Genomic DNA, 232,408 nt, shown 5'->3' with positions numbered 1-232,408 from the left:
AGTCCCTCATCCTAAAGCTAGTTTGGTATATTCAGGCCCAGATCTCATTTCAGGGTGAGTATCACTCAGGGAAAAAAAATTTCTCTAGAACACAAATATTGCTTGACAGTATTCCACAGGGGAGCGATGCCTTCCTTAGTTCAGTAATCTGGTTAATTTCCTCCCTCTTATCTGCTTACAATTTTAGAAGAGCAAAAACTCTAAGCAACCTGGAAAAGTCCCAAAACAAAAAAATGTTGGAAAAATTCCTTTGCTATTTGTTTCCTGGCTTATGTGAATTTTGAGTTTTTGAGTTTTTGTCACTTAGCAACCAAGACTAGTTCTTAAAAGTTTTGTCTTAAATTATTTCATGCATTTATCCATGCTTTTCTTTGCTCCATTTTTTCCTCACTCGAACTTAAATACAAGAAGGTTTGAATCTAGTCAAATATATGAGCTCATGATCTTTGCTCCTAACTGCTTGCAGTAAACCCAGAAAATCAGAACTAAAATATAAATTGGAGCAAGAGAGACCATTGCTATCTCATATACATGAGGATCTATTCTCAGCTGGTTTTCAAGTTGCAGCGTAATGGCTTAGGCAGAGAAAACAACCTAGAGCAAGTCATAAGGTTATTTTTAGCCTTTGTTTTATTTATTTTCCTTTCCAGTGTTTTGGTTGTGGTTGAGCTTTGCGCTTTATCAGTTTCAACCCCAAAATAGAAGCCCTAAGTGAGTTTGTATTATTAGTAGTGTTTTTGAAATTATTTCTCCAAAGTGTGGTTAATTGGGGATTAGTTAAAATAATTGGTCTGCTGTGTTTATATTATGTCCAAGTATATTTTAACTTCAGACGAATAATTAACCTAATGCAAGCTGAACTACAGTATCAGCCGACCCAAAAGATAGTCTATTTTTTCCAACTATATCAGTTACTGTAATAGAAGATGTTACTTGTCTCTGCAAGCTTTGCTTTGCTTACGCGTTATCAATATTAAGTTGATATCTGAGCATGGCGAAAGTCAATGGAAACTATTGAGTTTCCTGATATTTTATTCCATAAGTAAAGAAATAAAGGTGATTTGTTAAAAAAAAAAATATATATATATATCCTGAAACATGAAATGCTGAAGTAGCCAACTATTACAGCTGCTAAGCACTTTCCTTCCTGCTGGATGTTGTGGAGTGTGGCACGCAGAGGCGAACTGCAGAGTGCCAAGGACTCTGGCTGCCTGACCACAGGAGCCAGTGCAGCAGGAGTTCCCTGGAAGGAGGCAGTTCCCATCATTTATCCTTTTTAACTTCAGTGGTGCTCAGCAACAATTATGAATGCAGTGCTGTACAAGCCATTACAAATGTGCTGTTAAACAAATTCTTATTTTGGAATTTTTGCTAGTGAGGGCTATGATGCCTACTCTGATAATGTGAGATAAATCTGAAGAAATAATGGAAGATGAGGAGCACAACTGCTAGAGCACTTTGGTATATACCCTGAATTTTGGACTGTGGGGGAATGCATTGTTTCAATAAGCTAAGATGAAATTTCAGAATCTCAGGCAGCCGACACAGTGATTGATTCAAAATATCGGTGCGAATAAACTAGCTTGTTTCAAACCCTCATACATATCTGGAAAGCTTTGGAACAGAAAATAAGTTTATTTCAGCAGTGATGGGCAATATAAATAAAAGGAGAAGTAGAAGGACAAGAGGAACTTATTTCTCTCTCTTTTGGAAAAAATTTTCTGTTATTACTCATTTTTCTACAACAAATATGGGTGACTGCCAGAGCTTGAGGCCATAGGAGGCAATGGAGAAAATCAGCGAATGTTGGGGTAGGAAGAGAACTGCCTCTCCAGTAGCCCGTACAGGTACAGTAAGTGTAGAAATCTGCTTTTCTGTTTTTGCACAGACACATAGTTCTGATCTATGTGTTCTTGAAGATGAACTTAGGATCTGAGCTTACAGGCTCACTGCCGGAAGGGCCTCTCAGCCCGCTCTGGAAGGCAGCATTGGGCTGGCCCTCATCAAGCTGCACAAACACTGCCCTCTGCGTCTTCTCAAAGCCAGAGAAAGGTCAGGCAGGCATGTCCATGCTTCTTCTTCCTCACTGCACGGGACATCACTTCCAGGAAAGTAGAGAAATATCTGACATTTTTCTGAACTATCTAGAATATTTTTCTTTTATATAAAAAATCATGACAATTTTCTAGATTTAATCACCAAATTAAGTACATTTTCCGGAGTTTCCCTAATTTGCTTTCAGAAACAGCAACTGACATTTCTCTAAAAAAAAAAAAAAATAAAGGGGGGGGGGGCGTGAGGAGGGAAAAGAGAGGAAAAAGAAAACCATCCCTGAGCTGACAGAATGCAACAGTAGGAGGCAAGTATTCAGCTGGCAGTTACTTACTTCCTGGCATGCAATTTTAATTAAGGAGTCAGCATGTCTGCTACACAAGCCTACAGGAGGCAGTAACTAAAAATGACTCGAAAAATGTCCATGGATAAAAAGGTAGGAGAAAGAAACAATGACACTGTATTTCAGGAGGCTAATTGAATATGTTTATTCCTACTTTTGTCTATGTAAGTCCTACCAGCAAAGGGAAAGCAGGCAGAAAGGGCTGTATAAAGAATGCAGAGCAGTATCTATTTGCAGTGTATAGTCAGAGGTCCTTTACTGATCCAAGGTAATTCAAAGACAGCGTTTATTTCTTCAGGTAAGTGGACATTTGCACCAGTTTTCACACTTGTGCAATGAGGTTTTGTCTTTCTTTTTATGCTAGGAACATTCCCTTCACAGCAGCTATGCCTTTCACTGAGCGGTTAAACTGCTCTGTGCATAGGAAGCAGAAGTGACCTGCTCAGGACTCACATTCTGAGGTATCAATTCATGTTTTCAAACGGAAGCCAGGCCAGAAGTCTTCTTTTCTTTAGACCATAGATATAGTGATTACCTAGCCAAGTAAATCCACAAGGATATTGCTTTAAATCATCTTTAATAAATTTTCATAAATACATTTTTTTCTCCTGGTATGATGAATCTTTCTTCTCTCCACAGAGTCAGTCACCAGGACATAAAGGCTGATTCATATCCTGTACTTTCAACAATCATTATTAATCATACAAACATCTTTCCAAAGAGGTACTGCAAAATCTTCCATTGAAATCTCACTATTGGCCGATACTTTCTCCACTGGCAGAATATTCAAATGTAGCACTGAGAAATAAAAAGGAGGGAGTTCATGAACCTGCCTTGTTTTATATCTATACACATCAATCTGAAGGGGCTGGAACTAAAAATAATTTGTGAAAGAAAAGCAAATTAGTATGAGATGACTTAAAATTAGAGTTATGGACTCTGTGGAGAAAATAACTGGTCAGCTAGTCTCAGTCTTCCTGTCCTAGTGTCACTTCTGCTTATTAAGAGCTCTTTGGCTAGTAAGTACGTAATTTATGCTTATGATTAAATAAATTGCAGGGTGAATGTTAGAGTAGTACTATGAAATCAGATGAAAGGATCAAAAAAGTATTTCAAACTCTTTTTTGTTGGTTTTAAAAATGCCATTTAACAGGCTCAGTATGGGTTTTACGAATATTTCTGAGCGGATGTAACTTGAGATGAAATGTTGATCAATCAGTAATGCATTTCTCCCTCCTTCTGTTTAAGTGCCTTTCTGAATCGGAATTTGGGTAGTGTTCAGAACAAGATGAGACCACGGTGTGAGTTTGTAGATTGTCTGTCTGTTCCATTTCTCTGCAGCCCCAGAGAATAGATCAGAAAGATTCTAATGTCAATACTTAAGATTTTGATGTCTTGCTCATATGAACAAAATTTGTGAGAAAGCTTGTTTTTTTCTTTTCCTTTTGTTTTAAGCTAAGCTATGGGGAGAAATTTTCTTTTCCCTTTACTGAGCATAAGAAAAATATCCTTGATATTTTTTTCTCATAACTCTGAGAAATCCAGACACAGACTAGAATAGCCTGAAGATTTCTATAATTTGAACCAACTGACAATATTCTCTTAAGGAGCTATAGGCTTCCTGAAAATTGCCATAGTTTATTCGCTGTCAGTTGCTTCTCCTACCTGTCTTAAACTACAAAATGCCCTGAAGGAATTGCAGAAAGGGAAGTATAAAGAAATAGTAATGAGGTCTGTATCACTGAGGAATCTCCAAGAGAGTAATTGCAGAGAAAAAATGGAGAAGAAAATATGAAGTAGCCATAGGGCTGTTAAGTTTTTCTACCAAACACTGTAATGCACTTTTGTATCTATGGGCCAGGCCTTGCATAGCCTAGCCGCTCTGTACACCTTCCTCTACTGATGAGGGACTTTGGATTGATGGCATTTGTCACCAGGTTTAACCAGTTGATACTTATTTTCTTTTTATGATAGGTTGATGGGCTATTTTAAAGCAGTCTAAACTTTTAGCCATCGTAATGTTAATCACCTTAGCTGAAATATCCTCTTGCTGGTCTTCCTCCTCCCTTGAGAATGGAAGAAGACATTTCAGAAGGCTGAAGTTGTGCTCTTTAGAGTAGGTGTCTAAGTCAGATGAATCTTCTGGTGGCAGCTCTCTCTCTCAACTAGAAAGAGATTCTAGACAACTGGATTAATTGAAACACCTGCACTGTAGTTGGCTAAAACTTGATGATTAGGTTTTCATTAAGAGAAAAAATATTTCATTACCATTTCAATACCAGACTTTTAAATGTCTCAGCTTCTTCTTTAGCCCTTCCTTTTGCTTGGTGGATCTCAGATATTAATTTCCTTTGAATGATAATTGTGGCTTTAAAGGGGAAGCATTTATTCCATGTACATAAAGAAGGGGCAAGTGTCCAAAAGAGGTTACAAAACTGCTTGTATTAAACTTAAGTAAAACCAATAGCAAGCCTATAGCCTCTCCTTATCATTTTACACGAAAACATGAAAAAGTTTTTTACAAGAAATATAGCTACCTTCAGGCAATTTTAATTTGCAGCAGCAGAACCAGTTCCACTGATCACCATATTGCACACAGCATGGCTCCCGGCTGCATGGCAGGGATAATATTTTCCTATGGATGAAATGCTTTTGATTAATTTACTTGTGATTGAAAGCTCAAGTTGACTTCTACAGGCATTACAACTAAAGCTGTAGAGCATAGTCACACCCCAGTTATGTAAATACATGTTCATATATATGCTCATTTATTGCATATAATCAGCAGATGCTCATTGCTAATGCTTCTTCCTGCCAAAGGCTGTAGGAAGCAACCCATAAGAGGACAGAGGAGAAGACCTGTCTCCTCCATGCTCCCAGTTGTTCCCCATGGCTCTGCTGAGGTGTACAGAGGAGAGAAAAGCTGGGAAAGGGAAGAGAGTCCTAATCTTGTGACATTAGGTACGGGGAGAGGCGGCTGAGAAAGAACAGAAAATCAGTAAGAGCTTTGGGGAATATGAAACAAGAGCTGACTGCTCTCTCTGAGGCAGGACCTGTAAGACTGCACTGGGAAGGCTGCTGGAGCCTAGAAAAAGGAAGAGCACTACATTAAATTCCTCACTGGTGACAGACCTCTAAAAGAGTCCAGAGAATAGTTCCCAGTAGTCTATTTCTGAATATATTGATTTTTATTTTTTTTTTAAGCATAGCCACAATATTCATTAAATTGTGGGGGGGGAATAATCCTTTGCAAACATCAACAGCCTTTTGAAGTTTTTGAATGAAAAAGTAATCTGAATTTTTAAATTTATAAAGGGTATAGTGAATGTGCAGAAGTCATTCATTCCTCTTGCACATCTGGGTGACAAAAGTGTCACCTTTACCTCCAGTTCGAATGACCTACTGGAATATCTTTTCCAAGGATATTTCATGATTTTTCATGAACTCCCCTGTTTATTTCAAAATGTTTTCCAAATTCCCTACCATGAATCATATTAATTTCTGGGGTGTATAGCAGAAACCCATTGCTCCCTCTGAACCCAGCTCATTAAATATTTAATTATTAATTCAGAAAAAATAGTATGTTATTTGTACAAAGTGTGCAAGCAACCCAGAGGCTGGCTAGGAACAGAGGCAAAATCAAAACACAAAGGAGGGACAAAGAATCAAAGTGGGAAAACAAGAGAATCATTGCTTCTGGCCATCATTTTTCAAGTTACACTTTTTAGACTAAGATTTGAAGAAATATTAACACAATTTCCCCCTGTACATAAGTAGCTCTATGACTGTGAGAAAAATAAAAGCAGCTAAGAGAGCCCAAAAATGTTTTATGCTGGGCAGATGGTCCATAAGTCTAAAAATGTCACCACTGCTACCGAAAGAGAATATTGTCTATTTACAGGTACTGCTAGTATAGAGGATTATTATTTTTTTTTAACATTCATCTCGTCAGGCAGTTGGCTCCCCTGCAGGACAGGTGAAATTTTAAGGCACAAATATCATGATCTTCAGAGAAAATCTACTCATTATAAATAGAAAGGAAAACACTTGGATGGATTCCCAAGTATGATGAACAAATTAAGATACTCTCAGGTATATCTAATTTACGTTATCTGTAAATTCTAATTGCAGCATTAAAAGCTCAATGGATTTAATCTTACAAGGTATCACTGGCCTTGGTCCAGTAAAGCACTTACACATCATTTAATTTTAAGGACATGATGCCCTGGTTTCGTGCCAAAATACCCAGCAGCTTGTTGGAATGAACCAGTGATAAGCATTTTAAAAAGACCTGCAACAAATATTGCCTTGCTACTTCTTGAAGAAACCCATATGTAGCTGATTCAAATACATTATCTTACCTATATGTATTGAAAATGCACCTAGAAAATTTCTTTCTTTTCTAGTTTTTCAATGATTGACCTATTCAGCAGATCTGTTGCTGTCTTTGCAGTTTAATAGTCAGCTAAATAGTAACACCCTTCTTTTGAAGCTGCATTTGATAACGAGAAGAGAATGAAAAGGAGTGCTAATGTGCATTTCTGTGATGTCAGTTTTTCCTTGCTGCTCATGCTGAAATATAGCTATATCTTGCTAGATTGGAATTCCTGGAGATTCTGTCTGTGAATATGTGTTTAATTCTTTCACCTTGTTATGAACATGTTGTTAAATTTTCACATCTGTCATTTGCTCATCATAAATGCAAGAAGCTCTTCCCTCCACACACACTCTTTTTGAAGTAAAAGGATATTTTGCTCATCAAGGTCCAATTCAAATGACTAGAATAACAACAAAAATGCACTCTAACACAACATTTTAATTTATGTCCAGAAAACTCATAATTTAGAATATCCACCTTTAAATGGACATTGAGAATGAAAGGTCCATGCAATTTTATATATGCTTTTCCATGGAGAAGTGGACTGTAAGTGTTACCTCTATTGAAGGGCAAACTCCTTTCTCCAGACTCTATGAGGGCAGACAGAAGAGGACAGATTGTTTGATTAGAGGTGACCTTTTGACTTTAAATTCTGTAAGTCACCTTAATAGTGTTTCCATTTAGTGGCTGACCACATAGCAGAATCTTAAATTCTTGGAGAGTAGCAAGTCTCCCTGCTGTACAAAGACATTGGCTTGTCATGAAATGAGACTTTTCATTTAAACTGTATTCTGAGGCACATTCACAAAGCTCTGTCTTTCTTGGCCACCTATGAGACCCTTTCAGACAGTTATTTTTGCAGTGGCTAATTTCTCTTGGTACTATGCCTTCCAGAGATGTTTCAAGAAGACAGTATCTTAAATAGGTCATAACTCACTCTTTTGATCTCCACATGCTAGCACTCCCGTCTATATGGGGGATTTGTCCTCACACCAGCTGATGTGGCCATAGGCCACAGCAGTGGAAAAGCAGAGATGACCAAATAAACAGTGATTAGAGCTGCTGGAAATTTGGAATTTGTTAAATGCCTGGAACTTTTATGTACAGAAGCTTGGCTTAGTCTTATGTGGGAAATAAATCGAAATGGTAGAAATTTCCTGCAAATCAGAAAATGTCTCTGAAAAGAATATCTTCTGGAAGCACCCTAGCATTCTTTTTCTAAATTGAATGTTTCCTTTAGAGTCTAGAAGCCTTTAGCTTCTGTCCTTCAGCCCCTTCTTGCTGTCTTGTGGGCATTTGTACAAGCAGGTCCAAACTTATTCCAGCCTTCTGAGGGACCTTTGGATAATCACCTTCTCTTTTGCAGACGTATGTGAACATTTCTTTCAAGCTAAAAGGAGGGAGATAATGCAGAGGAGAGGATTGTTTTTATTGAAAGTAGATGGAAAATTCAACCAGCTAGGAAATCAGCCAGTGAAGAAGCTTACATGATTCTCTATATTAGGTACTAAAGGAGAATTTGAGGTTTTCTTTATCTATCAGCATGGTATAATGAGGTCAAGGAATCGTGCTTGGGTGGTCGCTACTCTTTCAATAGGTGGCTATTTATTTCAGTTACAGGTGGTTCTCAGCCTGAGAAACAGTTAACCTTAGCTGACTTTGATATTGCTAGACCTGTCATAGACGGTATGCAGTATCCTCACATCATCCTTAGCAAAAGTCTAGCGTGAGTTTCTTTAAGGCAATGCAAGCACTTTTCTTCCTCTTTTTGAGAGGAACAATAATCAGTATACAAGTCAGCTCTGAGCAGATGGTATATCATATTTCTTTACAACCACATACTTATAGGGTCCATCACAGTGTCACAGTATACATATGAGTTTTGTAAGCAACTTCACATAAATCAGTCTCATGGTCAGGTCATCTAGAGCCTTTTTACATGATTGAATAATTGGGCTGAGGCATACAAGTCTCTCTTCCCTGACCAGATAGGTACATTAGTATTTGTTGTTGGTGCAATATTCAGTAGTGAGTGGTTAATAATGGTGACCTACTTATGTGGAATGAAGCCATAGCATTTTGAGCTAGGCTTGGACAGTGCTGCATCTTTGTTTCTAATTTCTCAGTCTGTTTGAGCCATGCCTTTCCTCTCAGTAATGTCTGGCTTTGACGTTTTTCCAGATATGGGGTGCTTTTGACCAGCTTAATGAGCAAAAGTTGCCTCGTGTACTGTTGAAGAGCTTCCACATGCCATCCTGAAGCTGAGTGTATTTCACTGAAACTGGAGAGTGATGTGGTATACTGACTTATGTTATCCCAACAGGGAAGAATTTATATTTTATGCATAGATTTAACAGAAAAATGCAGTGAAAGTGTCAACACACCATGCACCTTCTCATAAGTTCATAAATGTCAGATATATATCCTTCTCTTCAATGGATTTCTTCTTTGTAATTACAAAAATATATTAATTCTAATTATAACAATACTGAGAAATTTCTTTTGAATTCCAACAATCTCCATAGAAGAAAGTGAAAGAATTTTTTTTTCCATTATCTGCAATAGAGTTGAGAGAGCTAGAAAACTAAAGGACAGGAAGGCTGAGATACTTCTGAGCATGAGGTAGCTGCACAACGGTGAAGACAAGGAAGAGAAGCCTGTGTCTCCTACCTCAGTGTCCTCTTTTAGCCAGTACACTGAAGTGCTGTACATGAACTCTTTCCTAGGGAGAGTTGAGTGGTGAGTACCATCTTGTTACATGAATATGATTTATTATTTGGTCACAAATCCAATAAACATTTTCTGACGTGGAATATATTCATACCTGAGTGTATAAGTTTTCATGTTCTTATTACTTAACTGTGATTAGCTGAGGCAATGCCAACTGAAAAAAACAATCTTATTGGCAGCTGACCACTGTTTTCTGAATATAGATTTTGAATTTGAAATATATAAATTTGAACACACAATTTTGAATTTGAAAACAGTCTAAAACAAAAAAAAAACACTCTTATTTTCTTGTGTTTTTTTTTTTAATTGCTACCTGCAGTGCAATTAGGGGTATAGGTCATTTATAAATCCAAGGTTAAATTCCATTACCTGTAATAAAAATAAGAGGGAAATGAGCTAGAAGAATTGGAAATACCAGCAAGGTAAAGCACAAGGACCGTAATAGATTTGCTGAACTTTATTCTTGAGATGCATTAGTAGTTGTTATAATGCTGTGAATGCTCCTTTAAATAATTTAGATGCTGTTGCTTGCTTCTTGGAGGCACTTCATCAAGGTTCTGTGAAGCCAGCAAAGCATGGATAAATATGGAAACTCCTCAGAAATAAAATAGACACAATTATTTTAGGTGGATTACCTTTAAGTTTCTGCTCAGCTGTTTAAAGAACTTCCAATGTGCTCCCAAATAATTAGTTCAATAACGATGTGTGTTCTGAAGCAGAAAAATATGAAATGAAGAGAAAAGCCTTTTTAGACGTAGCTTTGCACTGAGACTATATTTCCTCTATTTTCATTTCAGTAAATGACAGGTGGCCTAAGGAGAAAGCAAATAAGTAAAGTAAAGCCATAGCTTAAACCGCATCATTGCCATATGTGAAGTTAAAAAAAAAAAAAAAACAGGGCAGAATTTAAAGTAAAATTTTGAAAAGTCTCTAATTAAACTTTGAAGAGTAACTCCTTTTTTCACAGGCAAACTGAGTTTAAGTAGCTCTTGTCTCCTTTGAACAATTAGTGATATAGCATGTCCATTCCATTATCTTGCATGTGTAAGGAATGGATTCATAAGGGGGGGACCTCAGTGAATCTAACATGTGGGTTCCAAGGGCTTTTGCAACGACAGGGTCCTGAAGTCTCTTGGAATCTAAATATCCGACAAAGCCTACATTTCTGCTGCTAGTCATGCACAGAACCACCAAGCTGAGCAGAAGCCGTGAACGAAGACTGCTAACTGGTTCATATGGTCAGACCCTGCCACAGCAGTGAGCAGGAGACGCTGCTCTCTTTCCCCATGGTTCAGATTCTCACCTGAAAGGTGAGTGCTCTTGCTTGATTTCAAGATTTCAGACCTGGGAGTCTACTCTTAGCTTATAGGTCTTCTATAGGTCTACCCTAGTCTTCTAGGGTATTCTGAAGAGGTTATCTGCCCCTTCTGAGGTCCTTGTACTTTGGGCTAAATAATCAAATACTAATTGGAGCAGTGACTATGAGTAGAGTCTCCAGAGGCAGTGTTTGAGCCTGCATACTGTTCTCACTGTCTCTCTGCACTGCAGTAAGTCCTTAAATGTTCTGCAAGAAGTGGAATAGCCTGAGCAAACAGCATTTGAAGAGCTGCAGCTCAGTATAGCTTATTGCATAGCACCACATAGGCACATAGGTTTTGCAGGTGGAAGCTCTCGGTTCAACTCAGAAGAGGGAGTAAAGCCCAGGTTTCTGACCTCTTCTGTAAGGTCTCTGACTAGGCAGAATCTCCCCATTCTGTGAACAGTGAAGGACTGATCCGACTCAAATGCCTAACTTCAATAACTGTGGTCACTGCTGAGAACAGATTTGTGAAGGACACCTTTAGGTCTGAGCAAAGTGTAGACATCACTCAGGTGTGGCTATGTTTTCAAGATACATATTATCTAATTTACATTCTCCTTTGAGAGGTGGCCCCTACGAGCCCTTTATCTATCTTTTCAGAACTCTCCCTGGCCAATATGCAAAATAAAAGTAGGGAAGGACATAAAAGGTGAGATGAAAAATTGTTTAACAAACGTATTAGAAGGAACATAAAGGAGGACTAGGCTAGCAACTAGCAATGACACAGAGAAGTTGAAATGTCCAGTGCTTTTATTTTTGTTGTAATTTTCATACAAAAGGTCAGTTGTGACCAGATGCTCAGTAAAAGGAAACTTATTAAGGGTATAGGAATCAGGCCGGAACAGGAAAAGAAAAGGTGAAAGAACATTTAGATAGGAAAGAGGTATTCTAATCAGTGACAACTGATTAAATTTGCCCTCTTCAGTATTTAAGGAATTTATCTGAAACAATTTCTGAATACTTAGCACATGGTTTTGAGACCTCATGGCAGATGGTGATGTCTGCCAGGAGCAAAAAAAGGTCGACTAAACATGTCAGACTCACTTTGACATCCAGAAAGCTACTGAAACAAGTAATTAAATAATCAATTTTAAACATTAGAGGATAATAAATTGATAAGAAACAGCTACACCAATTTGTCAAGAGCAAGTCGTGTCAAAGAAACTAATTTCCTTCTTTGACTACCCAATGATTTTAACTGGTCTAGTGGAAGGGGAAGAAATTAAAGTTATGTATCTTGATTTTAGAAAGTCTTTCATTCCATGACATTCTCCTAAGCAAATTAAAGAGATATGACCTACATGAAAAGTGTATATTGCACGCGTACATCTGAATTCAAAATTTGTATTCAGAAAATAGTGGTCAGCTGCCAAATAACTGGAAGGATCTATCAAGTAGGTTACCTAGAAGGATGTCCTGGTTCCAGAAACATTAGTTTCATCTGTGATTTAGATCACGTATAACAGAATGCTATAGTAAAATCTGCTGGTAACACTTATGTATTATGGGTTGTGAGCACTTTGGAGACAGGTTTAGAATCCAGAACTGGCTTGCTAAATTGGATAAAGGCTCGGAAATCAAAAATATTCCTTCAGTTATGATAAGTGCAGAGACCTGTGTTTAAGAAGGTGATACCAAATGCACAAATACAAAATGGGAGCTACGTATCTCGGCAGCAGGAGGGTAGAAAAAGTTCAAGTTCTATAGCAAGTCACAAACAGAGCAAGATGTTCTCCCAAAAGGCAAAAAAAAAAAAAAAAGTAAACTTCACTTTGGGGTACATGAACAGAAATTTGAGGTTTAAAATAATAAAAGTAATAATTCTTTTGTATACAGAACTAATGGGGCCTTAGCTGACCTTATTTAACTACGTATATTAATGGTATCCACAGAGAGGGCGCCACTGCTCAGGAGGGATGCGACCATACTGCAAAGTGTCCAGAGGAGGATATAGAAATGATAAAATGTTTAGAAACTAATTATTATAAGGTGGAAAGAACTAAGGTGATTTAGCAATGCAAAACAGTTGAAGCTGAAAGACCCACCAGCCAGACATCCTACTGAAAGATTTCCTGTATCAGTTAAATACCTGCATTTTGCTTGAGAAGCATATGCCTTTTCCCATATTTTTGTGGTAATTCTTCTGGATGTCCGGGACCTCAGGCTACTGAATTTCAAAAAGGAGTTACTGTCACCATACACAGATAATTACATATGCCGTACAGCTCAATCAGACTCACTCACCGTGTGTGAAATGCTTTGTCTCTCTGTCTTGATTTCTCTACCCATGACTGGCCATTAAGATTGTGTCCAGGAATATAAGGAAGATAGCTTATTTTTTAGTCTAGAAATCAGAAGTCTGAGTAAGGGACGAGATGGTAGCCCTAAGTATATGTATAAAAAATAACCCTATAGTTAGTTATAGACAGTGATCAATCGGTCTGTGTGTCCTCTGAGGCTAGCTGAGATGTGATTAATTTATATAAGGAAGATTTAGGTTGCAAAACAGGAGTAAGAATTTGTATTACACAGCTTTCTGCAATGTGTTATCCAAAGTCTACTTTGTTGAATGATTCAGTAGATGAACTTGGAAATTAGCTGAAAGTAGATCTCTTTACTCATTAGCTATTAATTTCTAACTGGAGTGGTACCTCCTTAGGTTAGTAGTAGCATTATCAGCTGTAAACAGTAATACGTTAACCAAATTCAAATTATTTAATTATTTTACTGCACTTTTTGCATTTACAAGTATTGTTAGTACAATTTCATTGTTGTCTTGGCTATAATCAAAGCGACAAAGAAATATTTCCCTTTGGATTTGTCGTAATAAGTAGCTGCAAAAACATTTTGCTATTTCTATGCTTTGAGGTCTTAATAACTGCAGGAAAAAAGAACAAAAAAAGCCCAAACCAATTCCTCATTCCAATAAATCTTTAGCTAGTTTCACAATTAAGAAAGTAGACAATATAATGCTGGCAATGTATTTGCTTGGTCCTGCTGAGATGCATGATTTTATCTTAGGGGAGTGTGTGTCCTGGGAAACAGTTCTATTTAATTTGCACCCATAATCAAGTGATGTGATTTTATTTATATAGGAAAAATTTATGAATTTTATTTAAAAGTGGATTTCAGCAAAATGTGGCTCATAACCTTAGGTAATCACATTGAGAGGGCTTACAGCAGTGATGAAATTGATTCATTTGAATTCAGTCTCTCAAAACTTTCATTTGCTTTGCTAACCTAAAAGATTCACCAAACTACAATAGCTAGTAGTGATTAGCCCTACTGTTTTTTTTTTTTTTTTTTCTGCTAGCTACTCATCATGACAATGTCCCAGTGGTTTCAAATCAGACATAGCCTGGCATTTCTCGGACATGGACGAGGATAAGACCCAAGAAGTGCTTAGGGGACTTTTATTCTGGAACTCATTCCAGATGTTGAATCAGATTGAGGACTGTCACCAGAGTACTTATGCCTTCTTGGACGGCAAGGTGCTTGTAGTGACATCCTGTGCTTTGCCAGCTTTGAAGGAGAATTAGCGAGACTATGGAAGTTATCATCTCCTATTAACTAGGAAAGGGTTTAGAGTTCCTGTGATTTAGCCCAGTCTTGACTGTGAAGCAGAAGCAGAAGATTCCCATATTCTTCTCAACTTCATATTACAGCTTTCATTGACCATATCAGTATCATGCATAACATGGTCCATCTTATGCATGTAGTCTATAAAATCATTCTGGAGGTGCAGTAAGACTAAGAGTGCGGGTATAAGTGGCTGCAGGATGGCGCTGGGAAGTTTGGCTCAGATCGCAAGCCTTTAGTCATAATCCAATATTGAATGAAGTGGACCCCACACCTAAGAATTTCAAGAGTAGTGCTTAAAAATATCACTTATGAGATATTGCCTAAAACACAAAAATTATAATTGCTACATTGAAATTATGCAGTGCCACCAGGAAAGGGTTAACGACTGATTGGAACTGAAGAATTGTTCATAATGGGCACAAAACTCCATCTGCTTTCACAGTATGAGCAGGAAAAATTATGGTACTATCTATACCATCCATTTCCTTTTCCTCTGATGCATTATAATAGCATCTAAAGAAAGTACTAGCCGGCACGTGGTTTTCTATATTATGCAAACTGAACTTTTCAAGTCCATGAAGGATGTTAGCAAAAGGTGTTAGTCTTGTACACTGATCATTACCAGTTTTAAAGGGTGAAAGCCTGAACTGCAAATTTTAGGTTAGCTTCTTTGTCTTTCTCTCTCTACCTGTCTCTGTTCCTTCCTTTCCTTCCCTCCTCCTTCCCTTTGCCTTTTCTCTTCTCTTCTCTTTTCTTTTCTTTTCTTTTCTTTTCTTTTCTTTTCTTTTCTTTTCTTTTCTTTTCTTTTCTTTTCTTTTCTTTCTTTCCCTTCTTCATGATGATAAGCAGAGTCTTGTAAGACAACATAAAAGTGTGATAAAAGACAATTGTTCAGAGAACACATCTAGGAGAGAAGAGAATGCTTTTGTCATTTGTTAGGCACTCAAGCAAGTGCTACAGTAAACAAAAGACTTTTATCCTGTTTAGAGATACTTCTGCTGAGCCAGCAGCAAAAACTAGCAAATGTTTGTGGTTCAGTTACACATGCCTGGAGTGCTTAAGTTGTGTAGCTTTAGCAGATATGTGTGCCACTTTATGTCTGCTTCACTGGCTACATTCACGATGTGCACAGATGAAGATGGACATCAAACAGCATCAACTACAGTATCCAGGGTGAAGAACAGTATATATCAGTGATGCTTTGTGTACTGTAAAGGCTGAGTCCCTTAGCACAGTAAAGCGCAGTGAATTATGAACCCCCTGACCTAAAAGTCTAATTTCTGTATTTTAACTCAGGGTTTGAATTTCTTTTTGCATGGTTACTTACCCAAATGCCTATAGTGTACAAAATCCAGGATTCTGACTCTCTGCTTAGCTCTGTAAGCACAAAATTTCTCTCCAAAACTGTTCAGAATGATTCCTAACTCGGGCACCTCCAAATTTGTATCTGAATTAGCCCATGTCACTCCATGGGGCGTGTGGTCAAGAACTGGCTACAGCAAGGCATTCTCACCCTTGACTGCACAACATGAAAGGTTTGTCCTCCCTCCTGTTGCCGTTGAGCTGCTGTGCAGCTAGGCAAGCCATGAAGTTCATACAGAGCACAAGCAAAGCAAGCATCAGATGCCCTCTGACATCTTAGGGGGCATAAGTGGGAGAGGGCAAAAGTGCAGTTGTGGTCCCAGCTCCCTTTCTGGCTTGCACTCAGATGAGCTTCTAACATCAGGCACCAGAAACAGTAGGAGGACCCTCAGCCTTTCCCTCACAGCCATGAGATTATAGCTACCCTTCTGGGGCTCACCGATTTTGTTTTCTTGGCTATAAAGAGTCTATCAGGTGGATAACCCATCTTATAGCCTGGCAACTTTGAGCTGTGCTCCCGGAGCTAAAAGCTGCGAGTTCAAATCTTTCTGGAGCTGAGGAAGGATCACAATGGAGTTTTTCAAATTTCCTTTGTTGTTAGAGGATGTTGGAGGATGAGAAATAAAACTCTCTAAGTGAAGGAAGCGGGTTTCACAAAGATGCTATGCAGCACTCTTGGATTTATGTCCGAGAACAGAGTTTCAGGTGCACACTTCTTATCGCTTTCTTTTGGGCGTTTTAGGTGTATCAACATGCTAGCTCTTCAGTGCCTATGTGGTAACTCTATTTTTACCCTATTTTGCACAGGAGTTTTGACAACCAAATCCCACTCTTGGAGCTTGTCATCTAAGTTTCCACATGCAGCATTTGAACTTGGCAGGAGCTGAGGCCTTTTGATGAAAGACTGTCCAAAGGAAATGGCTGCAAGTGACTCTTCCAGCTGTCCTTGTGAGCCTGCCCCTGCACCCTGCCCTAAAAAGACTCTCTCCAACTGCAAGGGGCACTGAATCAGGTACTGGGCACTCAGGCATTATTTGCATAGGTATATCCATTTCTGATTTTATAATGAAGTATCAGAGAGTTAGAGACTGTGATATCTTTATGTTGTGTTTGTAGAGGACACTTAGCGGAGAGTAGTATTTTTATTTCAAGTGATTTATAAAACTAAAAGGTCTTTCTCCTCTTTCAATTCTTTTAGAGGTGATCTTTTTTGATACTAAGTAAACTTAAATTATTCTCAGCTGGCACTGAGAATACCTCAGCTTAGGTGTTGAGATATTATAGCAATCAAAAAAAAAGTTTAGGAAAAAAGTTTTTTTAAAAAAGTTTAAGAAATCTCATGTACTTTTATTAAAAGACAACCTTTCTTAACAGACCACAATCTTAGATCCTATGTTAAATTATAACTAAATATGTGCCTGACTGTACAGCATGTGGGAAATTAGTATTGTAAAAAAAAGTCATACCAGAACTAAACATCACACAGGTAAAGTAACATACAAGAGCTTCCAAGAACACTGGGCAAAAGTACCAATGAATGGCATCCACAACGATTTCAGTATATAGGCATTATAAAACATAAATCACTAAGTCAATTTTGCACACGCAAAGGACTAGGCTGATAATTTCTCAGAGCATTAATCACTGATATTTTTGATGATCCTGAGTCGTAGTAATCTGGGAATTCTTAATGCTGCACCAGATCATGTAAGAATAATTGATTAATAGCTGCAATGCAATCTGAAATCTGTGCAGATCTGACCGCTGGAGAATCTCCTAAGCACCGAGGAGCTCTGGGGTGCAGGGTGTCACCATCTGGGCAGTTGGCACCCTGGCACTGGCTGCCAAGGAGGACAAGGAGAAAGGTGCAGGAAGGGACTGGTAACAGCAGTAAAAGTTTCAGGGGTTTTCAGCAACAACACATACGACGCAACAATTTTTAAATTGTTGTAATTAATATGAGAACTGGCTTGGTATCTAAGCCTAATCAAAAAACTAGAACGATGAGGGTATAAGGCATTTTTCTTCTCTCTACCCTTTAACTACTGCACTGAAAGTTCCTTAGCCAGTCCTCAGGCTATAGGCCTGGTTATCCTTAAACTAGCAAGACCCATGAAGTAAACAAACACAGATACTTTATTTTAAAAGTATATAAAGGAATTTACACTGTGAGATTGATCTGACTGATCTGCATAGTAAAAGAATAGCGCAGAACCTTTTTCCAGGATATACTTCTTTTGTACAGTTTTGTTCTTAGCTTCTGGTAATCTGAAAGCATGTCTTCCAAAAACAAAGTAAAATATACTAAATGTAGCATAGCCTTTAAAAAGGATAACAAAGACCTCATACATCTCCCCTGCAGAAATACGTGGTAAAACCTTCATTTAACTCATCGGGAATGGGACAGTAAATAAATAGTGTGTCATAAATATTATTTACGTGCTAATATGCTAGTTTAATTAAGCTTATCTGAGAAAAAGAAAAAATATATACCTTGTATATGAACATAATGCACAAAGCAACTTACAAATAGATAATGTACTCATCATATATTAATAATCAGCTCATAAAATAATTACAGATGCATTTCTACCATTTGCCACAATATTCATGAACTCTGGACAAAGCAATGAATCTAATAGTGACATAAGAAGAGCACATTTTCTGCTTGCAATGAACACGGTGCCCTGTGCACACAGAATCAAATCCACCCAATGGGTACCTAGGCAGCCAAGGATTTTGAGCTTCTCTTTTTCCCCCATTTTAACCGTCTTGGGTGAATTCCAGTCAATATTTACCTCTGCACAGCAGAGTTCTTTATTTCAACTAAAAGTGTTCTTAAAAGCCTTAAAAATTAATTAGTAGTAATGTCAGCTTCAGTTCAAAGATTATGCCTGACTCTTCCTGAAACTTTAAGCAAAATAAGAAAAATATAAGCCCTGGTGAAACACCACCTTCCCACTACTACTATGTCATTCACTCACAACCAGTTTACATATAGGATATAATCTGTCAAGAACCTCATGCTTGCTCATTTCATTCTGTCACTAATTTATCATATTACAACAATTAAGATGCTGGTCACAGAAGTCAATTTAGTTATAAGTCTACATTTCATTTTGATAACTGCTATAAAAACATATGGCACAACAAACGACTTCAGCCGAATCGTTAGCATCTGAATTATTCTGTCAGATGCTAAAAAAAAAAAGACTTAGTTTAGGGAAATTCTGTGATGTGCATTATATAAGAAAGAGTTCGGACACAATGGTCTTTCTTACTATATTGTCAATGATTCTATGAATAAGTCAAAAAAAAAAAGAAAAGAAAAGAACAAACAGCTGAGAGTTATGCAGCACACACTGAGCTTCAGTTGTTTCCATCATGCTTGAATAATCTTGAAATTACCAACACGATCAGACAGGCGATACCTAGGATCCTTAAAGTAAGAGCTCTCTATCAGCTGGCTCCCGCTCTGTGCCTGCAAGGTCAAAGCATTGCATAGACCATGGATTCCCTGTTTCTGTGCTATACATTCCTCTGGGGAGACACAGTACAATATAATTTAAGACCTAGCTATTAAGCTACTAGTAAACTACATACTATAAAAATCCTACACACTGTATTCTGGCATTACAGAAATCGTGGCTGATGTATCAACTCTAAATAAGCACCATCAGAAATAAATATAAACCATCTAATCCAAGAACAAAAGATTGTTCTGGAGTAGGAAAAAAATGTGTACTGTCTATCTGTAAAAGACAGATTAATGTTTACATCTGCCATAAAGGTACCCTATAGGGTGATCCTGGCTAAACACCTACAGCTTCGATTCAGATTAACAACTGAACTTTCTTTACAAATTGCCACAGGTTTCCCCAATATATTGAAAGAAGAACGTTGTAGTTCTTACTATGAAAACATGTAATAGCAACATAAAACATCTCTATTTAAAGATATCTTTGAACTGCAAACGTCCTTTCTGATTACATTGCACTTTTCGTGTTTCTACCATTAGTAGGGCCTAGAAACCTTAAACTGTCACCTGCCCTGTAGAGAGCATGCACTTCCTGTGAAGAAGCACTACAATCTTGATTGATAGATTAAGCGTTAAATCTTCAGCACTTTATCTGGTGCTTTAATTCATCACGAGGATATGTCTCTAGTTTTGCCAGAGAAGTTTCATTCAGTGAGGTCCTGTAAGGAGGTAGGCTTTAAAGAAATATTTGAGTAGAATTACAATTCTCCTTCCAGATTACAAGATGCTTAACAGATAAAGTGCTGCGTAAGTGGCCATGCTGCTCTCCTCAGCTTTTTGCACATTTTTGACAGGTCTGTAAACTGTATGTTCAAGACAATCCCCAACCTGATCTTTTGTTTGTGACCAACATCATTTCAAACAGCATTTGAATCTATAAAATAGAAAACCAATATGTTCTTAGAGAAAACCCAAATGTCATTATAGATAATAATAACAATAGTTATTTGAAATAATAGAAACTAAACATCATGATTCCACTACCCTAAGAACAGGGCAAACTGCCAGAGATAATGGCAATACACAGATTACATGGCTATTCACAAATGTTCCTTCATAACATGAAGATACAAAAATTCAGACTAGCCGAACTAGATTAGAAACGTGCTCTAACTTGATGATACTTGGAAAGTCTAGCGTTCTTCCTGATTAGATCCTCAGACCAGATCATCAGTCTCTGGGACTGTGAAATATGGCATATACAGTGATGTGAATCCCTATTTTCAGGGTGATAAACATCATTTTAAATAACTCACCACATGACAGTGGAAAATAAAAGAATAAAATCCAATCTAAATCAACTCTTGATTTTTTTATCTTTTTTTCTTAAAGCCCGGTGTTATTTGTCGAAGAAATGATTGGTGCCCAACTTGGATAAGTATAGAGATCAAATATAGGCACTGTCCACGTCATAATTCCAAGCATAACTACAGCAACTCCGATGATGTTAATGCCCAAACCAGCTTTCACCTAAAGAAAGGGAAAAAGCAAAGCAGAGACTAATATCAGGACTCTGAAAAAAGTTTTAAAAAATGATAAAAATTAAACATTAATGTTCCAAGGTGATTATCAGAACACTTGAGGGAGTTTTGCTTAGAACTCACCATGTCCATGACAGTTAAATGACCATATGAAAATACGATGGCATTGGCTGGGTTTGCTACTGGGAGCAGGAATGCAAAGGAGGTACACAGGGTGGTAGGTATCAGAATAAAAAGTGGGTTCACGTGAATGGCTTCAGCCTGTCAGAAAGTAAAATAAAAGAGAAAGAACAGCGGTTAGGGCAGATATTTGACAAATGAAATACATCAAATGCAAACTTATTACAATAATACAAGTGAATTGAGAACTGCACTACCAGTTTAAATGGCACAAAAAACCTTTTCTGATAGCTCCTATTTAAGATTATATCAGAGGAGCAAGTGTATTTCTAATAAAGAATAGCTACTGAACTTTAGATTCACAGCTAATTTCTTTCTAATATTAGGCAAACCTGTAAAATAAAAGATTATTGCAAAGAGTGTGGACATAGTGCAAGCATTAAAAACAAAACACTGTGAGAAAGATGATAACTTTGAATTTGTAAATAATATATAGGGGGAATTCAAGTTTATAGACCAGAAGATGGTCATAGAAAGTTTCAAAGAAGAAAAAAAGAACTGAGTTTTTTGATAACAATAATGAGAAGAGAGGACAGGACTGAGAAAAGAAGGGAAGAAATGAGGAATACTTCTCATAAAGCCCTTCTATCAGGCCTCTCTTCTCTTTGGTGGTAGCTGGAATGTTACAGCTGGATATTTTTGTCCTGATGAAGCACTGTGAGAGAGCGAGCTGTCCTTTTACACAATTATTTCATTATTTTCAGATAGGAATAAGAGCTTCAATTCTTGAGCATCAAACTCTTAACTTTACAGGATTTTCAGCGTCGCCTGTAAAACTCCCCCCAGACAACTAGCTAGCCAATGCACAACACGGCACTGTTGCATGTATGGAGACTTTTTAAAGCTGCTTCTTTGACTAACTTTATTTTTACATGGGTAGTAGAGCACATTCTTGTTAAAAACAGTCTCTATTATACTCACCAAAGGAGATAGTATAGGCAAAAATATTGTAATAGTAGCTGGATTGCTAGCCACTTCTGTTACTGAAGTGACAATAAGGCATGACACCAGGATAATCAGCCACAGGGGTAATGATCCTAGAGGGGTTAATTTATTTCCTACCCAGGCAGACAGCTTTGAAACCTGCATAAGGAATATGACAACATGATTATGTTACAAAATCATTTAAAAAAATTAATAAATGATATAAAACAGGAATTTACTCATCTGTTAATTGTGATGTATTTGCGTACAACAGAAAAACTGGATATGAATTGTTTCCCATGTTCCTACCACATGCTTTACGCACATTGTTCTAATTGCCTTTGTCCTACAGGAACCCATGCAAACATTATTCTATTTATTTATATTTATTCCTTAGAGAATTTTAAGGAGATATCCTTAAAAAACTGTAATCTGCATACATTAGGGTTCACAAGCAGAGTGTGGGGCAAATCCTGACTGATTTACTTGAGTACCCAGCAGAGATCAGCATTATGGGGAAGTTACCTCAGTGAAATGGGACATTAATTATATGGCTTTGCAAACAGTGTGTCTGCACAACTCCTACCACCATCACACTTAGATTAAAACAAATAACAAACAGTAATCATCACTGTGCATAATCTTTGAAGTCAAAGAAAATTCTTTTTTTTTTAATCCTCCTTTCCGAACTTCTTGAATATTCTTCACATTTACCATATTCTGTATTGCTACAAAATGACTTGTTAAAATAAAAGAATAACCTTGAATCCACTGCATGTCTGAATTGTTCCTGGTGTGGGTCATGCTAATTGATCAGTATCTTCTATAAATTGCATTACCTCACAGCCGTCTGCCAGTGCAAACCCACCGCCAACAAGAATAGCTATTTCCCAGGGCATGCATGACTGAAATTCCTTCCAAGTAATCAGTGGAGTGTAATCAAAAACAGCTAGAAAAAAAAAAAACCAAAAACCCCATCAACGTTTAAGCAATAGATTGAAAAACATCTTGAAACAAATATCTCAAGAAATACTTTGGAAATATTCAAAGGTAAAATCTCACCATTATGATATGAATGAAGTCTTTTACATGAAAAACCTGCACTTCCTGGGACAGATCCTTAGCTAGTGTAAACTGTCACAGCTTGAAGTCTGTAGAGCTACAACAGTTTCCACCAGCGTAGCATGGGTCCCTCTCCCCTCCTTCTCTGTGTGGAAGACAGCTATAGGATATCAATATGATTAATTTATTTAATAAATCTACCCTATTTAGAGAGATTGCTGAGAAAACTCTGCTTCACACAGACTCATTTAAGTCCTGACCTTGCATTCTTTCTGAACCTCCAGATTTCACTGATTTCAGAAGCAGAGCTGAATGCATGAAGAGGTCAAACCTGAAGTTTACTTTAATCAAGATCAATTCCATTTTAAGAGGAAAAAATTAAATGAAAATAGATTCATTTACCATGTGGAATTATGTAGGTTGCCTTAAATAAGCAGTAATATTTTCAAAAAACAAAACCAACCCTGTCCCATGTAATCTGATCTAAAGCCTGTTAAAATCAACAGAAATTTGTTTCCATTGATTTCGGAGGGCTGTAGATAGCATGTTCCTACATAGCACTAGCTCTTGCTGCTTACATGGCTTACGCATCGCCATTGATTTCTAGGCCAGGCATGTTTTACAGCCCAGCAAAATATCACCCTGTATGAAGGTGATAAAGTTAGACTATGGAGTAAGAAAACAATTCCAAAAGGTTTGTAGAGCGGAATTCATCTCGATTGACCTAAAACATCTAGGTATGAACTATCACCTGAGTTCCCTTTGTAATTCATAGAGAAAAATGAGCAAGGTTGCAAAGTGATGGTTTGGATCTATTTTAGATACTCCTGTTCAGGTGCAAGTAATTTTCCCTGGATGCCATTGTTTGCACTGAAAATAAAGGCAGCCCAGTGATGGGTTTTGTTGTAGACAGATACATTATAAGCATCCAAAGAGAACGGTAAGATGCATTCCACCCTTTGCATTGCTTCTTTAACGCATCTAAGTCTTAAAGTATGCAGAAACTTCCACATCTGTTTCCCTTTGAAGACCCTTTATGCAGCATACAAAGTAACATTCAATGTTGTTCAAATTCAGAACTTTTCTGCCAATACAATGGAGCAAAATCTGGTTCTATGAATTTTAATAATCTTATTTTCTGAACTTTTCTTGAATTGTTCTATTTTTACCGTAAGTCTTCACTTATTTTGGATACTGAAATGAAACAAGTAATTTATTTTATTTATTTATTTATTTAAATCCATGGAGCTCATATTTCTTATTGCCTGAAACTTCCAAGCAGTCTTGTGCTCAAGTTTCTGGCAGTATGGATGGATGTTTAATTTAGGCTCTATAATGCACTTCCACTGTCCATCTTTTCTCTTGACTTAAAAACTTGTTGGACTTTAGTATTTAAGAACACTGTTCTAACAAATACAATGAATAATATTTATGGCTGATTCCTAAATAACTTATTGTAGTAAAATCCACATCAAAATATACTCAACTGTTTTCTCCATTTGAAGTCCTAGACAATGTTTTTGCTGGAATAATAAAGAAGAGGAGGCCAATCACTAAGGCAGTTGTTGAATCTGTAGCAAAGCCTTTATACCTAGGGAGAAGTTATCAAGAATAACTCAAGAAAAAGCATATAAATGTATTTAGTCAGGACAAAAGTTTATAGATATATTACATGCAAGCCCTTTAAATCCATAAATTTGTATCTTCAGTAAGTATATATTATTTTGTCACCCAGAACTAAGCTGAGGGAGAGGAACGTTCAGGAACAGTTGATGCTTAAACAACTAATTTGCAGACAAAAATTAGCAATATTCTTCAGTTCAATGGTGAATTTAATAACTTTGATATGCTCTGTAGTATATCCAATCCAATAGGCCTTACGAGCACTATGCCTACCCACAACGAGTGATGCTCTTGCAGCAGAGGGAAGACAGAGGAGCTTCATTATCGGCGTCCTATGGATGTCACTGTTGGGGTCATAGGCATGAGGGCCACAATTGCTTTGGACATTTCTTGCACCTTAGAATTGCCTGCATCAGTGAGTTTCTTCAGCTGATCCAATTGCCTACTAACGTGTACAGAGTATCCCCGAGATCAGGTAGTGGGCCAGGCTGAGCTGTAACGCCATTTTAACATATCATCTGATTTTATTGAATGCTCTTAGGTGGTGATATACTGCAGTCTGCCTTATATGAATCAAGATGGTCGCTGAGAATAGTAAAAATTGTGCTGAAGAAAGTTTAAAAAAAGATGTTAAGGTTTGTCATTAATTTCTTGTTATATTTTTTGCGAATTCTTCTTTTTCCTGAACTAATATATTTGTCCTCTCAGCCTCACACCGTAAGCTTTTCCCCATATGCAGCAACAGTAGGTGCAAGTATAATTTCCCTGCAGATCTCAAGCTTAAGATTTTACGGTAAATCAGGGCTTTTCACTGAGAAGGAAAATCATCTCCCAGTTATACAGTATGAATGTATAATCTGGTAGAACCCTTTGCTTTAACAGCAGTGTTAGGTGAGATTCACAACACCCAATATGCATAGCACACTGACACCACAAACAGCATAGTTTTAGCTAACGCTGTCAGAAGATGAACCTGCTATAAAAGTTGACGTAGCCCTTTAACATATTTCAACTCTTGTTTTCTATTATCTGCTAGCACAGAAGACATCTTTAAAAACAAGTTATTATTTTGTAATGGCTTCTCAAAGCAAGGGTGTGGTCTGCCTACAGGTCAGCTTTAGCCTAGGTGTGGGTACACTGGGGCTAAACAGTAGAAAAAAACTTCCTCTAGCTTCCTATCTTGTACCCTCCTGTGACTTGAGGAGTGTTTTGCAGGAAGGCAGGACTTGGGTTATAGAGACACGACTGATGCCACCACTTTCTTCTAGGCAGCTGCTTCTTCTCCCTGTGTAGTTTCATTATTGCTCAAATATAATCAGCATTCCTGATTGATGAGTGTAAAACACTATTTTTGGAAAACCTGGCTGGGACACAGCACTATGTCTATATCTATATCGATAACTATATCCCTATTGCTATCACTATGGATATTGATATATAGATATATGTATGCATATATTTATACAGCACTCCACATATATACTCACAGAAGGACCTAAAATATAATACTTCTTAAATTGGAATAATAGTTTAAGAAATGCACACAACAACCTACCATTAGTCATACTGTTACGGAGATACACATGGCACCATTCCAGACAGAAGCTTTTCAAATATTGTTGAATTTTGAGATAAATACTTTTCAAAGTCCATTTACCCAAGCTGTAATGCAATTGCACACACAACGTCTACCTGCTTGCAACTCTATAAATCTGATTGTCCTATAAGGAGGCAAAAAAGCTGTCATTTAAGGAAGTTTCACAATGACTCGAACTAAAAGCATTGTAGAAAATGGGACCATGGGCAAATTAATATGGCCAATTCCATTCACGTTCTTGCTTTGCTTTACATCCACCCGTCAATATTGTAATTGGACACATTCCAAAAATGCGTAGCGGCCTTGTATTAGCAGTAAAGAAAGGACAAGTCGTACAGAAAAGGGGAAAAGTACGCTGAGACACACTCTCAGGCTGTAATCTGAGGGAAGTGAAGAAAGCCCACCTTGCACATGTCAGCTCTAATCAGCTGCAGCCCCAGGCTGAACTTTCTGTTCTTTAGTAAATTCGTAAAGACCTGGCCAAAGGCCAGCTTGAAACTCATCTTAATTGAAGCTGGTATCCTACAACAAGTACAGCCTGGAATCAAGCCAGGACAGGGACGGGAACTGCTGTAGTAGAAATGATATGTGATCCTGCACTGTCAGCAGATGAAAAGGAAACAGACATTTTTACCCTGCACCCCTCTACAGAATTATGCGGCGCTGGTCATAGCATCCCGCATCTGCCTCCAGAGGCAGGTAACAGGGACTCAGGACAAGGCAGTAAAGGACTAGTCTTTGATAGGTTTACAGAGTTTGAAAGACATTTGACTTAGTGAGGCTGATATGTCGCTTAAATATGAGCTCTACTCATGTACTACACAAAAGTGGGTTGAGAATTGCCATATCATTTCAAAAAGCAGCCAATATAGAGTGGGGAGCATCATCATTAAATATAAATATTTCTGCTGGGATTACAAAGAAATCAGTGTCTATATTTTAAACAGGTATTCAGTAACTTGTGGGGATGCAGACAATCATGCATGTGGGTTGAGAGTGGTGAGAATTCCTTTCTTCAGGCAAAACTTCAAGCATTCCATTTAGTTTGTCAAAAATTATAATGGAACATAATTATACCAGATAAGTACATCCTTAAAGCACCTATCTCAGAGAGGTTTTTAACCTAGCAGGGAAAGACAAAAACAGATGGCTGGAAGCTGTACTCAGACAGAAAACAAGGTGCAAATTTCTCTAGTTTATTTTGGCAACAGAGACGATTATCCGCTAGGACAAACTATCAAGGCAAATGGTAAATTCTTCCATTGCTTCTCAAATGTGAAGAACCTATGTTTTGATATCTTGAAATAAGCCTGGGTGCTGTCTGGGAATTCATGCTCTAATGAAATAAATATATGCCAGGTTCAACAACCAGAATAGTGAAATGGTCAGCATGTCAGAATAAATGAGCTGACAGTCACGTCATCCAGCTTAAAACCCTAAAGGAGGTCTGAATCCTACTTGAAATGACTCATTCCTTCTTAAAACCCACCTACTGGCCCAGGGGATCCTTGAGATTATTTATAGCTCTGACATTGCAGCTTTGTTCCTCCAGTCTAATGGAAGGTTTTATGATGAGAACAAAGCTCATCTGTACAGTTGACAGGTTCCCTGAAGTTGGCTTGAGACTGTGGAATAAAGTCCTGTGGGAAATAAGTACTATCATAAATCAAAGTGCAGAGAACATTTCCTTGCATTTGCTTTGTGTAACATAAACTTAAGTTTATATTACAAGCAGCTTACATAGGCAATTGTGCACATGCCTACTGATAAACTTAAAAATCCAAAACAAAATATTTCATTGAACAATTCTTGTCTGTAGAGGGCATGAAGGAACACATGCATGAGAGATGTAGGCCACAGTGATGCACTACCAGAGGCCTCCTGAATCTTACGGTGGCAACAATTAAAAGAAACAGTTCGGTTTTGAGGTCTTTTTTCTGCTTATTTCTTTGGTTTTTTTTAAAGATGATGGCTCACTACTACTCAGAACTGTACCTTCACTGGACCCGTGCTCTGCTCCTGTATCTTGGACTCTGTTTGCAGAGGTCTCACTCCAGTCTCCTCAGCCTTGCAGTGCTGCTGAGAGGTGGACCTTTGGACCTCCTCACCTGTACCAAGCCCCTGCCATTAGACCCTTCTGGGTTAAGCAGAGAAGCAGCACTGCAGGCTACAGACAGAGAGGCACGTGGGACGCTGACTGGCTGAAGAAAGGGACAGGGCTGACCACCACAAGAGGGATACTGTCTGATCTCCCTTGTCCCCTGCTGCTGCCTCACTGTTGTAGCAGTTGTTATTCAACAGCTGTGGTGTGGTCTTAAGTGACCAAAATGAGCTTGTGCTCAGCTCTGTGTCTCTTCTCTGAACCTGAACCTCTAAAAACTATAAACCATACTGAACCTCTGATAAACTCCTAGCTCCGATCTAAAATCGGTGTTCTCAACCATAATTGCCTAGTTTTATGCCTATCAATGCAATTGACTGGTAAATTACAGCTACCTAGAAACAGGCTAGGTCTGAATAGTAAGAAATACTTTCTTTCCCTTTAATGTTTTTCTTAGAGAATAACATTGGCTTTGTTCCTCTTCAGATTATCTCATACAAATTATAAAGTGATTCAGCTTAATGTGACATGACACGTTTGCATTCCCTTGCAAGGAAAGCGTTAGAGGGTATCCACAAAGTAACATCCCCATGCAGAACCTATGATGCAGCTATTATGAGAATATTCTACTTTTCACTGTCAGTGAACAAAACGCTCCGATAAACAATAAACAAAAAACTTCAAATAGGAAAATGTAAGCCTCTGGACTGAAATCATTTCTTGGTCATAAGCCTCCTCAGATTTGAAAGGCTGTTTACAATGACTGGTTGTTAGTATCAGAGGTAGCTCGTTAAATAGTGCTCGATGAGCACTGAATGTTAGTATGAAGCAGAAATGGAGGTGAAGCCAGCCTGATTGCTTAACTGGCTGATTGCTTGATTAGGTCAACACTCCAAAAACTCTTCTTTAAGAATAAACTGTTTCATATGAGACAATGATCATCAGCCCTTCTGTTACGGTTATGAGGGAAAAATATTCTTTTGTTATTTTTGGATGCTTAAAAAATTAAAATATTTTTAAATAATTTTAGATTTTTATGCTTTTTGTTGCTGTTTTTACACAAAATAATTCTGCTCTGTGCTTTAGATCTTCAAAGGGCTAAATTATTCCTTACAACACCCCCCCATTGTGCATAATAGGAGAGCACTTGACCCTGTGTGTGTGTGTGTGGGTGTGTGTGTGTGAGACATTGTGCAAATGGTGAGGAGCATCTTTAAAGAAAGGAGGGATGATGGCTGCATGCGCACATGTCATCCAGGATGGAGACACAGAAACACAAAAATATAAAGTACCACAGGTCCAGCTTAGGATCCATTAAGTACTACATATTAAGTACAAAAGGGCCTAAACAGCACAATGTCCTGCCCCTCCCAGTCTTCCAGCTACTTCCCTGTACTCTAGAGCAAAATTCAAACTTCTGTCACAGAAGAAAGGAACCAAAATTACAATAATTATAGCAAGAGAATGAGAGATTACAGGAATCACTGTATTACAAACTCTTACTGTAGTGAGGGATTTTTTAGGGGAAAAAAGTCTTGCCCTGGAAAAGGGACTGTGTAGCCAGGCTGCAGCAGAGGAAAAAGAAAATGCAATAGTTCCTGCAGGGAGGTGTTTTTGATGGTTAGTTTAACCACGAACGTGAGGTAGTTACCTATGAATAGATAATAATTTATAGCAGTAATTAAAGCTATCAAAGTAAGGGTTGTTGCCCTGTATGGATAGAAGTAAGGCTGCCACTAAGGATAGTAGATTAAAAAATCCTGACTAAAAATCTTACTCTTCAAATTGAAGATTTTACAAGTAAACTATAACAGCAGACATTGTGCATTCTCCGCCACTGACCTAAGTCTAAAAAATAGGTATAATTCATTTTAGGAGGCACTATATCTTCTCCTGTAATGAGTTTAGTACATTTTGCATATTGCACAAATATATTGATGAAATTGCTAGAGTCGTACCTATTCTGAATACACTACATCATAGATTTTCAACAATTTCAGCCTGGAACCTTTAAAAAGTATTAAGAGTAATTTTTTTCTTTTTTCAGAAGAAAAGTAGATATTCAGTTAAGACACAGTATAGTCTTGTTGGTATATCAAAAAGATTACTTACTTTGGGAAAAATGAAGACCATCCAGGGATGAAGCCAGGATCTCTGGTAAACCACAATAGGGTCATTAGAATGAACAGGACAAGTGTAACAATTTCTGGATAGCTGTAGCAGAAACACAATGGGTTATCATACATTTTCCTGAATTCACACTTAGATTTACTTTGAGTAGCTTTGTTCTCATCTGTTGATTTACCGTTCAATATACCTTATGGGTCCGAGTTTCTTGTACTCCTCCTGAATCACCTGGGCTGAGGCCTTTTCTCTTGCTGTTTTTTCCTTACCACACTTGAACATACTTTTAAAACTGGAATGTAAATCAGCAATAGTGGAGGATGAATTAAAAGCACATACAAAAGAAAAAATCACCCAACCTTTCCAGTTAACAATAGCACTTCACAAAAGTAAGACTTTTACTTTACAATGCAGTATCTCCCATTTAATTATCACACACTAGACTGAACACATTGGTATTAACTGACAAAGCTCAGTGGGAGATTGACAGAGGCAGCAACAAAATGCGTCCTCTTATTGACTGTCTTATTTGTCAAGGAAGGATGAGGCTTTAATTGTAAGAGCTAATTGAAACAATCAAGTTCATAACCTGTCTATTTAATTAAAGTCTTTGATGACTTTACTCTACTTTGTTTTGTAATGAGAAAGTTTGTATTGCATTAGTAGCCTGCATACTGATCAGCGCATCTCTAAACTATTTTGCTACAAGCTGGCTTATCATTCTTGGATAAAACCCTTACATAATGATAAAAAGAACACCATCAAAACAATCAGGAGAAATGAAACAATAAATGTTGAAATATAAAGCGTGGTAAGCGTGGGATGCTTCTAAGTCTGCTTAAGAGTAGAAAGTCTAATTCTTCATCTCTTACACCTGAAGTATCCATCTGATTGTGGAAGACAGGCATCTCCACTATTATCCATGCAAAGGTTAGTGAATACATTGAGAGCAAGGATTTGGAAAATCAGACTGAAAGAACTATTGTCCTCTCCAAAAATCTTAAAAGTACAAACTCCAAGGGGAAAAAAAGCACATAAATTTTGGACAATTGGACATTTTTGCTTTATGCTTATAAATGTAGTCATCTAGTTTATAATATAGATACTGTTCAAGTACCTAAGTTAAGCCCTGGATCTAATGAAGGACATCCTCCTGATTATTATTTTCAAGATTTGGACTACAAAGCATATAATTTAATATTCTTCTGTCTTGCACGTGTGCTGTTTTATGATGATGTGTATATTCTACAGGAACGCATATCATCATTTCTGATGTGAGCTTCCCACATTGGGCTGAGTAGTCAAGGATCCTTATTTAAGAGGACTTCTGTCTCGTCCAGAGACTCATTTATACTACTCAAGGATGCAAAATCACCATTGCTGCATTAACTTTTTATTAAGCATGTTAGATTTAGATATGATATTTACTGCCTGTACAAAGTATTTCTTATATTATCAAGCTTTAGTTTTATTGATTCCGACATTTACTTACTCAAAGCCAAGGAAAAGCCACTGGAGCCAGACCCAGGAGAGCAGCAGAATAATAACTGTGATGGGGATGGAAAGGATAAACCAGGATCCAAAATTGATGCATTGGCAATCTGGGTAACGTCTAGACAAAAGTAAAAAACAATGCAGGTAAGCTTTGGAAGGGAATGAAGTCCTGTGAGAAGTGCCAGAAAGCCATGCTGCAGCAGGGATACTCAGAGTGCTTCTGGTTGGCAGCTGCCTTCAGCATGAGGTTGCGTCTCATGTCCTCTCCCTCACCATCCCATCCTGTTCCTAAAGCAACTGTCTTTCCAGCTGTGCCACGATTATTGGAATTAGCAGCAATGGGTTTCTGGGCCTGCCACCAGGTCTGGATGTGTCTAACCTGAGCTGAGGAGGTGAGGAAGGGCCCCTCAGAGTGTTAAGAGCCATTAGGACTACAAAGGAACAGAAGTGGAAGAAAAGCAATTCTTAGAAAGGAGACTTTAGCAGAAGAAAATATACTTGAATAAACAGGCTTCAATAAACTTAGAAACAGAAGAAGATAGTGGAGAAAATGTTGTAAGGTATGCATTGTATAAGCTTCAAAAGGGATTAAAAGCTAATTAGAAACAAAACTATTGTTACTAATTTCCACAAAAAGCAGGTAAATTCATTTGCCAGGTGGATTGTCTCTCAAGTCACACTATCTCTTTGAGGCTGACTTAATCTACCATCTACAGATGTGGGTCATCACCCAGAGCTGTCCCTACCATATGTATTTAAGGAAAGGAGAAATATGCTTGGGTTTTCTGAAAGAAAGGAATTTATTATTGAATGAGATAAATGCCAGATAACCAGAAAGGCCAGATAAAGGAATACTGTCTTTAGTTTTCCAGTTTACCTTATGAATAGATTTTTTTTCTTCCTTTGAGACCTTCCAGCTAAGAGAGCTTTTAATGCTAAATATGAGAACAATCTAGCCTTCTTGAACAGCCTTCCCTCTCAATGTAAAAATCAGGTAGAAGGAAAATGACATGGCTAAGATGACTATTTCCAAATATTATCAATTTTTTTGTATTTCAGGCCTTGCTAAAAGAAAAGAAATTCTGATATACAGATAGGTCTTTGAAGCAGTAAATGTTGATTATAAATGCTATCTCAAGTGCTATGTAAATTTTAGGAATGATCTATATTTCTTATAATATTTACATATATTGCAATTAAAGTGTCAACTGGGACTGAAACAAAATGTTTACCCGCATCTTGTGGTGGATTTTCTAAATTGCAACTGTGCATAGTAATGAGACAGTGAAACTAGAACAGGGAAAGGCATTATGCTATTATATATAATTTACTGATTATGTGGCTATTTAGCTTTTATTACCTGATTAACCACATCATTTTTTGAATGTACAAATTCCAAGATAGAGAAAACCCTGACTTCAGCACAGCAACGACTCAGCTTCATAACTTAGTATTTTGTCAACTTGATAAAGTATTTATCACCTTCTACCCTGAAGTACACGCAATAAATGTTTATCAAGCAACAAAGCTCTTGAAAACTTTACACTAGAGTTAATTCTCTTATCAGAAGGTAATTTATTGTGGTCAGGTTTCACAGTAAATTAGTGCAGGGATGAATGTATATATATGTAAATATTTCTCTTAATCTTTAATATTAAATGTATATATGTAAATATTTCTCTTATCTTTAATATTAATGTTACCTAATCCTAATTTCCACAGCAAGCATTCCTAGATGGATTGGTTGATCAGTTTAAATGGTTAAGAAATGATCTATTGCATAGTGACACTATTAGATTATCTTCTATAGTTGGATTATCTATTGTAGATCTTGTCTGGGGCAAAGATGGGCAGAAAGCAACACTGAACTAGCTTTTTTTAGATCTATGTCTTGTGGAAGATATAAAAGTGTGACTGACTTTAATAAATCCCTGTATTACAGTGAATTAGTGCCACTAACAATAAACTATCCTTCCAGAAACACAGTGCAAATGCCAACAAAACTTTGTTCGTGAAACGGATCCAGATAAGATGATTCCCTCTACTCCTGTTAGAAAGTTCCTCAGGTATAAAATAATTTAATGATGGCAAAGTTTGATTCTTCATTTTGGAAGGTCAAACTCAGTTACCAGAATAGGATTCACACAACCTAGCAAATTGTCAGTGAGCCTGACTGGAGAACCAAAGGTTCCCCATGTAGGACCTACCCTTCCTCAGGTGTAAGAGAACTCAGTTTTCTCCCCATCACTATGTCCTGCTATCTGGGAACCCTTTCCTTTCTGTAACCCCCACTGGGACCTTCCCTCCATCCCAGGGTGTGGCTGCCTGCACTCCCCGGATCCACAGCCCTTCTCTGATACGGGCTAGCGACGTCACCTTGCCTGGCACTGCTGAAGGAACTGCTTAGTCAGGGGAAAGGGCTGTGAGAAAGTCCACACTGCAGAGCTATGCAAGATAAGAACAGTAAAATTATAGAGATTAGATCACTGACGTGGGGATCAATAGCAGCCTCAGGGATCCAGGAAGAAAAATATCAATACAGAAAGGTATTAAATCCTAAAGAAAAAAAAATAAATTAGGCAGTCAGAAGAAGGGGACTCAACACCATTGATGATCTGCTTCAAGGAGCAGTGAGAGCCAAACCTTCTCATCCTCACTGACATTTCCCTGGCCAGTAAAGGCTTCTGGGTATCTTAAGAGGGAGGATAAGGGAACTGATGGTTAGCCTACTAGTCTTCTGGGTGTGTTAGCCAATGGTTTTTTTTTTTCCCCCTGTTGCATACATCCTGCCTGCAGTCTCTCTTTGCACATAGTAAAAGGTGCCCAAGTAGAGTGACCCTGAGAGGATAAGAAACAATTCTGTCTTGAAAAGGAGCCCTTACAGAAGTGCAGTTTCATTGGCAGGGATGCTTAGCATTGCATCAACATTTCCACTGTTTGCTTCTACCCTGTGAAACACGGCTTAAACTTGTGTCCTAACTCAACAACGTGCTGAAAGTTCCCAGCTACTCACAGCCTCCAGAGTGAACACAGATATGCTAGCTTCCTCTTTGTGTGACAAATGAAAAGGAGGGAGGACGAGCACAGTAAACACCAATCCCAGCTTGTTTAATATGAAAACCAGGAAGATACGATGAATCTGGAACTTTTTAATGCCATTTTAACTATCCTGTCATGAGTGGTAAACCCAAGAATATGCTGGATATGTACAATCCTCTTGCCAAATTATCCCCCATCAGATGTTTATCATGCATGAAGGTAGACCACAAGTATGTTCAAGTAATGCTAACAGGTCAATTACCACTTCAGATAAGACATAAATAGAATTAAGACCTCTAAGGAGAAGGGAGCAAGACACTTAAAAATACTTGCACAGCTAGGTTGCTGAAACAGCTCAAGTTAAGGATTAGGCTCAGTAGTTTTGTCAAGATTAAACAAAACTCTGCTCGGGTGTAAAACTGGATTATGTTCACAGTGCTCAATGTACACCCCATGTTCCTAGTAGAAGGTGAAGATCCAAGAGGAAAAAAATGACCTGTGTATACATTCTTGAAGGGATTGTTAACATCTAAGACAAGCTGAAAAACCAGCTGCAAGCCAGTTCTTCAAGTTTCCTACAACTTCAGGGAAATGAACAAACTAGCCTAGTAAACTATCCCTAGTAATCAATCTTGAATTCTTCTAGGCTCCTGAGTATGACGTCTGCTGGAACCAGAAGTACTCATACGTTTAAAATTTTAGGCCTACCAAGCATAACATTTTCCCTACAGAATGCAGTAGACCTGAAGGGAGAGTTTGAAAGGTCTTTTTTTAGACCTTTGAAGGACAGATTATATTTCAGTCTGACCTGTGTAGTTCTGTAGTCTCAATAGCAGGAAATCTCTGCTATAATTTCCATTCTGTTTCCATTCTTGCTCTGTTGGAGAAGTAATCAGGACCAGACCTTATCTTAGCACAGGCTGGTTTACAGACTACCACTTCGGTACTCTGCACCATCATGCTGGAGCCAAATTCGATCCACTCAGGGAACATAGGTAGAAGAAAATCTATCAGTAACTGGTCTTTCAACCTGTTTTGCTGCATGCAACTCAAAATATTAGGCAGAGGGGAATGAATGGATTGTGTTTTGTTTTGCTCTATTTTAAAATTAGAGTAGGGATATTTTTGGCAATGAGTAAATTTGCAGGATTAAAAAAAAATGCCAGTGAGAACTAGGGGTTTTTCAAAAAGCTTTGGAAAGAAATCTATCTATTTTCATTTCAAAATAGTTTTATGTAAGAAAGAAAAGGAATATTGAAGAATGTTTTTACTAACCTCAAAAAAAAAAGTGTTTCATTGAACACAGTGTTTCAGATCGGTTTGAAATGATTTGCTTTTTATTTGATTAACGGACCTAAATTTTGCATTTCAACAATGCACCAAACATAGCCTACTGAAGGCATATATGCTAGTAAAGACATTCTTTGCTGAGTGGACCTGCATGCCTGACATGACAGGCCAAAAAATATTTTCCTCCTCCCTCCCACCAAATTGCTTTGAAAATAACCTTTTTCTTTTCCCTTTAACACTTTTAAACTCTACAAACTCTACAAAATGGTCTTTAGAAAAGAAACAGACATTTCAGGGCTGCCAGTAAGCAATGTAGATCAGATTCAAACATCCATCTATATATTTTACAATCTGAAAACATTATATTAAAATTGCTGTAAATATTGGGAAAAAAATTAGCACTAAGATGCGTTCTTGTTTATTCTAATGGATTGGACAAGTGTGGGAAGAAGTCTTGTAATCTGCCTTGCCGCCTTTCTGATTCCAGGGCTAACAGGAACTCAGAGCAGTTTGAAATGCAAGTTAGCACAATTTAGAGCAACCACAGGGCTCCTCTCAGTTATGCTAACAACAGGCACAAAAAAACTGTTCACATGGGAGCCCCCAAGTACTCTAACTGGGCTTCACACCAGTCCTTGCTCTTCTCCCCAAATCTGTATTTGGGGAAGTAGGTGGTGACCTCAGAAAAGAATAATATTAAGTTATATGGGAGAAATATACTTTAGTTAGAACTATACTTGATGGCCTGTCTGCTGTTTTAAAATCTAAATTAGGACAAATTTCCTACTATAAGGGCTCAACTTTCAGTGGTGCCAGTTTTCACAAAATGAAGGTGGCAATCAGACATAATATTCCACGCTCTTACAAATCACACTAGCCCCTTAGAAACATCCAGAACATCAAATAAATCTGATCATCAATATTGCTTAAGGAGATGTCAGCTAGTATCTGGAAGATTAGGTGATGCTATTACATCTGCACTGGAATTAAAGGGAAACCAGAACTTAGCTTCTGCTACCAGAGCTCAGCTTCAGCTGAAATGAGTTGTCCTTTAAGGCCAGATAGTGTCTCTCATATTCATGGTAAGCAGTACCTTCTTCCTCAGATAGGCTCATCTTTTTCCATGTAGCTCTTCAAAGAGTAAAGTACTACTTAACCAAAGTATGCCAGAAATTAATCATCATTTTGCATATTTTGAATAATCACTTGTAACTTTTCCCATTGTAAGTAAAATACTACCATACCATTTCATTGTGTGTCTTTAACAAAAAAAAAAAAAAAGAAAGTAATAGAATCAACTACTGTCAAATTAGAGGGTAAGATTCCTCATACATTTCAGAGGAAACATGTGAGAGCACAAGAAAGGATAGTTAAAATTCTGAATAAAAAAGGATACAAATAACTTAATGTAGTCTCTTACGTATTGAAGTGCTCAGCAAAAATCAAATTAGTCGATGTTCCTGTGATTGTGGTCAATCCTCCAATGGTAGCAGAATAAGCAATACATAGGCACATCACTTTGAAAACCCCATTGTATTTGTCCTCTCTGCTTTTTTTCCCCGTTTCAGCAGGTGGTACGTTCTGCTCAGTAAGAACACACACCTGATTAACATGTAAGAAGGCCTCATCATCAAGCACAAAAGTAGGATGAAGGAATGTCCTAGAATTTCACAGTCAGACAATTTGCTGGCAATATTACCATATGCAGTATGTTTTGGTTTGTTAATACAATCAATCAAGCGAAGGGAAAGAAAGGAGAGCCAAATCCTGTAGTCCTTTGCCTAAGTTGCCTCAGTCTTTACATAGGAACTTCCTTTCTCCCCTTCCCTCCCTACTCTGGCACTACCGCTCCAGAACAAGATTGAGAAAATCCTGAGAAATTCAATCTATAGGTATTTCAAATTCTGGGAAAACCTGATATGTTCTGCTTGTCCTCAGGTGAGGTTGGTTTAATTTGCGTGAAATATATTTGGAGCACAAAAACACTAATGAAATAATTAAATAAGTAAACTTTTTGCGTATCAACACATATACACATATGTAACTTACAAGGAACCAGCTTCACGGCTAGTAGTGCTGTGATAACTGTTACATGAGCGTGAGCTTTAGGTTAAAACTATAATACACGTATTAACTGCATTAAAAAAAAAAGATACCTGAAGTACCTTTTCCTTTTCTTTTTCATTTTCCTTTTCATTTTCAATTATGCACACAGTATTACTCATGCCATTGCCATATCTGTAAAAATAAGGGTATTTATTTTAATAAACAGATGTTCTATGTAGATGAATTATTCTTCTAACAGAGTTTAAGAAATGAATAACTGTTACCTATTAGCTTCTTTTGTCTTCTCTTTCCAGTCACTGGTTTCACATTCCATAATGTTTTCTGGAACACATTGATGGAAAGACAGGCAAGAATTTAGGGGTGCAAAACCAGAAAGAATCTTTTCCGTAAGTATGTCCTAATCCACGCAACTGCTTTCTATCTTCCCACTAACAGACTTTTAGACTTAAGCTTAAAAACAGCTAGATTGTGCCCTCTTCCTCCACTATTCCTGTTACCTCAGAATCTCAGTCTTTTTATGATTGGACACCTTTTCCTAATTTACAGTCCAATTTTGTACATAATGAGTTTAGATTCATTTGATCTCCAAACATTATCCTAGAGCTTAAAGACTCCCTCAGTAATGTTGGACCCCTGATGTATTTATAGCCTGCAGTCATATTTCCTTTTGGACTTTATTTTACTAGGCTGACCGAGTCAGCCTCTTCTCTTCTCTCATAAAGCTGCCATAAACTGCACCTGTTCAGTTTTAATAGATCTTTACAAACATAAGAGGCCTCATACTGAGTATTCCAAGAGAGGTCTCACCACGAAACGCGCGATGGTGAGAGCGCTCTTGGTGAGGTGAGATCTCTTCCCTATTCCGCCAACTTCGTTTTGTGTTGCCTTTACGTCACTGTGGAGTGGGGGAACACGTGAACTGCACGATATGCCTACCATCGAGCTCCAGTGCCAGGTTGGTGGAGCCATTAGACTGAGACATCTCCAGCGCATCTACTTCTGCTTCAGCCTTGATGATCTGCTGAGCTACAGCCTCTACAATTGGCATCACCATAGCAGCAGCAGAGGTGTTGCTGAGCCACATAGACAAAAAGCTACAGCTAACCATGAAACCCAGAGTAAGCCTAGAAAGAGAGAAAAGAGTTTATTACTGTTAATGTAGCCCTTTCTGTTTATTATAAATGGAAAACTTTTTCAACAGAAAGATAGAAGGTAGGAAACTCTAAATGTTTAGTGCTTGTAATTGACCTCTGAGGAAGTTTGTGAATTAAAATGATCTTGATCAAAGACATTTTCTCACCGAAATAATTATATTTTAAAGTTTTAAGGATCAAATATATTATTAGAAATTGAAACAGAAGCAATAATGTTTATTTACAATCTTTGAACCATCTTTGGTTGGAGAAATATGGACATGCATGTCACAAGCTCAAAGAAAAGTCAAAATGGCTGTACTACCTACTGCTATTAATCTTGTTGTACTGGGGACGATAGCTCAAAACTTTGGACTTATTATTTTGGCTGTCAGTCCTTTGGATAACAGTGAAGGTGTTGTAGGAACAAATATTAGCAAATCCATAGGTGACACTTAACTTAGCTTTTAACCAGTGCCCCAAGACATACTTAGAGATTATTTATGCTTCAGTAAATGCCATATTTCATATTAAAAAAGAAAGTGAGGGTCGTTACAAAGTCTCAGTCTGGTCTTTCCACAACTTATGCTTTAAGTTTACCACAAAATAGGAACTGTGTCAACCTTGCTGGAGTCACTCTAGTTTTACACTAAATTTCCATGTCATGTCTGGCAAAGGTAAACAGGTTACATTTAGATTGCAGAACACATTATTATTTTTAATGCATCTCTTGGAGATGTAAATGAGAATATTTCGCAAATGAGAGTATTTTTCTTGACTTCCTGTTGCAAGGTGTTGACAGTGTCATTAAACAACTGGCATACATCACCACAGAGAAAGAGAGAACAGCAGTGAGGGAAGAGACCATGGTGCATGTCATTTTCTGAGAAGTCCCTTGTGCAATTTGCAAAGCTCTTTGGCTAACTTCTAGATGAACAGCCTTACACAAACTGTAAGGATTAATCAGCATACCAAGACAAGATTTTTGTATAAAAATATTGTATTCCAGAAGCCTCTAACAGTCTTTCACTTAGCTAATAGTGATAGCATTGCAAACTTTTTTTTCATAATAAGCACACAAAAGTTCAGTACCCTGATGCCCTCTCTTTTCTTTGTGCATTTCTAATTGCACGATGATGAAATGAACTGTATATCTGCAAACGGTGGACCTGATTCAGCAGGAATGATCACCAATAAAATAAGTCCTATTAACTTGTCTCAGTTTTGGATTAGAGCCTCAGCTGGGAGTTGAAGAAGAATTGTGTTTTCACGAGATACTTCATGTAGAAAAGGCTGGTCATGCTAGGTACACTGAATGTGAATATTTACATTGCAGATAAGTATTATTTTAGTACAACTCGAAAGAGGCTTTAAAAATAAAGCAAATGAAGACATTTACTAACATCTATTTCAATACCATTCTTCATTTATTTCCGACATTTGATAGACTGATGTTCAAGGGATCATCTAGTACACTGCGGTATCTTCTAATGAGTGACTCTATTAAAAAATAAAAAAAAAAATACATCCTAACCTCTTCAGTCTGGTTTATTTTCACCACAGTATTGTTAAAAAATATTCTACATGGAACCTTGGAGGATGACTTCATTTACAGTCAACTGTAAAGACATTCTTTGCTATTTAAAGCACAATCAATCCTTTATTACTCATTCTAGGTTTTGTGGATTGCATAGGCATGTTCACCCGTCCCTGCTATGAAATACCTGCAAGTCCTCAGACCAGACCACACAAATCAAATGATGAGAGGCCACTAAGGACGCCTACCATCATACCTACACCATTGCGCCCCACCATGTCCTCTACTTCAGAAACCTCCTACAACAAAATCTCTGCCTTGGGCTGGATGTGGTCCCAATGTGCAAAGGCTGGTTGTGGATTACTGCTAGCAGAGACAGAGGCACACTGCGCACAAACACTTTCCATCAATTTGCAGTGGGCATGCAGATAGTGAGCAACAGATGCTGAGAGGTGGGAGAATCCTCTCCTTCACAGATTGTCTTATCATAGTCTTATCAGCTTCTTATCATAGTCAGGAAATGTGACAGAGCTGAGCGAGGATGCATACTGCCTCTTCAAGGTTTCAAAACTGTCTGAAGAATTTCTTTACGCATTCTCAGCAGCTAGCTGCAGGTTTCTGCATGTCTGTCTCCACTGTAAGCTCCCAGCAGCGTTCAGCTTAGCACTATTCACTTATGTTCTCATTTTCAAGAATTCAGCCAAATGGTAGGGACTTAAGACTGACCAATAAAAAAATTTAAAATAACTAAACCTGCATGACTCAGGAATATAGCTAAAGGTAATGGGAGACAGTTGAATGCAAAGAACTGTCAAGAATGAAGGCTAAAAGCTACTGAAAGAGGTAGGAAAAAAAATCAAAATATATGTGATATATTTAAAATCAGGCCTGTCAAAGCATTGAGGAATAGAAATAATCCAGTGTTTCCAGAAGATGTTATTAGTTAGATCATCCAAGATGCCTCTCATTTTTTTAGCTCTATAGCTTTTATTTTTCTGACTTTTTAGTTTCCATCACTTTTTGTTTCTTAAGAAGAACTCATAAGTGTCTTGTATTCTGGGAAGCCAAACACACTCCAGATCTTCTCTACAGTCTTACTGATGTACTGACAGATGAAGCTGCTTGCCTAAAGCTCTCCTGCATACTTTTCAAGCAAGTAAAGAAAAGGGTTTTCACTTCATGAGACACATGCTGACACTGAGTCAGTAAAGAGTGCATAATTTTATTTCCCTCACCACTTCATCCAGCTGGAGGAGTTCCTATTCATTTGATATTTTTTTTCTTCACAGATAGTCAAAGAAAAACCATAGAGAAATTATGCATAAATTTTTCCTTCCCTACCACATTTTGTATTTTTTGACTTTTTTTTCTCACTGTATATTTTGAATTCTTGTTGTATACTCGGGACATGTCCAGCATTTTGCAAACAGTGCTGAAATATGGATTAATAATAAGCATAACATGGATTTTGAGTTGTAGGCCTTGGTTAGGTAATGTACTAACCATCATTAAGAAATAGAAACCTTACATTATTCACAGATTCATCAGCTTTTCTGTTCAGAAAGATGCTTATTATGAACAGAATCATTGCAGGGAGCTTTTAGCCTTTTAATCAGGATTTCAGCAAAACAATAAAGCGTCACCTACAAATCAATCAAACCATTTCCCACATCTACTTTTTTCAGTAGCAAAGAAAGGCTTGATTTCTACTACAGAAAAAAAACAGGAGGCAATTATTTCTGGTATACCTAGCTTTCCACAAGTATCATTGTCCTTCAAGACATTGTTTAACACATACCACGCAGGGTTCACGCCCACCAGCATCACCATTCTTAAAGCCACTCTTTTATGGAAATTCCATTTTTCTATTGATGTTGCCAAACAAATCACTCCAATTAACAGCAAATGGAAGTCTTTAAAGTAAGCAGATGCAACCTGAAATAAAAACAAAAAGGGTTTTGTTAACTAAATAGTGACTTTGTGTTGGTATTTGCTATTACCAGCCTAATGAAAAACACTTTCAGCAAAAATATACACTGAAATGCATATGCAAAAAGATTTTTTGATTAAATTTAGCTAATTAATTTCATTGAAATTGTTAATTTATTTTAAGCCAAATGATGCAAGAGTGACTACATTAAAGTTAACGGTGTTAAAAGTTAATGAAAAATAAGGCTTGTGGTATAAACAACCTAAGATCATCCATCACACTTCACACATGAACTAAGTCACCAACAAAAGATTGTTTTTATTAATTTAGTCATCTATCCAATGAATGAAAAAAATAACTTTAAATATAGAGACTTAGAATATGATTGTCTGTGGTGTCATCAACTCTTTAACATCAAGATTGATACTCAGCATTTTGCTGATGGGATCTTTAGTGTGTCACATCACATCTATAACACTAGGGATACTTTATATATGACTGGTTTCTTCCCACTGACTGGCATCTAAGCACTGAATCACAATCTAGGAAAAAAAAAAAGTAAAGAAGTCAGGACAAAGTATGTGAGCAAGTCTTGAGAACAGCTTGCTGTGATCTATACTCAGCAAATCCTTGGATTAACGTATGAATTTTCAGCATTATGTGGCTCTTTCTCTGGAGATTTTGTGATTTATCATTGAAAATATAGTACAATTGAGAGGAAAAAAAGGTTACCTGCTTGGATGCCATTATACCAAACAAAGGGAACATAAAGGCGGGTAGCAAAGCTGAAACAGCCAGTGGTAAAGCTTCTGTGAGCCAAAAGATGGCAACTACAAACAGTGTGTATGCACATTCTGCTTCCTAGAATACACAAGACATCAATAAAAACATGTTTGGATCATCCAGGGAAAACAACTATGACTGCAAAAAGTCCGGCGAGGTCAACAGAGAGATTCCCCTCACCTGGTATGAATCAAGAGACCTAGATTTACAGTACTTACTGTCTGCTATTGATAATTCTCCTGTAATTTGAAAGATGTTCAGTAAATAGTTTAAAAGTATTTTTTTTAAAGATGGTAAAATAGAATTGTGCATTATTATTTACATCTAATGTTTATGGAAGAAAAGGGCAGCTACCTTTTTCTTTTTCAAGCACAATCAATCAAATAGGTTATTCTGGAGCCTTCTCTGACCATGAATTAGCATGAATCACAAACATTCTGAGGCTGCAAGCAAACCTTTAGAACTCTTGGAGAACTTGCAATCCATAATAGGTCAAATTTTGGCTCTCCTGAGATCAATGACATTTTATCATCAAGGTCAATAAGACAAGTATTTTATCTAATATAGTCAGCACAGTTCAAGAGTGACAAGACATGCAGTTATTCTTAAATTATTCTTAAGTTTTGCAATTTTAGTATCTTCCATTCATAATCCTGGAAAACAAAATTTACTGCAAAGCTGCCAGTAAAATGGGGCCACCATGATACTGATGAAGAACACACCAGAAAAGACTAGGATGAAGGAGGAACAGTGAACAACGGAAACAACTGAAGCTGCAGCCAAAATGAAGTTCCCAAAGTCAGACTCTGGTGAGATGTGGTCTGAAGGCATGAGTTTGTAATGAGACTGAGTGAGCCTAGCTGGCTGTAGAATCCTAGAAAACAGGTTTGCCTAGTTTCAATTTGTATTTCTGCTCTTGAGGAAAGTGAGTTGGAAAATTTAATGCCACTTATAAGGGAATGAAGCTGCTGTAACAGCAGTAGAGATGGTTATCATAGAAGACGAACAGCTTAATAAAATGGGGCTGGGAACCTTTGACTGTAAAACAATGATGTCCAATACAAATCAGTCTGTCATATCTAATATTTACTGTTTGAGAAGCTAATGGTATATATGAAGCAATCTGTCAGTGTCAGTTGAACTCTCATTTATGAAATGTTCATCTTACCTGAAACCTACCACATGAAAAATTTGATAGATTCTTAATGCTTAGAGAGCAATACTGAATCTGTGACATGGGCAGTGTAACCACAATCTGACAGAGAAGCAAGGACTTCTGAACTGGACTTTCACGTATTATCATACTCATTCTCCTGAGATCAGATCTGTACCAAGCAGAAGCACTAGTAAAAATTTTATATAACTGTTTCATCAACTTGGAATTGTCACAAGAGTTACTGAACGCCAACAGAATTTATTTTGAGTAAAGAAAAACTAAGCTGTCCTGCCATAGCATTTGCTATATTTAGGAACCAGAGGGAATTTCTTGGATCCTTGATTTCCGTCTGTTGCTGTCAAACAACACAATATACAATAAACTTAACAAAATACATCTTGAAAGTGGTTAGGTGTTTTGACTCACTCCTATGTCTAGAAAAGGATTCTGATGTCCAGATGAAAAGTTTATATTTGTAAATTGCTTCTGTGAACTGCAGTACAGGTCATGTTGTGTCAAAGATCACAATAATAAAATCTTTGTTTTATTATCAAGTAGCAGGATGAACTACATTACACATTCAAGTTCTGTAAAGTTCTATGAAACCTGGTGAAGCAGTTAGAGCTGGCTGTAGGACATCCTGCACTGACAGTGAAAATACTGAAATAGAAAAAAACACATAGTCCAGTCTGTGTATTTGGAAAATTAGATCCATGCTGTACAAAGAAACAAAAATGTATACTTCAACACTCTCTTAAACAATTTGAACAGAAAAAGAGGCAATCCGGCCTTTAGAATCCTGATTCACATTTTACTTGAGTGTAAATTTACATATACTTGATTACCTGGTAAATATTTCAATTTAAACAAATTATTGTATATCTTACTGAAGTGGATCCAAAATTTAGACATGAAAGATTAGCATAGAAAGGATTCCACTCCCCCCGAAAAAACATCATCGTGCGTTACAATAGACAGCTGTTCAACAGTGCAGAGGAACTGGCAGATATTCCTGCTAAATACACTTGTTTTTACTGTTATGTTCGAATAGTCTCAGAGTGGACCACTTTGGAATGAACAAAATAACTTTTGTTTTTGTTTTTCAGAGGTATTTTACATAAAATCATATAAATTCTGGGAGATTTCACTATTTCACTTCAGATTAATACATTATCTTAAAGGTTTTCCTTGCTGCTGGTAGGGATGGAGGCATCTTTTGAAAAATGCTCTTCACTGATCACAAATAAAGGACTAATTCAAAAGAAGGACAATTATAGATCAGTTGAGGTGACTATGGAGCTATATCATACATAGAACTTGGATAAAGCGTGTAGTGCAGAAAGTCTAAAATTCATTGCAATATAAAGTTTTCAGAATTTAACAGCAGTACCAAAATAGAAGTGAAATTTACAGCACAATTCCTTCTAAAGGCTGCCTGAGATCATGTCTAAAGCTCCTTACTAACCATTACACAAAATTGTTTTCTCTTGCCTGTAATTTTACTGGATTCAGACGACAGTTTTCCATGACTCAGTTGATTTTTTTTTCATTTTTGAAGGCCACATATAGCCAAAACAGTCCAACCTATTTTGAGAGTGAATTTACTAAAAATGCTGTTTTCCTTGGGTGAAAGTGTAAGACTTTTGCTTGTTTATTTGCAGGTGCTCCAGCAACTACAGACTGCTTTGGAGAATCTGAAATTTTGTAGAACATTTATGGAACGGCTGTACCTTTTGCTGCTGTAAAAATCTTCCAAGTTAAACATAACTAAGTTATATATATTCTGAAAAAGCAAGTTTGCCTCTTATCAGTAAAGCCCTGGAAAGCTACACTGTTATAAACTATGGAAATTACATCTGTACTGGCCATGCTCCATGCTCCATGCTCAGTCCTGCATTGGATTTTCTTGAGATTGCAGCTCATCCCCAGGGAAGTCCTGTCCTTTGGCTCTTAGCCAAGGGGCAGCTGGATTGGGAAAGCAGTGGGGATATATCAGCCTGTGCAGAAGATTCTGAGTTGTAGGCAGACAATACCAGCAGTTGTATTTGCACTGAATAAAGCTGAAACCTCCCAAAGATATTTTACTTCTTTCAGAGCTGAGGAAACAGGTCAGCAACATACACCAATACAAGGGGTGAGACTTTGACATCAGAGACAGCTACTTAGGAAGTTGATTGGGTCAGCTGCAGTGGGAAAATAATAGTACATTTTCTTATGCCCTCTTAGCTGCATGAGACAGATTTGTGTCTGAGATATGCAAAGTAGATAACTGAAAACTTGTTGTTAAAGATCACTGGAGACCAACTATATACCTTAAGACCTCCATTGCTACTGTCCAGCTCACCTGAATGCTGAGGGAGGAAGGTAGGTCAGCCTTGACCTTCAGGAAAACAAGACTGCTGAGGCTGTCACTATCACACACTTCCAGTGAGCACTGCTGCCACGCTCCTGATTTTCAGGCAGCTTACAAAAAAACAACTACAATCTTGCAATTAATGTTGACAAAGTCAAAAGAATATTCATAATTTCATGAGGGATATTCATAAGGGATATTTTTGTCTTATGTTATATTCACAGCTGTGCATCTGAAAACAATTTTTACATGGAGCCAATGGTGCCACTTCTATAGAGCAAAAGTAATATAAAGTAATCCAGTTATAATGAGTGCTGGATTGAATGTTTATTCACTCACCCAGTCACTTCATAACTCAAGGAAAAATCTTTTTATTAGCATTAGTAGTGACTTTTAATAAATATCTTTTTTTGACAGGAACTAAAAGGCTACTATCCACCAAAGGTTATCCAGTAATAGCATTAGCACTTTTTTCTCCACAAGGGACAAATTTAGTTTCATCTGAAGATACAAAATCTGTTTATTGTTTTTATGTAAAACAGTTGAATTCAGTACAAATCCTTGCTTTTACTGTATAATAAAAGTTAGTTACTAATAGTTACTAATAAATCTATAAATGTACAGGCATATTGTATACATGCAAAAATACTCCTTTCAGACACTTTTGAAAATATTTATTCTAAATTTCCTCGGAAAGTTGGATGTAGACAGTGGAAGTGCATGGGGGCAAAAAGTCAGGAAAGCATGGGAAAAGATGAGAAATCTACCACTTAATTTTAGAGTGCCTAGATCTGAAACCGTAATCTATCCTTTATTATTTGCTACAAGAGACAAGAGGAGTAAGGGAAAAGAACACATGAGCGTGTACACATGTACACACACATGCACAGAGAGTACATTCCTTATATTTGTCCAAGGGTCAAGGTGTAAACAGAACTCTGGAAATCTGATGGGAGAGGCATGCTCTGCTGTAGATTTTGTGCAATATCTTAGAATTATCTTTTACTTTGAGGGGCAAAGTCATTACACTGCTTTCCCTATTCACTATAGATCCTCACTCAGGATAGAATACATAGGTTTAAATACCATTGTTAAATGTGAAAATTATTTTCTAGATAGGGAATAAAATATATATAGTTCAGGACTTGCTGCAATCAGCACTGAAACTCTTCTATTCTATACATTTCTATGAAAATACTCTAAGTTGACCCCAAAAAAAAAAAACCACAATACAAACATACTGAAGTTATTCTGAAGAGATCGGGAATCTTATACCTGATATATAGGTGCAAAATAATTACTTCTCACAGCAGGTCACTTACTTTGGTTCTGATGATAAGTGGTAGTGGAAGTAAAAGCAGGGGGGTGAGGACAATGAGCAAGAACCTTCGATAGACCAGAAGATAACTAAAAATCTTCATCGCTGATGGCTGGTAGTTGAAGTTTCCTGCAGAAACGGGCAAAAAATGGGTCTGACTTTAAATAGTTTACCTGGATTAATATTTTCCTAAACTACTGCCTTTAGCCATTGCTAAAGCAGCCTAGTAAACCAAGTTAAAATTAAATCTTGGTCTTTATTGTTTTAGTGACTTTATTAACAGTAGGGTGATAAGATAAGTGCTCCTCATAAACCAAGGCTACATGTCTGCCACCTCATGACTTTCTCCCCCTGCTCTTCCTCATAATGGGATTATGTAACCAGAGTAGGTTTTAGACAACTAGATAACATCTCAGGTACTCTCTCAGTCACTGTTGGCTTCAGTAGAAAATCAAAACATCTAATATACTTTGAATATATATGGTCAAGATCATTTATGTCACTATGTGAAATCATACTGCAAGTTCATTTTACTGGACAGAAGGAAAAACTTCTTCACAATGAGGAAGGATAAGAACTGGAACAGGCTGTTCAGGAGACTGTGGCATCTCCATACTTGGAGATATTCAAAGCTTGAGAAAAGATGGTGCTGAGCAACCCGATGTAACTTTTAAATTTCCTCTGTTTTGAACAAGAGGTTGGATGAGATGACCTCCAGAGGTCCCTTCCAACCTTGATCTTTCTGTGATCCTACCCTTCAAGAATTTGAAATACATGGGAAAAATAAGCTTTCTCCCTCTTACCTGGCAAGAAGTGTATGTAGTTCCTCTTTTCCTCTCATGCAGAAACAGGGAAAGATATTCCATTTATGTCACATATAGCCTTGAAGACTAAGAATGGAAGAATTTTTGAGACAAAAGGAAAGAAAAGACAAAATACTTTTGCCTGAATTTTCCTGTATTCAGTAACAGAGAACTTTGTGCAATCTTTGTACTATAACAGAACAGCATATAATTAAGAAGACAGAAAGGTGGAAAAGAGTTTTGTTCATTATCTGTGAGTGAAGATAAAAAGGGGTAATAACACTCTGTTTCATGCTCAGGATCTAATATGAAACAGTAAATTAGAAGAGGAGACAGATGAAGGATTCTTTCACCTATCATTACAAGCAACCAAAGCTCAGGCAATAAGGTGAATTTTTACTATCTATATAGCTTGCAGATATAACAATATGTCAGGATACATGCAAACCAAGTTCTCAGATTGCCAGTGTTGGGGACAGACTTTTGATTTTGGAAGGTAGACTTTGATTTTGCTAGGAAAGCAGTATTTCAAATCTAACTGACAGGAAGGAATTGACAGAAAATCCAGAGGTGTGAAAAAATCTGGGGGTGAAAGTAATCATGAAATAACAGCCTGCTGCACAAGAAGAAAGAATAGGGAAAATAACTTCAAGACAACTCAGGAAACTGAGACCAAGATCTCCTGAGAAGATAATGTAAGGGATAAAGAAATTAAGTGTACTGGCAGTTTTTGAAAGGGACTATATTAAGCATATTATGCTAAACTCTCCCAGTCTGAAGGGAAGACAGCATAGAGAGAAACTATGGCATCTCTACCAGGAGAGCTTCAAAGATCTGGAAATGAAAAGAGAGTTGTATGAGATCTGGTAACAATGGCATGTGTCTAGGGATTGCTATAAAGAAAAACACAAACATAGAATAAATTCAAAGAGATTATGATGTAAAATATACTTAATTTGGGGACATCAAGAAAAATTTCTGTTAAAATAGAACAAAAGTCTGTTCTCTTCAGAAGTAGAAGAGAACAAAGGAGAATAGAGGGATATAGCAAACATAAAGGAAACCAAATTATAGATGATGTTGGAGTATCTAACACTTTCTTCACTTGAGTCTTCACAAAGGTAAATGGCAGTCAATTCTCTAATAAAAAAAAGTTTTAACAAGCAAAAAGGAGTGCATATGGGCACTGTACTGGTAGGAGTGCTAAATATTTAGATTTAGGATGTGTGTTCAAGTTAACTGTGCCAGATGAAATTCACCCATAATTAGCAGATATGAACTCAATGTGAGAATGATCTTAGAATATACTTGAAAATATCCGGATATATTATATATTTAAGAAACTGTGAAGCACTAGGAGTTCCTAGAAAATTGGTGAGGTGTATATGGAAATAAATACTGGCTAATATAAGTCATGTGAACTCAGTGTAATTTTCTTCTTTTATGGCTTAGTGATTAAAGATACAAAATAGATATGTTTTATTTCATTTCAATATACTTTTTTAGATCAGCTAAGAGAAATTCGGAAGTAAACACAGAAGAAATGCTCAAGTTGAAAGTGCCTTTGAGTGCACAGCTAGTCAAAAACATTTTACTTTCATATTTGGCACATTAAATGGGCTCCTGAAGTGCTTTCTCCTGAGTCATTTTCTATATTATATTTTTGTTAGTGGTTGGAATCATAAACTGGTGATGAACAGGGCAAAGTGTGTATACAAAGGTAATGCCTTCTACTTGAAATCAGATCAAAAAAGCTGTCCTTTCAGTATTCTCAGACCATCATGACTATAGCAAAGTGCCATGTAGAAACAGGTAGAAACAGGCATACATAGCTCAAAAACAGAACAGGGAAAAAGATTTCTATTACTAACTCATGTGAACTATTGCTGATGAGGCAGTAGACATTCCCATCAGAATGGAATGTGAAATTAAGACCTTCTGCAGATCCCTGCTGTGACATCTGCAGTCAGCCACCAGAAATGTCCAAAGTGAAAATCAGGAGCTAAAATGAGAAAGAAAGAGGTTTCCTCTCAAACTGGTGCTGACACATTTCTGAAATAGTTGAGCCTTAACAGATAATCTAAGAATAGATAAACAGACAGATATTCTGCTAGATGGTAAATTTCCAGATCACGTTTAGTGGAGGGGGGGCTGAAAGCTTGCTGAGAGACCTCAGACTTGAAATGGCACAAACGTGGATCTAAGCTTATTGCCAGGGACCAGGAATAACAAGTAAAGGTGTTGAAAGCTCATTACAAGGATCTTAAACATTCAGCTCTGCAGGTGGAAAGGAAAGGGATTCTAATATGGTTTTAAGATATTACTGAATGAATAGGAAAAAAAATGATGAATTCAGTTTGAAAAATAAAGATGTGTTGACAACAATGAAAAAAATATAAAAGAGGTGAAGTTTGTAGGGAGAAAGACTATTTCTCATTATACATCCAATATTAGCTGATCCGGGGCAGTATTGATCTTTCACCCACTAGCTTTCTTGTTATGCTGTATTTATGTCTGTTATGTCTTCAGTTAATTGTGGACTTCTCCCAGGTGTTTTCTCCAGAGCTAGTTTGAGTTTTGTGGTTCTTCTGCCCAGATGTCAAGAAAGCCTGTGGAGCTGATCCTTTTATCCTCGAAGCTTTGTCCCATTAGCTGTATCTGCTATTTAGCTGAAGACCACTGTTGCTCTTTCATACTTAAAGAAGGGCTTGTGCGCTTAGGAGGTCATCATTTTTTTCCTTGTCAGTGTCCTTATAAATTACATTATTGTTCTCTACCTTACCTTGCTTTTGTCTTTTGACCGTTACAGATATAATGGCAATACTGCTGCACAAAACTAAGAGGAACAGTTCCTTTAAATGATAATGCCAAGGAAAAATGGGCACAGTTCAGACAGTATTAAAAGTGTCCTGCAAAATTCACCCTCCAGTTCAAACAGTGGATGAGAGAATGCCTAGCTGAACATGCATATTCAGAGACAAAAGGGTCAGCACAGCACATTATTTTTGTTTATGGGCAACTGAGTTATAGTAAGGGAAGTTTGGCACCATGTAACAGGACTGGAGAACAGCAGAGAACTTGTCAATATTGGTTAAAACAAAAAAAAAATTAAAGCTGACAAGCTAAAAAAAAAGCTTGGGAGATGGCTGATCCAAAATGGAACCACTTAATTATGTTAAATGGAAACAATTTAAAAAGTGTCATAATGTCTAGACTATTCTTTTTAGCTTTTTAAATAGCTATCACATCATACAGTCCTAAGACCATCATTTCTGAATAGTCACTAGTGCCATCTTTTAGATTCATTTGTCAAGGTTGCTTAAAAGTGAACACGGAAAACTAGTTGATACTGCACGTAGGATGTCATATATTCATGTACAAAAGTAGATTATTTATTACCTTTGCCAGATCCATTGGTTTATAATTTCTTTGCTTGTTCTCATTTTTCTTTTTTTTATTAATTTTTTGGTTGTCAGAAATATTGAGCAAATGATTAAAGTACTGATCTCAGCAACAACAGAATTACTAACGTCATTTCAAAAGCATGTAAAGGTTTGGTACACCATTCAGCCCGGCAGAATCATTGGAAATGTAGAGGTAGAAAACAGGAAAAAATTCAATATTTCCTTACCAAATGTGGTTCACATGGGATTAACAGGACACCTTTATAGAATGAGACAAGGTGCATGTTAGACCAGCATCTCTAATCCAGCAGTAAGATATGTGTTACCATTTGTTATCCATGACTTATTATAATGGAAAGGGTGTGTATCACCACAAAAACTGTAAGGCTGGTTAAGGTTCTGGCTAAAGCTGAAGAACAAGTGAGGCAAAGGAACATCGTAAAAAAAGCTTCTAAAAGATTTTGAGGGATTAATACTTTTAATATTTTCATTAATGAGTCCCAAAATATCACTTATTGATGATAACATTGATAAGCATTATCACCAAGTTGAAATTCTTTAAATAAGAACTATGACAGCTTGAATACTGAAGTCATAGAAACGCATAACAGGCAAAGAAGAAAGCTCTGGGAGTGGCCTGAGTGAGCGCTGTGGTGAGATGCACTTCTAATTTTACACATCTGTATCTAAATTAGTCTCAGTAACCTTTTTCCACAATCTGCAGAGAGATATAAAGTACTTCCAAAGGGGATCCATCCTGCGTATCTGAGATGCGTATTGTAATCTGAGCTGAATTACACTCTAGAGATCACTGTTTCTCCTCACTAACGATTAAAATCCTTAGGCAAGGGGTTGGACCAAATTGTCTAACTTCTAGATGCCTAAGTCAGGGTAGATGTGTCCTACCCTCTGCCTATTTGTGGAAAAATTAAAAACAAAAACTTAGAAAGCCATCTGAAGTCAAGAGTAAGAGCAAAGTGCTGGGGCACTGGGCAAAGAAACAATTCTCCATTATCTGGGTCTGTGAGTTCGAGGAAACAGGACATTGTACCTACACATCAATAAAGAAAGCTGCATCAGAATACTTAACTTCATTATTGCTCAATAATTAACTTTCAATTCTTCCTCATCATTGCAACAATCGGAAAACACCTCCAATTTTATTTGCATATTTATTTACCAGTGACTGGAGCTGAAAGGTTTCTCTATTGCCAGAGAAAAACTAAATGTCTTTAGTACTAACACAACACTGATTGCCACCTTTTGAAAGATGCCACTGAGAATAAATGGAAAAAGCATGGAAATTAAATTGCAAGCACTAATTCCTCAAGATCTCACATATTCTACAAGACACATATCCAGCTCAGAAAATTTTGCTTGACTGCTTCCCATTTTTAATGCTCGCTATTTTTCCTCAAAAGCATAACAGCTTTTGAGCCTGAAAATTCGGTTTATAACCCCAGAAAGCACATTTCAGAAATATGAAACTCTCCTTCTGCCTCCCCTTCTCCCCGTTATAGACATGAAAGCAGGGAGCTCACTTCAGAGCTGCACCGAGAATCAGTGGCAGGTTTGGCTTTGTAGCCACAAGTGTTTCCCACCTGAGACATAGGGCCTCCCATCAAATTACTGGTGAAGTGAAATGGATCAAGATTCATTTCTCTAAAAAACACAAGGGAGTCAAAGCAACAGATGTTTGGAAAATGTAATAGCATCTCTAAGATTTAGCACTTAGGGTTGGTGATAGATGAATTCACATCCTGGAGTGCTCATATTTCTAAGTACATATCCAATATGATGCCAGACAACTGCTTCAACAACTCTCTTCCTTATGGAAATGCAATTTGATGCATTTGAAGCTGCATTTTTTTCATTTTCTCATTGGTCTTCTTTTTTAAAACTTCCTCCTAAGGAACAGTCACTTCTAAGCCTGAAAGGATGTTGTCAGGAGATTGCAATTCATTTGGAAAAGAAGGCTTGAGACAATTTTGCATTTATAATTTTTGAGAGAAAATATAAAGTTCACTGTTAGCCTATTCATTGTAAGCATATGCTCCTTTCAGTTTTTCACAGAAGCTCAGTGTGCCTGAAGGACGTCTGTGTCATGATTTCTTAAGCTGACCTGTACTTAGAGCCTTTTTCTTTGGATCAGATCAATACTTTCCCCTTCAACAATTACCATACCGTCTTCCATCTTTCTGAAGCAGAATCCTCTTGTCTAATGATACAAGATAGCATACAGATCATCGATTATATTCATTATTCATGCTGCATAGGCTCCATTCTTGTGGGTCTCCCACCTGGAATCATTCACCAATGGTAAACACAATGTCACAAAGCAGTATTTCTAAAATGCAATGTACATGCTATTGCCCATAAATTGTAAGATATGAATGAATAGTTGGGTTTTAAAACAAAAAAGAAACCTGAAACTGGTCTCTAACACCTGAAGCACACCATGAAAGATTAGAAAGGCTCAATTACTTCAGACACTTTAAACTAAGTTTGTCTCCACATCAATCTGCTTCTCACAAATAACTCCTTGATAACATTTCTCTTCACTCCTGAACTGGCTGTAAGCAAGTTAGCTCTAGAACTGGTAACAACTGGTAACAATTTAGCTTCACCAACGCAATACTCTGCCCAAGGTAAATTAATTCTGCTCAGAGCGTCACCTTGCTGGAGCATGACACTAACCAAGTGAAACAGATTGCATGGCCTGCCTGAGTATCTTTGCATGGCATCGCACAATGTCCTGTCAACCTGATCATCCCATTCAGAACAATGCCAGATGGTATGTTTATGTTGGTAGATACACCTTTCATTTCTTTTTTGTCTCTTAATTCCGTCCTGGCCAGAAGCTATTAGATTACAGTAAATATTTCTAATTACCTACATAAACATCTTCATTAATAGAGTAAGATCAGCATGCCTCATTATTAGGTTTTAGTTCCACTTCTTTTGTAATTATAGTAATTAGAAATCACGGAAATGTATTTATTGCATGTGCTACTTCATGCGCAGTTAAGACACCGACAAACCTGTATTTACATTTCTTCAGAGTTTTAGATCATATTCTTAATATTTCTCCTTCTGTGCCATTATTGAAGGACAGTATATAGATACCTTTTGCCCTCCGTCAGCGCTCAGATCTCTCTGATTTACTTAGTTCCCACCTAACTGAATGCATCTCTTGCAAAAGGAAAAAAGAAATTTAAAAAAGCCCTACATATTTATCTTTCTCCAAACCTCATTTTCCCTTGTAAGTTTGTGGAATGCGTCATGCTGTTATGAGGAAATGTGCACGTGGATGCCCTTTTCTTTCACTGTTCAACCTAAGACTGCATTTGCTATAAAAATGTTATTTGCTTTGCTCTCATTTTGCAGAGTTGTGACCTTGTCTGGCATGAGCACGCCTGGCCTGGCCCCTGGAACCTGGCACCTTACACCTTGACCTCTGTTCTCCAACCAACTTACATGTTTTCAGTACCTCTAGTTAATATTCTCCACGATGGAAACCTGCCTGGAAAAGCTGCCACCCAGCTTCCACCACGTAAGCTGTTTCCTTGGCCAGAAGCAATCAATGAAGGAACCACCACATTTCCACTTTGGGAAATATTTTCCTTTACCCTCGTTCCAGAGGCTTCACTTAATTTTTCAGCCTTGGGTACACAGTTGCCCAGTGTGCTCCTTTTAAGGAAAAAAGTCATTCTGCCTTTGGACCACTCATATTTCTGCTCTTAAATCCTGGCAAACTTCCCTTGCCAATTACCAGAATGATGCTGATGTAAAAAAAAAAAAAAATCCCTTCCAAGGGTTGACTGAACAGGCAGGCTCTGGGCTGCTGTCCCACAACTCAACCACAAAACCAAAATACCAACCTCAAATCATTTATAGGCCAAATTTAACAACATTTAACATTTCTTTGCCTCCCTAGAATATGTTCTCTCTTGCTAAACAGTGGCCATATAGTTAGTGCTGTGTGAATCCAAGACTGTTGTGTGTATCAAAATGTTTATCCTGCAGCGGGTCTGCATGGGCAAGTCTCTATACCAGTTTACTGGTATAGAGTATAGAGAGTACAGAGAATATAGAGAGTATAGAGAGTATGGAGACAGCCCCAAAATCTGGGAGAGGTCATGTGCACTCCAGAGTGGCTATACTGGCAGATCCATTTGCCACTCACAGCCTAACCCAGCCGGGATTTTTAGCACAAACTTCAGATTTCTACCCACTGGAATGTGTACATTCCCCATATAACAAGGTAGTAGAGACTGTGCTAGAGTAAACATAAATTTCTAAGCCTCTTCATCTCATGAAGTGCTAATTATGCTCTTCTAAATTACAAAACACAAGCTTAGCAGGGTATTTCAAAATATATTTGTAAAAATACTGTGTGATTTTTCAGCAAATAATCTGAGCTACAAAAACTCAGATGCCGCCTGATTAAGCAGTATACCATGCTTTTGACTTTTACCGTTTTAGAGGAGGAATTTTGCCTTAAAACTAATCGCATGACATGACCCCCAGGTCAGAGTTTTCTTTTCCTAGAAGACTACATGTCTAGTCCCATGCAGCATGCTCATGCTTCAAATTTGCTTGCAGCCTAATGGTAGAGTGGCAGGGAAAAGAGGTCTGCCTAGACTGGCACTGTTGTCTAAAATATGGTTTTGTTTGCAGGGGGCTTTCTTCCATAAACGTAAAATTTATTTTTGTGGTAATCTATGAATTAAAGTTTGAGTCAATGAGACTGCAACATAATAATGTCTGTTGCGAAGCAACATGAGAAGGGAAAATATTTAAAGCATTTTTTCAATTGTTTACTAGCTTAAGAGCTCTTTGCTGTTTACTTATTTCACATGATGAAATGCTAATTGGAAGTGGTATAACTATACTTTCTGCAATTTATCTTGTCTACGGGTTGATGACATGCGAATATCATTGACTATTTTGACTTTTGTCTGAGATGTTTGGTTGGTGTTGTTGTTGAGGAAACAGACAACAATATTAACTGGTATCTGATTTATACTAAGATCATTGTTCAACTTCTGCTCCTTTGGAAGCCACTGAGGATAAATTATTGCAAAGAAGAATACTAAAGTTGTTCTGGTGAAACACAAATTGAATAGTTTGTCAAAAATATGTAAGTCATTTTAACTGATAATGTCCCTGTGAGATTTCTTGATGGAGTAATTATCCTAAACTGATCATTCCTAAATTTAATCTTTTTTTTTTCCATTTTATAGCCATTAATAACAATAACAGTTTGCTGCTTCTCTGTAAGACATTTTCCATTCCATTTTAACAATGTACTTTAACAGCCCTTACATTTATTTAACATTCCTCCATCACATCTAACTTGTTGGGAAAGAAAACACTTTTTTTTCAAGAGGCATTTAGTTCGTCAGTCTTCTGTCATCTTAACCACATGCCCCACACATTCAAGCCATGACAACATCATTGCATTTACTCTGCTCGGCACAGGCTTTCTGAACTTCTTTATTAGATCTTCTCCTGCCTTGGTCAAAAACTTCATATTAATACGTTATTTTCTGAAATGGTGTCTGTTTCTCATAAATGTCCACATATAAAAACATATGAAACAATACATCTGATAATGATTAGTTATATGTAAAGTTTGCACTTTATAATACTTTTGAGTCTAGAAGTATATCTTTTCTGTCAGTATTCTTATGTACTTGTAATTATTATCAAGTTTGTCAGACTGCCAGATGAGCTCATCCAAAGTTTGTCACTGAAAGGAAGACAATAACTGATCTTAACTACCATTTTTCTTGTCCGTTCCTTCAATTTTTAGTATTTTGTCTCTGTTTCAGTGACCAGGTCATCAACAACAACAAAATTACATCAATCATTTAAATTTATACGGTCGTGATATATATACTTTTTCCTTCATAGCCAGATCAAAGCCAGGTTTTATCTCAGGCAAGATTATGCTTCCTAATCTTTCATTGATTTTCAAACAATAAACACACAGATATGTTTACTCAAGGATGTCAAATTCTATATTTGTAACCGAGACACTCTCAGAAAAAACATTCTATAAAATCTGCTGTCAAAACAAACAAACCGCATGAGTATTTCCGTCTCTTCTTCTGCAGCAGACAAACTAGGCTTGCAACAAAATTTGCCTGTTAAGTCTTTGAGATAGCTTAACATATGCCTCTTTTTACTCATTCGGTGGAAACAGTCAACACCTAGTAAAGCCCGTACAAGCTTGGCGTGGTAGAGCGCCTTCTGTGCTGCCAGGAAGCTGAGAGCTTGGCAGGTCGTAGATTAATGCCTGTGGTGTGCCCCAAGTCAGTGAATTCTAGTGAAAGGGGCCAGATTAATGAAGCAAGCCACTGCTTGAAGGAGGGAGTAAGGTACTAGCACACACGCTACATTAGCAACCCCATTCAGCATGGCCAAGGAATTTTTGTTAATGAAGTTTAAAGTTCAGGCTGAAACTGCAGAGACGATAAGAAGCTCTAGCTGCAGAACCTCCACTGGAGTGAGGAGAAGTGGGTGGCTGAAAATCTCAGCTTCTGTGTTTATGTCCATGTCCACATGCACTTATTACCAAGTGAAATTAATCATAGAAAATTAAGAAAACTATGTTGTTAATAATAGGAGTAGTCCAAATTGCAGTGGCAGTGCTGGGATGTCTGCTATCCACGTTGCATTGCCCCAGTGTTTATACTGACTCTGCGTCAAGAGCGCTCTGCCTGCAGTCACAGCAAGAGCTGCCACTTCTACGTTAGTTAGAAAAGAAGCTCAACTTTGAAAAGCAAACTTTGCTTAGTCAAAATATATTTTCATAGGTTATTTTTTCAGCATTCTCACAGGGATTATCTAAAGGAGTAATGGAGTAGTAGGAAAAAATCCTCTGAGAAGTAGTTTTTAAAACGGCTAATGCTTCTGTGATGAAAGCTGACCAAATGTAAATTCTCTTACATCCTTAGAATTAATCTACACTAATTAACAGGTGTTAGATAAACAAAGAGTTTGCAACTTATATTCTACAAGAAGTTTCACTGGGTTTGGAAACAACCCCCTTAATGCATCATGACAGAGGCAACATGAGACTTCATGCGCCACATTGCAAACATTCCTTTTTTTTCAAGAAAAGTATTTCTTGTGGTACACAAGTGCAGTCGTGTAACAAGAGGGAAAATTTGTAACAAATGATTTAATCAATATGCAAGGAAAACAGTATAGTTCAAAGGCTAATGTTAAAGACTAATATCGAGGTGTAAGATCACAAAAGGAATCTCCTTTTGAACCTTGTAACATACTTATTAAAGCAATAAAACAAAGGTCTAGAAGGAAAAAATATTAACCAGTAGCTGCTTAAATCATTAATATTTGTCTTTTAAAATGGATTGCGTTCAGAAATCAGGTCCAGAGTTGCTCTGAACTGGATTTTAAGGCTCTTCCGGATGCTATTGGCACTGTTTGCATGTGGATCAGTGCTGGATTCTAGTAGCCTGAAAGATGAAGGACTGCTAAACATGAGGTTTACCCAGCGCCATCCCCTTCTCCCTTATTTTGAAGTAATTACTTATTTCAGGTTCAAAGTAAGCAGTAAATTAATAACATAGGGCCATGCCATTTTTGCAGAAAGATTCAGAGTTCTTCTTAATTATACCTAAGAGGATATGTAAAAATCACAGGAAGATGCTATTACTGTGTTATTAGAAGTACCTCCGAGACCATACTTAGGGTCTTAAGACATTTTAAGAGGATTTTTTCCCTGCTTGCATGCTTCTTATCTTCAGCAATTGTTCACTTCCAGTCTATTCCTCTCATCCTTTGAAGTCAACAGGAGTTCTGAGTGTAGAGTAGACACCTAATAAATAAAAAATCTATTCAGTTATACTGCAGTCATGCAGGATATTCACATTCCCTCAGGAGTTCACCATGATGGAGGGGAGGACAGGAGCTATTGTGATTCCCTGTGGAGATGGTAAGCATAAGAAAGGCTGCAGGAGCAGGGCGAGGACCTTTGAAATGTATTGTTTCATTGGAAAACCCCCGCACAAAATCCTTGAAGTATTCTGCAGAAGCCTCTCAGACCTGATGATGAATTTTTACTGTGTCTTCCGCAGAATTCTGCACAAATTGTTGTCCCGACAGAGCCCTGGAGCACCCCGGCTCTCAGGCCAGCCCTGTCATGCAGGACATATCAGGCTCCTGAGTCAATGGGCTCTGACAAATTTACATCATTTGTGGGCAAGGCTGCTTCAATAAATAGTTTAAAGGAAATTCAGGAGATGGATTTGCTGCATGTCAGTTATGCTGTCCAGCACATACAGCAGATATGAAGTGGAAGTGAACTACTGTTTCTTTACCTAAGGGAGGTGTATGCTCTAGAGCAACTACTGCAGCACCAGTAACAGTGAGTTGTGGTAACCTGTTCAGGCAGCCCAGCTAAATTTCCAGTAGCAGCTGCCAATGCCAACACTCGCTGGACAGTGTAATTTTGGAAATACTTCATAATTTAAAAAGAGGAGATTTTCCTCCCCCTTTAATTTCTAACCTGCAAGATCTTTTTCTTTTTGATCTAGTGTCATTCTGATTCAGATTCTGACTCAGTTTTAACATCACCATCTCCTGTGAACTAGAAACACCATGCCTTGGCCAGTTCCGCAGACCTACTCCAATGACCAGCCTGCCTGCAGGATCTGCTTGGCCAGAGAAGTCAAATCACCGCAGGGTTAAGTCTGGAAGGAAGTGACACACAGCATACTTTACATATCAGAAACTAAAAATATCTTTTATATCGTAAAAGTTAAATAGTGTTTTTTTTATTTTTATATAAAAGATTTTATTAGCCATATATTTCAAATTCCCCCAAATATATGAAGGAGAAGGATAAGAGATATACAACTCCAAAAATATAGAAAGTGTCGCAGTCTGGAGTATCTTACTGGAAGTAGCTATGGAAAGTCGTTAATCACTGTACTCTCTAACTTGGCTTCAGGTCACTACCTTTACTCTTAATCTTTGCAAACATTAACATATAGCCAATTGACTAAATAGCTCTGTAAAAGTTTTACAGATTCAGATAGTAGGAATGAGCCCCAGACATCTCTACAAGCTTCCTGTCTTTCTGATTCTTCCAAATTATATTCTACAGTATGTATGTACCCTATTTTTTTTTACAAAATTTTCTTCCAGTCATAGCAGAATAATAAACAACACTTACTAAAATTGTTAGTAAGACTCTTTTTCGAACTGGCTCATTTTCTCCAAAATCCCTCCTGAGTCATTATCACTGTACCTACGAAGAAGGGAGAGGCAAATAGTTTATATTTCTATATGCTGCTACGTAGCAAGACACAGCAGCTTCGGGCTCCTAGGGGTTGGATTCCTGCGAAGCTAACTAAATAACATTACTTTAAATGAAGCTCTTGACCGACTGTTGGATACATTTTAAACCAATTGTCAGCATTTCAAAGAAATTAACCCTTTCTTCCCTTCCCTATTTTGTGATTCGATAGTTCGCAAAAGAAAAAACATACAACCCATTGTTAACTTCTCATGTTCTGAAAACCAGTGTCTTGCCTGACTCAACATTTTTAAATTTTACTGTAACAAATCCACTTCTTACATACAAAAAATACTTCTGGAAAACAAGAATTACATTCCTGGCTCTGGTACTCACTGCCAGATTGACACTGTTCAGGCTCACTACACTTTTATCCCCCGTGGGAGCAACACACCTCCCTTTTTGTATCTCCTCTATTCAGACATGCACAGCCCAACAAGTATCCCAAACATTGGCTCCTTCCTACAGGACACATCCACCTGGCTTCCTGCTTTTCCATGGGCAGAAGGAACAGCTGGTTAAACAACAGTCCTTGCCCAAACAGCCGAATCCCTGCTGCCTGCCCACAGCTGCTGGTGGGGTGGAGATACGGAGAGCAGCCTCCGGCTCTGCAGCCTGGCAAGAAGGAAGGACAGCAGTCCGAACTGTGGTTTCAGAGCCACATCCATCTCTTTCGACTGCTGAGGCCAGGACAGTGTGTAGGAGAGCATATTCTGCTGCATGTGTGTCAACAGCATCCACCAAACGGGGCCCAACTTCATTTAGGGCCTTTATGCTCTAGCAACGTACAAATGATGCTGCTAACCCACTATAGTGAGGGTGACGCTAGCTCTACCTTACAGGTTATATATGTAGCGTGTATATGCAGACCCACACTCATTTCCCAGGGTATTCTGAAAAATGGTAACAGGATTAATGAGATTTTGTGTCAGACTCTGGAAACTCTCTTCTGGCTAACCAAGTGATTTGTAAATTCCTCTGCCATGAGGTTCAATGCCTCTGCCTCCCTGCACAAAGTGCTAGGGTGATCTAGCAACAGGAAACCGGCTTGCAGGTAGCTGCAGAGCAACCGAAGAGAGAAATTATTTGTATTATACCAATCTGTTCCTCAGATAGATAGTCTCAAGTTCAGGCATATAAGAATATCTTGTGGCCTCAAAGCTGTTTGTGTTGCTGACCGAAAGCTTTCCACAGCTTTGAAGTTCCTTCCTAGACCAACCATTTCCTTTCTGTGGGCTCCTCCAAGGCAAACAAGTGGCTTACTTAAACTTACTTAGTTTTATGCATAGCTCTCTCTCTGCTTACTCAGTACTTTATTCTAGGCTCAGTGTAAATCAATATGTGACTTCCTAATCTTAGCAAATTCTGCGCAGGCTCCATTGATCTGCAGGGATTTCTGTTCTGGCCCCAGGGAGGATTTGCTGGCTGCTCCCCGTACCCCTCCGCGGTTCCTCTCTCAGGGCTTGGGCTGCCGGTTCCCAGGTTCCCTGCTCTCACACTTCCTGTCCCAGCAGGCTCTTGGCCCTTCCTGCTCCCTAAGCACACTCCCTTGGAGGCAATTTCTCCCAGCTTTCCTTCTTTCCTGCTGGTTGCAGCTGGCGTAGTTTCTACTCAAAAAACGTGAAAAACTCAGAACCAGCAAGTCACTTATCAAATCTGCCTGGCTCAAGACTTCTCAAGCGTAAGCCCAATGGCTTTTGTGTGGCCAACAATCAGGATAAAATCAATTAGACCTGGAAAATCAGCCTTACTGCTCAGCCTTGGAAGCAGACGGCGCTGCTGCTGCCAGCAGCCCCAGCCCTTTCCTCGTCAGTGCCTGCTTCATCTGGCTCCTTTCTTAGCAGGCCAAGAAGAGGAGCTGGCTCCCTGAGACACCGGCCGAGCTGGTTATGTCACCAGGGCTGCCTTGCCACTGCCACAGCTAGGTCCCTGTGGCTGCCTTCTCCAAGGCTGGGGCCAGCTCTCCAGGGCCCGAAGCAGGCGGTGGCGGTGGCAGCGGTAGTGGCAACGGCACGAGCCCATGACAGGAGCATCTGCTGGCTGCCTGGACCTGAGTGCACGGGCAGAAAGCGCAAGACTCCCCTCTGTGTGCGTCCACTGCTCATGCAGGGCTGACGTGCTTTGGCCCTGTCCCTTGTGAGCAAACTCCACCAGGGATGGTGTTTTATCCAAAATAAAATCCTGAATCTGAGCTGCATCTCCAAAATTTGAGGAAGTCAGTTGTAAACCTGCACAGTCAGTCATGGGACTTGTGAATATGAGCATTGCAATTCAGGCCCATCCCTAAAAAAAAGAAGGAAAAATCAAGAATAGAACAGCCTATGCTCCAAACCACATTCTTTTTAAGTCCATGGCCTCTGCTACAGATACTGCAAGCGTAATGGAAGCAGTGCAACTATAATTGTTATGTATAGGAAGTAAGAGCCTTGCCTAACATGAATTAACATTGGCTCATCTCTCCAGCCAAATTTGGTTCACAGCTAGCAATCACTGTGTTGCAACACTCAATATTTCAAATTCAGGCAGTGTGGTGCCATATAGCTGAACCCAAGTGAATACACACAATGTGTTCTTTTCAGTAAATTTTCAAAAAATCTGTACATAGGATTCCCAAATGCAAATACTAATTAACTTTCCTTTTTAACTAATTTTGCATTTACCTTAATTTTTGCCAGAGGTGCTCCTAGCAGAGAGTGTTCATTGTTGCTATAGCATACTTTGACAAACATTTCTTAAACACCAGATCAACAGGCTGTGGATACACTGTAGTAAATCAACATTTCACAGAAATACAGCACATGCTGTATTTTTAATTTTAGCATGTATACAGATCACAGTCACAACATAGCAACACAAATACTATTTTTAATACCCTACCAAAACTGTCTCATAATCTCTACTGTTATGAAGGCCAATAGAATTTGACTGCTAACAAACTTTTGAACCTTTGTGGGTTGAAAATATTTAAAGAACTTAAGGTAGGCTGTGATAAGATTACTTACGTGCTACTGTGTGCCATCAGCAGTTAATAAAAGATTTTTTGTTGTGTTTTGGGGGGTATTTCTGTTCAGTAATCTTCACTAACAGATATTTTTGTGTCTTACCATACCCAAAGGAAAGAAAGAAAGGAATTTTAATAAAAACCTGTACCCTATGTTTATTTATACCTTGTTTGTTAAAGATTCTGAAATTTTAGTAATAAAGTCCATATACACATTCAAACACTCTTCATTAATCAACTGATAATCACCCTCTGTAAAAATTCACTAGAATAGTCTTCAAGAGCATACAAAAAAGATGGCTCAAACACAGTCTAAGTAAATCTATTTAAAAGTTGAATGAATATTCATGTTATTCGTTCAGCTGTAGTTGTTACATGTATTCAACTTTTCTTCCCCTAGTCTGTGGAACAGTCTTTCCTATAAATAGTGCTTTGTTCACAGTGTCTAAGTAGCTTTGTCAGAAAAAGAATGAATTTTCCTAGTTTTTTCTTTGGTTGCCCCTCCTCTTTTCATCTGAATTCTGGTTCGTCATATCTTTTCTTTCTCTCTCCCCTCTTTCCTTTCTATCTATCTGTTCCGCAGTGGACTTGCTGACAGGCTGACCCACAGTAAAATCATAACTAAAAATGTTTCCTTTCTCTGCTTAACAGGAAATCCTTTCAGCTAAATTCATTTCACTGAAGTATAATTTTGTGCCATAGTCAAGGCAAAGAGTATTACTTGAGGAGGAGGGGAAAAATTTTCAAGCTGTATTTACCAGCTTTTCAAAATACTCCACTTCACTGACTTGCTGACATTCTCTAGAATGCATTGAACACTTTTGGGCCATTTGTCTCTAATGTACATATAAAAATACCCTATTAATTTTCATTTATTCCTTAGATAACGAAAAAGAAAAATTAGTATCATGCTCCTGAGGTTGTAATTATTTTAGAAGGATATATTTTTCCCTGAGTTTGAAGGATTGCTTTCTGCTCAAAGGGTAGTTGAAAGAGGACAGAATTCTCCTATAGGAATAGCAAGAGTGTGTCTCACTTTTCTTCCACTTGGAAGTTTTAGAAATCTTTTCAATAAAAGACTGTTTATAGAGATTCTTCTCATTTTTTCTTCAGTTCATACCTAATTAATAAGTCAGAATATCCCTCTCCCCTCAGCAAATTGTAAGAAACCAATCTGCTTGAGATATCTGAGGATCTGGTTACTGGTAATTACTGCATGTAGGAGTTAGTTAAGTCACAAATTAAAACGAGGGTGAAAGAGCTGAAGAAATGAAAACTTCCCTAATACCTGACATGATGAAAAATGCTCCTAATATCACAAACAGTTAGATAATAGAGTAGATGATCAAGAAAGTTCAGGGCCATGCAAGGTGGAAACAGAGGAAACAATTACGCAAAGTCTGAGGACAGTCTAAACGATGACGCAGATTCTTTACAACTGATGATGAGACTACGAACTGTTGCTGTGTCTCGGTATACAACTGGTCACAGCACCGGCAAGGCAGAAGCCTCTGCTTGGTTACCAGGGCAGTATCTCCAGTTCTCTGTAGTAATATCAAGGTATATGACTTTGTTGAGCCAATAGCTTCTACAGCAGTGTCTGGGTTCCCAGAAAATAGGCTACATGTTTAACTGAATAAATATGGATTGACCACCCAGTCTTCACAACCCTTTATTTTGAGTCCAAACACCATGATTTCATGCAATTAAGTTATGGATAAGAGGACCCAGGCTCCTTAACAGGACTAGAGCTTCATGCCTTGATTTTTCTGCTGTAAAATCACATTCCTTATTAGTTCTCAAAATTAATTGTACTCAGAAAACTGCCATATGAGCTGGAAGTAGGAACAGAAAAGAAGGGAATATGAATTTGGCACTCATGCTTTAGGTGCTTATTATCATGAGACTGTCATTATACAGAAAACAATGAAACAATAAGAGGATAAAATGCCAGTACTTTGCCAATCATTTAAGTGTCGGGACACATATCTTTCCCAGGAGCTTTTGAGGAGGAGTTGGACAGAAACAAAAGCAGACACGAGTATAGTCTTACGAAGGACTCACAAGCAGTGAGTTACCTTTCTCAAGAGCAGGTAACAAAGCTCTGTGTATGTGTGGCGAGTGGGGGGGGCAAAAAATAAAACAGGAATTCAGCACTTACTTACTTATAAATGCTTTCACATTGCTTCATAGAGAAACACAACCAAGGATGCAACTTGCTACAAATTCCTTTGAGTTCTGGAAACAATTCTTTTTCCAGCTATTCAGTTTTCACCTATGAAGAAAGCTGAAAAACCTCTTTCCCCCAGACAAATGCTCAATATAGATAGCACTATAGAACAGGATATAAGTAACGGACTCCAGCTCCTACCTAAGTAACAGCCATCATTTATAAATTGTCCCCTTCATTCTATCAGAGTGATGAACTCTGTGCTTATTATAAGACCAAAAAAACCCTCCAAACCTCTAACTTACTTTCAGACAAACTTCTTGTAAGCTGAATCAGTTGAAGCACCAGCAAGCCATTTCTTGAAAGTCAATAACTAATTATTATAACAATATTAGCCATATTATGCATATTAATAAAATATTAATAAAACTAATAAAAATCTTATGCATATTAATTAAGTATGTATAAGATTTCCCTATTTTGGCATGGTCGGGTGAATACTGTAGGGAGAAAATAACTTCCTCTTCTACATCTTGGTACATCTCCATATACAGGCCTGCATACACTAACATCGTGGTTGCCACATATCACACTGCAACCTCAACTTAGGTCTGCAACCTAAAAGTCAAACCTAGCTCATAGCTCTCAGCTCTCACGTTCTCAGAGCTTGTTTCTAATGAAGTAACCTGTTGAAACAAGTGAAGAGGATCCAGGCCTCTCTTGAGTGAGTTCTGATCCAGGTTTAATTTTGGTTTTTTGTTTTAGTTTTTTTTGTTTATTTTAATGATCCTCCTCATTGTGCTAAAGTATTTATATTGCAATCTCTCTCACAAGACTCAAACTGAAACCATGGACACATACTGAGGGTTTAATGCCTAGTTTGCCTCTAACTTGAATACTTACTTTCAGCTTGAAAAGAAAGAAAAAACAAAACCCACAATAAAACAACTAAAAAAAACCCATGAAGTTTCTTTTCATGGACTTCAATTGAATAAATCTTACTTTATCACTACAATAAGTAACAGGAAAATTAGGCTAGCTATCAAGAGTCTAAGTACCATTTGATGTAAAGTAAAAGCTTCTCCTTTTCCAGTTTATTTTAAGTAGCGCTGTATCACTAATTAAACAAAAATGATTCAGACACTCAGCCTGAAAAAAGTGGATGTTCAGCTATCAAAAGGATCACAGAACATTTTGCTGTAGCACAGCATCCTGTGCCTAAGTATCTCAAGGCACACCTTAGCGATTCTCGATTTTACCGAAGCAGAAAGCAAGGCATACAGCAATGAAAGCCTATGGTTTCAAAAACAGTCTGTAATTGGGAGTGCTTCCATTTTAGGCTGTTAGTTTTAAACAAAGTCAATTTACAGACTCTGAAAATGTAGGCTCAACTGTCATAATGTTCAACTGTATTGGGCAGCTGCAGCTCTTACTAATTTGCCTGGTGTTAGGGGGCCTTTACCTTGGCTCTTTACTGAAATTCTAACTTCAGCTGTTACAAAATTGCGTCCAAAATCTGAGACTGTCTGAAAGTTTAGCACTCAACATCATATTGTAGACTAAGTTACAGTGAGGAAAATTGCATTTTACCAGTTCTAACTTCTAGGTAATATTGCCTCCCTATTCCACAACTTCCTGATGGGCTCACAGATCTCTGTTTTAAAGAATTACATTTAAAAACTTATTTTTTTAAGACTTAAAGAAAACTAAAGATTAAACATTTTATCCAAAGTGTCTACTTCACATCAAGTAAATTAGAAAAATAAAATAATAAAATAACGAACATAAAACCACCCTGACATATGAATATCTGTAAGTGACACCCATCTCTGGGCTGGACCAACCATTATATTGTAGTACAGATTTCTGCAATTTCCAGCAATGGGAGTGAGATCAAAGCTTGTACTATAGCCTCATTATGTCTCCTATGGTATAAACTGAGACTACTCAAGACAAAGGAAAAAATTGCTTACAAAAAAAAATTGAGGAGCAGCAAGTTCTTTTCTTTATCCCTAAAGCTACCCTAGAAATGGATTATAGCAGGCTCATGGGGGCAAATACCAGGCCATGCAAGGACTGCATAGGAGAATATACAGAAGCATAAGTCATAGATCTGAAATAGCTCACTATCAACACTTTCTATTGGACTGCAACCACTGAATGAGAGAAAAAATGAAAATGACTCTGCTAACATGGCTGTTGAAGGGCCTTTCATCGATTTTTGCCAACAGGTTCAAAAATCAAAAGTCACACTGAAATTTGATAGTCCCCATTTCATTTGCCCCATTTTCAAAAATGACCAGGTCTCACTGACTACATGTTCTTCTCAGGATGAAGGCTATACTGGCAAAGATATGACAGGAATTAGTTTATCTAAGTGGCACACTTCTAGTAATAGATCTAATTAAAGTTTTAAAAGTTCAAGCTTCACTACTTAACCAGTTACTTGCATCATAATTGACTCATCCATTGCCATCTGAAGTCAAACAAGAAACTCATCCTATTTTGTTTTGTGTATTTTTTTGCACATCACATTACAGCAGCAATTTCTGGTTAATTTACTGGAGATGTGTGAGGTAAAACTTTATTAATATAACAACATCCATTTGTTTCTATATCAATATCTTCATCTAACTCTCCTCCTCTTTTTTTTTTTTTTTTGCAGTATGTGAAAGTCTAATAACAAGTCATTTGATATATATGAGCTATAGCCCTCTTTTGCTCTACCTGCGTGAGCAAGTCAAAGAAATGGAGCAACTGGTGCACACAGCTAAAGAGCCTGAGGTGCAAATTAAGTCCTTCCCTCTCCCTGCCTGTGGTGAGAGGAATAAAATCTCAGGGAATAGATGTTTAGGAGTTTGCCCTTAAACTCAGGAGGGTTCAGAAGTGAGTCACCCCGCTGTACGTTTTGCAACTTGTTACTCAGCCTCCTATGCCGTATTTCTAAGATAAGGCCTGATCTGAAAGCCACGGAAGGAGATGGAAAAATTCCTGTTAATGCCTTTGAACTAGACCTTCATTTGTAAGTAATGCTGCTCCTTAAATACAGTTATCATTGCAGGGCATCTGCTGGAAATTATGGCTCATCTTTGGGCAGTGCAACATGCTGGGAGGGGGAGAAGGACATTGCACTGTGCTTGCACATTCTGTCCTTACAGCAACAAGGAATGCCTGAAAACTGAAAGAAATCAATGCCAGTTTGTTCATAACTCTTCACCATTACAACATTTACTTAATTGATTAAATTATCAGTTAACATAGGTAAAATACAAAAGTTAAATAAAACTTCATAGTGTTGCTATGATAAATTTTCTGTATTTATTTTTAAGTGATTATATGATCTGGTGAAGTCCTGCTTTGTTCTCTCCGAGGCTGTTGCCATGGAAGTGACTGAAATATCACAAGTTAAGCGTTATAACCTTTATTTCCTAAACAAATAAGCAGCTTTTCCCTCTGCAAAAGGACTGCAAATGGTACTTACGCTGCTCTCAGATACGCATTGCGCTTGCCAAATGCTTTTAAGCACTGTGCTCAGCTCTAAGCAATTGGGTCACCCAACAGGAAGGACCAGCTAGAAGGTGCAGCCTTGTTTGTGGGAAGCAGGGGGATGTTTTGGAATTACAGATTTCACCGTGTTTCCAAACCCAGTTCAGTCACCCCTTGCTTATGCTGTGACTGACAAAACAAGCCCATGAGCAAGAGTGGAAGAACAAAAGGCTTGACCACTTCTGCCTGTTATGGAGCAACACGATACTTTCTTCTTCGGGGAAGAAGGGCTAACATCACTTGATATGTTTTTCAAGAACGCTCCCAAGTTGAGGAGAGCACAGGTATGGCTGCTGCGCCCAGGGCTTGCAGAGGTAGATGAGGGAGAGATGGACACTGCTTCCCCTGTTCCTGAAGAACAAGGCAACGCCCAGCAGGCCAGCCCTTGCCCTGCCAGGGGCTGTATCTGCAAGGCACAACACAGTCTTTATTTTCACTGCTTAACAACTTCCGAGCAAGCTAACTGGGGAATTGGAAGCTGTCTAACACTGTAGATACTCTCCTGGAGTCTATTTTTGAAGAACAAATATAGCCATGCTCACTTTTTCTGTAGAGGCAGATCTTTTCTCAGAATACAAGCTTAACTCAGAAAAAAAGCTGTTTGCATGTTGTGTTTCACAGCATATGCCTTTGTACAGAACTAAGTTTATGATGATAGAAACATTCTTGACTTTTTAAACAGCTGTTATGTTTTTCCATTTATTTATTTATGCATTATTCCTCACAGAAAAGGAACTGGGAAGAAGTCAGGAATTTCCAATCTTATTTTAGACCTCCTGCATATAAGAAGGAGATATGTGTGTGTGTGTGTGTGTATATATATATATACACACATATACATTCCTCCATCTTCTGGGTAGGTGGGAATTTATCTATATGTGAGCAAATACAGATGTTTTCATCAGAAAACCTATGAGTTGGCTGGTGTCTATTGATTCTTTCAATCTTTTGACTAAATTGTTGCCAAGCAGGTAGAAGTTCTGGATTCCTTGTGTTTATTGCAAGTTTACAAAAATTGAACTTTAGAAAAATTAGGCAATAACTCATGATCTCTGGTCCTAACCACTTTGGCTAGGATTGAACAAGCTAAGGTCAGACCCAGTCAGTGAGATCAACAGATCTGTCAGCTGTTGCTGGGAGCTGCACTAGTGAGCAGCACTGGAGCGGCAGTGTTTCTAAAAGATGGTCGGAGTACCACGCTGCAGAGGAGGGAGACATAAAACTAAAGAATCTTGATATTATCCCATCAGGATTTGCGGGGGAAAAATGCTAATTTTAGTGTCTTGGACAAACTGTATGGATTATACAGCCAGTGTCATCTTAGATGGAAGTTGTGTTCTTCACTTAATATACACTTTCATGTGACGCTGTAGCACAACAGTAAAAGGTTATGTTCTGTCAAAAAACTGCTCTCTTTCAATGGAAATGAAGCAACTTCCATCAATACATTTTGATTTGGAGACCCTTTCTGGATGAGACACATGAAATATATTAGTACCAGATATCAGATGTATACCACCATACCACCACCAGTAAATCAAAGTCATAAAATTCTTTAATAGCATTAGAAGTATCTAACAAGCAATTGTGTAATACTGAACTTGGTGTTTAAAGGGTGAAGATCATCCTCCGTACAAATACAGTAATAATAAATGACAAGAATGAAATGATTTAACTTAGAACGCAAATACACAGACATACCTTACTCTGCTGCAAGTGCTCTTTAGTCTTCCTTTCATATAAAGTTTTTTTAAAGAGCTGGAGCACAGACTATATTGCAGTTGAAACTCTGTGCTATCACTTTCAGACAGAAGGCCCAATATATTACAGTATCAAAGAAGAGGAATACACGAGTCATAATTTCGATCATTATGTAATTTCCAGCTAGGGCAATGCTCTCACCGTAAGCAGCTTTTAGAGAGAGAGTCCCATTGCACAACAGCTGAATCCAGCCCTGGATTTGCAGAAGACACATACACTGCTGATTAGACAAGAAGCAGATTTTACTTAATGAGTAACGTGTAACCCTACTGAATCTTTGAAGTGAAACCTTTGCCTATTCCAGCTGAAGACAATGACCCAGCTAAAGGAGTCCTTCACCTTTCTGATAAGGTAAGGTGGTAAAATTAACTAGCTCACGTGCTAACCAAAGGTTTCATAACAAACTGCAAGTGGTATTTCTGTGCTCATTCATTATGCAAAATCCTATATCCCTTTTAAGTCTTATATATATCAGTGTAATCCAGAAAAAAGTTTCAGATATTCTAGTTTAGAAAACTGCTATTCTTTAGCTCATTTATCTCTTGCCAGAAGTGTGCTCAGCCTAAAGATCTATGTCCACTAATCCCTTTTTGCCCCTTTGAGCTTCAAAGAGTGCTGTAAATACGATTATAGCAGAACTGGGTTCGAATGGTATCAAACAGGAATGAACTTTCATTTCTGTGACATATGCAATAAAGAGATCTTTGTGCTATTTAAGACAAACAAAAAACCACACATAGGCTCACTCCATTTAGGTGTCCAGGCCACAAAAGCTGGTGGGAGTTAGCCATTAAGGTGTAAATTCTGCCCTCGGAAACATCCACGTCCAATACGCCCCACCAAAAACGCAGATCAACGAAATCTGATGTAATTGTCCACACATGCTGTATAAGCACACATCCACTAAAGTCATACAAGCCACAAGTAGGCCACCTGTTCTGTAACACTGATTATTGTAAAAATGGTAGATGAAGCCTCATATTTTCCATTCAAAATTCAATTGCCTGTTTCAAACACTTTGAGACCCAACTCTGCTGCTTCATGCACGGGGTCAGACAAACGCCGTATAGTCCATGCAGGGTTCCCTCCTCTCGCTACTACAGTGTCGGCAGATGCAGCCCAGGGGGCTCCTACTGCAGTTTGCAGGCAGTACCACATAGGGGCTCTGGGAGCACTGGATATTTCATTGTGGTGAAAGCTGAAGAGTTGGACAGCCTTCTAAGACAGCCCAGCACTGCACAGGTGTGCACACTCAGACCTGGGTGGCGGGGCCCTTTGATGTCATCCTTGCTTCTCTACGGGGGTATAGGAATATGGCTGTCACTCAGAAAGAAAGGCAAGGAGTCCCAGTCTGTGTCTTAAAGAAGATGATAGGATTACCGATATTGCCCCTCCTCTTCCACATCTCTTTTTCCTCTTTCTCACTAAACCATTGGAAGGCTGGGACATCTTGGTCCAATTGCAATCTGAAGATACAGAGTGGGAGAAAGCCACAGCTGGATCACGGTGGCCTCTAGGTATCTTCTACTGTGGACAGCCTTTAAGGGTCTTCGTAGCAGGGTATAAACTGCAGCAATCCTGAGATTGCCGTAATATATGTTGTTAGCTGAACTGTGTTCACCTATTCAGAGACAGAAACGCGTTGCTCAGAGTGGAGCTGAGTCCTTCCTCTCTGGCTGCCAGCAATGTGGTCTTTGACCCTGGCAAGTCACATGGACGGCTGCGTGCTTCACTTTCCCCACCTGACAGCTGCAAAAAAAATCCTTCACCCATAACTCTGTAATGTGTTAAGTCATCAGTGTCTGCAGCTATTTGCTTTGCTCCTTTGCCAGAGCTTTATTACCTAGCAGCAGGAATGACAGAACCAAGCAAGCACCTGTACCTCAGCTACTCCAGGGCAAAATCCACATCCACATCCATGGTGGAGAAAGACAGTACAGCAGCGTGCACTGAACGCACAGCTGACGCACAGAGACATGTGAATGAAAGGCAGGGTAGACACAAATAGTTAAGATCTCCAATTGTCCCTTTTACTTCAGCAAAAGATACCTGTTAAATAGCTTAACTGATCACTCTGCTATCCACAAATGAAAAAGCAACATGCATAGGATACACAGAATAAATAGGGTACAGACAATTACAGTTCTAATATTGTATCAGAAAGTTCTTAAGTTATCCTGCCTCCAAAGGCACTTTTATGAAAGTGTTTGTTTTATTTTATGCTGCAGAAAATATTCTTGCACAGTTTTCATTGACTAAAGAAAGCTGCACATCAAGGTTACTGTACATCATTCATTCTATGCTGCTTCTAGACAACTAGTTAAAGGAGTATGAAGACAAATTGGAAACGGATTTCACAGTCTTCCAATGGACACCCACATTGCGACTTGCGAAGCACAAAGTTATGATGATTCTATAAACTGTTTTCTGCCATGGCAATAATGAATGACATAGAAAAAGAGTCTAAAACTAAGTTCTTTTATAAAAATTCAAGAACATACCCGGTCCGGGGGTTATACAGAAATCCAGCCAATCTAGAGCAGCAAATCTGTGTTCAAACAGGAGTCATACAAAAAGTTGTGGTGAAGAATGGGAAGCCACTTCATTTGTGGGACATCAACAGCAGATGATCTACTTTTGGGTTGGGCTCAGTCACTGTCGTAAGTCTCTCTTCCACCCACACAGGCAGGAAGACTAAGAAAGACACTGGCCCACACAGTGGAAGTGAGAGACTACTTACTTATCAAGGGAGCAGGGAACCACCCCTTGGCAAGATCGTTTCTTTTTTTCTTTTTTCTTTTTTTTCTGCACTTCAATATTTTTTTTAAGCCTTTAGAAACCTCAGCTCTGAAGAAACAGCTCTTTCCTCCTTGACTTTGCATTACAGGTTTTGATAGGGAACGGACTGGTCTGAGAAAAGAACCTTTATTAGCAAACAGAAGAAGAACAGGTTCCTTTCCTGGAAGATTATTATACATCAGAGGATTTTTCTATATTGAACAGAATTTTAAAGTTTGAACAATCTCCTTTCCTTTTCCTTTCCTCTGAACAGATTTATCAAAATACTGCTCCTACTTTTTCCACTCAGCTGCAGTCTTCAGCCCTTTTAAGAAGCTCTTCAGGAAAAAATAATCTGTTCCACATTGTAACCCGACACACTGCAGGATACTGCAGGGCTTGTTGCGACAGTCGGCCCCTCATTGCTTGTGTTCCTTTCATCACAGCTTCAGAGAACGAGGAGGCCTGGAGGCATCAGCCTTTGCTGTCTGAGATAGCTGCAGGAGAGTGACAGCACTTTTCTGCTTGAAATCAGAGGACAGGGAACAAGCAGGTTTAATGACACTTCGGGACAGAGTAAGAGAAAGGAGATCGATCTTCAGATAATCCTGTAAACTTCCTAGCTGAAGGTGACCCTATATTGCAGCTGCACTATGCCCTCATCCCTTTATTTGTGCCTTTCCCACCAGAGATCCCACAACGTTGCCAGACATTGATGTCACCTTCCTCTTGGGCCTGATGGCTTTTGAAAGCACCAGAAGAATGAAGCTTGAGAGGAGAAATAGTCATAGATACTATTTCTGGTCCTTTTTTTCTACCACATACCCAGGCAGAGCATGATTTAGCAATATCCACTAGCTCCCTGGCAGCCTTTGGAAAGCAACAGAGGGATGTTCCTTCAAAATCTCCCCCTTCCAGATCCTTCCTTTTAAATTTCCAGTGCTTTGATTGTCAGCCCTACAGTTAGTTGGTTTCCTCATTCAGTGCACTTCTCAGGAGCATGTTTCATCTTTTCACTGTGGGGTTCCAACAGGAAAAATGGCCAGCAGGAAAAGGACTCCCTGTCCCCCCTTCCATTCTTGTGTGGATCATCTGCTACCCTGTTTGATGAAAGAAAATTATCACTACACTTACCCCCACCATCGTCATCACCTGCTCAGACTACTGCTAGCTTTTTTGCCAGCAATGACAAGCATCCAAATTTCAGGCTTCTTGTCTCTGCCTTAAGAGTTAGCTTTTTATTACCACACCTTCTTTTCAGCATCTCTATCTTCCTCTCATATATGGAGCCCTCTAAAGCCTGGACACTGCCTAATAATCCAGCTGGTTGATTTAGATTTGCATATTAATTATCTATCAGGCCACCCTGAATGAAAGCAGGAGCCAATTACTTCAGTGAGTCTTCCCTTGACAGAGCGTATGACATCTTCCTTTACTATCTACATAAAAATACTACTGTTTTCATTATAATTTTGCTCCGTTAGAAGTCACTGCTGGGTTTCCACATGGTTTGTGAAGGAGGCCATTTCACAAGCGGAAAAATAAACACACTAGGACTCAAAGCAAAGCCGTATGAGTAGTGGCAACCGGAGTCAGGTGTTTCAGACTCTAGCTCCATCTCTGATCTCCCTTCCAACAAAGTGCTTATTACTGGGTGGTGAAGAAATATCTTAAACACATTATGAATTCAGGACTTTTTTGTTTTGGTTTGTTTTTCTCTAGTTTTAATCTTCTTGATTTTTCACATTTAATTTTACATTTTCAAGTAGTGCTGTAATTTTTGATAGTAGCTGATTTTTTAAATTAAACTCTATGTATCTGAAAAAAAAATTACCTTTTTAACCATTGCTCTTTCCCATCATCCCCCCCCCCCAGTCTTTATTAAATTATTTTGTACTTTGTAGAGCTATAAGCTAGCACTCACTGAAGTAAGTGGCAATGCTTCTGACGACTTCAGCAAGCTCTGGAGGAAGTCCTAAAGGCTCACAGCTTCCAGGCAGAGCTAATATTCTTGTTGGAACAACTCCCAAAGTCAGGCATGTTTTAACAAGTACATGTGATTAAGCTGAATTATGAAAACAGAAGTATGCAGATCTAGGAGGCCCCTGACAGGTTTCTAACTTTATTCAGTAAACAAAAACAAGCAGGTGCAACATCCTGCCAGAATTTCGTGAGGGCCAGCCCTGCTTAAAAGAACCTACTCCTGCTGAAATCAATCGCAAGCTATCTTTTGTCTTTGGCCATAGGGCAACGCAGTACACAGCTGCAGGGGCTGATGAAGGCAGTTGGATTCAGGCGGTTCACACAGCCCTAATGTAGAGAGCCAGCTAGCTCACCCACTTGTAACAGGGACAGGCCGTGGTCCCTAGAGCCCTGGCCAGCCCACAGGATGGGTGGGATGGCTGCAGCTGCAGTGCACCAGTACACGCAGCACCCTTTTCTGCTCTCTTTGCGAGAACAGGCCCCACAAGAGTAATGCAGCTGCGTCCAGGGCTATGGCACATGGCTTGAGTCACAACCCTAAAGGGTTTACATCACAACCCTAAAGGTGACAGGGATAACCCAACTTACTATAGAAATAGATTATACATCCCCCACCTCCCTACGGGCTATAGCTATTTGTCAAAGTGTTCATACTATCACTGTCATGAAGGAGGCTAGAAGTAAAAATCTTTTACCCCCTGCAAACCACCTTCCCTTTCCCCCTAGAAAGTGCAATATTAAATACAGCAGACTCAGTCTGGCCCTTTTCTGTGGCTTTTACTGCACCAACAGAAAACTTGTCCAACAAACATCTCTTCCATCTGACTTGTTATCTTCTGAAAGAGGCCAGTCTCTTCCCTAAGGGTATAGCCTTCCGAGATCCTGTTTCCTCCTCCCCTTCCCCAGAGCCCAGTCCAGGCACGAAAGGGAGTATACATGTATACCCAGTGCCGTACAACAGTCAGGACTCTGTAAACTCCAGAAGAGCCCGGGGGGGCTGGACAAATTCATGGAAAATAAATCCACCTAGAGTTATTATATATGAAAACACCACCTTTGGCTAAGGAAGTCTGTAAGCTTCAGTGGTGTAGGCTGGGAGAAGGTCTGCAGGAAGTCCTGTTATACACTTGCTGTACTCACACTGCTGCTGCATACAGGATACTGAGCTCAGTGGCCTTTTCATTGTACAGTAGTTCTTCAGTTCTTATATTCCATCACTACTGAACAAAATCTGTTCCAAATTTTGCTGATTCTGGATAAAGGTCATAAGAAAGCTGTCTTCTACAAACCAAGACCTTTTTTTTTCTCAATCCTCTCTTCTTTCAGTTACACTACTTTTATGTCAATTTTCGGTTAAGTCACATTCATATAACTTGCTTTGAAAAGGGAAATAATAAAATAAGTCCTGTTGTCTCCCATGACAACTAATTTTTGCAAAGAAGAAGTGCCTTCTAACACAACATTCTTGTATAGATCAAACTACAGTATTCCTCAAGATTTTGAATAACATCTGCGAAAAATATTAAAGCACTGGAGTCACCTCTCCTAGTTTCATGCCAGTGTCCCTTTTGTTTTCCAGGTCAGGATTGAGCAATTCAGAAGGAACAGCTTCAGAGAACGTTTAATTTACTTCTTTGAGTGCGTAATAAAAACATGTCATCCAGCAATGATGTGTAGAGATTATTGCTGGTTTAGTTAGATAGTTGGTTCTAACCATCATTTCTCTGTATCATTGTCCTATGACACGGATCAAGATCACAAAAGTTAGAATTTTTCTCATGTGACCAATTGGTATCTTTTTATTCTGTTAACTACTAATAGAACAAATCAGTCAAAACATTAAAGAAGAAAGAATGAAAATGGTATTTTATTATTTCACATACCCTCTTATAACTTTCAAAATAATAATAGTCATTGAAAATAATTTCCCATTTTTTTCTAAATCAAAAATCAACATGACAAGAATCAAAAAACCATTAATTTTAACCAAAATATGACTTGAAAACATGTTAGACAGACATTGACTCAAACACTTAATTCTCTGTGACAGCAAATAGTTTTTCATAATATTTAGTAAATCACTCTGTATTCAGATTGCCCGATGAGAGGATGTGGTGTCTTTATTAAATTGCCAAAAAATTCAGTACAAACTCAGCCTGAATGTGTTCAGGCTTCTGAAATCACCAGGCTCACCATAAACACGCTCAGATTTTATCAGCACATTAGCACAATATTTTTCGTAATGACTTTATATGTAAGTATATATACATAAATACACAAACACTCACATATTCATAGATACATACACACACACAGAGGGTTTTTTTGTACTAACTTCAAAACTACCCCAAAGATACCCAGAAAAGGAGGAATATTATGAACATTACCTTATCTCTTTTAAGGTACTGTCTGCCCTGGAACTGGTTATGAGCTTCAACAGTTGCATTAATTATCATGATGTTAAATACAACTTTGTGGCCAGTTTGGTCAGGGACCTGTCTTGATTAGTAACTCCATCAGCTGCCCGTGGCTAAAACAAAACATATTAGTCAGTGTACTCAGCATAATTCTTAGAGGCATAAGATGACTTTAGAGGGAAGATGAGCCTTAGTTTACCCTTTCTCATTTGTGATACCATATTTGAATAATGTGATGTATTTTGAAAAAACTTCCCAAGATCAATTGGTTTAGTGACTTGTACTTTTATTAGTTCTCTGAACTTCTGAATGGTTTTCTCAGGAAAAAAACTGACAAGGCGGCTCAGGTTTCTTAAGTTGTGGCATTAACATGCTATGCTTATTGAAGACCACTTAAAGAGACTTCAGTGGTTTCAATATATATATAGTGTCTTACTGAATAAATAATTTATAAATCCTTCCAGGGTATCTCTGTTGTGATATCCTTTCTTTGCCAATAATATTTAATCTGTTAGAAGTTCTTACTGGTCTTTCTCGTAGCTGGATAGAGTAATAACTTCTAGGGTCTCACCTCAGAGTTTTATCAAAGATAACTATTAACAAACTGAGGTAATAGCACATAGAACTATTATTGTTTCCAAGCAAAAGGATTCTTTTTTATCTAGTTTAATTATCCCTTTCTGCTATGGTATCTCTTTAGGTTACATTTATTATAAAGTAGAAAGCTTTATAAAACTAAATATCAGACCAGGAAAAGCTGAAGAAGGCATTTCGCTGCTATTCTGTCTGAGGAACTGACAGAGCTGGACCTTTGGGATCGTCAAATCTACTGTTTGTTGTGAGCTGCATGATCATGTGGACTCCATAGGCGAGGATCCACAGCAGAACCACAGATGTCACCAAGCCCATCCATATTCCAGGACTGAAGAAACTTGTACAGTCGCTTGCATAGGAAAATTGGCTGTTTTCAATGTTGAAGCCTTGAATCTGAGAATGCAAAAAAGATAAATGCAAATAAATGTACAGCACAGACCCTACTTTCAGGATGTATTTGGTCGTTACAAAAACTGCACCTGTTAATTACCACTCACACTCAGCCCATTAAAAAAGACTCAGAATCAAGTCCTTTGCACAGTGATTTTCCTGTTCCCTCTTTCTCCTAGAAACGTAAAGATGCATGAGTTACTTGTGCAGCGCACAAAAGCAAGGTTGTATTTCCCACTTCAGAAATTTGGACTACTTTTAAAAGTTCCAAATGGGATGTGAAATCAGATGAGCTCAATGAACCATTTCAAAATCAGGAAACTCAAAGCACTCAAAAACATGTCAGTTAAAGCTCTCCAAATCATGAAATCTGTTGAAATACCCTGCGATTTTTAAGTAGCAGAAGATTTTTAACAGCAGAACTCCTGAAGCCTACTTTGAAATGCATCTAATGATTGATGACCTGTTTGGCTGACTTAGTTTGATCCTGGAGATGTTTTTGAGCTTTTCTTAAATCACTTTAAAATAAAAATAAAGGCTGATATTCTTATGTGTTTACAGATTCCTTGAAATAGGTACTTAAGGAAAGCACCAAACATCATAAATGCACTAGTAAACCTTAAAACTGTTTTCTATAAAAATATTTCTTTTAAATCACTCCCCTCACCAAGCAGTAAGTGATGAAGCAGAAGATTATGGATTTCTACTTGTATATATTCCTACATGGTGATTATTCCGTGCTTTATGATGAATAAACTGGATAACTTTGAGGTAATAAAACAGAATTTGTACTTCCAAGGAAAGGTTTTGGTGCAAACAGCGAAGAAATTGGTCTTTGGCTTGCATACAATGCTATGTCATTAAGCCTTTCAGGTTTGAGTTCACTTGTGGCTCAGGCACCTTTAAGTCAATGTGTATGCAATATGCGTGTTAAAAGCAATGTCTTTATTCCCTCCAAAATGCTGATTAACACAGCTATTGCCATATGCAGAACTAGCCCCTGAGGGCTATATGAAGGTACTATGGTGAAGACAGGTGTACAAGGATATAATTAAAGATAATCGTGGCAATACAGGCTTTCCTGGGCCTCTTGCAAGAATCTCGCTGAGTCTTATCATGATAGTTAACTTGCAAATATGGTCTGCTTTCCACTATAGGCAGTCACAGAGTTCTGATTAAGGTACAATTGCAGAAAATAAACTTTTGGGTTGGATAACTATTTGCACACGGTTTTAGAGCCTACAGGTGATTACCAAGGCCTTTGCTGGTTACGCCACTATTTAGGCAACAGATGGAAATATGAATAGGAGTAATGAAATGTAGTCTGAAAGACTTATATTAAAAAAATACATAGAAAATGGGTGATGATTCATGCCATTTTCGTTCACAGAAAAAAGTGAAGTTTCGAAAAACAATAGACTCTTGTTACCACATTTACAAGAACTCTCAGAGGCACTTAACAGGTATATTTGGTTTAGGAAGGCTTTACCACTTCTGATTTTTTTAAGGTCAATTTTTTTTTTCAAGTGGGATTATGTTTATTGAACCTTTCAGGTAAAAGCTTTAATTGTGCATTCTTAAAATGCTATGACTCCATTTTAGGAAGGAGATGAAGTATATTAAGGGTTCTTTTATTGTTTTTCTGAAGCTTTATCATTTCTGTGGGAGTGTTAGATCCCAGCTGGGAGATAAAAATGTGACTTCTAGCAGCATTTCTACCTATGGAAAGTTAAAAATACTTAAATGTGGTTCTTTAATTTTAATGCATATACAAGTCTTTTCATCTGATAAAGACCTCTTTGTGTTGTGGAGGGTTTAATTTTAGTGTTTGGACCAGCATCATTTGTCTCAGTTATAGTAGTCTACATTTCCTGCTAATTTGTTTATTTTTTTGATGGGAATTGCCTCAGCACTTGACCTTTTATAAAGCCTTCAAGTAAAAGCCCTGTTGTTTTACTGCCCTTAAAGGTACACTACGTCTAATTACTAAAATTTGAAGTATTTTAGCCTCAAAAAATTCTGCAATTCTTGGCTTCAAAGTTTTGGGCAGTTTCTTTAAAGAACAAAGAGGCTTCTAAACAAATATCAAAGAATCAGAGAATCAAAGAATGGCTGAGGTTGGTAACGACCTCTGGAGATCATCTGGTCCAGCTGTCCTACTCAAGCATGGTCACCTAGAGCAGGCTGCTCAGGACCGTGTCGACACAGCTTTTACACATCTCCAAGGATGGAGATTCCACAACTTCTCTGGGGAACCTATTCCAGCGTTCAGTCACCCTCCTAGTAAAGAAGTTTTTCCTTAGATTCAGACAGAACTTCCAGTTTTTCAGTTTGTGCTCAGTGCCTCTTGTCCTGTCCCTGGGCACCAGAAAGAAGAGTCTGCCTCTGTCTTCTTTACACCCTTCCTTCAGCTATTTATACACATCGATAAGATCCTCCATCTTTAGTTTGACACATACTAAAGAAAAGCAGCGCCTCATGGTAGCCTCCTTTTTAATTTCATAGACTACTCTGGGATCCTCAAAAGGACAGGCGGTATCATTGCAGAATATTCATTCCTCCCACAGAAAAACACAGCAGCATTGGTACCGTATGCATCTGTGAGTGGTGACATCCTAGGCCAAGGGCATGCCTAGAGAGCGCGCTATAAAAGTTCCTTTAGTGGCAGTGAGTGAGCTAGACCGTGAACAGTAAACAGCTACATCAGTTCAGTAGCTCTGCAATAAAGTTATACAGGGTTTAGCTGTGCAGGTTCTATGTCCCTCTGATATAGCAATACTGTTTTCAGGACCCAAGTTAGTAAAGTGCAATAGTATCAGCTAGATTGGCACTGGAACCCATTTTCTAATTCACTGCTAAATGTTTTTAACATGAAAAACATGTTCCTCCATGTCAGTAACCAGATTCTGTAGTTGCTGAGCACATCAGTTCACTATTGGCTGCTTTATCTTGCAACAGAGCTTGAGGGTTTCCACACCTCATTTTAAGACAAAGACTGACATCTCGGCTGAATGAGTTGAGGTCATTTGGATGTAACTATGTTATCAGTGGAAGGAATCTAGAAAGGCATGCTCTAGTTCAGATAACGCTTAAAAAGTGGCTCCAAATGGTGACTTTCCAGTTGGCTCATGCAGAAATGATCAGAACAGGACTTTTCAGATTGTGTTTCATGGCTAGGACTTGGTGTGAGAAAAAGGCCCTCCCAAAGAGGAACTCAGAGCAGTGGAAGAAGCTGCTGCTCCAAAACAGTAAGCAAGCTGGGAATCCTGTTAATTCTTGCTCTTGATCGAGAACCCAATGAAAGGATGCCTGCTCAGGGTGGAGCAAAGCCTCTGTCTAAGGCTTTGAGAAGGTAACAGTATCAATGTGTATAGAAACTGTAAGAAAGTGATAGGTTGTTTTAAGTGGACACTTCATAGCCCCTATGTACCTAATTATGCCAAAGGCTACGCTTCACACTTCAAAGAGTTTACACAAAGTACAGCCATGTGGACTCAGAATTTTTTCAGGACTTACCATAAACAATCATCAGGGAGAACCTTCACAACATTGGTGTCTACCACTATGTATTTTCTCAAAAACTATGAGACTTGGTCTTGGACTCTGTGGATTTCTGCATGAAAATCCCCTTTTTGCAGAAAGGGGAAGACAAAAAGTAATGATTCCTAAGGAAGGCTGCCAGAGATACTTAGGTCTGGTGTTTCCGTGTGACTTAATAATGATTAAAGATATTCAATTTGCTGCTATTTCAGTTCTTCATTTTTTTGCACTCCATCTTCTTTTAGATTCTGATTCTGCAATGCAAGTAAGCAGCTAAGGGTAGTAGGAGAGGAAATAAATGTCAGCAACAGTGCTGTTTCTTTGAGATTTCCATTGTTTAAGCAGAAATGCCAAATACGCATTCAGATCACTGAGGTTGTTTGGTATCCAAATCCTAAATATAACTGTACTAGCATTTGTATCCAGCTAACATTGGGGTCAGATCATCTCTGACGAATAAGAGTCTGGCTTGGAATTATCCCTGTCAGTTCTATGATCTCTTTGATGTGTTCTGGTGTGTTTTAAGATATTAATGATGATGTATTCCTCCTAAACAAAGATCAATGCTCAAAATAATAAAGAAGTAGTCATCTACACCTCACATACGTGGTGTGCACTACCGCACTACTTACACAGAAAATGTGTATCTCATTCAAAGAAGAGCAAACTGCTTTCCCTCCGGGCCATGTGGGACCTAATATTGCTCCCAATTGAAGTTAATGGCAAACCTTCCATTAAATCTAATTGCACTGGGCTTTGTTTCTCTCTGTAGGAGTTCAGACGCTCTATGTTATTGAAAACCATAACCACACTAAGCCGTACTTTCCTAGGTAAACAAAGTGCAAAGAAATCAAATAAAAACAAAGTAAGCAGCATAAAGCCACCCACTTAAGAGGTCCGTGTTTCCAATAGCAGCCCAATTCATTAAACTGGCATGGGGACTTAGTCATTCTTTGCCTGATTAAGCGCATTTGGTTTTATTGGTTTTTCTTTTCTGTGGACAACTTCATAGCTTTTTTGTTTTTCACAGCTGTGCTTTCACATTCCTATTGTTCAACAACTGCCTTCTCTTCTCCCCCTTATTGAATAGCTCACCTAGGGGGAAGAGCTTTTCTTTTACGTTTTCCTTCAGATTGAAATGAAAGTAAGGGCATTATGAATGTATGCCATTCAGCACCTACAATAGCAAATAATAGTTCTTGGAATTATCTCTGAAGTGGCAATATGTACTCACTTGGAACCTGGAAATGAAAACATCCCAGTTTTTTGCTTCATTGTTGGATGGAATCAGCTTTGCAGGATAGAGATTGCTTGTTCCCACCAGCTGACAATGAAATGAATACTCTGCAGGAGCAGAGATGACAGAAACATTAAACTTAGCAAACTTTTCGTCATCCTGTACAATCTCAACTGACTCTAAAGTGGACCAGTTTCTAGCGGAGCCTCCATAGAACATGTTGGTCATCAAAAATCTGGAAATAAAATAGAATAAAAGAGTCAAAATGACAGAAGGAAAAAGTTAATGTTCATTTGATAAAGTACAGGTGGCAGATAAAGATTCACTATTACTAGCCGCATATATCACAGTTGACATTTTGGCTTCCCATATCATTAGGACAGTTCATAAATGAAGAGACTTTGTGAATGTGTTTTTTATGACTTCTTAGAGTTTCATCTCATAAGCATCATTTTCCACAGCTGAGGCAGGCACAGAGCAAGCAAATGTGATTTCAGTCTTCAAGGGTCTTCACCAGTGCAATATTTCATCAGTTAGCAATAGTTTATAATCAGTGGTGCGGAACCTCAGAGACTGTCAGTAGGCCTGCAGTAGTTCTCAATAAACATTTTATAGGATTTTTTAAAGATTGGTTTTATGAAAGGTACAGGCATGATAACCATTTTGATTTATTCTTGCAATTCCTTCTTGGCTTAGATGCCTAAATTGCCGCTTGCCATTGCAAACGTCTGGATTTACAGTGGAAGATCGAGTTTTCTCTCACTAAGGACATACGTGTGTGCATTGGCAGCCCTATTTTCCTAATTTTGTAGCAGGATAGGCATAAATAAATATAGCCTCATTTTGCAAAGGTCTGTACAGATACATGTGATATTGCATCAGTTTTAAGTACTCTGTAACATGTGGTTTATATATATATTGCTATCACTTCAATACGAGCACTTCCCAAACATTTTTGACATAGAAATAATTGAGGAAATGATAAAACTTTTCTCCTGATTGTATGCTGCTTAACACTTTTTAACCCTACTTGATTTATTTATTTATTGCTCTCTTGTTTGCTGAAGATTTTTTTTTTGCTAATTAGTAAACACTAAAGCTGTAGGACAGGAGTCTTTTTAGCAATAACTGAGACTTTCTACAACAAAAAAAAAATCTGATAGGTCTATCTACTAATGGGTAGCACTACACATGAATTTTAAAATTTGAGGTAGTATTTAAATGCAATTACAGTAAGTTTGAAAAATAAGCCATTGTCTATAAATGCTGTACAATATAGAATATTGTATGTTGTATAGGATACATACAGAGAGAGAGAGAGATCTATATTATGGAATATTGCTTGGCTATTTAAATCAGTTGCTTTCAGTAGCATATCATCCACATGGCCTAAACTCTAAGCTCAACATAGACAGTGCTCATTTGAAGTGGCATAACAATTTGACAAGTTAGGTTATGTACAGTATTAGATCCATTTTTAATATATGTGGCTTTTGGTGCATATAACTTCATAATTCTCAAGAGTTTCAAAATCCTCAGAATCCTAGAACTCAAGTGTCACTCAGGTGAAAAAGGGCTTTTTTTCATGGGATACTTGATGTATTGACTCTAAGTAGTCCATTTCATATAACACTCAGCAGCAAAGATTCATCATAAACAAAAATAACTCCTTCAATTATATCTAATGCACATTCAGCAATATTTATGAGACAATATTCTGTTGTTATAATGCTAAAGTTACATAAATTAAAACGCATAGTAGCCTCTATATCAACTGCTAGAAAAAAGGCCTCTCTCCTCAGGTACAGCTCGATTTGAACCAAGTTTCTATAGTGTCTAAGTAGCAATGTTATAGGCACTAGCTGAATGTCTTTGACATTAAGACAATGCCAGTTATAAAAATAAAGAAATTTACTTAATTGTTTGTGCTAACCGCAGATACTGGATGTGTTCTGTACCCTTGCCAAGAAGATAAGTAAAATGGCAAACAAGGAAATTCTTTGGAGATTTACCATAAGTATGGCAAAGTACTTACAAAGTAGGGTTGAAAGTGACCTCCATAAGAATGCTGTCCCTCCACATTGTACCTAAGACTTAAGACTTACACTTTATGTTATTTACAGATTTATGAGAATTAAGATTCTAAGCAGTGAATTAGTTTGGTAGGATTAACGTAACATTCCAGGCTTTTATCCTTAGCATTTCATCCAAATAACTGATAGCAAACAGTCTCCAGCAAGCACATGCTTATGCAACCATAACTGATTATTGATACACCCGTAATTCATTAAATTATAAATAAGACATTCAAACTGCAAGGATTACTATGAATACTTCATTTAATTTAATAAATATTTTCTTAGATGAAGAGACAGCATATAGAATGAATACAGTATAGTCAATGAATGACAAGAGGAGGCGAGATGACAAAAATTTCATCTGAAGAACTGAAGGTACCTCTTGGTTTTTACAGGAAACTCTGTGTTCATATTAAACACTAGAGCCAATACAGGGAGCAAACTGTCACACAGCCATCGTTTACTTTATGTACTGTGGCACAAACAATTGCTGCTCATAGGCCACGCTCCCTCTGTACTAGGTACCATACGAACTCTAAATGCCATCACCTGTCATTATTTCATGTGGCTACTCATTATAAGCAGAGAAATTATCAAAAAGGAAGCTAGCTGGAATCTCTCCTGATTCGAAAGTCTAAAGAGGAACACAACTATTAAGTAAAAGACTTCATAACACAGTCTCGGATTAATTCTATTCAATTCCCTATATGCTATAAGGAACACTAACATTCAAGTGCTCTTTGTAAATGGGAAAAACGCTAAGGAAGCTTTGTCCAGCTAATGTCAAAAACTTCATCCAGTTTGACACCTTTTCCCAGAGAAGATGTCAGACATTTGAACAGCTTGGTGTCATCAGCTGCCCGCTAGAGAGCTGAGAGAGTGCTTCTTCCAGCGATAGCAAAAGCTACTGTCCTCTGCTCCCACCCCTGCTGCAGCAGTAGCCCGCCTTTCTAACAGTAGCACAAAGACCCTATTCCTACTCCGTACTATAGTGACAGCCCACTATTCTGTGGCAAATATAGGAGTGGACTTGGACAACCACTTTTGCTAGAGGGACGAAGAGAGAGATGACAGCTGTTTGCATAAGATGAGATAGCTATTGTTGCTGCTAGTAGCAGGTGAGCTATGACTAGTTGCTCCACATAACGTGGTAGACCAGCAGCAGTAAGGGCAAGCTCTGGATCCAGCTCATACTGCTGAGGTTAGAGCCAGATTTACTGAGGAACGAACTGAGCTATGAACATGGTCCTGCCTTGTGTCACTTTATATCTTCAAGAGATGCTCTCCTATACCTGAAGTAAACAGTCAGTTCTATTGGCCTTTGCGAGAAAGAAATTTGCAGTCATGGCTCTGTTCTCTTTTCCTTCCCACCTTTTTGCCCTTTGTACTGCTTGCACCTTGTTTGCTGAGGTAGACTGTAATCCTGCTAAGGAGTCATCTTGAACAACACATGTGCTTAAAATGAAGTGGAAGGCGAAAACAGAGGCTGAAATGTATCTCTGGGTTTTAGAAGAAGCTCTTGAGAATTCATTGTTGGAATAAACAAGGTGAATAAAGCGTTCCTGAATCATGTAACGATCAATGAATTTTTCTGTTTCTGTCGAGTATACCTTATAAGTTGCATTTTATGCTATGCAGTATCATGGTAGCTAATAGAGAACTAAAAGGACACTGGAACTGTGCAGACAATACCTTATGAGACAGTCATGTTTGTCTCTGAAATGAAGAGATAATTCAACATAAAACAACACAAATAGCAGGGTGTATCTTTAGCATGCGAAATGATCATCTTTTTAAAGCCTTCGGGGTGTGATATATTCTAGTTCTTGTTATTTCTGAGATCAATGGAAAGTTTTCTTTATAAAGTCTTTTGAAGATACCTGACAAAGTAACACAAACCCTTCCGTTCATATGAGCACAGACAGCTGCAGAAAATTTTTAGGAAGGAACAGACAATGGATGGTGAAAGGTGGTAATAATTTTAATACCTGATTCAGGCCTTCCAGTAACTTTGAAACAATCATTAAAAAGGGACTTAATAAGTTCAAGGTTCTTCTCCTCTTCTACCACCTGTGATTTCAGATAAAATCTATGCAGAGTAAGTCTTTTCTTATTACAGGTTTTAAAAAGTCTGCCAAACATGTATCAAGTTGAGCCCTTTCCTCTTGTACATCATCATCTAGTTATAGAGATTATTCAGGTCAAATTATGTACTCGTTAGCAAATGTGGAACCTATTTTAGTCCCTAATATTTTACATAAGTACGAGCTAAGTAAGTAATTTAATTCATGATATAGAATTTTTGTCTCTATGGGGTTTAAAAAAAATAAACTGCAACGTTTTAGCACTGAAATGTCTTGAATGCTTGCAAACAGCATGGGCTAATAATGGTAGATTTGAGAGAGACACTATTTGCAGTAGAGGCTGGAGAACAGACCCCATACCTTCAACTGTAAATATATCAGTATCTTGTTTCTTTTGCTGCCTTTGGCAAGCCAAGGCTGGCATTTGCCTCTTCTGCAGTCTTAGAAGAGTAGTACTTCCTCTGTCCCTGACAACACCAAATTTCTCCCAGATTATCCCTTACCAGTTGTAGGGTGGATATCAAAAAATAAAAGGATTTCCGAAACTATCTTCTGTTGATTGTCTCTCCGCTACATGGTGTCATGATTTGGTGCCAGAGGCTGGACAAGTGGCAGTATTGTTCTTACATGCTTCTTTGAGCCATTTCTCCATTGCATTAACAGCTCTTAGAGTTTCAGTGACAGAAGGAGCAAACATTTTAATTAATATTGGATCTTCCAACCTTATGCTACTTTAGACGAACGGACTATTTCATATACTAGCTACCATCTAGTCATTTCTATTCTGCTTTCAATGATTCCCTCTATCGAATTTCCCCTTTATTGTGTAACTCACCTCACACCTTGTATCCTAACAAATTTCATATAAGCTATGTATTTATTTATGTTATAATACTTTAAGGCCAGACTCTGACCTTAGCTATTTGTATCCACTGGGTGTTACAACTTTCTGAGAAGTAACTTCAGTTTGTCCTTCATTTCTCTCTCACCAGAGAGTCAGTCTGTATTTCCAACACTCCTACAGGGAGGAGAGAGAGAGAAAGCAGGCACACTTTGGCTGGTAAGGCGGAGAAGGGTGGCTTAGTAAATTTCCGACAGCTCACAGACCCTCTCTGCAGAAACTCCATGTGCTTACACCTTCACCGAAGCAGTATAGGAGTACAGCTGGGGAAAAGCCAATTGGAGATACCATGCTCACTATGAGAACTGCTGAGTATCTGCCTGATTCCACTAGTTCTTGTATCTGAAGACAAAGAATGATGTGAAACCAGTAGTGTTCCACAGTTCAGTCCCCTGCTGCGTAGGAGGACTTAGTCTATAAGTGGATAGAGTCAGTTCTGCCTACAGATGTTTGGGATGTGCAGTTAGTTTCTAATCACTGAAAGAGGAAAGGAGACAGAGGAAAAAGATCTATCAAAAGAGCTTGTAATGATATACAGAGGATTTTTCTCTCTTTGTAGAACTACTAAATAATTGGGTTTTTTTGAAGGCTGGTAACCTGAGTTGGAATCTTCAGATACTTCCATTAAGTTCCAAAAATGACTTAAGTGCTTAAATTTCACTAATTCCCACCTTTGTCTACAACTGGTAGAGAAAGCACTGTGCCTAACTGCTTAAGCAGTTCAAATCCATAAGGTCCTGATGTTTGCTAAGTGCCCAAGGTTCAGCTTACGCTTATAGCTCCCACCAAATCCCCCCTAGAGGCTAACGTAGAGTCTGTCCACAGAGTTTCTTCAATTTTCTTCTCTCTGGATGCAGCTCAGATTCAGGATCATATTAAAGTTTTCACCAAACAATTCATAAAATTGACAACATTTTAACACACTGATGACTAAAATAAATCTGAATAATACTCTAAAGTCCAGATGTGTGCACTATTGTCACATTTGATCTTATTCCTGCTGCAGCTATCAAAATCTAAGGTAACTGTTTCAAATTCAGAAGTTATTTTGTTTTTCATCCAGGTCTTTCTTTTCCTTAATTTTTCTTCCCTCTTCTCACGATAGGAGAAGCCTGGTCTTGCCATCATCCATGGAGCAGAAAAATTATGAGTTTCTGCATCCCTCATTAGATACAAGCTAGCTCCAACAGAATACACTGGTAATCCACAGCAGGGCTAAATACAACCCTGGCCATACGACTAGACTTCGACTACTAGAACTATTTACCAATCACAGTTGCATTTCCCTGAGATGGAATTAAGATCTGATCCTATTAGCAGCAGTAGCAACAGGATGTTTCATATGCCAATATCTCACATGAGTGTTTACCCATACCACTTTTTCAAAGTTTACCTGAGCATGTTTATAAATTATCTATATAAATACTGCATCATTGTTTTACTGTAGAGTAATTCCTCAACACAGAAACAAAATAATAATTTTGCAGATATTTTCACTTGTCTCCTCCCCTGTTTTTGTCCTAATTTACAAACAGACTTTGTATCTCACAAAGATCTATTTAAGAATAAATCATAAGTTACCTTATCTCCAGGCTGTTGATTCCACTCACTGGCTTTGTGTACTTTAATGACAGTCTAAGAGAAAGAAATATATTTTTAATGTTAGATCATTGTTTAATTAGATCATGTTTAATTAGATCACTGTGACATTTCAGTCAAACGGAATATTCTAAATCAGCAGGCAATTACAAAAGTCATACAGCAAAGGTTCAGTTCTCAAAAAGTACAACAAAACATTTCTACAGAAATATTTTTTTACTTAAGAGCAAGTTCTGCAAAATAAAGGAAAGAGAGACCATGCCTCATTAACATACTTCCAGCTGAATTACTACCCTAGGAAATGGCAATACTTCACTTCAAGGGAATTCTACAGTGAAATCATCATCTCCCCTAATGCCAGTGGAGGTTCACGGGATTGTAAGAGAAACCTATTTGGGCCAAACGCCTTCTTATAAACAAGCTGGGAATTCAGAACTATAAAATGGAAAAACTAGTAAAAACAGGCTGTATCTGCAAAATTTTTGTGTTCTTGCCTCACATCTTATCTTCTAAGAAAATCCAATTTAGTATTTTTATTCTGGATGCTTCAGAAGAAAAGAATTAAATTAGTATTAAGTTGTTGCCACTGCACCATTTCTCATTAGCTTTCACAATCACATGTGTTATGATACAAATTTTCTTGTTCTACTCACGTTGTGTTGATGTCTGAGCACTCAGAGGAGGAAATGTCCACGTCCTGGGTTACAAACGTTATATTTGTCAAATCTATAGAAAGTGAATCATTGGCTTTGAGGCTGAAATTATTAGCGTAAAAAAGGATGCATGTGTAATTTCCATTGGTCACATTCAGTGGAGGATACGATAAACTGTCTTCCTCTTCAATGGCCATTAACCGTCTTCTTAAATCCCATGCCACCTCAGTTCTTCTGGAAATCTGGAATAATAGCACATTACCAATTCATTGCCTTTGCAAGAGATATGATATTGGTAATTGAACACAGAGCTTTACCATTCTATACTATCAGCTCAAATTCTTCTTCAGTCTGCAATGGACACCAATATTTATTATTGTCTATTTAATGGGAGGTATGGAGGGAAGTTGAATGGTGTTAACCTGCTTCCTGTAGTCAGGTATCCACATCTGAAAATAAGCACCACTAACACGAGGCAAATGAGTACAAAACTGTGTTAACAGTGCCTTGGGATAGTAGTGCCCATTAATGTTGACAGCTGGAGTAAACCTTTTTTTATTTTTTTACATAATAATATACTGGAAAATACCCTTTTTTTCTGTCATAAAATTACAAGAAAATTTGCCAGTTCAGTGACCACCCTCCTCAGGAACATTAACAGCTTTGGCATTCTTCATTTTCACAAGCATGAAAGAAGGTAGGTTACTGAACTATAATAGTTTTACTTTTAGAACCCTCTTATAGCTTCTGAAAAAAGATCTATGGCCATTTGGCTGATATGGTGAGCTCTTACAAAAAGGCTTCATTGCGCATATATTTGTTATCAGAAGGCTTCCATGAATTCCCTTGAATAGATAATGCCTTCTTATAAATGTGCCCAGAGCATCCTTGGCAAAAATGGTCTCACTGACGCCAGCGGTTAAAGTGAGATGACCTTGTTGGACGATAACTTTATCCTGTTGCTCATATCACACTCTACCTGATAACGGACTATTCCATCTGTTTTAGCACCCATGTGAGCTATACAACTTTGTAATCTACAAGTGACTTTTGCCCTTGGATAACTTTGGGATGCAAAGAATGAGAGGCATCACAGGAGTTACTAGAACTGTAATTATGTGGATCTATTGCCTGGAACCACTTACAGACAGTTTAAAGACAGGCAAGGACCACTTTTGCAGGCAAGGCTCTGTTGGCTAGAATGCAGGCTATAATATAGCTTTATAACCTTCTGTGGAGAGGAGCCCCAAGAGATTTTGTCACTTTAATTGCTGCTCACTAAACACTGCAGGCCATCTGCTATTTATGATGTTACTATACGGCTTTACAGATAACTGTCTCATTCTAGACACAAAGCAGAATGGGTTGAGTTAAAAACCTTTGACTAAACACTCAAATGAAGATTACCATCTTCTTCTCACATACATGCATACTTTATGAATTTTTTTTTAATTCAGAGTAGTGCCTTTTCAAGTACATCAGAACACACAGTATTTTAAATGAATACCGTTTTCTTTAAAAGAAGAATGTACAACAAAAGAAAATATTCAACTTTTGATATAAAACTTTTAATCTCCCCTTAGGCTCTCCTGCAATGTAATCATTTTATTTCAAACAGAGAAGAGGAGCTGAAGTCTAAATTATATCCTGCCTAACAACTGACTTCACGATGTGGGCCTTGCATTTCATCCAAAGAGAGCTTTAAAAACCACATGCTAATAGCTAAAAACAATGCTACATTGGAGACTGCAATTGGGCTAACTTTCAGTATTAGTTTTAAGTATGTTAAAATAAAAAGAAAGCTATTAGACTATATTCAGGACACTACAGCTTTATTTCTATTGCTCCGCTGGTAGCATTTTACCATGAAGCTCTCTCAAAAAGATTCCCTTCAGTCTCTGAAAAAGTATATAAACCAAGAACATTTACCCGTAAAAAGGGGTGCCAGGGACTGAGAAATCTTTGTTTCCCCTGACTAATTTTAGCCAATTTACCCATGCTGAAGAAGGGAGATAACAGGGCCTGCCAAACAGATTTCTAAAGCAGGTTTTGTTTCAAACACTCATGTTTGTGACTGAAAATATAGAAAGTCATAGACTGTGCAGCCCCACCTTTCCTTACTTGCACGACCACAGGTAGGACAAATCTGAGCCTGAAAGTATCACCTCTTGAGAAATGTCCCCAAACACTTACTGGCCTATATATTCACCACTTCACTCTGACGGTTTATTTTTATAAGTCTCAGGAATGTTACCTGTGGCTGAGGTAGTTTAGCACATTCAAAGTCAGGAAGCATTTCCTCACAAAAAATTATGCTTTGAGACTGAAAGGAAGATATGAAAAGCACCTCAACCTGGCACCTACCAGAGAACTGAGTATGGGAATCACTCCTTCTAGTTGACCTGCAATTCAAAGCTGAGAACTCCTTCAGTACATCCCTACCGCTATTTCAGACATGTTTTTTCTTATTCTTTTGTTGCTGCACAAATATGACTTTACTGAATTAAAATCATTCTCCACGTGCTATATATTTCATGCTAAACTACAAACGACGAGACACTTCCTTGAAAAATTATTATATTTATACTGAATTATTGTAAATCAAATTAGATTATTCATGAACAATCCACAGTGACAATGTCCTCAATCATTAAACTACATTTTGTTGTGTTGTTTATCACCCTCTTCCCTTTTACCTTATCTGAACCACGCTAGGTGTGACCAGCTCTCTTGTTTGGCTGGATTTACCAGAGACACTTTTGATCTCAGATGTGCAGTGAACAATCACAAGACCTCATTAAACAAGGCACGGAAAGTAATGAAATTTATCTTGTCTTAGATCCGAACTGGACTCTATGGTTACTAGCTGAACCTGCAATAGAAGTAGCCTGGACAAAATTCTTCCCTTTGATCTGTTTTGCAAGCCTCCTAATTCAGAATTATCTCTTTTGGAAAGGAGAAAGACAGCTGATCCAGCAACATTTTGATGCACCAACACTCTGATCTTTTTCAAAGCAAACAGACCTTAGATCCAAAAAGATTCTTTTGTTTTGTTGCTGCTGCTCTTTTTGTTGGCTGTTCCAAAATAAGATGGCTAGGGCAAGAAAAGAAGATTTAGGGTCATTTTATATATTTGAAATTACAAACAAATAGAAATTGAATGGTTGCAAACACATTTGAGAAGATATAAAATGCTGGGGAAATAAAAATTTCATTGGCTGAAATTATGAATGGTAATGAAACATAGAAATAAGCTACACGTTCCACTAGTTCCAAACTAGGATTTTTGGATATTAATTCAACAGATGGTTATGCATCTTGTCTCCATCTTGCATGTTCTTGAGTTTTTTAATGCCATGTTTAGGTGTGCATATCAATAAAAAAGATGTTCTGACGGTGTTCGTTGCTCCTTTTCATTTCTAATAACATGAGCCCATAATCATACCCTCTCTGTGCAGTCGCTGCTTTTACTGTTAACAAATAGAGGAAGGGGAAGGTCTTTCTATACTTTTAGGAAGGAGAGAGAGGGAGAAAGAAGGGCAAACTAAACTCCCCTCCCCTTTTCAGGTTGTATGTTTGCCTTGTTCCTGCCTCCATATCAGTATTGTGGATTGCATTGCATTCTCTGTACATATCATGCTCACATGGCAAATTGTAGTTTTTCAAATTTTAACACAATGCCTTAAATCCCAACTGTTGGAATCAGAAAACTGTAAGAATCTCAGGGTTTTTTTTTCATTAAAATTATAGTATAAGAATCAGATATTGCTTTTGAGTATCAAACTTTACTAATGCAGAAAAGAGCTTGTCAATATGTAGGTAATGTATTTCAAAAGCTTCGAAAACCAAAGATAAAAGCGCAAAATATATTGTGAAGGGGAGAGGGAGAACGCTTTGGGGTCACTTATGAATTTGAGTGTCCAAATCGTGAGGTGTAAAGTCTGAGGAGGGGAAGGCAGACAATGTAAATGTGCAACAAGCGCTACAACGGTACCTCAAAAGCACCAGCTATCTGAACTAGGTTTTATCTTGGTAGCTTAAACTGCTGTCTACCCTTTACTTAACACCAGTAATGCATTTTACAGGACGCCAGGCTAACTGTACACCTGAATGTGCTCAATTCACTTTAACGGGAATCTTTACAATTCTGTTTCACGAGCAATAATTCCTTTTAAAAATGATGACAGGAGACTGCAGTGTGCTGAGTAGCGCTGCTCCCAGCAGAATGACAGATCAGGTTACTTGCTAGGGTTTGGCTGTGGCATTTCGGAAGCCACTCAGCACTGCTATCCCAGCCAAGTAGCAGCGCATTTCAAATCCTTTTTCTGAAATTTCCATTTCAGTTTCTTTCACACCCAAACAGGTTGGCTATCCTCCATGTTTTCAAACTGATGGCACCACTGTAGAGAGCATGACCACCACCATTCCTGCCAATAGACTTGTTTTTGTGAAAGATACCATACCAAAAAACTGCAAGGCAGGCAATGGCTGCTAATACCTTACTGCAGAAGAGGATCAGCAGTTTAAAAGACAAACATTAGAATTTGATATTGCCCCAAAGATGTTCTCTCCAGTGTCGAGTTCAGAAAATTACATATATAGCAAACAGAAAGAACACATCTGATTGATTGATTGTAACTATTTCATTCATCCATTGGTGAAAAAACACAGCAAAACCGTGCTTTGACCTGTCAAAACCTAGAACATTAAGCAAACAGCTGCCAGTTCTATTTTTCATAGTTTGAACTTTTTACATTTTTATGATTACCTCTTTGTTTGGCTTCTTTTTTTCATCTAGACTATCTTAAAATATCATACCGTTTTTGGCCCTAGATTTCGCTAATCTTTTATTCCTTTTAAACCTCAAGAAGTCGCCTTCTGTTTTATGGAGTGGACTGGATTCATCCTAAATCATGTAGAGATTTAGATCTCAGCATGACATGAGTAGGATGCAGAATGAGGAAGGCTTCTTCATCAGCAAGTCAAAGACCATTTCCTAGACTTTTAAAGTGGAAGGAGAAGCGTGACCTTGTTAGCAGGTAATAACCCTACCTATTAAGTGAACTACACATATAATAATTCTACTTCGTAAGTGAACTACACATATTTTATCATCTACAATGCTTCCCAAGTCTTATTGTTTGAATTAATTTATCAATATAAAATATGATTAATGAGATACTCCCTGTCCATCATCTACACAGATGTGAAAATAGGGATGGATTGAAAAAAACCTTGATCAAGCTCAAATTCAGATGCAAGCTTTGATGCAGCAGCAACGGTCTCTCTTGCTAAACTGCAAAAGATCTTACCTGCCTGCAACTACTTTCGACTTTTGTTCCTTGTACCTCAAAGAGAAACAACCAAAATTTGTGGTTTGCTGCAGCTGAACCCTGAGGACATTTCAACTGCATCTTTCATCAGGAATGCTTGTATGGTGTTCTGGTTATACACAGAATCTTCTAAACATTTTCAGGGGAGTCACTGCTTATCAGGATCTACCAAAACCTCATTTGAATGCACTTTTCTTGCATCTATCTCATTTCATATGCTGGTTTATCACAAATTCAAGCTATTTTTTCAAATCTGAAATTTTTGCTCATGCTTAAATCACCGACTCAGCCTGAAATTTTATAACTTGCGTGTAATACAGTAAAACTTACATATCTGATAACTGCACAAATCCCAAATAACTAATCTACAAAACTGGAGGGCCTTCCTCCTATTTTTTTTTAACTTGAATGAAGAAGGGATGGACAGTATTACATGTTACATTTAAAATTTAGTAGGTTTTTAAGGAAAGTAATTTGGAACTTTAAAAATTTACACATCATTCTTACAGTTCCTTGGGTCTTTCCACAGTAAATGATGGTATACTAGTAAGCTATTTAGATTCCACTGGTCAGATTCTCCCCATAAAAAGTGTGTTCAATGTGACAATACCATTCTTTGCTTTCAGCATCTCCATTTCTGATAACTCTTTCAGAGAAAATAGAGAAAGCCAGAACTTACTAAAGGAGCCTGTTGAGGGGCATCTGGCTCTATCTTTTTAGCTTGATGAATCACAAGGCAAAGGCCAGTAATACTAGCAAACTGGATTTCCTGGATAGGGAAGTTTTATTAAAACACTTTTTTTCATTTAAAAAAATAATCTACTCTGCTTTGCTGCACTCAGTAATCCACTTAATTTTTCTGACAATAGTGTATGTAAGCTAGAATGCATACATATAAATGAAAATCACATCAGAAGGTCTAGACAAAGTTAACCTTAGAACGAACATCAAATACCCTTTGGAAGATTATCATTGTTTCTTTCTTCTGGATATACATTTTCCCCTTCCAGGTTTCTTTCAAAATAGCCGTTTTTACACTGAAGCTTAGTTAACCCTTCCAGATACATCTCAGTCAATGTCATCAATCTCAGTTTAATAATTTGCTTCCTCTGCTGCAAATTTCTAACCCACCAATTCAAACAAAGTGAGTCCAAAATATACAGCCTTTGCTAGCAGTTGGATGGAACTGCCACTCCTGTGGCCTGTAATTATTGACCCATCATGATACCTTCACATTAAACTTCGGAAATCTGAACCTTATCAGGTGAGTGGGATTAGAAAACAAAGACCAAATTTCTTCTAGCACACCTGCAGGACTGACTGTACTTGCAACCCAATGCCTATAGCTGTTCTTACCCTATAGCCAAGCTTCTCTCGCCAGGTAATAGGCAAGCTTGGCTTTGGGGTTGATTCACCCACAAGCAATTGCTCCTGCTGTCGGTATGCCCCGACCAAAATTCTGGAGCAATGGCAAGGAAAGCGTATACTGGGGAGAAAAAAGGAGTTTTCAAGAGTAAGGTGGCAAAGTGGAATTTAATATTCACCTTGCAAGAGTTCTGCTCAATCAAAAGGCAAGAAATCCTCCTTATCCTACAGGATATTGTCAGTGATTTGGCTGAAAGTGCCAGAGGCAGATACATCTAGGTGCTAGAATACTTGGGGTTTAACTTACATACTGTAGTGCACTAAAATGTATACTGATGCCTTTTAAATTTATGACTCATTAAGTATTTATCTGTGAAGTCACTCAATCATCTGGGTTAAAACAGAAATCCCACACATCACATCACAGAAGAAATACAGCTGCAATGTTGCATTAAAACGGTAAACACTGAGGCTTTTGTAAGATGATGAGGACAAAACAAGGACAAAATACGCCATGTAATACCCAATTTGATGTCAGTCCCCACTTGATAGTTTAACTGGTAAGTCTGGATTTTACAGCAATGCTTCTATTAACAAATTAAATAAGTGGCCTGTGGCATTTTGTCGGGAAAAGGTTTCTTGCCATATTTACTCAGGATGTGTCTACCAGTGACACCAAGGATATATGTCACACTACAACCCCATATTAGAGATTCCCATGCTAGTCTGGAGTCAGCTTGTAAGCCTACACGAATCAGTGGAGCACTGTGATACTCAGTTGGATCCCAGAAGGCATAGTGCCTTGTCAACCTGGTGCTGGGCTAATTTGCTGCTTCTCCTGCAGCATCCCAGGCTCTCAAACGGGCGAATAGTCTGGTGACTCATCTGGCCAGCCGCAGGGCCCTCTCTCTGTTACCTCTGGTTCTGTGGCAGTTTGGCTGCTGCTGACTCAAGTGACTGTACAGCATTGCATTGCTCTGAGTTAAGAGATCTGCCTGTACTGGGTGAATTTCCCCAAAAGATACTAGCTGCACAAGTTTCTCTAATCCATTGATTTTCTAATTTGACAGCTTTCTAAGCCAAAATGATAAAAGATACCATATATTTACTGACTGAAATCTCATAGAATTTAAACTCAATCAGCTACAAGGGATGGGGTAATATGATCCTTGAGAAGAACAAGAATCTATATTTTAATACACATGCACTTCAGTAACAAACTGTCAACACCTTGTTAGCACCTTGGCCTAGTTCTTAGCTTTGTCTGCTGAAGCTCTAGTGCGCAATCCTTACAACAACTTGTGAACTTGCCTTGCACGCCAGGTTGTTAGATTTTTATGGAAAAGCCTGTAGTATTTAATAATGGTAACTTTTCAGTGGAACTGCCCATCACTACAACAAGGATACATTTCTCTGTTAAAGTCTATAAAAATGCTTGAAAATTGCACAAAAGGTTATCATCCTCTATTCTAATTTTAGAGACATGTATTCTGCATTTATGACTCTAATGGCTGCATATGAACAGTAGCAATGTATGGATAACAATGGCACCTCTTTCCTGCTGCATATGGCAGCAATTCATTAGCTGATGGCTTTGAATAGAGGTCTGAATCTCAGACAGCCTAAGAGAATGTAGAGAAATGCACAACTATTACATGCTCAAATACAGTAGATCTAGAATCGCCCAACAAAATGTCTTCCTGCCAGAACACACTGAATTTTTAAAATAGAAAATTTCTGCGGACTATATAAAATGACTGACTTATTTTCTAAAATAAAAATAAAGCTAGAATATGAAATAACAGCTGAAACTAAAAGGAAATAATTCTTCTAGTTTCAACTGTGTTACAGAATGGATGAACTAAAACTTGGATGTTTATTATACTGCCTCTAACCTTTAGATCACACATACACTTCCCAGAATCAGAAATACTCCTAAAGAACCTGTATTTTACTGATGATTGTCAAATTTTTATGTCATATAGTGGTAAAGTGCATCTTTGTTCCTCTCACAGCTATTTCTTTAGCATAGATGACAGAGGCTGCACTAGAAATGAAATGGTGCAGGATTTAAATGCTTTTGCCAGTCCATGGGGCAACTTTGTAGTTGCACCAGAAGTTCCTTTTTCCAGGTTTTGTTTATTTAATTCATAAACTGAAAAAGAAGACAAGAAAGTATTGCAGGTAGATGCCTAGGGCAAGGCTGTTCTGACCACATGCATTAGCTGCCTAGCCAGAGTACAGAGCTCCTTGCACTTGTATGAGCAAGCCGAGAGGAAACATATATGCTGTGATCCTTTGCCTAGGTGAGATGGTTTCCTATTTCTAGCCCCTTGTTTCTCCAAAACAGGAACAGGCGCCCACCTCTTAGGTGGGAGGGCATTCTGAGTTCCCAGAGGCAACTTAGCGGATCCTTACTCACAGGGATCTTGAAGGAAATCCAATCCATTTCATTACACTGAAAATAAGGAAAACTGGACCAGGAACAACCTACCTCATTTCCAGCTGACTAGCCGCTTTTTATTATGGATATCCTGACTGCCAATAGAATAATGATTTATGTGCAGCAGCCATCTGTTCAATGTGGCCTTTATTTTTGTATTTCAAAAGCTGCAACCCTACAGCCACCTAATAAACAACAGTGAAGAGGAAAGTCCATCAGTTTCCTTTACTAGAGCTTTCTTTAGTCTGTCGGCTGCTTCTTCTGGCTCATGGCCTTTAGTTAAAAAAGTTACACATTACCATTTACATTCCTATGACAGAGAAATGCTATGTCAATATCCCAACCTTCCACTGCCAAATTAAGACATAAGACTAGTGAAACTGTCAGACCAAAAGTCCATCTAGCTCACTGTCACTGCTGATTGTGACCAGCAGAACAAAAATGAGAAAAGGGTAAATAAAAACAGCACTTGTCCCGGAATATTCCCTTTCATTCCTGTAATCTTTGGGTTAGAGACTTTCAGAGCTGAATGTTGTCCTCTGATATATCTCTCTTCCATTAGTTTACCAAATCAATGAAATACAAAACTGTGTAAAGTGAGAAAACAGCTCAATTTGTTTGTTTCAAGGCATTTGGTGCTCTTGGTTTCCTGTGCTATGGCCTGTAAGTGGTCCTAACAGTGAAGAGCAGCCAGAAACAGTGAATAATTATTTCCCATTTAGCCGGTCCATGCTACTGGAGATTTCATTTATGTCTTAAAATTTATTATTTCCCTCTTTCATCCTGTTGTTCTACTGTATCCCTTTACAGATGGGGTAGCCACAATCACACACAGTGCTCTAGTTGCAAACTTGCAGTCACTAAGGACTTACATAGCGAAATAACTGAAGCTTTCCATTTTTTTTCCTTTTCCTTTCCAAATAATTAGTAACATTCTGCTTGCTATTCATCCTGCTCTTGAGTGCTGTGACGTTCCAAGAAATCCACCCACAATCACACCATAATCTCTTTTCAGGGAAGTAACAGCCACTCATCACAATGTAATAGGCATATTTAAGGTTTTCCTTATGTGTGTTGCTTTCCATTATGTTGACTATCATCTGCCATTTTATCACCTAGTAACTCACTGTTGAGAGTTGTTTCTCCAGCTTGTCAGTAATCAACAAACTACAGCACCTTTAGACTTCAGCCCCTTTTGCATACTACTACTGATTGTATTGAACAGCACAGGAATCAACATAAATCCTCACGGAATTCCACTAGTAATTACACTCCACTGTAAACATTGACCCTTATTTTTAGCTTGTGTTTCCTATCTTCAAAGTTTTTTATTTATGCACAAAAATAATTCCACTTCTTACTCAATGAGAAAACTAATTTCTTTAGTAGCTTTTGGTAAGGTATGCTGTCAAAACCTTAAAAAACGTAATCAGACTGCAGCAACAGGATCATTTTTACCCACATATTTTATGGCTCTGTCATAGAAAGGAACACTGCCATCTCAAAGTACACTGAAGCTATGCTATATCTCCTCCATATATCTACATTCTTTCCATTTTAGTTTCAACCACTTTGGCCAGTATGGCTTCCTGGTTATATTTCTCCAGAAATACGGAGCCTCTTTTCAAACCTCTTGTCACACTTCCACAACCCCAGATTTAGCCTCTGGGATTAAGGCTAAATTAATGTATTAAATATTTACATATGTATGTATACGTATGTATACATTAATAATATACATTAATGTATATATAAAAGTTATACATTATGCATTATGAATCATGACAATTGATAGTTTTATAGTTTCTTATTTTAGTTTCTTTAAGATTCTTAGGTGAAAATTTTGCGATCTTGATGATATGCTACTATTCATGTTATTGTTTGTTCTGAAATGTCTTCTACTATCATCTTAGCCACAGCAAAGTTTTCGAAGCTTGATGATTACTAAAAAAGTGTTTGATGTGAGAACTTCTCTATGTTCCACCACAGAGGTCATCAATGCACAGATTCATTTGGTTTTGTGCTGTCACATATTTTTCTGACTTCTATTTGATTAGATCCAATGCTCTGTTAAAGACTTCCTGTCTAACGTGTTTTTCATTAGTTTGTACGTCTTTTGCACATTATTACTCAGAATCTCTTTAGTTTGCCTTGTGATTTTGCACTTAACTTGCAAGAATTTACATTCCTTTTCCTTTTCTTTACGTGTGCAAGCCTTACTTTGATTTTTTGAAGCATGACTTTATTACCTCTATTAGCCTCACCACTTTCACTCTGTTGTTTATCATGTGAGAGTTTGGGAGGTTTCCTTGGGGGTGGGGGCAAAGAGGTGGTCTTTCAAAAACAGGTTTACACATAGTTCGAGCTTTTCATATATTCTCTTTCAACGGTTTCTACTCTAACGACAAACATTTTACTCTTTTAGCTGATGATTTTAACTCCTGTTCTACAAGCTTGGTTTTCTGTATAATTCTTTTTAAAAATTATATATTTTTATGATGGATATTCTGGATTTCTTCCTTCCTTTATAATTAAGTACCCAATGGTCACTACTACAGAATGAGCATTGACTTTGATCTTGAAAAAGGCCTGGATACTGCTCAGGACTAAAAGTTGCTTCTTCTCTTGCAGGATTTCTGAGAAGTTGTTCCAACACTCATTCACTTAGAATCTCAAAACCTAACCTCTGCATGATAGCCTGCCATGACCTTTATGAAGTCTCTCTCTGAGAATTATTGTATGTTTTCTTTGCAGCATCTCTTGCCTCCTGTAGCATTTCAGAGACCAGTCACTGTTTCATTTGTGTGAACACAGTATAATGCAACACCTTTTCTATTTAGACATGTAGGTAGAATTCACTTGACTGAACTTTTTATGTCTACAACACAGGCGGTCTTGTGGTCTGCTTGTGTTTAGGCTATCATTTTGGTCAGTTAAGTGGGTCAACATAGTAGAGTTTACAGGACAATTCACCAAATCACACGTTTGTGTCTATGGCATCTTTCGTATAAATTCAGATCACTTGGATGCTCTGTACAGTCTTAGTCTTCCAAGACCGTCTGGTAATTGTTGAATACTTATCTTTCTCAATCTGAATCCATAGTAGCTTTAAGATACAGCAGCGCTCCTTCACTCACCTATTCTGTCATTCTTATATAATTTTTATCCTGGCATTTTCCTTACAGAAAGCTTTTAACATGCCTGTTATATCAATATCCTTGTTTACAGTTAGACATTCCACATATTCTATCTTACTTTTAGGCTTTTACCGTAATTTTGACCTGATTGCTTATTTTTATGACGTTTGTCTATGTATGAATATACATTTAAGAATATTCTTTGCAGTTTTTTATCTGCATTGTATCAATTTCTGTATTTTCTTTTTTTCTATGACAGAGCTTTTATGAACATATCCCTCGCTTCCACCACTCCATGTCAGCTTTCCTGGTCTTTAGTTTTAATCTCCCTTGACTCCCTTGTAAGTCTCTAATTTGGTTTATATGGAATGCTATACAAAGAGGCTGCATCTACAGAAGCAACTGAAAATAAAAATAAAATAAAAAAATTAAAAAAAATAAAAATAGTTAAGCGAATCTTAATGTCTATGCCTAAAAGAGTAGTGCAAAGTCTAGGGTTAAAGGTGAAACACTAGCTTGCAGTTATTTCCCTGAATTCCACACTAGCACATGGAATGAATCATAGAGAATTGCTAGCAAGCATTTCTCACCTCCTCAACACGCAATTTCCAAGATAATTTGACTGTTATGTTCATTCTTTTTCCCCTAGAGTGACATACAGCTGGCTTCAACCAGCCTCAAGCAGTTCTTTTGTAATTATTTAAAATGACTCTAGCTCTAATAAGTAGAAAAATCTGAGTTAGCTGGGAAATAATTAAGTGCATATTCCTCACCTACAAGTTAAAGTTTATTTTTACTATAATGGAACTCTTAAAGCTGGAGGGAGAGGAGGAAAGGATGAGCAATTTCAGTGGTTTCTTCTTGCACTGATGCCTTATTATATCACGTCAAACTATAATTGCTCCTCAAATATGAAGAACTCGAGCGTAAATGAGTAAGGAAATTCCCATACTCACTGATGCATGAGGACATCCATTCTACAATCCCAGCTCTAGCAAATGGCTTTATAAATGGCATTTTGCTAATGTCTGATTCATGGGAAAGTTCCCATTATAATGTCTGATTATGTTAAACAGTTAAAAACAGTCCCTTAATCAGACGTCCATAGAATTCAGGTTGCTGGTCTCTGAGTGGGACCAAAGAGTCAACAAAAAGGTCCAAAAGAAACTACCTGAAGTAGGTAGCTTTTAAAATGAAGAATGAAGCAGTCCAAAGCCCAGTGCAGCAGAAATTATATGGAAATGTGAAGGCAGAGGAGAAGGTTTAAACAGCACTTCCCGACAGTGGAGTCAGAAAAATGGATATCAACTGGCAGGTGGCCATAAATCTCCTTTTGGCAATATGTGGTTCTTCAGCATGGTAATTTTAATAGCATTCAGCTAAACCAGGAAAAAAACACCAGCTGTAGAACTGTCTTGAAGAAGTTTGAGGAGCAAACTTGTAAAAATATGACATGGACACTAAGAGAACCTGAAGTATGTGAAATACAATGAGATTTATGATTGATTCAAGGCATGTCTATCTTTCAGTCACTTTTTAATCTCTCCAGAGGGAGACTTATGATGCAGTCTTACGATGACACAGGTGAAATTATGCATTACAACGACAAACCAAAACCAATTAGCACCATGCTCAAGTATGAGGCGTGACTTTGATCACAGTCTCCACGAACACAAAAATTCATATATTCCCGAGAACTCCACATTAGCTGAAACTATCATAGACCATTTATGAGAGTGGCAGGAGGAGCTTGTAAGCATTCATCAGAGAACACAGAAGTTATTTCTCTAGCAACTAATGTGAATGAGAGCTGGCTGGTGAAAAAGAGCAGAGTAGACTCCCATAACATCCTTTGGTTAGACTTGTTTCCTCAGTTCTTCACATCCTCCTCCCTTATGAGGCTTTGGGAATTCCAGGACACGAGAGGACGCTCTGCTCAGACAGGAGGCAGCAGGGCACAGTAGCTTGGGCCAGTGCCTCTCCTGGTCTTGCTCATTAGAGCTGGGAGCCCTCCTTCATCCCCAGGGTCTCATTCTCCAAGGGGACTGAGGAAGACAGGAAATTTTCCCTCTGGAAGGAAAACTACTTCCAGATGCAAGAATGAACCCAGGACTGCAGAATGTTTTGATTCTCCTACAGAAAAAAGCTATCGAATGACTTTCAAGGAGTAGAAAGTTCTTGGTAAGAGATTCCTCAAGTCTTGGGAGTAATTTAAAAGTTTGCTCAAGTTTTTTTAATACACATGAAGATCGAAAACGTTGAGTGAGATTTACCTGACTATATGTATAGAGCTGATCAAAGCATGTAGACTGCCTTTACAGTTTTCAGAGAGAAATCAAACGGTGAGTTTTAGCTTATCCTGCAGCAGACAACTACAAAAGAGGTCAGAGGAATTACACTGTAAAAACACCTCTCTCTCTTGATTGTACGGAGAGCCTTGGTTGATGACTTCAGAGGCAGACATCTACATTTCAAATGTCCAAAATTAAGCGACAAAAATCAGTGTCAGAGTAACTCAGCCAGACCACAAAGGCAAAGAGTTGTAAGAACTGACAGTTGCTTTGTTGGAGGAAGGTAGCTTTTTTATAACAGAATGCGATATACAGAGGAATCAGTAACTGGTTCATGAAACCATTTCATCTAGGTCAGCAACCATCCACTGTTTCAGGGTCTTAACACCCTACCAACTTCAAATCTTGACATTGGAACAGAACAGGAACTAGCCTGCATAAATCTCCATCTTGCACTGCAGTTGTTAACTGATAACTACTATAACCCAAAGGGATCTCCGTGGCTACCCTGACTAAAGCAAACAGCTCTTCCTCGACAAGTCAGAAAAGAGACTCAATCACAGGAGAGTTCAGCTTCTTATCCCATTAATTCATTTTCTGTGAGGCAAATTCCAGTCTGGAATCTTGTTCAATATATACATCCCTTATAGTTGTTTTTCTCTCTTTTGAGACAATGAAGGATGAACAGATATAACAAGAAGATGCTCTGAAGCCATTAACTGTCCATCATCAAGAAGGTAGAGCTATCCAAAGAGAAATAACCTCTTAGCTCTAGTGTACGGGAGCTTCATTGCGTAAAATGAATTTACCTGATCAGAAGGGGCTGTCTTTTTTTGAAAAATACTCATTTTCTTCATCAGTGGGGAAAAAGCTACTTAGTAAATGCAAATCTTTCATATTAAGTGATTGGTATTGATTTTCAAATGTACTGAGTAATGTAAAATCTTCTCCCATATGATCAAAGTCTTTACTTCCCATATATAATGATCTTCTCAGTTATCACTGGGGAGTGACCCCGTTAACTCCTGGATAATAGAATACAGCCTTTATAGCTTAAGCAGAAGGAATCAGTCCTTTAGCTTATGGTTACAAAACAGTTCACGTCTTCAGTAGCTCAAGCACAGGGAAAGATATGCAATACATACTGAGAAGAGGTTATATGCAAATGTACAGACAGATCAACCCCTCAAACGTAGTTTTCCTTTTGCCTCTCCTACTCTGTACAGAAGCTGATAAACTTAAATGTGCTGCAGTAACTTAAATGTGCTGCAGTAACTTAAAAGTATTGTGAAAAAAATACTTTAAGTAGTTTTATATGGGCTTGAATTTACAGAATTAAGAAAAGTTTAACAGGTTAGTTTTTCAAATGCAGAACATTTTAAAATAAATGCTTTAATTATTTAAAAGTATTCCAATTTCTCAAATTAAGTTATTTAATTTAAAAAGCCTGTTGAAATATGCATGAATTTTAAAATTCAATAGACTTTTAACATTGCTACAAAAATTCCTCCTTTTGACACCAATTCTTTCATTAATTAGAAATATTTTTCTTTCCCATTGTTCCAAATGCAAATTTGCAGCTAAGAACGGCCATCTCCCTTTCATTTCAAACAGTAAAGACCTGGAATATCTTTTTTTTCCTTTTTGGATCTTCATAAAAGATCAACGCTGTACTTACAAGAAAAGCGGGTCAGAACTCCTGGAGACTCAAGCCCTCTCCTTTACCACAAGAAATGTGGTAAAAGAGTATCAGCATGAATTCACAAAGGGGAAATCATGCTCAACCAATCTGATTGATAGCCTTCTATGATGGAAGGACTGGCTGGGTAGATGAGGGGAGAGCAGTGGATGTTGTCTACCTGGACTTCAGCAAGGCTTTTGACACTCTCTCCCATCACATCCTCACAGGCAAGCTCAGGAAGTGTGGGCTGGATGAGTGGACAGTGAGGTGGAGGGAGAACTGGCTGGATGGCAGAATTCAATGGGTTGTGGTCAGTGGCACAAAGCCTAGTTGGAGGCCTGAAGCTAGCGGTGTCCCCCAGGGGTCAGTACTAGGTCCAGTCTTGTTTAACTTATTCCATCAATGACCTGGATGAAGGCACAGAGTGCACTCTCAGCAAGTTTGCTGATGATACAAAACTGGGAGGAGTGGCTGATACACAAGAGGGCTGTGCTGCCTTTCAGAGGGGCCTCGACAGGTTGGAGAGATGGATAGAGAGGAACCTCATGAAATTCCACAAAGGCAAGTGCGGGGTCCTGCACCTAGAGAGGAATAACGTCATGCACCATTTCCAGGCTGACCTGCTGGAAAAGGACCTGCTGGAAAAGGACCAGGTCCTTCTGCCGAGAAGGACCTGGGAGTGCTGGTGGACAACAAGTTGACCATGAGCCAACAATGTGCCCCTGTGGCCAAGAAGCGCAATAGCATCCTGGACTGCATTAGGCAGAACATTGCCAGCAGGTCGAGGGAGGTGATCCTGCCCCTCTACTCAGCCCTGGGGAGGCCTCACCTGGAGTACTGTGTCCAGTTCTGGGCTCCCCAGGACAAGAGAGACATGGAGCTCCTGAAGAGAGTCCAGCAAAGCGGTACTAAGATGATGAAGGGATATGGAGCATCTCTCCTATGAGGAAGGGCTGAGAGAGCTGGGCCTGTTTAGCCTGGAGAAGAGAAGACTGACGACGGATCTGATCAATGTGTACAAGTATCTGAAGGGAAGGTGGCAAGAGGATGAGGCCAGCCTCTTCTCTGTGGTGCTCAGCGACAGGACAAGAGGGAACAGGCACAAACTAAAACACAGGAAGGTCTATCTGAACATGAGGAGAAACCATTCATTCCTGTGAGGGTGACTGAGCATTGGAACAGGTTGCCCAGAGAGGTTGTGGAATCTCCTTCCTTAGAAATATTCACAAGTCATCTGGACACAATCCTGGGTAAAGTGCTCTAGCTGACCCTTCATGAGCAGGGGGGTTGGGCTGGATGATCTCCAGAGGTCCCTTCCAACCTCAACCATTCTGTGATTCTGTGAAAAATAACAGCACTGACAATAGCAACGTGAACTTCCTGATACTCTGCCTTCATACTCTCACTCTCGTCTCGAAAACCCATCGCTGGAAATAAGGTTAGCAAGGAAGATTATCAAAGAGAGTTCTTGTTTTCCTTCAGTTAAAGTAGCCTTTTGCCTAGGGTCTGAAAGGGTCATTCTGATCACCTTGATGGATAGCCGCTGGTTCAAGATCCTACTTCCCTGCAAAAATATAGATCAATTCTAATTGAATACATAACACCTTTGAGGTAGCCATCCACTTTTAGTTTAAATAAAATTTATAAACAAAAGTCAAGTTGACTTTTACTCTTCTTTGGATAAGCTAAATATGTTTCACTCCATATCTCTTTAAAGCAAGTTTTCCATGCCCTGAATTGTACTTAATGTTCCCCTTCTGATATCTCTCCATCTTTCCAAGATCCTGTCTACAGTGTTCACACTCACACTAAACAGAGAATTCCAGTAATTATTTTCCTGTTGCGTATGACAAGGAAATTATAATTTCTGTATTCTCAGTAACACTATTCTGAGTTTGAATTCAAAGCTCAAATTAAATGAAGCATCATCTTGGGAGCTCAGATGTGTTATCCACTGGAACAGATAATTTCCTTTCAATTCCTTTCTGTTTTTTAGGATACAGTCCATCCCTCCTACGACTCTCTTCAACAGGAGCTGCATTCTGTTTTCCTCAAGGCATGACTGTCTTCCATTTAATTGCATTAAAATATAAATATTGCTTGATTATAACCAGTAGCTCATATAAAACAGATAATTCTGCATAAATAACTTTTCCCCACTGCTACTTACTGCTAACATGATTTGATGTCATCTACAAACAGTGTTCTGACTATCATCAAGGGTGTAAATTATGAATTTTGGGTTCCAGTTGTAAATACTAAATATTGACTAGAAGGAATGAAACCACCAATTAATTTAAGCCTTCAATTAATTAACAGCACTCACTCTTCACTGGCCTGGCCTAGACATGAATCAGCCACACCGAGAAAAGCCTGATAAGTTAACCAAGTCTCCACATAGAACATATTATACAACTGTAGAGTTAAATGGAAAAAAAAATCTAATCCTACCTTACTTAAAAATAATATGTTCTAAAGACAAGTAAGATGTACCAGATTCATAGTCTCCTAGAACTGCAAGACTTCAACAGTTCTGTGATAGAGCTATTGCACATGAAAATTCAAGCAATCGTTTTTGGTCAAAACCTCACATAATATAGATTTTTTGGTTGTGTAATCATGTACAGCATTTCTCAGTAAATATTAAGTTGTTAGATGCCAAAAATTTGACAGTTCTAAGCACTGAATATTACTCACCCTTGAAGGTCTCATTGCAGTATAAATTACTGAAAAATGAATCCCTCGTTCCTGTAGACCCATGATCAGTCTTCCAATTATTTTATCTGTAAAAAGAAACTTGTATACTTTAACAGACTCTGTCAGTTGAGAAAACTAAAATCCTACAGTTATTGGATGTAACAAGCTAGATGTTTACACTTAGTTTATTTACACAATTTAGGTGCTGCAACCATTTATATGACAACTTCTACAAACAGTATAAGACATGTTCAATGTCTTGAGAAATTCACAGTTCCAATCACACAAGATAAAGCAAACACATTATAGCAGTTCAGATAAAGGGGTAATTTTGAAGCCAACAAGTATAGTAGAAGAATAACTGAAAGACTGAACTTTTGGAAATTAAAATTAGGAGCAGGAGAATCAATTAACAGATGAGAGCAGGATGCATACACGGTTTGTCAAGTGACTAGTTAATAAATAATAATGCTGAAGTAGTATCAGCTTGTGAATTACAAAGTACACAGAATAAATGATCACTGAGAAGCAACTCAAAATATTGGTAGAGACAGGGAAAGACAGGTAAAGTCTGATTCTGTACCCTCAACTGGATATGGAAAATTTTGCTATTGACTACAATGGAGGTCAAAGTAAAACTATGTTGGAATATTTCTGGAAAATGAAGGAAAAGTCAAGTCCAGAAGCAAAGGGTTTCAGCTTGGCTTTTATATTTAGAAGAACTAAAGAAAATACCTGAGTTCCCAACCCTTTTCTCTTGCCAAACTTTTACTAGAATTTTCAATAAGGTCCAAAGAGCTCTCTACAGAAGATTCTCTTTTAGTTCTGCAACCACAGGTAGTTATGACAAATATTTATGATTCATAAATGTTTTCGACCGTTATGCAGAACTACTAAGATCTACTTATGATAAGGAGCATAATAGTTGTGAATCAAGAATGATTATTAGTGTTGTCATTAGGGCTGATAAAGAAATAAGCCAGCAGACTAACATTTAGTTTATCAGTGTCTTTCCACTTCTCATCCACAAAACATTCTAATGAGTGGATATTTTATAACCGAGACAAACAGACTGCTCAGATTTCAAGGGCATACTTTACAACAACTGTATTTCGTTTTCATGTATTAGTAGCAGATCTTATTTTATTACCCTTTTTAACCTATTACACTTACAGTAATTATGACTAAGAAAAACTCTTAATTTTTGTGCAAATGCAAGTATTTTTTTGTGTAGGTTTTTACTAAATTGATTTCCTCATTTTAGTCAAGAATCATAGCTATGTAAAGCTCACTTTTAAAAGTTATCTTTTAAAGCGTCTACTATAAGAAGCAGAGATTTGCTCAGAAAACAACTGTTTATGCATTACTAGTGTATCTATTTTGGGAATAAGGGTCTAAGGAATTACATAACGTGAATTTTATGTTCTATATGCACAGAGAGCAACTTATGCTGAAAATTATCAGGCGCCTCAGTTAAAATTTGTGGAAGGAATACTGCTACATAGCTAAACACATAGGTTTTGTTTGTTTTTCCTTTCATTGAAACAGCTGATTGTATTCTGAAATCACACATTATTTCCATTTCACTTCAATAATGAGCTATGTGTAACTATAGTTACAAATAAAATTTGTAACTCTTGCCTTTCAGAACATTCTAGAGGCAATGCATTCATTCAGAGAAGCTGCTGCAAACATACTTATGACCATCAGGTTGATACAGATCTTCATTCACCTGTGACCAGAACTCCCCCAAGCCCTATTGTCCACATTGCTCATGAAGTATTTGCAAGTTCTTCAAGGAAAAGGGCTTAGATTTGTCTGCCTTATCTCATAGCACCTAAATTACACGCCTACATGAGAACATTAGTTATCCAGGACCCTCTCTGTAGAAGAAAAAGAGGCATCTCGAAATGGTAATTTTGACAGTAGAGTAACTTTAGAGTGATCCTAATGTAGGTTTTATTTTAACTACGATGAATCAAGGAAACACTATGTAGATCTAGGAATGTAAAAAGTGTGTCCAGAATGACCCCATCTAGTTAGCATAATTCCCTGCTTCTGTGTCCTCAAGGAAGGATTAAACCTTTCTCGCCTAGTGGAGACACAACCCTTGAATTTCACCAGGGAACTGCAAGATTAGTGCTATTATTAATTTCTAATCTATCACAATTTCTTTGTGTGATTTTACACATGGAGAGAAGGGGTAGAAGAAAGAAACTGAGATGAAATGATCTGGAAGAAGAAAAGTCAAAAGAAAGGAAGAGTATAAACTATGATCAAGAGAGAAAAAACAGAAAAGAGCAACATGAGAAGGGGAAGAATATGGGACCAGAGAAGAGAAAGAGGATGACTAGACTGAGAATCAGAGAGAGAAGAGGAACATATGCAAAAGCAACTAAAGAGCTTCTTGTTACACAGATGGAGTCGTAGGCACCTTCGCCATTGATTCTGAGCTACGCTGGATTCAGCAGGTAAGATCAATGTGATAAAATGCAAGCCTCTTGAGAAGAGAAACATTTAGGAAAACTGGCAAAAAATTGAGTGATATTCTTAATTTCTACTTCATGCAAAAGAAAGAAAGAAAAAGTACTGAACAGAAACATAAAGAAGAACAAAGAGGTAAAAGAAGAGTATTATCTGGTTGGATGAAGGCTAATAAAGGGAGGAGCTGCTTCCCCAAAAGCTTGTTATTAACAAAAAGAGAGAGCAGAGATGAATCTTTGCAGCAACAATTTTATGGAAAATATCCCATGCCTGTCTAACCATAGATATAGGGAGGAGGAGACTGGAAATAAGCCTGAATCCCTTGAAGCTTGAGCAAGTTAGGATTCTCAAGTCCAATTTGGATTTCATAGTATGTCTCATGTTAATAACATGCTTAAAAAACTGCTCTTACTCCAGCTTCTAGACAGTTCAGAACAGCACTTTTCCTTGGGGCAGAATCTGGGCCCATTTGTTTCATCTTACAGGGTTTGCTATCTGTAGGGAGTAAAACAGCAGGAGAGAGTTCTCCAACATTTTATTACATTAGATTTTAAAACCTTCTACAGTAAAAAGGAAAGAATGTGCAGTGGCAAACATAAAAGGCTTTGTAAACTGCTAGGAAGCCTCATACAGGTCTGCAAGTGTTTTTCTGTGGTTTTACTGTTGATACCATAAAAAAAATTGCAAGTAATATTTATGGGCTAACAATTCATTTGCATTGTTACAGGTAAGTGACAAATTATATATTTTTTTGCTTATCCAGATAGGATGGAACAGAAGTCACTCCATAATAAATACCAAGAACTACCGACCTTGAAAGGTCTCCTTATACCAATATTTGGCAAATGACTGTGGTAACGCTGCTGATAGAACATAGACATGGTAAAGACCAGAGTATTTGGTTTGAAAGCTGTGTTTGGGACTCTCTACCACTACACTTGGAATGATTCTGTCAGGATTCTGTCCCATCAGCTGCACAGACATTCAGTGGGATAATTTTAAGGAACAGTGGCTCAGTAACTTTAATTTGAATTAAAACTTCCTGCTGCTGATATTTCTAGGATTTATTCAGCACTGTATTCAGTGGCTGCTTTGGCGAGAGTACCAGAAGGTGAGGATTCCGCCCACATTTCTGCTTTTCTAGAGCATAGCTGAGACTCAGAATACCAAGTCAAAATTTTGCACTTAGCCATACAAAGTGGTACATCTTCCCGGATCCACACATATCTTTCCTGATAACAGCTCGTTCACGCTAGAAAGTTGTGTAGCCTGCTCTTCTGTCATCTCACAGTTCTGTCATTAACTTACGCTTGAGTTTGTGCAGCTGATGATAAAATGGACAAATGTCCATTAAAGAAGAAACTCACTTTTAGAGCAGCCAAGGCTATGTTGTATCTAACAGTTCCTGGGGACGGGCAGGGAGAAATAAACAACTCCTCTGCAATTTAGTGAACCTGCTACTCTTCTGAGCCTTAAAAGCACACTCACTTTGGAGTAGTGGTAAAACAAAGAGAAAGGAATCCACCACTGACCTCAAGAAGTAAAGTTTTTTTCCCGGATTTTCCAGTCTGCTTCCGATTTTACACCCTGAGCTCTGGGAAGAAACAGTCATAGGCACTATGGACCCTGCTTAATTATCTGCCTTAACTACTGCACGATGTATGTCACTGAAACTACCACTACAGCAATCTGCAGACTTTATAATATGCTCTGTTATTCAGAGTAGTAAGCAAAAGCCCCACAAAAAAATCAGATGTCTCTCAGTGTAACTCTTTTTCAGCCAGATACTAGCTATGAAAAGGTTTATTATAGGATTGTATGGAGAGATTCATCCTTAATGAGCTGTATGTAATACCTGGAACACCAATAAATAACTCTAAAATCAAAGGCTGCCAAAGGCATTTGCATTATTCTACAAAGATTAAAAAATCATTTCCTAGTCAATTCAATCATCTGGTCTCTGTTGTGAGACTAAGACCTCAGAACCGCCAGATGAGCCTGACGTTTCTAAGGCTGTGCAAAGGAAAGATCCACAGAGGCAGTCCAAGCTGCTCTGAGGGTTCACATTCTGAACCTGGATGATCTCAGGGCCTGAACAAAAGCCCATTACTGAAGCATGGTTGGATTCTAATTACAAATCAGGTCTGATACACAGCTCTATCCCTTTCAGTGGATTTTGAATCACACACTAGGCTAACTGACTGTTTATAAGTGCTATAGATGGGAAAAAAGAAAGCCTTTAAATAGCAGTGCTAGTATTACAGTATAACCTGGGAAACTCCAGAGAATACAATCTGCTCAAGCAAAAACACAGACTTAATTGATGAAACGTTAGTAATATCTCGGTCACATCGCTTACCATTTTCAGCAATTGCTTCCAGGGTGGAAACATCATTTAATTTACTACAAAGAGAGTGGGAGAAATATAACTAAAAATCTTTTACAGAACAGAACAATGCTACCCAGAAATGCACGTAGATATGGACTAATAAAGGTGTCACTTCCAGTGCCAGACTATAAAGTCCCTCAACCGTTCTCTTTTCTCTTTATAAGCTTTTTCTTCTGCAAATCCAGTTAGGAATTAGCAACAAGGACCACCTTTTCAGCTGATTCCTCAAAAACATCAAACTTCCTTTGCTTCAGAGAAACCAGATTATTCATATTATTTTGGCCATCCTTTTCCCAGCCTTCCTTGCATTTGGTGTACCCTGCTTTCCCTGGTCTTACCTTTGTACATGAGCTCCTCAGAATGGGTACCAAGTGTGGGTATCATTTTATGTAGTGACATGATAGCTACAAATGTATTTTCTTAAGGTCTATTTACTTGTGGACCATATCCTAACAGGTACCAATGCCCATGTAACAGTTTAGGAAGAGGGAAGAGCAGCATAAGATAGGCAGAAGGACTCAATATATCCATGTGTAGTATCTCCTAAATGTACCATCGCCATCACTTGCACTCAGTATGAATGCAAAAGAACTGCACAGCTTTCTGCTGAAATGATAACAGTAGCTGCCATTTCAGATTAGGTCAGTGACCCATATCCAAGAGTGCTCTGTACCAAACAATCTACAGAGCTGTGAATGTCGAAGGAGTAACAATCAAACACTAACAGTCAACTGAAGGAACAGTCTCTCTGTATCTCCATTAGATAACCATTGTCATAGGCTCGGACACATGAAGAGTTATAGCCTTCCTACTCCTCCTAGCGTGATGAAAGCTAGTCTCACTATTGACATTATCTTCTAGTTTGTTTGTTTATTTGTTTGTCTGCTTATTTATCCTGACAGTTTTTTGGCCCCTGGAATGCCTTCAGGCAATTAATTCTGCAGGTTAATCATGTGTTGCACAAAGCAATCCAGCTTTTCTGCTCTAAGTGCTTTGCCATTTAATTTTATTAGTTATCCCTTTGTCCTCCTATAATGCGGTAGGCAAAAGAGCAATGCCTGATTGACTTTCTCAACATAATTCAGCTATTATACCTGCTAAGCTCATTGGAGGACATAAAAAAGCACTGAATGCACTTATAAGAAAAAGATCGTTACTGACCCTATAAACTTGCATTTTGATATTTAAATTTCCTAAATATTACTGATATTTTCAAAAAGCTTTAAGAATCTTGCATATATTTGGGTCAATTTTAATTGTGACAAATTCCTACCTGAGAAACGGTTGTAGCTGTACCACAAATAAGTTTGGTTTAGAAGTGTTCACTTCTAGCTGAGAAACATCAAGATTAGCTACGTTTGTTAACTTCCAATCTTCCGACTCCTGAAGAAAGCTCAAAAGGTATCTGGTAGCCTTGCAGTCAACAGCGGGCAAAACTAAAGATGAAGCAGCAGACTGAAGAATTTCCTGTAATAAATTTATGGACAGTTTATTTACTTGCTTGGTAATTAAACACAAACCATTTTTTTTCTCTATGTTTAATTTAGTATTTAAAGTGAGGCACCACCATGGTAAACATTAAGTGAGTTCACACCAGCATGATGCTGCGTGCAGGCTGCTCCTGGAAAGGGGCAGTGAAGTGCCACTTACTATGGCTCTTAGTCATGCACTGTTTGGGGGTAAGCTTAAGGTACTAAGTGACATCAAACTCTTACTGCCCTTTCAACATGCATGTGGAAGAGGAGAGGCAGTTGAAGTTCTCAAGCAGAAAAAGGACAAAGTGGAGAGGGTACAGCAGATGATGGGGAGAAAGGAAAACAGGTTATGAATAACTTTCAGAAGTAAAGATCATCAAAAGGATCAGTATAGGACAGCACAAGTTCTAGCAGCTCCATGCAGTACAGAGTATATTGCCTTTGTATATATCCTAGCAATGCAGCTCATAGTACAGATTAAGTGTCTAACTTGTAACTATTTAATTAAAGAATGCTGCCTATTTTTAGGATCTGCATAGCCTCCAAACACAAACTTAATGTATTTCATGTACTTTCTGTCTTTCCACTCAAAATAAATACAAACTGTAAGATTCAGGCCCAACTGGTTCGTATAATCAAGCATCATGGTATCTATTACTTTATTTCTAATTCTCACATCTCAGTTTCTGATTAAAATACTAGAGCGATTAAAATATTCTCATTCTGTAAAAACTGAAGCCTGAATAATTGAAAAACATCTTTCCAACGATTTTTCTTGATAATAAAATTCACTTGAAATATTCAGGGAAAGAAAATGCAAGATGGAGACTTGAAAATGATCAAAATTAATGTGCTCAAAATTTAATGTGAACGTTTGGAGATATTTTTTGAGTCCCAGTTTACAAACTCCTAACTTCTCTTTTGCATTTCTACATTTCAGTCAAATTGTCACTTGAGCTAACATCCAGATACCCAACTTGTTATAGACTCTCTCCAACTGGTGCAAGTGTTGTGGTGTTGCTAACGTTCTTCTCCTCCTACTCTTTTTCCTTTTTGCATGTTCTCTGACTGCCTACCATTTTTCTGACCTTTTCTGGTTCTTTCTAATTGCTCATGTTTTCCTGTGGTTTATATTTTCTCCCAGTGTTGATTTCAAAAGGAGGGAATTCTAGGCAAAGGCTAGTTATTTTCACATTTCTATAGATGCTCATAAGGGAGGAGTATGCAGTAATGTCTGATTTGCCAAACTAATAAAAAATATTACTGCAGAAATTAAAACAGAGCAGAAAACACTAATTTGGTCCACAAGCCTTTGTGTAGGGTTTTTAGCACCTCCTGGAAAAAAGGACGATACACTCCATTCTGGTTTTGCATAAATAAATTTAGAGCTAAAATCCTGAACAGCAGCAAATTATTATTATTATTATTTTTTTACACATTTTAATCCTTCTGTTGTTAGCAGCAGCCAGAATGGCAGTAGCCAGTTCCTGCAAGGATATATATTGGGCAAATTACTCGTTTATTGTAGCATAAGAGATAAAATGCATCATTATTGAGTAATGGAATCTGTGTCTGTGCTCCTAATCAATCCTGCACTGCCATCTATCTCAACCATTGGTATTCAACTGTTTTCCATTCAAAGGGAAGGCATAGCTGGATATCTGCTCCCTAACATGAGATGGCCATCTTGATCCCTTTTCCCTTGTTTGTGCCTCTTACACATTTGGTGACTGCACGTTTGTCTTCAACACACCTATAACGACGCTTTGAATATTTTAGCATTTCAATTCAATTGCATGTTCAGAGCACTAGAACCCTGAAAAGAGGATGAAGAATGAACAGAACTGCTGAGAAACACCTAATTTTGCATTCTACTAAAGGGCTAAACATAAAGAAATAAAAACACACAGTAGGTGGGAGAAGGAGAGGGAAAGAAATTCTCCTACTGAGCTGACAGACTGACAGTAGAACTTCCTATAGTAACAGTAGAATCTGTAATATTTCTACGGGCAACTTACTCCAGTTAGATGAGTACATTTTTGAGAGTCCCCTGAAGCACCTCTCCTGAGCGAAATTACAATAAACTTTATTCCTTGATTACATACAGCACTGTTTAGGTTTTTTTTTGAAGGTCAGTATGAGATGGCATTTCTAGTCTTCCTGAAGACAAGTAGCTGCACTATGATAAAGCTATGTTCAGGCTAATTTGCCCCGTATGGTTTCCATGTTGTGTCAACTAGAGTCATATGGCACCTGCATAATTTGAAGCTGAAACGGAGTAAGTTTAGGTTTATGCAGAGTCTTTGTTAATGACTCACGAATCCACCTATAAAAGACCATGTAAGCATAGTCATTGTTCTGAATTAATTCATTTTTGGCATCATAACTATCAGTCAATTTTATAGCCAAAAAAATATTAGTTGGGAAAAAGACTCCTGTTGGCTCTGGAACCTATGCCTGAAGTTGGTAGGTTCTTCCACATAAATGACATCTTTTAAATCTTCATCTTTTACCTACAAAAGTAGCATTCAAAATATCAAAAGGTCGTATTTATTTTCCACAACATTGATCATTAGGTGTCATCTACAAAACACAAATCCATTCAGACTGACTGGGAAGCACATCCGTTTCAACACAGTGGTAACTGCATAGAAATTATCACCGCTGCATTTTAACTTTCCAATCACTATTAATTTTATAGACTTATAAATTGTATCTGTGATCCCTAGATCATGCATAAACATATATACTATCATTTTAATGGAAAATGCTCTAGTGCACTTTTAGCAAATAAAACGTATTTCAGCCATGGAAAGTATTAGTGAACAAGCCTCCATACCACTGTGCTCTATGGTGATAAATATGATGCCAGGTTCTTTTTAAGGGTTCCGGAGAGATCTGGGGAACTACAGACAAGTAACCCTGAAGCTCAAGAATGGGAGAAACTATTCTGAAGATTAAAATACTGAATATAACAATAAGGTAGAGTTATGTTGGGAAAAAGCTGACATGGTTTTTGGAAAAGGAAGCTATGCCTCATAATTCTGCCGGAATTCTCTGAAAGAATAAATGGGAACGTGTACCAGGGAGCTCTAGCTGACGCTGAGTGCTTGCGTTCACAAAAGGCATTTATAGAGACTTTTAGCAGAGATTCTGAAAGAAATTAAGCTGCTTTAGTGTGAGAGAGGAGATCTTCACAGAAATAAATAGGTAAAAAGAGAGCAAAGAATGGGTAGAAATAAGGATCAGTTATCAAAGCAGAGAAAGGTCATCAGTGGAATCTCACAGAGATGTGCACTGGGGTCTGTTCTGCTCAATATGTTCATAAATGACCTGGCAAAAGTGCATAAATACTGAACTGATGAAGTCTTCTGATTTCATACGTATCTGACAAAGTAAAGACAAGGGCTAACTGAAGAATTGCAGACGCACCTTTTGGACCAGCCTCTTGGGAGACAAAGTAACTGATGATATTTACTTAAATTGACTTAAGCAGAGCACAGGGGTAAAGCAACAGTAATTCTATGTACACGTTAGTGGACTCAGAACTGAATTTTTTAAATTTTCAGGAATGAAAATTTAAAAGTCGGCAACAGCTCTTTGAAAGTGTCAGTTCAGTGGCTGGTTAGTGGTCAAAACTGTAAATCAAATGCTAGGACTTTTCTCGAAAGGTTAGAAAACAAAACAGAAAACACTACGTCACCAAATGAATCTATGGTGCACTTATATTTGGATTAGAACGCAGTTCTGTATTCCCCTATTTCTCAAAAATAGTACAATAAAACTGAAAGAGGTATAAAGAAGAGCAACAAAGAGAATCAAGGCTTCTGTATCACAGGAGACTAAATAAGACTCTTCAGCCTAGAAAAAAGGACCACTGATTGAGGATATGATGGAAATATAAAACCGTAAATGGCACAGAGAGGCAGAGGATGGAAAGACCAGTCACTATATTTTCTAGTACTAGAAGCAGGAGATATCAAAACAACCCAGAAGACGGCAGGTTTAGAACAAACAAAAAGAGGAAGTTCTTCACAAAACACATAGTTGAGATGTGAAATGGGTTCAAAAAGTGAGAGGATAGATTCATGGAAAACAATCTATCGGGGTTATTAAATGCAAAGACACTACTAGCACCTTTGGCTCATGATATACTTGAGCTGCAATTCATTGGAAGCTGGATATTTATACCTTTATCGTGTTCTGGTATTCTTCCTTAAGCATCCATTAAAGGCCACTGTTAAAGGCAGAAGCTTCAGTATGCATTTGGTCTGGCCCAGTATGGCTGGCCTTAAGTTCTTACTGTTGTATCACTCTTAATATCATCACAGTTGTTATTACTTATTTGCTCAAGTTTACTGCTTTACTAGCCAAAGATATTTTACAAAAAGGCACTGAACACCATATTTGACTCATAAATACTTGTATATTTATTTGGAAGAAGTTTATCGCAATATATGCAGAGGTCCTGAATATCTTCTCCTGTGAGTTTTCTTTTTCATGTAGCATTTCAGAAAAACCCAGACACCTTTGTTCACTAGGACCTGTTTGCCACAGTTTACTGGCAAAATGAATATACATCTTTGCTTTATCCATGACTCTACATTGGACTAGATGTGTCATACAAATACACTGTCAGGAGTAAAATCTGTCAGATGGAAAGGTGTTTTCTACCAGACAGCTGAAACTTCTTAAACCACTTCAGCAAACTTCACAGGAGTTACCTCTCAGAATTACCCAATAGTAGGTTTCCTGACTGAAGAATATAATGAGAAAAGAAGAACCAAAGGAAAGTGCTGCACTGTTTCAGTTTTACTGTAAAAACAGATATCATTAAAATGAAAAACAAAAACAGGATACTGAAAATTCTAAGTTAGCAAAATATGTGGTCTTAGATGGACAAACAAAATGAGTAGCCTGAACAATGTACTGTTCTAATGTGGAAACGGCAATATCAACATGATTTTATCAGTAAAACATATTCCTGTTAAGCAGCTTCCTATCAAAATCAGATTATATGACGCTGTTTAGCCAGCTGATTAAGGAATGAACATGGTTTACTACCAGTGTGATGATGTGATTGTTTTTCTTGTCAGGTCTAGTCCTGGAACGGCAAATTCAATTATGCCAGGTTATCATACAATATCTATGCATCTCTAATGTCTACAATTAGAAGTTACATGGATGGGCAGAACCATACCACATAGGACGAGCAAAAAGTTCTGACTTAAATAGTAATTATTTAACTGCACAGTTAGTTAGTAACTTATTGGAGGGCATTACCATACATTGCAGTTTTAAGGAACTGAGTATTAGTTGGAGAAAGCCGAAGCTAATATTGAAGAACAGCAGTTTGCAGAATAGGTGACTGCTTGACAGAAAAAAAAAAAACCCAAATGCTAATCTTTGTGTTTTATTATTTAATTTAAAAGTTCTTTGAATGTTTAAGGTGAATGATCTACTTATAAGACCTTTTTGTATTCAGGGGAAATAGAATTATTTTATTGCATACACAGCCATTGATCCCAAAAGCTCAAAACAGCTGCTAATGTAGCTGAACAAATCTAATATCTGCAAACGTCTCTGTGGTTTACAAGTCCGTAACTCTTTAGCAAATAATATTTTCTTCTTGTAGTACACATGCTGCTACATGCACATATACATACTAAATGAGATCTTCAGTTTAAATCTGTGAATAAATTTGCATTGCTGAAATTCAAAAGGAGGATACTTGAGTGACATGGAACATCTATTATAGCTTAATGAATCATTTGTATAATGATTATGAGTGTGAAGGTATAAACATTTGTGATTATGCAACATCAAAGATTCTAATTTCTCCAGTGAGAAAATTCAGACCTGACCTTCACTCTGTCCTGTATTCTGTGGAAATTACTATAGAGTCTTTCGCACCGTGATTAAGAAGGGATTTCTTTCACAAAGTAAGTGAAGTGGAACGGAAATGATGCGAGAATAACTGAGCCCATTTCTGTGGCTTCTGTTACACTGAAGATGAAATTGGATGATTAGAAAGAGCCTTTGTGGCCCTAAAAGCTATGAGTCTATGCATACAGATACTGTCCAAATTCTCCATATGTGCACCTAAGTGAAAAAGAAATATTTACTTTATACATCCCATTCCCTTTAATCTATGTTACAGCACCCAATCCCCCAAAATTATGCTAGAAGAGTATTAAGATTGCCAAGTCCAATACATCAAAACTAGGAAATGCTGGAGTTAAGGTTACCAATTTTTCAAAAGAAAACTTTTCAGTTTTGAAGAAGCTGTAATCAGAAAAAGTTTTTCAAGTGGGAGCAGAGGCAAGACCAAAAAGCAAATAAAATTCCTGTTTGTTGAAACCCGGGATCAAATCTTTGCTCTGCCAGACACAGACTTAGTTAAATGTGATCCTTTATCGGAAGGCCTCCTTAACTAGCTCTCCAGAGGACCCCGATCCATTCAGTGTCCCACTCCAAATTTTTAGATCCATCAGTCTCTGGACTCACTTCTAGTCTTTAGCTATAAGCTCTACAGTGCTGGTATAGTCCCAGTTACAAGGTAAAAGATTTGAAGTTTTAAACACTTCAATACCCCTCCTCTAAAGCATATAGGAGCCTACTTAAATAAGGTCACTCTATCACCAGGAGCTTGCAGCAGTCATGCATACACTTTACACAGCTTCTCAATTATAAAATCAAACTAACTTTGCAGTCATGGAAGCAGGAAGAAAATTTGCTCCAGACACAACCTTGCATAGATTTTAAATCCAAATGAGAAAAGGGCATAGCAGAGAAATATCAATATATCTGTCTGTGGGTGCAACCACTGATCCTTACAGTATATATGAACGTTACTCCCATTCCTTCCTCAAAGCAAACCATTTACACACGCTGAATTGTTCCTTTTGTTCCAGCATCAGTGTTAAAACATTTTAATATGGCAAAAAGACGAAGAGTTCTCCAGTATTAGTGATACATGGAAGATATGAGGTTCTTAAGACAGTATAGATGCAAAGAGAGGTAATATGTGGATATTTATGTATCTAACTACGCATACAGCTTGTTGTGTGGTGCTTAGACATTTATACTTCCTCGTGTGCTCTGGTACAGTTACATTACTAATAGCTCTGCTCATCCAGTGCTGCCTACAGGACCACATTTATGATTTCTGCATGTGAACACTTCTGTTTTTCAACAGTTCCATAAATTGTCACATCAGTATAAGCAGAGATGCTGTGCCCAAAATCTATAAACCTCCTCAACGAGGAAAAGAACAGAAGCTGAGGTTGCTGAGTGGGTCAGGAGAATTCGATCTTAATTTCTGTGCCTGCAGTTTATTTCAAATTATTGAAGTAGCATGACTTTTTTTTTTTTTATGCAGATTAAAGCAATCTAGTATGTAGGCACATGTTAACCATATTCAAATACGAAACTGTTAGCTGTCTGCATGGGTTAAGATAGCTTCACTTTGTATGAAAATAAAACTGGCTTTCAATTTTGAAAATCTGGAAAAAACAATTGACGCCAGAACTATTTGTGTTACTGTGGCTTCAAAATAGTATTTTGGGTTGCCAATATGGGAGTTTGTATTGTTTTTTATAATACAAAATGCAGCATGCTTAGAAAAAATTTTGCCAGTTAAGATGAATTCTGAGAACTTGATTTTCAGAAATAAAATAAGCTTCAAAAGATATTTCTGCAAACTCAATTGATTTACTTTAATCTATCTGCTTAAACCAAATAATCTCAGCAAATAAGTTACATAGGAAAACTGCTGCAATTCAGTTTTATCCTGCCAATTATTGTGTCTTTGCATCTTACATTATTTTTAATTTCAAATACTCCATAAAAAGAAATAGACGAGAGGAATACTTGCCTGAACATTTTGAAATGGCTTCTTGTTACCATAGGCTTCGCTGTAGTACGTGAAATCATCTATGCTTAGCTGTAAAACAAAGAGATAAGATTGGTGAGAAAGAACCACGTCATCTCATTTACATACAGATTTGCACTCAACACTGGTAAGATAAAAGGAATTAATGTCACATACCGTATCTTGAACAAACAAGACTAGGTTTTTGGAATTTTGGCTAAAAACAGGTTGCAAGAGTACAGCCAGCTCCTGTGTTGAGACAATGTGTCCTGCATGCAAAGGCCTGTCTGGATTCCACTGTAATCTACAAAGAAAATTATTTTTTCTGTAAAATTTGCTGTCAGTGATGACACCTCTTCTTTCATTCAACCTCACAGAAGAAGATAACGATATCATCTTTACGTTAAGATCAGGTTTACAGCTCAGTTTACTTTCATTCTACTCAAGAGGGGAAAGAATTTGTCCACTTATGTCCAAAGCAAATTAACTGTGTTACAGAAAAAATGAAATTGGTCCAGACCATGTTTATCTATTATTAGCTTTTCTCATTTGTGTACAATAGTACAGGGGCATCTTTTCAAAAATTAACTACTAAATGGAATGAAGAAGAATACGTTGAAAACCCTCAGAGAGTATTCCCAAAGGAATCTCAACTCCTGAAAAAGTTTCTACTGCTGTTAGACATCTTGGAGGTCAGAGAGCAACAGAATTCAAGCCAGATCACAAGCTGGCATGATGTACGTTCTTTTTCATAAGCCTTTTCTTCAGCTACAGCGGCTTTTCAATATTTTATAAAAAAAATGTTCTGTCCTAAGGTGTCAAGTGTTGAATCAATCTTTCTGCAGAAGCAGCACAGAAAAACAAGCATGAACTCTTCTGAACAGAATGGCAAAAGATGCCAAGGAAAGCTTACAATTCTTTTGCCAATCTGTCATTGTGAGGAGTTGATGGAGAAGCAAACCATTTATTTAGTTTTATTACTAGAAAGAACAGTTCTGGGCAAAACTAGATGTGGCATTATTCTTTGAAAACTTGACTGGGATTTTTGTAAAAGCTAGAGTAACGCATCATGCACCTTTAATGTTATGTTAAATGGGTCTATTTGGATGAAATTTATTGTGAAAGTTTTGATACTAAGTGCCACGTCTAAGGTAATATTGCTATTCTGTAGAAATCCCAGAGCTTGAAGCTTAATCTTCCATTTTCCACAAGCACACATTAGCCACTAAGGCCTGAGAAATCAGGTATTCCATTCAAATGGTTGCAATTACAAAGAATGGAACATACATAACTACTGTTTGCTGTAGCATTAGCTATTATATTATTGCAATTTGGTGAAGCTGAGATGCTGATTAAATTTTCTGAAATAAATTTCAAGAATGACCCTTTCAGACACAGCATCTTTGAATTAAAACGGTCTTTGCAGTCTCCTGAGATGGACACAGAGCAGGGGTAACAAACAGGTAGGAAGTTTCAGTGATGTTTCTCAGACAAGCAAAACCTTTATTTCACTTTGAGACTTCCCCGTAGTTCCAATGAAGATTGCTTGGAGTAAATCAAAAGCTTCCAATCACACCTGCAGCAGAGAGAGAAGTGCAATCATGCAATATTACTTACCTAGCTCGCTGCATATATTTTGGTTTTGGTAAGGGTTAGAGCAAACCTACATGTGGGAGACTCTTCCAGGACAGATGTTAAAATCAAATTTTGGTAAACCTTCAGCCTATCACCTTTTCAAGCTCTAAAAGTAAACCCTGCTCTACAGGCAGTTCTTTTTCCTCTTTGAGAGAGGTTACCATTTGATATTTTCTTAATTGGGCTCAGCATCTTCACTCCCTTGGAAATCAGTATTATATTTACGAATCCCAGCGACTTAGATATTACTGCAGACATTCCTCAACTTTTGAGGAAAGGCAAACCCCATGATCTCGAAGATTTAAGTATCATTTTCAAAAATAAGGATTTAAAAAACAAAAGAAGAACTCTCAAAGATTCAGAATGACTGTTCAGGAACTAACTTTCATACTGACTATGAATTTTCTTTATTTCCATGGCCACATCAGAATACCAATGATATTAAAGGAAAAGAAGATAGTTTAAATTAAGAGATGGTAGAGAACGGCTTGTGTAAAGGGAAATGATAATGAATATTTTCCTAGGTTTCTTTCAGTGAATCAGCTGATGGGTAAAATCTATTTCATGCCAAATATTAGAAAGATTGCTGATCTTGAGAGTTTTTTTTTTCTATAAAGGAGAATAAGAAGTAATACATGAAATAGAGCTAAGTTATTTACTGCAGCACAATGGCAAAGGTTTTTGCCTTGAACTCAGAAATGACACACATCATAGAGATTTTAGAAATATAATGATCCCATTTTAAAGTATAATTACTTCCAAGTTATCCCCTGTTCCCTGAAGCACTTCTTGCAGGCTTTCTAAACTGGCAAAGCACCCTTTGTTAAACTTTTCAGTTTCTGAGTACTTAATTTTGATAACTCCAGCACTATCATTAGAAAAATAAATCTGCATTAGTTAGTCCATAATTCTAGATGTGTCCTCCTGTTTCACTATATTGCCTGTGTGTTCTGTTGCAATGCCTACATTCTGTCTAAATAAACAAAACAACTGTAGATTGAAACGTGGTAAGGATCAATAGGAGACAGCAGAAGGACTCTCTCTGAACTCAGAAGTTAAAATTATTCAGTGTTTTAATGTAGTGTTTGCCTAACATCCTCAGCTGCAGGAGGCTCATACTGATGAGGAACTCTGCTAATGTATATACTTTCCTTCAGGCTAAAAAGGAAGAAGCTCAAAGCTTCTCTGCTCTCTTCTCCCTGCAAGAGCCAGATGATGCAGTGAAAAGGGAAGGAAGGACAGCTAAGCTTGTTTTTTGCTTCTCTCTTTCCCCTAACTGCTCTGGCATTTTAACAAATGTAAGCATATAGATGTCTGCAAAGTTGGGCTAATAAAATACCTTCTCTGATCTGTGGTTTTTTATAGGTATTTGGGCAGTTCTAGGTATTTCGTATTTGGATAGTTATTTTTTGATGGAAGCAAAGATTTCAATATTTCTTGTATCTGGACCTATGGGAAGGATAGCTTGTTAGTTAAGGACTTTTGTATCTTTCAACTTGTGATCATACATGCTTGTTTTGTAGCTGGCTTCTGGAATCTCTCCTACAAGTTATTTTTTTCAGTTGTCTCTTTCAGTCACGGCATGAAGAGCGTGTAAGAAATAGCTTCTCCTGCATAGCAGAAGTAAACAGGGTCCTTTAAACACCATTTCCAGACACTAAGTTCAGATGTCTCCATTACTAGTAGCAGCAGTAGAATGAAAACTGCTGACTATATGATAAAAAATTTAAAAAGCTGCTCAAGCACGACAGCACAATGTATCCGTGGAAATCCAACAGAGTAATAGCTAAAACAATTCTGTTTTCGCTGTTTCACTTCCGTGTTCCATCTCTTCCTAGCGATTTTTCAGGAAACTTCTTACAGCTTTAGGAAACGTTGCAACTGTACTATTTCGTATCAGCACTTCAAAATCAGCTTTAATCTGAATATAGCATTACATGATATATTCTCAGTGACTGTAAGCAAAAGGTATTCCTAAAACAGACACATGAGGGGGCAATCACAAAGGCTAATTTTAATCCGTGTATTTCCTTTGGGCCTCCTCTCTATTCTATGGTAAGAAAGATAGATTGCTCTGAATATTGATTCCAAATGGTTAAACCAACTTCCTGCTCTGAATCACATCCAAAAGGACAGAAGCAATCACAGGCTACTTAGGGCTTATTTAAGATGAAGGCTAACTTTTCCAGGCTAAAGTTACTTTGGAGAACGTTCCCTGATATACTAATGTTCCTTTGTGAAAAGTGGAACATTATGACCAATTGACTTATTCCCACCTCATCTTTCTCCTGAGTTCAATAGAGAAAGGTGGTTGTTTGGTGGAAAATGCTGTTTTCCCCTCGAAGTACAGATCTACATTTATATCTCTACAGGAAAGAGGTATTTCATTTTTCAATGTCACTGTAAGGATTTATACCATACTTGCTTTATGCTTTGCCCATCGTGCATGTCTGTCAATTACAGGTTTCCTCTGTAGCTAATACCCAACATTATCCTGAAACAATATGATTACAACACAATAATGCATAAAATATAGATTTCCAAGTGTTAAGTTCTTCTAATATAGCTCTTCTGAGATACCACTTTACAAATGCTGGCTAGTTTTAAAAAAAACAGCACAATTTATTCTCTCTCAACTATTATAAGCCATACCCTAATAATTAATCTGGGATGGGGGATGGACTTGATTGATGAATTTCAACTTCTTTTGACCTATGAATCCTAAGTTTTACACCGAGTCATACTCCCACAAGGTGAACAGAAATCTGTTGGTAATTGCTGAGCTTATTTAGCCACCCTTCGTAAAATTCTTAATATTAATTTCCAGATTTCATAAGCCTGGAGATCACTCACTAAGAACCTTGCGTCACTGTCAAAGTACCACGTGTAAGGCATTGAGTAAAGGGTTATGCGAACTGAAGTTACTGTTACTGTTTCTTTATTTTATAAAATAACGTAATTCTCCTTTCCAGTTACTTCCTTGGCTTTCAGCAGAACTAATTTCTCCCTCACAACACTATAACTTTCAAGATTTCCAAGGTCATGGAAGGTGGAACACTCCTTTCTGAAAAACGTTCTAGTCATGCAAATGTGAAACTGGTTTTATCAGTCTACTGTCCTGTTTTTCTTGCTCTAGTTTTGTATAAACCTGAACAATCTGCAGTAGAGCAAGTTGTAAACTGTACTCTGGCAGAAAGTCTGCATTTATGACTACCCTGGATTAACTGATAAGACTTTGCTTATATTAACAACAGGTGTACTATTTATATAAACTAGGAACAAGGACAAAGGAAAGATGATCTTTTCTTAAGACTCTTCTATCCTAAAAACAATTCTCTCCAACATTTACTTCCTTTTAAACACAGAAGTTTAGAAGTCCTTCAGTTTTCCATGTTATTTAAAGGTGAACACATTAAGCATTCTGAACATAAAAAAAGTCCTTGGTGTTGAAACATTTGCTTCTTTCAGGAGGAAAAAGGTCAGCTAATCTAACTTTGTCCAAAAGGCAGTATTTGCGGGTTCGTATACGTTATGGCTCCCCATCAACAGAGGTTCATTTTCTAAAAATTCTTAAGAGATAAGAAGACATGTCAAAGGTGGTACTAATTGCCAATGGGGAAAGAATACAATTTCCAGAATACGTTTGCAAGAAACACATTTAAAATCATGCACATCTGCTTTCAAATGCAGTTTCTCCATGGTCCTCAAGATTAAGGGCTCACATACGAAAAAACGTAAAAGTATCGTGCTTCTCTAGATGGCACTTTACATGGAGAAGGATTTGCTGAAGAGCTTATTCAGTCTAACTCTCAATGCTCATACAATTTCTGAATTCTCCTATTCCTGTCTTAAAATTACTGCATTAAGAAGCAACGGCAAATATAAACAATGTATCAAAAAGATTGAAAAGCTTCAAGATTTCATTCTCAGACTTCAATCTTAATAATCTTCCTTAAAGACAAAAGATTTACACTAGGATAAATTAGTCTAGCCTAATTCTTTTCTTAATGAGAGATAGATAATTCATAATGTCTTGAACATGCTGAAGAATGGATTAAAAGACTCAAGAAAAGTATAACGAATCCAGCGCAACTGCCTGAAAGGACAGTTATCTCCCAAGAAATCACTTCTTTGATTCCTTTTTCACTTTACAGAAGAGCAGATCATAAGTAATGTTCTGGGAATTAATAAAGCAATAAGGGTACAAAAGATTCAAGTTTCATGACTCCAGTCCTGACAAGAGTTGATGACGACCAGGAGTTTGGAAGCACAACGACCGTCTCTCCAGGAACACACAACTAGTCATGTGCACAAGCAGACCTGGCAGGAATCGCCATCATTGCAGGTCCTTCTATTCAGTCTTAGAGCAAAAGCGAGGGATGACTCATGCTGCAAGGCTATTCATGGTATAAGAAAGCGTTTTATGCTTATTAAGTCACCTGGCTGGATGATGACAAATTCCAAATATCGTTGATGTTAAGGATTATTTATACAACAGACATGAACAAATACCCAGCTGAGCTCAGGCAACCTGTTAAACTAAGTATAATACATATGTACTGCCAGACAGCATGAGATAGAAGTCTCCAGTAGAGGGTTTACAATGTAGATAAACCAGGTTAAGAATATGGAGGTTAAGAATAAGGGAGAGAAATTTGAGTGATTTACGCAAGGCAAACAATACATGGTATGCGTAAGGTACAGCAGGTCTGCTGTTACCTTCTCGTCCAGAGCAGGATCCTCATTTTGCCTTTAGCCCTTCCAGTCAGTTCTGTGACCCTGTAAGTCCTTTACGAACTTCTGCTTTCAAATCTGACATAGACTTACTACAGTAAAAACTTGGGCAAAATTTACTGGACAAAACCAATGTGTTTACCCCGCAGAGATGGCCTTGTGAGCAAGCACTGCACAGTCTGCTTATATTTATAAAAATCCAGCATCCCAACTGGAGATTCTGCTTTACCTCAGCTGCTGTATTTCCGGAAATCCCAAAAAATTATGTAAGACCCTTAAATTTTACCTAAATAGAACTTCTAGCTGGAAAAAGAGGTCTATGTCTGCTGAAACCAGCCTTGCTCTTTTAAGACAGGTTCAGAGTTCTGTTCTGTAAGTACGCTCTGGTTCCAAGTACCCTGATTTTCAAGTATCTCTTTCGATCTGCCAAAACTCCGCAACCCCTCAGTCACTTCTAACAACTGATGCTAATCATACAACAATGTATTCTATTAAAAGAGTACCTACTTCAGAAAAAACATTAAAATGAAAAATTGTAATTCTGGAGTTGAGAAGTGTAAGGTTTAGAGCTGCCCGCAGTTTTCAGTCAGCTCCGATTTCTTTTACCTTCTTCTTTTACCTTATGTTATAGCCTTTCAATTATGACATCACTAACGGTGGTGGAGATCGAGGTTGCCGAAAGGTGAATAAAGTGTATCTACTTCCGGTTTGAGGAACATGGCTTTTATTTACTTCTCACTGCCCAGCTCAGAACACCAAAATTCTAAATTATAATCGGAAAAGTCAACAGTTAGGCTGTATGCTGTCCACAGATGAGAGATGAGCTTATCAATTTTTTATTTACCACAACTGATTATATACAATATATTTTACATGCACAGCACAATTTTATATAGAGATACTCTTTTATCAGATTTCTTACCTCCAATTTGACCAAAGCATCATAGGTGCATGCTCCACTGACACAGTCACTTTGAATAGCACAACCATGGTCCACAACAGCTGGACTAATGCAGCAGAGTAGAATTGTGCCATGATTTCAGTCAAGTTAGTATGTAACTGGCTAGCTACAAAGAAAAGTATGAGCATACGTTGAAACAAGCTGCATTTTCCAGTTCAATTGACGCAATCTGGATCCAGCCAGGCTGCTGGGTGAGGCTGCTCTACAACAACAGTGTACATTTTCAAAACATGGAATTCCTTAATTCAGAGTTAAGTGGTCCATAAAACTGACTGCAGCACAAGCACAGATACTGCTCTGAAAAAATAATATTCCAGTACGTGGGAGATTTGTGAAGTTCAAATACCTGTCCTGCTGTTTTCTAACACCTTGATATCCACAGTCTGATAAAAGAATTGCTCAACTTCAAAATGGAGTTTACAGAAAAGTTTTCTGATTTGTACAAAATATTTTGTGCATAACTTCCCCTGCTATATATTATCACGTCCCTCAGCTCAGCTCTTTTGCATGTATTGAGAGCTGATGTCGCACATTTGGGTGTTGGCAGGTTTGAAATCTGCAGTAAGTCTATCCGCTGCAGCTTCTAGCAAGAAAGAAAGAGTGAGAAAATGCTAAGTTTGGAATGTATCCACTACAGCACATAGGGGCGGCACTCAAAGCAAAACCCCGCGATGGTATCTTTTAACTCTTTTATTAAACTGACCCCTGCCCGCCTTTCAGCTTCTTCTGGTTGTCTTTCAAGTGGGGTTTGCTGGCAGTAAACATTCACAAAATAATCAGAACACTTAATTATTGTAGCTATACTCTACTACCTTCTATCTTATAACAAATATAAACAATTAACAGTATAATAACAAGCAATTAAGCAACTGCAGTTAACAATTTAATAAGGGAGAACAAGAAGCAAAGGTAAGTAACCATCTGTGGTAACTACATAGAGATATATGTATGACAGCAATGTAACAACCACAGTGGTAAGTCCTTATAAGATGCCAAGATGGTAAGATGATAAGTGCACTAACAAGTTCACAGTAAAGCAGAATGATGGACTCTTATTCCTGTTATTCTTATCCTTAAAGAGTAACCTGGGAAGAATGCGACATAATGACAACGAGCTCTATAAAGGAACAATGGGGAGGGGGGAGAGAAAGAACCCCACTGCCCCATGTATGACCCAATCCACAGTGTGGGATGCCTCGTCCACTCACTCACAGAAAGCTGTAGGTCGCCCCGATACTCTGCTTCTCAGAGGCTGCCACGTGCTCCAGCCCAGCGTCTCAGGCCGAAGGGGAGCATGGACCACTTCCAGGCGTTCCTCCTACTACGCTGCGCTCCTCAACTCTGTTCGCTTCTCCTAGCTCACGGCATTCCTCAACCACACAGCGCTCCGAGGAGGAAAGGGCTTAGGTTTCCTTATATAACCTAGTGTGATTGGGGGTGTGGTCATCTGCTACACAAGGTCACAGTTCTCAAAGCTGCTGGAAGGTGCTGCCCTGGTCTTGCCTTTTGCTCTTGATGGAAGGGCGTTCCTCCGGCTCTTGGTCCAGTGGACGCCTCCATTTAGAGGCTTTTCACGGGGGCTCTGTCGGCAGGAAACTCAGCTGGGGCAAATTTATCAAACAGGGTCATACGAAGGACAATTCAACAGATAACATGTCAACCTCCTTTACTTTAGCAAGGTGGGGGGTATCACACTCTCACAACATGAAGTTGTGCAACTACCTTTTTCATGGAGAGACACTGACCCAAGAATCAAAAACATCAAAAGTCAGGAGCAAATGATAATCACCTCAGAACCTGACATGACTTCAGTACTTCACAAGTCTTACGCAAGATCAAAATAGTCCTACAGAATTTCTTCATACTGGGAAATAAATTCCTCTGGCATATATGTTTTTATCCCTGTCAAGCGCAGGGCTGCTTCTGTGTCATGTGACTACACTGGGTCATGTTCAGCACGGGGCAGGAAAGCTTCTTTATAATCAGAACAAGATATAAGGTCAACACATAAAAGAAATTGTTAGCTATGTTATAATAAGCTGTGACAAGTGAGCAATAAGGAAGCACAATAGACGCTGTAAGAGAAGATGTAAACAGAAATCAGAGCACGATGTGTATTCACTTCTGAATCTGAGCCCAAGTAACTTGATTCATGAAGTTCATTTGTCTTAATTCACAATATATTGTTACACCTCTGTTGTCTAATATAGGACAATTATTTCAGCATTCCAATTTGAAATCAGATTTCTGAGACTAAGTAAAGGTAATAAATTTGAAGGAAGTAATAAAGCCAACCTCCTACATGAGCCTTTTTGTCTCCCTGTTACCACTAGGTAACACTAAAATTAACCCTTTAATTGCACTTTTCCCTCTTCTTCTCAGAGATATTTTACAATGTTCCATCTCCCTTTTCTCAAGTAACTGTTTATTTGTTTAAGGGAGCATACAGATTAAACTCCAGCCCCGAGCATAAGGGACAGAGGGTAGAACTGGAATGCCCTAAGGAGAATTTAGTATAAATTGGAATAAATTGGTCAGTGCAAGCAAAGTACTTTGTTAGGTCTAGAAATGGGCTGACTTCTCCGTGGTCATATCCCAGAACATGAGAGATCTGGTTTCTCACGTGACCATCTAGAATACTCTTAACAGTTTTTGTGTGCACTTTCTGTCCACAAAGTAGACTATAACTCTTCCCGCCTACTGCTTACAATTACTCTTCATAAAAAAAAAACAAGACAAGTTGAAGGTCAGCGTTATACAAACCAAGAATGTACCACGTGATTTTCCACAGAATACTGAAGGAATCACCAGAATTTTCAGCAGAGCTTTCAATTTTGCAATATGTGCTGGAACTGCATTGCAGTTGCCAGCCTAAAGAAATAGTACGTTACTGCTGCTACACTGTCTTGTAGCCCACTAAACTCATGCCATCTTGGGTTGTGACTTTATAGACACTTTAGCTAGCATGATGCAAATATTCTTTCTTGGAAACAGAACATGAAAGAAGCATATCTTATTATTCTCCTAATATGATCCAATCGAGAGTAGGTTCTAGAGGGTTTCCTCCACTTAGTAATACAGTTGGTAAATATAATCAACACTGCCAAGACACAAGCACTGCTTGAACATGAAGATTATTTTTTTTAAATGCGGCACTAATTCAAAATCTGAAAATCAAACTACTGTAAAGTCATTACAGAACCACAATGAAGAAAAAAGAAATATTTCCATCACTAAATCTCTACTTAGTTAAAATAATTTTATTGAGTGAGACTATAATATTGACATACCCCATATTTACATTCTATTCCTACAAATTTCTCTGAACTTATGCATGCTTTCTTTACAATCCTTTGCACAACACATATCCCACATAATTCTCATCTTGTCAAAGTTGAAATATGAGACTCGTAAGAAATAGCAGGGAGGAAAGACTGAAATGATAAAGGCTTAAATTCTTTCACTTTCAAATCCTTTTCTTTAAAAAAAGGAAAAAAATCCTCTTAGCTTCATAATTCTTCATTCCTGATGTAAAAAATTCTGAATTTTAAAAAAGCGTGAATGCCAGATTTGTGTGGGAGGAAGGTAAATTTAGGACTGTAAGCCAGGCTAAAAGGGACAGCTCTTGTAACAAGGACAATTTACAGCGTGAGATAAGCCAAAAGAATCATCTACAGGCAAGTGAAAGAAATATGTGACACCGATTTTGCATGCAAATGTAGCCATAGGTTTAGGAGCTGCACAGTGCTACTGCAGCATATCAAAGAACCTTACCCCCAGCTCAGGTAATAGACTTATTCCAATTTAGGATCCTTTTACAAGAAAATAAACAAAAATAATTAAATGAATCCAAGACTCAGCTATTGCTAGTATTATTTCCTTTTGAAGAAGTGTTTTCCAAGTGCTAAATGTTGGCAATTAGTTTGCTCCCCTTACATTATCTAATCTGTAATCCTCTTTTATCAGTGTTTACAATCACCTCTTGATATAAGAATTGAGTTAATGTGCTGCTAATTGGGACATCTGTTGAGGACATCACTTTTTGGAGGTGCAGAGACTGATTACTCTGAGTTTCTCTCCCTTTGAGACATAAATAGGGGAATTTACAACCTGGAAAAAGTGCAGAGGCTACTATTGGGAGAGGGGAGGCAAAATGCATGATCTTCTTTGTTAAATTAACATATGATCCACTTGAGCTTGTGGGAGGAAAGATGGAGCTTTTCCCTCTGGAAATGGCTTAACAGTGGTATTGGAGGTAGGTGGAAGACAAATTTTGCTTTGTGCTTGAAGATTCCTGCTCATGAAATAATCCATGAGGTAAGCTGCAGGTGATAACTGGCCATGTGTCTGCTAGTGCAGAAGAAATAAAAGCCATGCGAACTCTGACACCCTTTTCTTGTTAGACAGTATCTAGGGGTAAAAAATATTTCTGGAGTGTGGACTCCTCATGGACTCAACATTTAAGCTAGGATTTAAGAGACTTCATACGCCTATCACTTTAGCCACTTCTCTGAAGTGAGAAGAGAAGGTCAAAAATTCAACTTACAGTTTGTTCTTCTCTGTAGAGGCAATGACAGTTTGCAGTCATTTGATCTCATCATCCAGGAATGATCTAGGCTCCAAAGCACAGTTTTTGTTACCAATAGATTCCACAGCCAGCTTGTGAATAATGCTCTGAAATCCAAACAAAGATAAGCAGCTGTGCATTTAAAGAATTTACCCAGCTGTCAAAGATGCAAGAAGAGCTGATCCTCTAATGGAGCATATTTCCCTAATAATATGCAATAACAATTGAAAGTAAATCTGCCAAGGCTTTAAAGATACTAGCGTAGAAGCAAGAAAACTGTTTTGCTCTCCCTAGTGTCATGGTGTAAGACATTGAGAACGTTGCAAGACAGTCAAACAACATTACACTATAGACTACTGAAACTCTTAATCATCCTTTTTGCTATTGTAGTCACAGAGCTTATGTACAGAAAAAAATCCTTTTTGAATCACAAAACACACAAAAAGGTACTGCATGTGTCTTAGATCTTGGTCTACCAGCTAAAAGTATTCGAAATTATGGAGGTCAAATACCTTGAAAAATGCTCTGTCACTGCTACGGCTATAGCTAATTCCAGGGAACGCTTAGAACCTAAAAGACTTGGAAACACTAAGGATAATGATTATTTATGGTCATGTTTCTACTGAAAATTTGGTTTATTTTAAGTAAGTATATATTTTTCTTATGTATTAATTGAAAATCAGGCTCCTTTCTCACGAGTCTTAAAGTTATCAAAGAAAAGCCACTGTTTGCAAGAGATGGTCTGACCTTAAAGAGTTGTATTATGGTATTCACTGACTGTGGTATAAGTCTTACCCAAAGAGATATGATATCATATATAGAATGAGGTCCTGCAGATTATAAACTGAAGACCTGTATTTCAAACTAGGCAATCATTTGAAGTTTTCTTTAAAAATAATGAACGTTCCTTTTATATTTCCTCTCTTGACACCTCAAATCATTTAAACCAAAGAATTCCAGCAGTGTTGCTAGGAATACTGTACTGCTTTGCCTACATGTACATTGACTTAGGCTAACGAACTATCATTGCATACTTAAAAAAGGAGAAAGCCAGGTGCAGAAAGGGAGAGACTTTCTCAAGATCACAGTAAGACTGTGAGAGACCAGATTATAGTTCAGGAGGAGTGTAGCTCCTTTTTTAATATTATATCCTTTTAATACTTTGGCTCCCACTTCCCTTTTTCTTAAGTCTGTCTTGCTCAGCTAAATATTTTGACACAGTGCCGTATAGCCTTCTTCCAAATTTGCCTCTGCCTTCATTCGCATTTCCCTCCATGTTCCATTTCTAAAACTATCCTACCCTGTTTCCTCATAGTTCTGTTCACCTCTTTGGAAAAGCTGATATTCTGAAAAATAATTTTGCAAATGATGAAACAAGTTATGTTAGCTTCAAAATGTGTACTGGTTTTACAGGGAACAGAATCTAAACAACTGAAAATTATTGTCCTCTTCCTCTTTTTTATGCTACTTTCCATTTCATCTCACTCCAGACTAATTCTTCATGTCCTTGGGAATGGGAGTCCTCTTTATTTTGTAACATATTTTCCACATTTTTAAGGCTTCTTAACTAACGAACTGCTTTCAGTACTTCACATTGCATAAGCGGTAACTCAAGACAGTGATGCTGAGAAGAGTGAACTGCACTCATCCTGTTTGGAGAAAGGTGGCTAGCTGCACAGCAGCTGAACTTTACCCCCAAGGAGGGATAGCGGTAAGTTCAGTGACCTTTTAAGCCCCTAGAAAACAGAAAGTGCTCAGGAAGTTTAGATCTCAACAGGGAAAATGTCGGTCCCCTACTCTCAAACTAATATTTTAATTTCTGTGAGTACTGGCAAGAATAGCAGTAATTTCACAAACCCAGTGCTCACACCAGTGCACAAAGCTTGAATAAGATAAATGTGCTTTTCAGATCTTACGGAGTCAAGTATCAGGTAACTAGGATGTCAAGGTATGTGGAGCTAATCTACAAAGATCTTTGAAATAAAGATATATGACAGTAGAACAGGAAAAACTATGAAGTAGCTTTCAACATCTGTGCTACTTACTGGAACTTTTGTTACTGGTCTGCAAATACAGCACAATTCTCCTTCACACAGATGAAATTTTCGTTGTGAATAACTGCTAAAAGCAGTCAGGTTTCAAATAAAGCAGAATTTTTTGAATATTAAGCTAGATCTAAGTTATATGCATGTTTGTATAATATGAATATTATTAAGCATATATTTGTATTATACAAATACACACTGATTTGCAAGATCTTTCTCCTAGAAATACAGGATCTTTAATCTGGCTCTGATCTTTTCAGTCAGCTTTTCCAGTATTTGCCACTGTGATACAGAGAACTCTTTCATTCTTCTTACTTGTTCAGTACCTTTTCCATATCATTTATAAGCTACATACACAGTTAAAGCAACACAGTGACAACTATTAAACAAAAGTTTTAATTAAAATCCTTTACAAAACACAGTACAACTATAAATATTAGGGGCAAAAAATGGTGAATTTTTTTTTTAATTCAGTAACAGTATAGAAAAAATCTACAAGATGATCAAAGTAGCAATAAAAGAAAACTAACATGAAGGGCTGTATACTAATTTCATGCTAGATTAAAAAAAAAATCTTACCCTATTTTTGAATTATGATGGCTATACTTAGCTTTGACCTAACAAAAGGATTCAATTACATATCCAAAATATAATTCTTTTTCCATTTTTCATCAATTCTCTTTTGAGGTATCATGTTCTTCGAAACATTCAATTCCTGTTCTTTCAAAAGCCATTTCTGGACACCAGTTTGAAAGAAGGCATCAGTTTTGAGTTTATACACAGGCAGTCACTTATCTTCTTCCCTTAAAATTCAAAATCACCAGACAGTCATGCCCCAGATAATAGTCAAGTATTTCATGCACTTTAAGTGTAACACAAATTTTTAACTATTTATACAGAGAGCTTTCTTATTATGATTAAACAGCACTGTCATTGTCAAGACTGTCTTCTGGACTTCCATGTAAACCAAAAGATTTTGCAGGTTACCTATTTTCTTGCAGGATTTTCTTGCAAATACTGAAGAGAATCTAGAATATGGAATTCTTCATGCACTATTCTAAAATATAGGGTCCAATCTGGGGCCACTCAAAACAAGAAAGACTTTGATTAACTGGGGCAAGTTCAGCAGAGGGCCATTGAGATGATCAGGTGTCTGGAGCACTTGACATTTGAAGGGAGGCTGAGGAAACTGGGCTTGTTCAACCTTGCAAAAAGAAGGCTGGGGGGCTGACAGCAGCCTTCCAACACACATGAGGAAATTATTGAGAAGATGGAGCCAGGTTCCTTGCAGTGGTGCATGGTGAGAGGATGACAGCTAACAGACTACCTTGAAAGAAAGGAGCTTTCTATTGGATATAATAAAAAATATTTTCAAGATGAAGACAGTCAAGCACTGGAACGAGTTTTTCCCCAAGAGGTTATGCAGTCTCTATCCTTAAAGGTTTTCAAGACCTGAATGAGAAAAACCTTGAGCAATTTGGTTTGAGGTCATAGTTTATCATGGTTTGAGCTGGTGTTTGGACTCCTGTGATCCCTTCTGACCTGAATTACTTTATGATTCTATGAATTACAAGATTCTCCAACTGCACATGACATTGAAATCAACGGACTAGAAGCTTTTCACATTTGCTTCAACTCTGTTCTTACTGTTTACTAAAATCATCCCTCAGGGGCTGTAATGTATTTTTTTTTCAAACAGCCATTTGATAAAAAAAATGACAAGTATAAAGAAGTAGGCCATTACCTACATGATTCATGCTTTCCTGTTTCCCCTTCAACTTATACTTTTTTTCAAACATCCTTTTATTACTTTGGCAGAAACTCAGCAGCCACTCCTACCTTAAGGCTCAAATCCTGGGAAACACATAAAGTCAACTGGATTGCTCATGAAGTTCTGCATGTATTGAACTAAAATCCAGGAGCTGAATTCCATTACAGACAATGAAAAGTCTTCAACTCAAATTAGCATGCATTGTTCGATACCGGGTCTATGGTTCCTAGGCTGCTGAGGGATCCAATACAGTTCCTGGCTGTTTGCTGCTAAATGTGTTTCTTTATCTTTTTAAAGGCCACTGCTTTTTCCTAGACAGTTATATTTCTCAGAGAAAAAGGTTTTGCCCTGGGTCAAATAAGTGTCTAGAATGGAAGTTTCAAGCAGTCGACAAAACTTAGCAACTTTCTGTAGGACTTTATTGAATGTATATCATATAATATTTTTCTCTGTAATCAAACATAAACATAACCAAACATGATTTCTGCTGTAATGACACAAGCTCTTCAAGACATTAACAAGTTCCAAACAGTCTGTTTTATGTATTTCAAATAATGACCCTTATTTACAGTAATTTCAAGGTCTTAGATACAATAATCACATGCTGGCAGTTCCATTATGACCAACTGAATTGGCAAAAAAGGTAAAGTTATTCTTTTGCACAAATGTTTGCAAGGCAAGGCACCTATATTTGGAAGGGCATATCAGTTCTATTGTTCCTTAAGAATTTAGGGTTTGACGATTTTTTGGCTTTATAGGCTTGAAAACAGCAAAATGAACTAAAAATATATTGTATTACTTCTCTAATGAAAAAAAAAAAAGAATGACACAGAATTAGCTAAATTCCTTTAGCAGGGGTACTGATACTGCAGACAAAATGGTCCAAGCAACACAGGCACACACAGAAAGACAGTCACTGCTCTAAAAATTATTTGGAATTTAAAAAGCTCATCAACAATATTTTACTTTTAATAAGGAGGTTATGAAACATGAAATGCACTTATATTGAATGGTCAGAATCACACTATTTTATCCTCAGCAGTTTATTTTTATCTATGTAAACAAATCATATTGGTGAAAAAGGACATTTATTTAAAACCATTAGGGAAATTGTATTAATCAATAATACAGTTAACTTTAACTTCAGTCAACTTATTTTAACAGTTATGCTTTTATACCAGTAGGAATAGGCTTAGCTATTAAAAATTCATTTGCATTGGCCTGATCACCACTCCTATGCAAAAATGATGCCATCACTGGAATCTGAGCAAAGTGTTTTTTTGCCCGGATATGCTTATGGTTTATTCTGTGAATAAATGCTGCTTCATAAGCCTGAAAGGAAATAAAATGCAAATTGTATTAAATACAATTGAAATAGCTACCAGTCTATATGTTGCTTTATACTTTAGACAGTATAAATAGTGACCATGTAATGAATTATGCCATATAATTCATTCATAAAAGCTACATAAGAAAATAAAATATTTAGTAGATCTATACTGCTATCTTACGGCCCAATACTAGAAACTACTGACCACTCCTTGTGAAATATTAACCACCTTATAAAAACAAAAATATCTGGTATTTTTTCACTCGTTCAAGATAAGACTCATTTACTTCTCTTCATATAAGATCATTTTTACTTACCTTTAAAAATAAAATGACAATGCTTAAATAACAGCATTTGTAAGGCAATGAATCAGGAAATTTCCTTGATAATAATCGATTGATTATTTATAAATAACGGCAGCAGCAAGCACTTTCCAGCATTTCAGTTAGCCTATGCTTTCAGCAGTGATGTAATTTCCTCAATTTCTAGTTATTAGTCTTAACTCAGACTACCTTATAAATAAACAGAATATTTAGTTGAAAAAACCCTTTGCTATTTCTATTGTAATCATTATTAGTAAGAATCACTATTTAAGAAAACAGTTAAGAGGTCTTTTTTTTTAATTTCAATAAATTAAAGGTAACGATCAAACTTACAGCACTGCATTTTAATTCTGTCTCATTTCTGCTTATTTGATACTCATTTCTTTAAACCAAGTTTTGATCATTACCAGGCGAAGGGAGGTGATTCATTTACTATACGTGGCCTATTTTTTTGCAGAAAGAAGTAAGCAAAAATGACTTGGCGTTTTCAAGTAGGTTTGCATAGCTTATCTGTTGCTTTTCTGGCCTTTCATCTCCACTGAAGTATACCAAAAGTACTGAAGCAGGAAATGCAGAGGTCTTCTGCTATTAACCTTTGACCCTCCTCCCTGCCAATCATACAGAACCTATTGTAAAAAGCTGAATACTTCAGAAATTGTAATTTCAGATTTTGAAAGAAAATATTAGGAATAGGAAAATTAATTGTTCTTTTGGAGACTGTGTATAATGAGATACAGAGAGTATACCAGCATAAAATATATTTTAAGTAAAAAGCATAAATCTGTAATATTTTAGCATATGAAATTCAAGATTTTTAGTTGTCTTCATAGATGAAGTTTGTTCACATTTTGCTTTACATTGTACTTGGATAATGTAAAAGAGTTGAAAAATTCACACTTCTCCTTATGTAGTTTAAGTTTCATTATTTGGGAAGAATGCAATGATGGAAAAAGTTTAAATCTAATCAGAAAATATTTCTATTGCAGTTAAGTAAAAATGATGAAAAACATTTTACTAGAAGCTATCATTCATATTAAAAACAGAAGTGTAAACTCTGGACCTAATCAAGTTAATGGCATGTCTTTGACATCTGAAGTTATTAAGCTAAGCCAGATAAGTGCATAACCAGACCCTTTGACAGCCAAAGAAGTTCTTCCCACCACAATACCAGTAACATAAATGTGTGGATGCACAGACGTGTCACTAGATTCACATTGCCTGAAGAGCTTTGTTGACTGAAAGTGAGGGTGAGGAGTTAATAAAGGAATTTCCAGCTTGAAATAGGTTTTACCTTTTAGAAGATAATAGTCACATAAGCACAGTAGGTGTCTGCTTGAAAACACACTTTAGGTGCACACAGAAAATATATCACGGATGCCAGAATTCCATTTATTTTTAGATTTCTGTGACTAATTTCTTTTGTCCCCAAAGTGAACCTTTCATTGACAGAATAATTCATTTTCTCTGTCTGTTTAGTTCTCACATATTTTCTCAAGATTTCCAAAAAGATGGGCAATTAGTGACAACAGAAATTGCATTTGTAATAATATTCTGTTAGAAGTCGAAGAACACCCTGAACAAAAGGACACTACACAACAATGACCTTGGATCACTACTTGTATAAATCAGTAACCTAGAGGAGAAAGACTTAGTAATCCATTACTAATTGCAGCACAAATGCAGTTCACAGGATTCGCTTGTGCCTTAAAAAACTAAATATTCTGCCACATGATGTCTACTGGACTACCGTGTCTAGATAGAGAACTTCCTTAACAAACTCTTAAGTTATTCCAGCTCAGAACAGCACTCATGTTTTTACTGTCTAATTACAAATTATAAGATTACACCTTCACTTAAATGACATCCCTGTAAGAAAGTAAATTTAGACAAATTTACAATTTATATAATGACATTTTATAATAATAATAATTTATATAATAATGTATGTAATATTAATTTATATAATTTTATAATAAGAAATGCTTAAGCTCTAGACAAAGAGCTATATATAACCACTCTATTATTTAATGCTAAATTGATACTAGTAAATGAAATGAGGACAGAATACATGCAAGATCACAGGCATACAACTGTCAAATTATTTATGGCTAATCCTTGGTGTGTTTTTCACCCAGGGCATCTACTTCTGAGAACAGCTGAGTGAACAGCATAGGTGTAGGACTGTCCTCAGTAAGCAGCAGCATGGATGAGGCCACCTAGCTTTTTGCATTTTGGGAGAAAGAATCAGGACAAGACAGAGTTTAGGAACATAGATCTGAGTTGTACTGTGCCAGCTGCCCTCTGGATTAGTGTCTGTTTTATTTAACAGTGCAGATGCAATCTTTCAATAGTCACAGTAGGCCAGTCTAAATAGGGATGAGCGTAAGGAAGCTGTAATCTGGACAAATATCATTAGTCACAGGATTCACTTAAAATATAAATATTAGAAAAAAAAATTAAAAAAATAAAATTTTACCTCCTGAAGGCTGCACAGTTTAAGATGTGCATCTGCCTCATCTTTAGTGAGGAGAATAGTGTTCCATGGAGACCACTCATGGTGCTTATCCCATCTGACCATAACCAAATCATAGAGGTCATCACAGGCACTAAGAGCTGACTGACAACCCCATATATTCTCAATCAAGTATTGCAGGTCTTGTTGCTGAAATTGAAAACAGTGTTGAAAAAGAAGCATGTTTAATCCTACAGGAAAGTCTTGTAACCATGTAAGCATCAAAAAAAGCTTTGAGTTAAAAAATTGTTCTATGCATATATCATATAATCACTTCGTTAAAGAACATCTAGATATGTAGCACATTTTCCTCTAGTGTGGTGCGACACTTACACATTCATTTTCATGTTATTCAATGAATGAGTTATTACTATGTGCTAAATTACTTGATGTTTACATGTAGTCAGAATAATTTGGTCTGGAAAACATGGGAAATTAGGACAACAAAAACCCTGACCTGTAACAGACCCTAAATCACTGTCTGCTTTGCTTCCTTCCTCTCCCTCCGCCTACAAAGAGTTTATTGTGCATATGATACTTTTATGCATTTTACCAAATTAAGTTACAACATCAAATAGCTATGATACAAGATAAACAAATAAACAAAAAATAGTGGAAGGTCTGTTTGTAAAGGTTCTCTAGTGCAGAAAGGCCTTTAAATGTATTTTCCACATGTTTAAGGTTAATCTACAATAATCTTAATTTGTGTAATTTACCACTACCCATCTGAAATCATTACCAATTCTCAATAAAAAACAGCCTCTTGAATGGAAAAAAATATTTTAGGTCATGAGTTACCACTGAAATTTGGCAAGCTTTTCTGTCGCTCTCCATTAATTCTTCTCTGTATTAGTCATGGAAAAATTATTAGAGGATTTTATCTATCAATCAGAGTCTCTGCAACAACAGACTTCTACATAGGTTTTCCTCCAAGCTAGCCATCTGAAGTAGGCTCATTCTTCTAAAACGAAATCTTAACTTATGATTTAATTAAATAATGGTATTTACTTGTTACACAGTGAATTCTTGACGAAGGATGAATGAAGGTAGGCTAACAAAATGCTTTTGATGAAACATAACCTCATGTATTCTCACCCATCTTGCTTCCAAAAGCCAGAAGCCCACTTAAATCCTTGCCAGAGAAAAAAAGCAAGAAAAAAGCTGTTCTCCTACTTTCAGTGTGCTGGGCTTAAAACATCAATTGGTAATAAATCTGCGTCTACTAATCCCAGGAATGTAGGACCCCTCTAAAATCTGGTTTTACAGGCCTTCCTTTATTAGCTTTCACTAATTGGCTTCTGTTTTCAATGTTTCATCCTTCTCACAGAATATCTGGCACAGAAGCCAGAAATTTGTAACCAGAGATATTAGCAAATACTACCATTTTTGTGCTAAGCTGCTCATCTCAAAAGTTTCCAGAAGTTGCTCACAGCTATGTTAGCCCCATTCACTTCAGGGTATAAGGGCCCTGTAAAATAGATCAATAATTTGACTCTTCCTTTCTCATGGATTACAGGTTCTTTTTGTATGAAATAAAATTTAACTTTGGTAAAATTATCATAAAACTTTTCTGGTTAGGGTGGAAAGTTTGAACTAGGAGATCTCTTCTGTACTTTCCAAAGGTGAGCATGCACTTCACTGTGAAATTTTACAGTTTATTCATTTCAAAAGATGCTTTGCCTCTTCTCAGATAGTTTGTCCTGGGACAAACACAAAAGACGGAAACAACTTTCAAGCACTGTCATCTGATGGATTGGGAGTTAAGTGTCATTGAATGCTCTGCAGCTGAGATTGGGAAATGATGGCAGGCAAGGAATGGGCTAGAGGATTTATACATATTCATAACTTTGAATGAATACCAAAGTCCCATCAGGATTTGTTCACCAAGCAAATCAAAGCCGCAGTGTGTTGCATTGATTCCAAGAAGCACAACACAGATGAACCCTCTGAAGTAAAAAAAAAAAAAAAAAAGGCAGCCTCAGGACTTATCTTGACAGATTTGCTGAACTAATTTGTTTTAATACCAAAGGGCATGCCTTTTGCTGCAGTAAGCTGAATTTAGTGGAGCCACCATTAGGTATACCAACTGCTTTTTTGCCTCTTCAGCCTTATTAGCACTCAAGTAGGTGTTCAACCTCAGCACAGTTAGAATCAATGTGCAAAAGATCCGAAGAAAGAGCTCTTAAAATTCTTACCACAAAAATGTAAACTTGCATCTGTCCACAGACTATACAGTCAAAGCTACAGTACCGCATTGGATAACAAATGCAACTATCATAACTGTTAAAAAAGACTTTTCAGTTGTACCTGAGGTATTTCTAGATACCTCAGAGCTGTTTTCTGTATATAAGTGAAGCGGAGGACAAACGGTTGGTGGGAGGGGAAGAAAAAAAAAAAAAAGCAGTAGGTCAGAAAATGTAATAGTTCAAGAAAACTTTTTTTAACCTAAGATACAAAAAAACAGACTAAGATCCTCTGTTGTTTAGATATTTATAATTAAAAAAAAAAAGAACCTGAAGTCAACTTGGATGAAAATGATACATAATATCTAGAGACATTGCAGTAGTACAACTGCAAGCGGAACTGCCAAAGTGAGGACTTTCAATGCCAAGTTAAAAAGCGTGCCATGCCTGAGTGCACTGGTGACCACTTCTGTGAAGTAAGGCATTTGTTGTTACATATCAGCATATATATATATATTAGTTGAAATATGTCAGCAGCAAAAGGTGTTAGCTGGAAACATTTCAAAACTTGGTAATGAAAGTACAGTTTGGAGGATATCTACATATCAAAACAAACCGAGTTAGACACAGACAAAAAGCTTTTCAGCTTAAGTGAAAACTGAAATGAACAGACAATATTCACAAAATTTAAGTTCTTTAGTAATATTTGTTAACATACGCATGATAATTAAAGAATCCTAGTATTCCGTTTGCAGCTGTCTGTGGTAAAGGGCTAAACCGCAGTATGGACTGTTTTTGGTGGCAGTGAGGTGCTGGTGTTTGATGCTGTTTGCTTGTGTGCTGTTTTACACATAGTGACAATACAGTGCAAAAAGTGTGCAATGAATATTAACTGTAAAGTTTTTTATTGCTAAATCTCTGAAACAGTTCAAATAATAAAAATATCCAACATTTCAGATTTAAGTAACACTTTGCAATTACCTAAACGTTTAAAACCTTCCCAGTGGATATTGGTTATCAAATTGTTTTGTTGACAAAATTAGTTATAAATTGAGGAGAACTAAAGAGAAAATTTGCTGAAGACAGAGGCAAGAAGTTCTTTGAACTGAGATGTTTTTCCAGTAATGGTTATTAAGAGACATTAGCTACTTAGTAATACCACATAAGATTATAGATAAATACAGATGATTGCAAATAACTTAGACAATTAGAATATGTAGTGACTCTCACTCCTAAAGAAGGCAAAACAGTAGAACCTCCAAACACAGAAATATTCTACTAACATTGAACAGGAATGTCAAAACCTCAGCTTCTTCATTTTTTTTCTTCTGAAAACACAAAACAATGTAGTAGTTTTACTAAAACAAGTTCTTATAAATGTTCTGTAAACATTTGAAAAGCATTCTCTCTTGAACGGTATTATAGCTATGTAGAAGAAAAAGAAGAATTCTTATCATCCGATTCTTTGACCTGTCAGCTAGACTTTTACTTTCTTTTACTGTATTACTTGTAATCACTTTTGAAAGTATAGCTATACTTCTAAAACTTAAGAGCTTCCTTATGGTATGGAACATCCCATATCATAGGAAGAAGTTTTTGCACCTTTTAGCCAATCTCTCTTCTTATGAAGAGCAAACAGAAATTAAAAGAATAATTATAGCCAAAGCCACTACTTTTCATTACTAGCAACGTTCTTTCAGACAGTACCTGAACTAAGTAAACAATTTTAGCGTCATCCTGATAATCAGCTTCAGACTCCCTGAGATTTTTTAGTATAAGTTTGTACTTCAAACATGCCTCTCGCTGTCGAGCCTCATTATCGATCTTACAACATAAACGACATCTGCCAATGGTGCGTGAATTAGCAGGAATGGAGAACTCAGTAGACGGCAAGTAATTTTTGCAGCTACGGCAGAAGTTAACATTTTTATAAAGCTTTAAGGGATCCGGTGGAACCTAAAAGGTTTAAAAAAAGAAAAGGTCAGTTTATCACAGAGTATCTGCCTATTACTAGTGTGTAATCCTAAGAGCATCAGGAATATGTTTTACGTGTATTTCTGCAAATCATCTAATATTTAAAAGTTAGCTATACTCATTTTAAAATACCCAAGAGATTTTTTTAAATAGAAGATCAAAAGCTACTCTATCTTCCTATTGTACTTCTTAAAAACAGTAACATAAATCAGTCCATTCTTGAACTATATGAAGACCTCAAACACTATGGTCCAGTGGTGTTGCTGGCACTTTTATGTATGCAGATAATCAGCCACTTTGGAAAGATAACAATATAGAGAAAACAAACTAATTTTTGAGCATGTATCTTTTCGTTTAGAATCTTATATCAAAGATGAAACACTGAGATTATGGGCATATTAATATTTTGGTATAGGAACATAAAAACAGCAAAGCTATATGTCGGAAAAACTGAGGGGAAGGTAATAACCTAAACCCACTAACAACCTTGTCAATCTCCTTTTGCTTCATGGGGTCTGTGAGGAGAGCCCACGTCTGTTATCGGTGAGTTTGAACAGTCTGACAATTCAGCCATCCATTGTGGTCATTTGCCTTTCCTGAAAAGGCCCTGGGGCTTGTGTCCCCTTGCTTTCTGTCAGTGAACTGCCATCTTTAATTTTTTGTCAGTTCAACTGGTTTGTAGATGGTTACAGGATTTAAATACAGATAGAGATGCAATTCAGTCTTGAACTTAAAGTGCAGTCAACCAAAAGCTACAGAAGACAAAGATCTCCCATTTCCAGTCTCTGTTGTGACTCATTTAGGTTATACTGTACCTAAACCTAGGTAATATAAAGTAACTGTTAGTTGGTTCCAAATCCCACTATCATTTAGTAGGCATCTATGCCTGAGATGCCATCAAACACAATAGGAAGAATCTTCTGCTGATCAATGCAGAATACATAATACTGTCTAAAGCAGCCATAGTGAATCATATTTTTCATGCAGTCTGTAGTCAGACAAGCAGGAAAATATGTATTTTTATATATATATATGTATGCATATGTGTGTGTGTGTATATATGTATATGCGTGTGTGTATGTGTATGTGTGTATATACATATGTGTGTGTGTGTGTGTATGTGTATGTGTGTATATACATATGTGTGTGTGTGTGTGTGTGTGTGTGTGTGTGTGTGTATCTATACATATACACAAAAAAACAGTTGTCCACTACTATCTCCACTTCCTACCTGTATCTGCTTTTCATGAAGTAGCAATGGGCTGTACAATAGAAGCTTGTAACAACGACACCTGCTTAGGTGCAAGTTCACTATATATCACCGACAATGGCAATGTGCCTCCTCCCTGAACTCATGGGACACTGTCCATGGAGAACACTGTCCACTTCCAGTGGAGAACAATAAAAGTGTATTTTTGATTATATCACTTTCATTAAACCTCTCTATTGGCTTCCCTCTTGCAATTTACTGTAAGCCCTGTAAGCCTTACCCACTTAATTCTCAAATTTGCTATTTCATACCTGGGCTCTGTTAGTACAACCACAGAGTACAGTCATTTTTCAGGTTCTTATAACCACGTCTATGCCCCATGCTCCCTATACAGCCACGTCTATGCCCCATGCTCCCTATACAAGTACTTATCTGGGTGAAAACAGTGTTCTTTCGACATTTTACTTCTGAGGAACAACTCCTGCAATTCTACACTAAAAGCTTATAGGAAGTAAAATTAAAAAACATTAATTGTTTCCCATTCTCCTTCTCTATCTCTAGTTTGCTGGCCCCTCTGTCATACTGCATAATAGGAACAATACCTTAAGTATTCTAGCAACTTCAGGGTTAAAGCTTGGAGTTTTAATATACTGTAGAAATAACGTACAAATTCTTTTCCTCAGTCCTTCTAAGTTGCATTCTTTCACGTCTCTCAACATAAGGTCAACCTCCCTGTCAATTAATTCCACTATTTCCTGTGTTAATTTACATGCATGTTCCTGAAAGGAAACACAGAAAGGAGAAAACAAAAGAAATAGCATATAAATAAGAAATCATACCAAAAAAAAGAAAAAATTTCTAACACAGATAAAAAAAAAAAACACAATGGATTCTATGCCATTCATCTATCATACTTCTGTACATTCACACACACACACACCAGAAGGGAAAAAAAAAAAAACAGACAAGACGACCCCTTAGTGTCTTAGGAATATTATGTTTCATGTCTAAAATGGGACAATTTTAGATTTCTACTGAAATTTCATGTGTGGCTATTCTATCTACTCTAATAAAAAACAATATCTTATTACTTTAAGAACTGATACATTTTTCTAAACAGTTCCACTCCTCTTGGAGAAGCAATATTAAACATCTAAGGAACCAGATTCTGCTAATGATTTTCCAGTCATCAAACTGCAAATATATCATTTAATGCTTCCATTGTAAAAGACCTACTTCATGTTTTTTTTTTAAACTCTGAAAAGAAAAATCACCACAGAAAAGAAAACAAAACCAAGAGTAAACAAAAACAAGTCAGGTAATTTTCTTGGAGGTTGTTTTCTTGGAAGTTAACACAAAAAGCTTTAAAAAATAAAAAAAAAAAGAAAATGCTTACAGATTCTGCTCTCAGGAGGCAGGACTATGGCTGTCAAAGCCTGTATCAAAGGTTTGAGAAACTGGAAATCTGGAGGCACTAAAGAAGGCTGAGCATCTGAGATGAGACCCAGGGCACATGTAAAATTTTCAGCTTCCAGTAGCTCCAGAAGTATCTCCCTAAGAAGCTTCCACTGAGTATCCAATAGGAGGTGTAATGTATATACGTAGTAGGTGGTTTAAAAATAATAAAGCAAAACACACAAAAACCCAAAACACAGCACAGTAGGCACGGGGCACTTAAGTTATTCATTCCCAAACATACTTATCAAAATTTCAAATGCTTAAAGAGAGATTCTCCAGAGATGGATGATGATAGGGGAATGACAATGAGTTCAATGTTTCTTTACCTAAGGTAGAATCCTAATTTACAGAAATTCCAAAATTTGCTCACTACAATAATATTAACTCATATCAAGATGAGCAGAAGTTCATTAACCAGCAACATTCCCAACGTTGAACTAACTTTAGACTGAATTACCACCAAAGCATTGCCTAAGCCAACAGCAAGGTATTCATGTGTTTCAGTAAGACCAGGAAGCAGCATTCTATTTTATTTTGATGCCAGCAGAATCCTGAAAGTACTTTAAAAATCTCATTATATTCTTATTTTCGTACATGAATAGAAAACAAAAAATTAGAAGATATGCTGCCAGCTGCTATTTCATAGGAATATTGGCAATAGCAGTACGGGTAGGTGAGCGCGCGTGTGTGTGTTGGGGTAGGGGGAAAGGGAATCAGTACTTGCCAGCTATAACAGTGACAAAACAAACCCATAAATTTCTAAATTAGAGACATTTCAAAGAGATGAGGAAAATAAAAAAAGTTATAATCGCCATTAAAATCTCTGGCATAGCTTTTATCAAGTTGTAAGACATATTAAACTAAACTTTAAATTGAAATTATTATATATTAACACACAATGAGGTTATAATTCTAACATAACTTGAATAAAAACCAGTGCACATCAGATGAAGCGCAACTTGAATTTAGAACACACCTGGCATGTAACAGCTACTCTCTCATGCCAGCTGGTATGCTAGGCTTTCTCTCTCTTGCTGCCGATTGATCGTTCTGGTACCTGTTTGCCAGGAGAAGCACTGCTTATGTGTCAACCTGATTAAGTGACTGTATCTCTGGGTATGGAAAGACAGCCAAACAAACAGAAAAATAAAACATACCTTCACTGTATGTCTGAGTGTTAACAGTACATCTATTCTCTCATCTTTCGGGATGTCCTTCATGCTAATACTTCGGTAGATTTCAAGTAGTTCTCTGGCACGGAGTGTGTACTGTGTATCCATTTCAGTGATTTTTCCATCAAACGCTTTCCAACTCTTGGGTTGTGCACACTTCAGAAATAATTTGTATCACTCTGAGCTATTATAACGTAATCATCAGCTGAACAAGTACATCCTGTTACGTCAAGTTTCACCAGAGCAAACAAGGACTTAACTTTAATGCTAGGCTAATACGAAAGACTAATTCTACTGTTTATATTTCTACAGTACCTTTTCTACCAGAACAAGCATTATATTGCACAGTGTGTTTAAAATTTCAGGTCATGAATATTTTGGCTTATGATGTATTAAAAATAAATAATATTCTCCTACAAGGATATGCTCTACTCCACTCCCTCTCCTTATTCACATGGTACGACAGCTATTTTAAACCTCATTTTGTTTAATAATCCTCTTTCACTGTATTGGAAACTTAGGTTTTTACACATGCCTGCGAACTATGCTTGGCAGCCTCAGTGCCTAAAAGTTAACATGTTGCAACACTTCATGCAACATTCATATGCCCTTGTAGTTTTGTGGATCCAACTCTAGCATTGATGTGACCATTATCAGAATATGCAACACATTAACTGTCGTGGCCAAATACATAGACTTGTTATATCAGTAAATTCATTAAGATACTATGGTGACATATTGTAAAAATACAAAGAATATTTAAAACATATGATTAGCCTATACTAAAGAAAAAAATGCAGAATTCTCTATTTTAAGAAATATATAAAATCACGTACGCAAAAGACAAGACAATTGGAAAGAGGATTTAATACTGAATATCTGACATTCATACAATAAATATTAATTGATTATCACATTATCAGTGATGGTGGAACTATAATTAAATGAGATATGCTAATCAGAGGTCAGAGTCCAAACCCAAAAGAGATTAAGAAATGCAAGACACACATTTGTAAAATTAAAACTCCTAATTCCTTAGTGAAATATTTGAACTTCTGTAAAATTAGAAGCAAAATTTTCTCTCTTCCATAAGGAAGGATACATTCTATCTTCATGATTTGTTTTCATTACATTTGTACAATACTAGAAATCCTTTAAAAAAAGTTTAGGAGCTATATGTCTTGCATCTCCCCCCCCTTTATTTTAAATAGTAGACAGGCAAAAGAAATCATTCAGGATTTCACATTATGTTACATATACTTTAATTTCTGAATGTTTCTAGAGGATACTTAAATTCATTATCTACATCTGATCCTTCTCAACAAAATCATTTATTGCAGGACTGAAAGGTCACTTGCTCATGTTAGAGAATCAATGCGCAAAGCTTACCCCCTAGGAAATGCTTATTTAAACCAGGTTCCTTTGACAAATTTACATAACCTATATATAAAGTATATAAGATAGCAGTCTTGTTTTTCCACACTGCAGAAGAACTGTAACACTGACTAACTACATTATGGTGACACTTAGCTTATTCAAATAATGATATCATATCTGTCATTCCTATATTTTTCCTCACCATCTCATCATAAGTGGGTATTATAGGGACAAAAAAATGCAGCTTTTTACTGAAAAAAATACAGAAGTATTATCAATACAATCATGTATTCAGGATCAATGTATGAAATTTAAACCTCCAGATTTTTTTCTCCAGCTCTTTCCTGCTTTAGTCGTCTGGCAGTGCTGTGGAATTTACAATAATCCTGTTATCTGTATTGCTCCAGAGAGCAAGCGTACTATAATTGCACTCTGTTGCCAGCACAGGAAAGCAGAAAAAAGCACCAGAGGAAACACAAGAACATTGATCCGGGTGGGGAGGGGGGGAGGGAAGTAAGAACAGAAGAAGAAAAAAATCCATAGGATGAGTGCAGAAATAGCACAGAGCATGGAATCTATTAACTCTTGTGCAGTAGTTAATAATTAAAAAGGAATTTCTTTAAAAGAAATCTGTTGGTTATTTAAAAGAGAACATAATCAAGCTTCTCCCCTTTAAAATACAAAGGCAGAAGAATGAGCTCAGCATAAAAACCACTTAGAATGTAATGCATATATGATCAGTAGCAATCATTCTAAAACACAAAGGCATGGTTAGGGTATAAGTTCAAAGTTGGAAAGAAGGGAATGAAAGTTTAAAATATAACTAAATTATTAGTAAGTGCTCCAGAAATATGCCATGCTTTTGGGAAAAAGATAGCATCTCTTGTTTCCTGTGTATCTAGGAATCTCCAGCCATTAATTACCATTAGGTTTTCTGGTACTGAATAACATTTTGCTTCTGATTCCTAGACTCAGGAAAACTGTACAAGTCCTGAGAATATATACTGGAAGTAATCTGTATCGAGTGAAATTGAAAAGCAGTCCTTCAAAGGAAAAACAGAGAGAGATAAATGTATTTGATTTAGACAATTCTAGGCTTCTATAAACTGCTGGAGAAGAAATAGGACATCGCAAAAAACACCTTTTCCTTCTTCTATTTTAATGGAATAGGTGTTAGAAGATAGAAGCAAACATTCAGCATAGAAGCAATTCATGACTTTGATATCATTCCTAAGTATTTAGTTTCCTCGTTTTTTACGCTCTTGAAAGCTGTAACATAGAATACAAACATGTTATGATAATAAACTCTATAAAGGTTCCATCAGCATTTCAAATCAAGTAACTTGTTTGTAATGAAGAAAGGTCATAGATTTTAATCAAATCATTTTTTGCTGAGCAATTCTCATATGCCAATATTAAAAAGAAGGAACAATAAAAATATTTGTTGGACAAAAAAAGTCATTTTTTCCTTTTTATCATTAAATATAGAGAGAAATGACACTTTTCATGAAGAATATTGAAAACACCAAGAAAAAGATATACTTCATCCTGCTGTATATTAGTCGTCTTAATATTCACATTTCTAACATAAAGCTCACGAACATAACTAATTTGTCTATACCTTTTTCTGTTCTCATATTTTTTCTTCCAGTTCTTGGTTTTTTTCATTACTGTCTGCATCTCCAGTATGTTGCTATTACATATTTCATGTAAATATTTATATCTTTTCCTTTATCATCATTTTGGTGAAGTTCTTCTAAATACCTTCATAGCTTTCTCCTCATTTTAGATTGAAGGGAGCCTAACAGCCTTCAACGCTTTCATGTAACTCATGCCAAAAAAAATCCATTCCTCACTTAAACCAATTTTCAGCGAATATTATTTAGAATACCTTTGACAAATTTCATGGAGGTACCATAGCAATGAAGAACTGCTAGACTGCTTGCCAATTATTTGCACTTTTGTTTCTTCCTCCTAGCTATGGAAACTAAGGAGTTTTCAAAATGTTTCACTTTTAAGCTTAAATGTGATTCTAAATCATCTTTATATAAATGTACTCTCATCTTTGTTTTTATAAATGAAAGACTGAAGTATACTTCATCTCCCAAATCATACATGAATAAAGTTTCAGGTTAAAATTCTAGCCCAACTGAAACCAGTCAATGCAGTACCTGTGTTTAATAAGGTAAGATGCAGTCAATGCCCTCTTGACTTTCTATCCTGTACATGAACACAGAATAAGTACTTAATTTGAAGACAGACATATGATCAACTACGACCCAAAGCCTATGCTGAATGGGGGAATAAGTGATGAATCTAGTTCCTGTATGATAACATTTTGTGGGGAACAAAAGAAAATATCTATCAATCTATTCTTCAAGGCTAAAATTTAATTTTAAAGGCGTGCTTAAGTGTTTGCATCGAAAGTTAAAACGCAAGAGCACACTTTTCAGTATAGAGAGCAATGAACAGAACATATCAGAGGGGAAAATCACTTAGTTTTGATTAGTAAAAGTGGGTATTTTTGGAAAGAGAAGCTAACCGGCAGATTTTTAATGTTTCAAAAAATAGATTAGGAGTGAACATAGTTAAGGTTTCATGCTTGGATTCCTACATCATTATAATTCACACAAAATAAAATATGTAATAAGTATTATCCTGATGCTTTATAACTCCAAATTAATAAATAGGAATTCTGTTAGAATTTGACCCTTTAATGCTGACAACAGTGCCATCAGAATCATGTCTTTTAGGCACAATAGTTACATAACGCAAAATTATCCACTCTGTGCTAATTTTCATACTAGGTATATAACTAGTGGTGTCTATGCTAAAACTCAGTCGACAGCCTTAATGATGCATTGCTCTCATCTTCCTTCAATAATCTGTCACAGAGATTGGAAATTCTCAGCTTGGAAAAAAAAAATCACTGAATTGTATTTACATGAATAAAATCAAGATAATTAAACTACAGATAAATTTTGCATTCACATGATTAACTGGTAAAGCTACAAGAGATACTTTTGTCAGATAGTTGGCAGATGTCTTTTATAATCCCGTACTTTGGTATCGTTTATGTTCAGCCTAAAATCACTTCACTGACCTTATCCAGAAACTGCAGTACTGCTTTTTGTTGCTTCTCCTCATCTGCATCTAGTTTGTATCTCCCAATGGAAGCAATCAGCTGTGCCTCTTGTTCTAGAAGTCCACAAAGGGCTGCCTTTCTTGCAGGTCCGGTAAGAGTTCTGTTAATCCATTCAATCTCCTCCTGCCTCCATACTATAGATAAAAGTGTTTTTGGTATTTTTATCAAGAAGCTGTTTTTAAGAAATAACATATTAACTGTTTTTATTAATTAAAAGCCAGCTTGCATGTTAGGGGATTGTTATGGATACTCTCAATACACATAAAGTGGCATAGAAATTAAATTTGTAAGTTATATAGATATTCTGTGACTGAGTGAGCGCGTATATCAATGCCAAACTGTCAGTTCATGCTGCACTCTCAGACATGATTTATGAGGAAAAAAAGGAACTCTGCATGTGAAATGGAAGAATCTAGTTCTTAGAGATGTGCGATGAAATGATTTCTTCATGATTTTGCATCAGAAACAGCTGTTTGAGCTTAAAACAGTTCTAATGGGTATAAACAACTATACTCCTAATGACAGTTAAAAATCATCACAGAACAAAGATGCAAGAAAAAAATACCATAAAGATCTTATTAATTGATGAAAAACAGTATCTTGCCATGGTACCACAAGTATTCAGCACTTAGAACACTACTGTTTTCCCTGCATAAAGTAATAACATCTCAAGAAGCTTGAAGTCATCCAGAACTGAGATAAAACTTAGTCAAATTTAGACAGTCAAGTTTAGCACTCAAGGTCATAAACTGAGTATTTCAGTGGTATCATCTTTTGGCATCTGAGAAGATGGAGTTCACATGTGTTAACAGTTAGACAGTTATCTTTACTCTCCCTTTCCTCTGCTATTACTGAGTCTTTCGAGTGAAAGAAAGTGACGTGCAAACCACACAATAATAATGCCAGCAGCATGTGAATCAGTACATGCTGTTAATAATCTGGCATTCTGACTGTTACAGTCAAATTACCAAACCATGGGTACTTGCTGCACCTAAATATGTAAGCTACTTAATGATAAAAACATTCAGGTGTTTTATCATTTATTTTGTACCACTCATTTTTTGACTATAACTGATGATGCACAGATTACATGCCCTTACAGAAATCTGTTAGTAAAATCGAATCCTGTTTACTGAATAGTATTTTTCTTTGCATACAATATTAAAACTCTTGGCCTTGAGAGGTCTGTTTCATTTCAAATACACCTGGAGTGTTTTTTGTTTCTTTAGTGGGAGTGGGGGGATTTTGTAAGGTCTAAAACTTTTACATTCCTGAATCTTATCTCAAAGTGTCTTTACTACTTCTGAACAGTTATACAAAAACAAAGTACGGTTAAAAGAAAACAGTCCAGTATGTAATGTACACTTCTGCAAAAATCTGTAATATCCTGTATCACAAAAGAATGGGGCGGGGAAGGGAAAGTTAGAGGGAGAACATTTATTTTCTGCCTGTGGTTTTCTTATCTACAATACCTTGTTTTCCATTTTGAAGCAGTTCAGTTCATTTCCTTAAGGATTTCCAAGCTTTGGTAATAATGTGATGGCTATCTGACAAGTTCCGAGTACCCCAAGATATTTTCAGATAAAACTATTTTAGCAAACAATAGCACTGCATAGCATGGGTTTACGTGAAGCTTTATGTGCCTGAAGGGCGCAGCAGTTTCACAGGTAAAGCTAATAAATACAGCAAGCAATTTCGTGCTTACAGAAATGAAGAGCCTCTCAAACCCAATTAAAAATCAATATTCATCTACTGATTGACCACATACGTACAATCAAGTTAGAAATATTTGGGTTATATTGTCTGTTTTACAGGCATGCAGATTGTATTCATTAAAATTTTTATTCTAATTTTTACGAAGCATATAAATAAAATAGTTAATACTTTTAAAAATAAATAATGCATGTCTGTAGATGCAGACACATTGAACATATATCTATATTTCATTTACACCATACAGTCAGCAGGTAAGTTTCAGTATGAAAAGCAATTGCTTGTCCTGGCTGACCCTGTAATAATATCCCCCCATTGTGATCTGTAGCAATACCCTTCACAGCTCTCTAGAGGACAATAATCTCATTCTATTGGTGTCACAATGATTGGCTTGTGTAGACTGTTGACACTGTAAGAATGTAAAAGTAGTTTCAGCTGCAGGTAGAAAAAATAGTTCATAGAATCACCAAATTCCATTATAATAAAGAGAAAAACTGCAAATGTCTTTATAGAGAAGCAACTAGTCAACAACAGCAAACAAAAACAAAGATTGATATCAGATCATTATTTACACCAAAAGGTGAAAAAGACATGTCAAACACCAGCGTTTGTTCTGTCACATCACATTTGAACTGGCACATGCTTCTCAGATTAACACTCTAATTGATGCATTAATTTCTTGATACATTAATTTCTGAACATGCAAAGCTAAAGGTTTTGTTAGTTAAATACCACTGGATTCACAAATAAGCAAAAGAGACCCTTATAACACCACAACTTTCAAATCTAAAAATACTAGGACTATTAGGCTCATTCACAAGTTCAGCTCTGAGCTTTGTTGTTTCTACAGCAAATAAGACTCTTCACACAAAAACAAAAACCCACTGGATCACACAGTTGATAGAACATTAACCAGAAAACAGTTTTCTGAACAAAACGTTAGAAGAAATCAGATTCCAAACAGTAGGACTTGAAATAAAAGGAGAGGAAAAAAATGGTGATCTGAGTGCCTTGGTTTTTTATTACCTAATCAGATATATTTGTAAAAAAGCTTGATTCTTAAAAAGTGAAAAGCTAGACATTTTTGGGAGGGGAAAAAAAAGGGGGGGGGGGGAGGAAAAAAAGGTGGGGGGAAGGGGGAAAAAAAAATCCCATGAAGAGATCATTCCCAAAACTCAAATGCTCAAGACCAATAAAGATGTCTAAATTTGTCACGAAGAACGATATTTTAAGTCATTTTCACTTTCAAACAATTGAAGTGATTTGTTCAAGGCCACACAGAAAGCATGACAGAATTATAACTCAGGATTTCTTGAATCATGATCCTAAGGCTGTTGCCTTCACTACCGAACATGTCATCAAATTTGTGGTCAGTTTACTGTGGAAGAAACAGCTTTAACAGCTTATTCAAGGAAGTAGGTGATCCATTCTGCCAACCGTGCAACAGACACATCTCCAACAGGAGTACAGTAACAACTACTGAAGACTTATGCTTTAAGCAAACACTGCAGCCTTAGGTAACGTGCTGTTACAAGTCACAACGCAAGTACCTTGTTTAAAGGAGACATTTTAAAAGAACTCGTGTAGTTTTATTATATGCTGGTATAAGTCCATTGCTTTCTACTGATTTTCACTTCTGTTTTTCCAAAAAGGATTATGCTTTTTTTGTTATATTTGCAATGTCATTCTCCTGCAAGTTGGTATGCCAATTATCTGCAGTATTCACCTTACTTTACCAGGAAAGGTTAGAGGTGCTTGCCTATATTAGACACGTTTCACTCCAGTGAGAGAATAAGTCTTTGAAGATGCCCTGTAGGACTGACAACAGTATAGTGAACCATGAAACAGAGAAAATAAGAGGAAAAAAAAAAAAAACAGTAGAAAAGGGCACAGATAGAAGTAAGAGCCTCTTTTGTAAAATTCTGGGTAAGAATTTAATCCACTATAAAAATTGAATATATTAAATTATGAATAATGGACCTGAACATTGAGTTCTTTATGGCATTATTTTCAACTACTTAAATGTGTCAGAGTTATTTTAATCTTATTACTCTACAAAAACAGGTCTGGCTTTTCTAACTTGCCTTAACATTAGATGTAAATGAAGAAAATAGTAAAACTGCCAAAAAGCACAACTATCAGCAGCACTCTATAAGCTGATTATCTCCTGAGAAGGCTTTTAGGAATATATGATCATTAAATAATTCTTTAACAATGAAATTCCATTGTAAGTCAAAAACATTCAAGGAAGTAGCTATAGAACGATAAAAGCAGAAAATTTGGTTTTAAACAAAATATACTGCTTTAAACAAAATATTGCTGATTTGAAAGCATCTCTAAGAAAAACTTACATTCCAAAGCATGGTAAAGTAGCTCAAAGTCTTCTTTTGTTTTAGGATTGACTCTCCGCTCATGCTCCCTTCTTAGTTTTTCTTCTTTCTCTCTTTTTTTGTTTAACTCTTCTTGTGCCTCCCATTCCAGCCTTAACCTCTTTTTTTCCCTCAGGTTTTGTACTAGATTTATCGCATGCCAACGACGGAAATAGGTCTGTAATACTACAACCTACATGTGATACAATACAGAAGAATCATCTATTTAAGACATAAGAACAGTTAAAACCAAAATGCTACACTATACCACGGAGAGTAGTGCTGACATTTATAACATTAATGATTTCAGTAGGCAGCAATAATGCTGCCTGTCGGGTCTATCTGCACAAGATGCTTATTGCTATTAGCTGACATTAACCATCTAATTAAGAATATCTCGTTCTTACAAAAGCTTTTAATCAAGAGATTTCAAAGCACCTTGCTAGCCACATCAATACAATTATCCCACTTCAACAGTTGAGGAAACCAATGCACAGACAGCTAGACTCAGACTATTTTAAGCATCCAAACTAAGAACTAAAATATTTAAGAAGCAGGTGCCCAGTCTAACGTGACGATTAGGAGTACTTAATTTACATGTGCAGTCACTGAATAGAAAGTTATCAAAGAGCAAATCAGAACAGAATGCCTAAATGGTGACCTCTGCACCCTAACTATATAGAGAGCCCGCATAAAGTAGCCCCAAAAGTCTCTCAGATCAGAAAACCCACAAAGCATGCTGTGTATATTTGAACGGGCAGGTTCTACCTTAATGCCAAAGCAGGTAGCCTGATTCAAAAATGAATCGGTTTGCCAAATGTCACCTACCTATTAAAGAAACACACATACACACACAAAAAAACCCACACACTGGTCAGAAGTTGAATACAGGTCTCCTGTATGTTCATCTAATGCTCTATGAGGTCATTCATGGCATCAAGCATGTAGCTTGGGCCCTTCTAAAGAGATCATGAGAATGCCACAGGAACAAGTTTATTTTTCACCCCTACTACTATACATACAAATTTAAGTTTAAATTCAGAATTCTTAATATTAAAGAAACTTAAAAGTCTCAAACTTGCTAAAAAAACCGTTAATGTTGTAAGTGAGCTGACATATGCCTCCCATGTTTCATCAAAAAAAAAAAAAGTGACGATTAAGTAGACGTTTTAAACTTTAAGCAGTCTTTACACACACAGTTTCAAACAGGTAAAAACTTACTGCTTCAAGTCTACGTTTGTGATACTCATCCGCTGTAACATACTTTCCAGGTCTTATTAGTTTGTCAGTCACGTTTGACACATAAAGGCCAATTTTAGTCATCTGCGTGGATGTTGTATTTTTTGTTTGTTGGAGCTTATTTTTTTCAAAAACTGTCTGGAAAAATATGCATGTCAAATTATAACAAAATACATAGAGATTTTTCCTTATTACAATAAGTGGTAAAATTAACTACCTATAAAAAATTCACAAAGACTAATATTCATCCATTGAATACATTCAAGTACATACTGATTTCTCATCGCTTCATTCCTACTTGAAATAATTGAGTTGACATTCTATTCAGTTTGGCAAAAAACATTCTAAATAAAACACTATAAACAGTTTACCTGTGTTTCCCTACAAAATACTTCAATTCCTTTGTCAGATCGTTTTTTGGGTACTGTTTGTGAGCCTGCATTATGAAATTCCACTCCTGTTATCTTATGTTTAAAGCCACCCAGAAATGGTTTATGATAGGTAGGTCTTTCTATTTTTACAGTTACATCTTGGAATGAATCAGAATCTGTTGAAATGGAAGTTACAGGATCAAAATATTATTTCTTTAAGTAACAAATTGAGATTGTAGTTTGATAATACATATTAATATACATTTTAAAACACCATTTACCTGTTTGTATTCTGACAGTTATTACATCAGGCATGTGGTATTCCTGTTGCATTGCTTTCCTAGATAAATGTTCTGGGCCAAGACATAACACCTCAGACTGGATAGTTTCAGGAGACTTTGCCCCAGTTCCTGCAAGATTTGCCTTATCCTCAATCACACTCCCTAAAAACAAAACAAAACAAAAAAAAACCACCCACTAATTTATGATGTTATTCTCAAAACAAATAAATAACAATTTCAAACTTACCTACCTGAGATGATTTTATTGAAATATTGCAACACAGAATAATCATGGATTTTTCAGCTGAAAAGAGTTTACGTAAAAACTGACACATTATTATCACATACTTTTTAAAAAAGTGATGTCTAATGTTATACTGACACTAGATAGTCATGCATATTATACTTAAAAAACAATACTAAACATAAAATGAATATATTTACTTATTGTATTTGCAAATAAAGAATTTTAAATCAAAGTTACTAATTTATACACTCAACATTTTTTTGAAAAATCTGACCTAAAACTGCTCCTGATCTGATGGCTAAATGAGTTCACTCTTGTATTCGATACTTCACTCTGTGGGGCTTATTCAAAGACAACATGCTGAACCAGAAGAACTTGAAGCTTCAAAAGTTACTTCTTTTTGACTCATGGATAGGATGTTCATTTGACATTTATTCCTTTCCATTTGTGCATTTCCTAGGAAGTGACCACTGACTACTCAAAATAAGAACATTTGAATGCAAATGAGCCAGAAGTATGGTATAGACTGCACAATCAGCAGCTCCATAATCTGACGAATCAGTCAATGCCCTCACATGCTTACCAGAATATGCTACCATTCAGCTCCAAAGACTTAAGAAAGAGAAAGTAATGCAGGACACTCAACACTGAGAGAAACAAATTGCAGGAAATACTGAAGTGTTTAAGGATTGCAGGTGGAAGGCATGGAGAATAGAAGGCTAGCAGGTGAATTACAGAGCAGCTAGAGATGTAAAATGGTAAAGTGTTTGCTATGATCTAGTCTAAATTGTTAGTAGCCCATGTCATCATCTGAATTACGCACTGCTATTTTTAAAATACATGTACAAAACACACATTCATACTCATGTATGTTTTCAGAAGCAAGGATCACTTTATAAAATACCATTATTTAGTCCATAACTTGCATCCACAACTTGAGATAAATACATTCCTCACCTTCTCAAGTACTTTTTTCCATGACAATTTTAAAAGTCACTGTAAGGTCAAAAACACACAAACTTGAACTAAATTGCGGCAGGGAAGGTGTGCAAGAAGCCACAGTCAAGCTACAGGAAAAAAAATCTTTTTAAAGTAGTAATGTTCAGGGTTCAAAAAATTCTTTACCTGTTACTGTGGCGCTTGCTGTATCTTCTGACAGTACTAAGTTTTGAGATGTTTGCTGATCCTTTTCTGAAATTCTTAATTCGGGTAAAGTAGTGTACTTTTTAATTATAACAGGAGATGCATTATCAGATGATATGATGCTTGAGGCATTCGGCTCAAATTCATCTTGCTCAATATTCTCTATCAGTTCTTCTTGACTGTCTAGTCCTTCTGCAGGTAGTTCCCACTGCGCTGCACTTGACTGCTCCTGTTCCCCCAGATCTGGCTGCTGCTCACAGTCCTCATTTGATTGCATTGTGCCTGTAGCTTTTTCTGAAAGCAGAGGTTTCTCCGCTGGGTCTGCATCTTTAGGGCCTCCAAATTCTCTTATTTGGGGGAGTGCAGCTGGCTGGTCTGTATCTGATGTTTCAGTGTTATCAGCTTTGCTGCAACTGTCCCACGTGTCTTCCATTTCCTGAATTACAGGTTGTACATTTCTAAACTTTCTGCAAGAATAAGCACAGCATCTGTTTAAAAACGCACACTAGTACATCTTTACTCCTAAGCATATGTGTCACAATCTCCAGAGATACTTTTTTTTGACCAGTTCCCAAACAGCCTATTTAGAATAGCTGGAAGTCTTACTTTGCACAGAACGCAAAGCACTTAACAACATCTTCTCGCCAGTCTTTAGCAAGCACAACACCCCATGGCACAGCCAGCAGGCAGGCAGCATAATTCGTGTGTGCGCGCATGGGTGTAAATTTACTGAGCAATCGCTTCACGCTTTCTGCTCTGCAACTGAAATGACATGGACCGAATCTGAAACCCAGGTTCATAACAGAATAGAAAACAAGAAGAACGCCTTAACGCGAGGAGCACAGCTAAGGCAAACAAGCTGTCTCCTACAAAGACAGCCCGTTCAACGAGCCTTCGAGCCTAAGCTACAAAAGCAGCTTTTTGTCCCAAGCCGCGTGGGCAGGTAACAGCGGCCGCCGCGCCCGCGGGGACAGCGGGGGGCGCCCCGCCGTTCCCCGCCGCCGCCCCTCCCGCTCAGCGCCGCAGCCCGCGCCCCCGGCGGGGCGCTCCGCGGCGGGCCGCCTGGCAGCCCGAAGGCGCTACCGGGGCAGCGCCCGCGGGGGCCTCACCCGGGGGACGCCGCAGCAGCAGCAGGGCCCCCGAGCGCCCCGTCCCCTCACCTCCCCCCAGCACGCGGCGAGGCGCCGGTAACCGCCGCCGTTGGGCTCGCTCTCCTGGCGTACCGGGCGCCGCAATGGCCCGGCCCGGCCCGGCGAACCGGCGGGGCTGTCGGCGGCCGGTCCCGGCCCCTCGGGACGCCCGCCCCGCCTCCGCTGCAGCCCGGCCAGGGCTCTGGCGGGGCCTCCCCTCCTGGGCGACTCTCCGGAGCGGCCGTTCCCCGCGGCGGCCTCGGTAACTATAGCAACACGGGACGCCGCGGCAGCCAGAGCCGCGCGTGCGCACTGAGGGGCGGGGCGGAACCTGGCCACCGCCCCGGCAAGGCCGCGAGGAAGGGACGCGCGTGCGGGGCCGGGGCCGGGCCAGAGAGCGAGACGTGCGGGGCTTCGCTGAGCCCTCGGGGCGCCCCGGGGCATCGCCGCAAGGCGGTCGCGGAGCGCCGCGCCTCCGCGCGACGCTTGTTGGCGCCTCTGCTATTGCCTTATCTGTTTGGGTTAGTATCGGGTTGGGCCCCGAGCACGGCCTCATCCCACCACCCCGACACTTTGCCTTTCCCCCATTACAATTCACAGGAGGTGAAAACAAACTCTTACCAAGCTACAGTGGCACTGATGGGCTAATAACAAAATGTTGGTTTTGGGTTTTTTCCCCCTTTGAGTGCAGTAAGCATGTGATACTGCAGCTACTAGCTGAAATTGCACCTTCCATACATGCAACTGTTTACTGGAGATGATGAAAAGGGTGTTTTCAAGTTTTGAAGGAATGGTGATAGCCCTTGCTGTAAAAGCCATCGTCCTCCAGCTGTACCTCAGCACTTAGTTATGCCTAGTAAGTTGGGTGTCATTGTAACACAGCAGTACGCTGCCCTACAAAGTCTGCAGACCTGGTGTGTGGATTGACACTGTTGAGTAGAAATGCTATTTTAACCAGAACTAAAAAGATATGAAACTGAATTTCCTGGTGTCTGATGTGTGACTTCTGAGACAACTCCTGTGAGTTTTTCAGCATGCAACAGGAAATCTGAGACTCAATTCATTTTGCACACAACCATTTTGTGTAGGTGCATAGCTGTGTGTCACTAAACTTTGGGAGAAATCTGAAAAAAAAAAAAGTTGCGTGTTTTAACAGGCAAGTCTTGAAATTACATCCCCCTGCTATGTAACAGTATGCCACAGTCACTGTTTTGAAGTTTCACAGACATAGTTAAGCATATGAACTGCCTGCTTCCCATCAATAAAAGGACATAAATTGTCTATTAGCATTGTTTATGCTATTTGTGTTTTAGGACCTGGACTGAACTTAAACTCAGAGCAGAACAGGACCTCTGCACCCACAGCAACTCTTTAGAAAGCTGTCTGCTCTGTCACAATCATATTATCAACTTGATTATACATTCCAACTCGCTCTCAGTTTGGAAAATGAATTTTCATTTCTTTATAAACAAATGGCTTATATACTGTTAATAGAAAGCAGCTTTCACTTTATCTTCCAACACGAATCATCAGAAACTGTTACGTCTAAGATAAAAACGGTGTCCTGTTCAGCACACAGTCACTCAAAACACATTAGGTACTAGGGACAGCAAATTAGGAATAATAAAAACCCTCAGTAGTGCTGTTACATGGCAATCTGAAGTTGTTTTTCTGGTTTCAAAACCTCCATCTCTTGCATTATTAGGTCTCATCGTAGAGATATGATGGCTTTCACTCACATAATGACTTTAATCAGAGAATCTCAGTGTTTTAAAATTTTAACTTTTACCTCTAAGGTTTACAGTGATTTACCTTACAGCAGATAATCATAAAATTTTTTCCTTCATCACAGATTTTCAACACGGTTAATGGAGGGGGGAAAAAAAAAAAACAAGCAAAATCATTACAATCAGTCTCTAAATTATGCCTCACGAGCATATTCATCTTAAAATAAATTACTTGCAACACAATACTAACATAGATTCTCTCTTGCCTGTAGAATGTGTGTACTGTTCGCTGCTACAGCTTGGATTTAAGTATCACAGAGTTAATAAACAAGCTAAGTTACTTTGTTTCCTTTCTTGGCAAAGAAGTATTTTTAAATTAACAAGGAATAAGGTTGAAACAACATTTTACAAAGTGTATACACTGATACTACCTCAAAACTTTAGTCCATTGTCTTTTCTCTTTTCAGTCTCAGTGACTAATGTTGATGCTACAACATAAAAATCAATTATTAAATTAGTAATCTTCTCATGTAGCACAGATGTGATTAATTCATACTTTCTAAGATAATTAAACCAAATGTCAATTTAACCAATGATAAAATACTGAAAATAAATCATAACATATTTTAAGAATTTGATGAAAAGTTCAGCTGAAAAATTGTGATTCCTAGAGTTTGTCTTCACTAGGACTGTTTGAAAACTCAGGTTAATTGATTGCAAATTAAAGCCTTTGTGAAGGCTAATTCAGTTTGTTTTGGATAGAAAGATTTATAAGATTATCCTATTTTTGAGTCACATGAAAGAAACATTTATAGACCAGAGAAATCAGTGAGAATACAAATTAGGCAACAGACCTCTTTAAGAAAAAACAACCCACCAACCAACCTTCGGAATAGCAAACAGCTTATATCAGAACCTCTAGTAAGGACACATTTGTGCATTTGAGAAAGGGGAAAAAATGTGTACAAGCTTTTGAACAGTGAAACTCAGTTTTAAAATATCAGATATCAAATTTCACCAGCAGTGGGCCAAGAATAAGAGATTTCCTCTCCCCTGCAATACAATTCATAAGCTTAGTGAAGAATTATTATAAGTCACATAATAAATACTGCTTTAGAAGTGGAGAAAATAACTGAGCAAGAAGAAAGTTCAGATAACGTTTCAGTTATAAAGAGTAGAAAGAATTCCAATAGTTGTCACCACACTTTTGGAGCTTTCTTTTCCTCAAGCATTACATGCCAATATAATTCATAATAGACTTCATATTTTTATTTTGCTTCTTCTCACATCTAAATATTTGTTACCTAAAACCATTCATCTTCATTTCTCATCTGACATCGTTTGTTCTCATTCAAGTTTATAATCCTTTAGTATTTCCCATTTGAAAAATTGTAATGGTTAATCTTAACTGAAGTTCTCCTCTGGAATGCCATCTAGTGGCTTCATCTTGGAAGAGGCCAGCTTTTACCTTTCTCAAGGCTGAAAAAAGCCTATCTGAAAATTTCAGAAGTTTAAGAATTATGTAATTACAGCAATAACATCAGTGAGAAGAAAGTCAAAGAATGCCATGAAAATAGTTGCTAGAGGAATAAATCAATAAAAGCAACGGGTAACTTACAGTAGCTATAATTTCTCTTCTACCTGCTTCAACCATCTTCTGCTGTCCCACTCCTCTAATATCTTGTTATACAAAATATCATGTAAAGATGTAATTAATCATTAATAACAACAATGCCACAGGTAATCTGATAGTCCTTATGACACAAGGCAAAAAATCATAAAAGAAGTCTTACAAATTAATTTGCTACTAAACTCATAGTCTGGAAGGTGTCTATTGCTAGTTGCCAATACGTGTATTAATACCTACACGTTCAGATTTTATACTCACAACTACCAGGTATCAGATTTGATTATAACACAATTTATTCTGTGAAAAGTTCATAGTCTCTTACAGACTCACATGATTTTTCTTTAGAAAAAATTGTCGGAAAGGAGTACAGAAGAAGATAAGTTTTAGATGTTAATGTTGAAAAGACATACAACAAGTCCAATAAACCAATCTATACAGTTTACTCCTTTTATCTCAACACTAATACATTCTGGGGCTCTTATTTTTAAGTAATTCACAATTTTCTGAAAATGCATAATGGCTATGCACAGTTAGCTATCTGTACCTGAAAATATCATTATGATACACCTGCACTGTGTGTATAGCTATGGCTGCCCTAGGAAGGGAACACTGCCTTGAGTATTTCATTACCATGAATGTCTTAAAATACGACAAGTTGACAGTAATTTTTCCTGGCAAAATGGAATTCTTCACAGAAAAGGTAAAACCTTTCAATACAGGAGATTTATCTCTATGTTTTTGAATCTGTGTGAGCAATCCTATGAATTAGGAACAGCCAATCTTCACTGTTCCTATACAAACTTCACTGCTCTTCTACATACAGCCCTATTGCACCCTGCCTTCTTCAATGTTGCAAGATGCACAATCTTAGATGCCTACCAAATACAAATCGTAACTCCTAACCAAAAGAAGCCTCTGAACCGCTCCTGGCTTTTGCTTTAATAAGAACAAATCAGCAAGTACTTAATATGCTACTGGAGAGAATTAATAAAAATGATCATCTTACAAGAACCAAGACAAAATAGCTTTAGAGCTAGTAGGTAATAGTTTGTTCTTTTGTCAACCTACCATATAAATCAAAGGCAGTAACAACTACATTCCAGCAATATCCCAGGGCCATAATTCAAATAAGGAAGACTCCTCGCACTGGGAATTTAGGTCCTAATAATAGGAAATGCTTGTATGCTCTTACACTTTCACACTATTTGTATCTGAACAGTTGAAATGAGATAAAAATAAACAATGACTTCAAATGATGAAATTTGATGTGCCATGACAAATGCCAGATATCAGGTTTCTAATGTAACAGGAACACAAAAGGTAACTCCAGTAACATGTCATGAGTTTTGTACGTACAAGGAGGATCATCAAGTCCTCAGAACTACTGTATTAATATCTATCTATAAGCAATTATGTTGAAACTAGGAAAAAGCCTTTTACCCACTGTAACTGTTTCACTTCTCTAATTGTTTATTAGATGCACAAAAAGGACCAAACTACTAGTAGCACAATAATTTTAACAGGAACTCCCTCCCTTTGGCCTTAGTTCTCCATTAAGCATAGCATTAATGATAAACTCTTCATTTTAAACAAGACAATTTAGCAAATGAAGTCTTAAAAGTTGTATTCACTACAAAGGCTGAGTTTTACCATAATCCTAACCTGCATGAATAAAAACTTATTTTCTTGTAACACATTTAACTGCCAGCATCAGTCTTCTTATTAGACCAGGTATCCTTTGTACTCATTAAAGCCAAAGCATATTTTAGAGTCTTCTCCTCTGTAGTATCTTTGTTTAAAAAAGCTCGTTCTGTTTTTAAAGAAACTTCAGTTGGTACCCACGTACACCTTCAAGTTAATTCCCTTCATACAGAATCCACTTTTCGAAAGCCTGCAGATTGACTTTGAACAATAATAAAAAAAGCACAAAGCTTTACTGGTTAAACAGCAGTAAAAACTCGGAGTAATCTGTCCAAAGCCACATATTCAGCTTTGTAGTTTCATGGCTTCTGCAAACGGAAACTCTAATTTTCATTTGGTCTATATTAAGTCCTAACCTGCAACAACTTCTATGAAAAAAATAGTTATTACAAGATATGTTATGTAGTTGAGTGCAGTGACACGTTCCTAACCTTTAATGCACTCTATATAGGTTTTTCCTCACACAGTTACATTTTTATCATCTTTAAACTTGCAGTAACAACTTTTTTGATGGCACTGAAAAATATGAGCAAAGGCAAACTGCATAGTATTCTTAGCTCTGCTTTGAATATTTTTAATTGGTGCCCATAAATTTAAATTAGTGAAGAAAATTTTTCAGAGGAAGGGGCATATACTATTTTCATTTGAATGTATGAAACAAGAACCTAGCTAGATGTTTCAAATAAGATTTTTTTTGCCTCCTCCTTATTAGGAGGCAATATTCTAATTCAAGATACATTACACACAAATAAATTTAGAAAGATATATGCTTATATACAAATTCTTTATAAAACCAAATTCTATGCATATAAAAGGAGAGCAACACTTAGACTTGTGCCATGTGATTACACTAAATGCAGTAACCTACTTGCTGATAAAGAAATCTGTCCCTGCTGTCACCTAAAGGGGTAGTCCCTCCCTCTGTCATCTTGGGTCTTCTTGCTGCTTCCCCTCTGCCAGAATTAGTGTTTATATGGCCAGTGAAGTCAGCCAGATCAAGAAAGTGATCCAGTGAAAATTAAAAAATGTTGTCCTTTTTGGTAAGGTTCACATCAGAACTCTGATCCTGGTGGATGCGTGCTCACAGAGACACTGAACTGCCTCTATAAAGCTGAAAAAATATACAAGAAAAGGTGTGAGAAAGGGGCAAGATCACATCTTTTTACAACTTTGATTCTGATTTCTAATGGCCTATCACAACTGTATTTGTTAACGCACAAATACAGATTAAAAGAATAACTGTCAGTTGCAACGCTTTCTCTCTCTTAAAATGCTCAATGAAACTATAGTTTAGTTATATGATAACTGACACTGTACAGTGATTCTGAAACATTAAAAATGGCTTGCAAAACCATTATGTTAAGAGACAAGAAAAGCTGTGCAGGTCAGCATTAGGCACAAATACCCTGTTAATCATGAAGTGACAAAAGGAAACAAATCAAAGGCTGTAGAACAGCTGAAAAGAATATTCTTAAACCATTTTTGCAAGACACCGGAAGTAGTCTTGAGATTGCTAAATATAAGTGGATATTAAGACAAAGCATGTTTTTAAGTTATTTTCTTTAATTTAAAGACATTTGTCAGCAACATTAGGTCAATATTTAACTTTTTTTTTTTTTTTTTTAATTTCACCATTTTGAGTGTTATATTGGCCATCTCCACTGGTCAGAAGGAGGTTCATCAACTAGAGGCTCCCATGGTTTCCACTGTGTCATTTTTCTTGCCAGGGAAAGCTCGTTTTCAGCCTGTTAATAAACAACATACCCAAGTTCTTTAACACTAAATATCACATAAAGTATGAAGTTAACTTTACTTCAATTCATCATATCAGTGATGTGTCACCACCTACCACGGTCAGGGACTACTTCCAATTTTACCTTAAAAATGAAAAAACAAAAAACCCAGTTCCTGTATGCCCAAATGCCCATACAGGAATGACTAGGTGAATAGACTGTCCAATGACTACTTCACGATAACCTCTTCACCCCTGATATTTTCCCAGTCTATCTGGATTATCCCCCAATATCATTCAGTCATCTGCCCCTTCTATGAACTTCGGAGCCTGTAGGCAAGCTAAGCATATACTTTTTTACTAATATGACAAACATTAATTGTGTTAGCTTTCAACATGATCATCCCTTTCACATTTCATTTGCAGCTTCTTCAGAAATATTTTTGTTTGCTTGATAGCAAAGCAAAGTAGGGGAAACTGCCAGTTTTCTAAACAGAAGTTCAGCCAAAGCAACACTGGAAAACACTGCTCCAACTTGTAACTAATCTTAAAAGGCCCAATTTTACCTGTACAATGACTTCTTCTATGTGACCACTATTCAGTTTGTCTTGTAGTTTTTCCACGTCAGTTTCCTGTGTATTCAAATACGTATGTGTTTAGTTTTACTTAGAAGTAGAAAACACAGGTACAGCACGAAAGAAATCAATTAAATAGATCATACTCCAGTTTTCCTCAAAAATACCATCAAATTAGCTCGCTTCCATCATTTTACACTATCAAAGAAGGCTCATACGTTTTTCTTATTGTAAACAAAACGTCAAGTTCTCAACAATAAATACTGAAAAGCAGTACTATTTAATGACATCCAAAGGAGCAGCTAAGGGCTGGAGTACACAACTTGAAAGATATTTTTTTTTTGGGGGGGGGGGGGGGGGGGGGAAATGATACACAACCCTCTAATTATCACCTTAAATACAACACCAGTATTACATAGCTTACTGCACCCACTAAGTGTTTTAGAATGTCAAATATGAAGATTGTGCTAACAGCACATGGATTTTCAGATAGAAATGTGTGGCAATTACCACTGTTCTACAAATCTTCAGAAAACTATTTTTTCTGCTAATTTTCCCAGAAAGTATCAGTAACAGAAACTAAAAGCTATTTTTAATATTCCATTGAAAATATTCTAGTCAATAACAAAAATAAATTGGGACCTCAATGATTTCTGAATTAACATCTCAAAGTTGCTCATACCCCTGGAAAACAGTCAGTCATTTCAAAAGTCATTCTTCATATTCTAAAATCTTTTTCAAATGTGATATTTATGAAACAGCACTGTACTTACGGTTTGCACCAAATTAATCCGTTGATTTACAATCTGCTCAGTGTATTTCCTATATGCTGCATCTTTGGGAATGTTTTGCAGGACAGCGAGAATTTTTGTGTACAATATTCGCAGGCGCTGTGATCACAAGACATGGTTAAAATATATAACTGGACTTATTTAATGACCTGTCCTACTTAACCTACTTAAGTACCTATGCACAAAATATAAAGTACTGAACGTATTTGGATCTGAAGTGACTGAAATAAAATAGCTAAGTCTGAACCACACAACTCTATCTTGCACTGAACTGGGATTTATCAGGATTGGGAAGATATCACTGGCAGCTTCCTCAAAAAATAAAATGGTATTGTAATTTGAAGTATATCAGATACAGTATTTTGTTTCAATTTTGTATTTCCAGTATAATCATATTCCTCATAAATCAGATAGATTCAACTCTAAACCATTACTTTCAGAAAAATCGTTTGGGAATATAAAAAGATGCATATAACCAAAAATATAACTATAGTTTTTGGTAGTTTTTTTTTTTTTGCACCTCTCATTGTGCTGGTGTAAAATTCAAAATTCACGAATAAAACTAAAACCTGAACCCACTTTATTGCTAAATTTAAATACAACGATAAAGGACATATTGGGATGATGAAGAAATTACAGCTTTTGGGACATATGCTGACTTGGTAACAGTATCTAACTGAAGAGGAGTGGAAGTCCTATACGAAGAATAAGAAACAGAAGAACAAGAAACAGAAGCAGAATACTGTAGTAAAGAGAAATATAAATAAACAACAGGAAGTGAGAGAGGGACTAACACAGAATAGACATAAACTAAAGCTTTGATGATTCCTTTAGTCAGGACCCTAAATCACTGAAAAACAAAATTCAGTAAGTTCACTCAGAAGGTTTCTAACAAGCCTGTAGACTAAACTAGAATCATTTACAGAGAATAATAATAGTTCTTACAAAGGTAATTTCTGACACTATTCTTAAAAATTGGTGGTATACTTTACATAGAATTGTTGCACAGCAGGAAATTTCAAACAAGGAGAAAATAAAAAAATGCAGAAGTTCTTTCAAAGCTTCTATCTCCTGTATGAACAAGCAAGATGTGGCAAACATACTTGTCCTAATGAGATAATAAGAAATTACCAAACTGCTCATTAACCAGCTAATCTGGTTCCCAAGAACTGCTGAGATATTTCCGTCTCATCAGTGCTTGCCATCACAGAGCCTTCATCTGATTTGCCATCAAACGGCTAGCCTCTGAGCAATGTGCCTATCAGGTAAAGTTATCCCACCCACTTCGATCAGGTATAACTTATTTAGGTACTTACTGGAAACAAAATTGTGAGGTGGGAAAAAACTGTATGCTTGTGAACTAGTAATCACATTTATAAAGGGCTGAATTTAAATATTTATTTATTGCTTTTGAGCTGTAGGACTGTAAGAGATAGATCAAAAACGGGCTCAGAAAAGAACTTGCAGGAAGGAAGGCTTTTGAAGCGAGCACATGCAACAAAAACACATATACAAAATAATGCCCTGTGATCTGAAATAATATTTTAGGAAATAAATTTTCTTTCTTATTCACTTTGGTACACTTTTACAAGCTATCATTTAATCTGTCATCTCTTTAAGGGACTCAATGCATATGCATGCAGAACCGAAAAAAAAAAAAAAACCTTTACTCCGCCTTTCAATTTCAGTTAAATATAGAATAACTTGCAACATACCTCGTGAGGGTTTTCAGCTACAGCTAATCCTACGAGGCCAGTAGTCTGTATAGAGGATATTAAAAAAATGAACATTTAAAGCAGCTATTTTCATGCTGTTTGATTCTTTGGTTTTGGCTCCCAGCACACCCGCCTCAGAATTTCCTGTGACATGAGAACCTCTAGCGCCACACGCGTTTGGGTCCGTTTTGCTCCGCGCGCACGAAGGGGAAAGAAAGGGCGAGGAGAGGCACCAGCTCACGTTACCAAGCCGCTATTGACAAGGCTTCTGGCGGCCTGGATTCGGGCAAACCCGCCTCGCTCCTCCCCCAAACGCCGTTAACGGTCGAAGCGAGGCCCCGGAGGCGCGCCGCCCCCGCGAGCCGCCCGGCGACCCGGCCCTGCGCGCTCCGTCAGCCACCCTCCCCACAGCGCGCCCCGCTCGGGCATCCGCTCCCGCCCGAAGAGCCCGGTGTAGCGCAGCGTGGCGGGAGAAACCCCCGCGCAGGGCGACGATACGGCGTCTCACCTTCCTCAGGGCCCCCGCCATGGCTGCGATACCGCTCGCTCCGCCAGCTGAGGCGCGCGCCGCCGGCGACGGGGCAGCCGCACGCATGCGCCGCCCCGGGCACCTGCGGTCGCCGGTTAGAGGACATGGCGAAGGACGCGGGACTGCGCATGCGCCGCATCAGCACCCGCTCCTGCCCCCGCCGAGCGGCGAGCAAAGCGAGAGACTGGTTTGCTGAGACGAGCGCGCGCCAAGGTATACGGTATAATCTGGAGCATGCGCTGTGCCACTGCGGTGGGCGGCGCGCATGCGCTGTGCCACTGCGGTGGGCGGCGCGCATGCGCTGTGCCACTGCGGTGGGCGGCGCGCATGCGCTGTGCCACTGCGGTGGGCGGCGCGCATGCGCTGTGCCACTGCGGTGGGCGGCGCGCATGCGCTGTGCCACTGCGGTGGGAGGAGAGCGGTAGTCGCGCTGCGAGCGTGGTTGTGGCGCCGCAGTGGTTTCTCCTCTTGCTTGGCGCTGGAGCTAGCTCCGGCACAGCGCGGGGGCTCCCGAGTGAGTAAAGCTCCCTCGCTGTGTGGCGACGAGGTCGCTTTGGAGGGCCGCAGGTGCCTGGATGCTTTATGTGAAGCCACAGTGGCGAGGAGGGGGCGTTTGGGGCGGGCTCGGGGGCGACCGTTGAGGCGGGGGTTGCGGCCCGGCCCGGCCCGGCCCGGCCCGGCCCGGCCCGGCCCGACCCGACCCGACCCGACTTTGGCGGCACGCCGTGGCCTGCCTTGTGCATGAGGAGAGGTCGCTAGGCCTGCTGTCGGAGACCCACCCCCGCGAGAGCGGGTCAGCTCTCGGGAGGTGTCCGGTTTGACGGCACCCCTCGTTTTCGAACCAAGCGCCCCATCCAAATGGGTTGGATGTAGTACCGCGTTGTGTTGTGCTGCACACCGCCGCGCTTTGTACCTTTCTAAGTGGAAACAGGTTTTCACCTGAGTGAAGATGTCTACGTGAAATTGCCAAATGGGAAGCTCATGATCAATTTGCAGAATTTCACAGAGCACTTTTGAATGAGAGCTACTCTGTTGAGGACTGTGTTACTAGAAATGCTTCACATAGAAGTCACAAGGCCTGCACGTTGCATTTAGATTTTCACTTTATTTCTAGTAAACAAAGATAAAATGTGTAATTATACAAGCAGTTAGTGTTTTCTATGTCACTGATGGAAGCTGAAACCAACAGATTTGTACCAAGCAATAGTTAGCTGTAACTGCTAGTAATGTCTTCTCAGAACTATTGTAGGATCATATGTTTGGGGATTTTTTTTTTTTTTTTGCAAAACATTTTACAGCAATCCTTCAGCATCCAAGCTTAGTACAACTCAAACTTAATTTCAAAGCTCTCTTTTGCAAATCAAACAGCAATCAAGCCTTAAAGCTTCAGCAGCATGTTTGGCTGCTGCTGAAAGCGGTCTGTGTGATTTTTTTTTTTGACATAAAGGTGCATAAGTCCATTCAAAGTGAGATTTTGGTGTAGTTGATGAGATCTGAATATGCTTCAGCTTCTGTCATTCTCTCAAGAAACACAGAAGTACCTAAGCTTTGCAGAAGTATTTAATAACTACAACATACACGTAAAAATAAATACCTTACTGATAGATTACTGATGCCATGTGTGATGGTAAACTTCTTCCATATTTAGGTAGCGGGTCCAATGTAGAAGGAAGGCATAACCCTATAAACAGTTAGATTATTAAAGAAAATAATTTTCCTTTTTGTATAAAAGGGCATATGCACATGTAGTTATCAGTCTAGTCTCCTGAGGTCAGTAACTTTCTGCCTCTGTTTGGAAATTGTCATGAGAATACTAACTCTTCTGGAATTACGTTAATAATCAGAATATTGCATTTATATTTTATGAATTTCAGCTATGAAATGAGGGTGACTAGGAAATTGCATAAAAAGTAACTGCCTATATTGTATTTATTCTGGATAAGTTTTTATTTATAATTCTTTTGGTCTGCTTTTCTTTTCCCTCTAACTGATAAGCAAACCCAACAAACTGAGCTTAGGGAGTATCATAGAATTTGCACTGAAAGTCTTTTCATAAGCAATGGGCTACCTGAGCTGTATAATTGAAGCAAACTGATTGACAAAGTTACTATTTGCTCTGTGCTTCTCCACTCTTGAGTGTTGTTTCGGATCGCATCAGAGAGGTCTGGCCTTTCTGAGGCACAGGGAATATATCTGTCCTTTCAAAATGAAATTTAAAAATTTCAGCTGTTTTTATTGGACCATCCCTGTATTTTTCCGTTCCCTGTGTTTTTTCAACCAGATTAGTATCTGATTCATAACCAACTGCAGCAGAAGTTATTCTTTGATTTTCTGCCTTCTTTAGCCAAATTAGCCTTATAGCCCAATTTGCTCCGTTAAAATACTAGTTTTAATCATCTATTTAAACAGCCCAAGCATGCAGGTGTTCCTGCCATATCCTAGCACAAAGAGTATGCAATATTAAAATGTTGATAAGACAGTTGATAAAATCTGTCAGGAACCCAGAAGTGTTTCAGTAACAAATTCCTCAAATTGTTAATCCCTATTTCAAAAACAGTTTATGTATTTTAAAATATAACTCTGAGACTATAAGTACATAAGAAGTATTATCAGAGTACACACAATAATTACCTGTTTTTGAAAGAAAACCTGCATAGCATTTTGCAGTTTACTATTTGTTATCTTAACATTGAGGACTCTATTAGAACAGAATATTATCCTGTGTCTTCTCTATACACAGTGCGTGAGTACCCGAAGAAGGCTTGCTATAGCTGTGACTTCTCTTCCCTTTTTTGTCTCACCAATGAATTTATCTCACAGTGTGAAGTCTTGCAAATTACCATGTGATTCAATATCTGGACAAGAGTCTTACTTCATTTATTCTGGCTTTACATGCATGAAACATAATTGACTGATGGGTTTAAACCTAATAACTATGTAAGATCAGAATCAGACACTGTTTACATAACAATGCAAAATAGTATTAACAACAGTTTGAAAAGCAAAATAATACTATGCTTGTAATATGGATTTGTACTAGTTCTGATAGTGTCCTGATGATGTAAAGAAAATGAAAGAGCTAAAGGTAAGCAATTAAAACATCTGTGTTTTTATGTGTGTATGTGTAGATATGTATGTGCGCGCACACAGACACACACACACACACGCGCACATAATATATATCCACCGTATATAGTTGTATGTATTTTATATATATGTTTTAATATATAAACATATGTTATCTCTTAGCCAACTGTGGAGCAGATTCTCAGCACTGTTTCTGTTTGTTTCTGTTGTACTGACTGGGTTTTATTTTGGAGGCTCCTCACAGTTACTTAAGTCGCACTTGCAAAAGAAGTTGAAGTGAATATTATTTATTATCATTAAATTATTTTATTGATCTTATGCCCCAAGATGACATGCATTTAGTGCCCTAGTTAGGCTTATAGTTTCGTGGTTCTATAAATGCAAGTGAAGCATGGGGCACAGAGGAGCAATGGAGTTCTGAACATTTATTCCAATAAATATCTGCCTGTTTATGTCAGCTCCTCAGAGTTCACAGTCTAAAATTTTTGTTTCATCAGAACAATTGAAGACAAATTGGAATTTTATTGTTCCAATTTGTTATGTTCAGTTTGTGACTATTTAATTTGGTATAGATACTTGAATTCCTTTTTACCTCTGGAACTTTCATTTGTTAAAAAAACAAAAACGGGACAGATTAATAGGTATTTCATTAGTGTCTGTCTAGCTAGAGAAAAAAATCCAGCTTCCCGTTCATCCTATGCCTGTGTTTTAACTTACTGGACATTACTGTTCTTGATACTACTCCTGGGTTATTCTGCTTTGTCTCACTGCTGCCTGTGGTGCTCTGCTTCCTGCTTATTTGTCCAATTTCAAGTTATTAAATCTACTTATTTAAGTATAATTGACTGTCAGTGACTCTATAAAGCATCGCACATGAGCCTCAGAGAAAGTGATTGATATTTGGTGATGTAATGTGACGAGATCCAAGACTAGTTCAAGGCTCAACCTCAGATTTGTTTTATTTTAATTCATGTAAATATATTACCAGATTTTGTTAATACAGCCATTGAGAATAAGTTGGCAAGTAATTTGTTTTCTTAATGAGAGTTGTTTGAACCAATGAAGGCACAGATAATCTTATTATGTTATTCAGACCTCATGTTACGTTTCATGAGATTTTAGAGAAGTCATGTGTAATACTTTCCTGTGGGTTGAGCCTGCTTATATTACAGTTCTACAAGGTCAGACCTTAATTTAACTAGCAACTGTGTATTTAATTTTAGAAATATCACAGGACAGCTCAGCTTGTGGGGCGCTATTCCTGGCTGTTCAAAAGGCAGGCCCAAGAGTAACAGTGACAAGATAATGGGTTGAAAAGGTGAGAAAATGTTATGCTCGCCAATTTGACTAATAGTGAAATACTTTAAAACTGTGAATAATATTTAGTATACTGAATCCAAATTTAACTGTTATTAATTATTTTATTGCTATGAATAACCTCTTTGAGACTGCATGCCTAAGGGCCTTCTATTTATAGAGAGCAAAGCTAGGATTGCCTAGTTTATTTTAAAGATAAGAAATTAGAATAACTTTAACACTCACGTAACATTAATTTTTTATCTGTATGTTTAATAGTGATAAACGTTTGATAACACTTCTTTCTAAGGAGAGACCCAATTTCCATGATTAGCAAGTATTTCAGACCTTTTGCAATGAAAAAAAAAACACCATTAACTTAAAGCAGAACTGTTTTTTTAGGAAGAAGTGAATTCTTTTTTCAGAGGAAGTATGCGCGTAATTCAAAGTTAAAGAGCAACAATAAATAATCTTTTTATTTTTTTAAGGAAAAAATGGGAACAAAAACAGAGAAAGGACAGAATACTCAAAATATTTTTTTCAGAAAATATTCTTGGTAATATAAAGACTAAAATTTGTTTAGAGTAGGCATTTGCAATTGTTTCTAGTGATATAGTATCTAGATCTGGTAATAGAAAAATTGAATTTCCCAAAGCAAGTGGAAGAAAATTTTGCTACTGAGCATTTTAACTTTTTTGCTGCTACCTCATGTAAGAGGGATGTTTCTACTACTACTCAATGTACTAGCCACTGTTATATTCCACCGTGATCCCAGTAGAACATCCACACTCCTTTTGGATCTTGTCACCTCAACATAGCATATTACCAGCAGTGATATAGCAAATCAAGCTCCCAAAGCATTTATAAACCTCTGGTAATGTGTCCAGCACTTGTGCTGTGGTGAGCTATTTGCTTTATCATACTTACTCTACCATGTCACAGTCACTTGCTATCTTATTAATTTTTTCCATTTTATAATACTTTTTTTTGATGGGATAAGGTATTTTGAGAACAGTACACACAATATTTTTAAAGCATTGTTAAACTGAGACCCTTCTAGTTAAGTCTGTGTTCAAGCAAAGCTTGGTACTTCCTGTGACACAATCAATTCTGGAGAGTACAGCAAAGCAGGAGTTAGTTGACCGAATAGGTAAGAAAGCTATGCTACCAGCAAAAAGAAGACAAATTTATATGATGACCTGTAAACTGTTTTCTTTTACTAATCCTTCAGAGATAAGGAGGAAGTGGACAGGCAATGTATTTTTCCCAAAATATATATGACAATGTGTTTTTCCCTAAATTTCTAACTAAGGTTATCCTGCGAAGTGCTGTGTGGTCTTAATCCCTTTTTAGCATCTGTGAAGTTGGAGGCTATTCGTCACCTCACAAGATTAAACCTGTTACGAAATGTCAGGAATATTTATGAACAATAATGTAACAGGAATGCACCAAACCAGCTTTCTTTCAAAGAGCTTGCAGTGTGAAGGGCTAATCCAAAGCCTATATAAGTTTCTAGGAGTCTTTCCACTCACAATTTGGCTTTAGTTCAGGCTCTAAAGTACAAATAATATGATGGGCTGTAATGTAATAATAAACAAACATTCGAACTTGATTCTCTTAAAGACTGCAACTTCAGTAGGGTTTGCAGAGCACAGAAGTCCGCCTGTTCAGATGCAATGTAGCTATCCTTGATAGGCAGGACTCTTCACAAATTTCAGCAATGCAAAAGGGAGTGCATTTGGCATACATGAAGAATTCATACAGAAGGTTTTCTAAACATAAGAAAAGGTGTGAAGAAAGGGAAGGTGGTTTATTCTTTACTTTTAAATTGCTGTGGTGGAAACAAATTATAAATGTAAAATTAAAATTGGAAACATCAAAATTAGAAGCATTTTTATGAAGAAGGGAGAAAAATAAACACACAAATTAAGCTTGACCCAGAATTTTCCTGCCTGTCAACAAAGCCAATAGTAAGAGTCGAAGAGCAGAGGCTCAGTTTCATGGCTTTTGTTGGTGATAAGGAAAATTTCAGGCTCATGTTACTAAGAAACTAGTGACATCATTTAGAAAGTACATTTTTACCTGCCTCATTTTACGTAGTTTTTTGAAATTCCCATGTTTTCACAGAATCACAGAATCGTTTAGGTTGGAAGGGACCTCTGGAGATCATCTAGTCCAACCTCCCCTGCTCAAGCAGGGACCTCTAGAGCAGATTGCCCAGGATCACATCCAGGCGGGTTTTGACTCTCCCCATGGAAGGAGACTCCACAACCTCTCTGGGCAACCTGTTCCAATGCTCTGTCACCCTCCCAGTGAAGAAGTTTTTTCTCAGGTTTAGGTGGAACTTCCTGTGGTTCAGTTTCTGCCCGTTGCCTCTTGTCCTGTTGCTGGGCACCACAGCATTTTGTATTGCATCTTCAAAGTTTGACAAGGGATACCTTCCTTTCTGCATAAAGTGAACTTGGGGAAAAAGGTAGAAGGAAAAAACTATTAATTCTTTTTGCTGCAACAAATTTGATAAGCTTTCATAAGCTTGTTTTGATTATAGGAGTTTCAGGACATCTTTATAATTCTTTTCAAAAGTATGGAGAAGTTCATACTGTTCTACGTCTCACAGAAAACTTGATGAAAGTTCCCGGCAGTTTCAGAAAATCTTTTTCTGCAGGAGTTCTACCTAAAATTCACTGTGCCAGAACATAACTTCGCAAACTTCTGACGTACAGTAGGTTTAATGTTAAGTAGCGTGGAAACATTTTAGTACTTGTGTCTGCATTGTGCTGACAAGTTCATCAACTAGCTAGTGTGTAAAATCTTTTTTGGACTGTTAGGCTGAAGCCCTATTTAGAAACACAAAAGTAAGAAGCAGAGAATCCTTTGGACTAGCATTGTCTGTGATGAACAACATAAAGGACTATTCTTTTGAACAAAAAGAAAAGGACATGAAAGTTATTTTTTAATTTATGGAAGTTATTTGCAATCAGAAGTGGCAATCAAGACCAAAGTTGTCTTTAAATAAAAGGGGGCTAGGGTTTTTTTTATTTCACTTGACTTAAGATTGGCCATCTGTGCAGTTAAAAAGCTTGGGCCACGACACTAGTACACACGTGTTGAAAGATGTATGAATCTGTAGTTAGCGTTAGTTTGGTAATCTGAATCCAAAGAGACGTTCAGCTTCAGAGTCATTCTGTGTCAGAATCTTACTAATTTGATTTTATTGGTGAGCTTTATTATACTACACTAAATAGTAAACTTTTGGATGGGGTTATAATATTTGATAGGATATTTTGATTGAGTTATTAATTACTGAAACAATGCATAATTTCCTTCTAAAAAGAAATACAGTTAGCATTTCTCTTGTAGTTCAAATATTAATTTGCAAGTTTTTGTTCTTTACAAATCTTTTCTCATCTATAGATACGGCATTTTACACTTCAAGAACCTGTAAGAAAATGGTGTAACAAGCAACATTCCTAACCTTCCACTTATAATTTGCTATTAAGGCATTTGACTGATGAGATATCACTAGCACAAAACATAATGAACAACAACCATAATTAAAGTTACTGATATGAAGAGACCAAATTTAAACTAGTGACTATAGTTAAAAGATGCAGCATTTTACATTACTAATCGTCTGAGCCTTCCAACTACTCTCAAACCTTGAAAATAATCACTAAGAGCCTAATCCAGGGAAGGTTAAGCATCACCATGGTTTGGGTACAAGTTTTTTGAATATCCATTAAAATTCAGGACCTCAGGAATAGTGTAGAAACTTGAAGTCCTTCACCTGCTTTCATGCATCATGTGTTGGCAGTGTAAGAGTAAAGCAAGATTTGGAAGTGAGGCTTTTTCGACCATATTAATGTTCATTACAAATGATAATTAATGACACAAGATCATTGTGATGTTTTATTGTAAAGTATTACCTGTCTGTGATGTCTAAAATCTTGTACATTATTACATGACTACCTTTTGCATTTGATGTTATATCTCCCAAATCCCTTATTTTTCAATTGAGAAGACACCCCCATGGTCTGTTGTGCACCAATAAAGGAGGGGTAAATACAGGTTGCAACTGAAAACTATCTAGTAAAGTTCTTCTGAATTCAGCACTGGGTGAAGAGCCACCACACAAACTGTAGTGAGATGCCATGGGCTTTCTCAGTCTGAAATTCTGTGTCCAAACAGTATTGGTTGGTGGATCATTTATATCTGCTGTCAATACCACTCTATGTGAAGGAGGCAGGAAAAAATGCTCTTTTCCATGAAAAAAGAGTCAAGTTAGTTCATAGCTTATATGAATTAATACGATTTTTGTGTAAAACCTGAATAAGTATGATGTGCGATCATCCTTATAACAGATCACATTTGATTCTGAGTAGCTGACCCTCCCTGTAAATAATTCTCAATTTTTTTCCTTTTTTTTTTAACTACACATTTTAAATGTGTATGTATTTTGGTTTGTTCATGAATTGCTCGTGAATGCCTGTTTTAGATTAGGAATCAATCATAAGGTTATAACTTCGTTTACTGTTCATTATTCGTGCTTTTGTAGAAATCATATATCCACTGATTTGGGACCTTAGCTTTCTAAAGAGGAAGAGTCTTGTGCTATGGTTCACAAATTGTCTAATATTTGTAGACGGTAAATGTAATGTGCAAGTAATAAAAAGAGCTTTTCCAAATGGCATGTCCAGAATGCCCAATTCAAGTGTTTCCAAGGTTGTTTCCTTTCGTTTGTAAATAGAAATAAACTCACTAAAATATTTTTAAATTTAAACAAATTGATAGTAACACCCTATTGTAATAAAAGAAATATTCAGACGTACCTTCTGCATGATGCTTAGCAAGTATATTTTGCGTGTATTTCATGATAGCTCATCATTCCATAATAAGTGATGGATGAAAGTGAAGATTTGGTTGAAGATCTGCTCACTGGGTATGCCATACAGCTTAGCATTCAAGAATCAAATGCCGCCAAGCCACCAGTATCTTCTGGCTATAATGACAGGTACTGTGAATTCAATACATATGTGAAGAGATTATACCATATTTTTAGAGTATTTTGAGACACTGCTATTGTGCTAGTGCTTTATGTCTTCCTAAAAAGAATTCTTAGTGTGGCCATTACCTGTCCTTCTCAATGAAGCAGTGTGTGAAGCAATGATTGAAAAGAGTAAGCAGAATAAAATACTGATTTGTTTTTTTCTTGTACATTTCTAAAAGGTCAAACTCAAAAGACAAGAACATCTAATTTGTTAGTTATCTGTCTGCTTGTTCCAGCCCTTTCCTTTGCAGTCAAACTGAAACATACTTATGCAAAAAAATCGAAACCAAAATAACAACAAAAAACCCTTAGGAGTGGTCCACCAAGGATTCATACATGACATTAATGATATGGTTAAGACTGACTCCTTTGATTAGAAAATGTTGGCCTCAGCTGAACTATTCAAGATGGAAAAAATAATCTACGTGGACTTACTCAGAGATCTATGCTGTGTGGACAACACTCTAAAAGCTGAAAAGGGCTTCTGCTCTCAGTTGCCTTCTAGAGCAATTTGTCTCTTTGGGGTTTACATAGAGAGTTTAGGAAGATTAGATTCACTTGGCTAAACTAATACTTCCTCTAGTATTTTAGGCCATTTACATTCCTTTTAAAAGTGTATTTGTGAAACAAAATGTGATCTTAATAGAAGTACTTTGCCAGGAATCCCATAAATATTTTTTGCAGAATGCTCTATCTGAAATTGAAAGGGAGACATAGAACTGTAAGTCTCAATTAACTAATTTATTGTGCGATCTCAAGGGAGTTAGCGTAGGGGAAGTTAGCCCCTTGTGAGGGGCTCCTATTGTAAGACTGGAATCTCTCTTTTTACTGAAGGCTCTCAGTAAAACCACTGGGTATTTTAGTATTTGGCTGTTCCTTTTTTTTTTTTTTCCCTCTGGTCTGGTTATTATGATGTATTTGTAACTGAAATATGTCAAGGCACTAGCAAGTACCAGCATTTAACTTGTATCACAGGAAGATTTAAATGATACTGTTAAAAATCAACCGGCAGCTCCTTTTCAAAGAAAATCATAACACTGACACCATCAAGTTCTCTTTTGTTAATGAATATTGATATTCTGATGCCGTTAAATTATCATTTACTGTCTACTCTTTCTGAATCTGAAGGGCTTGTTTCTGTACTGTGCGACAAATAAACTGTTTAGTCCACTTCAAAATTCTGTTCCAAATTAGAAGATTTGTTAGAGCACTTCACAGGTCCTGCTGGAAACTGCTATACCATGGGAGCAGAGGTGGGAGGAGGGAAAGGAACATGAAGAATACGCTCTGGGAATTCCAGTTGAGGTCAGCTTGCAGCATGATTGCGTCCAACTTGGGAACTTTGGATACTCCTACAGTTCCACAATACACGTATAACTAACGAGATCACAAGGCTAATCAAGACTGCAGCTACTGTCTTTGAAGGAAATCTGGCTCACGTGAGAACCAAATGGCAAATATTGAATAAATGATTTCATATAATGCATCTATTTTCTATTTTCTGCTTTTTTTTTGGATAGATTTGTACCACCTAGTGAGGAAAACAGGAAAATTGTAGCAGCCATAAAGCAAGGTAAAATTCCTAAAATAAAATAGTCCTTATGCAAAACTCTGAACTTTCAGCCTGTCATTTTCAATTGCATTTCATTTATCTATTGGGTTTTTTTAAGGTCAAGTATTTGAGCTCCAAGACCTTGTGAAAAAGAAATATGCTTTGGATGAAGCTGATGAAAGAGGGTGGTTTCCACTGCATGAGGCTGCAGCTCAGCCAATTCAGCAAGTACTTGAAATCATTTTGGATGGTGAGTAAGGTAAAAATACCACACAAGACCTAAGGTAGTGGCAGCAGCAAAGAAACAGCAATAAGCAAGCATGCACAGAAACAGGCTGGATCTATTTACTAAAGCAAGTGTGAATATGATCTTCCGTGGAGCATCTTGCTATGTTGTGTAAATAGCAGACAAATTTTATTTGGGGGAGGTCATATCAATTTACATGAGCAAAGAACTTGGATCATTTTTTAACACTTTATTCAAAAACTTGCAGATGTATAGAGCAAAAATTACTATTCAGTACTCAGTCTGGCAGTATTAGTTAGATTAACTTAAGCATAATTACAAGTAATTTTCAAAAAGATTGAGCATGTAAGGATTTCTGGTGTATGTCCTAACAGCTTCGTGTTTTAATGTTATTTTTTTTCACTTTATTAACTCTAGCATCTTACAAAACAATGTGGGAGTACAAAACATGTGATGGAGAAACACCTTTAACTTTGGCGGCAAAAGCTGGCTTTGTGGAAAACGTAAGAGCATTACTGGAAAAAGGTGTTTGGCCAAATACCGCAAACGACAAAGGAGAAACTCCGCTTCTTATTGGTAATTGCCTCCTTTCCCTGTGTTTAAGCAAAAAGAATTGCAGCGCTTCCCCTCACCTAAACTGGCACGTCCATTTCTACAGACTCAAAACCTGACTCTAATACTGGATATTTGGACCCATTTCTGCAAATCGTTATAACTGTGATTAATTTTTACTTATCTGAGTACTGCTATTGACTTATATGTTTTAAATGGTGGTAGTCTTTTTAGATGAAACTAATAATCCAGCACTTATTAAAAGGTGCCCAGCATTCAGTTCAGCACTAGTTATGCCCTAGGTGATCACCGAGCTGAAACTTTGCTCTTAAAGATGCTCCTAAGAGTCTCATACCTATTGTTTCATTCAAGACAACTTCTCTGTATCTTCAGAAGCCTTAAGGCCTTTAGCAGCTGGGTCCTATTTGACCATCTTCAGGTATGAGTATTGTACAGCCAAAGAATAAGCTGCTGTGTAGACTTCTGGGTCTGTCGTTTATTGCAGATTTTTATTTTTAGTGAAAGATTTCCAAATCTCCCAGACCGTTTCCCTCCCCTCTTCATTTAAAATGAACTTCAACTGCATTGCTAAGTAATACCTCAACTTCAAGAAAGGTGATTCTTTTGGAAGATTTTATACTGTTGGTAGATTTAAATATACTTTACCATATATGAGTAATTTAGCTGTATCAGGTTCTAATTCCTGTTGAAACTGGAAATATCTTAATTCTTCTGAAAATAATCAGTCTGTAAAATTATTACCATTCTCATGTACTGTATAACAAAATGCCATTATTCTGTATAAGAAAAGACAGTATATAATACAATTATCAATATTAAAATATTCAGTTCTCTGAAGTTTTTTTGACTTTGATTGACTCAGAAGCAATTAATGTATTGAAATTTTAAGGCCCTAAGGCATTTCTAGAGGCCTACTTTGAAATATCTTGCTTTATGTTGTTTCAGCTCTTTTCAGTTTACACTATTTTCAGCCTTTGCTATTTAGTGAATCCTGGAAAGAACAACTAGCGCCCACATAAAGGTTGTTTTCCCTTACAATGACAGTTTATTTCCATAAATATTCCCCTACACAAACTCCTGAAAATGAGGTTGTCAGCTATGTATTGTTTATATGATACTTTTGTGTTTTTGTATAGCTTAGGGCTGAGATGTGCAAGTAGATATTGATCTATATCATATATTTCAGTCTTAGTGTAACAGAGAGTCAGGTGCTTAACAGGTGAGCGTTAGTTATGATTTAGTTGTTCCTCTTTTAATACTAAAACTCTGGTTTAAAGGGTTCTTCAGTACAAAGGTAAATGCTGAAGAAGTATCCAGTGGGATAATTTCTGCTTCCAGGTTCATTCAGTAATACTCTTCAAAGCAATTATGAATAGTTATGAAGACCTTTGACTTGTTCACGAAAGTTAAATTTACTAACCCTATGATGCTGATCTGTCTCAGCTCCCTCATCAGTCAGTGGAGAGATCTACTATTCCAAAGGACAGTTCAGAAATGAAATTAGATTCTCATTCTGGATCACTGTCTTTTACGCAGATAAGTTCCAGTTGTAGTTATCCGTGAAAATTTCAAACTTGGAGTCTCAAAAGGGCAGAATGTGGCCTTTAAGTATGACAGATGTCAGTCGTGCTTTGGCGAACAGCCAACATGGAGTGCACTCTAGGATTAGAGATACCAGATGACCAAGTTAGAACTGTAATTTTCTGGGAACATTGTAATATTTGTACCACCATTAAAAGTAAAGGACTGTGTTCTAATATTGCATTATTTTTATTGTTGCTTTTTCTTTCTATAAGCCACTACTGCTTTCTCAGAATCTAACTGATGCTACTTTTGCCCTCAGTGTTCCAGACTAACATATTTTACAGCCTGTATTTGTTCACCTTGATTTATTGTGCAGCAGGTATCGCTGCTTACTTACCAGTGAGTTTAATCCCCACATTTCTAGAACTGGAAATCTTTTTAAGTTCCTCATATCAGTACAGCAGAAAAAAAACTTTTCTAGACTTAATAAATCATCTTTTAACTTTCAAGAGAATATACCTAAAAATGTAATTGTATTTTCTTTTTTAATATCTTCAAGCTGTAAGAAGGCGCTCTTTTCAAATGGTATCTATTCTGCTCAAACACAACTGTAGTATTCACCAGCCATGTGTGAAACGTTGGTCAGCAATGCATGAAGCTGCGAAACAGGGATGCAAAGATATTGTTTCTCTTCTTCTGAAGAACGGTGGAAATGTGAACATCAAGGATGGATACGGAGTAACACCATTAGGTGTTGCTGCTGAATATGGTCACTGCGATGTGCTGGAGCATCTTATTCATAAAGGTTTGTAGTCGGGTTAAAAAAATGTACCTCTGGACCTGCATACATATTGCCTGGTTGCTGAGGTATTTTTGGGGTGATAATAGAAAAGGAAAGGGAGAGCAGTGATGGATCAGATTTGGATTCTTGGAACGAAAGGAAGCCTATGTGAATATGGACTGGAATGAGGTTTACATCTTTCCATAATGCATGTGAGAGAGGTGACAGATTTGCTATCAATCCATTTCGATCAAGGAGGGACTTACCACTATGTCTCTCCTTCCTTCTCTGACTTACATTCACTTCTCTGCCCTGCCCTGCCTTTCCCTCCCTTCCTACGCTTCCTTCCCTCCAACAGTGTATAAAATTATATTGGTGTTAATTACTGGAATTAAGTGTATTTGGAATTTTGAAAAACCTCAGTTAAAAGTTTCAGTTCAAAGCAGACCTCTCTCAAGTGAGCATTTTCCGACACTTGCATTTGTATCTGTACAAGGTGTGTTTTGCCTTTGAGGTTAAATTTACCACAATAAATACTTCCTTTCTTCTGAAAATGAGGAGGAAAGTAATCTGTGCTCATTATTGTGATGATCTACAAATTAATTGAGTTGTAACACTTAAACTCCCTAGGTGGAGATGTCCAGGCCTTAGCAGATGACGGTGCATCGATACTATTTGAAGCAGCTGGAGGAGGTAATCCAGACTGCATAGCGCTTCTTTTGGAGTATGGAGGAAGTGGCAATGTGCCTAATAAGGCAGGATTGCTTCCCATACACAAAGCAGCTTATGAGGGGCATTACCTGTGAGTATGAGTTTGAGCTTCACACTTTAAGATTCCCTGTGGCTCAAGGTCTAATTGAGTGAGACTGTGTTAAACATGCAAATGTGCAGATCATTTATATTCAGAAGTGCCTGTATTACATTAATATGAATTAATGTTTAGGTGTTATTTTAGCACGTACACTACAAAATGCAAAACTTACTACCTAGGACTAAATGAAAACCACTGAAACAACTTAACACAAGGTCCCGTTTGACATTGCTCAAAATACGTTTGTGTGTTGGAATCTTCTTGTGCAAAGTGTCTAATGAGTAAGTTAGCGTGCAGCTGGATGATGGTCTGTTTTCTTCATGCAGGGAAGTGGTGCCTTACTAATTCTCTTCACTGTTTTTTAGGGCCCTGAAATATCTCATTCCAGTCACATCCCAAACTGCAATCCAGAAAAGTGGGTTAAGCCCTCTTCACTCAGCAGCAGATGGCCAGAATTTGCAATGTCTAGAGCTCCTCATTGAAAGTGATTTTGATGTCAATACTCTGTTGGCTGAACACATTTCAGACGGTTATGATGATGAAAGGAAAACAGCACTCTATTTTGCTGTTTCTAACAATGACATTCTCTGCACCGAAATATTACTCAAAGCGGGCGCAAATCCAAACAAGGATCCTTTAAACTGTCTCCTTGTGGCAGTGAGAGGTGGTAATCATGAAATAGTAAGGCTGCTCCTATCCTATGGAGCAAATGTCAACTGCTACTTTATGCTGGTCAATGATACCCATTTCCCCAGTGCCGTTCAGTATGCCTTGAATGATGAGGTGATGTTAAGGCTTTTGCTCAATCATGGATACAATGTGGAGATGTGTTTTGACTGTATGCATCAAGATATCTTTGGAAATTCCTTTGTGTGGTCAACTCCAGAGGAAGAAATTCTCCCAGGATGGACTTCTTCTGTAATTAAGGATAATCCAGTAAATACATGCCTTACTTCCTTCTCTTCACTTTTCTCTTTTCATTAGCCAGTTTTAAAATTTCCAGATTATTATGCAGAATTAAGATTAAGATACTGGCAAAATCCCATTGTAATACACCCTAAAAAATAAAAGAGCCTGTCTTCGGCTTTGACTCTGAGATGAAGAAAATTACGTATGAGGAGTTACTTTAATTTTGGGCTTGCGTATTAGAGATTTAGGAAGAAAGATTTAAGAGGCCACAGGGCAAGAAATTGGAATTTCTGTTTCTATCCCAATGAATGGAATAGATGTATTTCCAAAGAGAAATCACTGTCAAACAAAATGGTGCAGGAAATTATAGCAATGTTATCACAGATATTGGCTTTCAAGCCTGTCCAGACAGATTAAGGGATCACGGAAGTTAAGCATGGAAGCAAATGACTTTTGAAGTAACTACCTAGGTATTAGTTTATGACTGTTAAATAGTATTTCTGATACTTTAATTACCTTCTATAATTGCTTTAAAATGTGATATTTTGGCATTCTTTTGCACAGGTTTTGAAATTATTGTTTGATGTGTTTTCCCTTTCAGTTCTGTGACTTTATTGCTGTTCCTTGGTTGAAACATTTAGCCGGAAAAGTGGTTCGTATTTTCATAGATTACATGGATTATGTTCCTCTATGCACAAAAATTAAATTTGTCCTAGAAACGCAGAAGGAATGGCCAGAGATACGTCAGATACTGGGTAAGTATCTAACTTCCAGTTAATGATTTTGTAATTTATTGGAGACTCTAACTGCCTATGCCAGGCCAAATTCATCCAAAACATTTTACAATCCCCGTGTACTAGCTAAGAAGCAGATTGTGTCCTTAATCCATTTCTCAGATTGAGACAGATCTTTACCTATTGCCACTGGTCATACATTAGCTAAGTAGGATATAGCGAAAATATACCTGGTGAAAATTACTCTCACAGAGAATGCCGTTGTTCTGTGGGAAGCCCCTTCAGTTAACTGGTACTGTTGAGGTACTTCTCAAACTCCATATTAACCCACGTATTTTTAAGACACCAGCCACTGTGTCAAATATATTCAAATATATTGAATAACATTGCCTATGTATGCTTTTATTTTTAAAGCTCTACAAATTCACCTGGGTCTTGCACCTTTGGTAACACAAAAGATGGCTTAACTGAAAAAAATCTACAGTATGGATGTCTACCTCTGAGCTAGCTGTGTGGAGAAAAACTCCTAAGAAATAATTCATCTACTGTAGACATGTATATTAGGATGAGATGAATTGAGATGATTATTTCCCTTCGTTGCTGCAAGGGGAGTGAGGACTTCTTATTCAGTTCAGTGGACATTTATATCATGGATACCATAACTTAGCTTAGGTGAATCTTACTTCTTGGCTGTATATAGTTTTTCCTGGATCCAGGAGAGCTTTCAAGATCTCAGAAGAAAACTTTGAGATTTAGGAAGTTTGATTTCCTTTCCAATTCAGTGGTGAAATGAAACCTTTCCCATCTAAAAATGAGCCTGGGAAAAACACACTGAGAAGCACCAAAGTCAGTAGTGAAACTCTGTTTGATTTTAATGGGCCTCTCATTTCACCTCATAAATCAAATTCACAAAATTTGGCATATTTGCCTGGTAACTCAGAGTATGTGATTGCATGTGTATGAGGAATAACTTAATCCCACATTTTGAAGGACAGTGAGTTTAGATAATTCATTAATAATACAGAATACAATTATTATTTTATTTTTATTATTTTAAATAAATTATTTTATAGCAATTGCAATAATAATGTCTTGAAAGCATGTTTTTAGATCTCCAAAATTTAATTCATGCAAAGAATGAATTTCTAATTGTCCTTAGAAAGTTATCTAACAATTTCTTTTGGTATGTGAAAATGTTTATATACCAGTGTATAAATTAGACTGCAGTAGGCTTTGCATAATGAATGGTTAAATTCACTGGAAAATACTCTATCAATATCCAGATGATAAACTGGAATTGTGGCTTTGAAATTTAGATAATTAATTTTAATACAAGTTCTGACATTTATTAAACTGGCATATTTATTGATAAAATTCTTTGGAGGGTCTTCTAACATAAAACAACCTTTTTCTTATCTATCTTTTCCTTATTTTTTCTTGCACATTGTTCTGTTGGGGAAACATATGCACAGTTATCTTGGCAGTAATTAATTTTATTTAACTTTTTTTTTTTAATTTTTAAATAGGATTTGATTTGACATCAGCTGTTTAAGAGCAAAATATTTAGAATTAAAGCTGAAGCCCTATTTTTAATTTTTATTTGGAAGTTTATATATCAAAATAGCTTGATTGTTACCAAGTACTGATACTTCAGGTATGTTGAAATGCATTGATCTGTTCAGGAAAGCTAAATCCAACTGAGCTCTTACAGTGGTGTAAATTCTCATATGAAGTGTTTATTTAGAAAACTCAACGGTCCCAGGCATAATAAGGTCTTGTCCTAGTGTGTTATTGATACAGCATAAGTGAAAGGTGCCAAGTAGTCTGCATGGCTGGCCTCAGTATCCTTTTTTTTTTTAAGATATGCACCTAGAGAAAGGAGAGATTATTCACCACTCATCATTTAATATGCTAAATAAGGTCCTGGTTTAGTCATTCAGATGCTTTGGAGATGCAGTACTGTGTGCATATTTCCAGAAGTAGACAATAACGTCAGGCCGATAGCTGAAAGAAGAAGGTTGATTGTGGAATATCAACAGCATGTAACACCACATTTTGGAAGTAAAAAGAACAATATTTTATTCAGAAATGGCAAATTAATAGCACTCCAAGGTAATAGATTTTGACGTTAATGTTGTTAGAGCATGTTTTGAGATTGTGAACTGGGGTACGATGACTGTTGATGAGGTTGTTTTTCCCACTATTTCTCTCTTGCTATTTTTTAGATAATCCTCGCTCGTTGAAACATCTATGTCGTCTGAAAATACGTAAACTCATGGGACTAAGGAGACTCCAGAAACTGTCATCCATGAAGAAGTTTCCACTTCCACCAGTTCTCAAGAACTATATCCTATATAAAGAATATGATCTGTACGGAGAAGGGATACGTTTAGATTAGTTTTTAAAAAATAACTGTGTACAATCTGTAATTTGACTCATTTCTTTACTATTTTTGACTAGGTGGAGAATTGTGTAGCTTGTTTTATGCTTCGGAACACCCTGATATTTCTTGTAAATAGGTCTTTTATGGGAACAATTTTCTTTTCAAAAAACTAGTATGTTAAAGCTGAACTTAAGATTTTATGTTTTAACTCAACATTGTATTGTCCAAATACAGGCTAAAATCGGAATAAGGAAACTATAATAATTGTGTAGAACAATAAATGGGAATTTAGGTGACTGAAGGTGTTTAATGATTATTCCAAGAAGAATTTTCCTGATGGACTCCTTAGTGAAGATGATAAGCATGATTGCTGCTCTCAGTTTTTGGCATCAGATTATTTGGAAATGTGTAATTTAGTTTGGCAAAGAAAATTAAACCACTAACTGCACTTCTCTGTCAAGTAATTGGCCTGAAATATAACACAGTTTGTGTTTTGAAAATCATTATCCTATTATAAAATTCTCCAAAAAAAGTCAAAGGTTCCTTTTTGCTGTTTTTGCAGAGTGTATGTTCCCAGGTATAGCTTCTGTGCATGATAGGATAACATGGTATAATTCTTGACAAAGACTGAGAGACTTTATGTAGGCTTTTTTAAAGAAAAAGTGGATGTTAATGGACAAAAAAAAAAAAAAAAGAAATCAAGCAGCATGTTATTGCTTGATTAGTTGAGAAATAATGTCATAATTTTAATTATGGTTCCTACAGAATTTTGTCAGATCGCTTCCAAACCTGACTAAACGACATTCTTAGCCACGCTGTGGTGCACTTGGCAGTATATTTCTGCACGTGTCTAGAGGAAAATACACCTGCTTAAATAATCTTAAAACTACTCTATTAAAAGTGGACTGCACTTATGCCTTTTGCAATCTACCATCCCTTTTATGTTGGGGAGGGCGGGGGGAAGAGGAGTCCAAAACCCTTAAGTTCAAAAATGTTTTCGGCTGGTGGGTGTCAGTGTTACATAGTGCCTAAGTTAGAGTATAGCAAAACACTTAGTCCTGGTTCTCTCTCTTACACACACACGCACGCACGCACACACAAGCAAACAAGCAAAAGATCAGCTCAGGCGTACTTCTGCCCTAATCGGTGGGCTGTTTTGTTTTGTTTTATTTTTGTCGCATTCTTCAGAATCTTTCCTTTTTTTTTTTGTTTATTTGTGGTATATAATTGCCACAAATAATTTGGTAGCACCGCAGTTAGAGATGTAAATTCCACTTCCTAAGGCAGCTACATCAGTCCCTTTATGGATCTGTCCTTAGTCACAACAGATTTAAAGGACCAAATGGAAAAAGTAAAAATTACTGATCTGAGACGTGTGGAGTTGACTTAATTGTGTCTTCTGGTCCCAGGAGGATTACTAATCATCTGGGTTTCCAAGACATGCCCTCTGTTTCTTGTCAGAAATTTTGTCCAGGATGAAAAAGAAGTATGTGATCATTCATGCAAAATTTCTAGAAATCTGGCATCTGCAGCTGGCTCCCTGACTTTAGGATGTCCCCCTCCGCACAGGGTCTGAACGCAGAATGCTGCATGAAACCAACATGGCTTTTTGTGGTTAGGGCTGCATAGGTCAGTGTATCCTTGACATATCAGACTAAATGCATTTATGCTGAATAAACAAACATACAAAAATATAAACAAATACTTCTTTGTGGGAATTCCTAGACAGGAATATAGGCTCAGTAAGGCCTAAATAGTGGTAATTTTGATGAAAACAGTGACCATAATACAAGAATCAGAATAGTCATTTATCTAATACAGTATACTTAAACAAGCAAAAGAAGCGTGATCAAGTAGGGCTTTAGACAGATGATTTTAAACCTTTTCTGTAGCTAGACCAAATTTCCATTAGTAATTTTAGTTCATGGGCTGAGGTTTATATTTAGGACTCTATACGTGCCTCAAGCAATAGTGAAATCACCTCTGGCATCAAAGCGTTCAGCTCTAGGACAGAGTATTACCACAAATGTTAAAAATATCACGAACTGGTCCTTGAAATATCATGAGGTAAGCTAAAAAGCCATGCTATTATTGGATTTACCTTTTAACCAATACAATTGGGACCCTTTCTGTTGTTTGGTAGCCTGTTATAGAGGGTGGACTAATCCTATTTTAAAGCTTTTTTTTCCTTCAACATTGAAAATGTTTATTTACTGAAGACTATTTTTTCCCCCAGGTGTTAATGAAAATATCATGACATTATGAGAAAACATCTGGAATGTTTCTAAGAGATCTCTGAACTGCAAAGGAAGAGGGGGGGTCAAAACTTAGTTGTAAAGGGTACATAGGGAGAGACAGAGAGATACAGAAAGGAAACTGTTTACCTCATGTCATGCTGATGACACAGTGAGGAACTGAACACAGGTCTTTTGAATCCTATGTTTTGCAGCTAGACCATGAAATTCTACTTTTTTGGAGTTGAGTATGTGTTGATGGGAGCAGGAAGAGTAAGTGGTCCAGGACTGGCTGTTTTGTGAAAAGGGGAAAAGACAGCAGCCACAGCTGTAAGAAGAAAGTGCCAGAAAACATTACTACTTTTTTCCTTACTTGGACTCTGATTGAACCCTTGCGATCTAGGGATTTTGTTTTCTCAGCTATGTGGGTGTGACTCACTGGGTGTTCCATCGCAACCCAATTCCATGGCATGTCCACTCCATTAGCAACATTGGTCAGAAGTAATTAAATGCCCTGGCATTGATTCAGGCACGCTCTGGGGTGAGGAGTTCTATCAGGTTAGAGACAATGTTTGAAAGCAGGGGTATAATTTGCTCTCTGTTTCTCATAAAATCTGATGCAAACAGCTGCACCAGACTGATGAGCTCTCCAAGGAGCCAGACATTCAACTGTGGTTACATCAGCCTTTGCAGCACCAGAGAGACTTTAAGCTTTTTCAGAGCTCAGTCAAAGACGAAACCATGGCAGAGTTCTGTGTATGATCACCTATTGCCTGTCAGGCCCATAGTGCGTGTGCTCTCCACACAACTTCTATGCATTGGCTACTATCTACTCTTGGAAGGTGGCGTGGCAGGTCCCTGTCCTGTGCTATCAAGGGGAAAATTTTACTGCAGGAGTCAGTGTTCTGGCTTGGGCTCTTCATGCCTGAGCTGCTCTTTCTCTCTGATTGTTCCTGACAGTATGGTAGTCGTGCTTGGAGAAACAGAGTTACAAAACAGTGCTCTTTTGTATCTGCTTGGGGGTGGGCAAAGGGATTTTTCTGGATGTTACCTGGGACAGAAAGAAGTCTCTAAAATACCCAGCTGTTTAGCTACTGTTAGCATGGTGAAAAGTGACATAAAGTTGTGAGTGTTTGTCCCTGTAGAAGAGCTCTCTTCTCTTTTTGTTTATCCATCATTCCCTTCACTATGCACCTGATCAGCAAAGTCTCTTGTCCTCATCTGTATGTCTTTTACTCTGTGTAGCCAGGATTGTCTCCCTGGTGTACACTGCCACAGCTCTAATCTGCCTGCTAAGTCAGTCCTTTTAAAGCCTTCCGCCGCCTTGTGAGCCTTGGAACCAATAGGTCTCCGCTCAAGAAAAAGGTAACAAGAAAAGCAAAAACAGCCAAAGTGAATTTCAACCTTAATGGCTCTATACTGGGCTGCTTCTCTTCCTGACCTTTCCACTGTAATTTTTTTGCTTAGACTGCAGTAATTAAAACTGAAAACTTACCATCCAAAGGTGACTATCCTTCAGACTCTTTTTCTGCACCCTAGAGATAATGACTTTGATTCAAAAATAAACCTCCTCCTTCCAAATGCATGGAACAATCTTCAAAGAAATCCATTCTGATTCTTTACCACGATAAATGCAGGAAAAATCAGAAAAAAGTACATGGTTAAGTGCACTGAAGTGCTGTATAAATATTTAAAGGTATATATTATGATGGGAAGCGTTTGCTCTCTGAAATGTTCCCTTGTGCCACACACCAACGAAAGATGTACTTAAATCAGGGGGAATATTCCCTGAGGAATCTATTTTTCATTTTCTCCTGAAAAGCTGTTAAAACAAATTACTAAATTGTTAGTAATCACAACACTGATATACAACAGTGTAGCTCTGGTGACATGTACAAAGTACTTACATTTCATTTTTTAAATTCACATTTTCAGTAGCAATCTCTATCTTTGATCAAGACTTAGGGCAAAACCTTTTGACTGCATATTCTGTATGTGCTAGATATGGTACCTAGAACTACTATCGTTGTTAATATGGGCTATTTACAAAACAAAGACAATGCAGAAGATAATTTACCTTACCTAGTACAGTTTCTTGTTTTTAATTCCCTGCAATTTTCATCGCTTTTATTTATATGGTGGAGCTCTTATTTTTAGAATTTATTTTGAAAATAAAAACACACCATTAAAAATAACTTGACAAAAAAAGGAAATGCTAAACGTAGAAATAAGTAGCTGTATTGCCCTCTGGGCATAAAGAAATGAAGTATATTTTTATCTGAAAGGCAGACTGTAGGCTGTGCTAAGCTACACAGGAGAACTGTCTAGGACTAAGGCATTCAACAGAAGGTTAAGTCCATGCACTTTTTGTAATTACTTATAATTAATAGCTATGGGCTGTCACCTGAACATGCAAATTATTATATTGTTGAAAATACCACCAAGAATAATGCAAGGCTTATACCAATAGATGTTAGATATTTGATTTTGCTTTTTGGAAAAGGTTACCTACAGATATCTCAACAGTATATCATTCAAACTGCACAAAATAACTGCATTATGTATACATGCAATAGTTCCTCTGATACTTTCTCTGTAATACAGCGCCCTCTACTTCCTGTCCAAAACTGTTGAGCAATATTGCTATGTAATTCCAAACAGCTGCTGTGTTCACCCTAGTGTCTGTACATCAGTAGCGAGTGAAATGATTGTTATATATAGTTCATAAATCTGAGGTCAATGTTTGCAAAGCACACTTGAGATTCTTCCTGAGGAATAAGAGCACCTATATGAAAGCAAAAGCATTAAGATCATCTTAATGTACAAAGTGTACAATGCAATATGTCTTTTTCTGTGTGGTAGAAAGGGCACTGAGGAAATGGATAGTCAGCAGAGATGGGGCAAAGCACTTGCTCTGAACAAATCCCAGGCAGGAATGGTTTGTGCTGCCAAAGATAAGCAGGCTCATCTCACACTGTTAGCACAGAACATGACAACATACTGATACAACATGATTAAAAAGTGTTCGTTGCATAAGAAGGAAAGCAGGCTGGGAATGGGATGGCCTTTATTCAGCAGAATTTATTTGTCCCCCTTGTGTTGCCTATTTTCAGAAGATTCAGATAGGCGATAAAGTCTGCTGCACCCTTGGAAGCCAACTGCATGTGCTGCTGAATAATGAAATAGACCATCAGCATTAGTGAACAAAGGATGCTGAGTGGCTGCACAACATGGTCAGCAAGTTTTCCTTCTTTTAATCAAAGGCTGAGGAGTCTGGGAGTCATGAAATCTTCCTATTTGCACCCAGCATATTTTTTTTCCCCAGTGCTTCCCTGTGGCCAGGTTCTTCTCTTGACCAACCTTCCAAGATGTATCCATACACTCTTCCTGTAAGCAGCCCCATCAAAACTCATTCACTTTTTTACTTTTCATGACTCTTTTGTCTTCTTGATAAGCAAGTCAGCCTAAATACCCTCACCACCAAAATACATTAGAGTAGTGGTGGCTCCATGGCTTGTTTGTATATAGCTTTCTCTAAACCTCCAGTTACCTCCCCAGCAGCTGTTGGGATTGCTGTTTTCAAAATTAATTTGAGTAATAAGGCAGCCCACGTGCCCATGTTTTTCAGTGAAAGCTGATCACTGTTTGTGATCCCGAGTTGTTAAGCTACAGTTTGGATCTGGAGTCTGCCTTCCTGACAGCCTGGGATGTTCAGCTTGGAGGGTGTGCTGCTAGGAATTGTATGGAAAAAAAATCTGTCTTTGAGTTAGGATGCTGAATCTAATTCCCAAGCAAAAACTGATTTTAGTTCAAATTCATCTTCAAATATATCTCGCTTTTTCCTTCCCTAGCATAGATGAACAGAATTATCTTTTTCTCTCTTGTGACTCCACATTTACAACATCACCAGGAGAGATAGTCTGGACAATGGAATCATTTGGCACAGAGAAAAGCAGCTGAAAAATTATTCCTTCAAATGCCTTCAGTGCACACTTTATCCTGTTTGCTCTGCTGATACCGCTGTTAAATGAAGGTGATGACGCATCTTTTTCAAGAACAGTGGTGTACGCACAATTTTCAAGTTATGCCAGTCTCTAGGGAGTTACAGCTTGTCCCATCAGTCTGCCTCATGGTCCTAATTAGAAGTCAGGCAGGATTGCTGAGCCTTTGTCTCCTCAGGGAAGTTCAGACTGCATTCAGCCTGGGCCTCTAGAAGCAGCATACAGAAATGGCTAGGTGTGTGTGTGTGTGTGTGTGTGTGTGTGTGTGTGCACGCGTGTCTGTGTGCATATAAAAATATATAAGGGGGAGGAGGGGGAAAATCACAGCATGCGCAGTGAGGGGAGGAGGAAAGCTCGGGGATCATGAGGAAGAAAATGAGAGAGAGCAAAACACATGCAGCATGGCTGGGAAAGGGGGTGCTGAGAGGGTCTCTGGGGAGACCAGAGTGTAGGGGATATGCAAGAGGGCAAGGACCAGTCACTCAAAGGCTGTGCCCTGTGCAGTGGCCAAGGTTGGAGGGGACACTCGACAGGGAGGAAGGAAGGAAGCCCAGGGCCACTACGTGAGCGGGGAGGAGGAGAATGCAGGGGATAGCGTTAGGAGGAGATAGTGGAGGGGTATCGGACAGGGAGGACATGGGGGACATGCAGGGAGGAGAGGGCAGGTGGGAACACCCTGTGGAGGCAGATGAGGACAGCGTGGGAGCCTGTGGAGAGGACCAGGCTGGGGGTGCAGGGGTCCCATGGCCAGGGGTGGTGAAGGCAGCCCAGAAGGAAGGAGGCACACAAGATCATCGCAGTGGGGAAAGCAAGGGAGAAGAGCTCAAGGAATGGGGCGCTGGCACCCATGTAAGGCAGACTGTCAAGGAGAGACTGGCTGAGGAAAGAGAGATGCAGAAGAGGCAGGAGAGAGTGAGTACTGCAGACAGATGAGCAAAGGAAGAGGATGGGAAAGCCCAGGCATGTACTGCAGTTACACTGTTTTTACCATGCTCTATGGCAATTGGACCTGTTCCTGCGATGTAAGACTGCAGTTCAAAACAAGCCAAAGCATCTGTCTGACAAGCTGTCCTCAGGCTCTGTGACTGAAATAGCCACGTCCTGGGGGCAGGCCATATCGCACTCCTGAGGACAAGGTTGTAAAACACTCGCTTTGCTTTCCTGTGGTTTGCCCTGCACTCACCAAAGGGGAAGCAGAATTTAAACTATGGTTTTTGCCCTGCTCAGGGGTGAATAGCACCCATCAGATGCTGATCGCATCCTTTCAACATTGGGGCGATCATAGTCAAAATGTAGAAACTTGTGAGAAGCAGAACAAAATTTCCTTCACTGTTGCTTGAAACATTTCATTGCTTGGAAAGAAAAAAAGGACGCGAGCACTTAGAAGTGTTCCCTCTTCTGAAACCTAGAAAATAGATCACCTGGGTTAGAAAAGATTGGAAAGTCTTGTCTGAAATCCAGCTGCTGCTGAGTGGACTCAGTCCTACTCAAAGCCAGAAACTTGCACACTAAGTATCTGAAATGATGAAATGAATCCGGCTCCTATAAAATGCGTTCTCTCTTTTCTAATTTTCTCTAATCTTAGTCCAGACACCGAAGAGAACAAATATTTATGTCATCTCGTTGACTGAATGATGAGTTTTCGTGGCCTGTAAGTGTAATAGATAGTTTATTCCCTGCATATAGGATTTCAGCAAGGTATAAGGGACATGAGTCTGGGTTTTGTTTTGTTTTGTTTTGTTTTTTGCATGTGGCAAAGCACTTGGGAGAATTGACCCTAAAAAGCTGTCAGGATAGCCATTATAACATCTACAGATAGTCCATACATATAGCTTATGCTCCACTCTCATTGCTTCTGTATTAGCAGGAAATTCATTGTGCCATCACTTGTTTCAGTCACCTACCTCACACCTTACTATCACAAGATCTCCCCCTCAGCTGTTCATAATGGTGTCACAGTTTCAATTGCAATATTCCAAGAAAGGCAATATCGACATTAGGCATTTTTATATTAATAATTGTACAGGAAGCCACGTGAGAAATAGATTTGTAGCGTAGTTATGGATTTTTCTTGTTTTTAGGGAGTAGGTTAGGAGATGCTTCGAAAAATTCAAAAATTACATCCTAAATAGTGTTAAAAATTATTTGAAAAGCAAAACAAAACATTCAGAAGCTGGACATTCAATCACACAACTTTAATTCAGCGCAGTAATTTTTCTAATTGATGCTTGCCTGATTCAGCGCATAGACTGGGAATAGCACTGGGATGTTCAGACTGCTATTTATCTCATTTTTTTGCAGAAATTTGACCATCTATAATGTCTGAGAAATGGAGCTGTTAAATGAGAATGAAAAGTTTCATGTTGGAATGCTAATCCTAGGAAAACAAAATTACCACTATCTTACAAGAAAGTTCCTGAAGGAAGTCAATTAAATCATAGTTAAATCATTTGTGTGATAACCTGTGATCTGAACTGCAGAAGTGATGCACAACTTCAGCAACGGTTGATGCTCACAGGAACTAGGCAATGACTAGCTGAAGTGCTGCATAATGCCATGTACTCTGAAAAAGTGAATCCTGAATGCAACATAATGAGCACTTCAAATGAATGGATACTTTTGATCTTAATGTCTCTGTACCTCTACTCTTCCTCTTTACAACGGAAATAATATCATCACCCGAAAGGGCTCTTAGACGAATAAAGTCATTGGTAATCTTGGTACGCTGAAGAAGAATACAACAAAATACTGAAAGGCTGTTTGTTAAATATGCATGATCTCTCCCATACACTTAGCAAGAGTAAGGCTCCTGGGGACTCAGGTGTCCAGGATCAAAGTATTTGATTATGGACTTACGGAGTCAAGAACTGTGTTACAATGCGCATCAACAGGTTGGCAATAGCAAACATAATTTCAGCATTTTCTGACCTGTGAGTGTTTGACTTTTTGATCTTAGCATCATTTCTGTGTGTGTAATACACGCTATGTTACGGAATTATTACTTTTCTTACAATTGTGCTAGAGAGGACTTTAAAAGTTCGTGGGTTTCACCCTTATCCGTCTCCCTCTAAAGAATGAGTTCTAAATTATCATGAATGAAATGTACAGGATTAAGAAGAACCCAGACCTCTCATAACCTCATCTGACTGTGCCAATCTTCCCCCAGCCGAGGGAGATAATTACAATAAAATAGCTTGTCCATATTCTGCAACATCTTTAAAATCCATTGTTTCATGGCTAGAATCGAGCAGTGGCTAACCTCTGTTTCTCATTCGGTGAACCTCCATTTCTACCACTGGGAAACTGAAAAGCTACTGCAGACCTTTGAGATTTTATGTATAGAAAACCATTGTCACTTGCCCAAAGTTGTATCTTGCCTCAGCAAGGGGTAACAATGAAGGGAATGCGCACGTCAAAGTGAAGGGCTGGAAGAAATCATGCTTTGGAATGTTATTTTAAAAATGAGCAACATGTTCCTTTTTGAAGGTTGTTTGAATTTGGAAAATCAGAATTACACACAGGAAATCAGAAACAGACAAGTTAGGCAGCTCTATGTTTTGTAGCTTGTACTGTGGACTCTCAACCTAGGAAGATTCTGAGACTTACAAACTTCTTTTTATCTCAGGAAAAAAGGAAAAGCAGAAATCTAAGAAATTCTGGAAAACAGTATATTTGAATAGGTTGCACTTTGACCTCATCAGCATGTTTTTGCTTTTAATATTGCACATGTTAGTTTTGTACTTATAAAATATGGTACATTTCAAATAGCATTTCAGTTTTGTTCAATTGATATTCTCCAACAGAAAATCTGTCCAGTGTATTTTTTTAACCTGCTCCATCAAAAATGTTTACAAAAGATGTTTCCTGCAAAAATGCTTGCAATGAATATAATTTTATTGTGCTGCTTCTCCAGTAACTCAAATAATAACAAAACAAACCTTTGTCCTAGGTATCCTGAAGAAATAAAATTGCTTGGAATTCTAACGTATACATTTAATTTACTCCAATGTCACAGTACACAACGCAAGGTTAAGAGAAAAAAAAGTACTTCTTATTTATTTCTTTTGTTTCTTGTTTTACATAAATTTGATTTAAGCATCATTGTTGCGAGTGCAACTAAGAAAAATGAACAGAATTTCTACCTACCCACAGTCTTGTCTAGACAAAGCTGTCCCAAATATATTCCTCTTTGCAATGTCTTATGATATCATGACGATAACACTCATATCTTCATAAGCCAAATTATTTTGCATATTCCCCCATTATAGTACAATAAATTAGCTTAATACAAATAACTTGCAAATACTTATTTTGATTACAAATGCACAATATTCTTTAGGCTGCTTAATTAATATTTCCTGTGCTAAGAAAGCCTAAGCTTCTTTGATCACATTGCTTTAGATGAAATTCTTATAGAAAAATGATAAGAGGAAAAAAAGGAATTTATTAACCAAATCTGTCCATGAGAATCCTGCTCAACCCCCTCTGTCCCTTGCTAGTAAAACAATATGCATAATAATAAAAATAAATGAATAATTTGGCTAAACATCATGCACTCAGTACTAACACCTAATCCCTATTAACCAAAGAGAGATGATACTGGACAAGAGCAATAGTCCGAAGTCTCTTCACTTCCACTTCCATTAAATGGTCTGTTAAAATAGTAACCATAAAATAAAAACATTAGGTTTTATCATTTAATAACATTACTCATTATAGATGTGCTTCTATTTTACTGTATCAAAACCAGCCTTCTCTCTCTCGTTCTCCCTCTCTCACAGAACAGAGGTTCTCAGGCATTGCTGGCCTCAGTGTTTCAGAAAAACATCTGTAGTTCACCGTCATTCACTGTTAGTAGAGAAAAAAAACAGAGTGAAGTTTAGCCTTTCATTCTGTGGTTTCTTATATTGGGTGGTACCTATCCATAAAAATATAATATCAGAATAATATATCATTTATTAGAGGACATGGGAATGTACACATTCATATAAAAACAGGATTTAAGGGCACTCCCCAGCTGCAAATTAATGAGCTGTAGCAAGCAATAGCCTTTTACCAAAATGGCCACTAGAGGCCTTCATTTACTAGGTTCTGTCAGATTTAGCAGACAGCACCGTGTTGTGCACAGAGGGCCCAGGTCCACCCCAAAGCTCTGTGAAATTCTGTTAACTTCGGTACCACAGCGTAATCCTCCATGTAAAAACATCTTGCATGAACTTCAGATAAATAAGTCAAGTTGATTCTTCTTCAGCTCGTTCTTGAAAAAGGAGAATCAATAAATAATCCAGTTGTGTGATTTGTCACAGGCTAGGCATGACATTGCGGTGCTTCCTTCCACCCTTCGGCATGCTGCCTTCTCCATTTGTGTTGTATTCCTACTGATTATGATGTCTTCCAAATGCCTCGGCGTGATAACAGTGTAGCTCCACGAGATAACCGTGAAAATGAGAGGAACTCCACTGCACAGCTGTGACACTCTTTTATTTCCAACCCCTGTGGCAACTCAGGATTGAATGTATTTTTATTTTTCTTTCTCTACTGTTGTTGGAATACAAAGTCAGTGTAATTGTGCCTGTGATTTTATTTCCTGCCTTTCCCCTCTGTGAGATTGGTATTCTCCCCCTAGCAGGCTGCTCTAAATATGGCAATGGTCAGTGTGTCAATAATCCCCCTCTTTAAGAGACCTGCAAACACTAGTGTTGGGACATTCTTTCTGTTCAGATGTCTAGCTGACGTCTGATGCTTAAAACAGAGCATGCTTTCATCCCTTCATGCATTGTCGTAAGCCCCTGATGATTACTCTTAAAAGGGTGCCTCAGCTAGTCAGGGAAACAGTTGCTGACCAAACGAGATACAGCTCACTTGATTCAGCCTTCTTGAATGCCTGATCATTTTAGTTTTCTATTAGCCTGATCAAACGGGACCATGTCTACCTTTGGCTACAGAAGAGAGCTTAGTAAATATGAAGACATTGATGAAGATGAGCTCCTTGCTTCTCTGACTGAAGAGGAGCTGAAGGAATTGGAGAGGGAGCTGGAGGACATAGAGCCTGACCGTAACCTTCCGGTAGGACAACGGCAAAAGAGTCTGACAGAGAAAACCCCAACGGGGACTTTCAGCAGGGAAGCGCTGATGGCCTATTGGGAGAGGGAGACCAGAAAACTCTTAGAGAAAGAAAGACTGGGTGCATGTGATAAGGTAAGACACTAAAGCTTTCACTGTTTTCTAAGAATATTTTGGCTTGTTTTTGGATGGCATGATCTCACTTACTGTTTTTATTTTCTTTCAATCTCTTTCAATATTTTTAAGAATGTTGTTAGTGATCCTTTTGCACTTCCTAAAGTGCTATATATTAATTAGCTCAGAGAGTCTTCGCTTTCTCCCGCTGGAATTACCTTAAAAGCTCAGTTGAGAGCAAAAGAAAATCCTGTAAAAAATAACTATCTTTAGTGATTAAAATAGCATAGGAATAAAATTTTAAAGAGCTGGGTAGAAATTACTCTTAGGTAGTGATGTAGACCTTTGGGTAACTGCTAATGCTATTTAAAAGCTAATAGATTGTTTTTTCCTTTCCTTTAAAAAATATCATTATTGATTCCTAAGAAACATGCCAGGAAGGGAATTTTGAAGATGAAGTATGTCAGAAGTGCAGTAAGGTGGCCAACAGACTTTGTGCTTGCTGCAAGTGAGCTGCCTGGCAGTTAGCAGGCTTATGTTGCTTTATTCCTGCTGAGAGCCTTCAGCACAGCACAGCGTTCTTCTGGCAACCGCTCTCAGAGGGCAGTTGCAGAAATTACTTGAGCAGTGGCCTGGAATGGAGTGATCAGTCAAAGCATTTATCTATATTCCTCAAAAAGCAACCAATAGTACTTATTATGCAATTTGTCCCCCAAAATATAAATTGCAATAATAACTGCTGGTCCCTGAACTACAAATGAGCAGTGAAACTTGGCAGGACTGAAGGACTCAGTCTGAGAAGGTGGTGAGCGTTCTCCATCTAACTTCAGTCCACGCTGGCATCCCTGGGGCCCTTGCAAAACCAGTTTGTGAGACTGCACTCTTTCAAAAAGCAACTTTTGTTTTCGCATTGGATCCATGAATTTTCAAAGCAAAACAAAGATTTTGAGATGTGTGTAGCTCATCAGTTTTTAAGTACTGCTTCATTCATACCAAGTTCTGACTCTGCTTATAGACATAATTTTGCTCGTTGTTTAAAAAAATATGTACAAAAGGTGAGGGTAGCCAATTAGAGGTGAGGGCTCAATTAGAATTTCCAACAGCCTCAATTCAGAGAACTCTGTTCATTTGCCCAGAAAATAACTTGCAGTTTGTATATTAGATAAAGTATTTTCTTAATCAGAGAAAAATCACCTGGGTTAAGTTAGCCTAGAACAATAATACTCAGGACTGGTTTAAAGTGCTAGTGAATGGTGGTGTCATGTCTCTTTAAGCAAGAACACAGGCCTCCAGCTGTCATCAGACCATTAGTATCAGCTTGCAAACCTGGACTGCGCTCCCTGTCTCATTAAGGCGCAGGGAGGGAACAGCAAGATTAACGTTTTGTTCCAGCTGAATCTTTAACTCCCACCTGGGCAACTCCAAAGAATGTCCTGAACAGGTCTAGTTTAGTGTCTTATATAATGGCAGGATTTTTTTCCTTTTTTTAGTTAGATGTCATGAGCAGTGGATACTGGCTAAACCTTGAAGTGCATGCAAAAGCCATTCTACTTTTTAATCTGATAAGAGCATTTCTAAAGGCATTCATAAATAAGAAAATATTGACATATCAGCTTTCGAGTGGATATAGAGGCACAAATACTCTCTCACAGTAAGAAAATTCCTTCTGAGTTTCTTAAAAGTGAGCTACTTCTTGCCCTCACATATCTGAAAATTAGCTCTCAATCTACCATGATTATCTGGAGTCCTTCTATAGTTAGTGGAGAGACATTGGCCCCTCTAGACAGCCAGCATCCTACCTACTGTGTAGGTAAGCTTTTAGGCTGAATGACTTGCCTTCCAGAGATATTTACCTCTCCGTACCGACTATCTTAGGCCTAACTATTCAACAAGTTACTCCTATGAGGTAAGAGGAAGACCTGCAAACTGCCCTCGATAGTCCTTTAGCAAAATGCTCACACAGTAACAGAGTATGCCTCTATACAACTGTTAAGAGAAGAGTACTCAGTTTCAAAACTGTTGTTCAAATTGTTATTAGTCATGACACCAAATGATGTATATGCCAGCCAACTGAATCTCCCTTTGGTCCCATAAGTGTAAAAAAAAAAAAAAAAGAAATCAAAAGAATTAAGTACATTATTAATCTAGTGTCATCAAAATATACCACCAGTCCATTCAGAGGCACAAACTTCTGCTCATAAGCAGTCCTGTTGAAGACTGTAGTATTTATACCTAGGTAGATAAAAGCATAGCAATAAAGATGCTTTTCTGAAAATCTGGTGTTTTCAGCTTTTAAAAGTTTGCATGTATTTACAGAAGCTGTAGATGTAAACCTTGGTCCCATAATGAACCCTGCTTAAACACAGCCCTGTTTCTACAGGCAGCACAGTGTCTGTTAGCGTAAGGGCCTTCCTGCACAGAATTCACAGTACAATCATGGTAATAGGTCCTGTCCCTGCAAGTCCTCCATGCATTGGACTCTCCGGGAAGCATACTCAGGACTGACAGGGTTTTACTTTTATATGTCCTGTTTCATTAGAGTCAGCTTCTGGGAACATTAGAATTACCAGGGGTTTTGCGTATGTCCCAACACAGAAATCTGCTCAGGATTTTGAAATACTACCATGCAATCTGTAATTATTGGTGGGATTATTTTAACCTTTTGCCAGATTTGTAGAACCAAATAATTAAGCAATTTTAAAATTGTACAGGTCTTCTAAGAATAATGCTGATAAAGGAGTGCATGAAGAACAACTATATTTCATCCAAAATTTTATCAAAATTTAAAATGTAAATAAAAAGGTATATGCGATGGCTTGGTCTAGGAGACTAAAAAGGACACAGGAGATCTTTTGGGGCAAAGAGGTTTAAGGTTGGTTGTAGTGAGGTTCCGGTTGTGACCTACACAACACTTCCATGCCTCTGGAGTTCTCCTAATGGAATGTGAGACTTTATGGAGGTAATGACATTTGCTGCTCCTGCATGTGGAGAATTGTGCTTTGCCACCATAATTGGTAAGACCACCACGCAGAACTTTGAGGAGTGGATCCAAATTTGCCATTTCAGTGCACCAAGCACACTAAAATTATCTTGGGGTTTAGATAAGAGCAGTTTTCTGTGCGGGCAATGCGTTATTACCAGTTACTGTATGGCAGCTGACCTCTGACAGCTGTTTATGAGCACATTCTTAGCTCTTGGCAAACATGAAGTGATTTGGGGATTACTGACATAGGATAACCTGGTACCTGTGGGAAAGTGTCTGTATCTTTTTTTTGCAAATAGCTTCCAAGTGTGCACAGCCTGTATAGTGCATCCAGCTTCTTTTCTATGTGACTCTTGTAATTCTGTATTATTTTGTATGTCAATATGCATGTTTACACATGCAAACACTATTTATATACTAAATCAGGGCATTCGTTAGCCAATGTGGATGTACTAATACATGCATGGAAATCAGAGATACAGGTATTCAATCTTTATGAAATCAAGAAATGTGTTCCTCATAGATATGTCCATTCTGAAACTACAATCTTGCGTTCCTGCTGGCAAGGACCCACCTAGATCTATATTACATCACCTTGTGTACTTCCCAACACACAGAAAGCATGAAGTATATCCATGTTGCAATATCTTATATCAAGTTTTGGTGGAAAACTTTGATGTCAGTTAAAACTATTTTAATGTGCACTAAGCGTTCATCTTCTAAAGAAAATGAACGAAACAGTGATTGAAAGGTATTAGGCACTGAAACAGTGTTTCTGTTCTCTTAACTACCTCTGTTTCTAGGGATTTATTTTTAGCTTTTAACATTAACTTGCATAGTTTTGAGATAGTTTTTTTTTTTTTGTGCAAAATGACAGTAGCTACATGACTGCAATCATGTTTAACACCCACACTACACTTCTGTTCAGGATTCAGAGCAAGAGGAAGACAATGCAGAAGACATTCAAGAAGAATATTTCACAGAGAGCAACAGTGAAGTATCTGAGGAGGCATATACTGAAGAGGACGAGGAAGAGGAAGAAGAGGAGGAAGATGAAGATGAAAGTGATGAAGATGAGGATGAAGAAAAGCAAAATGCTGCAGCTGGTGAAAGAACTGTGAATTGTGAAGGTGGCAGGAGTTCTGATCACATTAAACGCAAGAAATGCAACAGTCAGAAGGGCGGTGAAAGCTTACTCAATGGCCATGAAGGAAAAGATACAGACAGTCTGAGCTTTAAATCCAGTGCCATCCACCCTTGTGGAAATCCAACAGTTATTGAGGATGCCTTGGAAAAAGTTAGGAACAATGACCCTGACACCACAGAGGTCAATCTGAATAACATTGAAAACATCACTTCACAGATGCTTATACAGTTTTCTCAAGCTCTCAGGGACAACACAGTGGTTAAGTCATTCAGTCTGGCTAACACCCGTGCTGATGACAATGTTGCAATAGCTATTGCTGGTATGTTAAAGGTGAATCAGCATATAACTAGTCTGAACATTGAGTCAAATTTTGTCACAGGCAAAGGGGTACTGGCCATCATGAGAGCTTTGCAGAATAACAAAGTTCTAACAGAGTTACGCTTCCACAATCAAAGGCATATTATGGGCAGCCAGGTGGAAATGGACATAGTTAAACTGTTGAAAGACAACACCACTCTGGTCAAGCTGGGATACCACTTTGAGCTTGCTGGACCAAGAATGAGCATGACAAGTATCCTGACAAGAAACATGGATAAACAAAGGCAAAAGCGTATACAGGAGCAACGGCAACAAGAGTCCAGTTGCGATGGAGTGACTAATCCTAAGACCAAAGTCTTGCAGAAAGGAACACCTCGATCCTCACCTTATGTATCACCTAAGAGCTCACCTTGGTCCTCCCCAAAGCTCCCAAAGAAAGCACCACCAATGAAAAGTCAGCCCCCAGCTCCAGCTACTCCAGCTACAGCACCTCCACCTCCTCCTCCACCTCCTCCTCCCCCACCGCCTCCTCCCCCTCCTCCTCCAGTTTTTACAGAGAAGAAGGTACCAACTAGGAATATAGCTGAGGTCATCAAACAGCAAGAAAGCTCAAAAAAAGCCTTACAAAATGGACAGAAAAAGAAAAAAGGCAAAAAAAGCAAAAAACATGAGAACAGCATATTGAAAGAAATTAAAGATTCTCTAAAATCAGTCTCCGATAGAAAATCAGAGGAAGGTTCACGACCCTCCACTCGACCTTCCACCCCACAAAGGTCTCTCCATGACAATCTTATGGAAGCAATTCGAGCGAGCAGCATAAAACAGCTAAGGCGGGTAAGTAGTAGATCACATTTCAGCAACTGATCATAGCTCAGACATATCACCAGCTTAATTAATTTTAGTACATATATATTTAACAAAAAGGATTTTTAAAAACATGAACACAGGAAAATATTTGGGAGGAGGCTTTCCTCGGATTAGGATTTTCTCAGCACACATTTTATTTCTATTTGACTGTGGTTTTGACAGAAAGTGGGGTACTGCTGCAACCCAGGTTCAGGCTTGTTACAGCAAATGGTGCTTAGCACTGGGATCTTGGGAGTGTCCCTGGAAGTCAGATAGGGATTTTACCATCTCTGGAGCATAACACATGACAAATCCGCTATTGCGGCGCCTCCCAGGAAATGGACTGGCTTTCTTGCTCTAAGAAATAAATCACTCAGAGCTAATGTCCTTTCAGATAGCTTTAGACAAAAGAGAAGAGGAAGGAAATTTTAGTTTTATGGAGTAGATGGACATATTTCTAAGTATCTATAATGGGCTGAGGTATTATGGAGACTAGATTCTTAGGAACATATGTGAATCACAATTACATCTCATCATTGTATCATAAAGATAAGCAGACAGACTGCTCAGCTGATGATTTCTAGACTGAATGAGACTGTAATGAGACTCCCTCCCCTGGTTTTGTAGGTGGAGATTCCAGAAGCCCTTCGGTGAGAGGGTGAACATCAGAAGAACCAGAGCTCTACAGCGGTCAAGGGGAGGTTACTGATCTGTTCACTGGTGGTAAAATAGACTTTATAGAAAGCTGCTTCCAAAGTACATTCTTAGACATGAAACATTTTTCTTTTCTTTTAAAAGAAATAAACCCACTAAACACTAAACAATGCTTTAAGGATACAGCCACCTTGTAATCTGTAAATATGGAAATAATTTTTTTTATTTAATGAGATTTCTATTGAGAAATTGCTGTTTATTTAGATATTCTTTTCAATATGTGATTGCACATCAAGTTCTTCTCACCGAGATGTAATAGTTTACTGACCTGCCGTTTCTTTTTCTTTTTTTCTTTTCTTTTCTTTTTTTTTTTCCCATGAATTTACAATAAATGTGGTTTGACGCTTTTAAGCAAAAACATAGTCCTGGATTTCTGTGAGTGAAAAACCTATCAATCAGATGTTTGTTTCAAATTCATAAGCCCTAAGAAAGTCTCACAGAAAAGTACCTGAGACCATTCTCAGCTGCACCAATCAAGCCTGTTTGGAGGATGGTACCTGACCCCATATGTTAGTGCAGTTTCATACAGACATGGAAGAAACTGGTTCATAAGGTTACAAAAAACTAAAATTAAGCTGTGAGCTGTATCCAGCCACTGGTATGCAAGGTCCTAATCCTCGATCTAACATAAGGTGAAAGTTCATGATGAGTAGCGCTGTAGTTAATGTTGACTAAAGGGTTGAAGATTAATTTGGATATTTTAAGGATGTAACAGAATTATTAAAATGAGATCCACTTAGTATGAGGGCAAATTACAAGTGTATCTAGGCAGAAATAACCCTGATGCAGAGATTCAGTCAGACAGAGAAACCTGAAGAGCAGTCTAGCGTTCGGGTGGAAAAAGACCTTCATATGATACCAATTGGACAACAAGCTGGGTGTGAATTTTCAGTACGGTATGGTGGAAGCAGAGCCAATATGATTTGGAGATGCACGAGGTCTCACATCACAGACAATGTCATGAATAGCCCCTCTTTGTATAGTACTAGACAGCCTCCCTCTGTCAGATTAATTACAGTTCTAGGTGCTTCAGCCAGTGTGAAGACAGCGATAACATGAAGAAAACTGAGCAGTAGCCAAAATGTTGAAGGTCAAGAGGAGGTATAGGTTTCTGAAGCACTACTAACTATTAATGAGTTTGCTCATTCAAAACACAAAATAACAGAGTTAGTATTTCTTTCACATAAAATCACAACAAAGAGAAGTAGTTATTTAAGGTTACCCAACAACTACATTGCAATGCTACTGAAAAATACAGATAAGTTTGTATTGTGAAATATTCGTAAGATAGATTTCTCTAGAAAGAGGAGCAGATGCTTGAATGAAATAAATCTCAATGGAGAGGGGAGCTATGAGTGAATTGTCAGAAAGGTTACTGCTGTGGCAAGAAAATGATAAAAGTGAAGATATCTTTTCTATTTTAAATTCCTTTGCTTTTATAATTACTGAGTAGAATCTACCAAAACCAATTTACAAGTAACTGAAACACTTTCCCAAATGTTTCCTCTTGTCTCTTTCCTCATGCATATTTCTAGTTCCAGTACCACAGGACATATGGTATATGCCATTAGACTTTAGCTGCCTTTATAATTACATAGGCTACCATAGCATAAAACCAAATCCATGGCTGGTCTTCCATGACCTCAAGGAAGCTGGAGCTTGCGATCTTTTGAGGATGGAAGCAATGCGATAATATCTGGATCCCCTCTCCTGGAATGCAGACCACAACTGGAAGAAGTTCGAGAAGCCGAGGCTTTGTCCCTGGCAGCTTTGTGAAGGATGAGACACAGCAATATGTGTAATCAAATGACAGACAGCAGCTAAGCAGTTGCAAAGAAGAATGAGAGAGAGGGATAGGACTCAGGGAAAGCACAATGGAGAGGTTTTGGAGGAAGACAAGAAAATGGAAAAAGAACTTTAAGAGAACAGGGAGACCAAGAAGAAAAAGCAAAAAGAAGATGGTATGGAAATATATGAATACTGAACAAATGAGAAACAGGAAGAATGCAGAAGAAGAAAACCTAGAAAAAGAAGAAAAAGAAGGCAAAACTCACTTTTCAGGTCAGTAGCAGCTATCTGAGTTGCTCTTTTAAAGCTTGTATATTCTAGAAGGGGGGGAGGGAAATGGACAGAAAACTTATGAAGATTGATTCAGTTTGAGTTGCTGGTTGTGTTTCTTGACAAGTTGCTCATCAGTCCTGTCTGGTATCAAGGCCTCTCTGCTGATGGAGATTAGTATTTCTGCTAAAATGTAAAGTCACAGAAGCTCTGATCACTTGTGGTTATTCAAGATGCTATGGCACACTCCATAGCATGGTTATTCAAGATGCTATGGCACACTCATGAAGTGTCAATCTGTCCTAGCCAAATTCTAATCACCTGGGTAATTACATTCTGCCTACATGAATTTCACAGTAATTTCACTCGGAGGCATTTCAAAGCCCGTCTCCTATTTACAGGCCTGTTAGACAGGGCCCTGAAAACATCTTGTTAAGATTTTGCTGCCCAGCGGAGGGGAAAGGTAAGACATTTCCTTCCTCAAAGGAATTCAGCCCTGCTACAGACAGGGCTAGGCTCTCCTCCAGAGAGAGAAGCAGCTTCCAAGAAGCGATTTGTTTTCCTTTCAAATAGACGAGTGAGCACCATATGAAGAGTGGACAAAAACACTCGGGGGGGGGGGAGGGGTACTGTGCTGCTTTCCAGGACTGAAAGCCAGTTTAGCCCAAACCAGAAGTGGAAGGCTGCCAAGTTACATTCCTGCCCAGTTTAAGCTCCCCCTGGGAACCTGTATCACTACAATAGTGCATTTCCCAGGGGCCCAGGTCCTGCCTGGAGGCTCAGTTCACATTCTGCACCATTCTCTTGAGTCCTACAGAGGCAAATAACCTCCTCTGAAGGCCTGACTGCCTCCTGTTTCACTTATAAGGAATGCGGCCCCTGGGTCAACTCCCACATGTGCAGTGCTGTGCTCTCATCACAGCATAATGCAGTGTCTTGACAGGGAAGCCCGGGGTTGTAGATGTATTCCTCATTTGAAGTCACAATATTCCCTGCAGTGGGAGGCAGGCCACTCCCTGTCAAAGACCGATCAGAGAAAGCAAATGCACAAAAAATGAATTGAACAGCAATGTAAAGAATGAATGAAATGCTGCAAAGGGTAACCAAGTGCTTGCTGCCACTGAAGAGGTAAGGGGGCAGAGGAGGAAAAGAGGTTATGTGTCTTTAGGAACAGCTTATATGTCCTCAGGAATATTATTTAACTCATAGTCATTTACAGAAATGACCAGCCCACCAGAAAGCAGAAATATTGTAGTTTTCTGAGGAAGAAAAAAGCAAAATCTGCCTCTCCTATTTAGCCTGAGCACAAATCTCTCCTGTGAGGGTCCCCACTGAATTCAGTCTGAGGGTTGTAGGGGCGGTCTACACTGTTCAGGCCACATAGGCTTAATTCTGTGGTTGAGACTCACGCAGTATCTTCATGCAGTCCCATCGCTATTCTGTACTGTGTACCTTCACAGTACAGTCACACTGCAAATCTGCTGCCCGCTACACTGGGCACATGGAGCAGGTGAAGGGCTGCAGCATTGCACAGTGGCTGGAGGCTGTGCCACCATGCAGAGCTCCCTCTGCAGAGCTCCAGGTAGTCCAACTAGAAGGCACTAGCTCAGCTGCAGCCTCTTACTTTGGCCCTTCTCCATAATATAAAGCCATATGAGCACCCATGCTACGTAACATGGTGGAAAAGGACTGACCTGTTGAAGCACCAGAAAGATCAGAGCTAAACTATTACCTATAATTGCAGTACTTGGCCTTTTAATTGTTGCCTCATTACCCAGGGAATGTGTCTCAGCTCTTAGGATGAAAAACAGCTTGCAAAAGTCCAAGAGATTTTGTTTCCACATCTTCTGAAAGTCCTCCTTTCTGTTGAGCCCTTAGTTAAAACTTATGGTTAGTGACTCATGTTGTCCAGCAGCCAGGGAATTTAGCTATAGGGTAGATGTGCTGCGCCTGCAGTGTGCTCTGTCCATCTTCTTCAGCCCTACAGAGGTGCTTCCTGCAGCAGGGTAGGCTGTGGTTTGAGATAAACAGGGTTGATGGCTGACTAGGCTCCTTCCAGGTAGACCCACATACATTTCTGCAGGCCATATCTGTACTACATGCAGACAAGGAGCCAGAGGAGCTTCTGTGGCACTGTTCCAGCACGCCACGGTTGGAGGATCACTTTGTTGGGACCTGAGTGGCTGAGAGGGAGGGGAGCAGAAGGTTATGGCCAAGGCCGCTCTCTCATCTCCACCCCAGCTGCACACACACAAACCCATCCGCCATGGAAAAAAATTTGTGAGTATCCAAGACTTTCACTCCCTCACACATACTCTTCCCCTAAAAGCTCATCTCCGTATATGAATGTATGAAAGACAAATGAAAGTAAATGATTAAGGGAAAGGAGTTCCACAGCTGAAAAAGAGAATGTTTGTTTGCAGGTTGATGACTGAACATTTACTACCTTAAAGTGAGGTAACCATGAAAAGGTAAATGCAGTCCTTGGATGTAACAGGAGAGCTAGTTCCAAAACTATTCACTGGTACAGGCCCAACTGAAACATCATCTGGAAGACTGCATACATTTCTGGTAACTAACAGTCATAAAAAATTAATTTGAATTGGAATAGCAGCAAAAAATGGCTAGGGTAACTGGGGAACTGGAGAAGCTATCCTATGAGAAGAGATGAGAACAGGTGGTGGGCTCAGTCTAGCCAAACAAAGGCTCAAAGGGATTTCAGCTCTTGTTTATAAATACTGCAACGGGGAAAGAGCTATTCAGCAACAAGACACTGTTAGCAGTACGGAAAATAAAAATATATCAGCTGTGCATGGCTACTTTTGAACTAGAAATTAGAAGAAATTTCCTAAGGCTTAGCAGAAGGAGGTTCTTGAAACAGTTTTCTCATTAAAGAACAGTACACAAAATCACCAATTTACTATTAAAATAATGCAAGAAGTCTATGAAAAAGATAGCATAGGAAAGTGCTTTCAGTAGCAGAAGTCTGAACCTGATAACACAGAAGGCCTTTCCACCGTTATTTAATGCTCTTAAGAGTGATAGCTCCCACAAGGTCTGCAAACTAGAATAGAACTGAAATTGTAGAAACTTCCCGCCATTTGTAGCAAAATGCTTTATTTTCAAACTGATGCCAGTCAAATGCAGTGTTAGAAAGAGGCTGTCACATGGAAACCAAAGTCTTCTACTAGATGCTAGCTTATTACCAGCTGCGCATAAAATCATCAGGAATCAAATACCTACTGCAAGGAGGAGAATTTAGTTCACGTATTGACAAATCTAGCACTGTATGTAGCTTGGCCTGACAGATTTCTTTCCTGATTGTTGGTTTCACATTCGCTTAAGATACAATTCATTTTTAGATGCATTCATCAATAACTACAAAGAAAGTTTCTTTCAATTTGCCAGTTCAACTACTTCATTTTGCATGTTAAGTTACTAAAAAAGATAGTGACGATAGTGTTTTAGAAGCAAGGAGAAAACCTGCAACCAAGAGACAACTTTGCTCAAACCTGAAATTGTGTGCCTGTAAATATCCCTGAGATGATGTTCTTTAGAAGAACCTGCTGATTTGAACTGGCTGCTTTGAAATTAGCGGCATGAGATATTTTTGTTTTCAGACATGGCTAAGCTATGCTGTGTAAAATGTCGACCCACTTATGAGCTTTCAAGTTAGACATCTCTAAATGAAGTTTCTGAACTCACCTGTGATTTTTGTAATACCTTGGTCATTTCATTTTATCAGGCAATTGTCTTGCTCTTAAAAGCACAGAAGATTCATATTTAATAGCTACTAGCCAGAAAAGGCCTTCGAAACCTGAGGGGGAACATCTCCGAATCCCCCCTCTCAGGGAAGCAGCTTGGGCTTTCCTCCCTCAGCATCACTGGATCCAAGGAGGAGGATCGAGAACCGACCGGGCTGCAAGCAAAGGCTATCATCACAGTTTGTGTAGGTGAACTGAAGGTATGAATTTGGATTACGTAACAGGGTGACAGGAAGCCTTGGCATTGCAGCTCCCAGTATGGACTGCCTGTTTTCCCGCTGCCCACATTGAGCTCCAGCTTGCCAGGGCTGTTGAGCGGAGCGGGTATGCGGGCAAGAGTTTGAGGCACATCTTTGGATTTGCAGGGTCCATGTAGCCTTGTGCTGAAATCGAAGAGGTGAAAGAGTGTATAAAGTGGGCGCAGAAGGAAAAAGAGGTTCTTATCTATGGATTTGAAACTTCACATATTTCCCATGCAAGAAAAATGGTGAAAGCTAGCAAACAGCTTTTCATGAAGACGATGTAAAATTTGGACTAACATCATCAGCCAGCTGGAGGTAGCTGGTGTACTATCAGACTCAGCTGTAACTGCTCTTGTGCGAAAGGGGTGAATCACTTCAAAAGATTGTGGAAAAATTCTGTCCTTATTTACATCAGGGCAACAGCCTGCCTGTCAGGCATATATTTCTATCCGTAAGCTTTTACTTTTTTTAATTTCAAAGTAGTAAGAGTTTTTAAAAGCCTTTTTAATGGTACAAATGGATGATTCCTTATAAAAACCTAACACAAGGAAGCTTGCTTATCTTTAAAAAACAATTACAGTAAAAACTCTCAGTGAGTTTCTGGAAAGAGCCAGAGTGTGCATATCAAAGCCAAGATTGCTGAGTTATGTCCTAAGCTGCACTTCTGCTCTTTGTGTACTCCGGGAAAATTGCTTAATTTCTTGTGCTTTGCTTTGCTTTGCTTTGCTTTGCTTTGCTTTGCTTTGCTTTGCTTTGCTTTGCTTTGGAGATATGCGCATTGATTTGTCTCACAGTACTGCAAGACTATGTTCATGTTGACTCAGACGTGCTCCAAGATCTTCAGATAGCATTTTGGTTGGTGGAGTACCTCTAACTGAATATAACTAGTGTCAGTGTAATTCTAAACTGTAAGAGAACCACAGCTTATTGCTAAGTGTAGGAAATCCTCTGTGATGCTTCTCCAGAGGTTGGAGGCAATCACACGGGTCCCGTAACTAAGCACAAGGCTCAAAAACTTTCTTATTTTGGCCACTCTTATAAAAGATTTTGCAAATAAAAGTCAAGTAAGTCACAACTGTATGAATTCCAAAGCTGATTCAGCTATGCAAGAATATCTGTCAAAAGGAAGATACGTAATTTCTGTCATATAGTAATCTAATAAATAAGCATATAAGGAACTGAAAGGACAATCAGAATTGTTTATTTATTCTGAGGAGTATAAAGTGGGGCTGTTTCGTGGGAGAGGCCTAGGAGATAATTTCATAAGACTAGCTAAGTAAAACCTGCTTGTGGCGTGTATGGTCAGACCATTTTTCCTGCACGGGAAATATCTGAAGTTTCAAATCCATAGATAAGAACCTCTTTTTCCTTCTGTGCCCACTTTATGCCACTCTGCTGAGGGTATTGGGTCAATCCATACGCAAAGGGCTAAGTGTTTTCATAGGCTTTTATTTCCTGGGCTGTTTCTCAGAAACATTTGGAATTGTAGCTGTATTTTTCACTAACATGCTCTCAAATGTTCTTCAGGGCTGTAAATGAGCAACTCTTACAGCACTGCATTTCACAGGCACCTGAAGGAAGTATTTATGTGTATACAAAGTAATATTACTCCTTTCACTGGGTCTCAGTTTACTGCTCTTTAAGTTTGTGATATACACGTGTTCCTGCATTTCACAACAGGGCTGGACAGGGAATCATGCTCATGTTTTATATGCCAGCTTCCAGCTTCCCCTTTTCATTTTCACCAAGTCTTTCTTTACCTCAGCAGGTTAGTCTCTCTCATATAGGGCAGGCCAATGCAAGTGAGCTCTGCCCATACAGTGAGCCCGGGGGACAGGTGCCAACACCAGTCCAAAAGGTGTGCGACTGCACTGGCCAGCGTTCAGACTATGCAAACACTTCTGCATCTCATGCAGGTTTATCACAGGTTGGGTGCCTTGTTAGTCACTTTCACACGCATTTCTGGTTAATTCTCATTTGCCTCCACTGCGCTCTGTAGACTTGCCTACCGTATCTCCTTTCAGGCTTATCTTCTGTTCAGGCCTTTATGATCCAAACTTTTCTGTCTCTGCTATAGCTTCCTTGAAGGTGACCCAAAAAAGTCTAAGTAAGTGAGAGCCAATCACTCCAAATACCTTAATAATAGAGTTTTCGTTGAAAAGATCTGTCAGTGCATCGCCAGGATGAGTTCCACAGCTTTAGATCAGCCCTGCTGTGGTACATGTTGCCCCCTTTAAGCCTATCTAGCTGCGAAGTCTTAACCTCATCTTGCTCCAAACCTGCAACCAGTCTGTTCAGGGAGATAAACCAGTAGAAAAACAATCTGGCAAAAAGAGCAGAGGAAAAAAAAAAGCAATAATGTTTTTTTGATTTAGTTCCCCAGACCTCTCAAAACCAGGTTAGCTTTGTGCTCCTGGTGCAGAGGAGGTGAGGGGGCCCTCTCGCCAGGAACAGCAGGAGAGCGGTATCCAGGCAGCATGGATTTAGATCAGCTTAAGCTATTATGGATCCGTACCCTAAGCTCTTTGTGACCCGGTGCTAACAGACTTCTGGATGTTGATAGCTTGGCACAGCTGAGCAGACTACCTCACCCCACTGTACTGCTGGCTGCTGCTCTCAGGTTCCCACTGCCATGAATCTCTCGGATCATATGGGAAACTGAGCTCACAGCTGGGTGTCAAACAATCCCGAGCTCTAATCCCGCTGCACTAGCTCACTGCAGAAGCAGTGCGTGTCAAGGGCATTGAGCACGTCCTGTCTGCTTCGTATCTATGTAAAGCATAAAAATTAGGTCTAGAAAGTGCTTCCGGAGCTGCCTTTGCTCCAAGACAAGATTAAACATAACTAAACTTGCCCTTAAAAATGCATAATAGACGGAGCTCCTAGTCTCTCTAAAAAACCATCCCATCTCCCTATCACTGGAAAGTTTTCCTTAGTGCTTTGTCTATGGACTGGAAGGTGAGTCATTGGTTCTTGTGGCATGCGCATTGGACATGCAAAACCATTTGAACTGGATAATTCTAATTTAGCTACCTCACAGTGGGGATGTTCAGCCATATCTGTAAGTGACTGTATAACATGTTAATCTTACAAAATTATGTATATCACTACCACTTAATGAAAGAGTAAGCGGACCAATTCAGTGATAAGGCTACTGGGTACTTGGAGGGTCATCCATTCAAAAGTGAATAGCTCACTGCACATGTTAACCAGCTGTGATTTGACCAATATCATGATTCATTCTGAAGGAGCCAGCTCTTCCCCCCGTAGTGTAATGCTCTGCAGTTCAGATATGGAAATTTGGAGGACCCAAGCTTTCCTCTTCAATCACTTGCCTTTTCTGTCTGTTTTTTGATATTGCCCTTTCATTGCACTGACAGTAGCAGTGCCTCCTGGGATAAACTGGTAGTGAAGCTGCTGGTGCATGGGTGGCTCTTTCATCAGGAAAGGGCTAACTCATCACTTCCAGCATGGAATGTCCTACCAGAGAGAGAGAATCAGCCTGACCTCTTTGGCTGTCGAGCACCGGTTCTGCAGTGGGACTCATATGCTGGAAACTATTCAAAATAAAGACCTGAATTTCTCTCTGTCATATTTCAACAAATGTTTAAACATTTAGTTCCCAAATCAGCCTCTTTCTGAGCTGATAAATATTCAACCCTCTCTCAAAGTGGAACGATAGCCTCAATACATTTTGAGTTTCAACATAATTTAGTTTATAGAGTACTTCCTTGTTTGAAATTCAAGGTTAATTCCTCTCTTGAGCTGATTAAGGATCTCTATCTTTCTGTCACTTATTTTTCATGAACAACTCCGGCAAGTTTCATTTTTTCCTGAGGAAAATGGTGAAATCGTGTATTTCTTCAAAAATTCATGGATTGAAAAACCTCTGCAGTGTTATTCAGTCCTCTTGTTGGAGTTGGGAGAGCTGCAACGATCTCATTGCAAAGAAGAAAGAAGATTAGAAATGCATCCACCTAGTTGTAGCCTTTCTCTCAACTTCTCAGAAAGGGGTGCCCGCTCTGCTTGGTTACGGACGTTTGTCATGGCCTTGCCTTCCTAGCCTGCTGCCCTGAGGTCATGGGAGGCCTTTGCTAACACTTACAGGCAAGTAACGGGCGTGAGTACATTAATTCAGACACATTTTTTGCAGTATGAACATACAGCTATTGCAGGAAACATTATACCTTAAAAGCAGCATATTTGGTTTAGTTGAAACTGACTCTAAATCACCTGAAGGCAGTTTAGCAGTTGCATAATCTATTGCAAAGAACTTGTAAGTGAAAATAGGAATTTAGCCTGGAAATGCTGTTGCGGCTGTAGCTCTCCTCTGATTTCCTGCTTCTTAAAATAGATATTCTATAACATTTTCTACTGCAAACACGCAGGCTAACAAGTGACCGAACTTCCTGCATGATATCAGCACAGCTGCTTCTGAACAGGAGTTCGCTGCAGTCCAAGGAGAAATGCTGCATAAAGATATACAATGAAATGAATATGCTACATGCCCTTACGCTTTTCCAGCAAGCAATATCTGGCGCTTTATCTTGCAGTGATAAACAGGTGTGCACCAAGCTGCCAGTGCACAGCCTCCCACTTTGAGGGGCCAGATCACCAACTTGGCCTCCACACTGCGTTATTCTGAGAGAGATTTAACAGTGGTCAACTTTCCTTTTTTCCTTCATGTCCATTCCCATTCCTCCTATTACTGTTTTCAAAATCATAGAGGGAAGATGCTGCATAGCATCCATTTTCTCTTCTTTTTCCCCCTCCCTTCATTTCTGTGTTTCACGTAGAAGAGGCTTGCTTTCTTCCATATTTGCTTTGGGACACCTGTCTGTTCAATAGCTCCTCTCAGAGACATATTCAGTGTGATCAAAGGATGATCTTGCGCTCAGGTAGGTCTCATCAATGTCAAATTTTTCTTCGCACTTCTCTGTGCCAGGCTACGCACTGTCAAGTGAAAAGATACCCTGCAATCTTTTCTTTCTCCTTTAATCTTCATCCAGCGCTACTCAGGTTTTGTGAGATGTAAATACAGGAGGTGAAGAAAAGCGAGCTCTAAACAATGAAGGCAGTCTGAATCAAAGCTCCGTCAAGATACCTTTCCCTTCCCACTGCCTCTGATCCAGACACAAAGAAGAAAATATCTTTTGAACTTATGTCTCACTACCTATGAAGAAAATATTTCTTAGCAGACATCACATTTCGGAAAGGTTTTGCAATCCCCGAATGTGTTTCAGGTAGAGTCCTCTCCTGGTGGTTGGAAGTCTGACTAACAGAAATGAGAAGTTTCCTTGGTGGTTAAAAAAAGTTAAAACTACAGATTCTACTATGAGTATCAATAAATGTTGCTTACAATTAATTTCTCTGGAGCAAAGAAAATCCTTATGGCATTTTTTTTAGTATAGCCTTCCTGATTTTCTGTAGGCTAAAATTCTCTCTTGTATATTCAATTGGAAAGCAGAGGCATGTAGCTACATAATTACCTGCACCACTTACATAATATGTAATTATAGTTTGGAGGAGAAAGTAAGTTTGATCTGATATTAAAAAAAAAACTCTATCAAAGGAATTTGATAAAAATAATGCAATATGTAGAATCAACCTGATTTCCATTTTAAAAGTATTCTTCAGTACTATATGGGTATGTCCTTTATAAATCTCCAGCCTTTGGACAGCCAAACAATGACCTATGTTATGAAGGCCAAATGTTTTGCAGTTTGTAAGAATTGCCAAAACTGTAACATGAACTTATGATCTCTGGATATATTCTCGTACAGAGTGATGTCTTTCTGTGTAATGGGGCGCTGCCTCAGATAACCTAACAAATCCCTGTAATTCCAGCCTTTGTTTCTGCTTCATGAATTCTGCCAAATGCTCATGCGCCCTACAGAGAAGTTTGGGGGCTTTGATCGTACAGACTGTGCAGATGCTTCCCATCTCCATGTAACCTTGTGTTTTGTACATCAGCTAACGTTCTTCTTTGAGATAGCGTGCATTCAAAAGGAAACAATGACCAAATGCAGAGACTACTTCATAGAGCGTGTGCCTAACAGGTAGCTACGGTACATGAGAGCGGCTGAACAAATACAATAAAAAGAAACCCTGTAGAGACTCACTCTCTACAAACTGCAATTTCTCTATTCCTCACCGCACTTGTGGTTAAAGATCCACACCAATTAAACACGTATTCTTCTTGAGACTCTGACTCCCCAAGACAACCGCTAGTAAGTGCACTGTATCACTGCATTTCTTGTTGCAGAACTCCCATTTGTGTGTTTCCAGAACATGCCAACAATTTAATGCATCGAATCAATACAATGATTTCATTCTAGTTTAATAGTTCTAAATATGGGTTGTTGGGAAGATTTGATGACAGGGTAAAATGTAACGGTGGAAATAAGGAATAATGGACTGACTGTGAATGGCTGTCACAGACTTCTGTAAGAGCCTTGGGGGAACTGGTTTTGACCCTTTCTGCCTCTCCCCATTGTAGATCGAGGAGTAAGATTTTACTGCTTGAACCTTTTTTGCAATCCTATCTTGTTCATGCCAGGAAAACTGTTAGAGGTCCTGATAAAAACGCTGGGACACATGTGCAGAGAATAATCAATAATTAAACTGAATTACAAACTTTGGCGTCAGTAAACATACGAGCTTTCATTTAGCAGGAACTTCAGAAGTGGCCTTGGGCAGGAACATTTTACCTGTTTTGGTCAAGTTAAGCAGCACAAAAGACAAAATTGTTTCTTTTTTCCTTCTTTACTGCTACAAAATAGATGCTACTAAATTAGAACCCAACCACCTTCATACAAAAACAAGAGGTCAGATTTAAAAAGCTACACTTGCCCTTGTGTTTCTTGGAAGAACTTTCTGTCCCTAAATTGACAGTGCAGCTGTTCACTGAAAATTATGCAGAAAGATTAATAAATTCTTAGTTGGGCTCTCAAAATATATGGCAAGTCCAACAGTTTGAAGGATAGTATGGATCAAATTGTTCAGCTGAACTAGAGACCAGACACATTTCTGCCATGTGGCTGTAGTATTTTATTTATCAAAGGTAAATAGTAAAATAAAGTGAAATTTAAAAGAGGAAAAGAATCAGTCTAATTCTAGCCATATCCACTGACAATTTCTCATAATATTCCATGATGATCTGAGAGGCCGGGAATATAGAGTGCGACCGTCAGCACACAGCAAAAATACTATCTCACACTTCAAAGTTATTGGCTGCCTTTCCTCAAATAAAGTCAGAGCTTTAATGTGCAGCCTGATGGAAACAGGATGGCCCCTTTCAAACCAAGATGACAGAGACAGACAAGGCGGTAAGATGAAACCAGCAGGAGCCAGCACGCACAGAGCTGCAATAAATCCAAGTCATAAACAAAATGCCTTCTATACTTACAATCTTCAGAGGCCCGAGTTTTCTAAACTGCTGCACACTTTGGTCTTGCGGATCCGAAAGGACTCAGAAGAGGAACTGAGTCCTGTGATTTTCAATGACATACACCCTGTTAACTGTAATATTTTTTGCATCTTTGAAGAGAAACGTGTGACTTTTCATAGCCAATCAGCAGTACAGTCTGATTTTTTTAACAGAGCTCAGCAGCCATATGATAGGGGGAGAGCTGCCACAGGTTGTACAAACAGTGCCTGCAATAATCACAGACTTAATCTCCAACAGCTCACCCTGGCGAAGGACTCTGTGTTCAGCACCAGTTAAGCTTCTGACACTGTCAGTCACAACGAAGTACTTCTGAGGGGAACCGTTGTGCTATGAAGTGCTGCGGAATCTGGAGAGTACATTTCACCCATAAACTGCAGGATTAGCCTTGACACTATAACTTTAAGGCCCAAAATTCGTTCACAACTCACATCTTTCACGTATAGTTCATCAAAACTAAATCTGTGAGGAATTGTATACTGTAGGTGGGTTTCCAATGTTTTGATCACACAAGAGAGATTGAATTCAAAAGCACAGACTAAGACAACCCTAGAGCATGACCCAAGAGTTGCACAGTTTTTTTTTTTTTTTTTTTTTTGGAAAGCTTAAAAATGGCTGCTGGTTCTGAAAATCAAGCCTGTACAGTACAAATAAAGGTATCTCACCTAATGTTTTCCAATCACAGCACCAAGAGCTATTCTGCTTGAGGTTAGACAAGATGCTTCTGCCACACACAGCTGCAGCTTTATCCAGGGCATTGTCCTCCCGCTAACATACTATATGAGTTTTCACAGAAAAAAATGAACAACAAGGTAGATGTTCAGACAATCCAAATTTTTACTACCCTCCTAAAGGGCTATTTAAAGAGATTAATTCTGTCTGTGCAGAGAGGGAACATTCTCAGAGTAGTCTAAAGGTAACAGGCTTAGCCCCGAAAATGGTTTTGGGAAAGATACAAGGAAACATAGATCTAGTTTTACTGGGCAGTCAGGGACTACAAAGATCTTTTGTGTCCTCATATTGAATCATTCTCCTACAAGATTTCTGGTCTATCAGAAAGGCTGATCTGACAGTGAAACACAAGTAATATGAGTAATAACTTCAGTTACCATTACACTTGATTTCAATTAGGAGGCCGCAGCTATAGCCTTTCAGGAACCCAGCTACCACCGAGTGTGAATGTGATGATGACCCGAGGGGAGGTGCTCAAGAAGCTCCCATGATAGACCTAATCTACTCAGAGAAGCCTTGTGTGCTTTACTGGATTTGGTTCCAGACTAGAAATAGAGATGTCTTGTGTCTACCGGTAACAGTGCAATGATCCCTTTCTACCTGGCAGAATACAGAAGTCTCTTTAAGTCCTTTACATTGTAGGATTGTTTTGTACTTCAGCTGAAGAGGACTTGCTACGCTGATGTTAGTCAGGTAGCATCCATGCTGTGAGGTATAAGGAATATTGCTCTAAATTTATTTCAAATTCAGGTATCATATCTAGACTGGAAGGGCAATACTGACAGGGGACTGAGTAGAGCGGTTCCTCATGTATGAGTCTGAGCCGCCTGGAACATCGCAGCTACCGCGTCCGTCCTGACTGATCGCTGTCGGAAGCTCTCAGGATTTCATGAGGTCAATAGCACAGAGAGAAAGCGTACATGATAAACCAGGCAATATACCCTGCAGCAAAGTTGTATTCCTGGAATATTTCCTGTTTGGTTGCCCTTCCGGTATTCTCTATACCAGCAGAGATCTATGTTGGGTTGACTCCTTGAACAACGCCTCTTGGATTACAGGTATCCTTTTCCTAGCCACCCATCTCTCTCACGTTGCCCACTACAGCAATCTGGGTAAAATTTTCTCCATTGCTCATTAAATACTTCTGAATAGTCTTCAGATAAATATGCAGGCAAGAAAGTTAAGAAAGTCAATGTTTCTTTCTCTAAACCAGAGCATACCATTCAGATAGAAGTTCTGGGAAAGCCATCAGGAAGTACTTCCAAGGACATACTTTGTTTGGCAGAACATGACGTGTGGGGAAAGAAACAAAAAGGTCTAGGTACCATTCTCTATGCTTTTCTTCCAGAAATCATATTTATTCACGTACGAAAAAGGCAACACAGGACCTAGATAGGACTCTGATGGGATGCTGAGAACTAATCAGCAGCACCTCCATTAAAAACATATGCCAACTGCAATATCATGGTCTGTATCTTCCCTGTCATGTGGCCTAGGCACCAACTTTGATACAAGAAGCTTTTTTGTTTGTTTGTTTTTATTTTTTTTTAGTAGATATGCCACTATAAGCATTGTTAAAAGTATCAAATTCAGGCCTGACCATTGCTTAATATAAGTGACATCAGAGTGTCTCACATGCTCTCCAGATCTACTTTTTTTCTTAAGGGCATGGGGGACAGCAGGTAAGTTTCACTAATTTATTCTCTGAGGGCTAGCTTATTTAAACTACTACAGGTGAAAATCTAATTTTTGATATGGGTGCTTCATTAGTACTAATTCTTAGTATTTTTCTGCTCTAGCCATCAATCTTTCACGCTTACAAACATTTGCTGTGGTTAGTCTCCAGAGGGTAATGTGTTTTATCTAAACTGGGGCTGGAGTGTTTTTTACATTTCGTGTCAAACTTTAAAATAAATACAGATTCTCTGCTGACAGTTGAACAGACTTAGCTCTGCCAAAGGATTTATAGTCTGAGCATTATTTCCTCCCTTGATGACAATGAAATAGGTGCTGTTTGGTCCAAAGAACTATTCTAACCTCAAAGATTTATAGTAGCACGTAATAAGGAACATACACACAAAACCCAGATGTAAACTTCTCAAAATAGTGTATCTGGTATCCAAAACATCTAGGAAAGTCCCATCTACCAACAAAGGACTTCAAAGGAGCTTGACCACTCTGGCAGTTGTTTATTCCTTGGCATCAACATTCAGAGGAGCAGATTTGCGACTTTAAGGGCCTGCCCACGGTATTTAAATACTTTGTGTCTGTACAAGCAATATTATACATTCTTACTTCTTACTCTCAAGCTTTAAACTCCAGATTGTTATGTCCCACAGTCTGCACAAACAAAAACATAGTGCTGGTTATTGCTCTTCCCTAACTTGTTCTGTTCTTAAAACTTCTCTGAAGTTTCTCAGGAAAGCTTATCCCTCCTCTAATCGCCAGCTAACAAGTTTAAAATTGACACTACTTGAATAACGAAACTCAGAACTAAGACAATTACCCTTCGGGGGAATGACAAAAAAACCCATGAAGTAATACCTTAAGAATTTCACTCCAAAAAGATTCCAACAGTGCTTCAGAGCACAAGCAATAAGGCCTCTAAGTATGTTTCTCACTGCTAATAGATAAAACACTTGTAATACATGTCAAAACATTAAGCTTCACAATTTGAAGAATATTTAATCTGCTTAGAGATGGGCAAGTACTGCAGGCATTACTCAAAACCATGTTAGAGAAGAACTTGAGTACCTGATAAATTATTATTCTGGATCATCTTAGCAGGCTACTCTTCCAATACTGTAAAATTCAGCACACAATAAGATTTGTCAGAAAACTCCAATAATTTATAGCTCAACACTAATGCAATGATTGTTTATTGTTTCCATTTCTCTTCTCAACATGTTACTTTCAGATCTGTGATTTCACACAACTAAGGGCTTATTTTTTCAAGCAAATATAAACACAGCATATGTGCCACAGCAGTTTTTTTTCTTTTAAAATCTCCTCCATATTTACATAAATAGCCTCAAACTTTCAAGTATTACCTGAGTGAGAAGAATGTCCGGGTGGTGTCACTGACTGACAGCCAAGTTTAACCATCTGCATTAAACCTAGACAGTTAACATTTTAGTTCCTATTACTCCATACTTTACTACTTCTTACACACAAGACAACTCCAGTTAATAAACAAATACACTGTAATAGGAGTTCTCTGGTAGTGTTATGCAGTAACCCTGGTCCTTTTGAGAGAAAAAGATCTAATATCTTCTAAGCTTCCCTAAACCATTTTGACTTTTCTAAAAATAAAGCTGCTTATCACTGTACTTAAGCTTCAGGAACTTTAATTGGACTAGGAATTCCTCTAATGATTAGATAAAGGTTGTTGCAATGGATTGACAACAGTCTTTTTTAAAAAAAAAAAAAAAAACACCTCTCCTTTTTCCTCTTTACATATACCTTACTTGGAAACATAATAACTATTGTCATTAAATAATGTAAAATAACATGGGAAAAAAAGCTTCCTTTCA

The 232,408-nt window shown here is 37.9% G+C and overlaps 6 protein-coding genes and 1 long non-coding RNA gene across 19 annotated transcripts; 3 read left to right on the top strand and 4 right to left on the bottom strand.

Moving 5' to 3' along the window:
- The first annotated feature begins 2,536 nt into the window (after positions 1-2,536).
- LOC138066003 (uncharacterized) lies at positions 2,537-48,531 on the top strand. 2 transcript variants are annotated; one of them, XR_011139112.1, is made up of 5 exons: positions 2,537-2,693; positions 9,339-9,512; positions 16,615-16,819; positions 38,621-38,713; positions 46,528-48,531. It is a non-coding gene; the product is annotated as an uncharacterized lncRNA (long non-coding RNA). The 2 variants fall into 2 exon arrangements; XR_011139110.1 differs by lacking the exon at positions 46,528-48,531 and adding an exon at positions 39,231-39,319.
- SLC13A1 (solute carrier family 13 member 1) lies at positions 16,847-75,271 on the bottom strand. 2 transcript variants are annotated; one of them, XM_068932059.1, is made up of 21 exons: positions 75,058-75,271; positions 61,956-62,030; positions 60,452-60,596; positions 54,929-55,044; positions 52,972-53,003; positions 49,341-49,427; positions 48,542-48,666; positions 43,660-43,788; positions 42,796-42,932; positions 39,264-39,451; positions 38,591-38,648; positions 38,426-38,498; positions 37,681-37,841; positions 31,930-32,049; positions 30,631-30,729; positions 30,426-30,527; positions 24,480-24,583; positions 22,770-22,879; positions 21,928-22,089; positions 20,950-21,087; positions 16,847-20,815 (listed from the first exon to the last, which is right to left on the bottom strand). In XM_068932059.1, exons 7-21 carry the CDS (start codon positions 48,638-48,640, stop codon positions 20,672-20,674), a joined length of 1,824 nt encoding a protein of 607 aa, XP_068788160.1. In that variant the 5' UTR covers positions 48,641-48,666; positions 49,341-49,427; positions 52,972-53,003; positions 54,929-55,044; positions 60,452-60,596; positions 61,956-62,030; positions 75,058-75,271; the 3' UTR covers positions 16,847-20,671. The 2 variants fall into 2 exon arrangements, with proteins under 2 accessions (XP_068788160.1, XP_009685639.2); XM_009687344.2 differs by lacking the exons at positions 49,341-49,427; positions 52,972-53,003; positions 75,058-75,271 and adding an exon at positions 72,497-72,855 and having other exon boundaries at positions 38,417-38,498.
- A 3,822-nt stretch (positions 75,272-79,093) lies between these two features.
- LOC104152141 (V-type proton ATPase subunit S1) lies at positions 79,094-137,973 on the bottom strand. 2 transcript variants are annotated; one of them, XM_009687351.2, is made up of 11 exons: positions 137,855-137,973; positions 133,270-133,414; positions 126,156-126,282; positions 125,982-126,050; positions 117,904-118,097; positions 116,601-116,644; positions 111,758-111,843; positions 92,811-93,052; positions 92,140-92,193; positions 85,493-85,730; positions 79,094-80,721 (listed from the first exon to the last, which is right to left on the bottom strand). In XM_009687351.2, exons 1-11 carry the CDS (start codon positions 137,907-137,909, stop codon positions 80,512-80,514), a joined length of 1,464 nt encoding a protein of 487 aa, XP_009685646.1. In that variant the 5' UTR covers positions 137,910-137,973; the 3' UTR covers positions 79,094-80,511. The 2 variants fall into 2 exon arrangements, with proteins under 2 accessions (XP_009685646.1, XP_009685645.1); XM_009687350.2 differs by lacking the exon at positions 137,855-137,973 and adding an exon at positions 134,521-134,908.
- Positions 137,974-142,088: 4,115 nt separating this feature from the next.
- On the bottom strand, positions 142,089-169,847 carry IQUB (IQ motif and ubiquitin domain containing). 4 transcript variants are annotated; one of them, XM_009687348.2, is made up of 12 exons: positions 169,027-169,847; positions 165,721-166,205; positions 164,349-164,510; positions 164,068-164,243; positions 163,679-163,834; positions 162,440-162,650; positions 158,334-158,509; positions 153,839-154,009; positions 151,826-152,002; positions 149,837-149,995; positions 145,821-146,006; positions 142,089-143,023 (listed from the first exon to the last, which is right to left on the bottom strand). In XM_009687348.2, exons 2-12 carry the CDS (start codon positions 166,169-166,171, stop codon positions 142,856-142,858), a joined length of 2,193 nt encoding a protein of 730 aa, XP_009685643.2. In that variant the 5' UTR covers positions 166,172-166,205; positions 169,027-169,847; the 3' UTR covers positions 142,089-142,855. The 4 variants fall into 4 exon arrangements, with proteins under 4 accessions (XP_009685643.2, XP_068788095.1, XP_068788103.1 ...); XM_068931994.1 differs by lacking the exon at positions 169,027-169,847 and adding an exon at positions 166,899-167,117 and having other exon boundaries at positions 149,747-149,995; XM_068932002.1 differs by lacking the exon at positions 169,027-169,847 and adding an exon at positions 166,962-167,060 and having other exon boundaries at positions 149,747-149,995.
- Positions 169,848-170,495: 648 nt separating this feature from the next.
- On the bottom strand, positions 170,496-177,578 carry NDUFA5 (NADH:ubiquinone oxidoreductase subunit A5). The gene is made up of 6 exons (XM_068932039.1): positions 177,248-177,578; positions 176,740-176,784; positions 175,007-175,123; positions 174,225-174,290; positions 173,559-173,671; positions 170,496-173,037 (listed from the first exon to the last, which is right to left on the bottom strand). The coding sequence occupies exons 1-5, from the start codon at positions 177,332-177,334 to the stop codon at positions 173,570-173,572; spliced, it is 417 nt and encodes a 138-aa protein (XP_068788140.1). The 5' UTR covers positions 177,335-177,578; the 3' UTR covers positions 170,496-173,037; positions 173,559-173,569.
- A 44-nt stretch (positions 177,579-177,622) lies between these two features.
- On the top strand, positions 177,623-196,509 carry ASB15 (ankyrin repeat and SOCS box containing 15). Of its 6 annotated transcripts, none has more exons than XM_068931966.1 (12): positions 177,654-177,782; positions 180,309-180,353; positions 181,579-181,673; positions 186,529-186,662; positions 188,219-188,271; positions 188,369-188,500; positions 188,915-189,073; positions 191,154-191,399; positions 192,006-192,177; positions 192,552-193,122; positions 193,697-193,850; positions 196,055-196,509. In XM_068931966.1, exons 4-12 carry the CDS (start codon positions 186,550-186,552, stop codon positions 196,225-196,227), a joined length of 1,773 nt encoding a protein of 590 aa, XP_068788067.1. In that variant the 5' UTR covers positions 177,654-177,782; positions 180,309-180,353; positions 181,579-181,673; positions 186,529-186,549; the 3' UTR covers positions 196,228-196,509. The 6 variants fall into 6 exon arrangements, with proteins under 6 accessions (XP_068788054.1, XP_068788067.1, XP_068788069.1 ...); XM_068931964.1 differs by having other exon boundaries at positions 177,670-177,782; positions 180,009-180,353; XM_068931975.1 differs by having other exon boundaries at positions 177,696-177,835.
- Positions 196,510-208,142: 11,633 nt separating this feature from the next.
- On the top strand, positions 208,143-214,985 carry LMOD2 (leiomodin 2). Of its 2 annotated transcripts, XM_009687357.2 has the most exons (3): positions 208,143-208,645; positions 212,536-213,906; positions 214,546-214,985. In XM_009687357.2, the coding sequence occupies exons 1-3, from the start codon at positions 208,373-208,375 to the stop codon at positions 214,570-214,572; spliced, it is 1,671 nt and encodes a 556-aa protein (XP_009685652.1). In that variant the 5' UTR covers positions 208,143-208,372; the 3' UTR covers positions 214,573-214,985. The 2 variants fall into 2 exon arrangements, with proteins under 2 accessions (XP_009685652.1, XP_068788035.1); XM_068931934.1 differs by lacking the exon at positions 214,546-214,985 and having other exon boundaries at positions 208,151-208,645; positions 212,536-214,048.
- Positions 214,986-232,408: the final 17,423 nt, after the last annotated feature.

Source organism: Struthio camelus, chromosome 1 (assembly GCF_040807025.1).
Source record: "Struthio camelus isolate bStrCam1 chromosome 1, bStrCam1.hap1, whole genome shotgun sequence".
Lineage (NCBI taxonomy): Eukaryota > Metazoa > Chordata > Aves > Struthioniformes > Struthionidae > Struthio > Struthio camelus.
This window is presented reverse-complemented; position numbering and strand designations above follow the sequence as displayed.

Excerpts from the sequence above, each read along its gene's own strand:
- LMOD2 (XM_068931934.1), top strand. The coding sequence starts at position 208,373 with ATGTCTACCTTTGGCTACAGAAGAGAGCTTAGTAAATATGAAGACATT. Across the intron at positions 208,646-212,535 it reads GACTGGGTGCATGTGATAAG|GATTCAGAGCAAGAGGAAGA; the intron begins GTAAGACACTAA and ends ACTTCTGTTCAG.
- SLC13A1 (XM_009687344.2), bottom strand. Across the intron at positions 38,499-38,590 it reads AAGACAAAAGAAGCTAATAG|ATATGGCAATGGCATGAGTA; the intron begins GTAACAGTTATT and ends TTATTTTTACAG. Across the intron at positions 20,816-20,949 it reads ATTTAACTGTCATGGACATG|GTGAAAGCTGGTTTGGGCAT; the intron begins GTGAGTTCTAAG and ends CCCTTTCTTTAG.
- IQUB (XM_068931994.1), bottom strand. The coding sequence starts at position 166,171 with ATGGAAGACACGTGGGACAGTTGCAGCAAAGCTGATAACACTGAAACA. Across the intron at positions 152,003-153,838 it reads CACTCAGACATACAGTGAAG|GAACATGCATGTAAATTAAC; the intron begins GTATGTTTTATT and ends GTTTCCTTTCAG. Across the intron at positions 143,024-145,820 it reads AACTGTGCAGCCTTCAGGAG|GCTTATGAAGCAGCATTTAT; the intron begins GTAAAATTTTAT and ends ATTTCCTTTCAG.
- ASB15 (XM_068931953.1), top strand. The coding sequence starts at position 186,550 with ATGGATGAAAGTGAAGATTTGGTTGAAGATCTGCTCACTGGGTATGCC. Across the intron at positions 188,501-188,914 it reads ACTTGAAATCATTTTGGATG|CATCTTACAAAACAATGTGG; the intron begins GTGAGTAAGGTA and ends TATTAACTCTAG. Across the intron at positions 189,074-191,153 it reads AGAAACTCCGCTTCTTATTG|CTGTAAGAAGGCGCTCTTTT; the intron begins GTAATTGCCTCC and ends AATATCTTCAAG.
- LOC104152141 (XM_009687351.2), bottom strand. The coding sequence starts at position 137,909 with ATGATGAGATCAAATGACTGCAAACTGTCATTGCCTCTACAGAGAAGA. Across the intron at positions 111,844-116,600 it reads GGAAGCAATTGCTGAAAATG|ATAAAATAATTGGAAGACTG; the intron begins GTAAGCGATGTG and ends TTCTTTTTACAG. Across the intron at positions 93,053-111,757 it reads CTGCAATGAGACCTTCAAGG|ATTTCCAGAAGAACTGAGGT; the intron begins GTGAGTAATATT and ends CTATTATTCCAG.
- NDUFA5 (XM_068932039.1), bottom strand. The coding sequence starts at position 177,334 with ATGCGTGCGGCTGCCCCGTCGCCGGCGGCGCGCGCCTCAGCTGGCGGA. Across the intron at positions 175,124-176,739 it reads TAGCTGAAAACCCTCACGAG|CGCCTGCGAATATTGTACAC; the intron begins GTATGTTGCAAG and ends TTGTGATCACAG. Across the intron at positions 174,291-175,006 it reads GGATTAATTTGGTGCAAACC|GAAACTGACGTGGAAAAACT; the intron begins GTAAGTACAGTG and ends TTGAATACACAG.